This window comes from Styela clava, chromosome 13 (assembly GCF_964204865.1).
Source record: "Styela clava chromosome 13, kaStyClav1.hap1.2, whole genome shotgun sequence".
NCBI classification, from domain to species: Eukaryota; Metazoa; Chordata; class Ascidiacea; order Stolidobranchia; family Styelidae; genus Styela; species Styela clava.
The window spans coordinates 8754721-9039887 of NC_135262.1; the positions used below are offsets into that span (position 1 = coordinate 8754721).

Genomic DNA, 285167 nt, shown 5'->3' on the forward strand with positions numbered 1-285167 from the left:
TAATACTGGTAATGGGGCAATTGCGGCTACATTAATACAATTGGTCGGGCCTCATTTCATAGTATTTATTGTATTCGTACTTCATGGGTTTATTTCGTTGCCATAGCGTTTTGTTAGTATTTCAATAGTCTAGAGGAGTAGTTTTTAATCAGGGTTCAATCGACTTTTTGTTTTTTGTTGGATTAACAGGGGTTCGACGAGCTTCCTTTAAATTAAAACAGTTTTCTATTATGGGAATTTCTATCCCAGCGATTATGCAAATTTAACTACAATTCATCTCAGATATTTAAACTTACACTTTCAACAACTTATAAATTAGCGTTGCAGTTTGTATAGCGTTGCGCAGTTGAAAGTTTTAGTGAACCCGTCATCTCCACGGATGTCGCGCGCTTTGGTGTTTGTGCTTATGACTTTGAAACATCTTCGATTGCTATGGCAAACCAAGAATTTTCAACCTGAATCCTTTCATTTTCTATAACCCTGCACAAAATTATGCTTCCCCTTTATAAAGTCTTAATTGGGCGCCTAATTTCAACCATCTGGTACAATGGGGTTTGGCGGGAGCTTTCAGGATAGTGCAGGAGTTCGACAGGCTTGGAATGGTTAGGGTTTAGAATTTGGAAAATCTACGGTGTATTATTTTATTTGATGTTGCCATATCGCTAGAGCAGACAGGTACGAATAGATTTGTTTAAATATATATCCAATTCATATCTAATTTATCAAATTACATTTTCGGTCATTCATAAACCCAAAACTTGACATAGTTCATATAGTTCACATAATGCCATAGTTCGCAAAATTATTGGTACATTCAAATTTTAACCCCCAAGCCGGAATTAGATCGAAATATTTAAATATTTTTCTGAAATCAATCAATTTTTGTAAAATTTATCATCTTCGAATACCACATTGTGCCACCGCAAGTTTTTGTTGAATTAAGTTTTTGGACACGTCAGTGTACATAACGATCGTTTCAATATTATGTTGTTGTTCTTGTTAGTATTCTTCTCTTTTCGTCATGATGAAATCGCTTTTCATTAGGAATACTGAACAATTGCTTTGAAATTTTCAGTGGTTAAAGATTGATTTTTTTGCCAGAAGGCTATTACTTTTACTTATTTCAATAATTTCTGTGGACCTCAAAGATTCGCGTTTTTTATGTGTCGGAATAAAAAATAGCGACACCTTGTGAGCACAGCTCTCTTGTTTATATTAGTCCTCGATTTAATGGAATATTCAAATATTTCCCCGCTAGATCGGAAAAGTTTCTTTGAAAAAAGAGAGATTTGATTTGAAATTAATGCTTTCATTGAATTTAATTTAAATCCGTCGTTAACAAATTAGTGGTTGTCCGGCTTGAGTTAGGTTTCGGGTTAGGAGAAATTGAAAAATTTGAAATCTGCATTCAGGGGTGTTTTTAAAAATAAATGCTTTCGTTGAATTGAATTTATATCTGTTGTTAACTTAAATGCCCAACCCAGATTCGTATTTGGTAAATTTTTATTAAAATACAAAAAATTCTGATAAATAATAATTTATTTCTAAGTCATTGCCGCGTGAATGTCTTAGTCGTACAAAAATACATTTGTGAATGCTAAATGATGTGAATTGTATTTTACTTTGAGTTAAACAGTAAAGATGCAAAGTAAGAATGTTAAGCTAAATAGTGGGGTAATGAAAGAAAATGTATTAACAAAAAAGCGCTGGATGTTTCCACGAATTTAGGAAATAAATGAAATGGTCACTTCTAATTCTCCGATGAAGCGTAATAAATTGGTAGATTCGAAAACACGCAACATCAGGACTTTTTATCAAATTTTCAGAATTTTCTGATTTTGTCGCAACGACACTGATCCGTTTGTTCTTCATTAGGGATTGTGAATACTTTAGAATAGTTCTGTTTTATTAGCTGAATTGTTATTTATCCGACGCTGACAAAAAGCTTTTAAAAAAATAAAAATGCGGATTCTACCGGCTGAAACTCCTATTTATAGTGCGATTGTTTTAAAATCAAATTCTAAAATATGTTAACGTGACTATAAATATTAAAGAAAACAAATCTCCTAAATCAAATAAACCCTCTTTTAGTTTAGTACAAAATATAAAACGCCGTTAACAATATAAAGAGGAAAATATGGGATACCTGTAAAGAAGAAAAATGTGTGTCCATTACATACTTCTACGAACATTTGTTTCTGTAGTTCTTTGCGTTTCATACTTTTTCATTTTTCTTGTCAAGACTTTATGATAGTTTTTGATTTTACAGTTTTTTGCTCTTGGTTTAAAAAATAACATAATATTATAGTGTGAATTTAAAAAGTAGGTTGAAATACTGATATAAAAATCATTTTTTGCTTGGAGTGATCGTGTTCGCGGTATTAGCCTCGTTAGATAAGAGCAATGCTGTTTCCCAACCGCGCGAATAGAAACGGGAATATGATCATGAACTGATTTTAGCCATTTATCAGCCCAACTAGCTCAACTAATTTGGCTATCTTTGCAACCTATTTTTTATATTGACAATTTTAACATTACATGGAAATTATGAAGAAGTATATCGAATGTGAATTTTTCGATGTGCAAAATACAAAATACGACGTTGGCATGGCATAAAATTCTGCGCACACAACTCGATTTATCAGTTGGATAGATTGAGTGAACATTTATTTTTTTTACCACCTACAGTAGCCAAACCCGATTCTAACCGAACACCGATATAATTAACATCAGTGTACAATGTATTTAAATAAAAAAACGTAGCAGGATCCAAAACATTAATTTCTTATTATCTGAAATATGGCTTTTTCAAATTTGAAAAATTGTGTGGCATGAATAATGCTTGCAAACTGTTTGGACTGAACACCTGAGATAATAATCACATAGCATGTAAATGTCGGCAAATTCTGCTTTAAAATATTAATATCGTCGTTTTATCGGTGTTGTCGGATTGGTATCGGCGACAAAAGGTATCGGTACATCTCTTAGTTGGAATCTCTAGTATAATGTAATGGACGTTAATGTATTGTTTAAAATAGATATACACTTCATGCGTTATTGTATCAAATAATATGTTGTAAAACAATGTACTCTTTTACTGCAACCCTCGTATAATATCAAATACCATCTTTTTTAAGCCATCTCAAGCATGTAATAGTATGTTACACATACTACTACTAAGATTTATTTCCTCAGCAACAGACGAAGTTTAATTGTTTTCTTCCGTATATATATTTGACCCGGGGTTATTTCAAAAGTTATCGGGCGTTGTACTGTCAGTGAATGACCGCTCATAGATTTCTCTCTTTAAGGCAATTCATCTTCTGTTCGTGGGGAGAAAAGAGGCATGTTGACTTCAACAAAATCTTGTATCGGTTTTGTCTCCTCATATTCTTGTTTGTTTATAGTTATTTCGGATCATTGCAGGTCGGCTATTTAAAAATTAATTCGCATTGGAAGTTTGTCGTTCAAGTAATTGCTGTAATAATCGGATTGTTTGCTTGTTTTATATTTTGGTTAAATGATAGGGTTTATTCAAATTGCATAAATTAATGTTGCTATTGTTTGCATCTTTTGGAATTAAGTATGTTGTAGACATACTTAGGTTGGTCGTAAACTTTAGCAACCCAATACATTATGACCGAGTATGACAGATGTCCCAATATATTGGCTTATGTAAAAAGTAGGGTTAATTGTTTTGGCTTCTACATTATGCGTTTCGACCTCTACAATAATCATTTTTATCAGCACACTATTTGACGTTTTTCATCACATAATATTCGTTTTTTGCACTTTGGTTCATGTAGACTGGATATTTCATTGCCAGTAACAGACTTCAATCATATTCAAAGATGTGTAGTTGTTAATATCGAGAAAACTGGCAGGTTATAAGCCTAAGGAAGTTGATGTCGCGCAGCGTCACCGCCCAACACGTTATAGGCGTTTTGTAGAGCCTCATCATACGTAATAAGTTGCTCATAATTTACTTCCTCTACTATAAAAGTGCATCAGAAATAAATGTATATATATATATTTTTACAGGATTCTTCAATTATGGAACTTGACGAATCTTTCTGTTTTTCAAAAGAAAATACAACCCAATTATTTGAATAAGAAGAAGAGTTTTATTAAACATAACTGATATGTGCTAGCCAACAAATGCATCGAATCCACACACAAGACTTTGATATAGAAAAATAGACTGATGTTTGAGACTGTATTTCATTGCCATACGTACTTTAAGCTCGTATGTATGTGCACTGAATACTAATATGTGTTCGCAAACAAATGCATTGGGCAGCACATACACATGTCTTTTATATCAAATAAGACTGTTGTTTAGAACTATACCAAAATGTCATACACACTGTAAAAGAATTATATGCGGAAGTTTAACATGGGTCGACCCGTGAGGAACTAACTATTTATGTAATTTGAATAATTGCAAACGAATTTTTGATTGTATATTTATTAATGCATTGAATCATAGTTCAGAAAATTAAATACAATTGTTATTTGTATCCTAACTCCATGCAATGCAATCCTGTGTTTGATGTCCTGTTATGAAAAGTTTAAAATGATTCTTTCGTTTTACCTTATTTTTATTACTGTTATTGTATATTACTGATTCATTAATTATATTGTCGTTTATTGCTGATATTGTATATTTTTTAATAAGCTTTTTTTGTAATATGCTGTTTCTATATTTAGCAATTTTATTTGTCATATTCATTATTTTATATTGAATTTTTGGAGATATTTTCAACATGTAAACAAGATATCGTGACAACGACAAAGGAAGAAAAGTATTAACAAGGCTTGCCATCTATAGTGTTAATTTTGATTTTAGTCGGTATAATATTTTTCTGAAGATATTAATACTGATACAATATTGCACGAAGTATGATGTTTATTGCTGATATTGAATATTTGTTAATAAATCTTTTTTAGTAATATGCTGTATCCATATTTTCCTATCTGTGTTTGTCATAATCATTAATTTCTCTTCTATTTTTAAGATATTTTCAACAGGAACCAGGATATCGTGACACCGACAAAAGAAGAAAAATTTTAACAGGGTCGCCATGGCTTTTTTGTTTTTAATATTTTATTTGGTATAGATAGATTTAGACCCATTCCCGCCATTAGGAATAATAAGGTTTTTATTAGGCTTAGATATTTTTAATGGTATTCTAGATTCTCAGGCACAGAAATATGAAGAGACTGGGAAAATTAGAAAAAGACGGATGCAAGGAAAATCTACAAATTACATGTAAATATTTTTACAAATTTTATTAGGCTTACATATTATTATCTTAGCTTCTCAGGCTCAAAATTTTGAAGGCACTGGAGAAATTGAAAAAAGGCGGAATCAGAGACAAATCTGAAATTCCGGTAAGTATGTTGCAAGTGTTTCATTAGTCAAGCTTACTCCTTCTATCTAGTGTTCATTTTGATTTTAGTTCGATATAATACTTTTTTGATTATATTAATACCGATACAGTAATGCACGAAGTACTATGTTCATTGCTGATATTGAATATTTAATATTATTTAATAAAGCTTTTTTCGTAATATGCTGTATCCATATTTTCCTATCTGTGTTTGTCATAATCAATAATTTCTCTTCTATTTTTAAGATATTGTCAACAGGAACCAGGATATCGTGACACCGACAAAAGTGGAAAAGTATTAACAGGGTTGCCATGGCTTTTTGTTTTAATATTTCCTTTGGTATAGATAGATTTAGACCCATTCCCGCCATTAGAAATAATAGGGATTTTATTAGGCTTAGACATTTTTAATGGTATTCTAGACTCTCAGGCAAAGAATTATGAAGGCAATGGGGAAACTAGGAAAAGACTGATACAAGGAAACAATGAAGAAAATAGGAAAAGACTGATACAAGGAAAATCTACAAATTGAATGTAAATATTCTTACAAATTTTATTAGGCTTAGATATTGTTAATGTTATCTCAGCTTCACAGGCACAAAACTTTGAAGACACTGAAGAAATTAAAAGAGAACGAAATCAGAGACAAATCTGAAATTTCAGTAAGTATGTTACAAGTGTTTCATTAGTCAGGCTTACTCGTTCATTTCGATTTTAGTTCGATATAATATTTTTTTGATTATATTAATACTGATACAGTAATGCACGAAGTACTATGTTCCTTGCTGATATTGACTATTTAATATTATTTAATAAAGCTTTTTTCGTAATTTGCTGTATCCATATTTTCCTATCTGTGTTTGTCATAATCATTAATTTCTCTTCTATTTTTAAGATATTTTCAACAGGAACCAGGATATCGTGACACCGACAAAAGAAGAAAAGTATTAACAGGGTTGCCATGTTTTTTTGTTTTTAATATTTCATTTGGTATAGATAGATTTAGACCCATTCCCGCCATTAGGAATAATAGCGTTTATATTAAGCTTAGATATTTTTATTGTTATTCTAGCTTCTCAGGCACAGAACTATGAAGGGACTTGGAAAATTAGGAAAAGACGAATGCAAGGAAAATCTACAAATTACATGTAAATATTTTTACGAATTTTATTAGGCTTAGATATTGTTAATATTATCTTAGCTTCTCAGGCTCAAAATTTTGAAGGCACTGGAGAAATTGAAAAAAGACGGAATCAGAGACAAATCTGAAATTCCGGTAAGTATGTTTCAAGTGTTTCATTAGTCAAGCTTACTCCTTCTATCTAGTGTTCATTTTGATTTTAGTTCGATATAATACTTTTTTGATTATATTAATACTAATACAGTAATGCACGAAGTACTATGTTCATTGCTGATATTGAATATTTAATATTATTTATTAAAGCTTTTTTCGTATTATGCTGTATCCATATTTTCCTATCTGTGTTTGTAATAATCATTAATTTCTCTTCTATTTTTAAGATATTTTCAACAGGAACCAGGATATCGTGACACCGACAAAAGAAGAAAAGTATAAACAGGGTTGCCATGGCTTTTTTGTTTGTAATAGTTTATTCGGTATAGATAGATTTAGACCCATTCCCGCCATTAGGAATAATAGGGTTTTTATTAGGCTTAGATACCTTTAATGTTATTCTAGCTTCTCAGGCACTGAACTATGAAAGGACTGGGGAATTTAGAAAAAGACGGATGCAAGGAAAATCTACAAATTACATGTAAATATTTTTACAAATTTTATTAGGCTTAGATATTGTTATTAATATCTTAGATTCTCAGGCTCAAAATTTTGAAGGCACTGGAGAAATGGAAAAAAGACGGAATCAGAGACAAATCTGAAATTCCGGTAAGTATGTTGCAAGTGTTTTATTAGTCAAGCTTACTCCTTCTATCTAGTGTTCATTTTGATTTTAGTTCGATATAATACTTTTTTGATTATATTAATACTGATACAGTAATGCACGAAGTACTATGTTCATTGCTGATATTGAATATTTAATATTATTTATTAAAGCTTTTTTCGTATTATGCTGTATCCATATTTTCCTATCTGTGTTTGTAATAATCATTAATTTCTCTTCTATTTTTAAGATATTTTCAACAGGAACCAGGATATCGTGACACCGACAAAAGAAGAAAAGTATAAACAGGGTTGCCATGGATTTTTTGTTTGTAATATTTTATTCGGTATAGATAGATTTAGACCCATTCCCGCCATTAGGAATAATAGGGTTTTTATTAGGCTTAGATATTTGTAATGGTATTCTAGATTCTCAGGCACAGAAATATGAAGAGACTTGGAAAATTAGGAAAAGACGGATGCAAGGAAAATCTACAAATTACATGTAAATATTTTTACGAATTTTATTAGGCTTAGATATTGTTAATATTATCTTAGCTTCTCAGGCACAGAATTTTGAAGGCACTGGAGAAATTGAAAAAAGACGGAATCAGAGACAAATCTGAAAGACCGATAAGTATGTTACAAGTGTTTCATTAGTCAGGCTTTCTCCTATCTAGTGTTCATTTTGATTTAAGTTCGATATAATACTTTTTTGATTATATTAATACTGATACAGTAATGCACGAAGTACTATGTTTATTGCTGATATTGAATATTTAATATTATTTAATAAAGCTTTTCGTAATATGCTGTATCCATAGATTCCTATCTGTGTTTGTAATAATCATTAATTTCTCTTCTATTTTTAAGATATTTTCAACAGGAACCAGAATACCGTGACACCGACAAAAGAAGAAAAGTATTAACAGGGTTGCCATGGCTTTTTTGTTTGTAATATTTTATTCGGTATAGATAGATTTAGACCCATTCCCGCCATTAGGAATAATAGGGTTTTTATTAGGCTTAGATACTTTTAATATTATTCTAGCTTCTCAGGCACAGAAATATGAAGAGACCGGGAAAATTAGAAAAAGACCAATGCAAGGAAAATCTACAAATTACAGGTAAATATTTTTACAAATTTTATTAGGCTTGGATATTGTTATTAATATCTTAGCTTCTCAGGCTCAAAATTTTGAAGGAACTGGAGAAATTGAAAAAAGACGAATTCAGAGACAAATCTGAAATTCCGGTAAGTATGTTGCAAGTGTTTCATTAGTCGGGCTTACTCCTTCTATCTAGTGTTCATTTTGATTTTAGTTCGATATAATACTTTTTTGATTATATTGATACTGATACAGTAATGCACGAAGTACTATGTTCATTGCTGATATTAAATATTTAATATTATTTAATAAAGCTTTTTTCGTAATATGCTGTATCCATATTTTCCTATCTGTGTTTGTCATAATCATTAATTTCTCTTCTATTTTTAAGATATTTTCAACAGGAACCAGGATATCGTGACACCGACAAAAGAAGAAAAATTTTAACAGGGTTGCCATGGCTTTTTTGTTTTTAATATTTTATTTGGTATAGATAGATTTAGACCCATTCCCGCCATTAGGAATAATAGGGTTTTTATTAGGCTTAGATATTTTTAATGGTATTCTAGATTCTCAGGCACAGAACTATGAAGAGACTGGGAAAATTAGATAAAGACGGATGCAAGGAAAATCTACAAATTACATGTAAATATTTTTACAAATTTTATTAGGCTTACATATTAATATTATTATCTTAGCTTTTCAGGCTCAAAATTTTGAAGGCACTGGAGAAATTGAAAAAAGACGGAATCGGAGACAAATCTGAAATTCCGGTAAGTATGTTACAAGTGTTTCATTAGTCAGGCTTACTCCTATCTAGTGTTCATTTTGATTTTAGTTCGATATATTACTTTTTTGATTATATTAATACTGATACAGTAATGCAAGAAGTATTATGTTCATTGCTGATATTGGATATTTAATGTTAAAGCTTTTTTAGTAATATGCTCTATCCATATTTCCCTATCTTATTTGTCTCAATCATTGTTTTTTCTTCTTTTTTTTGAAGTATTTTCAACAGGAACCAGGATATCGTGACACCGACAAAAGAAGAAAAGTATTAACAGGTCTTGCCATGGCTTCTTTGTTTTTAATATTTTATTCGGTATAGATAGATTTAGACCCATTCCCGCCATTAGAAATAATAGGGTTTTTGTTAGGCTTAGATTATTTCAATATTATTCTAGCTTCTCAGGCACAGAACTTTGAAGGCACTGAAGAAATTAAAAAAAACAGATACAAGGAAAATCTACACATTACATGTATATATTTTCACGAATTTTATTAGACTTAGATATTTTTAATGGTGAGAAGTTCAATTAAGTGAATTTTATTAATAATTTCGATTCTATTGAATATTTTTATTAAATGGTTTTTGTTTTCAGAAGATTACTTACCGAGAAATAGAAGAAGCCGAACAAGATATGCGAAGACAATCACTATGAGGTATTATATAATGCATTAATGCCTGGGTGGGTTTTTATGATTTTGACAAGCCACTATTTGTGGGAGTCAATGTTTTGATTGTTCAATGTGGTTTTATTGGTATAGTCATGTATCCGTTTGGCATTTAAATATGGGCATAGGGCGTTTCAGATTTTTCTGGAGCGCGATAGCTCCCCATCAACAGGTCCTAACGAGTGGGAAAACCGACAACCCTTGGATCCACATGGAAGCTCGGTATTATATTTTGACATTTTAGAAAATCCTCTTTTATTTTATTTATTAAAAAATGCAATGTTACTATATGCAATTGAATATATATTACTGACAAATCTATTTAGATTATTTAAATAAATTTGTGACTACTCCACTTACTTTGCAATATGTTTTAGTTGTATTTTGCATATATATAATAAATGAAGAAAATATATCTGTATAATAAAAAAATTTATTTGCTTTGATAAATTTTGAATGTCTTGTTCTATATCGTTTCGAAATGGCAGAGCTAGTCCACAGTTAAAGTGATAAGTGATATTAGACACTAGACAAATATTCCGAAAGACTATCACCAAAAGAAATGCAGTGAGAGGCCACCAAGAAACTTCATGCATTGGTGGTGAGCGTAATCAGTTTTACTTTTTACCATCATGCAAGATTGAGCATAGTCAGTTTTACTTTGTAACGCCATTCATGCATGAGTGAGCATAGTCAGTTTTACTTTGTAACGTCATGCATGGGTGAGCGTAGTCAGTTTTACTTTGTAACTTCATGCATAAGTGAGCACATAGTCAGTTTTACTTTGTAACTTCATGCATGAATGAGCATAGTTAGTTTTACTTTGTAACGTCAAGCATGTGTGAGCGTAGTCAGTTGTACTTTGTAACTCCATGCATGGGTGAGCGTAATCAGTTGTACTTTTTAACTCCATGCATGGGTGAGCGTAGTCAGTTTTACTTTGTAGCTTCATGCGCGGGTGAGCGTAGTCAGTTTTACTTTGTAACGTCATGCACGAGTGAGCATAGTCAGTTTTAGTTTGGAACGTCATTCATGCATGAGTGAGCATAGTGCGTGTTACTTTGTAACGTCATGCATGGGTGAGCGTAGTCAGTTTTACTTTGTAACTTCATGCATGAGAAGCACATAGTCATTTTCACTTTGTAACTTCATGCATGAGTGAGCATAGTTAGTTTTACGTTGTAACGTCATGCATGGGTGAGCGTAGCCAGTTTTACTTTAGAATGTCATTCATGCATGAGTGAGCGTAGCCAGTTTTACTTTAGAATGTCATTCATGCAAGAGTGAGCATAGTCAGTTTTACTTAGTAACGTCATGCATAGAGAATTTTCTTTCTAGGGTCACTTTGGCCAAGATCTTGCTATTTTAACCAAAAACGTGACAATTTATACCAGCCAATCCTTAGTTTCGTCACGCAGTTTTGTAAATATATATTAAGCTAATACAACAGAGAGTGTCAATATGTTATGTAGAATATAAGCGACTTAGTATTAATGATGAGACTCTTCAAGAAGCCTATAACGTGTTGGGCGGTGACACTTCGGGCTATTAACTTCCTTTGATGTATCCCTGCCAGGTTTCACGATAATCAACAACTTAACCACTTTGAATATTTAAACGTGATGAATTAAAACGACGAAATTGTGTGGTGATAAAAACAAATGATTCCAGTATCGTAGATATAGACCTGTAAATAATTCTTGTAATGTAGAGGTCCAAATAAATATATAGTAACGTTGAGGGTTGCTAAAGTTTACGGCAAACCCAACAGGCAGGTTATTAACATACTTTATTCTAAAATATGCAAACAATAGCAACATTAAATTATGCAAAACAAATCAAACCTCGTCATTTAACTTAAAATCAAGCAAACATATCCGCTCATTGCGGCAAGTAAATTAGCACTACTCAACGGCAAACTCCTAATATTAAATAAATAGTAAACGGCCGACTGGCAATGATTCGAAATAATAAATAAACAAGAATATGAGAAAAAGAAAAGATTGATAGAGGGTTTTGTTTACGCCGACATGCCTATTCCCACTGACAGATGGTGTAATTGTTTTAAAAAGGAAGTAATTTATGAGCGGTCGACCATAAAACAAAGCTCAATCACCGCTATCTCTTAAAATAAACACGGTCAAATATATACAAAATAAAACAAAGGAACTTTGTCTGTAACATGTTACGTCGATATGTTAATTAATTAATTTAAGTCTCTGCTTAAGATAGTTATTTAACCCGATGTCAGTCATTCAAAGCTTGCACAAGGTTTTAAAATGCCAGCTGAAGCCCCATAAACGGCGCTCCAGAAGTGTGTGTACAAATATGGAGGTAACTAATTTTGTTGCCCACATTACATCAAGGACTGAAACCTACGGTAAGGGGTATATTTACTTGGCCAACACAGGCAGTTCGATTTCAAAATATAACAAAAATAAGGAAAATCTGAATAAAGTTATTGCTTATTAACGCTAACCCAGTTCACATACTACGTGAATATTTATCCTATAAACTTATGGCAATGTGCCGAATAGGAACCAGCTTGCAGTTTTATTTACAATTACCAGAATAATAATGAACGTGAAAGACTTCTAACATATTTCCACCCATGTTTGTTTTTTGCCTAGACATGGGCCTTTGTCACAATATTCAAACATAGGTGAAGCAAGTATTTGCCTGAAGCAGCGGGCTAAGATTTTTTGCAATTTTGTAATTTTCATGGCATACGACGCATCTGTTATTGAAGCTGACGTTTGCTATCTGTGCCCAAATCGAGATTTTGATACAACGATGACTTGTAATATCTTCTCACAATGGAATTGTTTGTCGGACAATGGTATAGAACAGTCACTCTAAACTTCATGGTCAGCGAAAGTAATTTTGCTGTCACCGATTTTGACAGACGGATCTTGATGGGCGACGTACCAACAGTTGAAAAAATGGATTGGTCTTCTTGTACAAGAGATTTTCTACTTGTAATTACTGCCACGTTTCCAGTTGGTTTTGATAATTTTGGCAGTTTTGTAAAGCTGGGCGATTTATGCTGCTCAAACATACTTCCATAAAAAGCCACGATCTGCATTGCGCTGATAACAATATTGCCATATCATCTCTATTGTACATATTAAATAATGCCCAGATACGTTTAATAATACTCCTACACCCCTCTCTTTGAAGTTCCAGATGAGCGATTTCGTAAAAAATACAAAAAGGGTAGAATTTGGGTCAAGTCCCTGCTCCCTTGGCACAATAGAAATAGCTACTCTGACTTCAAGTTTACAGGTAATGCGTTTTATTAGTTTTCTATATTCAATTTATTATTTAGTATACTTGCGTGATTAACATACAGATCTTCCGTACAACGGAAATTTTTATATTAATTTATGACATCATATTACATGAACATCTTTGTTATGACCCCAAAATTAATTTCACTAAGAAAACCATATGACGTCACTATGATTTTTCGCATTGTTGGAAATACATGATACTAATTACATTAACTGGCGTAACTTATTTCAAACTATCCATAATCAAATGAATTATGATAACCTCTAGTACATTGTGAGCTATTTTCACAGAGATATATAAATATAGAGTGTGCTTCTCTCTCGTTTTCGCGGGATCGTTTGAAGCCTCTCTCGTTTTGACGATATGCTTTCAAATTTTCCGATGCGCGCAATGCATTTCTGAAGGGATTTTACAGAAATTAATTATTTGCGTCGATTTTTTTTGCATATTCGCATGTTCTTGATTTGTTTCTCACTATATATCAAACGCTAATATACCCCAGCTTCGCATCTTTAAGGAAAAGTTTTAAAAAATAGAAAGTCATATATTTGACAAAATGCCGAAACTTATGCCTTTTTAATAAAACAAACTAAGCACTGTTGAAAACTATCGCCATAACAAAAAGGCGATATGCAATACTGTTGTATGCATCTTTTCATTATTATGGCGGTATGCGATTGGCACGGATATAAAACCTATAGTCACACCGTGGAAAATTCTGTTGCATTTCTGATGCTAATTTTACTTCAAGCATATTTATGTTTGCTCATTTGTTCAACTAAAGCTGATTCATCACGAGTTTATTAAAATTTGTGATAAAGGCATAAAAGCTTTCAAAGTTCATATATATATCCTGAATTGAGTTAAGTAAATATTTGTGTGAAATTCATACTCTTGACATATCAAAAGTTTTATATGTATTGCAAAAAAACAATTCGTAGCATGAATTGGTGAGAGATATCACAAAGTGGGGTTCAAATCATTGTCAAAATAGTACCGGGCCCTTTTCTCTCCCTTGTACCCGAATAACGAGAGAAAATATATATAAGATATCCGCTTTGAACAAATACATGAATCGCCGTGGTTATGAATATTATTGGTCCAAAAATTTATTCGTAGTGCATCATCTTTCTAATTAATAAAGTGTGACTTCGTTCAACTTATTATATATATACTGTAACAAAGACATCGAGAGCGAAATCATTGAGGGTCATTGGTCAAAAATTTGGGTGGTCAATATCAGCAGCCTCAGTCAAGGCAACTTCATTACATATTCTTATCAATACCACCGATGTAGATTGCTCGGCGTTGAGACTTGATTTGCTATTTGGAATTGAAAATGTTGAATGATTAGATAACGGACTTTGTGGTGAGTTACGCGTCAAAATAATTCGTGTCCCAATTGTATGATTGTCACCTCATGTGAATACCGTAATCATTTGCTCCAAGATATATATATATTCTATAATCTATATGGTAACAGTTAGAATAGTGGGACATTTGATATATGTGAGACAAATGCCCTAAAATGGCACAAATTAAAAACGGCATTTGTAGACACCGTAGGCTACCGGTACTGTGTCATTGTTAGTCATTGTATCTTCGTACCCATCTTTGGACATTGCTCTTTTAGAATGGAATAAATGATAAATACTTTTTAGAAATAAAACGAAGACTTCTGCATATTTCAGAGAAAAACGGTGTTTTTCACTCTTGTTCAATCTGACCAATTTGTTTCTCTGTGGAACTAGAGATGAGTGGAATTCTATCAAACAAAAGCTGAACGCTAAGACACGAGATCTGTGGCAAATAAATCCATTAAAACCGTTTTTCCTGCTTTTACTAGCTATGATACACCAGGGACTCTATTGAGCCCATTTCCCATTGAGTCACCAATCGTTTTTAGATGTTCGTACACCGTGCATAATATACTTTCTTTATTTTCTATCAGCTCTCTCTATCTGTATTTTTGTCTATTTAAAAGGTAAACAAAAATTAACATTTACATAAAATCGGCTTAGTTTTCATGGCATTATTTGTAGGGTTTGAATCAGCAGAAATCAATTACAGCCACTTCAATGAACCGAGCTGACCTTAGATGACGCTGGAAGCAGAGTCCGATCCATCGCACAAACATGTGTATCATAATGACGCACAACCTGAACCATAACCTGTTGCAATACTATATTCAGGTTGTGCGCAATCTTGGTGCACAAACTACGCAAGCACCAAATTTACTAGGAAATAAAATCAATAACTTTTAGGTATTTGTTGAGCCAAGCTCTGGGTCGCGACCCATATACAGTATATGGAAATACTGTCAAAATATACGCGTAAAATAAAGAGTACTATTTCAAAATACCCGTTTTTGTTGCAATTAACAATACAAGCCTGCTAATCCAGTCACCAGTGGTTCAAGTGGATATACACCCGGTGAAGAACAGTCAATTATTTGTTAGCGAGAATTGTTATGCAGCGGGATGATCACGACGACGCAGTGAAAGATAATGATATCACGAGAACAAGAACGAGAAAATTGCTACAATATATAGTATATCCCTGGGAAAAAATGTAGTTCATCCTTATGTTCCATGCCAATGCTTTTCAAACTACCAAAGACTCTCAACACTTTTGCTTCTTCTCTTCTATAAAAATACATTGTTATTATATATTCGCATTTCCATCTGTTTGTTCGTGCTCCCAGATAACCGATCAGTGGCCTCCAAGGACGACGGGGTTCCCTTTTAAGAAACCCTGTCATAAACTAAAAGAGGCGACCGTGCTTCTCTTGCCTGTTGTCATGCTGTCCCTGGAATTCAGCTACAACAAAAATTTGACAAAAACGGATATTTTAAATTTTATGATTTTATTAATATTCTCAACAATGAACGATATACGGGTGGTAAAATGCCAAGTTATTCCAACAACATGATCATGTTTTGCAATTTACAATCAATATTTTGTATGTAATTTTGTTTGACAGAGCCCCAAGAGCTCTAACTACAAATATCAAAAATGTGAGGCCAAAAAAGTCACACTGCAACATTGTCACATATGCTGTATTTACGATAGATTTTAGGTGTTTGATTCGGAAGTTTAATAACAGACTTAATTGTGGTTGTTGGGATGTTTTAAAAAAAGGTTACGTGAAAAAAAGTTTTCACAAAATGTCAAGGCTTGATAGTAGTAGAGTAGTAGAAAAAATACTCCCATGTTTTTTTTTTCATTTGATAACCACGCCACAGAACTTCCCCGATAAGTATACGCAGCAATTTCGAGAGGCAGAAATGCCAAGATGAGATTTCATCGCATTGCAAATCAATATTAGCAATTCTTATATATATTCGCGCATTCCCATCTGAACAGCGTGGAAAAGATTATACCCATCTACACATTTTAAGAACTATGTCAGATGAGGGTCTTATTATCGAATATCAGTAAAGGAATAGTGCAATGGGAAAAGACATATAAGGCGGAACTTTCAGTAGTATGCAATCAAATAATCTTATTGTAGAATATATATTTAAAAACATTTCGTCACGCCAACTGCAGTCCGAAACTTTTTGTCTCTGGCTGAGGTTAGATACCAATTGGCACTCATGTAAACTGGTAAGACTGTAAGAGGCACGCGATGGAGCAGATACTAAGAGTATCTATCCCCCAGCTGTCATTTGAGTGAGTACTGCTGTTTTTATTGCAGATGTTACTGATCTTTTCGTATTAAAGATTTACTGGCATCACCGATTTAAGGATGTTGGAAACCAACACGCAATATTACAAAACTTACTTTCAACACGCGGGTTGAAAGAATGAAAAAGCTTAAACTAGTATTCTTTAGAACAGCATACAAATTCTATGGAATGAAATCATACACAAGAGCTCGTCAAAAACATATAGCTCAATATTCAAGTGGAATTTGATGCAAGTGCGCAAAACTGTGTGCGTTACTACGTACAACCGAAGCACGCAGGAAAATGTGTGTGATGTACTAGTATTCAAAACGTTTGACTCAACTATGTTGGCATAACAGGTGCACATCTCGGTTTTGAATACGCATACCTTCTATCTCCACAAGGATATATTAATTTTATCAAAGTCAATGCAGCACTGAAAGGTTGCGGTTCTTCCAAAAGAAAACACGTTACACATCTTTAGATACCAGTGGATGGTTTTACATGACCTTGTTCGGAGTGAAAGACTAGGTCAAATATTCCAATCCAATTCAACTAATAAAATATTCCCCAAGTCCCTAAGCTTAAACTAGGAAAACCAAATGCGCGTGGCAACGCAAATGTAGTTCGAAGAGCGCAATAGAAAGTGGCTAGATGCTGTCGATGGATCATGGCTTGTATTAGTGAAAGAAACTACAATTTATTCCACTAAAATTCATTGTAAGGAGATTCAATGTTACTATGTATGCAAAACTAAACCATGTAGTTATGAAATAGTTTTTTTTAACAAAAAGGCGCTCCTGAAGTATATGTACCAAGATGGCGCACAACCTGAACATTGTATATTTACCATGTTCGGGTTCAGGATGTGCGTCATCTTGGACCGAATACTTTAAATCCTAAAATTGTACAAATGTCTACACATGCCGCGCACCGCGCACAGTCTGTCTCCAACATCATGATTATATAACATATATATTCTAGAATCTAGAGCAATGGTTCTAAACCTTTTTTCATTCGTGGCACATTTTCGCTGCACAATAATTCTGTAAAAATTTCACAAAAAACACAAAAAATTTTCTGCAAAAATTGACAATTTCACTTTAATAATAATTAGGTGGAAATTACAACCCTGTAGCAAAAAAACAGCATCATCCGTTGCTACTACCATCAAATTTAACTAACTTCATCAGCAACTCTAGCAATTTTTAATGGGTCTGTGGCCCACCTTTAAATGTTCCTGCGGACCAGTGGCCGTGGCCCACTGGTTGAGAACCAGTGTTCTAGAGCAGGGGTCCGCAACTACGGGGTCGCGATCCAAATTTGGGTCGCGGAGCCCTCCTCTCTGGGTCGCGAAACAATTTAAATTTTCCCTAAATATGAGAATCACGTCTGTGCAGGGTATTTATGTATAACAATTTTATAAATAACTGATTATAATTATGAATGTTTCCCCGAGTATACACTTCCTTATTTACTGCCGTAACATTGGCCAATCAACATAAGTGCAAAATTGAAGTAACAATAAACCTTTCAGAAGCGCTCAGATACTTTTGCAATACAGACAGTCTTTCGTGGTTGTGATATTACCTCGTTTTGTCTGTTTTCGCGTGTTATTTGTTAGATTTTAATTGTGTTTTGGTAAATATAAGTCCTCAACTCGCAAAACCATTCTTGAAATAAGTACCAAGAATTTTGCAATGGTAGAGTGTAAAGAGGAAGAATTGAAGAGATCAAAAGTCGGATAAACATTCGTTACTTAGTTGTTTGCATTGTTATATCCTACTACGTAGACTTTGGGTTCTCAAAGTGCTCCGTACGGAGCCTCAGGACTCCGTTAAAGATACCCAAAACTGTCCTCGACCCACTGCCCGACTTCCCTCAACTTTCTTATCCTCGACCCACTGCCATAGCTCCCTCAACCTTCCTATCCTCGACCCACTACGCTATCTCTCTACCCTCGACCCACTGCTATACCTTCCCCAACCTTCGCATCCTCGAACCACCGCTTTATCTCCCTCAATCATATTAACCTACTGCCCTATCTCCCTCAACCTACCTATCCTCGAACCCACTGCCCTATCTGCCACAACTTACCTATCTTTGACCTACGGTGCCATACTATACGGTACCTGACCTAACGGCGCTTTATTCACGACCCGATCGCCACACTGAACTTTACTATCTGGCGACCAACTTCCATGGGTTATACTGGTCGTGTATGCCAATAAATTGTTTCAATCGTACGCCGACAAAACATGATTGACAGCATTCGTATATGTAGGCTGGAATCTCAAATATTAAACAATAACCTTAATTGGCAGTTTAAAAATGTTTTACTAATTGGGCTACTGATGTTTTTTTTGTTGGGAATAACAATTTTCTAAAATCTAACAGGCCGTTTTATGCCCTTAACAATTGCCCATGTCGTGAGCCTTGTGACAATATGATGCTGATCCGTATAAAGTAATTTTCTTCAACATTTTATAGTAAAAGCGATGCCAAAGATTACGTACTAACTGCGTCCATTGCAATTTCATTAAGTTGCAGATAAGATAAGCTTTATTTTGGGACTATGCGCTGAATTAAAAGGCAGTTGGCAACGCTAGCTACGACAAAACATTTCATGGCTCTAAGATAGTTTGGAAGGGATTACACTCACTGAGCGACTTATATTTTTGACTGCTTTTGACTTTTCAGCCTTCTCAGTCACGTAAAAGAAATTTGTATATACAACATAATATGACAGAGCATTCGTTGAAAATGACTAAGCGTGCAAATATTTTATTATTTCCTCGTCGTTATGCCTTGAACGGAGATACAAGCGACATTGAATGAGCTTCGGAAAATGAACTCAGGTATGTCGATATCGAATGGCCTTTCAAAATTTTAAAAACAGTCACCTCAAACCCGACGCCATCAGTAGCTTAATTAGTTGCACATTTTTAAGCCACTCATTATGGTTATTGATTACCAATTGAGATTCCAGCCTACATTTACGAATGCCGTCAATCATGTTTTGTCGGCGTACGATTGAATCATCTCATTGGCATTCTCGACCAGTATAACACATGGAAGTTGGTTGCAAGATGACAGGGTTCTTTTTGACGATCTAGTCGTGATTGTAGCGCCGTTAGATTAGGGGCTGAGTTGTATAGTGTCGTAGGTCGAAGATAAGTAAGTTGATGGAGGTCGGAAAGTAGGTCGAGGGTGGGAAATTTGAGGCAGATAGTGCAGTGGTTAGAGGAAAGAAAAGTTGAGGGAGATATGGCAATGGGACGAGGATAAAGGGGTTTAAAGGAATAGGAAGTTTGGGGGAAATAGGACAGTGTGTCGAGGATAGGACGGTTGAGGGAGATAGGGCGGTTGGACCCACTGCACTATCTGCCACAGCTTACCTATCTCTGACCTACGGTGCTATACTATTCGGTACCTGACCTAACGGCGCTATATTCACGACCCGATCGCCACACTGAACTTTACTATCTTGCGACCAACTTCCATGGGTTATACTGGTCGTGTATGCCAATGAGATGATTCAATTGTACGTTGACAAAACATGATTGACAGCATTCGTATATGTAGGCTGGAATCTCAAATATTAAACAATAACCTTAATTGGCAGTTTAAAAATGTTTTACTAATTGGGCTACTGATGATTTTTTGTTGGGAATAACAGTTTTCTAAATTTTAACAGGCCCTTTTATGCCTTTAGAAATTGGCCATGCCGTGAGTCTCGTTACAATATGATGCTGATCCGTATAAAGTATTTTTCTTCTACATTTTATAGTAAAAGCGATGCCAAAGATTACGTACGAACTGCGTCCTTTGCAACTTCATTAAGTTGTAGATAAGATAAGCTCAATTTAGGGACTATATGCTGAATTGAAGGGCAGTTGGCAACGCTAGCTATGACAAAACATTTCATGGCTCTAAAATAGTTTGGAAGAGATTACACTCACTGAGCGACTTATATTTTTGACTGTTTGTGACTTTTCAGCCTTCTCAGTCACGCAAAAGAAATTTGTATATACAACAGAATATGGCAGAACATTCTTTGAAAATGACTAAGCGTTCAAATATTTGGTTATTTCCTCATCGTTTCGTCTTGAACGGAAATACGAGCGACATTGAATGAGTTTCTGAAAATGAACTCAGGTATGTCGATACCGAATGGCCTTTTGAAATTTTAAAAACAGTTTCCTCAAACCCGACGCCATCAGTAACTTAATTAGTAGCACATTTTAAGCCACTAATTATGGTTATTGATTACCAATTGAGATTCCAGCCTACATTTACGAATGCCGTCAATCATGTTTTGTCGACGTACGATTGAATCATCTCATTGGCATACTCGACCAGTATAACACATGGAAGTTGGTTGCAAGATGACGGAGTTCTTTTTAACGATCTAGTCGTGATTGTAGCGCCGTTAGGTTAGGGGCTGAGTTGTATAGTGTCGTAGGTCGAAGATAAGTAAGTTGATTGAGGTCGGAAAGTGGGTCGAGGGTGGGAAATTTGAGGCAGATAGTGCAGTGGATATAGGAAAGAAAAGTTGAGGGAGATATGGGAATGAGACGAGGATAAAGAGGTCGAAGGGGATGGGAAACAGGACAGTGGGTCGAGGATAGGACGGTTAAGGAAGATAGGGCAGTGGGTAGAGGATAGGAAGGTGGAGGGAGAAAGGGCAGTAACTTCACTGGCTCTGAAGTCTATACCCGAGGCCGGCAAACTTGCGTCGTTTGCGGGCCAAAATTACTGCCCTATCCGACCTCCCTCAACTTTCACATCTTCGAACCACCGCTCTATCTCCATCTACTTACGTATACTCGACCCACTGCCCGACCTCCCTCAACTTGCCTATCTTCAACCCACTGCCCTAGCTCCTTCAACCTTCCTACCCTCGACCCACTGCCATACCTCCCTTAACTTCCGCATCCTCGAACCACCGCTTTATCTCCCTCAATCATATTAACCTACTGCCCTATCTCCCTCAACCTACCTACCTATCCTAGAACCCACTGCCCTATCTGCGACAACATACCTATCTTTGACCTACGGTGCTATACTATCCGGTACCTGACCTAACAGCGCTTTATTCACGACCCGATCGCCATACTGAACTTTACTATCTGGCGACCAACTTCCATGGGTTATACTGGTCGTGTATGCCAATGAGATGATTCAATCGTACGCCGACAAAACATGATTGACAGCATTCGTATATGTAGGCTGGAATCTCAAATATTAAACAAAAACCTTAATTGGCAGTTTAAAAATGTTTTCTAATTGGGCTACTGATGTTTTTTTTGTTGGGAAAAACAATTTTCTAAATTCTATCAGGCCGTTTTATGCCCTTAATAATTGGCCATGTCGTGAGTCTTGTGACAATATGATGCTGATCCGTATAAAGTAATTTTCTTCTACATTTTATAGTAAAAGCGATGCTAAAGATTACGTACTAACTGCGTCTTTCGCAACTTCATTAAGTTGCAGATAAGATTAGCTTAATTTTGGGACTATGCGCTGAATTAAAGGGCAGTTGGCAACGCTAGCTACGACAAAACATTTCATTGCTCTAAGATAGTTTGGAAGGGATTACACTCACTGAGCGACTTATGTTTTTGACTGTTTTTGACTTTTCATCCTTCTCAGTCACGTAAAAGAAATTTGTATATACAAAAGAATATGGCAGAGCATTTGTTGAAAATGACTGAGCGTGCAAATATTTTATTATTTCCTCATCGTTTTGCCTTGAACGGAGATTCAAGCGACATTAAATGAGTTTCGGAAGATGAACTCAGGTATGTCGATATCGAATGGCCTTTCAAAATTTTTAAAACAGTCACTTCAAACCCGACGCCATCAGTAGCTAAATTAGTAGCACATTTTTAAGCCACTCATTATGGTTATTGATTACCAATTGAGATTCCAGCCTACATTTACGAATGCCGTCAATCATGTTTTGTCGACGTACGATTGAATCATCTCATTGGCATACTCGACCAGTATAACACATGGAAGTTGGTTGCAAGATGACGGAGTTCTTTTTGACGATCTAGTCGTGATTGTAGCGCCGTTAGATTAGGGGCTGAGTTGTATAGTGTCGTAGGTCGAAGATAAGTGGTCGAAGATAAGTAAGTTGATAGAGGTCGGCAAGTGGGTCGAGGGTGGGAAATTTGGGGCAGATAGTGCAGTGGATAGAGGAAAGAAAAGTTGAGGGAGATATGGCAATGAGACGAGGATAAAGAGGTCGAAGGGGATGGGAAATAAGGCAGTGGGTCGAGAATAAGACGGTTGAGGGAGATAGGGCGGTGGGTCGAGTATAGGAAGGTTGAGCAGTTGGTCGAGGGAGACAGGGCAGAGGATCGAGAATAGGAAAGTGGAGGGAGAAAGGGCAGTAACTTCACTGGCTCTGAAGTCTAAACCAGAAACCGGCAAACTATTACTGCCCCTTACCTCCCTCAACTTTCACATCCTCGAACCACCGCTCTATCTCCATCAACCTCTCTCTTTTCGACCTACTATCCTATCTCCCTCAACCTACCTATCCTCGGACCCAATGCCCGACCTTCCTCAACGTTCCTATTCTCGACCCACTGCCCTAGCTTTTTCAACCTTCCTATCCTCGACCCACTGCTCTATCTCCCCAACTTTCACATCCTCGAACCACCGCTTTATCTCCCTCAACCTCTCTCTTTTCGACCTACTGTCCTACCTCCCTCAACCTACCTATCCTCGGATCCACTGCCCTATCTGCCACAACTTACCTATCTTTGACCTACGGTGTCATACTATTCGGTACCTGACCTAACGGCGCTTTATTCACGACCCGATCGCCACACTGAACTTTACTATCTTGCGACCAACTTCCATGGGTTATACTGGTCGTGTATGCCAAGGAGATGATTCAATCGTACGCCGACATAACATGATTGACAGCATCCGTATATGTAGGATGGAATCTCGAATATTCAACAATAACCTTAATTGGCAGTTTAAAAATGTTTTACTAATTGGGCTACTGATGGTTTTTAGTTGGGAATAACAGTTTTCTAAATTTTAACAGGCCATTTCATGCCCTCAATAATTGGCCATGTCGTGAGTCTCGTAACAAATATGAGGCTGATCCGAAATAGGCAATAGTGTTCTGGTCCGTATAAAGTATTTATCTTCGACATTTTATAGTAAAAGCGATGCCAAAGATTACGTACTAACTGCGTCCTTTTCAACTTCATAAAGTTGCAGATAAGATAAGCTCAATTTTGGAACTATACGCTGAATTAAAGGGCAGTTGGCAACGCTAGCTACGACAAAACATTTCATGGCTCTAAAATAGTTTGGAAGGGATTACACTCACTGAGCGACTTATATTTTTGACTGTTTTTGACTTCTCAGCCTTCTCAGTCACATAAAAGAATGTCAATCATGTTTTGTCGACGTACGATTGAATCATCTTATTGGCATACTCGACCAGTATAACACATGGAAGTTGGTTGCAAGATGGAGGAGTTCTTTTAGACGATCTGGTCGTGAGTGTAGCGCCGTTAGGTTAGGGGCTGAGTGGTATAGCGTCGTAGGTCCAAGATAAGTAAGTTGATGGAGGTCGGAAAGTGGGTCGAGGGTGGGACATTTGAGGCTAATAGTGCAGTGGATAGAGGAATGAAAAGTTGAGGGAGATATGGCAATGGGACGAGGATAAAGGGGTTGAAGGGGATAGGAAGTTTGGGGGAAATAGGACAGTGTGTCGAGGATAGGACGGTTGAGGGAGATAGGGCAGTAACTTCACTGGCTCTGAAGTCCAAACGAGAGGTCGGCAAACTTTTGTCGTTTGCGGGCCAAAAGTACTCCGTTAAAGACACTTAAAACTGTCCTCGACCCACTGCCCTAGCTACCTCAACATTCCTATCCTCGACCCACTGCTCTATCTCCCTAAACCTCTATTTTACTGTCCTATCTCCCTCAATCTACCTATCCTTGGACCCACTGCACTATCTGCCACAACTTACCTATCTCTGACCTACGGTGCTATACTATTCGGTATCTGACCTAACGGCGCTTTATTCACGACCCGATCGCCATACTGAACTTTACTATCTGGCGACCAACTTCCATGGATTATACTGGTGTGTATGCCAATGAGATGATTCAATCGTACGCCGACAAAACATGATTGACAGCATTCGTATATGTAGGCTGGAATCTCAAATATTAAACAATAACCTTAATTGGCAGTTTAAAAATGTTTTACTAATTGGGCTACTGATGTTTTTCTTGTTGGGAATAACAGTTTTCTAAATTCTAACAGGACGTTTTATGCCCTTAATAATTGGCCATGTCGTGAGTCTTGTGACAATATGATGCTGATCCGTATAAAGTAATTTTCTTCAACAATTTACAGTAAAAGCGATGTCAAAGATTACGTACGAACTGCGTCCTTTGCAACTTCATTAAGTTGGAGATAAGATTAGCTTAATTTTGGGACTATGCGCTGAATTAAAGTGCAGTTGGCAACGCTAGCTACGACAAAACATTTCATGGCTCTAAGATAGTTTGGAAGGGATTACACTCACTGAGCGACTTATATTTTTGACTGTTTTTGACTTTTCAGCCTTCTCAGTCACGTAAAAGAAATTTGTATAGACAACAGAATATGGCAGAGCATTCGTTGAAAATGACTAAGCGTGAAAATATTTTATTATTTCCTCACCGTTTTGCCTTGAACGGAGATACAAGCGACATTGAATGAGTTTCGGAAAATGAACTCAGGTATGTCGATATCGAATGGCCTTTCAAAATTTTAAAAACAGTCACCTCAAACCCGACGCCATCAGTAGCTTAATTAGTAGCACATTTCTAAGCCACTCATTATGGTTATTGATTACCAATTGAGATTCCAGCCTACTTTTACGAATGCCGTCAATCATGTTTTGTCGACGTACGATTGAATCATCTCATTGGCATACTCGACCAGTATAACACATGGAAGTTGGTCGCGAGATAGTAGAGTGTTTTTTGACGATCTAGTCGTGATTGTAGCGCCGTTAGGTTAGGGGCCGAGTGGTGTAGCGTCGTGGGTCGAAGATAAGTAAGTTGATGGAGGTCCGACAGTGGGTCGAGGGTGGGAAATTTGAGGCAGATAGTGCAGTGGATGGAGGAAAGAAAAGTTGAGGGAGATATGGCAATGAGTCCAGGATAAAGAGGTTGAAGGGGATAGGAGTTTGGGTGAAATAGGACAGTGGGTCGAGTATGGGACGGTTGGGGAGAGCAGTTGGGCGAGAGAGACATGGCAGAGGATCGAGAATAGGAAAGTGGAGGGAGAAAGGGCACAGTGGTCGCGGATTTGTGTTGGGATGACTGTTTAACGTCACTGGCTCTGAAGTCTAAACCAGAGGTCGGCAAACTTTTGTCGTTTGCAGGCCAAAATTACTCCGTTAATGACACTTAAAAAACTGTCCTCGACCCACTGCCCTAGCTCCCTCAACCTTCCTATTCTCGACCCACTGCTCTATCTCCCCAACTTTCAAATCCTCGAACCACCGCTTTACGATGACTTGTAATATCTTCTCACAATGGAATTGTTTGTCGGACAATGGTATAGAACAGTCACTCTAAACTTCATGGTCAGCGAAAGTAATTTTGCTGTCACCGATTTTGACAGACGGATCTTGATGGGCGACGTACCAACAGTTGAAAAAATGGATTGGTCTTCTTGTACAAGAGATTTTCTACTTGTAATTACTGCCACGTTTCCAGTTGGTTTTGATAATTTTGGCAGTTTTGTAAAGCTGGGCGATTTATGCTGCTCAAACATACTTCCATAAAAAGCCACGATCTGCATTGCGCTGATAACAATATTGCCATATCATCTCTATTGTACATATTAAATAATGCCCAGATACGTTTAATAATACTCCTACACCCCTCTCTTTGAAGTCCCAGATGAGCGATTTCGTAAAAAATACAAAAAGGGTAGAATTTGGGTCAAGTCCCTGCTCCCTTGGCACAATAGAAATAGCTACTCTGACTTCAAGTTTACAGGTAATGCGTTTTATTAGTTTTCTATATTCAATTTATTATTTAGTATACTTGCGTGATTAACATACAGATCTTCCGTACAACGGAAATTTTTATATTAATTTATGACATCATATTACATGAACATCTTTGTTATGACCCCAAAATTAATTTCACTAAGAAAACCATATGACGTCACTATGATTTTTCGCATTGTTGGAAATACATGATACTAATTACATTAACTGGCGTAACTTATTTCAAACTATCCATAATCAAATGAATTATGATAACCTCTAGTACATTGTGAGCTATTTTCACAGAGATATATAAATATAGAGTGTGCTTCTCTCTCGTTTTCGCGGGATCGTTTGAAGCCTCTCTCGTTTTGACGATATGCTTTCAAATTTTCCGATGCGCGCAATGCATTTCTGAAGGGATTTTACAGAAATTAATTATTTGCGTCGATTTTGTTTGCATATTCGCATGTTCTTGATTTGTTTCTCACTATATATCAAACGCTAATATACCCCAGCTTCGCATCTTTAAGGAAAAGTTTTAAAAAATAGAAAGTCATATATTTGACAAAATGCCGAAACTTATGCCTTTTTAATAAAACAAACTAAGCACTGTTGAAAACTATCGCCATAACAAAAAGGCGATATGCAATACTGTTGTATGCATCTTTTCATTATTATGGCGGTATGCGATTGGCACGGATATAAAACCTATAGTCACACCGTGGAAAATTCTGTTGCATTTCTGATGCTAATTTTACTTCAAGCATATTTATGTTTGCTCATTTGTTCAACTAAAGCTGATTCATCACGAGTTTATTAAAATTTGTGATAAAGGCATAAAAGCTTTCAAAGTTCATATATATATCCTGAATTGAGTTAAGTAAATATTTGTGTGAAATTCATACTCTTGACATATCAAAAGTTTTATATGTATTGCAAAAAAACAATTCGTAGCATGAATTGGTGAGAGATATCACAAAGTGGGGTTCAAATCATTGTCAAAATAGTACCGGGCCCTATTCTCTTCCTTGTACCCGAATAACGAGAGAAAATATATATAAGATATCCGCTTTGAACAAATACATGAATCGCCGTGGTTATGAATATTATTGGTCCAAAAATTTATTCGTAGTGCATCATCTTTCTAATTAATAAAGTGTGACTTCGTTCAACTTATTATATATATACTGTAACAAAGACATCGAGAGCGAAATCATTGAGGGTCATTGGTCAAAAATTTGGGTGGTCAATATCAGCAGCCTCAGTCAAGGCAACTTCATTACATATTCTTATCAATACCACCGATGTAGATTGCTCGGCGTTGAGACTTGATTTGCTATTTGGAATTGAAAATGTTGAATGATTAGATAACGGACTTTGTGGTGAGTTACGCGTCAAAATAATTCGTGTCCCAATTGTATGATTGTCACCTCATGTGAATACCGTAATCATTTGCTCCAAGATATATATATATTCTATAATCTATATGGTAACAGTTAGAATAGTGGGACATTTGATATATGTGAGACAAATGCCCTAAAATGGCACAAATTAAAAACGGCATTTGTAGACACCGTAGACTACCGGTACTGTGTCATTGTTAGTCATTGTATCTTCGTACCCATCTTTGGACATTGCTCTTTTAGAATGGAATAAATGATAAATACTTTTTAGAAATAAAACGAAGACTTCTGCATTATTCAGAGAAAAACGGTGTTTTTCACTCTTGTTCAATCTGACCAATTTGTTTCTCTGTGGAACTAGAGATGAGTGGAATTCTATCAAACAAAAGCTGAACGCTAAGACACGAGATCTGTGGCAAATAAATCCATTAAAACCGTTTTTCCTGCTTTTACTAGCTATGATACACCAGGGACTCTATTGAGCCCATTTCCCATTGAGTCACCAATCGTTTTTAGATGTTCGTACACCGTGCATAATATACTTTCTTTATTTTCTATCAGCTCTCTCTATCTGTATTTTTGTCTATTTAAAAGGTAAACAAAAATTAACATTTACATAAAATCGGCTTAGTTTTCATGGCATTATTTGTAGGGTTTGAATCAGCAGAAATCAATTACAGCCACTTCAATGAACCGAGCTGACCTTAGATGACGCTGGAAGCAGAGTCCGATCCATCGCACAAACATGTGTATCATAATGACGCACAACCTGAACCATAACCTGTTGCAATACTATATTCAGGTTGTGCGTTTAGTAGAAGCGATGCCAAATATTTACGTACTAACTGCGTTCTTTGCAACTTCATTACGTTTCAGATAAGATAAGCTCAATTTTGGGACGAGGTTGAAGGAGATAGGAATTTTGGGGGAAATAGGACAGTGGGTCGAGGATAGGACGGTTGAGGGAGATAGGGCGGTGGGTCGAGGATAGGAAGGTTGAGGGAGGTGGAGCAGTTGGGCGAGGGAAACAGGGCAGGGGATCGAAAATAGGAAAGTCGAGGGAGATAGGGCAGTGGGTCGAGGATTTGTGTTGGGATGACTGTATAACTTCACTGGCTCTAAAGTGTAAACCAGAGGTCGGCAAACTTTTGTCGTTTGCGGGCCAAAATTGAAAGTTGCAAGTCATTGGCGGGTAGCACGTATTTTGGAAAGTTAAAAACCAAAGGAATGGCCAATGAATCACATTTTTTCACCCAGAAATTTCAAGCAGTGCGCGAAGACTGATACTTTGAATATTTTCAGCGTCATTAAACCATTTGTGCTCAGCATCTACTTTTTCACGTTCTGTTGCCATTTATCTAATTATAATCAATTATAGGCTCATTAAACGAGTGATTGTGAATTATATACTTGTTAGGTTATTGTATAATTTAGTTTCTCAAAACAAATTTTGTCACGTAAAGAATATATTCGTCAGTAAAGCTGTTTTGTTAATATAATTCAGTGAAGCGTCGCGGGCCGAATGCGGCCCGCGGGCCGTAGTTTGCCGACCCTTGAAATAAACCCTTGAATGAAAGTTTGATCATTTTACTGAGTCGGCGATATTTGTCCAATCACTGCATCTAGAAATCACTGATACATTTATGCATAGACCGATTTCGATATGAAGGTATCAAATATAATTGGCTTCATAACTGCAAACTCTCCCTTTTACAACGAAACATTGCGATAATCCTAAGTGCTGAAAGAGCAACTCAAAAATACGATTTCAATCCATTCATTGCTAGTTCATGGGTAAACAATGTTTAATAAATTTACTTCATTTTTGTACATTTATGTGTTCTCGCTGCAATATGGTGCTGCAATGCGTGATCAGTCTCACAATCATTGAAACTATTAAAATATGGTAAGTCTGTGAAATAACAAAAATATATTTTAATTGATATTCGATAATATTTAATTTTGTTTTAATAGATTTCATCGTCAGATTGGTATCTTTCGTTCAAATCATCAGATGAAATATTTTCGAAAGTTGTCAATTGTCAAGTGGTAAAAAATATCACAAATGACCTCGAAGGCATGTGAAATTTCATTTTAAGAACTATTATTATTCTGGGTAAGTTACTATGATAATGATATTGTTGAGTTTAATGGGCATTTTGTCATTGCATTCCCGCGGCAGCAACATTCTGTTATTAGGACGCCAAAGCATATCGATTGTGCAGATAAATAAATTTTGAGTGTATCCTGTGAAGGATTGTGCGAAGCACATTAACAAAATTGGATTTCTTTTTGAGTAGATAATGAGAAACATTGTTTTAGAAAGCTTAATACAGATCATGGGGACTCTCGAGTTTCTCCTCACGTCCATGACACAGCAGCTGCGCAAGAAGGTATTGTGTTATTTTCAAAAGGAATTCATCAGGATTTCACGGCGATTAAATTTAACAAACTTATAGTTATCATGAGGCATTTCAGATAAGTACACAAATTATATACATGTTCGAAAGCAGCAGATAGTGGTAGCTGAAGAATGAGCTTTTTTCGTGAATACAGCCTTGCGTGGAAATAAGTATATATGTGAAAATGTGGCATTGGGCCAACGGACGAGATACTAGAATTTTCGATTTATTAAAAAAGTAAAAATGCACTGGAATCCATTTTTAGCAAAAAAGCAATATCTGATATCTAATAAACTAAGCAAGTCATTAGTCAACGAGGGCAGTGTTAAAAAATAACATTTTTTAATCTGATTGATTCAATATTTCTATATAGTGTGATCAATTACTTCGATTGTGATCACTATGGTTGTAACAAAACCGTTTGTATAATCCATGTGTGTACGGTTACAGTTGAATCTATTGAAAATGGCGACACTGAGATCACGGTTGCAACCGACTATTCAACATACATCGTTTGTATTGCTTGTAATATTTTTAAAGGTAATTTTCTTATGCTTTGGAGATGGCAAGAAACGAATTAGCTTTTTATTCATACACGACCGTAAGTATATGAAAATGAGTTAAGCATCTTATTTGTAAATTACCTGTTTCAAGTTACAGCAAATGCGTTAACTGAAATCGAACTATAACTTTGAAATGTGGTTTTGAGTATTGTGCTGCCGGGGAAATCAGACAAGCACAAGAGAACAGCTGCCATAATCATCTATTGTTACGTGAAATGGTATCGCATTTATTGTTGATTATTTCAAACAAATATCAAACATGTCTTATTTCAAATTACAATGTCAATACCATCATAGATAATATCTTGCAGGGATTCAGTGGATCGGAGTGTATACACCAACACCATATCCATCAGCAAAAGACATTCTTGACATTAGGAATGCTTTGATTGATTTAAACGTTATTTCACCTCTAAATAATTCTCAATGCTCAGATGTTATAAGTGCTTTCGACATATCAACGAAATAATGCAGCGACGCAAATATTACATTATCTGACGCTTATTAGGACTTATAATTATCTACTCATTTTATTATAGAATAATGTAACAAATAAATACTCAGACGTAGTCTATAGTAGAATGTTTCTTTCAGAATAGTAACTTTGCTTTCGACAGGCCTGGGAAGCATTATTTTTATCTTCTGTATAATCTGATGCAATCGCTTTATTGTGGAATTGGAAATAAGTTGAGAGCCAACAAACGAAAGTCGAAAACTCGGGAGAAATAACAAAATTCGTCGCAATACCACAAGAACGCTATTTATTGCTTTACATATTATCAGTGATTTGCTATATCACAATCCGAAACAAATTGAACATAATTGCTTTTGGGTCACCTATTTTAATGCTCGTTCGATATACATTGTTTAGAATAGCCTACTTTCCATATTTCAAAGAATTTGATTCTATTCAATTATCTAGGAATTTTGGTTTAAATAAAGTCGATGAAGTTTCCAAGTAATATAATGAATTTTTAGGGAACACTGATGTGAAAGTGTGCGAAAAGAACTAGAAATTTACTATATGTAAACAGCAATGTTCTAGGTGAAGTATAGGGTCCCATAATAATCGGGGGAAAATTTGAAAAAATGAATAAACTTAATAAAGTTGCTTTGGCTGCTGCTGTTGACCATCTAGGTTAGTGTCGTTCAACCCGTGACCAGCCGAAAGTTTTCGAGTGGCCCGCGCGATATTATTCGAATCCCAATGTCTTTCACAAATCTGAGCCCTTATTATAAGTATAAGTATAAGTTTATTTCGACTCCATAATCAGCAAAACAATAAAATGAATGGTAAAAATAAATAAATAAAAACTGATTATGAAATCAGGAGAGCGAACAAAACCTTAGATAAGGTTTAAAACGTACAGAATGTATATAAGATGGAAGGTTTTGCCAAGAAGATGTGGTACGTGTTCACTCACCTAAAATAATTGAAATATTTCACACACGCTCACACGCACCCACACACACAACCATATAGAGGTTATTAAGTAAAGGGAACATGAAAAATTACATACTGGTAGTTAATAAAAAATAAATAAATAAAAATTACTTGCCACACCATATTAATAAATTTATCATGATTGCCACTGCCAAATTGATCAATTTTATAAATGGGAGTGAACAGTAAAGATAAACTTTTATAAAAAAATATATTGTCAAGCTGATTATAGATGGAGTCAAATGCCAAAATGCCCAACCAATGTTGCCAGAATTGGGTGCATGAAGAGGTGGGCTTGGAACCGCTGATGAAAAAATTGTTGTTCAAACATGCGAGAAGCACCACCTAGCTATAGAAATCTTCTTTTATGTCCATTTATGGTCGTTATTGCTAGTGAGACATGTTTGAATTTATTTTTATCGTCTGTCATGTATTTCAATCTGTTTCCCTCTTTTTTTTTATGTGAAGCTAGAAAAGGCAGTTTTATGACCTCAATATTTAACAGCATTTACCTCTACGAGCAATTTATTTTCAAGAATGAGCCAAGTAAAATCCCCCTTGAGACACTGGGTGAGTCACTAATCGTCCTAAGCGTTAGGAATACGCTCGCCAATGCATCTCTGATTACTCTGTATGGGTTCGCAGGTTCGAATCCCATGCAGGAATAGTTATGTGCGAGAAGATTGCTGGACTCCTCGCCGCCGTAGGGTGATTCACGTTATCGCTTATCGGATACGCCTTCCTCCACTAGGTTCACAAGGGCTCCACAAGGGCTTATTTTAAATCTTTTTTTTTTGTATTCTTTGTACTTTTCATTGAAATACCCCCTGCATCGCCGCTAAACTACGCCAAAACGTTGCGTTCGAAGAGCTGCATAGGCTGCCGGAATTATAATTTTAAAAATGAAAGTAAAAAATCTTGTTTTGACTTTTATTTTTATTGCTTACATTCATTGCCACGATGGTATCTACACCAGAGACATAAGATTTTAACCGGAATGTTTATCCGAGATGCCAGAGAGACGTTTTGAAAAGAAAAATCATGAAACATAGCTCACGAGTCTACTACAAAATTAATTGTGTCAAAGGCAGCCTTCGGCAAAGCGAGTGCGTTACGATAATGAGGAATAAACTTACCTCGGCGGCAATCTACTGATTTAAACGATGAGACGCGCTAGCCTAGGGCCCATGGCTACTCAACTATTTTTACCGAAGGTCCGCATACAAAACTTCAAAAATATTTAGGTCCGGACTTTCCAGAAATTATCTTTCGGCATCTTTAAACACGCAATTCCTAGACAGACTAATGATTATTAGCTAATCAAAATTGTTTGTAAGGGCTTTATAGTTCTTTTCATATATATTTTAAAATCTATAAAAATAAAATTAAAAGTGGGGCCAATGATTCAAAATGAAGAATTATGCGCGGTCCGAATCGAATACCCGAAGTGTCCGCTTTGGGAACGCGGCCCGTCAGTTGAGTAGCCCTGGCCTAGACTATGCTAATTGTAAGAGACCTCTAATGCAAAGACGATACAACTAATCTTTTATGACGCCATAATAAGGATTTCGAGTTTATGTATTGACATTTTTCTCATAAAATAAAGGCATTATTACGGTTAATTAATCCTGTTCAGTTAATTTATGCTTTGCATACTTTGTTCTTAAGGTTGAAGTGATAGAGTCTTCAAAGTTAAATCACATTTCAATTTTCGCAAAGTAGTTTTGTCGTAGGGTCGCTCACGTAATAACTTATCGGTTACGTCTTACTGCGCCAACCACGTTTGCGGTCGCACTGAACTACAGCTTGAGAAGGTGTGTATGAGCCGTTATCGATAATTGCGGCGTTTCGAAGGATTCATTGCAAATAAGAAGCGCTTGGCAAGTTTTACATCCATTTTCTTTCAACCTATTTAATACAAAAAAATCAAATAGTACATCCATTTTGAACAAAACAGGCAAAAAAAAAAACTTGATTTTAAACAATTGTTGTAAAACAATTCTCTTCGAACAAATCCCTATCCTCCACCATTAGGTCCATGGTACCGAAGACAAATATCTAACTAATCCCATACCCGACATGGAATGGTAACCGGACGAGAGGCCGTGGTTCTCCATATGGTTTAAGCCCATTTTAAAATACAATGTAAAAAATGACATAGTCAACATATCGCAGGGATTCAGGGGATCGAAGTGTACACACCAACCCCATATCCATCGGAAAACTACCTTTATGACATTAGGAATACTTTGATTGATTTGAACGTGACATCGACTCTAAATAATTGTCAATGCTCAGATGTTATGAGTGCTTACGACTTCTCAACGAAATAATGCAACGACGCAAATATTTTATTATCTATCTGACGGTTCTTAGGACTTATAATTATCTATTCATTTTATTATAGAACAATGTAGCAAATAAATATTCAGACATAGGCTATAATAGAATGTTTCTTTTAGAATAGTCACGTAGATTTCGGCAGGCCTGGAACGCATTATTTTAAACTTTTGTATGGTCTTATGCGATCGCTTCATTGTGGAAGTGGGAATAAGTCAAAAGCCATCAAATGAAAGTCGGGCACTCGGACGAAGTAACAAAATTTGTCGCAATGCCACAGGAACGCTTATTAATGCTTTACATATTATCGGTGATTCGTTATATCACAATCCGAAACATATCTACCGTAAATACTTTTGAGTCACCAATTTTATTGTTCGTTTGATATACTTTGTTTAAAATACTTTCCATATTTACTATCTATTTTGAATGTAGGTTACCACGAAAATTTATTTTCAAGAATTTGATTCTATTTAATTATCCAGGACTTTTGGTTTACGAAATGCCGGCTAAGTTTTCAAGAAATGAGGGATTTTTGAGGAACACTGAGGAAAGTGTGCGAAATGAACCAGAAAGTGTCTCACTATAAGTAAACAGCAAAGTTCTAGGTTAAATATTGGGTCCTGTAAGACATAGTTTCTCAAAGTGCTATATACGGAGCCCCAGGGCTCCGTGAGACGAACCTAGGGGCTCCGCGAGCTACTCTATTACTTGTCAAAATACGGATTCGACTATTCTGTAACTGTTCAAAGAAGCGAATACACCATTAATAAAATTTGACACCAGCAGGGTCTAATATGGCAACGAGGCGGTGATTTAAGTATGACATGATCTACAAGCAGAAGCGAGGTCAGGATTTTTAAAAGAAAGAGGTGAGAATACAAAATTGGAATTGAAAATTACCAGGCACTATTATTCGCGATTAGGCCACTCGTTAAAAAAAAAATTCTATTCTAAAATAACATAAATGAGTGCCAAACTGCCAACTATAAATAGATTGGAATCATATTTTTGCGATCTGGAGATTTATCAAATTTGAGTTGTTATCTCAGCGTTGTTTAAATATCAATGAGTACAATTTACAATTGCGCAATCCTTGACCGATGCATGCATGTTCAAATGCCTTGTTTAATGGCTTCATTGTGTTCAATGTAACCTGCGGATACGTTGACTTACAACAATATATAATCATTACAAACCAGAATTACCACGCCAATCCGCGGACATCAAATGAGAAACAACAAATGTATTTTGTTCGCAATAACAAATTGTTTAATAAACTTATATTGCATCGCATCGCGACTAAAAAAAGTCGCATTTGGCTTTATCGGTAGTTTTAGAATGGATAAAGAGGTACATCGAGCGCACAATTGAATCGATTTAGGTAACTCGCATGATATAAATTCATGGATAACCTAACATACCATCAAAGTTTGTGATTTAAAATATCTAAAAAAGCGTTTTTAATCTGTCGCGAGTCCGTTGAAACAAAACTTATCATATTATCTTCCGTTTTGGTTTTAATATTTCATAATACTGCTTTTCAATCAAGAAATTTTGGTTGCCATTCACCTATTTATTAACTATTTTTAGCATCTCGTCGCCGATGATTATAATATACTAACTCGTTTTCCATACTGAACTCACAATTCCGCACGAGAACAAAGAAGAAATTATCGTCGTCCTCGGGGAACAATACAAGCAAGAAAAACTTGTGATTAAGTGAGAATAAACATCCACATAAAGATGTTAACGGTCTAAAAAATACGCCACGCTGACGGAAACAATCGGCGATTTTGACAAAATGCAATCGCGCATGTTATGAGCAACTTTTTCAGTCTTCCAAAAATATCAAAAGGGAGAGGGTTTGACCCCGAGTTCATTAACTCTTTGAACTCTGAATCCCCAGAACGACGCTACTCTCTCACCCTGACCTCTCACGGCTTCGCATCGATTTCAGTCAGTCAGTAGTTTATTTGATTTGACGCGTTAAAAATTGTAATATCCCTAATTTCAAATCAAAATAACTTCAAAATTATTACATATCAGATGGTCTGTAATATGTCATATAAAAGCTTATCTAGTCTTTCATTTTTAACTGGCATTATTTTTTACGAGATGTTTTAATGAGATGTGTAAGCCTATTTTTAGTCCCATCTACTAATTTTTTGTATTTTGGTAATATTTAATACCTTTTTTAGAAATGTATCATCAATATAAGTCAAATTTTGAAAAGTATACAAAATTACCTTTCGGATAATATACGGATGACTTTCTTAACATACGCATAACTCATTTTATTGCAGAATTTGTACTATCGATTCAAATGGTTTGCGAACAAAATTGATCAACTATTTTGACGCCAAGTTTGCGTAACGACGCAAAGGGCGGCGACGACATTGTCGTAATAACGTTCATGCAACGTTTCGTGCGTGACGCTTTGCGTGAGGTATATTGCGCAATTGCACATCTGGTCGTTCACAGCTTGAGTTCAGATTGTGTCATCATTGCATCAGTATCATATCCTCGGCCGCAGATAAAACCCTTATATTCAGACGAATTTCGATCGAACATAGTAAAATTGGTAGAATACAAAGGCCATTCTATATACGTTTATTATTTGGATATGGGACGAAAATGAATGGCCAAACGAAATATTTGATCCTTATGCATTTATGAGGTTCCGCCGGAAACATCAAGGCTAATTATTCACCGTTGGATATCATGGAAATTGAATATAAAAAAAACTGATAACGGTTACACGGAAGATATGGTGGCACCAGTAGCTCACCTGGTCAGTGTTTTACATTTTGCGGCTTCATTAGATTTTCGAAATTACTGCATGTACGCTACATTCCTGATATCGCTATATTTACAATGAATTTTAAACGAAAGCTTTGTCCAAATGAAATATTGGATAGTATTCAGCTACCGAAAGAAGAGAATATGGCACAATAAAATTCAGCAATGTCGCTAAACAATGCATCCATCGACATGTTCCATCATTCCGTTTTTAGAAATCCTTATTTTTGCTATTCCTATTTTTCAAATCTATATGCAATAAAACGGCAATAACACTGCAAATTGTGTGTTTTAGTCGAACATATTTTGAGGCTGAATGTAATGCGTAAATTTCCCCGTGTATCGTTTACAAGTCGTTAGTCGCTTCACGAGTACGAACTTAAGTAAATGACGTCACGAGCATGCGAGGAAAAGTCTATTTCATAGGGAACGTAAACGTGCTACGTGCCAACGTAATTGCTTAACGTCGCTGGGTAACGGCGTAAATGTGTTAGGTCGTTATTTACGTTACCTTGACGTCGCCTCGATCTTGCGACAAACAAAATCACGAAGAAAAATGCTTCTAAAATTTGAATGGTGCGACATAACTTCAATCTAATGGTATCACTGGAAAGCTTTCTTCAAATTCTACAAATGTTGTCGATAATGTACCAGGTTTAATCGAAAACAAATTGAAGTTTTGTCAATTAGATTTGAGCAATTTTCAGGAGTTTTTCATGCTTTTTGATTTTGCCAATTTTCATGAGATGATCACAATATTTTATCTCAATTTTGAAATTATACTTAGTTCACTAAGCTAAAGTGGCTTTCAGCGTCAGAAGACTTTCTCGGGAAAGCCGCTATAGCGGCTTTCGGGGTTCAAAGAGTTAATGTGTTTGTCAAGTTTTCAAATTTACAGCCCCAATATATATACTTTATCTGTGATATTTAGATAAAAAAGTTTGAGCATTTAAATTACTTAAAGTATGTATTGTCATTAGCCCAAAGTAATTTTACCTTACTCAGGAATATTAATCAGTAAATAACAATGTGGTGTTTGTCTGCATTATTTTCCAAATTTATTTGTGAGGCTCCGTGAAGAATAACCAACCTCTTCAAGGGCTCCGTAACATCAAAAGTTTGCGAACTCCTACTGTAAGAATCATAAACAAATTGAAGAAATGGATTTATTTTAAAAAGTTGCCTTTACTGCTGCTGCTGTTAACCATCGAAGTTTTAAGCCAATGTGCCTCGCTACTTCAATGGTGGGAAAAATGACGCATCCCGAAACAAGTTTGAGACCGGTCATATTTGCAACTCTTGATATCGGTCATGAAGCTTAATAACAGTACTAGGAGCGCCAGTGCAAATGTTGTAACGATACTCCATACAGCGGCAATCAAGTGAATAGTTCAAGTAATGCTCTAATTTCCAATCATTGTTATACTTGGCTTAAAAAGAGCTCTTCGCCCCTTCGAATATAATCTGAATCAGACCTTGTAATATCTTTCATCAAATTATGCGAGGAATTGTATTTACGACCCATATATAAATATACAACTTTTAATAATATGTCAACAATATATTTTACATGCAAAGATGTCTGACATGAAACGTTACTAAACTTGAGATATATGAACATTGACAGCTTTTATCCCGACATCGTTATGAGTCATGAGATCGTTTTGAGATTTAGTCCGAAGAAATGAGTAAATATATATATTATAGTTAAAATAAAATTAGCTTCGGGAATGAAACAAAATTTTTCTCCTTCGTGACTGAGTTTTCCTTTAAATTATATCAGTGCCAATTGTATACCCTCATAATATTAAAAACTTACTTCGTGGTATCGTTGTTTTTATTTGATTTTATGAGCCTTACTTTTTTTTTTCATTCATACAAAGCATATTGAAATATCTAAAATATTGTTCTTTCAGTTGTGATTTTGAAACCTAGTATTGTAAAGTAGTACTTCGAAGCAATATATCTTGGAAAAACCCGAAAATATAATTGCAATTAAGATTCGTGTTACGATTCAGCGGGTTCGTGCGAACTCGTTATTGGAATGAACGCGTTCTTGTTTTATACGTTAAACAAATGCAACACCGTAGTTAACGATTACGATTATATTTGGCGTTCCGTAGAACCTGTTGATGGTGGGGCGATACGAGAAAAAACCCAATTTTAAATTTTTGAACCCAGCACTGATTAAGATTTAATAATATTTCAACTTCTTTTAAAATAATTTATTTCTCAGTGGTATTTTTCAACTAAATCTTTAGATGAAATATTTTCGGAGGTTGTTAATTGTCAAGTAATAAAAATATTACAAACGATTCCGTAGGTGCTGTGAAGTTTCATTTAAAAACATTACTATTATTCGGGGTTAGTCATCGTGAAAATAATATTGTTTAGTTTGAAGGACATTTAATCATCCCATTTCCGTGGCCGGAACATGCTTTTTCTCAGTGCCAGAAACAGATCAAATGTGCTAATAAATAAATGTGGTTATAACCAATTTTGTAGGGGAAGATGGGGCACGTTGGGACATGGGGCACAGTGGAAAATCAGATCTCGCACTGATACTATATCCGCAATCCTGTCCGCGGTTCGATGTTTCAATCCGCCCTTCGGTGAGTTACAACGTCCCTGCGAACGGACAACGGACGGGTAGAGCGGCGCAAGCTATGAGATGAAATTTGTTTTGGGAGGTTGAGACTAAAATTTCACCGTTCCAGTTTTTTCTTTCTTCTTTTTTAGCCTGTTCAACATGAGAAACCACCGTTTGTTATTTTTCAGCTTTAGTCCACTGTAAAATATTCATAACGTTGGCGAGTGGATGTGCCTCCCGAATTTCGCCGTGGGAAGGTCTGAAAATATTTGTTTACTATGGGGAACAATGGACCGGGGTTCAATGGGACATGCCCTACAGGGCAAAATTCGAAAGTGTTTGATACAATAAATGCTCAGAGACCTAGAGATGCGGTATATTTTGTGTAAGATTATGGTTTCTTTCGACCCATGGCCCAATATGGAATATATTCCAGAATCAATAATATTTCCAGATTTAGATTCGATTTAGATTTTAGGAAACAATCAAATTTGTTTGCGAAATTTTTTGTCAAAATATTGGAACTATTTCAGTTGAACATTGATCTTAAAAATATTAAATCTTCAAATTTGAAGTCTCCCTGTTCTTCAGACGATTATGCTGATTAATTGCTTATTTTTTAGGGCATACTTCGTTGAACTTTGACAGACTGACCCATTGTGCCCCAGGGTCTGTCCGGATGTGCCCCCCAAGTTGGGTACAGAGGGACACTTGACAGACGTTTTTCAAAGCATTTTGGTAGTAAGATGTGTGTCGCAAGGGAATTTCCTATTCGCTGAATAAAAACTACATTTACCCCACTATGCATTAGTCCCGCCAACTTTACTTTTTATCACCAGGTGTACTTTTTATCACCCAAACAAAACGTTGTAGCTCATGATTAACTTTAATATCAAGTTCCAGTCAGTCATTTGCTTAATTTGTAATACAAAATATCGAGTTAAAATAAACTCAAAATGGACCATGACCAAGAAGAGCCTGAACTCGGGCACAATGGAGAGTAAATTGCCTTTCCCATCAACTTGTCGTTATTCAGTGATAATGCATCTATCGATCCAAACTTTTCGACAACTAGTATTGCATTGTATTTCGCAAATTCGAGTCGAGTTCGTATACAGTCGCCAAATCAGTGGGCGCTTTGTCCATGATTCATGTTTTTTGAAGAGAAATGATAACTGTTCGATGATTGAAATCTATCCATCTTGGTTTTTCTCAAATACCGATGGGCTGATTATAGAGTGCCTTTTATTTATTTTCAAAAATAGCACATTGCTCGCTTGTACGTATTGTGCTATAAAATCTAATCTATTACCTAATCGATTCCCCTACTAGTTTGGATTCGTTTTATGGTGACCATCCGTTATTACCCGTTGCATATTCATTTAAATATAGGTGAGGTTTAGAACATCAATATTTTTTTAGATATTTGTACCAGTGTATGAACAATTGGTACGTAGATGACAAAATAATTTTGATGACGACACTAAGGGATGATAATCTGTAAAATCTTTCAAATTTTGAACAAACATACTAATTTATACTAGACTTTTAAACCAGGAGAAATTTTAGGCGTTTTTAGATATTGAGATGTGACGTTAAAATAAAGTAAGGCCAGATATATCGAATAAGAGAAAATTGTTTGCGAAACATCTAACCTTCCATAGTCATATAATTCCGTTTGGTAAACATGTCTTCTAAAGCATCGTTTCCCAACCTTTTTTGGTCACGGACTATTTTTTCACCGGCGAAAACCTTTGCAGACTCAATGTGCGTCTATTGCAGGGGGCAATAAAACCAAGCACAACATAATTTTAACAAATTTTAACAATGGCCTTTTCTGTCGCACAACATTCAATCCATGACAACGACGAGAATTTAAAATGTCTTTCTATTTTAATTTATTTGTGTTCATAGTAACTCGCGGTTGAAAGCATTAGTTTTTTAAAATGCCACGGCAATCTTCGAACATAATAATGTGAGCATATATTGCCCAATTATATTTAGTTTTGATACATATTTTTTGCGATCTTGCGACTTTGTTATCGCTGTTAGAAAAATCTTACTATCTGCTATAAATTTCCAGAAAGAACTTGTTTTATAGTACTTAATAAAAATATATTTAAAGTATATTTGTAAATCAAAAATACATATTCGTCGACTTGCTTTATTATTAATTTAATTGTGGTCATTTTAACTTTGTGTTGACGAAATAAAAGCAATAATACTCAGAAAATATCATGACAATCCGTGGACACTAAAATGCGTGGTAAAGTGCCCGATTATATTTTGATTCGTATTTTTGTGAATTCTACAAATTTGAGCTGTTTGTACAACACCTACGGCAGTACTGCACGTACTAATGTGGGGGCAGTAAAGCGAAGAATACAAAGGGAAAATTGCCTAAAAAAGTGTTTTCAATTGGTCGCCGACCACCATAAAACAAAAAATTATGGGCTCTTTGTTTCATTTTCAGTATTTTGTATTGCCGCTTTTCAATTTAGGAAATTTGGGTCGCCACCATTACCACCTACCAGAAAATTATTCCTCGTTGATCGAACTTGCGAAAAAAAACTTTGTCAGTGGATAACGAGTTTCCATCCATGGCCGATGCGAGCATTTAAACTGTCTTGTCATAATAATTTAATTGTGTTTATCGTTACTTGTCTTTGAGTCGAGATTACGATTAATGGAATGAGGAATACTATTACTATTCTAAAATAACATAAAATAAGTGCCAAACTGCCAACTATAAATAGATTGGAATCATATTTTTGCGATCTGGAGATTCGTCAAATTTGAGTTGTTATCCCAGCGGTGTTTAAATATCAATGAGTACAATTTACAATTGCGCAATCCTTGACCGATGCCTGCATGTTCAAATGCCTTGTTTATTGGCTTCATTGTGTTCAATGGAACCTGCGGATGTGTTGACTTACGACAATATAAAATCATTACAAACCAGAATTACCACGCCAATCCGCGGACATCAAATGAGAAGCAACAAATGTATTTTGTTCGCAATAACAAATTGTTTAATAAACTTATATTGCATCGCATCGCGACTGAAAAAAGTCGCATTTGGCTTTATCGGTAGTTTCAGAATGAATAAAAAGGCACATCGAGCGCACAATTGAATCGATTTAGGTAACTCGCATGATATAACTTCATAGATAACCTAACATAACATCGAAGTTTGTGATTTAAAATATCTAAAAAAGCGTTTTAAATCTGTCGCGAGTCCGTTAAAACAAAACTTATTATATTATCTTCCGTTTTGGTTTTAATGTTTTATAATACCGCTTTTCAATCAAGAAATTTTGGTTGCCATTCACTTCTTTATTAACAATTTTTAGCATCTCGTCGCCGATGACTATAATATACTAACTCGTTTCCATACTGAACTCACAATTCCACACGAGAACAAAAAAGTAATTATCGTCGTCCTCGGGAAACAATACAAGCAAGGAAAATTTGTGATTAAGTGAGAATAAACATCCACATAAAGATGTTTACGGTCTAAAAAATACGCCACGCTGACGAAAACAATCGGCGATTTTGACAAAATGCAATCGCGCATGTTATAAGCAACTTCTTCAGTCTTCCAAAAATATCAAAAGGGAGAGGGTTCGACCCCGAGTTCATTAATGTGTTTGTCAAGTTTTCAAATTTACAGCCCCAATATATATACTTTATCTGTGATATTTAGATAAAAAAGTTTGAGCATTTAAATTACTTAAAGTATGTATTGTCATTAGCCCAAAGTAATTTTAACTTACTCAGGAATCAGTAAATAACAATGTGGTTTTTGTCTGCATTATTTTCCAAATTTATTTGTGGGACTCCGTGAAGAATAACAGAATAACGTAACATCAAAAGTTGGCGAACCCCTGCTTTAAGAATCATAAACAAATTGAAGTAATGGATTTATTTAAAAAAGTTGCCCTGACTGCTGCTGCTGCTGTTAACCATCGAAGTTTTAAGCCAATGTGCCTCACTACTTCATTGGTGGGAAAAATGACGCATCCCGAAACAAGTTTGAGACCAATCATATTTGCAACTCTTGATATCGGTCATGAAGCTTAATAATAGTACTGGTAGCGCCAGCGCAAATGTTGTAACGATACTCCATACAGCGGCAATGAAGTGAATAGTTCAAGTTTTGCTCTATTTTCCAATCATTGTTATATTTGGCTTAAAAAGAGCTCTTCACCCCTTTGATTATAATCTGAATCAGACCTTGTAATATATTTCATCAAATTATGCAAGGAATTGTATTTACGACCCATATATAAATATACAACTTTCAATAATATGTCAACAATATATTTTACATACAAAGATGTCTGACATGAAACGTTACTAAACTTGAGATATATGAACATTGACAGCTTTTATCCCGAACGTTATTGACATCGTTATGAGTCATGAGATCGTTATGGGATTTAGTCCGAAGAAATGAGTAAATATATATATTATGGTTAAAATAAAATTAGCTTCGGGAATGAAACAAAATTTTTCTCCTTCGTGACTGAGTTTTCCTTTAAATTATATCCGTGCCAATTGTATACCGTCATAATATTAAAAACTTGCTGCGTGATATCGTTGTTTTTATTTGATTTTTTGAGCATTACGTTTTTTTTATTCATACAAAGCATATTGAAATATCTAAAATATTGTTCTTTCAGTTGGGATTTTGAAACCTAGTATTGTAAAGTAGGACTTCGAAGCAATATATCTTGGGAAAACCCGAAAATATAATTGCGATTAAGATTCGTAGTACGATTCAGCGGGTTCGTGCGAACTCGTTATTGGAATGAACGCGTTCTTGTTTTAGACGTTAAACAAATGCAACACCGTAGTTAATGATTACGATTATATTTGGCGTTCCGTAGAACCTGTTGATGGTGGGGCGATACGAGAGAAAACCCAATTTTAAATTTTTGAATCCAGCACTGATTAAGATTTAATAATATTTCAACTTCTTTTAAAGAATTTATTTCTCAGTGGTATTTTTTAATCTAAATCAGGGTTGTGCAATCTGCGGCCCGCGGGCCAAATGCGGCCCGGAAGAAGAAGTTGTGCGGCCCGCGGAGAAATAACAATTTCGAATGGTGTTCCTGCAAAATGAGTATTTATTCTTTTTCGTCGCAAAGCCCATACCAGTCATATTAGCAAAACAAGCTATCAAAATTTTGTTGCAAAATACACGATTTATATTTCAAAAACGTGTTTCTCACTGCATTCGTTTGAAGTCGGTGTGACGAAAAATTTAAATAGCAGTTTCTTAAGAAGTTTATGCGTTTGAAATCTACTATTTCTGCAAGAACCCCTAATAATGCCGTAAGGTCAATAGCACATAAAGGCAATTTTTGTGCTTGCAACTACCAGAAAGCCTAAATTAAATGAAGGTGCGTCCCGCGGCTTCACCCAGTTACTTGTATTTGGCCCGCAAATAAAAAAGATTGCACACCCCTGATCTAAATCTTTAGACGAAAATATTTTCGGAGGTTGTTCATTGTCAAGTAATAAAAATATTACAAACGATTCTATAGGTGCTGTGAAGTTTCATTTGAAAACATTACTATTATTCGGGGTTAGGCATCGTGAAAATAATATTGTTTAGTTTGAATGACATTTAATCATCCCATTTCCGTGGCCGAAACATGCTTTTGCTCAGTGCTAGAAACAGATCAAATGTGCTAATAAATAAATGTGGTTATAACCAATTTTGTAGGGGAAGATGGGGCACGTTGGGACATGGGGCACAGTGGAAAATCAGATCTCGCACTTATACTATATCCGCAATCCAGTCCGTGGTTCGATGTTTCAATCCGCCCTTCGGTGAGTTACAACGTCCCTGCGAACGGACAACGGACGGGTAGAGCGGCGCAAGCTATGAGGTGAAATTTGTTTTGGGAGGTTGAGACTAAAATTTCACCGTTCCAGTTTTTTCTTTCTTCTTTTTGAGCCTTTCCAACATGACAAACCACCGTCTGATATTTTTCAGCTTTAGTCCACTGTAAAATATTCTTAACTTTGGCGAGTGGATGTACCTTCCAAATTTCGCCGTGGGATGGTCTGAAAATATTTGTTTCCTATGGGGAACAATGGACCGGGGTTCAGTGGGACATGCTCTACAGGGCAAAAATCGAGAGTGTTTGATACAATAAGTGCTCAGAGACCTAGAGATGCGGTATATTTTGTGTACGATTATGGTTTCTTTCGACCCATGGCCCAATATGGAATATATTCCAGAATCAATAATATTTCCAGATTTAGATTCGATTTAGATTTTAGGAAATAATCAAATTTGTTTACAAATTTTTTTGTCAAAATATTGGAACTATTTCAGTTGAACATTGATTTTAAAAATATTAAATCTTCAAATTTGAAGTCTCCCTGTTCTTTAGACGAGTATGCTGATTAATTGCTTATTTTTTAGAGCATACTTTGTTGAAGTTTGACAGACTGACCCATTGTGCCCCAGGGTCTGTCCGGATATGCCCCACAAGTGGGATACAGAGTGAAAGTTGACAGACGTTTTTCAAAGCATTTTGGTAGTAAGATGTGTGTCTCAAGGGAATTTCTTATTCGCTGAATAAAAACTACATTTACCCCACTATGCATTAATCCCGCCAACTTAACTTTTTATCACCAGGTGCACCCAAACAAAACGTTGTAGCTCATGACTAACTTTGATATCAAGTCTCTCATCAACAAGTTCCAGTCAGTCATTTGCCTAATTTATAATACAAAATATCGAGTTAAAATAAACTCAAAATGGACCAAGACCAAGAAGAGCCTGAACTCGGGCACAATGGAGAGTAAATTGCCTTTCCCCTCAACTTGTCGTTATTCAGTGATATTGCATCTATCGATCCAAACTGTTCGACAACTAGTATTGCATTGTATTTCGCAAATTCGAGTCGAGTCCGTATACAGTCGCCAAATCAGTGGGCGCTTTGTCTATGATTCATGTTTTTTGAAAAGAAATGATAACTGTTCGATGATTGAAATCTATCCATCTTGGTTTTTCTCAAATACCGATGGGCTGATTATAGAGTGCCTTTTATTTATTTTCAAAAATAGCACACTGCTCGCTTGTACGTATTGTGCTATAAAATCTAATCTATTACCTAATCGATTCCCCTACTAGTCTGGATCCGTTTTATGGTGGCCATCCGTTATTACCCGTTGCATATTCATTTATATATAGGTGAGGTTTAGAACATCAATATTTTTTTAGATATTTGTACCAGTGTATGAACATTGGTTACGTAGATGACAAAATAATTTTGATGACGACACTAAGGGATGATAATCTGTAAAATCTTTCAAATTTTGAACAAACATACTTATTCATACTAGACTTTTAAACCAGGAGAAATTTTAGGCGTTTTTAGATATTGAGATGTGACGGTAAAACAAAGTAAGGCCAGATATATCGAATAAGAGAAAATTGTTTGCAAAACATCTAACCTTCCATGGCCATATAATTCCGTTTGGTATCCATGTCTTCTGAAGCAGCGTTTCCCAACCTTTTTTGGTCACGGACTATTTTTTCACCGGCGAAAACCTTTGTGGACTCAAGGTGCGTTTATTGCAGGGGGCAATAAAACCAAGCACAACATAATTTTAACAAATTTCAACAATGGCCTTTTCTGTCGCACAACATTCAATCCATGACAACGACGAGAATTTGAAATGTCTATCTATTTTAATTTATTTTTGTTCATAGTAACTCGCGGTTGCGTCGACTTACGACAAGATGAAAGCATTAGTTTTTTAAAATGCCACGGCAATCTTCGAACATAATAATGTGAGCATATATTGCCCGATTATATTTAGTTTTGATACATATTTTTTGCAATCTTGCGAATTTGTTATCGCTGTTAGAAAAATCTTACTATCTGCTATAAATTTCCAGAAAGAACTTGTTTTAGTACTTAATAAAAATATATTTAAAGTATATTTGTAAATCAAAAATACATATTCGTCGACTTGCTTTATTATTATTTTAATTGTGGTCATTTTAACTTTGTGTTGACGAAATAAAAGCAATAGTACTCAGAAAATATCATGACAATCCGTGGACACAAAAATGCGTGGTAAAGTGCCCGATTATATTTTGATTCGTATTTTTGTGAATTCTACAAATTTGAGCTGTTCGTACAACACCTACGGCAGTACTGCACGTACCAATGTGGGGGCAGTAAAGCGAAGAATACAAAGGGAAAATTGCCTAAAAAAGTGTTTTCAATTGGTCGCGGACCACCATAAAACAAAAAATTATGGGCATGGTTTCATTTTCAGTATTTCAGTCTGGCCGCTTTTCAATTTAAGAAATTTGGGTCGCCACCATTACCACCTACCAAAAAAAAAAAATTATTTATTCCTCTTTGTTCGAACTCGCGAGAAACACCACTTAGGTATCTATCGACGCTTGTGCACAGCAGACTCTTGTTTTCGTCGGAAATCCGCAAGCGAGTTGTGAAATCTCATCGTTCAATGAAGCGACGCGCGAGTGACCTGTCGCGTCACCTGGCACCAAATTTTTGAATAGTGAATTGCTATTCTAATAGTTGAATATTCGAATATATGCGCATTCCTACTCAGTAACCAATTCTTTTTGACTTGATTATTGTTATGTGAATAAAGTTGCTATGTTTTATGTAAATTCTAACGTAAATTGTAACTTGGCTGATAGCTAAGTTTCGCCAAAACGTTTGCGGCGCGCAGTGAATTTCTGGCTCGTTGCGGACTCATTCGAACGCTCCGCGGACTCATTTAAGACCGCGGACTCGGGTTGGGAAACACTGGCTTAGCACAATGCGCCACTCAACGCAAACGTAGTCAACTGCAGTGCACTGGCTGACATAGATACTAAACACATTAATATACGTCTATACTCTTACGCTGGATGACGAAATCTCAGGTTTGTTCTTTATGGCCGTACATACCTGTATCATGATCGCTTTTTACCAAGAAGTCTACTGTAGAGACAGACTCAAAGTGCTTCATACAGAACTAGAGTCTCCGTTAACTATTCGTTTACTCAAAATGACATTAATAAAATTTAAGAAGCAGCAAATACATCCGAGTTGTTAAATAGAGTAATTTCAAATCACTCATTAATATCAATCGGTAAGTAACACATTGTTTTGGTTACGTTCTTATTGTGGGGCTCCGTAAATAACAGTCTATCTCTTCACGAGCTCCATAACACCAAATATGTGAATCAGTCGTTGTCGTCGGTATGCACTTGTATTGAGCAGTCAATTACCGTATTTACTTCACATAGAACCGTGATTAATGCTGTTGCTGATGTTATGTCTCTGCCGTTTGGTTTGGGCGGAGAAATTACCTTTACTGTAGGGGTAGGCATCAAAACAACGTCACATTGTGACTCCACCTTTAAGGACATCGCCGGCACGTTATTGTATGAAAACATTCTTGGCTGCGAAAGTCAATGAGCTAAGATTTGTACGTCAATTTAGAGAATGCATTGATATAACGCTAAACACGCCGTTATTCTTTGATTGAGTGGAAGGAAGGTTACATTTTTGATGACATCCACGTGCGCGTTTACTCGACAAATATGAAAAGACAAATATAATGGAAATGCTGGATTCTTTGTACTAAGCTCCCGTCACTGTTGTAAAAATGTGAGATCTGAGATGAACGGTTCCATTACGTTTGAACCCGTGTACATTTGAACCCACGACAATTGCACCTGCGTACTATTGCACTTATGGATTTTTTTGTTTCACGGTTATCTGAACCCATACTAACCCTAACCCATGGGTTTTAGCACCCGCATATAGATTGAACCCGCGGATATACACATGGGTTCAAATGCACGTGGGTTGAAATAAACGGTCACCGAGATAAACACCCCCGAAAATACTATGAACTAGGTATTATGCGATCAGAAAATGTATGAAGCAAATCCCAACCGTCATCTTCATTCTGCAAATTTGAGATCACGCTTTAGAAGCGTGATCGGCTCATAACGGCAATCTGGAGTAATTAAAGTAATCAGTTAAAAATATTTGATTACCAACAATCAGTTAGCTTTTTTCGTCAAATATTTGTGCGCGGGAAACCACAAGCGACATCGCAGTCACAGATGTTCGTCGTAGGATGAGGTTCGATTTTGTGTAAGATGTATGGATAAGCCGACTGTTGGGTTATGACAGCGAGTTCGAAACGATATTCAGGTGAGCTAAATGTTTTTTTATACTTATTGCTTTAATTTTTCTATTGTATAAGTGGTGAATTATAAGTGGAGGTTTTCGGGCTTATACGAATTGGAATTATTAACCTACAGAAAATTGAAATTACAATTAAAATACAGAAATCTAGATTATTGGGTGATTCTCTTTCGTATCGAACTCACTAACATCGGGTTCCATTGTTTCCTCACAACTGGTCGAACTTTAAGGCTATATGGCAATACATAGACTTATCATATTAGGAAACTTAAACGTAATATACTAATCTACGTCAATACGTAAGCTGCATTCAACAGGACAAGATTTACATGAATGTATTGCATAACTTTCAAAACTTTCGCAAATGTAGCGCAAAATCAATGGTTTATTAGAGATTCGCGTAGCCTTTCCACTCTCATATTTTATTGTGTATAGGGTGCTCCCATAGTATTCGTACCAAGATGGCGCACAACCTGAACACAGTATGTGTACCTGGTTAGGGTTCAAGTTGTGCGTCATCTTAAATTTCCAGCACGATCTGCATTGCTAACTTAAACTACCGAGATGGCGCACAACCTGAACACAGTATGTGTACCTGGTTAGGGTTCAGGTTGTGCGCTATCTTGGTAGTTTAAGTTAGGAATGCAGATTGTGCTGTAAATTCAAATTTTTAAATCATTCCTACCCCCAAATTGATAATTACTAATATGTCACTTTAAAATGTGGCGGGAGCTTTGTGCAGAAAATCCGATAGATTCAGCCCCGCTGTTCATTGAATATGCTACCTACAGTTCTGCGACAGTTTATTTATCAATATTTTAACTTTTTTCAGATGCAAAACTATTAAAGGTTGAAGATTCAAAGACACAAAGTAACGAACGAAAAATAATCAAAGTAAATATCATTTAAACATTTTGTTTGACTTTTTCGCCTATTTTATTCCTGTACACCACTGTTTTCGTTTAGAATGCTAAACAATTAGATGCGAGCGCACCTCGTCTCGGGTCTTGCGATCAAAGTCGGCATCGTTATGCCACATATTTGATCGTGTGTTTTCCCTCGAAATTTATATTTTCACAAGTTTTAATAATTGTCTTTCGAATCAAAATTCCAAAAAAGTAAGACCCACGTTCACGTTTAAAATGATAAATAGTTCGATGCGAGCCAACATTGTTATGCCGCTTATTTTATCCTGTGCATTCTATCGAAATTTAAGATTTAGATTTTGCACAAGTATTAATAATTGTGTTTTGAAGCAGAAGTCCGAAATAGTACTATAAACATAGTACCTTGTATCAAATTGGTGTACTCTTTGCGACCCCTAAAATTCGTTGCTCGCTTCTCTGCTGGATAGCGATCTCCACTTTGCGATCCCCACCGTGAACAATGTGATAATTCTACTAGTTACTGATCAGAGGTAATTAGTCATATATTCCATGAAACAGTTATAAAAGTTCATTGGGTATTTTACTGTTACTGTTACTGTGCTCGCTTCTCTGCTGGATAGCGATCTCCACTTTGCGATCCCCACCGTGAACAGTGTGATAATTCTACTAGTTACTGATCAGAGGTAATTAGTCATATATTCCATGAAACAGTTATAAAAGTTCATTGGGTATTTTACTGTTATTGTAATATTTGCAACTCGTGCAGTTTGAAAAATACACCTGATATTAAGCTGGATTTATAAATTTGAATGATTACATATACCTGTAACTGTAGAGTCGATGAAAAGCAATTTCTATGGTAATCTATAATATTTGAAATTTAATGGCAATCCTGAATAAATTTTATTCGTCTAAATTTACCCGTTACGTATTTTATTGAAACTAACGTATATTTTTTGCTTTGCAGTGTCTCTGTCAAATAGCATTTGTGTGAATTAACTACTTAATGACATAGTTGGCTCAACGAAATTTAGTTTAAATCAAATTTAGATTTGGCTTGCACAAAATCATGACATATATATTGATTTTCAGCTTAAAACACCGCTTGAAAGTTGACAGGACAATTTATCATTGTACCAAAAGGAATTCGTCAAGTGCCAGCTTTTCATCACCGAGTGAGATGGAGGCCTATCAAGTCTGAAAAGCAAGTATGTAACCAAATCATTTGAAATCTTTTCAGTTTAGATGTATATAGTATAAATAAATGATATATTGTATTTTTTTCGGGAAATCTACAGATAAATATTATGTTCAATATATTGAGTATGAGCTCAGTTTTGGTTTGTGTGTCAAATGAAATTTTCTAAAAATTACAATCTCAAAATTTATTAATAACAGGATACGCACAACTACCGTTTTATTCTGGCTATTGAGTCGGCCCAGTGAATGAGGCTAGGGCCATGTTTTAGAAATAAAAATTTGGCTTTTTTTTGTTCCCGCCCAATAGTCGAGATACAGGAATGCATTAAATTGATCTTATTTTTGTCAATTTGGGCACCAATGCGAGCTCACAATTGTTTATGGTGAATAAGGCTAGGGCCATGTTTTAGAAATAAAAATTAAGCTTTTTTTTGTTCCCGCCCAATAGTCGAGATACAGGAATGCATTAAATTGATCTTATTTTTGTCAGTTTGGGCACCAATGCGCGCTCATAATTGTTTATGGCAAAATCTGTTAAACCAAACCATGCTCATTACGTAGAATCGCGGAATTAAATATTCTGTCCTACGAATTAACTGTAGCAATATCCGGTGAATAATAACATAGTCAGTACAGCGCAGGGGCTAACTGCTGTGTTGTCCCATCTGCTGTCGTTTCGTTTAATCGTCCAAACCAAAAGACCAATTACTATCTTGAAATGTGAGTCTATTTAAAGTATATTAGGCCAGCATAAATAAAAGGTGTTTCATTGCAATAGGGTGTCACGTTGTGATTACGACAACAGTGAAATTTTTTCATAGTGATACTTTTAGTTCAGCAGTGTATATCTGCAGAGATACTGGAAGAGTTTGAACTATGCCTCGTTAAGTGCAATTCGGTTAAAACACAACCCCAACTTAATAACCATGCGAATATTAAAACTTATTGTTTAACTTGTTGTTTATCATAGGATGCCTATGTAATATACTAATATGTCTGATATTTTTGAAATCGTAGTCCTGGTCTTTTTCATTAATCTGATGAATACAAATGGTAGTTGACACTAACTAACATACTATATAAAGTAATCAGGCTAATTTTTTAAATGTAACTGTGGCTCATTGTGACCTGTACGCTCGGGTAGTTCACAGTTGATATTCATGCCAATGATGTTCCCAACTAGTTCAAACTGGAATCGTCCCAAATTTTCCAATAATGATATTATAAGAGTGAGTCATACTATGTCAATTAAGATAGCCGTTAATCTTACACCTTAAAGAACTCGTGTTTCAACTAAATTTTCCAAAAACGATACTGTATAAATTATATTCAACCAAGTGTTAACTCCTTTTTGGTTCTCATCCCCTTGGTAAAAGTCCAATGTTATCATACCATCCATGTTCATGTCTATTTAAAAATAGAGAAATAGAAATGTGTGTCCTATTTTCCCCATTGTTAGTGCGGGTCACGTCATGTTATGCCTAATCATGTGAATTGAGAAGAGCTTATTTAATATAAACTCTCCTATACAATTTCTACTGAATGGTCTCTTTCATATACGTCACTCCCCGTCAATATAGGATATAGTAGGTTCAAAACTCTAGAATTCTTACTTTTTTAATTAGATATTAGGGACTTTGGTGTCGCTGCTCGATAACCAGTTTGGTTCCCCGCTACGTCTCTTCCCCAGTAAAACGGTGTAAATTTTCTCTGTGTCTTATTTTATGGTTGTGATACTTATTATTGGTTGGAAAAAAAAACTTGACTTGACTTGATTAATCGTGTATCTTACCCCCTTTGGTACTAGTTAACCATGTCATTCGTGTTCACATGTGTTTCGAACTAAAATCGCATTAAGTTTCCAATAACGATATTATATGAGTGAGTAGAATCAAGTGCACCAATATGCATCAATATAACCGGGAATCGTACACCCTTTAGTACCGGTTAACAATGGGATTTGTGTCGAAAACTAAAATTTTGAAGGTTACTATATACATGAGATCCCACCAATTGTAAATCTACTATAGTCAGCCTATATCCCTATTGCTAGTAGCCTTATGTTCATAAGCGTTTGAATCTGGGAATATATTCCTTATTTCGCTATCGTTTATTCCCTAGTTATGATCTGTCATGTTCTTATATTTATATATATAATGTCTAAAATGTCTTTGGCTGAAGTTATTTATAGATGTATATTTTCAGGTCTCTGGGATGGGAAGGAAAGACTATAGAGAACTTGAAGGTAAAATATAACACACTAATAAATAATTTACTAGTTAAGATTTAGATAATGAGATACAACATAGCACACTGACAGATCATTCCGAATAAGTAATATTTATAATGTTGAAATTCTGCAAATAATATAGAATGAACGTAAATGAATATCAGTACAAGTTGTCGTCCTTATATCTTTAGAATAAGCATAGCTTATCACAAGAGCGTGGACAATTTTTTTGAGGGGCGTAAAGGTAATTGGAAACAGAAATATTTGTTAAACTTTATCTTTTCCGCCTTATTTTTGATATTTACATTTCTTAATAGCCGTATTTTCAACGTGCTTTTGAATGAATATAAATATAATTTATATGATGTGTTGCAATATTATACACTGACAGATCATTCCAAAGTAATGTTAGTAAATAAGGGGGAAATCTGAATAATTTGTCAATGAATTGAAAATTAATATTTTTATTTTATGTATCCAAAGTATAAGCATAGCTTCTCTGTGCTCCTGTCAAATTGCATTCTCCGTAACTTATAAATCTAAAACTTAATAATGACTTAGTTCGAACAACTATATTTATTCAAATCAATATTATACAAAATTTACTTGCAGTTCATTATCTCGCATAAAGTTCAGCTTTCTGAAACTCTTCTTGAAAGCGGAAAAGACAGTTTATTATTATACATCAAAAGACATGCGGAGTTATTTGTCCGATTATGCATCACTGAGAGAGGTGGATGCATCGAGTCTAAAGAGCAAGTATGTTTTTAAAATCTTCTGAATCTTTCTAATTTACATTCATCACAAACAAGTTAGAATACAATATTATAAAAATCGGTGAAGAAATAAATGATAAAGAAGTGAATACGCAACCCAATTTCTTGATTGCGGCATTATAAAATATTAAAATTGAAATATAAAACGGAAGATATCACCATAAGTTTTGTTTTAGCAGTCTCGCAGCAGATTGAAAACGCTTTTTAGACATTGTAAATCACAAAATTTTGTGTTATGTTAGGATTTCTTCAAAATATATACCATAATAGTAACTGAAATCCAAACACAGTAAATTGTTCACGCGATGTACCTTTTGTCTATTTTGAAACTAACTACCTATGGAGCCGCATACAACGTTTTCTCGGTATGTGACGATATATAAAATAATTAATGCAAAATATATCGATTGATTTTTTTTCGCAAGAATTTAAATTACAATCGTTCGTATTTTGTCTATATCTTGGGATATTTCAAACGGTGAAACCTTAAAAAGAATCAGAGTGACAGGCCTGCGGCGGGGCGGATTCAGTGTTGTTACACTTGGTTTCATTGTTCTTCATTTCAAGTCCGCTGATTGACGCGGTAGTTTTGAGTTGTGATGATTTTATATTGTCGTAAGACGTAAGTCGTCGCAACTGCAGGTTTCATTGAACACAATTGAGCCAATAAATACCGCATTTTAAATATTGCCGCATCCAGGGGTGCAGCCAGGATTTTCCAATGGGGGTTACGTTGTAGCCCGTCTCTGTTTGCCTGATGGTGTTGGTGAATATTTTACAAGTCGTATTTCAAACGTCGACTATTAATCCGTAGTCAGCGGGTACCCGCATTTGGAAATAAAACATCAAAAATTCGGGAAAATTAATTTCAGAGAGAACTAAAACTCGCAGATGTCAGTAGTGTCATAATGGTCAAAAATGAGCTCGCATGTAGCGCCGATCAAATGCATGAAATATGAAACTATTATTTGGAATTTATTGTTATGAAGTTAAAGTTTTATTTCCATTCAATGAATATTTATCTGCGCCGTGATCACTGGCGGGCAAAATCGTATTTTTTAATCGAGTTAATCGAATATTTTTAACGGACACCGAACAACCAGTATTGTCATTTTGAACGACATCAATTGGGATGTCGGCCGCCGAAACCATCGCCGTGACAATACTTTTTTTTCGGATTTTACTAGAACAGTGCGGCTTTTTTTATTTCATAATTTTGTCGTAATCGAAGGCCTCAGTGAATTATTTGTCACCGCGATCGTTTTGGCGGCCGACAATCCAATTAATATTGTTAGACTATATTAAAGCACTTTTTTATTCACTAGTAAATATTAATTATCACGGCGGATATCGTAGTTTTTGAATTTCGGACATGATTGTGAGTTCACAATCACGTACAACAAGTGCATTCACAACACAAATTAATTTTATTATGATTTCTATCTTTGTGTAGGATTTCTATCACAGTTTGTAAATTACGGTCCCAATTTTAGGCGAACAATACCATCATTATTGACCCCGGGGTGCGATATTTTTGAAGCGGATAGTTGGACATTTCTATGCGTTTAATTTTAGATCGTGTCGGTGTTACTTTTGTGTTAAATAATAAGTACAGAACTTCGCAAATTGGTAATCACTACAATACTCACTGTTGACTGTTCACGTAACTCAACTTTGTTAAAACACTTTTTTAATTGATACTAACCCATGAATAAATCGGCAATAATGGCATTTCCACGTGGTTAAAATATTATTGTTTATGTATTTTTAATATAAGCTTTGCTTTACCTCTGTTAATAAGCTTTTTTTGTGATTTGTAACTCCAAAACTTGATAATGCAACTATATATTTATTTTCAGTTTTCTAAGTCACTGCTTGAAAGAGTCATTGCATCCAACGGACATTGTTATTAGTCTGGTGCCTCACGGGGTGAGATGGAAGCATATATAGTGTAAAGAGTAAAGAGCAAGTATGAAATCTTATGTCACTGCTTGAAAGAGTCATTGCATCAAACGGACATTGTTATTAGTCTGGTGCCTCACGGAGTGAGATGGAAGCCTATATAGTGTAAAGAGTAAAAAGCAAGTATGAAATCTTATAAATCTTTCAATTCATATTTTGTCAGGTATAAACTGATATATCATGTTAAATCCCGCTAGTCAGGAAGAACTGCAAATATTTGAATTATCCTCACAAGATGTACATAATATTCCGCCCAATTTTATTTATATAATTTCGTAAAGTCATATAATGCAATGGTTTCCACCCGCTAGTTCACGGAAGGTGTGCGGTTTTTAGCTGGTATGCAATAAATGTTCCTGCTTTGTTAGTTTCGTATGCACAATTCCCGAAAAGACGCGGGTTATGTTTTTTTCGGGCGTTCTCCCATCGTTTGACAAGTATCGAAGTATGCGGCAGTCCGCCAGCAATCGGGTTATAATACTGGTAATGGGGCAATTGCGGCTACATTAATACAATTAGTCGGGCCTCATTTTATAGTATTTATTGTATTGGTACTTTATGGGTTTATTTCGTTGCCATAGCGTTTTGTAAGTTTTTCAATAGTCTAGAAGAGTAGTTTTTAATCAGGGTTCAATCGACTTTTTGTTTTTTGTTGGATTAACAGGGGTTCGACGAGCGTCCTTTATAAATTAAAACAGTTTTCTATTATGGGAATTTCTATCCCAGCGTCTACTAATTATGCAAATTTAACTACAATTCATCTCAGATATTTAAACTGACACTTTCAACAACTTATAAATTAGCGTTGCAGTTTGTATAGCGTTGCGCAGTTGAAAGTTTTAGTGAACCCGTCATCTCAACGGATGTCGCGCGCTTTGGTGTTCGTGCTTACGAGTTTGAAAACATCTTCGATTGCTAGGGCAAACCAAGAATTTTCAACCTGAATCCTTTCATTTTCTATAACCTTGCACGAAATTATGCTTCCCCTTTATAAAGTCTTAATTGGGCGCCTAATTTCAACCATCTGGTACAATGGGGTTTGGCGGGAGCTTTCAGGATAGTGCAGGAGTTCGACAGGCTTGGAATGGTTAGGGTTTAGAATTTGGAAAATCTACGGTGTATTATTTTATTTGATGTTGCCATATCGCTAGAGCAGACAGGTACGAAAAGATTTGTTTAAATATATATCCAATTCATATCTAATTTATCAAATTACATTTTCGGTCATTCATAAACCCAAAACTTGACATAGTTCATATAGTTCACATAATGTCATAGTTCGAAAAATTATTGGTACATTCAAATTTTAACCCCCAAGCCGAAATTAGATCGAAATAATTAAATATTTTTCTGAAATCAATCAATTTTTGTAAAATTAATCATCTTCGAATACCACATTGTGCCACCGCAAGTTTTTGTTGAATTAAGTTTTTGGACACGTCAGTGTACATAACGATCGTTTCAATATTATGTTGTTGTTCTTGTTAGTATTCTTCTCTTTCGTCATGATGAAATCGCTTTTCTTTAGGAATACTGAACAATTGCTTTGAAATTTTCAGTGGTTAAAGATTGATTTTTTTTGCCAGAAGGCTATTACTTTTACTTATTTCAATAATTTCTGTGGACCTCAAAGATTCGCGTTTTTTATGTGTCGGAATAAAAAATAGCGACACCTTGTGAGCACAGCTCTCTTGTTTATATTAGACCTCGATTTAATGGAATATTCAAATATTTCCCGGCTAGATCGGAAAAGTTTCTTTGAAAAAAGAGAGATTTGATTTGAAATTAATGCTTTCATTGAATTGAATTTAAATCCGTCGTTAACAAATTAGTGGTTGTCCGGCTTGGGTTAGGTTTCGGGTTAGGAGAAATTGAAAAATTTGAAATCTGCATTCAGGGGTGTTTTTTAAAATAAATGCTTTCGTTGAATTGAATTTAAATCTGTTGTTAACTTAAATGCCCAACCCAGATTTGTATTTGGTAAATTTTTATTTAAATACAAAAAATTCTGATAAATAATAATTTATTTCTAAGTCATTGTCGCGTGAATGTCTTAGTCGTACAAAAATACATTTGTGAATGCTAAATGATGTGAATTGTATTTTACTTTGAGTTAAACAGTAAAGATGCAAAGTAAGAATGTTAAGCTAAATAGTGGGGTAATGAAAGAAAATGTATAACAAAAAAGCGCTGGATGTTTCCACGAATTTAAGAAATAAATGAAATGGTCACTTCTAATTCTCCGATGAAGCGTAATAAATTGGTAGATTTGAAAACACGCAACATGAGGACTTTTTATCAAATTTTCAGAATTTTCTGATTTTGTCGCAACGACACTGATCAGTTTGTTCTTCATTAGGGATTGTGAATATTTTAGAATAGTTCTGTTTTATTAGTTGAATTGTTATTTATCCGACGCTGACACTGAATATTCATAGTTTCTAATATGTGTGTTGAAATGGTTTATTTTTGAACAAAAAATTAAAATGTTCTAAGCAAGCTGACAAGCTAGAAAAATCTTAGTTACACTGCACGCATGCCAGGTCATATTTATTAATTCCTCGCTCAATCGTATGTTTTTCTTTTTTAGCTGATCCTCTGCTAATAAGTGCTAATACAATACAATGCAGCATTAATCGCGAAAGTCGTTCAGGTTCATTCTTGAGCCGTTTTTCCAGAGTTCCTAACATTTCAAATTTTTCATTTTGTCAAGGCTAGTTTTTTTATTTCAGTCTGGTTGTCGGGTATTCAATGTAGTAAAAAAAAAGGATTCCCTGTGATTGGTTGCTAAGTCTGTTCTAGGCTGCACTGTTGTATATTTTACGCTTACACTGGATATTCATATTTTCCAGCGCATAGAAAACAGTCCCAAACAGGCTGGCAAGGCAGAAAATATCCAATTTACATTGCACACATGCCGAGTCATATTATTTAGGCCTTGGCTTAATCGTTTGTTCTTCTATTGTAGGACATTTATAAACTCGTTTTTCCCTCTCAAATTGCTTCTAATTTTGAAGATGGAGAGTGTTAGAATACTTTAGGATAAAACACGTCCAATCAACTGTTAACTGAAGGCGCTTGTTGGATGTAATTGTGACAAAATTATACAAGTTTGAGCTTTTAAAAAAAATAAAAATGCGAATTCTACTGATGGCTTTCATGTAGGTACATATTAAAACTCTTATTTTTAGTGCGATTGCTTTAATTAAAATCATATTTTAAAATATGTTAACGTGACTATAAATATTATAGAAAACGAATCTCCCAAATCAAATAAACCCTCTTTGGGTTTAGTACAAAATATAGAACGCCGTTAACATTATAAAGAGGAAAATATGGGATACCTGTAAAGAAGAAAAATGTCCGTCCATTTTATATTTCTACGAACATTTTCTGCAGTTCTTTGCGTTTCATACTTTTTCATTTCTTTTTGTTGTCAAGACTTTATGATTTTTTTTTACAGATTTTTGCTCTTGGTTAAAAAAAGACCATAATATTATAGTGTGGATTTTTACGCACATTTTCTACTTGAGTCTCTCGCTTATCGTTTGTTCTCCTTTTCCCCCGTAATAATAGGTCATCTATAAACTTGTTTTGGTATCACGATGCCATGAAAATATAATGTCATTTGAACTTACGGGTTATGTTCTGATATTCGCGTTTTTTTATTGTAACTTGGTTCTAATTTTATTGCTCGATTCAAATTAGAAGGATTTTGAGTCGAATCACGTCCAAATATTAACTGCGGACAGCTAAACTAATCCAATATGATATGTTCATTTTGCAATATTATTTTTTGCCTTGAATAGTAATTTTTTAACAAATGTTCATATAACTATCGTGTATTATTTACTTGTTTTATTTTATCATTAATTGCGGTAAATTGACTTTTCATTTATTTCAATTTCGGTTTGGAATGATTAAAATGAGTGTTTTACCTTCTGCTTAAAACAAACATCAGTGTCGTTATACAGTCAGTGCTTGTCAAAACTAATTTAAAAAGCTTTCGGTAAAAGGTATCAGGTATCGGTAATACCGGCAATTTTTTTGGTATCGGCATTCGTATCGATATCGGCTAAATGTAGACTGATATTTTCAAGATAATTAACTTTTATTCTATTCCAGAATGTTTTAAAAAGTAGGTTGAAATACTGACATGAAAATTATTTTTTGCTTGGAGTGATCGTGTTCGCGGTATTAGCCTCGTTAGACAGGAACAATGTTGTTTCCCAACCGCGCGAATAGAAACGGGAATATGACTATGACATGATTTTAGCCATTTATCACCTCAACTAATTTGGCTATTTTTGCAGCCAATTTTTTATATTGACATTTTTAACATTGCACGGGAATTATGAAGAAATATATCGAATGGGAATTTTTCGATGTGAAAAATACAAAATACGACGTTATAATGGGTTAAATTCTGTGCACGCAACTCAGTATGTATCAGTTAGATAGAATGAGGGAACATTTATTTATTTTACCACCCACAGTAGCCAAACCCGAATAGCCAAAGACATAGTTCGAACAACTATATCTCTTCTCTGTATTTCTGTCTTGTGAATTAAATAACTTGATAATGTCTTAGGTCAACGAAATTTAGTTCCACCTAAAGTAAGATGGACTCGGTATGCACATAATATGGCACTAAATTGATATTTTTATGTATTTTTTTATAAGATTACCTTTGCTTTACCTCTGTCAAACAGCATTTTTTGGGATTTATGACTCCAAAACTTGATAATGAAACCATATATTTATTTTCAGTTTTTTAAAACACTGCTTGGAAAAGTCATTGCATCAAACGGAATCGACAGTGTTAATAGTATGGTGCATCACAGAGTTAGATGGAAGCCTATTTAGTCTAGAGAGTATAGAGCAAGTATGTAATCTTATACATCTTTCAATTCATATTTTGTCCGGTATAAACTAATATATGATGTTAAATCCCGCTAGTCATGAAGAGCTGCAAATATGTGAATTATTCTCACAAGATGTCCAAAATATTTCGCCCATTTTTTTTTATAATTTCTTAAGAGTCATGTAATGCAATGTTTTCCACCCTCTAGTTCACGGGCGAGTGTGCAGTTTTTAGCTGGTATGCGATAAATTTTGCTAATTGATAATTTCGTATACACAATTCCCGGAAAGACGCGGGTTATGTTCCCTTTTGGGCGTTCTTCCATCGTTTGACAAGTATCGACGTATGCGCCAGTCGCCAACAATGGGGTTATAATACAGGCAATGAGGACATTTGCAGCTGCATTAATACAATTGATCGGGCCTCATTTCATAGTATTTATTGTATTCGTACTTCATGGGTTTATTTCGTTGCCATAGCGTTTTGTCAGTTTTTCAATAGTTTAGAACAGTAGTTTTTAATTAACCAGGGTTAAATCGAATTTTTGGTGTTTGTTGGTGTTGTTCCAGGGATTCGACGAGGTTCCTTTAAATTAAAACAGTTTTATATTATGAGACTTTTCTATCACATTGTCTATTAATTATGCAAATTTAACTACAGTTCATCTCAGATATTCAAAGTTACACTTTCAAAAACTAATAAATTAGCGTTGCTGTTTGTATAGCGTTGCACAGTTGTAAGTTTTAGTGAACCCGTCATCTCCACGGATTTCGAGCGCTCTGGTGTTTCTGCTTATATGATAGTGCCCTTAGATGCTTTCTGATTATGACTTTGAAACATCTTGGGTTGTTATGGCAAGCCAAGGATTTTCAACCTGAATCTTTTAATTTTCTATAACCTTGCACGTATTGGGAATTGGGCTCCCAATTACAACCATTTGGTACAATGGGGCTTGGCGGGAGCTTTCAGGATAGCGCAGGAGTTCGACAGGCTTGGAATGGTTAGGGTTTAGAATTTGGAAAATCTACGGAGTGTTGTTTTATTAGATGTTGCCTTTTCGCTAGAGCAGACAGGTACAAATAGATTTGTTGAAATATGTATCCACTTCATATCTAATTTATCAAATTACATTTTCTGTCATTCATAAACTCAAAACTTAACATAGTTCATATAGTTCACATAATGTCATAGTTCGAAAAATTATTGGTACATTCAAATTTTAAACCCCAAGCCGAAATTAGATCAAAATAATTAAATATATTTCTGAAATCAATCAATTTTTGTAAAATTTATCATTTTCGAATACCACCTGGTCCCACCACAACTTTTTGTTGAATTAAGTTATTTATTCAATCCTCGATTTGATGGAATATTCAAATTTTTCCCCGCTGGGTCGGAAAAGTTCGAAATAATTCAATATTTTTAAAAAAACGTATAGTTCAATATACTAATTATTTAGGTATATTACCACAGTTGTAAATGTTTCTTTGAAAAATGAGAGATTTGATTTGAAAAGAATGCCTCCATTGAATTGAACTTGAAACTTAAAGCTTTAAAATAACAAATTAGTAGTTGTCCAGCTTGGGTTAGGATTCGGGTTAGTAATAATTAAAAAAATTGAAATCTGCATTCGGTGGTGTTTTTTGAAATTAATGCTTTCGTTGAATTGAATTGAATTGAATTCTGTTGTTAACTTGAATGCCCGACCCAAATTTGTCTTTGGTAAATTTTTATTTAAATACAAAAAATTCTAATAAATAATAATAATTTATTTCTAAGTCATTGTCGCGTTAATGTCTTAGCCGTACAAAAATACATTTGTGAATGCTAAATGATGTTTATTGTAAGAGTAAAACAATAAAGATGCAAAGTAAGAATGTTAAGCTAAATAGTGGGGAAATGAAAGAAAACGTATCAACGAAAAAGCTTTGGACGTTTCCACAAATTTAGAAAAGAAATGAAATGGTCACTTCTAATTCTCTGATGAAGCGTAATAAATTGGTAGATTTGAAAGCACGCAACATGAGGACTTTTAGAAGGTAAATTTTCAGAATTTTCTGATTTTGTCGCAACGAACTTGATCAATTTGTTTTTCATTGCGTGTACTTTTGCAGAGCAATGCTGTATTATATAATGATATTTTGCAAAAATCTTAATTTATGTAATGAAGAGAGGTAAATGAACTGCAAAATTCTTGTTTCTAACACCCTTTTTTACACAAAATTCCTCACACTATATCTCCGCCATAACAAAAACGCTTGATCAGATGTTTGAAAGCTGCACAGCAACAGATTCATAAAAAAACGCAAGTTACTTTTCGGATTTGGTCTTCCTTATATTTTTCATTAGACACGACTTAGTTTTGGTGGTAAAAAATGTAAATCAAACAGCAGGGTTGTACAAATCATAATACAGGAAGACCAGAAAGAAATAACTGGGTGAAAAGTAATTACTTAGTATCTCACGAGCCAACATTGAGTTTCTCGTGGAATCTAATCGTATTTTCAACCCTAAATATTAACTTTTTAATATGCTTGTAGGAAGTAAAATGATATTTTCTGTTGTTTGCTGTCTAGTTCAGTTTTATTAGCTGAATTGTTATTTATCCGACGCTGACACTAAATACTCATAGTTTCTAATGTGTGTATTGAAATGGTTTATTTTTGAACGAAAAGTTAACAAATTAAGTTGTTTTAAGCAAGCTGACAAGCTATAAAAATCTTAGTTACACTGCACGCATGCCAGGTCATATTTATTAATCCCTCCTCGCTTAATCTTTTTAGCTCATCCTCTGCTAATAGGTGGTCATTTTGTACACGAAACTGGAAGTAATGAAATACAATAATATGCAGCAATAATCGCGAAAGTCGTTCGGGTTCATTCGCGGGCCGTTTTTCCGGAGTTCCTAACATTTCAAATTTTTCATTTTGTCAAGGCTAGTTTTTTCTTTTACATTTTGTTTTGTCTCTGTACAAAATATTTCATATAGTTTTTGATTGTGATTAAATTGATGTGTTTGATTATTGCTCGATCTGTTTATAATCGGTTTGTGCGCTTGATATTCCAACGGTTGTTGTTCCGACTCCTTTTCAGAAGGTGCACTCTGTCTGTCGGGTATCCAATGTAGTCAAAAAATGATTTCTTGTGATTGGTTGCTAAATCTGTAGTAGGCTGCACTGTTGTATACTTGACGCTTACATAGAATATTCATATTTTCCAGCGCATAGAAAACAGTCCCAAACAGGCTGGCAAAGCAGAAAATATCCCATTTACATTGCACACATGCCGAGCCATATTATTTGAGCCTTTGCTTAATCGTTTGTTCTTCTATTTTAGCTGATCCTCTGCTAATAAGTGGGCATTTATAAACTCATTTTACTACTTTAACTTGCTTCTAATTTTAATGTTGGAGAGTGTTAGAATACTTTAGAATAAAACACGTCCAGCTAACTGTTAACTGAAGGCGCGTGTTGGATGTAATTGTGACAAAATCATATCAGTCTGAGCTTTTAAAAAAATAAAAATGCGCAATCTACTGGCTGAAACTCCTATTTGTAGTGCGATTGTTTTAAAATCAAATTCTAAAATATGTTAACGTGACTATGAATATTAAAGAAAACAAATCTCCCAAATCAAATAAACCCTCTTTTAGTTTAGTACAAAATATAAAACGCCGTTAACAATATAAAGAGGAAAATATGTGATACCTGTAAAGAAGAAAAATGTCTGTCCATTACATACTTCTACGAACCATTGATTCTGTAGTTCTTTGCGTTTCATACTTTTTCATTTTTCTTGTTGTCAAGACTTTATGATAGTTTTTGATTTTACAGTTTTTTGCTCTTGGTTTAAAAAAGAACATAATATTATAGTGTGAATTTAAAAAAGTAGGTTGAAATACTGATATAAAAATCATTTTTTGCTTGGAGTGATCGTGTTCGCGGTATTAGCCTCGTTAGATAGGAGCAATGCTGTTTCCCAACCGCGCGAATAGAAACGGGAATAAGATTATGAACTGATTTTAGCCATTTATCAGCCCAACTAGCTCAACTAATTTGGCTATCTTTGCAACCTATTTTTTATATTGACAATTTTAACATTACATGGAAATTATGAAGAAGTATATCGAATGTGAATTTTTCGATGTGCAAAATACAAAATACGATGTTGGCATGGCATAAAATTCTGCACACACAACTCGATTTATCAGTTGGATAGATTGAGTGAACATTTATTTTTTTTTACCACCTACAGTAGCCAAACCCGATGAGTTTTCTAACCGTACACCGAAATAATTAACATCAGTGTACAATGTATTTAAATAAAAAAAACGTAGCAGGATCCAAAACATTAATTTCCTATTATCTGAAATATGGCTTTTTCAAATTTGAAAAATTGTGTGGCATGAATAATGCTTGCAAACTGTTACTTTAACTTGTTTGGACTGAACACCTGAGATAATAATTACATAGCATGTAAATGTCGGCAATTTCTGCTTTAAAATATTAATATCGTCGTTTTATCGGTGTTGTCGGATTGGTATCGGCGACAAAAGGTATCGGTATATCTCTTAGTTGGAATCTCTAGTATAATGTAATGGTTGTTAATGTATTGTTTAAAATAGATATACACTTCATGCGTTATTGTATCAAATAATATGTTGTAAAACAATGTACTCTTTTACTGCAAACCTCGTATGATATCAAATACCATCTTTTTTAAGCCATCTCAAGCATGTAATAGTATGTTACACATACTACTACTAAGATTTATTTCCTCAGCAACAGACAAAGTTTAATTGTTTTCTTCCGTATATATATTTGACCCGAGGTTATTTCAAAAGTTATCGGGCGTTGTACTTTCAGTGAATGACCGCTCATAGACTTCTCTCTTTAAGGCAATTCATCTTCTGTTCGTGGGGAGAAAAGAGGCATGTTGACTTCAACAAAATCTTGTATCGGTTCTGTCTTCTCATATTCTTGTTTGTTTATAGTTATTTCGGATCATTGCAGGTCGGCTATTTAAAAATTAATTCGCATTGGAAGTTTGTCGTTCAAGTAGTGTTAATTTAATTGCTGTAATAATCGGATTGTTTGCTTGTTTTATATTTTGGTTACATGATAGGGTTTATTCAAATTGCATAAATTAATGTTGCTATTGTTTGCATCTTTTGGAATTAAGTATGTTGTAGACATACTTAGGTTGGTCGTAAACTTTAGCAACCCAATACATTATGACCGAGTATGACAGATGTCCCAATATATTGGCTTATGTGAAAAGTAGGGTTAATTGTTTTGGCTTCTACATTATGCGTTTCGACCTCTACAATAATCATTTTTATCAGCACACTATTTGACGTTTTTCATCACATATTATTCGTTTTTTGTACTTTGGTTCATGTAGACTGGATATTTCATTGCCAGTAACAGACTTCAATCATATTCAAAGATGTGTAGTTGTTAATATCGAGAAAACTGGCAGGTTATAAGCCTAAGGGAGTTGATGTCGCGCAGCGTCACCGCCCAACACGTTATAGGCGTTTTGTAGAGCCTCATCATACGTAATAAGTTGCTCATAATTTACTTCCTCTACTATAAAAGTGCATAAGAAATAAATGTATATACATTTTTACAGGATTCTTCAATTATGGAACTTGACGAATCTTTCTGTTTTTCAAAAGAAAATACAACTCAATTATTTGAATAAAAAGAAGAGTTTTATTAAACATAACTTCATGCGTGAGTGAGCGTAGTTAGTTTTACTTTGGAACTTCTTGCATGAGTGAGCACAGTCAGTTTTCCTTTAAATTTCATGCATGGGTGACCGTAGTCAGTTTTACTTTGTAACTTCATGCGTGAGTGAGCGTACTTAGTTTTACTTTGGAACTTCATGCGTGAGTGAGCGTAGTCAGTTTTACTTTGGAATTTCTTGCATGGGTGAGCGCAGTCAGTTGTATTTTGTAAATTCATGCATGAGTGAGCACAATCAGTTTTTTTTACCTTATGCGTGGGTGAGCGTAATCAGTTTTACTTTTTAACATCATGCAAGATTGAGCGTAGTCAGTTTTACTTTGTAATGTCATTCATGCATGAGTGAGCATAGTCAGTTTTACTTTGTAATGTCATGCATGGGTGACCGTAGTCAGTTTTACTTTGTAACTTCATGCGTGAGTGAGCGTAGTTAGATTTACTTTGGAACTTCATGCGTGAGTGATCGTAGTCAGTTTTACTTTGGAACTTCTTGCATGCGTGAGCGCAGTCAGTTGTACTTTGTAAATTCCTGCATGGGTGACCGTAGTCAGTTTTGCTTTGGAGCTTCATGCGTGGGTGAGCGTAGTCAGCTTTACCTTGTAACATCATTCATGAGTGAGCACAATCAGATTTTTTTAACCTTATGCGTGGGTGAGCGTAATCAGTTTTACTTTTTAACATCATGCAAGATTGAGCGTAAATTACATGTAAATATTTTCACGAATTTTATTAGGCTTGGATATTTTTAATGGTGAGAAGTTCAATTAAGTGAATTTTAATAATAATTTCGATTCTATTGAATATTTTTATTAAATGGTTTTTGTTTTCAGAAGATTACTTACCGAGAAATAGAAGAAGCCAAACAAGATCTGTGAAGACAATCACTATGAGGTATTATATAATGCAATAATGACTGGGTGGGATTTTATGATTTTGACAAGCCACTATTTGTGGGAGTCAACGTTTTGATTGTTCACTGTGGTTTTATTGGTATAGTCATGTATCCGTTTGGCATTTAAATATGGGCATAGGGCGTTTCAGATATTTCTGGAGCGCGATAGCTCCCCATCAACAAGTCCTAACGAGTGGGAAAACCGACACCCCTTGGGTCCTCATGGAAGCTCGGTATTATATTTTAACATTTTAGAAAATCCTTTTTTTTTTTTATTTATTAAAAAATGCAATGTTACTATATGCAATTGAATATATATTACTGACAAATCTATTTAGAATATTTAAATAAATATGTGACTACTCCACTTACTTTGCAATATGTTTTAGTTGTATTTTACATATATATAATAAATGAAGAAAACATATCTGTATAATAAAAAAATTTATTTGCTTTGATAAATTTTGAATGTCTTGTTCTATATCGTTTCGAAATGGCAGAGCTAGTCCACAGTTAAAGTGATAAGTGATATTAGATACTAGACAAATATTCCGAAAGACTATCACCAAAAGAAATGCAGTGAGAGGCCACCAAGAAACTTCATGCATTGGTGGTGAGCATGATCAGTTTTACTTTGCAACTTCATGCATGGATGAGCATAGTCAGTTTACTTTGCAACTTCGAATGGCAGTTTTGCAACTTCATGAATGAGTGCGCATAGTCAGTTTTACTTTGCAACTTCATGCATGGGTGAGCATAGTCGGTTTTAATTTGTAATTTCATGCATGAGTGAGCGTAGTCGGGTTTATTCATCGGGTTGTACTTTGTAACGCCGTGCATGGGTGAGCGTAGTTTGTTTTACTGTAACCTCATGCATGAGTGAGCATAGTCATTTTTATTTTGTATCGTCATGCAGGAGTGAGCGTAGTCGGTTTTACTTTGTAACTTCATGCGTCATGCATGAGTGGGCGTAGTCGGGTTTACTTTGTAACGCCATGCATGAGTAAGCGTAGCCAGTTTTACTTTGTAACTTCATGCATGAGTGAGCACATAGTCAGTTTTACTTTATAACTTCATGCAAGAGTGAGCATAGTCATTTTTAGTTTGTAACTTCATGCATGAGTGAGAATAGTCGGTTTCATTTTGTTTGTAACTTTATGCATGGGTCAACGAGTCAGTTTTACTTTGTAAATTAATGCATGGGTGAGCGTAGTCAGTTTTACTTTGGAACTTCATGCGTGAGTGAGCGTAGTCAGTTTTAATTTGGAACTTCTTGCATGAGTGAGCACAGTCAGTTGTACTTTGTAACTTCTTGCATGGGTGACCGTAGTCAGTTTTACTTTGTAACTTCATGCGTGAGTGAGCGTAGTTAGTTTAACTTTGGAACTTCATGCGTGAGTGAGTGTAGTCAGTTTTACTTTGGAACTTCTTGCATGAGTGAGCACAGTCAGTTGTACTTTGAACTTCATGCATGGGTGACCGTAGGCAGTTTTACTTCGTAACTTCATGCGTGAGTGAGCGTAGTTAGTTTTACTTTGGAACTTCATGCGTGAGTGAGCGTAGTCAGTTTTACTTTGGAACTTTTTGCATGTGTGAGCGCAGTCAGTTGTATTCTGTAAATTCATGCATGAGTGAGCACAATCAGTTTTTTTTTAATCTTATGCGTGGGTGAGCATAATCAGTTTTACTTTTTAACATCATGCAAGATTGAGCGTAGTCAGTTTTACTTTGTAACGTCATTCATGCATGAGTGAGCATAGTCAGTTTTACTTTGTAATGTCATGCATGGGTGACCGTAGTCAGTTTTACTTTGTAACTTCATGCGTGAGTGAGCGTAGTTAGTTTTATTTTGGAACTTCATGCGTGAGTGAGCGTAGTCAGTTTTACTTTGGAACTTTTTGCATGCGTGAGCGCAGTCAGTTGTACTTTGTAAATTCCCCGCATGGGTGAGCGTAGTCAGTTTTGCTCTGTAGCTTCATGCGTGGGTGAGCGTAATCAGCTTTACCTTGTAACATCATTCATGATGGAAGCACAATCAGATTTTTTTTTTAACCTTATGCGTGGGTGAGCGTAATCAGTTTTACTTTTTAACATCATGCAAGATTGAGCGTAGTCAGTTTTACTTTGTAACGTCATTCATGCATGAGTGAGCATAGTCAGTTTTACTTTGTAACGTCATGCATGGGTGAGCGTAGTCAGTTTTACTTTGGAACTTCATGCATGAGTGAGCACATAGTCAGTTTTACTTTGTAACTTCATGCATGAATGAGCATAGTTAGTTTTACTTTGTAACGTCAAGCATGTGTGAGCGTAGTCAGTTGTACTTTGTAACTCCATGCATGGGTGAGCGTAATCGGTTGTACTTTTTAACTCCATGCATGGGTGGCCGTAGTCAGTTTTACTTTGTAGTATCATGCGTGGGTGAGCGTAGTCAGTTTTACTTTGTAACGTCATTCATGCATGAGTGAGCATAGTCAGTTTTACTTTGTAACGTCATGCATGGTGAGCGTAGTCAGTTGTACTTTGTAACTCCATGCATGGGTGAGCGTAGTCGGTTTTACTGCGTAGCTTCTTGCGTGGGTGAGCGAAGTCAGCATTACTTTGTAAAGTCATGCACGAGTGAGCGTAGTCAGTTTTAGTTTGGAACGTCATTCATGCATGAGTGAGCATAGTCCGTGCTACTTTGTAACGTCATGCATGGGTGAGCGTAGTCAGTTTTACTTTGTAACTTCATGCATGAGGGAGCACATAGTCATTTTCACTTTGTAACTTCATGCATGAGTGAGCATAGTTAGTTTTACGTTGTAACGTCATGCATAGAGAATTTTCTTTCTAGGGTCACTTTGGCCAAGATCTTGCTATTTTAACCAAAAACGTGACAATTTATACCAGCCAATCCTTAGTATCCTCACGCAGTTTTGTACATATATGTTAAGCTAATACAACAGAGAGTGTCAATATGTTATGTAGAATATAAGCGACTTAGTATTAATGATGAGATTCTACAAGAAGCCTATAACGTGTTGGGCGGTGACACTTCGGGCTATTAACTTCCTTTGATGTATCCCTGCCAGGTTTCACAATAATTAACAACTTAACCACTTTGAATATGTAAATGTGATGAATTAAAACGACGAAATTGTGTGGTGATAAAAACAAATGATTCCAGTATTGTAGATATAGACCATTAAATAATTCTTGTAATGTAGAGGTCCAAATAAATATATAGTAACGTTGAGGGTTGCTAAAGTTTACGGATAGGATACGGATAGGAAGGTGGAGCAGTTGGTCGAGGGAGACAGGGCAGAGGATCGAGAATAGGAAAGTGGGGGGAGAAAGGGCAGTAACTTCATTGGCTCTGAAGTCTTCACCAGAGGCCGGCAAACTTGCGTCGTTTGCAGGCCAAAATCACTGCCCTATCCGACCTCCCTCAACTTTCACATCCTCGAACCACCGCTCTATCTTCATCTACTTACGTATACTCGACCCACTGCCCGACCTCCCTCAACTTTCCTATCCTCGACCCACTGCCCTAGCTTCTTCAACTTTCCTACCCTCGACCCACCACCATACCTCCCCCAACTTTCGCATCCTCGAACCACCGCTTTATCTCCATCAACCTCTCTCATATTAACCTACTGCCCTATCTCCCTCAACCTACCTATCCTCGAACCCACTGCCCTATCTGCAACAACTTACCTGTCTTTGACCTACGGTGCTATACTATTCGGTACCTGACCTAACGGCGCTTTATTCACGACCCGATCGCCAAACTGAACTTTACTATCTGGCGACCAACTTCCATGGGTTATACTGGTCGTGTATGCCAATGAATTGATTCAATCGTACGCCGACAAAACATGATTGACAGCATTAGTATATGTAGGCTGGAATCTCAAATATTAAACAATAACCTTAATTGGCAGTTTAAAAATGTTTTACTAATTGGGCTACTGATATTTTTTTTGCTGGGAATAACAATTTTCTAAATTCTAACAGGCCGTTATATGCCCTTAATAATTGGCCACGTCGTGAGTCTTGTGACAATATGATGCTGATCCGTATAAAGTAATTTTCTTCAACATTTTATAGTAAAAGCGATGCCAAAGATTACGTACTAACTGCGTCCTTTGCAACTTCATTAAGTTGCAGATAAGATAAGCTTAATTTTGGGACTATGCGCTGAATTAAAGGGCAGTTGGCAACGCTAGCTACGACAAAACATTTCATGGCTCTAAGATAGTTTGGAAGGGATTACACTCACTGAGCGACTTATATTTTTGACTGTTTTTGACTTTTCAGCCTTCTCAGTCACGTAAAAGAAATTTGTATATACAACAGAATATAGCAGAGCATTCGTTGAAAATGACCAAGCGTGCAAATATTTTAGTATTTCCTCATCGTTTTGCCTTGCACGGAAATATAAGCGACAATGAATGAGTTTCGGAAAATGAACTCAGGTATGTCGGTATCGAATGGCCTTTCAAAATTTTAAAAACAGTCACCTCAAACCCGACGCCATCAGTAGCTTAATTAGTAGCACATTTTTAAGCCACTCATTATGGTTATTGATTACAAATTGAGATTCCAGCCTACATTTACGAATGCCGTCAATCATGTTTAGTCGACGTACGATTGAATCATCTTAATGGCATACTCGACCAGTATAACACATGGAATTGGTTGCAAGATGACGGAGTTCTTTTCGACGATCTAGTCGTGATTGTAGCGCCGTTAGATTAGGGGCTTAGTTGTATAGTGTCGTAGGTCGAAGATAAGTAAGTTGATGGAGGTCGGAAAGTGGGTCGAGGGTGGGAAATTTGGGGCAGATAGTGAAGTGGATAGAGGAAAGAAAAGTTGAGGGAGATATGGCAATGAGACGAGGATAAAGACGTCGAAGGGGATGGGAAATAAGGCAGTGGGTCGAGGATAGGACGGTTGAGGGAGATAGGAACGTTGAGCAGTTGGTCGAGGGAGACAGGGCAGAGGATCGAGTATAGGAAAGTGGGAGGGAGAGGGGGCAGTAACTTCACTGGCTCTGAAGTCTAAACCAGAGACCGGCAAACTATTACTGACCCCTATCTCCATGACCCACTGCCCGACCTCCCTCAACTTTCACATCCTCGAACCACCGCTCTATCTCCCTCAACCTCTCTCTTTTCTACCTACTGTCCTACCTCCCTCAACCTACCTATCCTCGAATCCACTGCCCTATCTGCCACAACTTACCTATCTTTGACCTACGGTTCCATACTATTCGGTACCTGACCTAACGGCGCTTTATTCACGACCCGATCGCCACACTGAACTTTACTATCTTGCGACCAACTTCCATGGGTTATACTGGTCGTGTATGCCCATGAGATGATTCAGTCGTACGCCGACAAAACATGATTGACAGCATCCGTATATGTAGGCTGGAATCTCAAATATTAAACAATAACCTTAATTGGCCGTTTAAAAATGTTTTACTAATTGGGCTACTGATGATTTTTTGTTGGGAATAACAGTTTTCTAAATTTTAACAGGCCCTTTTATGCCTTTAATAATTGGCCATGCCGTGAGTCTTGTTACAATATGATGCTGATCCGTATAAAGTATTTTTCTTCTACATTTATAGTAAAAGCGATGCCACAGATTATGTACGAACTGCGTCCTTTGCAACTTCATTAAGTTGCAGATAAGATAAGCTCAATTTTGGGACTATACGCTGAATTAAAGGGCAGTTGGCAACGCTAGCTATGACAAAACATTTCATGGCTCTAAAATAGTTTGGAAGGGATTACACTCACTGAGCGACTTATATTTTTGACTGTTTGTGACTTTTCAGCCTTCTCAGTCACGTAAAAGAAATTTGTATATACAACAGAATATGGCAGAACATTCTTTGAAAATGACTAAGCGTGCAAATATTTGATTATTTCCTCATCGTTTCGTCTTGAACGGAAATACGAGCGACATTGAATGAGTTTCTGAAAATTAACTCAGGTATGTCGATATCGAATGGCCTTTTGAAATTTTTAAAACAGTTTCTTCAAACCCGAGGCCATCAATAGCTTAATTAGTAGCACATTTTAAGCCACTAATTATGGTTATTGATTACCAATTGAGATTCCAGCCTACATTTACGAATGACGTCAATCATGTTTTGTCGACGTACGATTGAATCATCTCATTGGCATACTCGACCAGTATAACACATGGAAGTTGGTTGCAAGATGACGAAGTTCTTTTTGACGATCTAGTCGTGATTGAAGCGCCGTTAGGTTAGGGGCTGAGTTGTATAGTGTCGTAGGTCGAAGATAAGTAAGTTGATGGAGGTCGTAAAGTGGGTCGAGGGTGGGAAATTTGAGGCAGATAGTGCAGTGGATAGAGGAAAGAAAAGTTGAGAGAGATATGGGAATGAGACGAGGATAAAAAGGTCGAAGGGGATGGAAAATAGGACAGTGGGTCGAGGGTAGGACGGTTGAGGGAGACAGGGCGGTGGGTCGAGGATAGGAAGGTGGAGCAGTTGGTCGAGGGAGACAGGGCAAAGGATCGAGAATAGGAAAGTGGGGGGAGAAAGGGCAGTAACTTCATTGGCTCTGAAGTCTTCACCAGAGGCCGGCAAACTTGCGTCGTTTGCAGGCCAAAATTACTGCCCTATCCGACCTCCCTCAACTTTCACGAAGATAAGTAAGTTGATGGAGGTCGGAAAGTGGGTCGAGGGTGGGAAATTTGGGGCAGATAGTGCAGTGGATAGGGGAAAGAAAAGTTGAGGGAGATATGGCAATGAGACGAGGATAAAGAGGTCGAAGGGGATGGGAAATAAGGCAGTGGGTCGAGGATAGGACGGTTGAGGGAGATAGGGCGGTGGAGGGAGATAGGAACGTTGAGCAGTTGGTCGAGGGAGACAGGACAGAGGATCGAGTATAGGAAAGTGGGAGGGAGAGGGGGCAGTAACTTCACTGGCTCTAAGGTCTAAACCAGAGACCGGCAAACTATTACTGACCCCTATCTCCATGTCCCACTGCCCGACCTCCCTCAACTTTCACATCCTCGAACCACCGCTCTATCTCCCTCAACCTCTCTCTTTTCTACCTACTGTCCTACCTCCCTCAACCTACCTATCCTCGAATCCACTGCCCTATCTGCCACAACTTACCTATCTTTGACCTACGGTTCCATACTATTCGGTAGCTGACCTAACGGCGCTTTATTCACGACCCGATCGCCACACTGAACTTTACTATCTTGCGACCAACTTACATGGGTTATACTGGTCGTGTATGCCAATGAGATGATTCAATCGTACGCCGACATAACATGATAGACAGCATCCGTATATGTAGGCTGGAATCTCGAATATTAAACAATAACCTTAATTGGCAGTTTAAAAATGTTTTACTAATTGGGCTACTGATGGTTTTTAGTTGGGAATAACACTTTTCTAAATTTTAACAGGCCCTTTTATGCCCTCAATAATTGGCCATGTCGTGAGTCTCGTAACAAATATGATGCTGATCCGAAAAAAGCAATAGTGTTCTGGTCCTTATAAAGTATTTATCTTCAACATTTTATAGTAAAAGCGATGCCAAAGATTACGTACTAACTGCGTTCTTTTCAACTTCATTAAGTTGCAGATAAGATAAGCTCAATTTTGGGACTATACGCTGAATTAAAGGGCAGTTGGCAACGCTAGCTACGACAATACATTTCATGGCTCTAAAATAGTTTGGAAGGGATTACACTCACTGAGCGACTTATATTTTTGACTGTTTTTGACTTCTCAGCCTTCTCAGTCACATAAAAGAAATTTGTATATACAACAGAATACGGCAGAACATTCGTTGAAAATGACTAAGCGTGCACATATTTTATTATTTCGTCATCGTTTTGCCTTGAACGGAAATACAAGCGACATTGAATGAGTTTCGGAAAATGAACTCAGGTATGTCGATAACGAATGGCATTTCAAAATTTTAAAAACAGCCACCTCAAACCCGACGCCATCAGTAGCTTAATTAGTAGCACATTTTTAAGCCACTCATTATGGTTATTGATTACCAATTGAGATTCCAGCCTACATTTACGAATGCTGTCAATCATGTTTTGTCGACGTACGATTGAATCATCTCATTGACATACTCGACCAGTATAACACATGGAAGTTGGTTGCAAGATGGTGGAGTTCTTTAAGACGATCTAGTCGTGAGTGAAGCGCCGTTAGGTTAGGGGCTGAGTGGTATAGCGTTGTAGATCGAAGATAAGTAAGTTGATGGAGGTCGGAAAGTGGGTCGAGGGTGGGACATTTGAGGCAGATAGTGCAGTGGATAGAGGAAAGAAAAGTTGAGGGAGATATGGTAATGAGACGAGGATAAAGGGGTTGAAAGGGATAGGAAGTTTGGGGGAAATAGGACAGTGTGTCGAGGATAGGACGATTGAGGGAGATAGGGCGGTGGGTCGAGGATAGGAAGGTTGAGTAAGATAGGGCAGTAACTTCACTGGTTCTGAAGTCTAAACGAGAGGTCGGCAAACTTTTGTCGTTTGCGGGTCAAAAGTACTCCGTTAAAGACACTTAAAACTGTCCTCGACCCACTGCCCTAGCTACCTCAACCTTCCTATCCTCGACCCACTGCTCTATCTCCCTCAACCTCTCTCATTTCGACCTACTGTCCTATCTCCATCAACCTACCTATCCTTGGACCCACTGCACTATCTGCCACAACTTACCTATCTTGGTACCTGACCTAACGGCGCTTTATTCACGACCCGATCGCCACACTAAACTTTACTATCTTGCGACCAACTTCCATGGGTTATACTGGTCGTGTATGCCAATGAGATGATTCAATCGTACGTTGACAAAACATGATTGACAGCATTCGTATATGTAGGCTGGAATCTCAATTGGTAATCAATAACCATAATGACCCACTGCCCTATCTTCATCTACTTACCTATTTATACTCGACCCACTGCTCGACCTCCCACAACTTTCCTATCCTCGACCCACTGCCCTAGCTCCCTCAACCTTCCTATCCTCGACCCACTGCTCTATCTCCCCAACTTTCAAATCTTCGAACCACCGCTTTATCTCCCTCAACCTCTCTTTTTTCGACCTACTGTCCTATCTCCATCAACCTACCTATCCTCGGACCCACTGCCCTATCTGCCACAACTTACCTATCTTTGACCTACGGTGCTATACTATTCGGTACCTGACCTAACAGCGCTTTATTCACGACCCGATCGCCACACTGAACTTTACTATCTTGCGACCAACTTCCATGGGTTATACTGGTCGTGTATGCCAATGAGATGATTCAATCGTACGCCGACAAAACATGATTGACAGCATTCGTATATGTAGGCTGGAATCTCAAATATTAAACGATAACCTTAATTGTCAGTTTAAAAATGTTTTACTAATTGGGCTACTGATGTTTTTTTTTTGCTGGGAATAACAATTTTCTAAATTCTAACAGGCCGTTATATGCCCTTAATAATTGGCCATGTCGTGAGTCTTGTGACAATATGATGCTGATCCGTATAAAGTAATTTTCTTCAACATTTTATAGTAAAAGCGATGCCAAAGATTACGTACTAACTGCGTCCTTTGCAACTTCATTAAGTTGCAGATAAGATAAGCTCAATTTTGGAACTATGCGCTGAATTAAAGGGCAGTTGGCAACGCTAGCTACGACAAAACATTTCATGGCTCTAAGATAGTTTGGAAGGGATCACACTCACTGAGCGACTTATATTTTTGACTGTTTTTGACTTTTCAGCCTTCTCAGTCACGTAAAAGAAATTTGTATATACAACAGAATATAGCAGAGCATTCGTTGAAAATGACTAAGCGTGCAAATATTTTAGTATTTCCTCATCGTTTTGCCTTGCACGGAGATACAAGCGACAATGAATGAGTTTCGGAAAATGAACTCAGGTATGTCGGTATCGAATGGCCTTTCAAAACTTTAAAAACAGTCACCTCAAACCCGACGCCATCAGTAGCTTAATTAGTAGCACATTTTTAAGCCACTCATTATGGTTATTGATTACCAATTGAGATTCCAGCCTACATTTACGAATGCCGTCAATCATGTTTAGTCGACGTACGATTGAATCATCTTAATGGCATACTCGACCAGTATAACACATGGAATTGGTTGCAAGATGACGGAGTTCTTTTTGCCGATCTAGTCGTGATTGTAGCGCCGTTAGATTAGGGGCTGAGTTGTATAGTGTCGTAGGTCGAAGATAAGTAAGTTGATGGAGGTCGGAAAGTGGGTTGAGGGTGGGAAATTTGGGGCAGATAGTGCAGTGGATAGAGGAAAGAAAAGTTGAGGGAGATATGGCAATGAGACGAGGATAAAGAGGTCGAAGGGGATGGGAAATAAGGCAGTGGGTCGAGGATAGGACGGTTGAGGGAGATAGGGCGGTGGAGGGAGATAGGAACGTTGAGCAGTTGGTCGAGGGAGACAGGGCAGAGGATCGAGTATAGGAAAGTGGGAGGGAGAGGGGGCAGTAACTTCACTGGCTCTAAGGTCTAAACCAGAGACCGGCAAACTATTACTGACCCCTATCTCCATGACCCACTGCCCGACCTCCCTCAACTTTCACATCCTCGAACCACCGCTCTATCTCCCTCAACCTCTCTCTTTTCTACCTACTGTCCTACCTCCCTCAACCTACCTATCCTCGAATCCACTGCCCTATCTGCCACAACTTACCTATCTTTGACCTACGGTTCCATACTATTCGGTAGCTGACCTAACGGCGCTTTATTCACGACCCGATCGCCACACTGAACTTTACTATCTTGCGACCAACTTACATGGGTTATACTGGTCGTGTATGCCAATGAGATAATTCAATCGTACGCCGACATAACATGATAGACAGCATCCGTATATATAGGCTGGAATCTCGAATATTAAACAATAACCTTAATTGGCAGTTTAAAAATGTTTTACTAATTGGGCTACTGATGGTTTTTAGTTGGGAATAACAGTTTTCTAAATTTTAACAGGCCATTTTATGCCCTCAATAATTGGCCATGTCGTGAGTCTCGTAACAAATATGATGCTGATCCGAAAAAAGCAATAGTGTTCTGGTCCTTATAAAGTATTTATCTTCAACATTTTATAGTAAAAGCGATGCCAAAGATTACGTACTAACTGCGTTCTTTTCAACTTCATTAAGTTGCAGATAAGATAAGCTCAATTTTGGGACTATGCGCTGAATTAAAGGGCAGTTGGCAACGCTAGCTACGACAAAACATTTCATGGCTCTAAGATAGTTTGGAAGGGATTACACTCACTGAGCGACTTATATTTTTGACTGTTTTTGACTTCTCAGCCTTCTCAGTCACATAAAAGAAATTTGTATATACAACAGAATATGGCAGAACATTCGTTGAAAATGACTAAGCGTGCAAATATTTTATTATTTCCTCATCGTTTTGCCTTGAACGGAAATACAAGCGACATTGAATGAGTTTCGGAAAATGAACTCAGGTATGTCGATATCGAATGGCATTTCAATATTTTAAAAACAGCCACCTCAAACCCGACGCCATCAGTAGCTTAATTAGTAGCACATTTTTAAGCCACTCATTATGGTTATTGATTACCAATTGAGATTCCAGCCTACATTTACGAATGCTGTCAATCATGTTTTGTCGACGTACGATTGAATCATCTCATTGACATACTCGACCAGTATAACACATGGAAGTTGGTTGCAAGATGGTGGAGTTCTTTTAGACGATCTAGTCGTGAGTGTAGCGCCGTTAGGTTAGGGGCTGAGTGGTATAGCGTCGTAGATCGAAGATAAGTAAGTTGATGGAGGTCGGAAAGTGGGTCGAGGTTGGGACATTTGAGGCAGATAGTGCAGTGGATAGAGGAAAGAAAAGTTGAGGGAGATATGGTAATGAGACGAGGATAAAGGGGTTGAAAGGGATAGGAAGTTTGGGGGAAATAGTACAGTGTGTCGAGGATAGGACGGTTGAGGGAGATAGGGCGGTGGGTCGAGGATAGGAAGGTTGAGTAAGATAGGGCAGTAACTTCACTGGTTCTGAAGTCTAAACGAGAGGTCGGCAAACTTTTGTCGTTAGCGGGTCAAAAGTACTCCGTTAAAGACACTTAAAACTGTCCTCGACCCACTGCCCTAGCTACCTCAACCTTCCTATCCTCGACCCACTGCTCTATCTCCCTCACCCTCAACCTACCTATCCTTGGACCCACTGCACTATCTGCCACAACTTACCTATCTCGGTACCTGACCTAACGGCGCTTTATTCACGACCCGATCGCCACACTAAACTTTACTATCTTGCGACCAACTTCCATGGGTTATACTGGTCGTGTATGCCAATGAGATGATTCAATCGTACGTTGACAAAACATGATTGACAGCATTCGTATATGTAGGCTGGAATCTCAATTGGTAATCAATAACCATAATGACCCACTGCCCTATCTTCATCTACTTACCTATTTATACTCGACCCACTGCTCGACCTCCCACAACTTTCCTATCCTCGACCCACTGCCCTAGCTCCCTCAACCTTCCTATCCTCGACCCACTGCTCTATCTCCCCAACTTTCAAATCTTCGAACCACCGCTTTATCTCCCTCAACCTCTCTTTTTTCGACCTACTGTCCTATCTCCATCAACCTACCTATCCTCGGACCCACTGCCCTATCTGCCACAACTTACCTATCTTTGACCTACGGTGCTATACTATTCGGTACCTGACCTAACAGCGCTTTATTCACGACCCGATCGCCACACTGAACTTTACTATCTTGCGACCAACTTCCATGGGTTATACTGGTCGTGTATGCCAATGAGATGATTCAATCGTACGCCGACATAACATGATTGACAGCATCCGTATATGTAGGCTGGAATCTCAAATATTAAACAATAACCTTAATTGGCCGTTTAAAAGTGTTTTACTAATTGGGCTACCGATGGGTTTTTTTGGGGGGCTCCGTGAGACGAACCTAGGGGCTCCGCGAGCTACTCTATTACTTGTCAAAATACGGATTCGACTATTCTGTAACTGTTCAAAGAAGCGAATACAACATTAATAAAATTTGACACCAGCAGGGTCTAATATGGCAACGAGGCGGTGATTTAAGTATAACATGATCTACAAGCAGAAGCGAGGTCAGGATTTTTAAAAGAAAGAGGGGAGAATACAAAATTGGAATTGGAAATTACCAGACACTATTATTCGCGATTAGGCCACTCGTTAAAAATAACTTTGTCAGTGGATAACGAGTTTCCATCCATGGCCGCTGCGAGCATTTAAACTGTCTTGTCATAATAATTCAATTGTGTTTATCGTTACTTGTCTTTGAGTCGAGATTACGATTAATGAAATGAGGAATACTATTACTATTCTAAAATAACATAAAATAAGTGCCAAACTGCCAACTATGAATAGATTGGAATCATATTTTTGCGATCTGGAGATTTATCAAATTTAAGTTGTTATCTCAGCGTTGTTTAAATATCAATGAGTACAATTTACAATTGCGCAATCCTTGACCGATGCATGTATGTTCAAATGCCTTGTTTATTGGCTTCATTGTGTTCAATGTAACCTGCGGATGCGTTGACTTACAACAATATATAATCATTACAAACCAGAATTACCACGCCAATCCGCGGACATCAAATGAGAAACAACAAATGTATTTTGTTCGCAATAACAAATTATTTAATAAACTTATATTGCATCGCATCGCGACTGAAAAAAGTCGCATTTGGCTTTATCGGTATAGTTTCAGAATGGATAAAGAGGTACATCGAGCGCACAATTGAATCGATTTAGGTAACTCGCATGATATAAATTCATAGATAACCTAAGATAACATCAAAGTTTGTGATTTTAAATATCTAAAAAAGCGTTTTTAATCTGTCGCGAGTCCGTTAAAACAAAACTTATCATATTATCTTCCGTTTTGGTTTTAATATTTCATAATACTGCTTTTCAATCAAGAAATTTTGGTTGCCATTCACCTATTTATTAACTATTTTTAGCATCTCGTCGCCGATGATTATAATATACTAACTCGTTTTCCATACTGAACTCACAATTCCGCACGAGAACAAAAAAGTAATTATCGTCGTCCTCGGGGAACAATACAAGCTCACGTAATATCTTATCGGTTACGTCTTACTGCGCCAACCACGTTTGCGGTCGCACTGAACTACAGCTTGAGAAGGTGTGTATGAGCCGTTATCGGTATTTGCGGCGTTTCGAAGGATTCATTGCAAATAAGAAGCGCTTGGCAAATTTTACATCCATTTTCTTTCAACCTCTTTAATACCAAAAAAATTAAATAGTACATTCATTTTGAACAAAACAGGCAACAAAAAACTTGATTTTAAACAAATGTTTTAAAACAATTCTCTTTGAACAAATCCCCATCCTCCACCATCAGGTCCATGGTACCGAAGACAAATAACTAACTAATCCAATACCCGACATGGAATGGTAACCGGACGAGAGGCCGTGGTTCTCCATTTGATTTAAGCTTATTTTAAATACAATGTAAATAATGACATAGTCAACATCTTGCAGGGATTTAGTGGATCGAAGTGTACACACCAACCCCATATCCATCGGAAAACTACCTTTATGACATTAGGAATACTTTGATTGATTTGAACGTGACATCGACTCTAAATAATTGTCAATGCTCAGATGTTATGAGTGCTTACGACTTCTCAACGAAATAATGCAACGACGCAAATATTTTATTATCTATCTGACGGTTCTTAGGACTTATAATTATCTACTCATTTTATTATAGAACAATGTAGCAAATAAATATTTAGACATAGGCTATAATAGAATGTTTCTTTTAGAATAGTACCGTTGATTTCGGCAGGCCTGGAACGCATTATTTTTAACTTTTGTATGGTCTTATGCGATCTCTTCATTGTGGAAGTGGGAATAAGTCAAAAGCCATCAAATGAAAGTCGGGCACTCGGACGAAGTAACCAAATTTGTCGCAATGCCGCTGGAACGCTTATTGATGCTTTACATATTATCGGTGATTCGTTATATCACAATCCGAAACATATCTACCGTAAATACTTTTGAGTCACCGATTTTATTGTTTGTTTGATATACTTTGTTTAAAATACTTTCCATATTTACTATCTATTTTGAAGGTAGGTTACCACGAAAATTTATTTTCAAGAATTTGATTCTATTTAATTATCTAGGACTTTGGTTTACGAAAGGTCGGCTAAGTTTTCAAGAAATGAGGGATTTTTGAGGAACACTGAGGAAAGTGTGCGAAATGAACTAGAAAGTGTCTTACTATAAGTAAACAGCAAAGTTCTAGGTTAAATATCGGGTCCTGTAAGACATAGTTTCTCAAAGTGCTCCATACGGAGCCCCAGGGCTCCGTGAGACAAAGCTAGGGGCTCCGCGAGCTACTCTATTACTTGTCAAAATACGGATTCGACTATTCTGTAACTGTTCAAAGAAGGGAATACACCATTAATAAAATTTGACACCAGCAGCGTCGTAATATGGCAACGAGGCGGTGATTTAAGTATGACATGATCTATAACCAGAAGCGAGGTCATGATTTTTAAAAGGAAGAGGGGAGAGTACAAAATTGGAATTGGAAATTACCAGGCACTATTATTCGCGATTAGGTCACTCGTTAAAAAAAAACTTTGTCAGTTGATAACGAGTTTCCATCCATGGCCGATGCGAGCATTTAAACTGTCTTGTCATAATAATTTAATTGTGTTTATCGTTACTTGTCTTTGAGTCGAGATTACGATTAATGAAATGAGGAATACTATTACTATTCTAAAATAACATAAATGAGTGCCAAACTGCCAACTATAAATAGATTGGAATCATATTTTTGCGATCTGGAGATTCATCAAATTTGAGTTGTTATCTCAACGGTGTTTAAAGATCAATGAGTACAATTTACAATTGCGCAATCCTTGACCGATGCCTGCATGTTCAAATGCCTTGTTTACTGGCTTCATTGTGTTCAATGTAACCTGCGGATGCGTTGACTTACAACAATATATAATCATTACAAACCAGAATTACCACGCCAATCCGCGGACATCAAAGGAGAAACAACAAATGTATTTTGTTCGCAATAACAAATTGTTTAATAAACTTATATTGCATCGCATCGCGACTGAAAAAATTCGCATTTGGCTTTATCGGTAGTTTCAGAATGGATGAAAAGGTACATCGAGCGAACAATTGAATCGATTTAGGTAACTCGCATGATATAACTTCATAGATAACCAAACATAACATCAAAGTTTGTAATTTAAAATATCTGAAAATGCGTTTTTAATCTGTCGCGAGTCCGTTAAAACAAAACTTATCATATTATCTTCCGTTTCGGTTTTAATATTTATAATACCGCTTTACAATCAAGAAATTTTGGTTGCCATTCACCTCTTTATTACCTATTTTTAGCATCTCGTCGCCGATGATTATAATATACTAACTCGTTTTCCATACTGAACTCACAATTCCACACGAGAACAAAAAAGTAATTATCGTCGTCCTCGGGGAACAATACAAGCAAGAAAAACTTGTGATTAAGTGAGAATAAACATCCACATAAAGATGTTAACGGTCTAAAAAATACGCCACGCTGACGGAAACAATCGGCGATTTTGACAAAATGCAATCGCGCATGTTATGAGCAACTTTTTCAGTCTTCCAAAAATATCAAAAGGGAGAGGGTTTGACCCCGAGTTCATTAACGAAGCTGAAATGAGTAAAGACGAAGTGATTGAAATTGCTTTCCATATGGGGCAGTTATGTGGAAGATTTCATCAAGTAATGAAGGTAGTATTATATATCGAGGAATATGTAAGTAGGAACATAGGTAACTCGATCCGTACAATACATCCCTATGAGTTTTATTATATTCTGGAATGGGCTAAGAAAAGGTTGTGCAATTTGCGGCTCACGGAGAATTGCCAATTTTGAATGGTGTGCGGCCCGTGAAACTAGTTTTTTATTCAGTATAATCTGGTATGTTCTAGTAATTCCAATACCCCACAATGCCCTAACAGCTAGCTTGTGCGAAGGGAACAACGCATGTTAAGTAAAAGTGCGGCCTGCGGTTCTACCCAGTTATTTGTATCAGGCCCTGCTGTATTAAAAGTTGCACAAATCATAACTTCTCAGATCTACGTATTCCCTATTCTTGCTCAAAACCTTTGTTATCTCTACCGTTGATATTTTATTTACCAGACCTTTGACTATGACGTAGAGAGGGCATCGGCACATCATAATCCATTCCAGGCAGAAAATACTTCAATATTCGAAAAAAAGCTTGCTTACGTCAAAGACAGTTCTATGAGAAATCAACTTAGAAACTACATCAACGTCTTCAAGGAACAATTTTTGCCACGACTATCGGAATTAAGGAAAGGTGGGTATTTTGTTCTGATATTTACTCTTTTTAGTAATTGAGTCGGTTCAATGGCTGGTTGATCTACCTGGTTGTTGTTGTTGAGAACAATTCTATAATAGTGACAAGTGGCATCCTTTACCGGCGTTCCGTTTCCCCGGCTCTCCATCGAGTCCCGTGTTCACCGGTAATTGAGTTTTACGTCCGAGATATTAAGTTACTTCGTACGTATAGGCACTCCGTACTTTGGTACAGAAATACCAAAATGCAACACTGCACCATCGCATACTATGCTCATTTATATTAGTATTGCTACTTTAGGTTTCATTCACGGTGACATCAGCGACACTAACATAATTTTGCAAGAAGGTCCAAAAGATAGTGGCCAAGCAGGAAAACACTGGAGAATTTGCGGCCTCATAGATCTGGAAGATTGCGGGTACTCTTACATAGTTGGAGAACTCGGAATATGCACCGCTTATGTAATGCTCAGAGCAGCATCTGTTGAGGCTGATCCAGTCGAAGCATCGCGGCAAACAATACAAGGGTACCAAACAATACAGAGTTTGTCGGCCGAAGAAAAAGAAGTTTTGTTTTACGTTGTCACCAGTAGAATGGCCGTGTCGTATGTATCTGCGTCGTTTGAATGTTTCCTGGAACCAGAAAATTCGGTATATCTTTTTGTACATGCCAAAAATATACCAACGGTATTGAAAGCGCTAAAGGATTACGGGAGAGATGAAATTGACGAGATTTGGTTTGGTGGCGCGTAGCTATCACCACGGAGATTAAATCCCATACCGAATAAAGTTTCTTCAACATAAACTCCAACATGAATGAATCTCATTCTAATTCGCTGCAAACTGACGTTTTCGTAACCGTGATTGTATTGTATTGAGTACATAAACTGTGTCATGATGGTCCCACTGTTACTGTGACAATTAAAATTTTGTGCATTAGAAAACATTTTCTCATATCTTAACAACAGAAATTGCATCTATTTTTTTTTTCAAATTAATCTTCTTTTAATCGACAAAGTCCTGCCTGTTTTTTCATATTTTGCGTTTTAATTTTTTCAAATACTGCCAACTATGCTGCTCTTTTAAAATCTTTTGAAAAGTGCTTTCAGCGTTTTAAGTGTTGTATAGATTATTTCATGGTATTGAAAAATTTCTTTGGTTATTGTTGATAAGATTTTTTTTGCAGTTATTCTATAAAACGTTCGACTAAAGTATAAATATATATATGTGATGTATGCCTATATATTCCTATGTCCTCATGAAATATTAATTAACACCAGACACCAGCAGCTTAGACAAACTTTTTCTAACCAAAACTTTATTTTTTGGCCACAACAACAAATTCAGAGCAGGTTATATTAAAAGTTATTTATCAGTTTCATGCAATAGAAGTTTCATGCAATAGAATTTACAGACTGGCAGTGGCTCCATGTCCTTTAAGGTTCTTCCAAAAAGAATCTACGTGATGGCATCAAAAGTTTTTCACCAATAAATTATACTTTACACTGCTCGCCTTACTTCTTTTGTGATAATAAGGAGAGCCACATGTTTTCGTCTCCACGAACTTCGCGTTGGCCTGCCGCTGGCAGCGGTTTTCGCATTTTTTGAACATTTATGCTGACAAATAAAGTGCGGGCCGGGATGCTTTTGTTGACCTAGTACTGAAATTATAGTATGCAGTATCTAATGTTGCCAACCGTCCATTATTTCGAAAGGCAGTCTTTCAATTAAGTTAGAAATGACGCTAATTGTCCTGTCACCTCTTATACTATATGAGAGCTACAAAACTCCTAATCAAAGTAGGATAGGATAGAATAGGATTTACATATTTATCCCGGGGGAAAGGAAAGCCGATAAGACGGCTTATCCATATGGCGAACCACGGTCTCTCGTCCGGTTACCATTCCAAGTCGGGTATGGGATTAGTTATATTGTTTGTTTTCGGAAGCATGAACTTGGTGGTAGAGGAAGCCGTAACCGACCAGCGGTTACGTGAACAACCCAACGACGGCGAGGAGTCCAGCAATCCTCTCGCACATAGTCATCTTTGCATGGGATTCGAACCTGCGAACCCACGCAGAGTAATTATAGGTGCAGTGGCGAGTGTATTCCTAACGCTTAGCTCGTTGAGCCAACCCCGCGCCGCGCGCTGTGAACGGGAGGACGGACTCTGAAGTTGAGCAAGCTCAGTTGAAATTACGAGTTGGAATATTGCCATAGACATAGACAGTTTATGCACATTTATTTTAAATTTAGTCAGTCGCCAGTTGCAGCCTGGCCTCCTCACGTAGGATGCAATAAATCAGATACAGAATTTGATATATAGGAACGTCCTGTTTCGTATTACAAATGAGGCAGAAAGGGGATAACAGTAGGCTACCTCATGCATAAAAATACTGTGAAATTGCCGAAAACAAGTTGGCTACATATCAATTGCCTACTGGCGTAGTTGGAATTCTTTGTGATTGTGGTTAGGGAGTGAGGATCACTGCACAGCAGAAAGCGAGTTTCAAAAGCTTCTCAAAGACTGAGACGCATCTATCGCATTAAATTGACCTCTCAAAACACGTTTCTATATACACTTTCATAGTTGGACAAGTGGAATATTCCGCCTCTTGTTCTTTCTATGCTGATAGCGGCAGCGTAGGCTACTCGGTTTAATCATCTCTAATCAATACACAACGTCGCAAGAAAAGGGAAGTCTACGCATGATGCGAGGATGGAGGTGACGCAAGAAATTGAAATGTATTGTCAGTTTTAGCTTTCATAAGTAAGTTTGTCTGTCTTATGTGACTGCGTAGTACGACTGTTTTACAGGATCAGAACACTCGACTTATCTTTATCTCGAGTCCAAATATATTTGGCTGGAAAAGAATGGAAGGGATGAAGTAGAAAAGATTTAGTTCGGTAGGGAGAACAAATGGCTACGGGAAAAGAATATAGTAAGCGGAACAAAGCTCCTCCAATAGAAAGGGGCGGTAATCGGACGTTTGTTTACGAATCTAAGCTCCGATGTTGCAGACTGCTTTGGTACTTATCATATGGAGAGCGTTGTTAACTTACCCTCTAAGTGTATCACATTTATACAGGGCAAAGTGGTGCCCAACTCCTCGTACCTTCAGATATTTGTATACTTCATAGTTTGGAATTGTCATATGTCGAGCTTACAGACTACAGTAGTTAATGCATAAGCACTGATTTATTTTAAAGTTTTACCTAATTTATAATTGGGTGTTATAAATATGTATGAAAATAAAAAGATATAATGGCGAGCAACATACCAAATGCGAGCAATATAACTAACTGCAAATCCGAAACCAAAAGTTTTTCGCTGAAATTTTGCGATGTTTCACACGAGTTTGACTTGGGTAAAATTTGACTTATTTGCTAGTGGTGTTGTGCAGCCGTTTTACTGGATGGTAAATTGCTAGTACATGTTAACAAATATGATATTTATTATCAAATTTTGGTTCTATTGTTCCGTTGATCTACCAGGTTTATGTTTGATGTAACTCTGTAATCATCGCTGGATCATGGCCCTCAGAGACCCTAAGTACGTAAGACTTTGGTGGCCTGTGTATAAAAATAATAATATTAGGAATGTAACTAGTGTTTCGTGTTATCTGGAATTGAATAAGTAAGTTTCAGTATATATTACTGATTGAAGTTCAAATTATGATTAATTTACATGAAAATAGTTCTCATACAGAAATTTATAGAAAGGTTTAAGATGATACTTGAGGAAGAAAAATAAGCAAAATTCATTTAAACCAGCCCAGCATTGAGGTCTGAGTTGCCTGACCAATCATTTCGTTAAACACTGAGGCGCTATTGAAAAACCTGCTATGAAAATTTCTGTGGTGCCTCATCTTGCTTAATGGTTTATTCAGCCCTGGCTACAATATCCTTTCATTATTATACGCCTACGAATCCGTCAGCATAGTAGAACAAGACTAAATAGAGTTAGTCTCTCGTTGTAACCCAAACTAATACCTTAGCGAAATAGAATATCAACAGTATTGAAGTTACGGTGGAATGCTATTTGAACGTTGAACGACTGACGCTTTTTAACAGTAATGGGTACTGAGAAAAAAAGAGTATCAGTCGTTTAATGTTCAGTATCCCGAGGGACGCCATCGTATATATATATATATGCAGTAGACTAAATTTTGATTTTTGAAATGATCCCATTTGACACGAGTATTCGAAGCAATGAAACCTTTCTCCAATCTTCGAATTTTCATTTCTGCTGTTCGTCCGTTGAGTTGAAGTGCATTGGTATCGTTGACTTTAGGATGTGTGCTTGCCGTAGCATGCAGTACGTGTTCAACAAACAAGGAGTGCGCGGGTTCTGTGCTACAGAAATCTGATTCAGATTGGAACACGCAAGTACGCAAAGCAGGGTACAGTGGAAAATGCAATCTCGCCGTACCCTAGTAGTTGATCGTAATAGTTAAATAGCATTAGTATGTTAGTCATTGAGTAAGCATACGGTAGATGTTTCATATATGTTCGGTGACATGAACTTTTCTTGTACGAGAATCGGGTTGCGATCACAAGGCAAGAATACTTAACGACCAGTGTTCCCTGTAAGGCAGGGGTCACCAAACTTTTTTGACCGCGGGCCGGGTATGACTCAAATTGTGTTGAATCGAGCCGGATGAATATTTTTGTCAATGCAATACAATAAATTCACAAATGTTGGGAATATCGCAGAATATAGATCGAGAACATCCTAGGAAAAAAAATTAACAAGATTTCTATATCTAGACCAGCGGTTACCAACCTTTCTACCCTGGCGGACCGGTAAAATTAGATTAAATGTACTCGCGGACCGGCAAAAATTGAAATGGCCGTAACAGAAAAGAATAACATATATTTGCGTCTTATAATGCAATGTCGGGCACTCAATATGCTTCTAGACAAAAAAGCACACTTTAAAACATTTCACACGAAGAATAACTATCAAATAATGTGCCGACCAAAAATTACAAATGAGTGAAACATAAAATAATACCATATATTTGCGTAATGAAATGCAGTGCTGGGCACCCATTATGCGTGAGAAAGGCACGCATTAAATTCTCACATTAAAATAATGCACAATTAACTTCTGTGAAAATTTTGCTGCTGTTTCGTTTCAAATACAAGATTGCGAACGAGGCAAAGAAGTTTTTGCAACACGTAGCTCTGCAGCCGCGTGCAGCCGATTCCCTTGCCTCGTTTTAATCAAAGTGAGGTTTTAATTGAATCGAGTGATGAGAATGTTTTTTCGCATAACGCAGTAACTGGCTTGAAAAGACGGACCACAGTTTGATTGCTCGATTACTTGGCGATGGGTATTCGTTATCAAGAGATATCTAAAATTGTGATAAGTAATTCTTTTTCAATCTGACGTGTAAAGAAGAATCACAATTTTAATCAAGCCTTTTCTTTTTCATTGGGTTCATAATATTAATCCCTCTGCAGTTAATCGACGCCTCAAACGGAATGAATTTGCATTACAATGACAAAGTCGTCGATAACTTGGCGACAAGCTCAAAATCCTACTGTGTCTGGAAAAGATCTCTGCGGCTCATGCTTTTTTGCGTGTATCGCGTGACCACCTGTGGGGTCGCATGAAGTTCATATCTTACTGGATTATTATACTGTTCTTGACTGTTTTCTAGTTTAAACAAGGAGATATCCATTACGTTTCATATGAATGGTCATATTAATCAGGAAAAGCACGCAGAACAGAAAAGGCACGCGTGCCGATTTTTAGGCTTCTTAATTTTGCAAGATTTGATGGAGCGCATTCGCGATGAATCGGAGCTGGAAAAGCGAAAAGTGTGAGTGATCGGCGCCAAGATGTCGCGTAATACGGCGCCAACATGTCGCGAAAGACGTCGTAATATGACGGCAGAAGAGAACTGCGTAATGAGCCAACGCAACTTTGTCTACGGTAAAGCGATTGAAACGGCATAAAAACAACAAGACAACAAAATTTCTTGCGGACCGGCAAAAAAGCTTCGCGGACCGGCACCGGTCCGCGGACCGGCGGTTGGGAACCACTGATCTAGACAACTATCCTGAGTTTAGCTGTTATCAAAACGTTGCTGTCATGAATTAGAAATGTTACAAAATCCGCGGCAAAAATTGTACGCATCACGTCTGCTCGTAAATATGTACTACTACGGTCTGCTAAGTACCGTTACGCCGTGTTGAAATACCGCTCATAAAAACGACTGCCTGCTGTAGCTTGGAATTCTATGATATTTTGACATAATTTAGAGAAAGTAAACAACTATTATCTGGTATTTGATTTTTTTCATTAGCGCATAAATTCCCCAACATTCGACGCTTTTAAAAATTACGCTCCAGTTATACGTAGTGCAAATTAATGATATTGTCTATGGACACCAATAAAATTTATGTGGACGTGTGTATTTCTTTCCTAACTTGATACAATTTTTATGAAGTTTGTACAATCAGAACATCGTTAAATATTACCCACAATGAACCACTGTCAAACTATCATGCATAAACTCCAGCGTTTATTTGCGACGATCTTTCGGCGGTGTCAATGACCGTTGCCAGATTAAAATCCTGAAATAGTCTCAATAAACCATAGATGTGACGCACATCGAAAGATTAGTGATTGATATGTGTTATTTTTCCATATTTAGTTCAGTTCTTATCAAAAAAGTAATACAATCATTATGGAAAAAATTGGCCAGTCGGGCGGTACTAAAATTCCGATATCTCCGTTATTTCTTGACCGTTTATTATAAACTTGGTATTGTTTTCTATTTTTACTCAGATCTTTCCACTGGAGCAGTTTTTATTTAAATCGGATGAACTTCAATTTTTTCGTATCATACCTACATGAATATCCGCATTAAAGCAGTACAAAAGTTAGTGTGGCTTTTGAAATTGGAGCAGTACGCGAGGGATTACAGTACTGTCAGCACAAAATGCACATTCGACGTTTATTTTAGCACAAAAAACAAACAGAAAACGTACTGGTAGCATTCAAAGTCGCAAAAACGAAGTTTTGTTTACGACCACGACTGAAAATTTGTCAGGGTGACAAAAGTGTCTGAGCGGATGCGGAAAGGCCTATTATTACGTCACTTTTTTGCATCTTGCCGATTGGCCAATTTTACCAAATAAACAAGGACGACGATGCTCGTGAAAATCTCTCTTGGAAAAAAATTTAGCCATTTCTGTGTGTTATTGCGGACCGGATAAAATGACGTCGCGGGCCGGATCCTGCCCGCGGGACCGTAGTTTGGTGACCCTTGCTCTAAGGTGTGCGCGTGTGCGCGCGCACACAGCTTTCAGAGGCTGCGCACACGCATAGATTTACTTCGCACAGACGTATTTCGATGTAATGTAAAAATGTTCTTTTGTTCTTTTTTTCACCCTTTATTTTGAATTCAAATAAAACCATCTGTTACAATCGATTTCATTTATTATTTTCCATGTATGTTCATTGTTATCTACTGATAACATATAGCCTTCACTAGAGCATTTACCATCTATAGAAAAACCTATTGAATAACCAAAATTTCCCTAATAAGCCCACTTATTACCCGGTTAGAACGCCAAAATTTCTTGATTGGTTTTTGCACAAATATTAGTCATTTCCAAAAAAGTGCGCACACACCAAAATTTCTGCGCACACACCAAAATTTCTGCGCACACATACTACAAAAATTAGAGGGAACATTGCTTACGACTCCATTATTCATAGTTATTTACCGAGAATTTCGATAACTTGATGTCGCTGACATAATTGCTCTTTGTGACATCCCCATCTTGGGTAGGCCTCGATCTCACTGACGCCGTACCCGAAGTTACTGCACAAAAATGAGCGCTCCAGAAGTATGTGTAACTACCAATATGGAGGTAACTAATTTTGTTCGCCTACTTTACATCAGGTTGTGCATAGGGACTGAAACCTATGGGGGTATATTCACTTGGCTAACACAAACAGTTCCCGAATTCGTAATGGAACTAAAATCGGAAAAAATCGGAATAAAATGATGGCCTAACCCTAACCTGGTACGCATACTATACGGAGGTACCCAAAAATGTAATATCTCCGCCTACGCCCTACAGGAAAAAGGTTGTGCAGCACGCCCCTAAACTACACTGTTGAACGCATGCTTGGCGTCCTACGTGTCTGCGCGTTACGAATGTTTTAGCAGAACTGTAAATTCGGCATATCTGTTTTCGCAAACGAAAATGTACCCGTCGATTTGGAGTCTTCCGGAAGATAACGAAATGAATGAAATAGATAGCATTGGTCTGTTAGGAAGTACAAATGGTTTCGATCCCAGAATAACTTACAAAACGGAGCTCATCCAAAAAATAGTGCAAACAATCGCTTGTCGTATTTGGTTCAATCCAAGATTCGGTAATGCTGCATTGATGCTTATAATATGTCCAGCGTTTGCTTTGTTGACTTTGAAACTAAGTATCATTTCGAGTACCGATATTTTCTTGTAGTGAAATCTACTGATTTTTCAAAATCCTCGATGAGACCCCGAGGGAAGCCAATGTATATTATATATATGTAGTAAACTAGTTTTGATTTTTAAAATGATCCCATTTGACGCGAATATTTAAAGCCATGAAACCTGTCTTCAATCTTCGAATTTTCATTTCTGCCTTTCGTCCGCTAAGTTGAAGTGCATTGGTATTGTTGACTTTAGAATGTGTGCTTGCCGTGTATGCACGTGTTCAACAAACAAGGAGTGTGTGTGTGCTGTGCTACAAAAATATGATTGAGATTGGCGCAGGCGAGGCTGAGTATAGTGGAAAATGCAATCTCGCCGTGCCGTAGTAGTTGAGCATAATAGTTGAATAGAATTAGTATGTTAGTCATTGAGTGGCCATAAAGTAGATGTTTCATAAATGTTTGGTGACATGAACTTTTCTTGTACAAGAGTCGGGGTGCGATCGCAAGGCAAGAATACTAACCACGCCATTAGATGTTAATTACCCATAAATTCGATAACTTGATGTCGCTGTCATACTTGCCAATATTAATTACTCATTGTGACATCACCATCTTGTCCAGGCCTCGATCTCACAACCGTAGGCACCCATAGTTCTTATACCAAAACGTAATAACGTCCGCCTTTAGAAAAAAGGTAGTACACCACACCCTTGGACTACACTGTCGAAAGCAGGCATGTCCGAGTCCTATGTGTTTGCGTGTTACAAATGTTTTTAGCAGAACTGTAAATTCGACATAACTGTTTCCGCAAGCAAAAATGTACCGGTCGTTTTGGAGTCTTCCGGAAGATAACGAAAGGAATGAAATAGATAGCATTGGTCTGTTAGGACGTACAAATGGTTTCGATTACAGAATAACTTACGAAACAGAGCTCATCCAGGAAAATAGTGCAAACAATCGCTTGTCGAATTTGGTTCAATCTAAGATTCGGTAATGCTGCATTGATACTTATAATATGTCTAGCGTTTTTCATTTTTGCAGTTTTTTTACCCGCACGCTTAAAATTCCATGTCATTCTGAAAAAAGTCATTTCTGAGAAAATATTGCTTGATATGAGATTTCAACATGTATTTCGCGATTTATATTCGATGGAGGAAAACCTGCATAAAAAAGATAACAAAAAAAACTTTCTTTTACTCAGAACATTGGAACTAGGCGAAGTGGTGTACAACTAACCTCTGAATACATTTGTAAATGTTCAAAGTTGCCGTCTTAAACAGGCGCAGTAGTAAATTCGTATGCATGGATATATTTTTAAATTTTACCCAAATTATTTTTATTTATTTTTAAGCTATATATTTACGAAAAAACAAATATAATGGTTAGCAATATACCTACTGATGAAGTCTTGAATTTGCTTCGAAATTATTACAGTATAGTACCGAAATCTGTGAGCAAATTGCCTAGTTATGCAAATATCAACTACAAAGTAACCATAAATAACCTGATCAGGCCGGTATCTGATTGTAAATCAGCGTTAAAATGTTTTCTGCTGAAATTTTGCGATGTTTCAAACGAGTTTTACTTTGGTAAGAATTGACTTATTTGACGTGATATTCTGCTGATCAATACTAAATTCTGTCTCATGCCAATTTAGGTTAACTTTCATAATATTAATTACCATTTATTTGCATATTGTTCTACGTGTCTATTAGATTTATAGTTATATCTTGATGTGTAATAATTTTATTACATTTATGCAGGGAACATTGACATGCAACATGCAATGTCGAAGCACCTGCATTTACATGGAATAAACGCATCTATTCCGATGGAAACAACTGACGGCAAAACTGTTGTAGATTATACATTCGGTTGGTTGTTTACTTATTTTAATTAATTGTAGCCGTATGCTGATGATTTGAATAAAATATTTGCTTTGGTAAATGTACAAATTAACCACTACCACATTATGTAAAATTTGAATTCAAGATTTGAACTCCTGCAGTCGTTAGTATTTGCGTCAGTTGATGTCATCTGATATTTTTAGATGGAAAACGGTACTCTGTGCAATTGTTGTCTTTCGTTGATGGCGTGTCGATTAACGAAGCTGAAATGAGTAAAGACGAAGTGATTGAAATTGCTTTCCATATGGGTCAGTTATGTGGAAGATTTCATCAAGTTATGAAGGTAGTAGCTATATCAGCATCGAATGTATAGTAACTGCAAACGTAACGCGAACATTTTCGACATGAGTTTGCCAGTTTTATTATACTGGTGCTATCGAGTGTACTTGTGTGCGCAAGGCAAAATGCAAAGCTTAGATTCCAGCTTAGTAAGGTCAAAGCATTACTGGTTTTTTTTTAATGGTTATATTGCTTCTACTGTTGATATTTTTTGTTTATCAGACTTTTCACTATGACGTAGAAAGGGCATCACATCATAATCCATTCCACACAGAAAAAGCTGCAATGTTCGATGAAAAAAAGCTCGCTTACGTCAAAGATAGTTCGATGAAAAATCAACTTAGACGCTACATGAACCTCTTCAAGGAACATTTTTTGCCGCGATTATCCGAATTAAGAAAAGGTGGTTACTTGGTTCCAATCATTACTCTTTTAGTAAGCATTATTTAAGTTTTGATAGCTCTTGCATAGATTTTGCCCATTTAAATTAAGTCCGTGCTGTGTCGAATAGGCTATATGAAAAAAAAAACAACAACCACACCACAGCATACTATGCTCATATATTTTGGCATTGCTGATTTAGGTTTCATTCACGGTGACATCAGCGACACTAACATAATTTTGCAAGAAGGCTCAAAGGATGGAGGAAAAAAGCATTGGGAAATTTGTGGCCTCATAGATATGGAAGATTGTGGGTACTGTTGTATAGTTGGAGAACTTGGAGTAAGTACCGCATATGCAATGCTTCGTGCAGTTTCTGTTGAGGCTGATCCAGTCGAAGCATCGCGTCAAACAATACAAGGATACCAGTCTATACAAAGTTTGACGGCAGAAGAAAAAGAAATTTTATTTTACGTAATCGCCAATAGACTTGTCGTGTCGTACATTTCTGCGTCGTACGAAAGTTTCCTGAAACCAGGGAATTCGTTATATCTTTTTACACAAGCAAAAAATGTACCAGCGGTATTGAACGTCTTCCCAGATAGCACAACTACGTTGGGCCAACGTTATAATCCGCCGGCAACCGTTGTACGCGGTTTTACAACCATTTACCATGGTAAGGCCATGATTGGCCTTCAACGAAACACTCCATTATGCGAAGAAATGCGCGCGCGATTCGAATATAGCACATGAGGTCGCCATTCATTTTGGCGGTACTCGTAATCGAAGCCTGTTACGAGGTTTTTGCCGTGTATGGGACAGTGACATTGAACTTTTAATGCTTTCATAGTAGAATGGCGAAAGTAGAGATAGCCTAGTTGTAACCGTGTAAGTTAATCTCATGGTACCGGTACCTTAAGTGCGTTGTCAGGTCACGGTTCATAAGGGTGATAGGGTACCATACCGGTAAAAGTTACATATTCATCCCTGGACACCGTAGGTACCGGTACCGTAACGGCAGAACGAGATGAGGTACGGTACCGTGCTTGGTCTTTTGGCATTTTTTTGTTAAACTTTTTCAGGTTGCCATCTCTCATTTACCAGTATTCGTTATCGAGTACCGGTACCTATGGTAGATACCGGTAAAAGTTACATATTTATCCTGGACACCGTAGGTACCGGTAACGACAGAACGAGATGAGGTACCGGTACCGTACAGTACATTACCGTACTTGGTCTTTTGGCACATTTTTTTGTTAAACTTTCTGAGGTTGCCATCTCTTATTTACCAGTATTCGTTATCGAGTACCGATACCGGTATTGGTCCTTCATCCCTGGATATGATTTTTTATATTTACTCTATTTGTATAAGTGCAAACATTTCCGCAGCCCAAATCCAACCCGTTGAACGACTTAATCCAGTAATCTGAATAGTTGTACATTTGTGAACCTTCTGTCTGATGAATTTCAACAAATCTAAATACAGATCTCAATTGGCTGAAATCTAAAATATGTTTTAACAATTGCCACAATCAAACTGAAACTAAAATTTGATGTTTTTGGGTAAAAAAGAGCTCAAGGATTATTGTTTTCCCTTTTTGTTTTTGTAACACTTTAAATTTTTTTTTAAATTTTTGTCCGAGGTCCGAGAACTTTGTCCAACCCTGCTCTATTTCATATTTTCAGCTTTGTTGAGAAATAAATTACTGATTCTTGAATAATATCTATTTTGTTTTAAAATTCAATAGAATTATATTGGGTAATCATATATATTAATATGATTTATTTTCAGTATGTATGCTATGTAATCTTACCCAACCAACCCTAATTAAGTGTTATTATATTTTAAAGTGAATTGGAAAGTAGACCGCTAGCAAAAAAGATTCGGGCGATTGGGGGGAAGCCCATCTCTGTACAATGACTGCCAAATGTGCATGCAACTGTGCAATGCCCAGCGACTCTAAAAGCATGAAGTATTGTACGACACATCCTTTACAAATATTTGGACATATTTTGTGTAATATCCATTTTTTTCCGGTTCTGAATAATTATTACCGATTAGATATTCTGTCAAGTGTCAATATTACCATTGTAAGTTTAATGACATATACCATTTTTATAATAGGCCCTATGACAATGGACTGGAAAATTCACCTGCTTCAATTCCCTCTTTAACGCAATCATACACTGTGTCATTTCAAGCATCTCAATGTTTCAATGCGGACAATGCCCAAAACAGGTGTTTTTGTTTTTTAGTTTGATAGTAGCTCCTTGCATACCTGTGCCATAAAATATTGCACAATAGCTAGATATATCGGTTGAATAATTACCTAGTACAACATCATGTGGTTAATACCGTATTTTCCGGCGAATAAGTCGCTTTTCTAGACCCAAATTTTTAGCCTGATTTTAGGGGGGGTCGTCTTATTAGGCGAGTATGATCATTTTCATTTTTTTGTTGCCCTATTATTGAACCCGGACAATAAAATACCTTCGGCGATAGCATCCCCCACGTCCTCATCAGGTTAGTTTAATTAAATCGACATTCTCGTGCTGTGAATCTGAAATTTTAATGCTGTGATTATCATATTCGCATTATCATATATGGACTGAATATTACGTTACAAAAAAAAAAGTCATAGGCTATTTTAACCAATGCGCAAACGCGGCGACCGCTCGAAAGGCATTGCATGGTAATTTGAGATTCCTGACGTTGATGCGATTTTACTACCCCGACTCATCGGCCGGTTATATGCAAAAACCCATTTTTTCAGGCTTAAAAACAGGCCTCGTCTTATTCGCCGGAAAATACGGTAACTAATATTAATGAAAAATTTATATTCTGGTAATTAGTATAAGCCATTCGTTCACGTTTATCATCTGAAAGACAATCATGTACTATATATTGTGTAACACTAACTTGATTTTCAGAGATCAAGCCATGCTCCAATCCAGTCCATGGAAAAATTGTTGGGACAGGCGGTAGAAACTCTTATGCTACAAGCTACGGCATCTGCAACTTTCCACTGATTATAGTGTGGACTCGGACATAAAGGAATTGATGAAATTCATTGTCAATTCATTGTCTGATTACATTTTGATCCAGAAAACATTCAAGGATGAAAAAATCGCTCGTAAGTTGAATACTTTTATAGGCTGATTACATACACTTTACGGCAGTGGTTCCCAAACTTTTTTTTCCGCGACCCCAATTTTTGTAAAATCACAGACTACAGATACTTGTGACCCCACAACGAGAAAACATTAAAAATCAATTTATTCTATTCAATCATTCTGATGAAAATCAACTGTAAGTTTGCGGGGCATTAGTGCAACGTGGTTGTACTTGTACTTAAGTTCAGTGGTTCCCAACCTTTTTACCCCAGCGGCCAGCGGGCAAGCAAAATTAATTTAAGAGTTCGCTGACCGGTAACACATGCCATCGTATGAAGACCACGATGTAAAAATCTCTGAGATTCAGAATATTTGTTTAGTTTTAGTACAATGTTAAAATATTGCAGATTACTCCATAATTAATTGGAAAGCTAAACAGAACATGAAAGTAAAATAGGTGAAAATACCCTTGCTGGGTCTCATCTTATTCAGTGCCTTTTATTTTTTGTCGTTTTGTTTTTGACTGCATGAAGCGCTTCGAATTTATGTATGAAATACAATATGCCCAATATTTTCGCTTCGTGTTCAAGGAAGATTATTTAAATGTCTAAATAAGATCTGATTGCAATATTAAAATTGTTCACTTTTATACGAATGGGATGTGGACAAAACACATATGTGTATATTTTAGAGTAGATACTCGCGATAATTTAACATAGAGCTTTTGCAACGGATGAAAACCTTTTCATTAGATGTATTCTTATAATTGTGCTTATTTACTCATTCCAGATAAGATATTTGTCAAGTCTTGGAGGTTGCTCCGAGAAAGACTGGATTGGAGAATCATGAGCTCAGTTATAACAAATTTACTCTCCCGCTCTTTCAACTGTGCAGGACGCGGTGGATAAGGAGGAGTGAGTGGGACGCCCTTAGTTTCTGCTATTAAAGGTACGTATGTAATATGTTTATCATATTGTACCACCATCTTTCTCTGCTCTACCCTCTTCTATTTTATAAGTATAAGATTATTTTGACTCCAAATCAGCTTAAGATAATTCATAAGGGAAATGAACAAAAATTGATTAAATAGAATCTGACAATCTGGAGTGAAAACAAAACCCTAATTAAGATTGAAGCGTAAAGAATATAATGTTTTGCCAAAAAGATGCCTATCGTGTTCATGAATTAAATTAAGTTACTCACACACAACAACAACAGAGATATAATAAAATAAAAACAGGCGAGAAAATTTAGATAAGTTTGGTAGTAAACAAAATGTACTTGCCAGTTGCCACACCATTCATTTTTATCATTATGATTGTCAAATTGAATAATGATTTTGTAAACAACTGTGAACAGTAAAGAAATTAAATGTAGATTTTGTATACAAAAGTGAACAGTATAGAAAAATATTTATTAAGGAGATATCGCCAAGCTGATTATGGTTAGAGTCAAGTGCCAAATTGCCAATCCAATGTTGCCAGAGTTTGGTGCATAATGGCGAACAGTGGTTTTCGAACTTATTTGTATCATCGCTCCCGTACAGTACTTTTTACATTATCATCCCCCCCTAGCACAACAGCAAATTATGAAGTTACAAATTAATTTATTTTAAATCAATTAAACAAATAGACTAATCATGGTGCATGATGTTTCTAATAAGATAGATGAATTTCAACAAGGAATATTTGAAGACATTTTAGTCAGATAAAATCTCAAATCATCATTATTCCCTCCAACAAATATTCCCCTCAAAACATTGTCTACGCCCCCCCTTGCGGAATCAAGAATTTCTGTATTTCTCAATTATTATTGTCTTGTCAATGTAAGCTTCACTCACACATTTGCGACTGCAGAAACTTGGCTTAAGATTCCTACTCTGAAAATTTGTTGGGATGCAGTCATTCAGACTAGGCTTTGAACTCTGGTGCTGTAATTTGCTAATACTGCAATTTAACACAGAATTTTAATATTTTTCAGCTCTGGATGATCTGGCAACGAACTCCGATTAATTTTATTACATGTATACATATTTGTAAAATAAAGACATTTTGTTATCTTTTGTTTTTTATTATATAAATAATGTTAGATTAGTGGGAAATTTCTATGTAGTATAGATCCATACCCTGTCTGTACAACACATCGCCTAACTTGGCCCGACCATGTGCCACGATTGTATTACAACGTGTCACCTACGTAGGCACGTCCATATGTCACGATTGTGTTACAACGTATCGCCAACGTTGGACCGGCCATATTTCACGATTGTGTTACAACGTATCGCCTACGTTGGCCCGACCATTTGCCACGGTTGCATTACAGCGAAAGGACCGACGTTGGCCCAGCGGCCAAATCTTCGCTGGAACATGGTTGTTCGCCATTATTGGGCCGGTGGTTCGAACAACGTTCGGCCATGGTTGTTCCGACGTAGTTGTGCTATCTGGGTTAGAGGATCACGGAAAGGATGAAATGCAAAAGATTTGGTTTGGCCGAATGGTGGATGTTTGTAATAAAGTTTCTTAAAAATAAAGCTTAAATCGCTCGTTCATTGTTTTTCGCTGCAAACTGGCGTTTTTCTGATCGTATTGAATATAAATACCGCTTAAACTTTTTGTGATGTATTTTATTAATACAAGTTTTATTTGATATTATTGTTAAGATATTAATCTTACTCTAGTTTTTCAGCTTTCCTGATAAACGCCTGTCAAAGGTATATATATGTTTTTATATGTAATTATGTATTCTTAAATGAATTGACACACTACCCGACACATCCACACGCAGTTGTTGGATGGAAGTTGTTTCTATGAGGTTATCACGTCGCGGTAGTTCAATTATAAGGAGCACCTATCTGTGTGTCTCATGGTCATGATTTTTGCAAGTTTATTTGAAAGTTGAATTCGAAATAATAAAACGAATGTCATGAATTTATTATTAATTGCCACAGATAGAATCGCCGGTATGAGCAACATTGAATTATTTGACGAGTTGAGAACTCGTAGATTTATATTATTTGATTTTTGTGGAATAGCCAATTCTAAAACAATAATTAATTGTTCGATTACATGTTTCACCGATTGCTAGGGAACAAGGCAATAATTGATACATGTAATATTGGAAGAGTTTGAAACCTTGCTATTTATAGAGAATTAGAGGTAAAATGGGTTGATATCATGCAAAAACATTAAATTAAGATCAATTCATATCTGGCTTGCATTGATTTTAAACATTGCAATAGCTCATTTTTTTTCACCACAAAAACCGCACAAGGAAAATGAAGGATAAAAGGAATATAATATAGAATATAGGTAGCTATCAACTTATGTGCGTAAATAGTCAAGAGAAAAGCCAGACGCCTCAAAATTTGGGAAAAGTAGATTATCCAGAGCAAACTAACAACTAACTCCACGCGGCAGCAAGTGAGAAATGCGGACCCATATTAGCAGGGGCATTTTAGAACTCCAATTATAAAAGCCTAACGAAAACATCAGAAGCAGTGTATGTGAACATATTACACCAAATATATATTTTGAATATAATACGACTTAACGTCACCATCTTGTGGATGTACAGAAAAGGGAACGACAAAGCTCTGATTCAGATCTTGTGATCAAAGGATGAACCCGACCATTCTTTGTTTACACTTTATGAATTCTTCATTTTGTTCGAAATACACCGCAGTGTTGTGTTGAAGCGTGAGAAGATTACGCATACTTAAACTGCAAATGCATGATGACAGATCCAGACTGGTCAATTATTTCTAATAACTCCAATTCTGCATCGAGAAATAACACCCCTCGCATTTTAAAAGACATTCAAGGTGGGTATACTGCAATTTTATACTTCCGTATGTAGGCCTTTATATTGATAGGTGGTCAGATGGGCCTATCACTTAACTCAACAAACAAATAATTTAGTAGCCTACCTGATTATTTCTGTGTTTTGGTTCTGTGATTGCCAGAATGACAGAATATCCGTTTTAACTTCATGGTTTATAGAAGATACTGAGATATGTTCTGATGTTGTTATTACAGTATTAGGTTACTTATTATGAAATTCCTATCCATAATTATCTACCATCAGACCACATGACCATGTACAGCCATCATGCCATTAACTATCTTGAGTGGACTCGAGTCGAAATAAACTTATAACTTGCAGATTCAAATCTAATTGAACTGATTATTTACAAGAGAAGAGGAGGCATGGCCCCTAAAATGGGGCTAGTTCACTAAACGTCGTTAAGTACTTCTAGTTGGCGTGGCATAACCATTTTCGCATATGTCATTTTGTATGACGTCATGACGTATTTTTTGGATGACTTAATCATGTGGGGGTTTGGAATGACAAATCCAAAAATGCTTATTCCACGCCAACTAGATTTACTAACGGTGTTTAGTAGTGAAGATGCGCCCCCAAAATTTTCAACATTTTTGAAATGCAATTTTGCTGCATTTGGAGTGAGACATGATTTGTTACGCTTTTTCTAATATATGTTTACTCTAATATTAACTGAAAACTTTCTTTTCCTGGCTTGCTATCAATAACCTTTCACCAAATAAATTACCCAAGATAGATGAGAATGTGCACTTGTATACCTTGGATACTTGGACAGCGAAGTAAGTCTGTAGAGAGATTTTTCAAGATATTGGCAGAAATCAGTGACGCTTTTATCCATCCTTGTTTGGAGAACAATGTATATAGAAAAAAAAAACTTGGCCCTGCTAAAATTTTGGTCTGGTTATGCTCTTGCTACAATATTCTCTGTATTTCAGATATCACAAGCAAACTGTTTGATGAATTTGTGAATTCTGGTGACCCAATTACTGATGACAATCATGTTCTGCATAGATTATGTGTAAAACTTGAATATCTTTTACAAACATGTATGAAGGAAAAAACTCTTCTTGGGGGAAACAAGCATTATTGGCATTGGATGTACGATAGTTTAAAAAGAACAAAAGGACTTGCTGATGGACTCAAATATGTTAGAGCCAACAAAGAGGTATATTTCCCATTAATTAATGTGCCCTGTATGTTCATTTTTTTTTATGTATGACATTTTATTTATAATGTTTAAAATATTTAAAATTGAAATTATCTAAGAAAAGCAACAAAAAAGCTGACAATAGTATCGATGTATTTCAGCAACGATTTTGATTGAACGATAAAATTCACTGAATGTATCTGTGGATCATTCACGAGAAGCATAATAAATTTTTTTTTTGGAAGTTTGTGTTTTGCATGAACATGTTTATATCATAGCTTACTGTGAATTTTTTATAGTATAACTTTTGATTTGATGTAATATTGTATAATTTTGAATGAGACACACTTAAAAGTCTGTTCACTTCTCTAAGATCCAGTCTAAATTGTGAAGCAATTTGTATTTTTCCAAATATCGGAAACTATGATGTGCATATCCCAAGATATCAGTTAGATAATTATCCAGATTTCTTCACACGGCCATTATTTAATATAACGTAATCATGGGCTGATCATCAATGATTTATACTTACTTTTTACATGTGTTTTGATTAATTTTATTTTGACAAGTTAGATTGTTGATTTAGTTATTCCCACCAAGCTAAAATATGATTTATTAGCTTTAACAAAGCTGTTCATTGGATTGTATGTAGGATCACAAAAAGTCAGTCTCTATAGTCTTTTTTGAAGTTGTAAACACTTAATAGAAATGTGTTGATGATAACATAGTGTTAATGTGTTTTGAACAACAACATTGTTTATTATTAATAAGCATTTAATAATCTTAGATTTATTCTTGTGTGAAATTATTGTATGAAATTACTCATCAATGCTTAAATCCTTCATTTTCTTCATTTCAGGTGAGGTCGTCACAAGGTCGAGGAAGAGCTCTCATTCGATATTGGCTCGTACATCAAACACTTGCTGATAGTTTCCAGAATTGTTTGATGAACCAATCAACATGTATTCAATATTTAAAATCAATGTGTATTTTATCTCGTCCAAGTTACATAACATTGTTCCTGAATGCTCTTTATGAGATTAATGCTGTCAATTTCGACTTAGTTTCTAAAGGGTATGACTTGGATTCAGCGTGGCCTACATTTGCAAGGTATTGATTTTTATTTATCAAGGACCTTGTTTGACTCTAACATGGGGGAGATTTCAAATAATTGACCTAGTCAGTAGTCAGATTAATTTTTATTTGTGAAATTAAGATGAGGTTCAAGAGCAAATTACTACTGCCCCTTTCCTGGATGGCTTTTCCAATTCATTTTATATAGAGGAGAGAAGACCATTCAGATGGCTATTGAGATCATGTTACATCTAATAAGATCCAAACAATTCTGAATGTCTCAACCATACTCAAATTTAGAGTTAACTTTGATTACATTTTGTCATATAGCTCAACATGAATATTCAATTCATTTTTTTCAAGTTTCAAGTAAACATGCCTGCACTGTATTCAACCTGTCGTAATGTTAGGACATGGATGCCTGAATCGAATACATAAATAAATTGACTGCAAGTGTATCAAGTTATAATAATATCTGTGCATTAGCGTGTTTAGATCATTCAAGATATAATAGATAAAGATCCTTTTCAACCTATTTTCTACATTTCACAACTTTTCAGTAAAAGATATCCTGTTACTGCTGATCAATGGAGAGCCCCTGCTGATAGAACGTCAAGTTTGGGGAGTTTAACTAGTTATGTGTCTCACATGACATCAGCATCTCTGATGATGGAAAACCCACAAATAAGAGGAATACAAAGTGGAAGCAGTGTATTGGATGGTATATACTTACATTTTTTCAAATTTAATCTTGAATTACTTGATATATCACCTGACATAATGCCGGATTGTTGTTAATATCGTTTATTAACCTTCTAAATTATTCCTAGATTCTATTTTTTTTCATCATATAAGCCTTGATAAAAAAGTTGCAAATAATACTTTTCTTTTTGAACAAGTAGGGAGCAGTGGACCACCAAGTGTTGACCCTCGTGTTGAAGAACTCGTACTTGAACTGAATGAATCCGACCAAAAAATACAGGAACAACAGGTATGATTGTCATTTAAGTTATAACGAAATTAAATAAATCTAGAAAATTTTTAATGCTATGATTTCTCAAACAGGAGGCATTGAAAAGGCTGGAAAACGAAGCAAATTCTGTGGCAAAATCTGCCGGAGAAAAACAAGACATTTTAGCTAGAGTTATATCGGATTTAGAATCAAGAAATCAAAGTATGGAAGAAGCAATGAGTCAAATGACAACTGAATTTCAGGTACCGGTATTTTGCAATTTTTTTTAAAAGTACCAAATTCACACCCTCACTGAATCTATGAATAAGCAAGCCAGTCTGTTCCGTACTAATCAAGTCTCAATCCTCAAATCTCTAACCAACAGAAAGAACATGAATAAATTGTCTTACCGTATTTTCTGGACTATACGCCTATCACGCAGATAAGCCGACTCCCTAATAACAGCTTCGAAATGAATTTATAAAAATTTTCGCATATACGCCGTTTCCACAAATCGTGACACGGCGCATGCATCTATTACAGTCAATGATGTTCAATTCAAATTTAATATTGGAATATCGCGATTGGCTACCTTCTTGTATATGGTACACACATTCTAGCGCCGCTGTCCACATTTTGATTAAAACAATTTTCGATTATTATATTCTTTGTTTTATGGTAATGGAAGACAGCACTTTTTGCGGCACAACCAAATTACTGCCAACATGAAAGGAATTAAATCAGCGCCGACTTGAAGTACCAAACTATAACATTTTTGATTGAAAATATTTTACAATCATTATTTTATATTAAGGTAGTCCAGATATCCTGAGCGGACACGGCGATAAATTTGGTTATTTTTCGCAAGTCTTCTTAAACATGATTTGTGTGATATGGGCTGATATATTTTATAATGTATGCCAAAGTGTCTGCCGATTATTTAATTGACTTTGTATACCAGCTGTTATTTGTCTTAATCCTAAAAACAAAAACGTGGCCGGTGCAATGAAGCACTCCCTGCCCGATAACGGCACTTCAGAAAGAAAACAGCTACCACGAAATAAAGTGATTGATAGATGACCTTTCCGTTTTGCTGATTCAGGAAAAATCGGAAAACACAGCTGTTGCCTAACCCATGGACGTATCATATTCATATGTTATTTCAACCTTTCAGTTACAGTAAATGGTTGTTCAAAATGATTGAAATTACAGTTTTATTTTTAAGAATTAATGCTGTGAGTATTATTCTACCTGTAACTTCTATCTGATTCTTACTTGTGCACAAATGATAACATTTTGACCACGAGACGACTGGTAGATAGATCAATGCTGTTGCTCTTTTGCAAAAGATACAATTAAATTTAATCAAATACAACGGTCACGTTTATGATCAGACAATCACACCTAGACAAGCCATCGCGTGTGTGTGTGTGGTGTGTGCGTGCACGCTCTTTATCGTGAGAATTAAGCATGGTTTGTAGCTGTTGCAATTACCGGCAAGTCAGCATTATATCATTTCGTTGCGTGATCAAAGTCTCGATGCGCGAAGGAGCCGATTTTTTGGTGCCATCTGAGTTATGCGCACATAAGACGGTCCCTTAGTTGGGCAACTTTTTTTTTTGAGTTTTAAAGTCGGCGTATTTGCGAATAAATACGTTTCTTCTCTCCCAAGGAGTTGTAGCTTATGAATTATTCGCATGAATCAAAATGCAGATATGAGGCTATGAAATTTGGGGGATTCGTATTATTCTTATTTTCAGTTTCACATATATTATGCTGCTATACATTATCTTATAATATCCCGGCTTGTGTATATATATGTATTCCAAACTATGAAAAATATAACTTTGTGTGAATGTTATGTGTATTTGGAGACCTATTTAAATTTGGGAGCATTTTTTTTCTTTCTTAGCATTTAATTTAAAACATGACTTTGCTTGTCGTTAAAATGAATTTAATCTTCTTGCTCAGGACTGATAAAAAATTTTGAAATATAGTTATATTAAATTGTGGAAATTATGATAAAAATGTTCTTAGTCAATCAATCATTTCGCCTTGCCTCACCTATAATTTACATTCTTATTTAAATTTTGTATAGATTCGGGAACAGGAATGGGAATCCAAGTACAGAGAGCTTGAAAATATAAGCAAGGAAACAGATGAGAAAAATTCCGCTTTAAAAAGTCGAATTTCTGTGTTAGAAGAAGATAAAAGAAACTTGGAAGACACTGTTTCAGTTCGAATGTCGCTAATTACTAGCGGTTTTTCAGGAACGAGTGTAACTTCAATTTCTCCTTCGACATCGACAGAGAACCTTGAACACGACTTAGAACTACAAGAAAAACTTTTAGAACTACAAAAAGAGCGACAATCTCTGGAAGGAAAAGTATCGACATTACAAACCGAACTTAAAACAGTTTTAGAAAGTATGGAAAATGAAAAACGGCTAATGGAGTCATCGTTGAGTGCAGATTTCGAAAATCGAGAAAAAGAATTGCAAAAGAAATATACTTTATCTACTGATGCTATAGTTCAACAGTTATTGAATGTATTGCCAATGGAAATGTTGCAAACGACAGATGAGATTCAAACACCCAATCAGCAGGTGAGCTCATCGTTGTAAAGCCGATACCAGAGTCTAGTTTATTATCGATGACAATGTGGTTTCACCCAGTTATTTGTATCTGTCCCTCTTGTATTAAAGGTTGCACACCCCTGGGTTAAAGACTTATCTGTATTGGCGATTGGTGTTGAAGATTACCTATCTCGGGTGCAAATTCCATTCCTACAAAGGGTGTTATTGAGTAGTTAAATTACCGACAGGAGAGATTCCAGTAATTCAAAATTCTTCAAAATAATAGGAGCTTCCCATGTCTCGATAGTTATCAGTGACTGCTTTTTAAGGTTTTCTTCAGAGCGAAAGGCTTGGACAGCCATTGTGATATGTGACTTATTCAGTATATTCTAAATTATGCCGTGTTTCATTAATAAAAAACATTAACAATAAAAGTCTGTTTTGGAAATGAATAAAAATTGCAGAAAATTAAGTTGAAAAAAAATTATTAAGGTTTTTGGGCCCGAATGCTCAAAAATTATTTTGAAATCCAGAATTTGAATATTATCAATTGTTATCATCAAGGTAAATGTAAAATGTAACCAATTGATTTTGTTCTTAGATGAATCATATTTTAACAAAGATCACAGAGCTCGTGAATGAATTTTCAAATCTACGACATGAATCTAAGCTTCTTCAGAACGAAAGTTTACTTCAGAAATTTCATGGGGAGGAACAAGAAACACAGTCAAGTCAATACATTGGTAACTTATTGAAATGCTCTTTGGAAATATTTTTCAAACTTTTTATAATTTAAGTTGGAACTTTTGCTGCTCTCAGCTTTACCAAACACAGAAAAATTACAGAAAATCTATAGATTTTTCATTATTCTCCCATTTTTATATGACTTTTTGATTGATCCAAACACTGCCTTTCACGAGCGGTCACTGATATGCAAGGAGCTAGTTTCAGAAAAACTGAAATTTTTCCGCAATGCCGCAACTACTAAGATATACCATTGCAGTAAAGCATATCCTTGAAACTACAAATGATCTTTATTCATAAATTGATTCTCCTCATATGATTGTTATTTTTAAGTCTTAGTTTAAAAATTTAGAGAAATGTAACATGATGCAAGAGGAAAGAGATGATGCATTGACTGAAGTTAAATCTTTGAGTGAAAAATTGGTTGAAGCTTACAAGGAACAACAAAATTTAAAGGTAGATTTTATTGTGATTCTAAATCTGATTTATTCTGAAAATAATTGCTTTTTTGGTAGTTTCGCTCATTTTTCTGGATATTAGATTGAATTGCTACATATTTTTTAAAAATATCAAAAAAATCTCATTCTTTGTGAAAGAATCGTGCATGTTGCTTTGGAGTTAATAGAATAAATGAAAAATTGACACTGTTATACATTTCTCTCATGATTTGGAAAAAAGGAGTTGTAAAAATTGTATAACATGCAATAACATCCAAGATTTTTATACACAACTGTAGCCTGGGCATTCTGTCTGAATATGGGTGGATTGAAATTATCTTGTTGTTATTCACTGTTTATGAAAATTGATGTATTTGCACCTCTTTGTTAATGAAGAGCAGTGGTTCTCCATGTTTTCTTGATCTCCTCACTACGCATAAAAAATCTGTTCACATTGTTCCTTTAATTTTTAAACGATTTTTAGCAAATGATACCTGAAATTTATGCTCTGGCTTTTGCACAGTTTGAGAATTGGTCAAACTATGACCATAGATATGTATTACAAGACTAAATAACCAAACAATATTAGTAGAACTACACAGAATATAAAGTGAAATTTTTCTGTATTCTGCCCTCCTTCCGAGTTGTAAAATGTTGATGAAGATAAAGAAAAATTGACAAATAGAAGATAATTCTTAAGTTCAAATTCTTCAGAAGGTCCAGAAGGCTTGTTTTCGATATGCTCTGTTGTTATGTTGTCAATAGGAATTTGGAGCAAAGTTTTACGGAATGTGTATCATTATGTTTTCATATATAAATTTCAAACGTTTATTTCAGTTAAAATTGGAATCAGCAATAAGCAATCATCAGCGGGATATTCTGCAGTTGAAAGATTCAAATTTTCATCTACAAGAAAATATTGACAAAGAAAGCATGACTCGTGAAAAGTTAGCAGAAGATTTGAAACTACTCCAACAAAAAAATGACAATGCAGAAATCGATTTGAAAAATTACACGCAGAGATGCAAGGACCTACAGGAACAACTAATGGAAAGGTATGAAGAATAGCGTACGTTTTTATATTTACATTATCATTTTGCGTTAATTTACTGCTTACTAAGTTTTTACCTATCTTAATTAAACTTTAATTAATAGTTGCAATTACGGAGACTTTGAAATTTTAATTTTCAATTGAAAGTTTGCTGTTTTTTTAATTGATTATTTGGATATCTCAATATCCGAATTGGTCTATGTACTAAAATTCCACTCCTCAATTTTTTTTTTTTTCCAATCATTATTTAATCTCAATTTTAATATGGATCATTTTTATTTCCACACATGCATTTGGTTAAAAAAGAATGGATTTTTTGTCACATATGACATTTTACTTTTTTCAAATTTTTTGAATTTTTTTTATATTCAATGTAATTCATCTAAACTAAACTAAGTAATATAACATGGAATTGATTCTCGCTCATTACCGTAGCTGTTTCCCTGACACCATTGGCATTCCAGAGCTCGCATGTGACATTGAACAGAGTTGTGTTTCGATGACTCCTGAGCAAGTGTTTTTGACCTTGCTTTGAGTATATTTTATGGAAAATGTATTTCTAACACTCATTTATGGATTAGACACTAAATATTGTATTTATATTCTGTAGTATTTTTTTGTTATGGAACAATTGTTGAATTGATACAAACGTACTCTATCTTGTTTTGTTTTTTAAATTTCAAGTTTTTGCTCACTTGCCGTTTTCTTCTCCTTTCACCTCATTGCCCTTATTCTTGCTTTTTTTTTTGCCGAAATTGTGTATGTTTTTCATCAATTAACTGTGCTTTTTAATTCTGATTTCTGAATAAATCTTGTCATTTTAAAACAGTAAATATTAATTATTGCAAAGCGATTATTTTTTATTTTTAATTCATCATTATTATTATTTTATTTATCCATTTTCTCATTGCTAATCTCAAATTCAGCTGTAATTGTCGAAGTTACCTTATAATTTTTATTATTTTACATTTGTAATAAAGAATAATGGTACGTTTTTTAAATAGTCTCCAATTTAATTATGTTTTCGGTATGTTTCCATAAATAGAAGATATTCCTTAGAGTAAGGGTATAAGAATCATGTTGTTTTCGCAAAATTTATGTGCTTTCTTTGAAGTCAATTCAATCAATTCTTGGATTTTTAAATCCACATTGAAGAGTAATTAACTATGTTTGAATCTAGGTTTTGTTATGATTTTGAAAATAAACATTTGATATTACTGAATCACCCAATAAATTTAAATCTCAGATATTTAAATTACTCAAAATTGTTTAGTTTATCATATTTTTGGCTTTTGCTAGTTCCAGATGATTTTGCTTCCTTTTTTTGGTCTTTTTTTCATATTGTTCAGTGTTTATGCTGCGTGATTGCCTTGAGTACAGCGTGTTTATATCATAATTATGAATACGTCTGTTTTATCTTTATTTCGTTATTTATGTGATGTTCCATTTAAAATATCTCTGAATTTGTTAGCAACCGGTTAACTGTAATCACTAATCTTTAATTTATATTAGATCATACTGAAATATACAAACGATACTTATGGAATGCAAAAATGAACTTAATTATGTTTTTTTTCTGGGTAAAGGGTAAAGGGCGACCCGCAAAAATTAATTTTTTAATAGTTTATTATTTATTCAGAATCAGTTCGGCATTGCCTACCTGTGATGCCTACAATGTTAAATTTAACACTTTAAAGTGCCAGGCCATGGCCACACACAGGATATAACAAATACTATTATAATTGTCTACACTACAGTTTTTCTATATTATTAGTTTATTTGGTATAAATATTTTTCTCATAAAGATGATTTGAAGGGATTTTTAAGCCTTATGTGAAATGGTTTCATTGATACCTACCTAGCATTTTTATCATATATTTTATCAGAATTTTTTACAACCATTTCATCTGAAATCTATTTACTGGTAGTTTTAATGTGGCTTTGAAAAAACTAACAGCTCTAGTTCAGTGTTTTTCAAACTGGGCCTGTGTGCCCTCAAGGGGCCACAAAGGGGTTCTCTTAGCATCACGAACATATGCCTTTACTTGGTAACATTCACGAGGTATCATTAAGTTAAAGTAAATTGAATGTGAATTGTATAAATATTTGACTGTAAAACAAATACTCAAAAACTCATAACCGACATGAAATAGTAACCGGACGAGAGGCCGTGGTTTGGCATATGGGTAAGCCGTCTTATTGACTTTCCTCTCCCCCGGGATAAATATGTATATCCTATCCTAATGTACTGTACTTAATTCGTTGTTTTTCTTTGTTTGCTTTTTATTATTTAACATGACAAACAAAATAACTTTTTGAAACTCCTCAAAAGCAAAATTGGGGGCCAACAAGTGTGAGAGGAGCCTTGAAAAGGGCCTTGGATTATAGTTCAAGTTTAAGAAGCATTGATCTAGTCATTTAAAGTCTTTATCATTAAAAAATAATATGTTGGTTGAATAAGCTTTCAAATTTTGCATGAATAGTGATTTGTTAGACTTAATAAACAAAAATCATTTTCATTTTTATAGAAAAAAACGTTCAATTCACTGTGTGTTTTTGATTTGAAATAAATCTATGAAACTGGGAAAATTCTGTGTCTTTGTTCATTGATTTTGTGACTAATTGGGCGAAGAGAGTGATATGAATAAATAATTTATATGCTGGTTGAGAATTTCCCTGTTTCAGAGATTTATTTCAATGATCCATGAGTTACTGGTGTCAATTTAATTTTCCACATAATTGGAAATTGTTATTTATTGGCATGGAATATTCTTCAAATACTAGATTATCAGTGGGCTATGTTTGGTATTGGGGTAGGACAATTCAAATGCTATCGAATCTTTTATTCAAGTGATGTTTTAAAGGGCCAAAGGGGGGGAAGAAAAATCTAAGAATGTCAGATGGTCATGAACTGCCTGGGAACATCTTTGTTGCAAACTCCACTATGATATGAGTGTGTTATATTATGCTACTCGATGTACCTAATAAAAAGATGTTTTCTATTCCTGATAACTACCACTGAAAAGCACTATATTCAGATCAAAAAATAGTTGCTTTAGTCACAAGCGCTCAACTTTGTTCGTTTGGAATATGTTATGTTATGCCACCAACTTTTCTATACCCATTAATTTGAAAGCTATTCTTCAATCCCATTTGCTCTTTCACCCTTGGGTGTATCATATTAATCATTAGCAGATTCCTATTTTTCTACTCACTCGCATCTCTGATCACCCTGCATGGTTTCTCATCCCGAGGGGGATAGGTCGGTGTGAGAGGATTGCTGGACTCCTCGCCGATAAATAATCCTATACCCAGAATGGGCTGGAAACCGGATGAGAGGTTGTGGGTGCACCATATAATCAAAACCATTTTATCTAAAATGTGAAAATCTTATCCTACATTCTTCAGCTATTGAAGTCATGCTCAGAATGTTAATATTCTCATAAGCCCATTTTTATTTTTATTCCAGAAATGAAAAGCGCAAAATTTCTGGTAAAGAAGAGTCGACTAACATGGAAAAAATTAAGGACTTGGAAGAGAATGTGCAAAGATTAGAGAAGGAAGCAGAAGAAGAAGGGAAACTATATGATCAATGTATAAATGAAAATGAAAAGCTCTTAGAGAAGGTAATATTTATAATCACAATAAGATATACAGGATATCTTTAATTATCTTGAGACGTAATTGAAGTCATTTTTTTCATGACGAGTTTCATATTTTAAACATAACATTTGTCTTTTTTGAATCTACTCTCAATGTATTAGCTTTTAAATAGTCCTGAAATAGTCCTCCAGTTTGAGAACCATGGTGTTCTGTAATCAATGCTATCTGTTATGTACTTGGACGCCTAAGGCGTGAGTGTTATCTACCGGCGCTTAAAATTCAACAGCGTTGTGACAAAAGCGCTTCTTATTTCCTATTGTTCTCTACCACTGAAAAATCAGCTTTTACATCGGGCGGGTATTCAAGCACCGGCCCTTATTTATTTTTATGTTCTGTTCACACGGGCGGCTATTCAAGCGGGCCCCCTAATCAAGATCGGGTGGTAAAACGAGCATATACGGTAGTCAAAAAAGGGAGGCAGTTTTGTATAACATACCTTTTAATTAATTTCAGATCTACAGATCAAGTTGGAGTATTCATAAAATAAACACATTGGATGTAAAAGTCCTAGTTTTAAAACTAATTTTTATTTGTTCAATAAACATGAATTGTTTTTCTCCGGCCAGGAAAGAAAGTTTGAAGATACAATTGATGCATTACAAAAGGAACTCAATGAAATGAAAACATTATTGCAAGCCCTGGAACAGGACAAGGTATATTAATAAGATTATGTTTTGTGAAAGAAACACGATGACCTAACACCTATGATCGTTTTTGTTGGTTGAAAATTTCTTGGTGAATTTTTTTAGAATTCTCTTGAAGTGGAACTAACTAATGAGAAAAGCAAGGTTTTGGAACGTTTACAAGAATTCATGAATGTTTCATCTGCAATTAACTCCGCAACAGAAGCAGTTGGTAATACAGAAAAACAGTTTCAAATATTGACAGGTGAGTTGTGCTTTATTTACAACTAAAGTGAAAGAAATCGAAAGTATGTTTGTATCAAAAATTACCGAAATATGTTTCTCAGCATAATGTGATATGCACAAAGTAAATTTATTACGAACCCAAGAGTATTGATAGCTAGAGTTTATCTGGAGTCACCCTTTTCAAAGACTCTAAGTGGTCAAGTCATCTGAACAAAATGACTCGACTTGAACTCAAGACTCAACCAACTACCAGAAAAACTTGACTTAAGTTTAGGCAAGTTGTTGAAATAGCGAGAAAAATTGCAGGGAAATATGAATTACCGTGTTGATAAATGTTTATGGGAAATAATCAAATAATCATTGGCTTTTCATAGAAATAATAAAATAAAAAATGTTGATGCCGAGGTAAATATTGTCACGACATTGACATGATCACATATACATGATACATGATTAGTTAGACGCAAGGTGGTATTAGTGTTGATATGACACAATTTTATATTCATTTCATTTTTGTCTCTGAAATCAAGGAATTGGGCTAGATTTGTGACTCGAAATAGCTTTCAAACTTTCAAATTGCCTGAGACGCTGACTTGACTATTACTCTGGATTTAGGAACTTGTACCCAAAATTGGTTAATTTAGAGCGTAGCTTATTTTGGTTCATTAGTCAATATGAAATTTGGTATAAAGCGAACTAAAAGAAGTTTTAGAATATCAAATGATAATAGAACTTCGAATACTGCTCAAAATAGTATTAAAAGCTTAAATAATTTTCAAGATATCAACCACATTTGCCCACTTTAATTCAAATTCCTCTACTTATTAATCTTCTTTTTTATTATCTTTTCTTATTTGTTGTAGAAAATCTCGACAAAAAAGAGATGGAAGATGCCAGTTTTCAAATGAATGTTATAAGATCGTGCATTGAATCGGAACGAATCCAAGCTAAGAAAGAATATGATGAATTAAATGGTGAAAACGAGAGTAGAAAAAGAATGATTATATCGTTCGAGAAGAAATTGGAAAATCTAGAGGTGAAATCTTCTTTTTGTCTTTGTGAAGAGTACCACTCAATAAATCATTGTAAATACTTTTCAGTATCAGGACACCGATTGCCAAAAATTTCGAAGATTTTACAACTTTTCCATTTTTAAACATGTTTGTTGGTTTTACTCCATGATTACAATTTTGTTAATAAAATTGAATAATTAAATACATAATTCTTTGTTAGAACGAAAATGCCGAACTTGTGCAAAACAAAGAAAATGTGAAGGAATTGCAGGGAAGGTTGCTGAAAGCTGAAGAGGAAAAAAAAGAATCTTCAACATCTTACCGAGCCATTGAACAAGAATTTATAAAAATGGCTGAAAAGTTGGAAGCAGAAAGAGAAGATGCAATTAAGGTAAATAGTATTTTTGAGATTTTTAATCAAATACCGGTAATCTCCAATTGTAAGATTGATATTATCTGGGTAAACCAGACTTGTTAAATAAACCAATTTTTTAAATATTAAGCTATATTAATCTATGATTTACATTTTAGTTGAAAGATGAAATATCTCAAGGATTGAAAAGAGAAGATAATTTAAAAATTGAAATGGAAGAGATGCAATCTGTGTCAAGTGAATTGAAAGCTAAACTTATTCAGCTATTACAGTAAGTATACGCAGCTGAGTGTTAGAATTTTAGAGATCTTGAGTTAAAATTCTATATCTACAATATCGCACAGGTTGTGTAATAAAATTCTTGGAAGATTTATTATTTATAGTAGTTGCGTCTGCTTGTGTGACCCCTCATTCGGAGTAAAGATACAGAGCAAATCATTAAAATTTTAAGTAATAGAATATTTCTCTGTCTCTGCACCCAAAAAACAATAGCCTTTAAAACTTTTTGGGTCAAAAACCTATCGACAGTGACTTTTGAACATTATTCCACGTATGTAATATAGTAATTTTCTATTTTGACACACTCCTTATAGCAGTGGTTTCAAATTGATTCTAATTCGATTATGTTGGCATACTTTTGCCTTTTTGCAAAAATTTATTGTTCATTCTCCATAGTATAATCATCACAGAACATTCAGATTACAGTCAAACCTATTCTACTTATAACTTATTTTTGGAATGGTGAAGGAGGGGGGGGGGGGCATGCATGTTAAAAGCCCATGGAATGGGAGCCACGAGTCCTAAATGTTTGGGTACCACAGCCTCGGAGGATTTTCATATTTATCATGGGTAGAGGAAAGGCAATAAGACGATCATATGACAAACTATGGCTTCTCGTGTGGTTACCAGTCCATGTCGGGTATAGAAGTAGGTAACTAGTTATTCGTTTCAGTTACATGGACTTGAAATAAAAATCATCATTTAAATGCTATTCATAGGGAAAAAGACGCTCTTTGGAAGGAATGTGACGAGCTGAGATATCTTCAAAAACTACAAGAAGAAGGCGAAGGTGTTGAAGGAAAATGGATGGAAGATCAGGAAGCAAGATATTGTTTATATTGTGGAACTCAATTTAATTTTATAATAAGGAAACATCACTGCAGGTGAGAAACATGAAGTGTTGTTGTGTGTCACATAGGTATTAGGGATATATTATGTTAGATTACCACGTTGGTATTACAGGTTGAATATTTGAAGTTTAAACCCTATGTTGGCTATTCTAACTAGAGTGTAAAAATATTAGGGGCAAATAGGGAACTAAAAATATTGCACTTCGAAAATTGTCAATTCTTTGGTTTTTATCTGCTTGCCTAAACCTTGTGTTTCATGCCTGCCTATCAAGCAATGCATTTATTGCGCAAGACTATTAGCATTGTGTCTCATCTGCTTGTCTAACGAGCATTGTGTTTCCAAACACCGGACACCGCTGTTTCAATACGGCCCGCCGAATTTAAGTGAAATAGTTTAACTCTTTGTTTTTTCTATTTGCGTTCTAGATGCCGCCAATTGTTACGTCAATATCACAGTTTTATCATGTATATATTTGTAACAATTCAATGGTTCTGGTGTCTTAATTATCCTTACCGGTATTGGTATCGGCTCCTCGCGAGAGCTCTCCTGGCTTGCGAATATCCTCTTGCTCCTAATTTTGGCCCTCGATCAATCAACTTCAGGAACCACTGCTTCTGAGCATTATCTGCTTGTCTATGGCCTTGTGTGGTTTAGTTTAATGGTCTTTAATTTACTGACCTAAAGCCTTTTACTTTAATTGTTTGTCCTAGATGAGTATAGCAAGGTGTGAAAACACCCCATAGGGAGGCTGAAGTCAATTCAGCCATATATGAAAAACATAGTTTGGACGTTTTATATTTTCAGGTTATGTGGAAAAATCTTCTGTAATGATTGTTCAAAGCAATGGATAATAACGAAAAAAGATGGAAAGCACGAACGATGTTGTTTATCTTGTCTTGAACTACATAAAAAAAGAAATGGTAGGTGTTAGCGAACGCAAATTATTAGCGTACTAGAACTTAGCCAAAATCTTAAACTTTCGTGTTTCAGCAGTGTTAGATCTGCCGCTCCATGGCATCAAGAAACTAATTAATAATATTACATGTTTTCTTTTCTTATCGGGTTTGTACATGCAAATCTTACACAAGGCAATCATTATTAGCTTAGTGACTACTGGCTATATCCCATTTTCTATCAGATATTTTCCTAGTTTATATACAGATAGTCATTTTTGCAATGTTGATATTGATTTAAGGCCAACCGAATGAGCATGAAACAAATTTAGTTGCTAGTTATTAACTTTGTAGGGCACTATTGATCCATGTTCAATTTTTTGTAAAACAAAAATTTTAAGTGGCTACTCGCGATTATATGTTCTTTTATTACTATTTTAGAAATTAAATCATTGACATCCAAAGTTTCGTCTCAGAATATGGAATCTTCCCCGATCAAAGGTGTTGCAACGACCATGCCAAATGACACTGAATTTGATTCCATTACTGATGAAGAATTAAATGATTCGATTGAAACCGAAACTCCACACTCATCTAATAATGACTCTATTTTCCATACACCAAATGCCAAAATGAGTTCTGAACATTCAAGGTATTGCTTCATTGCTTTTAGACCTTATTCTTGGTGACCCAAATTTAAAAAAAAAATTATAATACAATGTGAAATCTTACAACCTAAAAAAATGCCTGAATACTAAATGATATGTAGTGCTTTCCATGGTCATTTCCAAAAAATATGGTTTTAACGAATACAGAATAGTTGAAAAATATGTTTTTCAGTGAGGTTTTCCATTACGAATGGTAATTTGTATTTCATAAGTTTATTTGATGTTTGTTGTGATAGAATTGATTACAAAATACTAATAGCACATATATCAACATCTCTATAATGATACCTATGTGGGCACAAAATTTGATTTTTCTCAATTTGAAAGCCAATTCTTTATTCCAGGGATAGTATCGCAAGTTTGCCTTCAGATAACATCGATAGTTTGTCAGATGAATCACAGGAAGCTGTTGTAGCTGCTGGAGATTTTCTAAAAGTTCCTATTCATGTGAAAACACCTGGTACTACCTTGTTGTGGAAATTTTCATCCGATCGAAGCATTGATTTTCAGTTATCTTACGCTTCTTCAGAGGTGGGTCTGAAATTTTTCTAATAATCCAGAAGAGAAGAAGTTAACTAGATAGCGATCGGAGACCGTCGACTTATCGATCTTGCGGTTCGATTTCTTCGCTCTGACTCAATAGCGACACTGCGTGTCCTATCACTAATTAATTAATAACTCACTAATTATACGACATAATTCATCCAAAATCAATGGGCTTCTGGTCCGCTTTCGTGATATATCGCGAGTCGCGACCCAAAACTGGGTCGCTTGGTTTTTCAACTTTTGTTTTTTAGGAAATTTTATTGTTTATTTATATTTGGTATTGCTCAGTAGTAATTGTATATGCGAGAAGTATCACTGTGTAAAATCTTGGCATCATCTATTTGGTTTAACTTACCAACAGCAAACAAGCGCAACCTCACCACCAGTGCAATTTTCAATCAATTTCTGTTGAAATGAATGCTATGAAAAATTGACTGTTCTATATTACACATTAATTTAATGAAAGCACGATATGCCGTTTAGTACGTGAGTATATTCTTGGGTCGCAAGATTTCACAAAATTTTTTTTTTTTCGAATTTGGGTCGCTTGAAAAAAATTTGGGTGTTCTTATCGAGGCCTGTATATTTCTATTGTCTGATTGTCGACCAAAGAAACTTCAACTTTTATGTAATTGATTAGTCATTGCATGTGTTACCATTGTTAATCTGTCTCACTATAATTTCATAAACTTTGAATATTAGGAATCAGAAGAACATAATCTAATACCAAGATGTCGATGTGATTCTCATTCTGAACCTGTTCAAGGGAAAATGGTTTCGAAACAATCCGGAATCTACACTTTTGAATTTGACAACAGGTTTTCAAGGTTAGGGACTTACATTTAATTATACATATTTGTTATCTCTTCATTCTATGTAAAAGGCTTTTTAAAAGCAGTTAGCTTGGCCGAAACTCAAAATAAAATTTTGAAAAATATGATTGCTTTTTCTTGAACAATGCTGAAAAATTGGAAGTTTTTTTATGTTAGGGCATTACAACATTACTGTAAATATGCCACATCAGAGTATTCGAAATGCTATCTAAGGTAAGTAAATCTATTTCAAAATGAGATATTTAGCGTCTTCTTACCCCTGACCTATAGAGGACTTACTTAACAATATGGGTAGACACTGTTTGCTGCACTCTCGTGAGCTGGTGTTTATCTGCTGTACCAAATTTAGCGAACACTGGTGATTTTTTTGGTACTTCAAAGGAAAATCAGGCCGGGATGAGAAAGAAGAGTTGACATTGCCTTTATTCTTTAGGCCTGCATGTTTTCAAACCTTGAAAAAGGCATAAATTCGCATTACTATCACAAAATTGAGTTTTATTTGATGGCGGCAAGAGTGTCGTGATTTCTTTCCCTGATAATTTGGCAACGCACGAATAAATAGTTTGGGAACCGCTGAGTTATGGAAATACTACATTTATAATTTCATTACCATGAATAATGTTAGTTTTCAAACTCTCTATTTTTCGTAGATTCAATTCAAAGTCTGTTAATTATTCACTACAACTTAAAGAACCTAGTCAACAATGAAATCCAAGATGAGAAATCGCAATTCGATGGAAACCAGCTTGAAATTGTGTTGTTGAGTTAAACTCATAATCTAAAATATTTAAATATATTCAATTTTGTATTAATTTTGATTTTGCTTTTTGATAGTGTGAAATTTTTTTTTATATAGTACTATTTTTATTAATGGTACATTCATATGCCCACATTTGACTATTCTATTTGTCTCAATTTTTCTCCTACTAAAATTGTTCCATGTTGCAACTATCAACTATAGCTTATTTAGGCACCATATTAATCCTGCTGCATTAGAGATTAAATAATTCGAATTCGATGTTTATTGTTATTAGAACTGTTCAACGAACCTTCTGAAATATTGAATCGATGATTATCTAACACAGGGGTCACCAAACTTTTTTGACCGCGGGCCGGGTATGACTCAAATTGTGTTGAAACGGGCCGGATGAATATTTTTGTCAATGCAATACAATAAATTCACAAATGTTGGGAATATCGCAGAATATAGATCGAGAACATCCTAGGAAAAAAATTGACAATATGTCTATATCTAGACAACTATCCTGAGTTTAGCTGTTATCAAAACGTTGCTGTCATGAATTAGAAATGTTACAAAATCCGCGGCAAAAATTGTACGCATCACGTCTGCTAAGTACCGTTACGCCGTGTTGAAATACCGCTCATAAAAACGACTGCCTGCTGTAGCTTGGAATTCTATGAAATTTTGACATAATTTAGATAAAATGAACAACTATTATCTGGTATTTGAATTTTTTCATTAGCGCATAAATTTCCCAACATTCGACGCTTTTAAAAATTACGCTCCAGTTATACGTAGTGCAAATTATTGATATTGTCTACGGACACCAATAAAATTTATATGGACGTGTGTATTTCTTGTCTAACTTGATACTTACCAATTTTTATGAAGTTCGTACAATCAGAACATCGTTAATTATTACCCACAATGAACCACTGTCAAACTATCATGCACAACTCCAGCGTTTATTTGCGACGATCTTTCGGCGGTGTCAATGACTGTTGCCAGAATAAAATCCTGAAATTATCTCAATATACCATAGATGTGACGCACATCGAAAGATTAGTGATTGATATGTGTTATTTTTCCATATTTAGTACAGTTCTTATCAAAAAAGTAAGACAATCATTATGGAAAAAATTGGCTGTCGGGCAGTACTAAAATTCCGATATCTCCGTTATTTCTTGACCGTTTATTCCAAACTTGGTATTGTTTTCTATTTTTACTCAGATCTTTCCACTGGAGCAGTTTTTATTTAAATCGGATGAACTTCCATTTTTTTGTAACATACCTACATGAATATCCGCATTAAAGCAGTACAAAAGTTAGTGTGGCTTTTGAAATTGGAGCAGTACGCGAGGGATTACAGTACTGTTAGCACAAAATGCACATTCGACGTTTATTTTAGCACGAAAAACAAACAGTTTCGTCGAAAGCAAGCGCCACGAGTGTACAAGTGTATCGCAGAAAACGTTACGTACTGGTAGCATTCAAAGTCGCAAAAACGAAGTTTTGTTTACAACCACAACTGAAAATCTGTCAGGGTGACAAAAGTGTCTGAGCGGATGCGGAAAGGCCTATTATTACGTCACTTTTCTGCATCTTGCCGATTGGCCAATGTTACGAAATAAACAAGGACGACGATGCTCGTGAAAATCTTCCTTGGAAAAAAATTTAGCCATTTTTGCGTGTTATTGCGGACCGGATAAAATGACGGCCGTAGTTTGGTGACCCCTGATCTAACATACCATTAATTATTTTATAATTTTCATATATATATATATATAAAAATACAGCTCGTTTGTTATCTTATTCTATAACGGTACGCCTTAACATTTTGTGCAATATCAATTTAGGCATTGCCATATTTTCATCTTCGATGAATTGTGGGCTTGCTATAACCTTCGATTAAAATCATGCTTGTTAAAGTCCAGAGGCTGTATTTCTGCCCGTCTTGAAGTTACGAGAAAAGCATATTTACATAACACTTTGTTTTTCACATACATGCATTTCGGTATTGATTCATCATGAAATAGAATGATTTGTTTGATTGATTGCTGTTTAAACAATTGAATGAGATGGTTCCATAATATGTATTTATGTCTTGACTAGTAGAAAGGATATTGAGTTTGTCATCAGTGCTAAAAAAGATTGTCTGTAATGGAATCTGGGCCTGGCTTCCTTGAGAATGGCTGATAAGATGGATCAAATATACCTTGAGCTTTGTCTATCGTAAATGTCGTGAAAAAAATAATCATGGGTTACAGACAGTGTTCCCTCTAAGGTGTGCGCGTGCACACAGCTTACAGAGGCTGCGCACACGCATAGATTTACTGCGCACAGACGTATTTCGATGTAATGTAACAAATGCTCGGTTGGCAGGTTGAGAAAGTTTGTTGTTGGCCCACTTATTACCCGGTTAGAACGCCAAAATTTCTTTATTGGTTTTTGCACAAATATTAGTGATTTCCAAAAAAATGCGCACACCAAAAATAATTTCTGCGCACATATACTACAAAAAATTAGAAGGAACATTGGTTACAGCTGCTGGACTCGGCTTGAAAGCAGGTATTCGTCTTATACGCCCACAAGCAAACAAATTTCGAATCCAGATGGGGTTGTAGTTTGCTGCATAGTTAAACTGCTTCCTGAATAATTAATTACTTAACGTTATCTTATATTGCAATTCCGGATTCGAATACAGGCCCAACATCAGTAATACCTAATTCCATTAGGATTCTATACTCTGAACAAGGCTCTTGACAAGCTGACACTAAACACATGGATCTCTATTTTTTGGTAGATGTGGGAGCATGGAGCGAGACCAACAAACAACAGCGCTCCAGAACTATGTGTACCAATATGGAGGAAATAATTTTGTTCGTCTACTTTACATCAAGTCGTGTAAAGAGACTGAACCCCTATGGGCAGGGTGGATATTCACTTGGATAACAAAGACAGTCCCGAACTAAAATAAAGAAAATTGAGGCCTAATCCGGTACACATACTACGGGAGTATCCAAACAAAACCTCGACTTTACCATAGGTTATCCAGCTTCGTGTCCCTTAGCCCCTGCGTCATACCCCATGACTCGCCAAGACAAAAATTAATGTCTATCAGAAAACCCCCCTTATCCTGATATCCAAAACTACACAATACCAACAGGGTATGTTAATACTTTGCCATACTATCCACAATGCGACATGAAGGAAAAATTGTAAATATTTCCTTTATATTTGGCCAAAAAGACAGTGAATTTCATTAAATGAACTAAATCAGTGCATGCAAAAATTTTGGCAGTCGAGAAGAGTAGGTGAATCCAAATTAAAATTTTTTGAACAGAGAAATATCTGTACCACTTATTATCTTCCAGACGGATCTGATATAGCATCTCTCCATATTCACTACTATTCAGCACATTACGGACAGCTGTGAATTACATTAATTCCATAATAGAATATGACAGTAGGTTGATAATGTCCGAAAATGTCATTTTTTATGATAATGGAATCTTTTATAATGCTCTTGGGTATATTCAAATGGTTGTATATCCGAATTTACTGCAAGTTTCTTCGCTTTCTTTTTGGCATGTCTCGACATCTTTTTATCTTGATTTGGTTGTGGGTGACGCTTCTGTCCATGAACTTGTGGTAAATTACTTAATATAATAACATCTTCTTCTTGTTGCTTTTGTTTTTGTACAACTTTCTTCTCTTCTGCTTGCTCTTGTTTATCACCATGAAGATTTTTCAATTTCCAAGCATATTCAAGACTCAGCATTGTTTTCAAGCTCACATCGTCAAGAGATGTTATACATTTTGTTGGTGCGTTTGGCAAATCATTTTTAGGGGGAAAATACTTTGAAAATGGATCCCAATTTGCTTCTTGCATATGACTGGTTGGATTACTAGATTGACCTGTAAGTAATGGTTGAGGACGACCGTCGTTACAGAGAAATGACGATTGTGGAGCAGTCGATACTTGCGGCGGTTTATGTTTAGTGTTTGGTGTAGAAAGATCAAAATTAGATAAGTCATGTGGGCAAGTCAATATATCATCATAAGCATCTTCATCAGGTTTTGCTGGAACGGGTACTTCAGTCGGTGTGCTGATATGTGATGCATCTGTCTTCTTACCAGAGCCTTTTGCTCTTGCTTCCAAAACTAACTGATGAATTGCATGAACATGTTGACGGACAAGAGGTGGTACTGGATTGCAACATGCAAGTACTCCTTGTGCCTCTCTGGGCATGATTTCAGCAATTTGAAAAAGCATATGATTAGGTAAAACGTAACCAGGGCTTTCATCCTCTTGTCTTGCCATCGTGTCTCTCCACTCAAAAAGCAATTTCAGAAGTTCAAGTTGCTTGTTATTAAGTTGTTTTCTGCTTTTCCGTCTCTCATATAATTTAAGATGTGATGTAGGCGTAAGTAGAAACTTCTCATATTTTCGTAGGCAAACATCACGACTTCTATATAGAGTATTGAGGAGTCTTGTGGTACCAGTACCAGAAGCTTGACCTGTGGCACCCAAGTCCAGAAGTTCATTTTTCATTATATCATACACATATAACAAATAATGAGTATCCTCTTGCGCATACTTTCTCATTTCCTCTGGTATCGGCCGGATTCTCCAATCCGCAAGTTGATATTTTTTATCTGCATGAACATCACAATACTTTTGCAACAAATAATCAAGAGAAAAATGCCCTAAACACATTTCTCTTGCGGCCTGACCAGTATCAAACATGTTAACAACATACACTCCAAAATCGCGCTGCAACCAATGCACATCAAAATCAGCACCATGAAATACTTTTACAATATTAGGATTTGTAAATACTTCATTGAATCTGTGAATTTCTGATCGTAGTTCTAATGTATCGATCAAAAAGTCTTTTGATCTCGACGATATTTGCATGAGACAGGTTATACCTTGGAAAGATCGATAGGAATGATGTTCCAGATCAACTGCAAATTCAGGGCAAGTTTTCAAGTGCTCAATAACATCGAGCAGTTCATTTAAATTCGTGATAACCTCGCATGGCTCTGATGGGAAAGGATCATATTTTTGTGGTTCGACTCTTTGAAGCTGCTTGTTTAAAAATTTCAAATTTGCAAGCTCCGTTTCATATGGGTGACCATATATATTTTGATCTTCTGCGTTATATTCTCTACCTTGTCTTACCAAATTGACAATGGCAAGTGAAACACCACCATCAGATGATTGTGAATGTAAATTTACTAAAGCTTTCGGTAACTGTTTCACAGCATTTGGTTTCTCTGTAATTTTTGGAACAAAAGGTAGATTACTGTTGTCAATTTTATCTTTGAATTTCGTTTGTGGCCTCATAATATTATGTGCATGGAATAATTTGAAAGTTTGTTGTTTGCCATATTTATTTTCTCTGTTCCATGACGAAACAATCGGCTTAGTTTTCGTAATGAAAACTAGAGGTTGCTGAATAACGACATCAGTATCTGGTTGTGAATTGTCCTTTTTCGGTGCAGTAGCTTGTTCTAATAATGTGGATATTTGTTCCAACATCATGTCATTTGCTTCAACAATACGATCGTAATGATCATCTACATCAACATTACCACTACTCGTTTGTCCATCAGTTTGTGGCAAAGTCTTTATTCCTTGATGATGTAGAAATGAGTTGATGTTTGATAAAATCCTTGAACCTTGTTTGTTATAGAATGCGCGAAAACCAGGAAAGCTGCTGTACAAGTCGAAATCATCTGAAGAGTGAGGCAAACTACTACTTGCTTTGATAGTTGTCATTAAAGCACTCAATACTTTTTTTGAATATTCATCAACATCACCCAAACTACCACTGGCAAAACCTTTATCAGAATTAGCATCCATTATTCTGTTATTCCTTTTAATGTTTGAAATACTGAAATAAAAAACGTATAATCAGTTACAGGCTCAATATATTTGAAGTATAGATCTACTGGTATCTGTGTACAGGTGTACGCTCAGACTGTGGTTGATTCAAGTCCGTACTGTGTACCCGTACCGTGACTTTCCTGACTCCTGCAATGCCTGACTGCAGGAAAATCTCATATCACAGTATCAGCATATCTGTGTCAGTCTGAACCGGTTAACGTTCCACCGTTTGATAGGATAGTGGATACAATACAGATAAAGATATGAATGTATGTTGTGGTTAACAGTAAAACCGTACCGTATGTCAGTACAGCAGTATGTAGCAAAATCAATTTAGCCTACAGATTCACCCAAGCCCAAGATATTCTGATATTTATTGCAGTCACTGAGCAAAGCGAATTATTCGGCTATTCTGACATTAGGCTATTAGAAAAATTATCTTCCTAACTTAGCAAGTGTGCGCTACTCTAGTTTAGAGATGCTGATTTTGAAAACGTCTCGAAGTAAAAAAATAAATAGAAAAAATCGCCAACCCGGGTAAATTACAGAATTATGAAAACATGCTCCTGCAACAAAACCAGAAATTCTCGGCAACATTACCTTTCGACCAATAGACTCAAGCACGTGCCGTTCACGAAACCGACGTCATGCCTTTTAATCTTAATCCTGCGGTAAGTACATTATGAGTTTATTTTGACTTAGTTGGAACATATATTATTAGAAGTATATGTAGAGGCTATTTGCAAAAGCATTTATTATAATTAGTGAACTGTACCAGTACCACATTTGTAAATATGAAGGGTTAGTTGGAGGCAACTCGGCAGATCTTTCATATGATAGCGAAAGTGAGGCACATACACACCGGTAAAGCAAACATTTTCACAATCAATTGATAATCATTTATTTATCAACACAATATAAGAACATTATGAGAAACATTGAATATAAAAAATCACGGTAACTAATTTTAATTGTGGGACAGATTTCGCGAGGACCCTCGTATTGCCTTCAAGCAGCGGCACTATCATTACTTCCAGTCAACACAAACTCAGGATCAGGAATCAGGATTAAAATTTTATGTTTAGATATACTTTGTGGCTGTTGAGGGGTAATATGATTAAATATAATTAATATAGTGCTCTGCCTAAAATGACCTTCCTCTCGTTTTCGAAATGCGCTCACGATTGGGATTCACTCGTGAGGAGAATTCCCCGGATGGCTTCAACACAATGGTATGGTAGATATTCAATGGCCTACGAATGGTTTGTTTGATAGCCTCAACGGTTGGCGAGAGGATTGGCGGAATCCTCACCATCGTAGGGTGGTCCTCATCCACTATCAACGCATCTTAAAAAGTTAATAGTAAACTATTTTTGTACCTGACATAGACTCGTGAACGAGCAAGTGGGCGTGGTTCGTCATATGATTTTTGGTTGAGTTGTCTTATCGGCTTTCCTCAGCTCCTGAATAAGTATGAAAGCCCTACCTAATGCAAAAATGTCTGAATGAAACGGGAGAACTTTTCAGTTGAAAACGCTAGGTTCAAAAGAATTTGAAAACAATTAACATGACTGCCAGATTTTATATAAAACCTGCTTTTATTTCTTTTTATTAAGGTGTGACTGCTCGTAATTTTTCGTTTTTAAAGTCTAGTCTAGTTTTCAGCAATCAGCAGTACTCCAAAAAGTCAAATTGTTTTGTGCTGTTTGTGCCAATTTTCTATGTATGGTGTGATTTCGAGTTCAAAAATAAACTATTGGTATATTGGGTCTGTCGCTGATTAAACTGTTTTATGATTCCAGTTGTAATAAAGTAAATAGAAATAAAGCATGAAAAGATAAGCAATGGAAAAATAACCTAAAAGGTCGCGATCAAGTCTATAAAATTACACAGAAATGTGCAAAATATGGACACTCGTAGATTTGATTAGGAGGCAGAGTTGGTTAAATATATGCGTCTGATAACATCACTGCTTTCTGAGGTGTATGTTGCTGTAATATATTATATTACTATATTTCCACTGTTCATCGACACTTTTGGTTTCTTAATGAAGTGCGTTGTCATCGTGAAATTGTTGCCACTTGAGGTCATTTTTGTAAAATTGTTCTAGTTGTTCACGGACTAGTTTTGCATGACCTTTGTTCCTGGTTTCGATGGTGCAGGTAATTGCCGCCATGTAGACGTGAGAAGGCAAAGACATTCTGTCGTGACCAATGTCTTTGATGCTGTAATGTTATGATATATGGACAGTGATTAAATCATTAAAACAAATAAACATCATGCAGCCTCCCTATATAGAATATTATAAATATACATATGCCAATCATGAAATCTTTAGATCCCATCATTCAATCGCTGGCTCAGGGGTGGACTATATATAATTATGATAATTCTCAGTTTATAATTAAAATGGATTTTAATGAATATATATATCAGAGCGTATAGTACCCGACTCTGTTAGCATTTGAAGATCATCCCTCATCATTCCCATTATCCGTACAATAAACAATAGTGGCTATTCGGCCAGACGCTATTTGGTCGTGGTGAAAATGCACTATACACCTCGAGTACCAATGTGACAACCGTTTCAAGTAAATGACATTCACATTCCACTCGAGCCCTATATATATATATATATTTATTTCTTCGAAGATAACATAAGAATCGTTTGCTCCTTCTCAAATTTGCGCACGGATCATAAAATAATATTCCAAAATCAATGCGCCATAACAATCTGTATACGCCTACTTACCTTGCTCCTAAATCAGACAACATATCTGTAAGTCTTGCCAAACCGCCAGGTCGGTCAGTCACAGCCACTAAAAATCGTGATAGCCTTCCCTCTTGTACTAATGCTCGATCTATGACATGTGTCAAGATGTTTGCATCTATATTGCCTCCACTTAATATGCATACAACTCTATGGGAAAGAAAAGGACAAATTCAGTTCGCAATTAGCACAAGTTTCGCTATCGTTAGATTTCAGGTTAATGACAAGCAAACTACTAACGCCACTGTGCAGTACTATACATATTATTAAATGAAACAATAAACACAATGAAGAATTTACTGACACATTGCACCGAAACTCACTTTTTGCCCTTTACTTCAGGTAGTTTATCGGAAAGCAATGCTGCATATCCGATTGCACCTGCTCCTTCCACCACCGATTTTTCTCCTTCCAATAAATGTAGTATGGCTGTAGTAATATACTTTTCTGGAACTGATATGAGCTTATCAATTTGTGCCGTTGCAAATGAGTTATATCCAACCTGTACAAATATTTTCAATTGCGATATTTATAAGATTCGGAAAAAGACTCAATTATTTGTGAGGCATCAATAACGACTAAAGGCATGAGTATGCCTTTTGCTAAATTCAGATATAACACACTTTTCTTATAGCCAGACAAGCGTATAACATAATTTCCTGAAGGAAATTGTTCTGAAACAATGATTTTCAGACACTCGCGCGTGAATGAATAAATGGGGAACACGGAAACTTGTGACGAAAAACCACCGGCAGACAATTCAAAGCTGAGGCACAGCACCGAAAGACGCTTAACATGATACCACTTACTCTCAAAACGTTTAATCCGTCTGCAATCGATTGCGTAGCTCCATTCATAGTACTGCAACATCTGACTGGTCGTCTGTGCTCATTGGCCGTGTGCCACCCTGGACATCGTTCTGATTCGACGCCCTTAAAATTTGAAACTTTTTATCAAGGATTTAGCGCGGCGACGACTAACCAAACATTAATTAAATGCCTGAAGAGAACAATTTCCTGCACTTGTTCATTGCATAAATAGATTTAATATAATACGAATTTGATTCAGTTAGATTTTAAACTTACAATGATCTTGACATTCGGGTTTATATATTTTGCCGCAACCGAGACTCCGGATATCAATCCACCACCACCTATCTGAACAACAATATAGTCTGCATCGGGTACGTCTTCCATAATCTCAATGCCTGCTGTCCCTTGACCAGCCAACACATCAGGATGATCGAATCTTGAAAAAAAGTATATTAAAAATGATAAAATCTCGGCGGGAAATGACGGTTATAGTATCGGTATAAATAATTCAATATTAGGTGAATATACAAGGCAGTGGACGATAATGGGCAGTAGGCTGAATTATTTGGACATTTACTAGACTATTGAGCAGTTAGAGTTAAGAGCGTTAATCAACATTAGCTTATGGTTTGGTACAGTAACGTAAATATGCAGTTTCTATCCTCATTTCAACCTCACGAACATGAGAGACCCTAATTAGACTATCAAAACATCAATGAAGATGTGGCTTCAAAGTAGTGGTATTGAGGTATACCCATCAATATAGACAAGATTTCTCTCATTTCGAAGCGTGAGAGCGCGAAATTTTGCTTCGTCAAATCTGTCTCCGTGAAGAATAACATTTGCTTCCAGGTCTTTGCAGCTATTAATCTTTGAAACAGAAAATAAAAATACTAAAAGAGCGGAAATGATAAAAAATCCAACAGAACAGCATTTATCGAGAAAGATATCGCGCAAGATAAATAAATCACTCTACATTTGTATGAATGGGGCTGTTCAAATTCAGAATACTATACTATCAAACATCTATAGCTGAGGAATTCGTGCAAGATTCAATTGTTCAAGTAATAGCGTGATGTGATTCAAGACGTATAAACGTTTGTTGATCAATAAGCTCGGTTCGAATTTCCAGTGAACTTCCGATTCCCTCTCAAGTAGTCATATAGCTATAGAAAAACTCACGTCCAAATCTGGCGAAGTTTAAATTATCCTCAAAACTGAACCTACTTTCACTAATGGTGTCGTCTTTGGCATGACCACTGTAACCGGTATACCAAGTTTTCCACCTTGATATGCCACAGATTGAGCGTGGTTACCGGCGGAGGTTGTGATTACGCCAAGCTTTCTTTGCTCTTCCGTTAAATTCATCAAGGAATTCAATGCGCCTCTATCTTTGAAACTAGAGAAAAAAAGATAAAATTATAATTACCAAATTCATTATTCAATAAAAATCATTCATGATTGAGTCAAAATAGTTAATGGTGAGTTAATGGTGGATACTCCTCTTTTGGAAAAAGTTAGGTGACTACTATAATGCAATGAGATACTGAAATCATTTATATATAGTGGTACTATAAGTTTCAGAAGGTAAGTAAAACAAATTATATTGTTAACAAGAGAGCTCGAACATATGGACACGATTTGGTATGCAATCTCACGGTAGCCTACCGGTACCGTATCGCAGCTGAGCAGCGAATTTGAACTTACGCGAAAGTGGAACCGCCACAAGAAGCGCAGCTTTTAATTTTGACGAAGTCATCACACAAAAAACAAATCCCATAGAGCCACAGAACTTTTTAAAATAAATAAAAGTAATAGCCTTCTAGCGAAAAATAAATCTTAAACCACTGAGCAAAGCAAGTCACGCGCGCACACTCAAGAGTACTGATACCCTCATCTCTGAGAAAAAGTGACTACTGAAATGATATGAGATACTAAAATTATGTACAATTATCGCAGTGCTTATCGCGCGTTAGTAATTGACGATTGGCACGAGACGTGAAGCAAAAGCTTGAAGTCAAAACATCAGGTATAAAACACAGAAGGAAAAAATTTAAATTAGAACCAACTCTGACTTGCCTTCCAGTGAATTGCATGAACTCTTTCTTGAAGTAAACGTTGCATCCTATACGATCCGATAGTCTGGTTCTCTGTTAATTAATTAATCAATTAATATGATTCTGTTAAAAAACAACACCATAGCTAATTTGAGATTGGTAATATACAATTCAAAACAAACCAATTAAGTATTATGGTTCTAACCGTACATGGAGTTCGTACCACTCCATCTTTTATTTTATCTCGGGCATCAAGTATTCTTCCAGGCGTCACTATCACTGGATTGTCTTTGTTGCAGTATGGATCTGCTAACTCTGGTATATAATCGGTATCAAGGACTTCATCCATTGATATTGTCTCGATTTCAACGTTCCTGTCAAACGAAAAGGCGTAATTGAACTTACTGTTGTGTCCAATATTTTTTTGTCATTTCTATTATAGTCGCTTTATATTCTCTTGCACCTTTTCGAGGCAACGTTTAGACTCCGTGCAACTTGGGTCCTGCGACCGAAGTACTATAACAGTTTCAAAAACTATGTTATGACTGTAATTCTACATGACCCTACCTACCGCTACCAGTCTATGTCAAATAGAGATGGGGATTGCACATTCAAATAAACTACAAAATTGAAGTTATAAAAAAAAATACCGATGCAAATCAATACGAGTTATTATAGAGATAAACAACGATTTGCATCGATTAATTTAATAATCTAATAAGAGAAACGAGCATTTTTAATCGATATTCGATTCGGAGGTATTACCACATCGTGAGCTTCACTATGGCTCGAGGTCTCTGTCAGAGCTCTGGTAAAACTGCTTATGCAACATTTAAAATTGTCTTCGATCGATGTTAGCTACCGCAGACCGAGGAGAAATCTGTGACTGCACTTGGGTGAGCAACATATGGCGGAATACTCCACGCTTTAGTAGCCACAAACACGGTTATTGTCGAGGTAGATAGCTGTATGATGGCAAACGCGCTTGTTTTGGAGTGAGATGATGGCGAAAAAATTTCTGCCGTGGCGTAGGGGATTTTTGACTCGATGGAATAATGGGTGGAATACCACAAGTACGCGTAACAGGTTTTGTGAGCTGAACCCTAGTTTGCTGAAAAGTGCGAGTCTTACAAACTATTACAGTACATTTGATGTATCAATGTAATGTTGACATTTTCAACGGTTGTGAACATTATCACGAAATCAGTATCAATATAGCTGGTCATAACTTAGATTTAAAAACAAGTTAAAACGCTTGACGTTTGACAAAGGTAATGAAAAAATTACGGTATGCCAAGCGGTTAATCATGACAAAAAATGTACTCGGGATAACGAAATTCAAATAGCAATATATATATTTCGAGTAGTGGCCTCCTTGAATACACCAATTAAAGGCAATTAAATTGCACAACTTGGAGAAACGACGCAAATAACTAGCCCATTCAAATTAGTCTTATTGCATTTCATTTCATTTGCAAATCAAATAATATATGCACAAATTATTATCGTATTTCTAATACTTGTTACACTTCAAATTAGGTATGACCTTCAATTAAAAACAAAATGGGGTAAAATATCGCGGGAGCACTGGTTCTGACAAGACTGACTAATATTAGTGACGTTACGGAAACTATTTTGTTAACAAGAAATATTACGAAGTTGTATGTGTGCTAACTTGATGTGTAATGCAATTTGGGTTTGTTCCCCTTGATATAAAAATAACTTTCTATTACTATTCTGTCGTTAAAATAGTTCTCATTTCTATTGTTTGCGATGGAATAGGTTCACTATTGCTTCCAGTGTAGATTAGTTGTTGTTGTTATATGTTTACGGCGCTTATAACTTCAGTGGTCTTTTGCGCCATTGATCAATTCAAATTAAAAATACTATACTAACTTATATTACAATATTTACGAATATATAACTATACAATTGAATCATTGAATCAATTGCAATAAGTAATTATTTCTAAACATTTCTGCCCGTAGAAAAAACAAAACAGTGTAGATTAACTTGCTTAATTAAAAGAAATGATATAATTTTTAAAAAAAGACTCTTCAAACGAAATAATGATAAATTTTGTCTTTGCTCATAGTAGCGGTATTTTAGTATTTCATTGGCATTTTCCTGAACTTATGTGTACCGTCCTAAACCCATGCACTACTGCGAATATTGCGATCCATCCTGCATCACACAGTTGGTGAGCTTAGATTTACTATTATAAATATGAACTTAATACAAATAAATAAATAAAACTCACGCGTTTGTCACTAAAGTTGTAACATCCGATAGGAGATTGTAAACAGTCGCATGTCGAATTATATAAATGATCACTGAAATATATTTTCACACTCTCATGAGCTTACGCTAATTTCAGTTCAGTAGTGTCAAAAGTGTGGTGGTCACAAAAGCTATTTTAACCAGCAAGTGACGTAACTTGACCAATCGCAGATAAGTAAAATGTGGGCTTGTCACAAAACGTTTTGATTAAATAAATGTTCATGACGTATATTCGAGAATTTTATACATGATATGTTGCCTATCTGCGGGTACTGTTTTCATAGGCCATTTTTGAACAGGCTTGGTTGATATATAGTCGTGATTAATACGTGATTCATATTCAATGGTGAAATTACTCATAAATCTACACTGAAAAATAAGCATAAGTGACCTTACATTTTACAGTAACTATTAAACAAATGCCATATATATTGACAAAATTGCAATACTGAGACAACCTGACAGTAGCCTTCAATATAAATAGAGTTTTTCTCACGAAGTCCAACATATTTAATTTATTCAAATGTACTCCAATGCTACTATTCAATGCCCATTAGCTTGAGTTGAAATGACGATACTTTGATATATGGTAGTTCTTTGTCTATGTTGCTTTATAACAAATTTATATATATTATTGTACATGTGGTATTTATCGCAACGACTATATAACGTATGTTGTTTTAATCATCGCACCATGAAATAATGTTTCATGTATTCTTATGTTAATTAACCTCATATCTTTATGACATGCGACGAGTACGTCACTAAAGGCTGCAATACATTTGACAGCATTTGCAAACTCATCCATCTCAATCATTATTTGTTACCTTAATTAAAATTGATAGCGTGTCGTGCAAAGTTGAAACAGCTTTAAAACTCCAAACGATTGTTTCATTTTTACTGATTCCAATATTTACTGAATGATAATGTTTCACAAAGAGGAGATCAAAAATCCATAAATGAAAAGTTATTAAAATTGATATTGCTTATCCCAAGAACGAATAAAGTCTTTTTATTTCTCAAACAAATTGAAAACAAGAAGTACTCTTTTGACAACTGGCACATTTCTCCAGCGCGTTTGGGAATACTGTAGTAAGCAAGTGATTCAACTCAAAAGAGAATAAACAAATATAGTAGCTCCGTAGTTCTTGTTTAAGTGTCCATTTTCGAGAATCCGGTCGTTGCTCTGTTCTATTCCCTTGCAGTATCTTCATTTATTGCGCGTCTAGATGCCGTTGAATTTTCTGTATAATACTTTATTCACTATATATAAGTAGTCATAATATTGAATATCGGATAGTAGTAGGCATATGAAGTCCGTGATAATTTGGAAAAAGCATGTTTAATGAAATGTTTCGGCTACACTTTTGGGACAAAGTCATTCAGTGCAAGTGCAACCTGACAATTTCTTCAAATCTAGCATCGGGGTGAACAATACTAGAATCAGCGAATATAAATCTGAACAGATGTACGTATAATGACTTATCTTTAGAAAAATAAACACAGGTAGGGCCTATCAGAGGCGCCAATCACTTTAGACTTTGGTGCCCTTTTTATTTAAAATAATGAAACTAGCGCTCCATGTCATCTGAATAGGTTTCGGTATTCACTACTAATTAAAAGCTAAGTTATGATTAATTTATTTTTTGGAAATAATTCTCTTATCTACAAACATTTATAGAGAGGTGTACGATGGTACTTGAGATTGAGAAAATGAAAAATGTTAACCGAGCGAATATTGAGGCCCGAATCGTCTGACCAACTCGAATTACTTTATTAAACACTGAGATACCATTGATAATTATCAGTCGCCCATGAAAATTTCTGTGGTGCCCCTTTCTCGTGGTGCGCTAAGCGTATGCTTATTTTGGTTAATGGCTATAACAACCCTGGAGAAGAAACGATAAAAGAATTAACCATTCAGAAATGTAATTAGGGGAATAATGTAATTAGATAGGGAACGTGGAAATACCTGTAGCCAAGGAAGCAGAAGGCTGTAACAAAGCTTACATCGGCTTTAAAAACACCAAAGTAAGGTGGTATTTTAATTTTGAATGGTGAATTCGCAGATTGACGGTATTAAAGTACAAAAGGTTATTCCGGTTTAAATGACGTTGAATGTAATAGCATAATGTCTTTCTAGATCACTCCACTTTGCGTTTTTTTTTTCATTATACGTACAACGTAGTCTGATTGCAATGTAGGCTGCTTTAGCAATGTTGCTCACAACATGGACTGTAAGAAAAGAAAACCAAAAGCAAGTAAGACAGGTTTCGAATGTACCAGTCGTACAAATAGGACGCACGTGGAAGTCAGTCAGACATCAGTGGATGGCTTGGAACAGTCAAAAAAAGACACTGGATTATTCTCGGCATCGGAACTTTTATGACAGCGATTTTCCAGAATAACGTTTTATCATTTATCACATCATTATGTGAACAGGGCTCTTTGCCTGGGTTTAGACTAGATGTTATGTCCAGTGAAGACTCGGGAACGGGTCCCCCTGGGTACGCAGCTTTAAAGATACTACAGATTCTGAACGCGCAGTTACACAAAAAGTAGTCAAGTTGCTTGTAACTCTGGGAGCCTCACGACAAGCGTATATGCAGTGAAGATGCCGACAACTTTTTCTGAACTCATACGAAAATGTCTGCTGATAAGAGATAATGGCAGTCGTTGTCAATGTAAGATCTGGACAGAATAGAATATAACTCACTAAATTAATCAACGAGATAGCCATCAGAGACCGCCGACTTATCGATCTAGCGGCGTGTATCCTTTGACTCAAGACCGACACCACGTGTTCCACCACTAAACAATTATCAACTCGTCAATTATACAATATAATTCATCTAAAATCTATAGGCTACTGTTCCCAGATATGATGAATGCACATGCAAAATTTGGAACAGATTCAGCCTCGTTTTCGTGAGATATCGCGTGTATCTAACAAACAGACAAATACCTATCAACATACTTACCGATCAAGATCGATAAGTAACTAGTTACTAGAAAGAAGTTGTCCAATACAATTGCATTTTTGTTGATATTGTAATATTCTCCCTCGCCCTCTTGGTTCGTGAATTGTCCTTCTTCTTAATGAACCCAATCTCTTTTTCTTATCAACGTAAAAGATATTTCCATTCACCAAGTATTTCTCATGATATTGCTGGTATCTGTGGGTCACACTCTATTGTCTTTTAATATAACTTCACTTAATCGCTCGAATACCGCGGCAGCGGAGCCTGTAATGTCAACCTTGATTCGATCGACTAAACAGATGGGGCGACAACAAAACGAGTGTTAACGATGTGACACTTTTGGTGGCCAATCTGTGCTGTCGAATATATAAGTCGGCGAATCGCCACTTGTGGGGAGAGAAAACTAGGAAGAGAAGACTGTAACCCAGTATTATACTGTTGTCAATAAATATTTCATAACTTAATGCTGTGGCCCTGTTTTTCAAGAGCTAAAGAAAGTATAGCGTACTACGACCGTACTAAGACGTTAATAAGAAAGGAACGAAGTATATGAAAATAAAACCACGGTACGGTCCCTGCATTTGGTGTTTAGTCGATCGAATCAAGTTTGACACTACAGGCTCCGCTGTCGCGGTATTCGTACGATTAGGTGAAGTTACACTGAATGACAATAGAGGGTGGCTCACAGGTACCAGCAATATATCGTGTACTGAGGACGTAGTCATGTGAGCTAGATGGTACCTAAAATTTGATATATCACCGAACAAATTCAACTAATATGTAATAGACGAAAACCCTCCACCATTTTGTCCCCATTTATATTGTAGGATTCTCCGTTCTCTTGGTTCGTGAATAGTCCTTCTTCTTGAATCGATTCCAATCAAAATGCATTTCTCATGATAAATCGTGTACTGAGGGCGTATGCATGTGAATTAGATCATACGTAAAATTCTATGATTCACTACGCAAATTCGAAAAACCTAATACAAACATATTTTTGTTGATATTGGAGGATTCCCACTGCTCTCTTGCTCCGGAAATGGTTTTTCTTTTAAGGTATCCAATCTCTTCTTTTTCAATGTAGAATATATTTCCATTCGCGGAATATTTCTCGTGATAAATCGGTAATTACTTACACAAATGTGAGCTAGATTATACGTAAAATTTTATATATCACGAAGCGAATTCAACTGATAAGTAATCAACGAAAACTGTCTACATTATTAGCTGAATTTATATTGAAGGATTCCCTTCGTCCTATTGGTTCCTGAATAGACATTCTTCTCATTGTATTGGTTCTATTCTCTTTCTCAACGTAAAATATATTCATTCACTAAGTATTTCTCGTGATATATCGTTTAGTGAGGGTGTAGTCATGTGAGCTAGATGGGACGTAAAATTCTATAGTTCACTGAGCAAAATGAAATTTCATGAAAACCCTTTATATTTGATGATCTTATTGAATTACCTCATGTCCTCTTGGTTCGTGAATAGTTTAACTCCTTAATGTTTGCAGTACCTTTGGTTCATGTGCACATTTTGTCGCTAATCTTTCTATAATCCAACGCTTGTATTACCTTACTGTTATTTTCTGAGATTTTGACAGCTTCACTAATGCAATTAAACTAAAATACTATTATCGATTCAAATGTCTACAAAGTGGCATTGAGATTTCAAGTTCTGTATCGGTGGGGTGAATTTAAATCGGAAGATGCAATGATTATTAGGGATAAACATAAACATACTCTTTCAGTTAGGCCATAGCATAGTACTAAAGGATTCTTCTTGGTGTGCAATTATTGACTCGATGACGATGACGTAAACAGACGGAGGCGATCGAGAACAAGAAATGTGCAATCCAAAACAAGTAAGAATTTTTAAGTGTATTCATATTTACGCTTTAGATTTCAAATATGAGAATTACCATGTTTTTGCCTTCTGTTAGTTTTTATACAACCTCTATATTGCATTCAAGCCTAATAATATACAGTAGTTCATATCGTGTTTAGGCAAACTGACTGAATGTAAACAAGCTGTGAATGTTGACATCAGGAACTGCTGGAGTGGAACCGAAACTACAGTTAACTAAATATTCATTAAATTAGGAATTTCAGTTAGGCCATAACATAGCAATATATTGATATTGAAGAGAGTATTTGTGTGGAGTCCAAGACCCCTGGGAAGATGTGACTGTGCAAAGATGTTTGTACCATTTCGTAAATAAGGTCTACGCTGGAATTAAACTCAACAAAGATGCAGTTGTGCAAAAATGTTCCATATAGAGCACAGGTGATATTATTTTCGTAATTTTTTGTTGTCATTTCAACGGTCACTCATTTTGCAGACACGTCGCTTTGTTTCTTTATCCTTATTTTTTCTACTTCGTTCTTCTCCTAATTTGTTTATTCATTTGTTATGTCCATCCTTTTATATTCTAGCGTTTTCTTGTTTACAACCGTTTTTCTAAGTCTTTCACAGCTATGCTAATGCAGTTAGCCTATAGGCGTAGGCCTACATTTGTTGTTTCGTATATGTGTGCACGTGTACGAGTGGAACTGTTGAAGAAAAAGGGGAAAGAAAAGATACGAACGAAGTGTTATTGCGAAGGTTAAGGTTGAAGGGATGCGATCAAGGATTAATAAGGTAACTGTTAATATCTAATTTAATCGAACAACCATAAGTGTCTTCTTATATATCCCTCAAAAGAACTTTCAATTACAATTTATATATAAAAGCTGCATACTGCTGGGCACACGCGTTGAGCAGCGTTGCATTCAAATTTACATTTTCAATAAATTCAGATGTATGCGATTTTATACATAAAATAACCCTACGACAATTACCAAATGGTTTAGATTTCTTTGCTTGCTGTTTTCTTACAGGTGATTCATAATTCCGTTTAGTCGCATTTTTTACTAAAGTAGTTGGAATAAAATTATACCCTCAAATATTGAATCAGATTGGAATCGGATCACAAATTCTGGAATTGTCTGAATGAAAACGAAAACGGAAGATACAGTTAGATACAGATCGAGGAGGTAAATTTTAATTTATGTAAAATTTTGAGCGGTTTTAAAAAAGCTCGATCAATTAACTGGGCTCAAGTCACCATTTGACGAAGACCTGAGGTGATTTGAGTCATTCATCTAAATGTAATGGTTGAACTCGTCATTAATTAAACTAGCAGTAGGCGTTACTCAGTGATTCGACGTACGATTGGTGTGACTGGACTTGGCCATCCACCAAGGGGCCTCGGTGCAGTGTGGTATAGGTCAGGGGTGGCCAATAAGTCGATCATATGTGATACTTTCACATAAGAGGATTATAGAAAAAAACGACACAGTCCTGCTCCAATACTAGAATTGTGATTTCAAACAATAGCGTGGTTTTACAAGAATCTAATCGATGAACAACATGGTATTTATATAAGTATAAATAAATACGTTTTTTGAATAATCTGACTGTTTTGCATTTTAGCTGAATCTGGTTTCGATCGTATTTACGCAAATTAAGACGGGATGTTTTGAACTAAAAAATGTTGGCGTCTGGATCTGCCGTAGGAAATGCGGTTAGACATTTATTCAGTTAAGTATAAAATATTAGACTTTGCATTTGGTTATAGTTGTCTCATTCTTTGTAACTTCCGCATTTTGTAAAACCTACACCCTGTAACTTTTTCATCAACCATTTGAGTTTATTTTTATTGACAACGTAAAAATTACAAAGGGGATGAAAGCGCAAACGTGATATTGAGTTATAGATGGTCGTGCGACGTTTACAGTTATGTGAGGGAAGATAGGTATTTGTCTTAAAGTTTATGACAGATTTAGGCATTTTACCAATAACGGTTAGGTGTATTAATTCGAAAAGTATTATCTTGTTGAAGTAATTTCCACAACTACTGCTTGGTTCACACTGCTGTCTAATTTACCGTTGTTCCCGACGAAACGAAACGCTTGTTAAAATGCAGGCATAACAAGAATACATAATAATAAAAAGAACGTAAAAATTATGGCGACCAAATCCCGTAGTATGTGAACCAAGATGGGGGCACCGGAACGTAGTACGTGTAGCAGGTTAGGGTTAGGCCGGAAGTTACGGATACTACGGGAGTCACTTGGGGCGCACTTGGGGCGCGGTAGCGTGAGATCGTTTCTGTGTAATCGCCCTTCGAAATTTTTAGCTGATCATTGTGAAAGAAAAAAAGTAATTCTAACTATTTATCTAAATCACAGGCTATAAGGCGAAGAAAGAAGGGAAAGAAAAGCTGTCGTCACAAGATATTGACATGGTTGATGGTCGTGTTACGTAACTGGAAATAAAGGTAATTTGTCTGAAGGTATTACAACATCTGAAGTTTTATCAGTTTTATCACTTGATTACAAATCAAAGGTTTAATATTGTTAGGTATTACTTAAATTACAGTCTGGTAGCTAAAGTACTACTTCGATGTATCTATTATACTGCTTCTTGCGTCGTGCTTCGATTCTAATACGCGGTCCGAAATGCTCGTCCCTAATATTTACTCGTTATATCTCGATTGCCTCAAATAGTTTTCAGATTTCATATAGTAAATAACTAACAATTTATAGGTGTATTATTCATGAAGTTCTTTTTCTTTTTACAGGACTGAATGTACAGAGAAGGTAAATCTTCGTGGCACAACTATAACCAAGTAAGTCCTTATCAACGCAAACAAATCTTGTAGCTTTAAGAGAGATAATTTTTTGCAAAGATCAAATTTTTCTGTCTAACTTGTAATTATCAGCCTCGCGCATTATAAAAATGTGCTCCGTATTTTATCATTGGACAGGTGAGCAGACCGGACAGACAGACCATATCTAAATTATCTGTACTGTTGAACATTCCAAATTATTAAGGCGCATGCATAAATGCTGAAGTTTATTGTTTCAAATTTAACTAATTCTCATTAGATACGAAGAAAAATGAAGTATATCTATGAAGAAAATTAAACAAACCGGCGGGAGAAAAGAAACTGTTTGTCAAAATTTGTAAATCCAAAATACACTGATCTATTTACAGTCGGCTAGAATCATATTCCCATAGTTCATTATTTTTTTAGTGATACACTGCGCATTCACATAAAATTCAGGGGTCTGTAACCTAACAAATGTGTAATTCACACAATTCCTCGTTTACTGATCCTATAATTTAATTATAATTAGTCAAATGGCAACAAAACACAGAAAAGTTGATGCTCAGTGCAGATGGGTTCCAATGGCGCAGAAAATATCCAAATGGAATTATTGGAGATGCAATGCAATGAGCAAATTTATGCGAGATGTATCACTTCTAGATTTTTATAAAAAACATGTTAAGGAAAATTTTATCCAAATTTGACAAACCATGCAAAAAAATTCACATCGATGTTTTGGAAGTATATATATGCTTATTAACATTACAAAGAACAACTAAGATTAGTGATGCCCATTTATAAATTTTTTTCTATCTTGGCTATATTCAGTAAATTATTAAAAAAAAGTTTACCATTTATTGACGCATGATGCAGCAAAGTGTCTAATTAAATGTCATTTTAAACACTACTATGTTGAGTTCGGGAGTTGTCGCAGTCTTAATTCAAAATTTAACTTGTGATCTGTGTAAAACAATTATAATTCATCGTCCATTCGTTCTACTTTCTAAAATATGTGCGTCCCGCCAAGACTTGCAATCACTAATTTTGGCTCGTAAGCGATAAAAGGGTGCCGACCCCTGATAGATCATTTGAGTAATACACTGCGAATTGAGTAATACACTGCGAATTGTTGTTTCATATATGATGAAGTCTCTGAAGGCATCCCTTATATGGGCAATGCTTTAATTTTTTAATTATTCACATATCGCATGGAAGCAGTATACATGCCGATTGTCTATATCAGGGCTGCTCAACTATTTTCATCGAAGGTCCGCATACAAAACTTCAAAATTATTTGGGTCCGGTCTTTCCATTAGTTATATTTCGGCATCCTTATTCGCATACTTTCTCGAACAATCATGGTGTTATGGTTCTATACATATATATTTAAAACTAGAAAAGTCATTTTATAAATGGGAACTTTAAAAGTGGGGCTAATGATCCAAACTATTGAATGCGGTCCGAATCAAATACTCGAAAAGATCCGGATGCGGACCGCATGACGAGGAAAAGGCATGGAAGGTGAATTCCACACAGCCCGTTGTAATGTAATGCCTGCAACTAAATACTAATTTCGTTGTATTATTTCTAAAATATAGCCGCCCAAAATGGCACTTTTAAGCTGAAATTTACGATTGTGTTTCTAAAGTGCTTTTTTTTGTCACTAAAATTAGAAAAATAGGCTGCAGAAATGACACGTGCAGCTCTTAACTTTACCGCATTTACCTAATTTCAGACGTACTTTATTTTTTCGGGAATAAATCCAAATTTATGATTCACATAGTGTATTTTAATTGTGTGTACTGTTGTCTTGGTATATCTGATTTAATGTTAACGAATGTTTTCAAGATAAACTTGAGCTTTGCTGAAACAATAAAATATTTCCGAAATGACATCAAGTTTTATTCCGGGCAGGAGAAGTTTGACGGGCATAGACTGAATCTAAGCGGGGGTTACAGGGCAAGGATTATCTATAATTATCTTTGGCCACACTTGATCGGTGGTGATTTTGACGTTATTAAGGGTAACCCCCTTGGATATTATTCGTTTTTGGCCATTTTTATCGGATAATCGTCACTATACAGCCTTATACTTCCTTTAATGACGTCTCCTCCCCATATTTTGTAATCGATATATTTCAAAAGACTTCGTAGGATTCGAACTTTGGACTTAAATTTTAGCTTTACAACTACACCACGTCAAACACTTTAATTCCAATACTCATCTATCAAGAGGCGGGGTCACGAAATCTGGGAAATAAGGTTGATTATCCCTTTGGATAGATAAGTAGATAAGTACTAGAGTTGGAACTCAGCATTGTTGTGGTTTAGTGGTTAGGTTCACATCGAGTTTATCATAAGTCCAAAGTTCGAGCCCGATAAAGTCTTTTAAGAAAATACGAACATTCGATGAGATAATAAGGTGACGTACGTCATGGAGAATGTAGGAAACTAAATAAATATTCACAATCATCTGATGAAAAATGGCCGAAATCGACAAAAATTCATATTGTAATTTGTATAACCGTTGGGACTTCTACATCATGTTTAACGATGTGATGTGCAGGATCAAAGAATTAACTGGGTGAATGAAAGAATAGTCGATTCAAAAACACTCAGTACAGTTTGTATTTGCAAATTTTGATATAACAGTTTCACCTGCTTACACGACGGTTCGTTTAATTGTCTTCAAAGATTAATTTCATTTTACTTCGTGGATGTATACCTGAAATCAATTGAGGATTAGTTAGATTTAATCATTAATATGCACATCATCATATACACGCCTTGATAATTTGGAATGTAAGGTAAAGGTAGATTTGTTTATGGTGCACAATAAAGTGGGTCAGGAGCACATTTTTAACGAAAAACGGACAATATACAAGCGAAAATAATTACAAGACAGACACAGGAAAATGACCCGATTTATATAATTCCAGCGAAAAATTATATTTAGCTACAAGATTTGTATGTTCATAAGGACTTACTTTCGGTTATATTGTTCTGATGAAAATGTGGTCATAGTTGTGCCGGGGAGAGTTGTCTCCTGTACATTTAGTCGTGTAACAAAACAAATTATAGATGGATAATACTCCTAGAAATTGTTGGTAATTACTATCTAAAATCCAAAAAATGTCTTGATGAAGTAAATATTGGGGTCGAGCATTTCGAAACTAATATTAGAGTCGAAGCACGACCCAAGAAGCAGTATAATAGATAGAGCGAGCTCTAACTACAAGTTGCATTTTATGCATAGAGTGTAATATAGGCCACGCTCGTTCAAATTGAAGCGCAAATATCACGATACAACCCACGTACGCAAAAGTCACTTTAAAAATTTGTTATAATTAACGCGCTCTCATCATACAATAGCATACATTGTGCAATTTAAAAAAATATTTTTTACGTTTAATATACGCCCATGCACCCAATAAAATTTTTTTTCATAAAATAGAAAATACGACCAACCTATCAATTTACATCCACCAGTCTTCCCTCGACCACCAGCAGTTACAATATCTTCTATCTTCGCAAAGCCCTGTAATTAAATTAAAAATTATAAAACGAGTGCATTAATAATCAAGTTGTGCTAAATCTGATAAACCTTAAAATTTGTAATGTATTTTGATCATTACCTACCTTTCTATTTACGTCACCCGACCATCAATCTGGTCATTATCATAATTTGCTAAAGTTTTTTTTTCACTTCTTTCTTCGCCTGTGGGCCTGTAATTTAGAGTAAAAGTTATGACCCATCTCCTTAGCTTATTCAGGGGCAGCTAAAAGGGCGATGATACAGAGTTAAAAAATTATAAACAATAACACTTTGATCCAGACAACTTCAATAAATTTAATGTGGGCACAAAAATCAACACTAATATAAGAATTACAACTGCAACCAAATTTTGAAGCATTGTACAGCTTATCATATAGGAAAAAGTTCTGTCAGTGAACTATGGAAAACAACAAATTTTGGGGTAGAATAACGGGCCCGTAAGATCACAAATATTTGAAAATCTACTATTAGCCTTCCAGCGACGTCTTATTTCTCACAAATTAGTGTCGAACAAGCACGACTCCGTAAAAGCAAAACTGTCGTTTGTTGCGACAGCTGAGGAATAGTAGTTCGGGGAAGCGCAGCAGCTCACAATACATCAAAAAGCGACAAAATGGCCGAACAAACGTCATCAATTTTGCAATAAATCAGAAACTACGTGCTCGAGATAAATAAAAAAGTACACATGCAGAGTAAATACGTGTAATATGAAAATATAGGATTACAAAAAATAGAATTATCATTTAACACTCAAAATGATAATCAGAAATATGAATATGACAGAAACAAAGGCGTATCGAGTTAGTCTATGTGTTTCTAAGTTCTACGTATACCTAAATTATTATCAATAAACTTTTAAAATATAGCTGGAGATTATGGAGTAAACATTAAGCGACAGTATAAATTAATGATCTTGTCGAAACACTGTTGACAACTAATGGTATTCCGACCTTCCTTGCCTGGGAACTTTGCGTATACCTCAGCGCAGACCAGCGTAGAAACGACCTTACGCTACCACACCCTGAACTGAAATGTGTGTGTGTGATAGGGGTCGTATGGTGCTTACAGCTCAATCAAAGCTTTTTGCACCAGGTCGTGATAGGCTATTTATTTATCTAGGGGAAATTATATAAAATAATTTCTTTGTTGCTATTAAATGGTCTACCAGTAGATTCGACAAATTTTAGCACATGAAATAAAATTTTACAATCTGTTAGTAAATATTGAAGCCGAACTGAAATGTGGCACGCGCCAAAATGTTTTTCCAAGGTCAGAAGAGAAGAAAGAGGCAGGTAATTTAAAGAGAAACAGAGGAAAGAAGTCGGCTATTTTTATAATAAAGAAACGAAGAAACTGGAAACCAATTCCCACTCGGATCAGTGACCAATGATTAGGTAGTGAGTGATATTATTGGACTATGGATCGTTTTGGTATTTTTGTTGTTGTTCTAATTTTTCTTCGTATCGTTATGAAAAAAATCGCCTTTCTTTTTGACTACTGGAGCAATTGCTTTAAAATATTCAGTGGGCAAAGATTGTGTTTTTCACTAAATGGCTATTACTTTTGTTTATTCCTAAATTTTATATGAATCTTATGAGATCTTATATTTCACCCGAAATTTGGTCTACATCTACCCTCTGCATGTACGGTTCTGGTGAGTTACCGCACCGCATATATATGATTTTGTATTTCACTTTGTCCTGGTAATACAGAAGTGACTCAGATCACTTGGTATTTAAATTCTCATTGAAATTGGAAGAATAAATCATCGATATCACGTGGTATTTCAATTCATGTTAAAACTCAATTATGAAAAACGGATCATTGCCACATGACCTGGAAAAGCCATGACAGTCCCTGAACCCTCACGGTACCTCAATACAGCTACTGGAAAGTTACCGCATATGATTTTTGGGGAATTGGTCTGCGTGTCCATATATTTAAGCATATGTCTCTTGTACTATATATATATATATATATATGTGCATTTTTTCTATAATATTCTCCATTCAAATCACCTCTCTTGTTCTGTCGCTTTAAAATATTTGTCTGTCACAATATAAATAATAAAATCAACTTTAACAGTAAATGTATAAAGGTGAATTGGGTAATGAATCGATGGTTCAGCTAAATACGGTCAATGCTGCAATATATTATAATTTTTATCGATGTTCAATGGTAGGCACACGCCCAATTATTACAACACAGTGTGCTTCAGCCTACCAATTTCACTTGCGGGAACAGCTTTATTGTATTCCCTTCCAACAACGTGGCAATCATCGTTGTCTGTCAGTTCCAACTTTGTAATGGCCTCACAAGTTTTATGCTGTAGTCACATCTTGGAACTATAGTTTCCAAAAAAAGCCCATTTCGATGATGAAATAAAATAAAACAATCTTTAGGATTAGCTCACCCCAACAATGCGAAATTAGCGAAGAGATAATTTTTCTTCGTTAAACCGAATGCTATGTTTAAAATCACAGTATAGAGACAGCTACATCGATAAATTTAAAAAATATTCGTTAGTTTACTATTTTCGGTGCCAATGGGACACGATATAAAACCTTTCAGCCTATGAAGTAGCAATAATTTGAGCGAGATGACAGATTGCCACAACCAGCCAGAAATCGCACAAACCATAAATATATGCAGAATAATGATGAGCCTCGAAGTATTCATTCCGTTACTATTTCTTCGCTACTTGAACGGCGGCACGAAGGAACAGCAATCATCGAAATAACCAACAAAAGTACGAAGCAATTACACAAATACCAGTTTTTATTTTTAATTTGCCATTCATAATTTTCACAAAAATACACTTCAAGCCATGAGTATGCGATACAACCACGTGATGCTATAATAGTATATATATATATATATTCATTGGGACCAAGAACGCCATTCATATTTCAGCCAATGCTCTTCCTACTTTTGCAAAATCAACATATGCGAACTACTTACTTAAAGTCCATCAAACTATTAACAAGTGAAACTGGGAAGCAGTCATCTGCACGGACAACAGTGCGGGGATTGCCGTTTTCCTCTAGCCAGAATGAAAGATAGGAATCGTCAATATCGTCTATGTCTTCAGTGATGAGGCTGGAGTTTTTCTTTTCCTGAACAAAATATCAGGTTGTGAAAAAGAGATCAAAGCCTATTCATGATCTCAGAGGCAAAATGTACAAATAAACTACAAAAAGCCATCCGAGATGCTGAACAAGAGAAGTGTTTTATCGGGGGATATTGCGGCTTAAATGGTAAACTAGCGGTTGGTTTGTGCGAAAAAACTATTTGATCAAAAATGTTCAGAAATGAGATTTACTGGACACGTTTTAGTGATATCAACAAACATTTACCAAAACAGTTTCCGTATCAAAAATACCATACTACCGAGTGCCAACCAGCCAGTCTCCTAACATCAGCATGTTCAAATATTCCTAAAATGTTGATGAATCGGCAACAGAAATTTAATCTATCAACGGACAATGGAAGCGTATTTTGTAACCGTTCATTATAAATTCTTTCTCACCAGCTCAACACCAGCAAACATGCGAGGTTGAGTAAGATGTTTTAGTTGACAACTCTCAAGAAGCTTCACAACTCCAGGGAATTTTTTTCCACGACGATTGAAGACGTACACCTTGAGTGAAATGTCACATATTATTAAAATTATACCTTTCAACTAAATGCTTTAGTCTAAAAATAGTGCTGTTTACAACCCAAAAGATTGTTTCAACTGAAACCCACTAAAGCTCTGATATGGGCATCTGATACGGCCCGTTGGGTAATTCAATCTGGCCCGCCCGATGCTGCGACAACCAAACTAACAACAAAGTTTGGTTTTAGCTAAAATACCTCCGGAATTTGTTGAAAGTGCAATTAAATTTAGTTTCGTCACAAGGCATTGTTTTCCACTTTTGCTTTTGTAACACTGTAAATATCGTAAACGTACATGGCTCGCCAGTTTAGATAGGCAAAATTTTTGGCCATCGATTCAAAAACCTTGCCCACCCTGCTAGCTGCTACAGCTCCTTTTATTTATTGAACTAGGTTCGTGCCTAAGTCTTGAATATACGTGTAATATGTGAAAAGCTTTTACAAACTGTAGAAGTTTTTGATGCGCGGAGATAATTCACCAAGATTTTCCTTTAACATTGAATTTGATTAATGTAGGCCTACAGTTGTCCCCATCGCGCTTGTAATATTCTCTTCGGCACCAAGTAAATTATATTCACAGGAAACGAACCATTATAACCATTACCTCCACTCCTACTTTAATTTCGCCATACATCTTAATAGTCGGTGTAGGTGGGACATCTTTGTCATCTGACGACTCGTAGGAATCACTATAAGAATCATCAGAATCATAACTTGAACAACTTCCATCTTCACTCTCTTCGTCGGAAGACTGAAGAAAATTGAGATTGTTCGATTGAAATGTAAAATGGGGAAGACTATGTTACACTTACGTAAAATATACAAACCGATGAACAGCTTTCTCAACTATTGCTATATTATAGGACAATCGTATTTATAACCCTGTAATAAATTGCCTTCTCCGTCCAACCTAGCAAATAAGGTTTTCAATTTGATTTGTTTGGTTCGCTCTAACACTTTGTACAAGTTTCGGTATTCAATGACCCCAAACGGAGTATTTATCGAAATTTTATAGCACCCTGAATTCGTCAAAACTAAATTAAGCCAAACATCTCACACTGTAATCAGAGGAATCGGATGAATCCTCTTCGTCGCTGCTAGATGTGTCGCTGCTAGATGTTTGCTGTTTTTCTTCTGCGGTTTTCTTTTCTTGTCTCATTACATTCGCATTTTTATCTTGTCGTTTTGCAGAAGCTGCTGTCTTTTTGCCTTTCTCAGCATTTGAACTGGCTGCCTTCTTCGGTTCCGCATTGCATTTTGAGCTCATCATTTCAGCAACTTTTTTCGCAATTTCCTTACTAGATGTCGGGGCTGCTTCAAATAAAATCACAGTTGGAATGGTATACCACAGCGAATGCGACTATTTATCGTTTGAGAATGTTTTTTCTGGTACGAAAAGCATGTTCTATACGGCCCAGTCATATACCACGCATTTGGTTGGTTAGGTAATTAGATTTACATATAGAATGATATTTTGTTAGAAGATGGTTGTACACGTTTTGAAGTCCGCCTTTTAAATACGCGGAAACATTACTTACTCCCGGACCGAGACACAATAAGCAACATAATTCAGTGTTGTTTTTGTTTCTGTCGTGTACAGCACTCAATAAACAGGCCTACATGGAAAAAAATTAGGTTACTGCTACAAATGTCTACAATGTCGTTTTATTAAAATCAGCCGAAATCTCAAGCAAAAGTTTTGTATATACGAACTATTTGTATCCCATACAAAACTTGCAACAGTAAGAAGCTATCATAATCTTACCTGTTTTAGGCTTGGCTTTTAGTGTCGTTTTAGTGGCAGGTTTCACGAGACCTTTTTTTGAAGTCGTTACTTTGTCAGATTTCACTTCTTTTTCTCGGTGCTTTAGCATTGCTAATAATCCTTTGATGGCGTAATTTTCCGGCAGTCCTTCGACTCCTTGTTGCGGTAGTACAGTGAGCTTGCGACAAACCGCACATTTCACTTTATTGGTCTTCTTACTTCTAGTTCGAAGCCATCCTAAAATGGAGTTGACTTTTATTGTAATGATGGGCAAAAATGTCTGTTCTTACGTATTCATGGCTGCTTATACAGAGATTTATGATCGACGCCGTGGGTCACGACGGCGGCAATAGGTTTATTCTCAGCATGGACATATTGAGTGAAAATAATAAACTATAAAATACCTGGACGACCATTGAGTACGAAACGCTCCATATTTCAATGATAATTATCCAACTCTCAATTTATAAGCAATCAAATTTAAAGCTTCTCGATTCCTTCAAAAAATTCACTCAAAATGCAGTTATCCACAGAATTGGGATTTCTTATTTTCTCATTTTAAGAGATTTTATAATAAAAGACAAGAAATCACAATTGAAAATATCATTCACAGAAATTATTCTTGCTTATTTATGGCGTGTTACAAGTGGTCCCGGGCTTAAAACGGTGTACATCAGTTTTATCACATACCTTTCAAGCACTTTACGCAGTAAGAATGTTGACATGACAGCACTTTTGGTTTTACATACGCTGAATGGCAGATTGGACACTGTAACAGGCTTTCTGAGATTTCGGCTGATAAACTGCTTTCTGAAACTGCCGTAGCCATATTAACATAAAAGTATCAAAATAACATAACGTAAATAACCTAAATCTAACAGAAGAAACAGAACGATACCGCCAAACGAACGAAAACTAGATGTGGTGCGCCGCTCGAGAATCGACCAAAACAACCATACAGAAACAACTCTAAACAAGCGTGGTGTAGTAATTATTAATCTTAAATTGATTTGCATTCAATCCTTCATCATTGTCCGTGTACAGTCGCTGTACTGTACAAACTGTAAAATTCAAAAAAGCCAGTAATTTTTTTTTGTTGGTTGATAATATGGAGGAGACGTATCATTTAATTCCCTGAAACAATCATGTTACGCTACTACAATTGAGCGGGATTACAAATATAATTTTTATAATAAAAATTGATGCCTAATGGGGAGCCATTCTCCATACCCAGCTGCTGTGTAATTTGGTTCTCAAAAACTGCAACACAGGGTCTCCAACAGGTTGATGAAAATTGGTCAATTTTGAAAAATGGCCCCCTTTTTTCAGAATGGGCATCCTTCGCTTACAAATAAACCTTTGTAGTAAGGAAGGTTGAACAAAATAGGGATAGTAAAGAATTTAATTACCACTGCCAAATTATATTTAGAGTTTAAATAAAAAATAATACGCAAATGATCATACATATATATATATGGCTATTATCATATTTCGAGTTTAACCAAAAACGAATTTTTAAACTTTCGTGGTCGAAATTTGGTTATGTTGGAGGCGAAATCTAAAGTTAAATTTGAAAGTTAGATTCGGAGTTAAAATTTCCGTCATCAACATGGGGGAGTCAGTTTTCTAATTGATTGAAGTCAGAAGTCGGAGTTGTTTGGAACTTTAATTCGACTCTACATTACTGTTATACCTTTTCGCTTTAACAATGCCAAGTGCAAGATGATGCGATGCAATTTTATTTCAACGATTTTTGGTCTGGCCTGCCTCATTTATCCAAAATAACAGAGAATGCAGTGTGTGTGTTTCAAGCACGTATGGTCGAAAAAGTAGTAAGTTTGGAAATGCAATCAAAAAATAAAAAAAACTATTCAAAAGAAAACTATACTGTCGACAAGTTTCCCTATAGATAGTAGTTCTCACTTATTATATATTTCCTAGATTTTACAAGACTTTATTGTTAGATTCACTCCCAGTCAAATTTTTCATTAGTATTTACTATAATTTCTTCAAAAGACGACTCGTGTCTTCGGTGGACATGTCAGCAAAAATAAACCTCTGCTCTGGGCATAGTTGCATTGAGTCGATTGTTGATGACATGATGTGGGTATTTAGGTCGTCGGTGAACTATATTTCCGCGTATTCTCCCTATGGCAAAAGCATTTATGTGCAAGGGGACGTCGATGAAGAGTTTTTTCTCGTCCGGAACCGTGCGTAAAGCGTAAAAAACTCGTCAAATTTGGATCGGGGAATGATGATCATTTGAGATTGCACCCGACTAAATGAACACCCGACTAAATGATAAGGCTCCGAGGACCGAGAAAAATTAGCACACGTCATAGACCGAATTGTTCTACTACTGAAATTATGATAAAGCAATTAATTCTGTTTCTTCTGCACCTATTTCTCAACGTGCAACAACCCAAGCGCAACAGCATTTTGCAGTGTATTAATTATTGTATTTGTATTACAAGCAAAGCATTACATCGCACTATTTACATTGCTCATTAGTGGCGTTTAAAGTTATATCCACTAAACTAAATGAATGTACAATGACTGTCAATTAACCTATGAATGACTGTTGCTAAGCTCTCGAAACTCCGAAAAGACTGTTTGAAAGTATCGATGAAACAAATTTTCAACAAATAATAAGTAATTCTGAGTAATTCAATAGACTTGCTGTACACTAACAACACAAATATATTTCTGTAACATTTCGTCTGACCAAGGTCAAACTTCCTCAGACATACATATTTCAAATTAGCAAGACTATTGAATTACTCAGGATAGTTATCTTTACTCTTGCTACAGCATCCTTGCATTATATGCAGACGGATCCACCGACACAAAAGGATAGAAGACAAACGAAAAAGTAGTTGGTCTTGTAGAAACCCAATCAATAATAAGTGATATCGAAAATAATAGAATATTCCAATACAATGCAAAAAAGTAATTCTCGATACTATCGAATTGTTGACGTTAATATCAATCAGAATTTTTTGTTTGCAAAATTGACATTTTGAGAAACTGACGTCTGGCAGGTGGACCGACAAAGTTCTTCATATAGTAAAACTGTTTTCTTTACTTTTCTGACTATGATTAATGTTCAAGTCTACACTATATGAAATACACATTGCTTTCTTTGGGTAAATTATTGGATTTTGTCATGACTGAGACAAGCGTTTATTGAGCTGAAAGCAACCGCGCCTACAATTCACAAATCAATATTAATATCACAAATTATACGATGAGCGAATATGCACTTTGATTATAAAAACGAAGAAAATATATATACACCAACGATGAATCAATCTGAAAGAAAAAAGGGTATAATTTAAAACAAAAACTATTTAAACGCAAAACCTTGGTATTTTGACATCAGGCAGTAGTTTGCGATCATGTATCTAACCGAGCTGATTGGTATTGTTGACGAATGAAGATTAGATGCCAAAGATAAACCAAACAAGATTTGTGGGAAAAGTTTTCCCTTTTTCGGAAAATCTGATTATAAAATACGTATTATAATGTCGGGAAAAAATGGAAAATTTTATTGGGTGCTAATTCGGTATGTGATCTCCGTGGTTGTCTGATTTCGGTGATTTTAGTTACGAACTGAATTTTATGCGAATGTCCTTCTGAGACTAAGTTAAAATGAGATTGATATCACGTTAATCATTAATGAGATTTTGGCTTAGGGTAATGCTAATTAAAAATATATTATGAAAAATGGAAATATATTCACCGAACAAAGCCGCCCCTCTTTATTTTGGACAGCAACTTTTTTTCGCTTGTGAACATTTGCAAGTCTCTGGATTGCATTTACATTTGGTGCAGTCTGTACATTTGTCGCAATGGCATGTGCCGGTTTCTGCAAAATAAAGATTGTGTTTAAAATTATTGGATGTTTGTTTTGGCACACGAAACTTGACTGGTTGCTGAAAGACGGCGTGTTTCTCTGTAAGTTGCAGAGTGCTTACCGCAGAACCATACTTAACATACTTCTTCTATTTATAATACAACCTAGCGACAGTGTGGACGTCACTTTCATATTTCTCAATATACCCAGGTTAGATCTGTGGAAATGTTATTGATAACAATTTTAACCTCAGAATAAGATGGTCATGTAGTATAAATCCAAATTATTATAATGCGAATAACCAACTCCATTGCCTTGAATAACCTTCTTTGCTTGTCACAACTACAAGACTTCTCATAAAAAAGTCACTTGAAAATTCGTTTTGTAAATAAACAAAAATTCTATTTCAACATGAATTGGCACAGAAAGAGCATATTAACTACAACTAGGTGGGATAAATAATCGTACGTCTTAAATGGAAAATATACAAAACTAAATTCGTACCTGCGCAATTGCATGGATCCATTTCAATTGAGGTTTTCTTTCCCAGTGGTTCAAAAAGCTTACAGCAGGTTTACTTTTGCTTTCAAAATATGCTCTGTTTGTGAGATCCCCAATGCGCGTGGCTTTTTATTGCCTAGCTTTGCACACGGCACTCGCGTAGAAATTGAGAGCCGCGCGAAAATTCACGAGTCTATGTTTGAATTTGCACACGGCACTCAGTTCTGACGCGTCGTTTTGCCACGGAGCACTAACCTGAGTGCCTCCGGGCCAACAGTCCAAGTTTAACTCATGGATATTATGTGGCGCACACACTTGGTCAATATCAACATAAATAACAGTAGTTTGTATGACATATTGAATGCAAAATAACTTCATGGTGTAATGTCACGTAATATCGCAACTACTTCAGAAATACGAAATTTCCATACATGTTATGAAATTTTTATTTTGATATACTGACGTTTTTTACAAATAAAATATCTCGGGATATCCGACGTACTTTTCGAATCCAGTCCTAATCGGATAAATGACTCCCTATTGTTGTGATGGAAATGACACCAAAGCCATCGAATCAATTCGACAATGCCGTGGAATTCGGATCTTTACATGAAAGTTGGGACCTTTTGTACAAAGCCCCCACCACTAATCCAAAAGTGTGATATTTGCGAAAAACACTCTGTCACGTTTTAAAATAACAAAATAGTAATTATCCAGTTGGGGTTAGGGTTAGAAATGATTTAAAAATTCGAATTTCCAGCGCAATCTGCATTCCTAACTCTAACTGGATAATTTCTAATTTTCCTATTTTAAGCGTTGGCGGGAACTCCGTACAAAAGGTCATGGAATAATAGTAATGAATGTTGTAAAGATAGGAAGAAAAAATTAAGGTATTCAACACTTAAGTGGTCCTAGTTTTCTTCGTATCATTTCGGCAATGAAGCCAAAAAATGGGCGTTTCAAGCTGACTAATTTACAATATGCCAATGACTGGCAACAAAATTGAGGTATTCAGAATTGTGGACAAATATTTACTTTAATTCTAACCATAAGACTGTCAAACTGTTTGTTGTTGTGAGTATTATTAGGTAGTACAACGATGGTACTGTAATTTCTATATTTAAATTTGTAAAGAAATTTGTGTCTCTCATAAATTAATTATGAAATTAGAATTACTATAATATCGTTAAAATACACCATAATATTAACAATACCAAGCAGTTTTGCAGTACTATGATTAGCTTCAAAGTGAATAATAAAGGCCTAATTTGGTCCCCAAATCCAAAATTAAATTATTTATATTATATTAATTATATTAAATCCTTGAATTTAGTTTTTAGATTTATGAAATTAAAAATCCCAACGTAGGTTACGAGTGGCAGTTACCAGTGAAAAAAGATTCAGACTTCCAGCGACTCTCGGTTCATAAATGTGATATCATATAACGTGGAAAATGAGCCAATCTAGACACCACTAAAACATACCTATTAGACTAATAGAGTCTATCTGATAAAACTATATAGGGTTATAACGATAGTGTTTTCTGCTTCTATTCCAAATTCGAGTTAAAAATACGCATCTGACAAGTTGAATTTAGCAAAGTACTATCCGGTTTTAACCTTTTTCATATGGACATCTAACTTTGGTAAAGATGTAAGAGTGTAGGTGAATTAATTCAAATTTGTTGATGAAAAAATAGAATATCACAAAGACGAATAGCGAAAGCGAGGTTTGGAGGAGCATATATTTACCATATAGATAGGGTTACCAAATGTTTGGGACTTCGAAGCGGGACGCCTCCAACGACAACTACTCCTTACATGTGATTGTGTAACTTCACATTTTCCGATTATACTACATACGCATACATTTAAAACCATCCTGGATGTCTTCATTGTCATCGAGAGTTCATGCGCATATTCTCTGTCCGAGTATCGGGTTCAGTTCGAAAGATGGAAAGGAATTGACGTTAAGGATACAAAAATAATTCGAATTTAGATTTTTTATGTACAGTAAAAGGAAGAAATAATAATGAATCAGCCTGCCGTTTTCTAGCATTGATAACTTGCTTATTCGCCCAAGCATGCTTTTCTGTAGATAAGACCTTCTTCAAAAAGACGTTGTTCAATGTTACATTCACATAAGTGTCAGAACAGGACCAATTAGTATTGGTGTTACATGTGATACGTTCGCTAACAATGTTAGCGGGAAACAACGAAACAAACAAAATAACGCATTCTCTTTCAGTGAGTAGGCTGGCGCTGAGCTACACAGCAACAACAGTAACGAGAACATGTTAATTAATAATTGGTAATGTTCGTTTATTATGCTGGATCGCTGAACGCCAAATCGGGACTTTTGCCTGACTTGTCGGGACGACGGAACAAGACCCTAAAATGCGAGACTTTCCCGCCTAAAGCGGGACGTATGGTAAGCCTACATATAGGTCTCCCCCGGTCATTTTTTGACATCGAACCGAAGGCGCAAGTCTATACAACTCTCCATATACCCGCGACCTTGTATGTCGTCGCGAATCGCGAGCGACTCATACAAGCATTGTATATCATATAAAGTTTATAAACAACACCATTCTAAACGTCGCTTGCAGCCAATCTGCCCTTTAAAAAACAAATGGAATTCTATGATATTTCTTTTGATTTAGAACACTCGTTTGGAATTGAATTTCAAATGAAAAATACCTTTTAAATTGATGAACTATTGTTAAGTATATAATTGTTTTTAGGTGAGTAAGAGTCAACATAAATTATGATTTATGCTCATGTTATTTCTATAGTCTGATTTTTTTGTCAATAATATTATTTTAGAAAGACCTCGCAAAACCGTCATAGATTATTTATAAGAAGATTTACTTCGTAGTATTCAACAATTTTAATGACATTAGAATAATATAACGTTAATTATGCATTAACGTTTGGCTACAAAGTAATTAAGGAAACGATTGATTTTCTTTCGTTTTGTTCATGTATGAATAATATACCCTAAATGTCCGCTGCATCCAAGTACTTCACATTTGTGTCCCGTACCTCACACGGCGTTACAATCTTATCACCTCGTGAGATATATATAAAGATACATTTCAATTGTCAGATAAATAGAAAATATGTATACAAGTTATTGATTATGAATAATGGAGATAGGAGAAAATTTCTGAAATTCTGTTTATTCTTCTATAATATATATTGAATGATTTTATTTATTGAACACGTTAGTGGACATAACGTTTTGTTATTATGTTGTTGTTGTTTTTTGTCACAGAAAAAAATCGCTTTTCTCCTTGACTAGTGGACCAATCGCTTCAGTGCTCAAAGATTAAATTTTTCGCTAGAAGGCTATTACCTTTATTTATTTTAAATATTCGGGGGAGCTGAATGAGATTCGTTTTTTTGTTCGCCATGACATCACCAGAATTTGCCACTATGTGGCGCTACGTGTCCATATATTTGAGCATGGCTCTCTTGTTTTCTGGTATCATTATCTAACGTGGCACTGCATACCAATGACTTTGGACAAGCTTCTGTTAAAAGTCATATTATGAGGTAGTATAAATTCACAACTTTATTCTTATTTTCATTTCTGTAAATTTCAGTGAATAATAAAATCCTTTCCAGGTTTCCCATTCTATGCCATCAGCGTAAGAATCACGATTTCCTCCAATAAAATAATGGCCGTTAAGGTTGGAAGAATGACACGATCTGTACCACCAGGCTCCTTTATACAACATTGCACAATTGACACCGCTATTGTCATTATCTCTATCTTTTGTACTGAAATAGAATCCATTGTGTGAAGAAAATGAATCACCCGCATTTCCTGAGTATCCACTCACGTAGAGGATGTAATGGGATGCTGCGTTTCCTACCTGGAAGTTCCTGAATTTAAAAAACATTCAATCTACCCAAGTATCGGCAAATTTATCACCACTCTTATATAAAAACTAGTTCAAACATTGAAAGTCTTTTCTATTGTATCAGAAAATTTCACATATAAACTGCTGTTGGACTAGTTATAAATTTACGATCGAACAAATAACAATTAACTATTACGTAAGACACTCTCTCTCTCTGACGGGGTGGTCATCACTGACCAGCCGTGGCACTCTTCACGAATCGCCGCCATTGTTTCCGGTTTTGTGCCATTCTGAGTAACTCAAGCATGCTTATGTCTGCGATGTCCTTCACGTTGTCTGACATTCTTGTTTTTGGTCTCCCACGTCTTCTTTTGCCAGGGGTTTTACCAAAGAGCAAGTCTTTTGTTAGGCCTTCTGTTCTGGCGACATGCCCCAAAAATCGCAATTTCCTGTCATTGATGTTGTCCAGCAGTGTTTGGCACGGTCCAAAAAAGACACACCCGTAAGACACACCCATATATTATATAGATTTAGAAACGTTTATAATGTTCTTTCACCCACATCTATCAATTACTGTCTGTTTGTAAAGTGGTGATTCAAATAGATTCCAATGAGTGTAAAATGTTTAATAGGCATGATGAAATAGAAATATGTATTAGTCAATGCAATATTTAATCGATAAACTCACGAGTATCTTGCGTAGCGTTTATTTCCTTCCCAATCCTTCATGTTAATCAACAGTTCGTAGCTGTTGGAAGAAGTTAATTGATGCAAAATTTCAAGACCTACAAGAGTTAAATTTATCAAAACATACATATAAAATGATATATTGTCGGATGTTTACTTTAGTAATCCGATTTCTATGCTACGAGTAGAGAATTGTATTATTTCACGCGAGACGTTCAATTTATCAAGTTTGATTTTTATCACAGATATGTTAGTACGTTTTTTTGCATTAAAGTGGTGCTTGGTGAGTCCCTTCATGACCGGCGGATCAGTTGTTCGCCAACCCTGGTCTACGGCGAAACAGTGATTCAAAATTTGTTTAAGCTGTACAATGCTATCATACCAAGCCAATGCTCACTCGGCGTTTCCCCGAATCCCTTTACATAATCACTCCAATCACGATGGAAATTGACTAAGCCATTCATTCGACGTTGAAATACCTAATGTAATGAAGTACATGATTACCTTATTATGCAGATGTCTTAGTAGGATAATATTAGAACAAGAACATTTTATTACTTTTATAGCATACATTCACAATTATCAGGTGGGAAAGTTTGTAAACACAAGTCAATCGTGTCCCCTCCTACAACATTTTGTTTGTCGTTATATAGGTAGAATGTCTCATATATCCAAATTACAATTTAGTATTAATATATAACTGTTTTCACTTGATATTTCCCTAAAATTTATATAGAATATACATACCAGCCATCCTCCTCCATCAGTGGTTTGATCACAATAAACATCTTTTTTCCCAAAGATGTCATCACCCTTGAAAACCCCGCCAGTTCCATTCCATATTTTTGCATCTCTTTGAAATAATTTATCACAATACGATCCTTTATCTAGGAAGAAAATTAAAATTATATATATATAAGCAAGGATTGAAATACTTACAAATTGAAAATGTGTGTATATATATTTTTAATGAAACGACTTATACTCGCAAAAATTTACTCGTGGGTGTAATGTTTCATATTAGAAATATAGGATTATACAACGGGGCAAAGCGAGATTAGAGAAACTACGAAATAATTATAATAGTATTTGATCTGCGGAAAACACATTTATCTCCAACTACGGACAATTTGAAAGCGATTTATAAAGTGGTTAAAAAGTAACTTGATTTATTGTTCCGACATCAACCAAAGTTTTCCAACGATTTATAGTTTCAAAACTACCTCTTCTCTTGGCAGATGCAGCTCTTAGTTTTAGGTAAGTAATTATTTCTGTAAAACAATGAAAATATTTTACAAAATAGGAAATTGCAAAATTATATATTTCAACACAAATATAAGTTTGGGAAAAACCAGATGAAATTATTCCGAAACTTTACTTGTTAATTACAGCTTAATTATAGACTATATTTTACTACATTACTTTTGAACTCGTGTCTAAACTTTAGGTTCAGGTTCTATCAAATTGTTACGAAAAAGTCGTTTATAAATAATAAAGAAAATGATCAAATTATATTGAGGATCGAAAAAATGAGGCGATAATTGTAGAATCGAAATAGAAATTTTTAATATAATTTTGAGAATATTTACCTTCTTCATCAGGATCTTCACAAAAACCTTCGGATACGAAACGACCGTTTTTCCACTTGTGGACGCAGATTCCATCTACATGTATAAATAGGTGAATGAAAGATCGAGAATTGAATTATATAAATTTCTCATTGATAGAATAACATGCAAAAGTATAAAACTTCACTTACCTGTTCTGTTAATTGACATCGTAAATGTAAGCAAAACAACAACTACAGTGAAAGTGATCTCCATTTCCTTAGTTTCCTACAAGAGAGGTTGCAACCATCTAATGTAGATATTAAAATTTTTGATATTTACTGTTTAATCATTCTAATATTCGATGAAGAATAACTTTGGGAACTTTTAAACAAATCACATATTTATCCCATTATATAAAAGTTTCCTTAGACACAATTCTTTGTTCAAAATCAATTAAGTTCCAATGCAGTTGCAAGATAGATTTTAGAGTTTGCGGGCTGTATGAAACTAGGTATATATATATACACTCTCACTCATGTTTATTCCACTTCCTTCCTCTAAGCATTACCAAAATTATTCTAAGATAATGCTGTGTAGATTATGTACGTCTCACTTTTTCAGTTGCACCTAAAGTATATATATTAAATAGTTAGAGCGACTCGATAACATCATAGCACACTCGCGTTTCTGCATATTACTAAAAATCAAAGCGGTATCGCATATATCGCAATGAGCAGTGGTTTTCAAATTTCACAGGTTAGCGAAATTTTTCGAGATTTATTATAAGCTGTTTAAACGTATATTTTCCCTCCTCTGACAATATTTTCAAAATAAAATTCTGTTTTTTTTGCCTTTTTAACACGATCAAATATCAGTTATAATTTTGTCAACTAATATAATTTGGGATCAGTATAAGCCTTGCTAAATAAAATATCCAATCTCAATATTTTGCATTAACATTCTCAACGTTATTGTAGCATGCCCTCATTTTACGAGTCATACCCACGCGGATGGATGGACATGTTAAAACAACTCAAATGCGTGCAACAGGGCAAATTGACCTGATTTAAATTGGCGATTGGGGTTTAAGGCATTTCTATATTAACATATATACATAATGTGCGACTGTTTTCAATACTCGGAAAATGTTATTTTTCATTTTTACGCACTGGATTTGACAAATATTAATGTTACCTCACTGGTGGTTGAAGCTGAAAATCGAGTAGGATTTATTGGAATCGTTTATGCTAATATTGCTTCTCTGGCGGACAAAAACGTAATCATTCAATCTCATGTTAGAAGCGTTACAAAGTACTCAACAATTCTCAAGTTTTTTATGCATTGAAGTTATGCTGGGTTGAAATATGATCTTGATCTCAACTAGTTTATTTTCATGAGAGCCATATATATATATATAATATTCACGTTCAGGCAAAGTGCAACAGGAATTGTTTCCATAGTGGTTTTCACCCATCTGGCGGACCTGAGGGGCAATTTCAATAAAATTTAATAATAAAATATTTTTCAAAAGTTTTTGTTGCATATAATATAACGTTCATGATTTGTTCAGAGAGCCCGGGAAGGTAGCGGCAATTGAAAAACTAAACAAAGCTTTAATTCTGTGATTGTGTAAACTTGGTTTATAAGTCGATTTACTCAAAGTTGATTGCTGCTATGGAATTGCGCGATAGTTGTGCAAATTTGCGAAATACCAAATCTTTGCTTAATATCTAGCTAGATAATCATGAAGTGTGCCAGAGGATGCATATTATGAGTTATAGAGATTTTGCTACGTGATGTTATTTTAAATGTAACTTGTAACTTAATGATGCTAACTTTAAATGTAACAGGCATTAACAATAAATGCAAACAATATGCCACGCCGGTTTGCTTTTATGCTTCAAAATTTCTTTTGGTCATTTTGTGTGAACTAATTGTAATTGAATATAGCAATAAAATATAAAATGATAGATTTGATCTATAAAAATCAAAATTTGGGGATGACAAATCGGGTCTCGCAGAACTCAGAAAAAAAGTCATAAAATGTGTAAGAGTAATAGCTTGGTAGCGACTTTTCAGTGTTTTACAAGTGCTGTGTATTTGAAATTGAAAGCTTCATTAATTGCAAAACAATTTGATTTTTCACGGCTAAAACACACAAAAAATCCTAACATAAACAACACAAATGTGACAAAACGTTGGATAGCCCTTTTCGTATTAAACGTCATGTAATTCAAATTTGTGAGTTATACCGTGTTTCCCCGAAAATAAGACAGTGTTTTACTTCAATTTTCTTTCATAAAATAACACTAGGGCTTATTTTTAGGGAATGCTTTTTATTTTCATTTATCAAAAACAAAATTACGATAAATAACAAAATATGAAAACCGATATCCATTTACTGTTAAATAACACGATTTTATTTAAAACAAAACTGCTAAACATAGATTATTCAAAAATGACCATATCATCATTTTCTGGAATGTCTTGCAAGTCACTAGACTCATAAATTTTCAAATTCAATTTCGTGCTCTCGACTAGGCCACTAGGTCTTATTTTAAGAGGAGGGCTGATATTAATATCATTCTGAAAGTTCAGTTTGGGTCTTAATTTCGGGAAAACGCGATATTTCGGAAATGTTTTGGGATTCATAGGATTTGGGGAAAAATTTTGCTATATGCAGCGCAATGTATTTCTCAGCTGGTCTAAAAAACTGGTATTGAAATACTATGATTTGGTTGAGGACAGTATGTATGGCATTCGCATTGTTTGCTAGATTTATTGTACCACGTATGAGACGGAGAGCTCACGATCGAAGTAATGTGAGCGAACACATTCCCGCACCACTACTTCAAAATGTCTAGTATTCCTTGATCGATAGTTAGACCAGAGACAATGCATAACATAATTTTTATGTAAAATCTATGGTTAGACCATAGCCGTTATATAATGGCTCTGGTTAGACTGTATATGACGCCTTAATAATCCTGCATGACAACTTATAATGCAACGTTTATGATTGGCTAATAACGAGGTAGCTCTTGCAAAAATTATGATGCAAATTATGACAAACACATTTATTTGTATGATTTTTCTATTTAATTTAGAACGATGTTTTATATTACATAAATATTCGTACTGTAATTTATTCATTATGTCACTTCATGTTTGAACGTGTTTTTTTGTGATGACAAAATAAACGATTGATTGATTGATTGATATTCATTGAATAGGTTTGTTTTCATGACAAATCAACCAGAATCTTGAACTTTGACCCGAATGATCAATATTACGTAACAATGAATTTGATGGAGTTGCGATGGATACCATCTCCTTGGAGACCTGAGCAATCGGATTTTGCGATTTACTTTTATCCGGCGGCAGCAGGTTGATTTTCGGCAGCAGAGTGACGTTTTAACTTTGTAGAACCTGAATTTGGAGAATAAACGATGAATGACTTTTATTTAGCTCTTACAACCTTGTAATTCCTCGGGTAAAGTTTTAAATCTAAAAACTAAAGTTTTGTTTTAAGTTAAAATTACTGGTAGTGCCGGCAGTGAGACCTAAGTTCAACATTAATTCGAACTGTGTCTTAATTTTGGAGAAATTTTATCAATATCGGAAGATGGCAAAGATCAAATAAAATGTGGAAAAAGGCGACCAGCCATTGTCGTACCGTGCATCTCACCAATCTATACTTGCTTACGCAATGGTCCTAATTGCCTTTGTCACTATATTTTTTAGATTTAATACTAACTACCTCTAATTTTAAAGTAACATAGTTAATATATTGTGACATGGGTTGCCCTTGTTCTAAGTTTTCATCAGAGGATGAAGATGGCGAAGAAGTTATTGAGGTAAGTAAATTAGTTGAGGATGATGTGACGGAATTGAATGTTTTGGCAGATGAAGGAATTCGTGATCACGTCATGGTCATTGATATGGAGATGGTGAAAGAAATGATTGAGCAGGTGATTGAGGATGCAAGGAAGGTGTTAAAGACAGAGGCAGACCAAATGAGAGATAGATTAGAAGACAAAGACAGCAGCGCGGAAATGGACACAAAAGAAAAGCTGGAAATACATCGTAGAGGTATATACTAAATAATCGCCTTTAGTTAAATTTAGAGATGTGAGACGGGCCAAGAAACAAAACTTTCTTGAGAATACTTGAATACAATATTATGTGATTTCATGTATTTTGGGTTATCTTATTATCATTTTACTTTCTCTAGAATGAAATATCTAACAAATTTAGCCAAATATAACATGTTTCCATATTATTTTAGTGCAATCTACTATGTGTTCTGACGAAGAAGACGCAAAGAAGATTGGGATCAGTTGGTCAGACGCGATTCGCCAACAGGTATTTTTTCTAGATTTATCATTTCAAACCTATTTACTTACATAAAAAATATTTACTTGAATATAAAAATATTTTTTCAGTCGTGGAAGATCAACGGAGGACGTTTGTTTTCAGAAACATCTGTTTTTGATTCAGAAGATTCGTCGTGGACATTGGAAATTAAAGAAAAGGTGTGATTATCCAATGAAAAGGGTTATTTTCATAAAATTGTGCTTAATTAAATATAAGCCTGATTGTTAAATTTGTTTTAAATTGTCTTGACAGCAGTCGCCTTTGATATAAAACTGAAGTCAATCTGACGTCATCTTCAGAACTCAATCACAAAATGCATTGGAACTATTATTTGAGTTGAAATTAATGTTGTAATATTTTTATTCAAAACTGTTTTTATTTTCTATATGTTCCTGATGAAGCTCGCATGTCTACGCCTTCAGGATACAATATGTCATCGAAAATATTTGGTGAATGGAAATATTTTTTACGTTGACATGGAAAAGAGATTGGATTCATTAAGAAGAAAGACCATACACGAGCCAAGAGGACAAGGGAGAATCCTACAATATCAACGAAGGTACAAATACAATGAACTTTCATGAATTTTTCCTTTGCAGTTGGTTAAGTGAATCGCAGCATTTTGCGTATTCATTTCGCTATCTCATTGTACTATTTGAATTCAATTAAAAATTTATTTTAGCTTATGTTATTACATTTTCAGATCTTACATCGACGAGGACTTGAGCAACGAAGACTATTTTTAGTTATTAGCAATATTTTATTCAATTATTTCATTCATCTATACTGTTTCAATTTTATTATTTCTGGTGTATATTTGTTTCCATTTTTATTCAGAAATGTCGCCGTGTATTTCATTCGGTCAAATGTAAAAATATAATTTAGATATGTTACCATAAAAATTCCCGATACAGAAGGCCAATTTGCGTTATTTAGCATATTTCAATAATCTATGAACCAGATAAATATACGACGTTAAGTACGTTGGTAAACTCAAATTTAAGAATTAATGTTCGAACGAAATTTAATAAACTGCTGGTAGTTACTCATATATTCTATGTTTATTTATTCATACAATTTTTATGCGTTTATTGACTGAGTGCAATGCATGCTACATTTTTGAATCGTTTTACATTTGAACTTCGCATAGAGTGCTTTACAAATAAAAAAGTTTTAAAACATGTATCGCCAATTGATATTTTTTTTTAATAAAACGTCCAAATGATTTTAATCGCGTTTAAATATGTTGCGTGACTTGAATTTTTATTATTATTTTTTTTTATACTTTACACTTGACAATGTGAGGCATTTATCAATTTTATTTAATAATTTTTTGTTTATAATTTGTAGTCTTGTTGCGTATCTTTAATGTATATTCAAATTTGGTTTAATATTGTGTTCATAAGTTATTTGCCAACCATCAGTGAGAGAAGATTGTTCTTCTAAGTCAGGGCTTTCCAACTTTTTTCGCCTTGAACCCCTAAATTTTATTTTAAAGCCGTATGGACCCACAAGTGTTCATTGGAGATGTCCAAGGTAAATCACTTGCTGTCTTGATAGAACTATTCAGTTTTAATGTAATCAGTATTATTACCATATTTGATTGGACTGGATGGAAGGTATGCCTGTGGCCCTTGCTTGTCGCGTTTAAGCTTTTCATTTTGTTTGGTTCTGGTACTAAGTTTGCATATTAATTTCGATTCCAATTTTAAATATTCTATGATCACTTAGTGTAGCAAAGATAGATTTATTCAATTATTTTTCTTTTCAATTCAAAACCCTAAGACACCACACATAGATTGGGGCAGTTTTGTCCCCCGGCTGTCCGCGGGATATCTAGTACCCAAAACAAATAGTCTTAATTAAATATATTCAAGTTTTTAATTTTCTAACAAAAATAATTGGTAAAAAAAAACTAACAGAAGTTACATTGAGAACCTTATGGCTGCTTATTATCCGCAAGCATCGAGATCCAATTGACCCCTAATCCAACTTTCGGTGCTCTTTCGTTTATTTCAGTTTATCCAACAACATATGAAAAATGCAACAACTCCAATGAAATGTACTCATTTAATATATTTAGCACTTTATCTGTGAACCCCCTGCAATTATGCTGTATACCCATGGGGCTTCACCTGGACACCGTTGGGAAGCCCTGTTCTGAGTTGTAAATCACAACTTGTAAAATAAATAAAATTGAGAAATCTAGTTTAAATGGTTTTGTGAATTGCTAGTATTCGACAATTGCTTCCTATAAGAGTTATATTATGCCATTGTAATTGATTCTATCATGAAATCGTCATTAATATTAAGATTTAAAAAGTATAATTTAACAAATACCTGCAATTTGTTGCGTTTTACGAAATTGAATTGTAGAAGTCGAATTATTTGATTGGAGAAATTTTGTAAATGACAAACAGTTTGAACACGGCATGTTTCAATATAATTTGTGTTTGTGTTTACGTATAATAACACAATATGTTTCTGATGCCTTTCAATAATGATTGAACAACAAATTTAATATATTGTAATTTATTATTTTAGAATTTTTTATATTTTTTTATTGTATTTAGAAACTCAAAAGTTTTAATTCTATAAAAATTTGCAATTAATTGAAGTTCCATCAATATCAGGCATGAATCATAATTAGTTGCGTATGTTTGAGTGCATATGTTTTACATGATATCACTTTATTCTTTGATAATTATCGGCAGGTTTGTCCATGGGACATATATTTTTGTCCCATTCCCATCCCATCCCATGGGAATTCCATAAGAATAAAATTCAATAAAAATTGTTAAGTTTAAGTTTAGCGTGTTCTAAATAGAGCTACATGTACGAAGAGACATTCAAAACAAAGAGGAGTTTGTTAACTTTTTATTCATAACTATTATACATGTGTTCAGCAGCCCCTTCACGAAGTATATTGTTAATGCTAAATATATATCTTGCTCTTTATAAGTAACAAGAGGGCTATGCTTGAATATATTTGAATTTTTTACCATCATTTCCCCGAAAATCATAGAGTTTTCGTGTCCCATGGAAAATCCAAATGTGTCCCATCACATCCCATGGGACGTTTCCGATTTCCATGGACAAGCCTGCTTATCGGTATTGCAATCCTTCCTATAGCCCAGTGTTTCCCAAATTTGTTTGTCTGTCGTGCCAAAATCATCAGCCAAATTTATGAAATATGTAACTAATGCTTGTTCCTACCTATTTTTTTTAGGTTTAATTTTGATTCAAACCGTATTGCTGCCAATTCTAAACTTAGTGCTTCAATTAAGTCATGGGTTGTCCATGTTTAAAGTGATTGCGAGAAAATGAAGATGATGTCGAGTACAGGAAAATGTGATACTGATGAGATGGTCAATGTGAAGAGAGAGATATTAGAAGACAAAGACAACAGCACGGAAAGGGACATAAAAGAAATGTCAAAAATGCACGGCAGAGGTATATACATAATGTATATTAATTGATTTTAGAGAATTTTCATCTGGGTAAGAAATAAAGCTTTATCCAGAATATACGTGATTTTTCCATTTTAAATAATATATTTCCATTTTACTTTTTTACACTTATTGAATTTACGCAAACATAATATATGTGTTTTAATATTATTTTAGTGCAATCTACTGCGTGTTATGACGAACGTGACGCAAAGATTATCGGGATCAGTTAATTAATCAGATGCGATTCGCCAACATGTATTTTTTCCAGATTTAATATTTTCAACCTACCTTCTTGTATACAAAAAGTATTACTGAAATCTAAAATAATTTTTCACCATCGCAGAAAATCAACGGAGGACGTTTAGTTTCCGAAACATCTGTTTTTGACTTGAAAGTTAAAGAAAAGGTGCGATTATCACTTAAAAAGAAATTCTTCCAAAAGATCGTAGTAAATTAATATATGCTTTGTTGAAAACTTTTGCTTTGAATTGTCTTGTCAGCAGTCGCCTTTGATATAAAACTGAAGTCAATCTGACGTCATCTTTACTACTCATCCATTCAAAATGCATTCAAACTGGTATTTGAGCTGAATTTGAGTAGGTAATTTTTTAATTCAAAGCTATTTTTATTTTTTTATTTTTTTCGATGAAGATCGAAATTACCTTTTACGTTAACAAGGAAAAAAGATTGGATTCATTGAGAAGAAGGACTATTCACGAGCCAAGAAGACGACGGAAAATATCAACGAAGGTACAAATATAAAGAATTTTCATGAACTTCATCTTTGCAGTTGGTTTGATAAATTACATCATTTTGCGTATTTTTCACTTTTTCATTCGACTGTAATTTTGGAATTCAATAAATTTATATTAGCCCATGTTTTTTTTTATTTTTAGATCTTACATCAATGAGGACTTGAGCAACGAAGATTAAAACCATTTTCTTACTCAATGTTTATTTTTTTATGTTTTTTCATTTATTTAATGCGATATATCGATTTTTATTTATCCACGCCGTTTCATTTTTTTCTTACAATTTCCGATACTTTTTTAATAATTTCTATACATACACGTTGAAGCATTTTATACATGGTCATTATTTAACATTCTCAATTTCTTCATAGTTTTTTCACGCCTTTGCATTTGTTTTGAACGATTTTCCTGAGAATCTGTTCATTATTCCACTGACTCCCAGAGATATCTATCTTGTGGTTGAATAATTAAGATTCTTCCGGTCTGACGAATAAGTTGTGTAAATTGAAATATTTCTTATCATCATTTATATGTTGTAGAGAACATGTTAACTGCTGTAGCAGTATTTGACTATTACATTGTACTATACAGTATAACTTTTTGGTTTGATGCATACCTTTAATTTTGTTCATGCTTACTTTATTAAAGCAATAAAACAGTATTATTCTTCCAAGCGTCTGTGACAAATGATTGTTATAATTCATAACTTGAGAAGTAAATATTTAGTTTCAATAGACTTCGAAATTTTTAGTATTTTGATATGCAATTCAATACCATCAAGCCAAACAAAAATTGACATCTTTCGAATCCAAAATTCCTGTTCGTGTATTTTATCGCAAAATGTGCAAATGATATCAGCAAATATATTTATAACGACAATCAGAACTTTTTAATACAACGCATATAATTCGAACATTTTTTAAGGTTGAAACATGTTTACAATGAACAATCCTTTTAATTGGTAAATCCTCAGAAGCAGGTATTTAAATTCTGAAATATATTTACATCTTTGAAAGTTAAATTATCCGGAGATGCTATTGATTCAATGCATAACGTTACATAACAATTACAGCAATGATATTTATTTCAATGTTCGATAAACTCGACTAGTACAATGCATAGCATGAAAAATATATTTTGAAACACGATGACCCATGTATTGGAATGTTTTATTTTATTTAAACTAGAATATACACTACTTTTTAAAATAAGCCATTTAAAAACTGTAGTAGGAAAAATATATCTGAAACTTCAAACTTTTCCCTCAAATATTCCACAACTTTTTTGTATTTAGTTTATATCATTAAACAATGTGACAGCTATAGCTAGTCACTTTACCAACAACATATTATGGTAATAGACGTAATATAAAAGCGTATTTTGCAGTAAAACTAAATTTTTATTCTTATTTTCATTTCTGTGAATTTAAGTGAATAATAATGGCCTTTCCAAGCACTCCATTCCACACCATCAGCGTAAGAATCATGATTTCCTCCTACGAAGTAATGGCCGTTAAGGTTGGAAGAATGGCACGCACTGTACCACCAGGCTCCTTTATACAACACTGCACAATTGCCAACGTGGTCATCGTAATCTCTATCTTTCGTAGTGAAATTGGATCCATTGTGTCGACAAAATGAATCACCAGCATTCCCCGAGTATCCACTTACGTAGAGAGTATAATATGATGCCGCATTTGCTACTCGAAAGTTCCTGGATGTGGAAAATATTCAATTTACCCGGGAATCTATCGCCACATCCATGTGAAAGCTAGTATAAACGTTGGTAGACTTTCTATTGTATCGAAAACCTCACTTATAAACAAACTGCTTTTGAACTAGTTAAAAATTAATTATTGGACAAATAACTTATCTATTTGGGTAGACAAACCCAAATAGTTTTAAAAAACGTTCAAAATGTTCTTTCACCCATATCTTTTGATGTATATATTTAATTTTTAAAAATCTATCAATTATTCCAATTACTGTCTGTTTGTAAAGTGCTGTTTAAGTATATAAGTGTAAAATGTTTAATAGGCATGATTAAGTAGAAATACGTATTAGTTAACGCAATTTTAATCGATAAATTCATAACTCACGAATATCTTGCGTAGCGTTTATTTCCTTCCCAATCCTCCATGTCAATCAATAGTTCGTAGCTGTTGGAAGAAGTTAATTGATGCAAAGTTTCAAGACCTGCAAGAAGTGATAAAATTTATAAGACATACATACAAAAATAGTATCTTGTCAGATGTTTACTGCCGCAATCCAATTTCTAAGCTATGAGTAGAGGATTGTTTTAATTCATTAATTAATTTACTACCACTATACAAAAGGTTTGTTTCAGTTACAATGTTACCGATTCTATAAATAAATGAAAACGCAAGGCGCTTGTGTGGAGTAAGCTGTGGAGATGTCGAAATTTTATTGTGCATGATGAAATCAATATCGGGTCTAAGTTTTTCAAACTTTTAATCCGTATCGCCTTCCAGAAACTTCAAACACTCGTGCACACAATCTCCAGTTGTTTTATAAAATGCACCTAGATTTGCTTTCAACGCATTTCATTAATTTATTACGTTCGATTTTTGTCACAGAGATGTTATTATGTTTTTTGCGTTGATATGTGACTTGGCGGGTCACCGAAAACACATTGTGGGCACTTTGTGACCTGACTGGTCAGTTGTTCGCCATCCCTGGTCTAGACCTAAACAGTGATTCAGAATTTGTTTAAGCTGTACAATGCTATCATACCAAGCCAATGCTCACTCGGCGTTTCCCCGAATCCATTTACGTAATCATTCCAATCACGATAGAAATTGACTAAGCCATTCATTCGACGTTGAAACACCTAATGAAATGAAGTGCATGATTACATACTCTATTAAGCATATAAAGTATGTCTTAGCAGGATAATATTAGAACGAGCCACAAGTACCCTTTATTACTTTTAGCATACATTTAAAATGATCGGTTTGTAAAGTCTGTAAAGGCTGTTTTTAAAATCAATCTTGTCCTTTTCTACAACATTTTGTTTGTCGTTGATTAGGTAGAATGTCTCATATGTCCAAATTACTATTTAAAATTAATATATAACTTCTCTACTTGTTGTTCTTCTGAAATATATATAGAATATACATACCAGCCATCCTCCTCCATCAGTGGTTTGGTCACAATAAACATCTTTTTTCCCAAAGATGTCATCACCCTCGAAAACCCCGCCAGTTCCATTCCATATTTTTGCATCTCTTTGAAATAACTTATCACAATACGAACCTTTATCTAGGAAGAAAATTAAAAGTATGTATATATAAACAAAGATTCAAATACTGTTAATGCTTGTCTTCATAAACTAATTTCAGAGCGATAACAAAAGAGGAATGTGTGCGTATATATATTTTTAGGAAGCGACTTATACTCAAAAAAATTACTCGTGGGTATAATGTTTCATATTGGAAATATAGGCATATAAAACGGGGCAAAGCGAGACCAGAGAAACGAGGAACGACGAAAAAATTATAACAGAATTTGATTTCTGGGAAACAAATTTATCTTCAACTACAGACAATTTGAAAGCGATTCATGAAGTGTTTGAAAAGTAAATTAGTTTATTATTTAAACAGCAACCAGAATTTTCAAACGATTCATTGTTTCAAAACTACCTCTTCTCTTAGCAGATGCAGCTCTTAGTTTTAGGTGACTAACTATTTCTGTAAAACAATGAAAATGTATTACAAAAAAGGAAAATAGCAAAAACATATATATCAACACAAATATAAGTTCGGGAAAAACCAGATGAAATTATTCCGAAACTTTACTTGTTAATTACAGCTTAATTATAGACTATATTTTACTACATTACTTTTGAACTCGTGTCTAAACTTTAAGTTCTGGTTCTATCAAATTGTTAAGAATAAGTCGTTTACAAATAATAAAGAAAATGAGCAAATTATATTGAGGATCGAAAAAATGAGGCGATAATTGTAGAATCGAAATAGAAATTTTTAATATAATTTTGAGAATATTAACCTTCTTCATCAGGATCTTCACAAAAACCTTCGGATACGAAACGACCGTTTTTCCACTTGTGGACGCAGATTCCATCTACATGTATAAATAGGTAAATGAAAGATCGAGAATTGAATTATATAAATTTATCATTGATAGAATACCATGCAAAAGTATAAAACTTCACTCACCTGTTCTGCTAATTGACATCGTAAATGTAAGCAAAACAACAACTACAGTGAAAGTGATCTCCATTTCCTTAGTTTCCTACAAGAGAGGTTGCAACCATCAAATGTTGATATTAAAATTTTCAATATTTACTGTTTAATCATTCTAATATTCGATGAGAAATAACTTTGGGAACTTTTAAACCAATCACATATTTATCCCATTATATAAAAGTTTCCTTAGACACAATTCTTTGTTAAAAATCAATTAAGTTCCAATGCAGTTGCAAAATAGATTTTAGAGTTTGCGGGCTGTATGAATATACAATCTCACTCATGTTTATTCCACTTTCTTCCTCTAAGCCTTAACAAAATTATTCTATGATAATGCTGTGTAGATTATGTACGTCTCACTTTTTCAGTTGCACCTAAAGTATATATATTAAATAGTTGGAGTGACTTGATAACATCATAGCACACTCGCGTTTCTGCATATTACTAAAGATTAAAGCGGTATCGAATATATCGCAATGAGCAGTGGTTTTCAAATTTCACAGGTTAGCGAACTTTTACGAGATTTATTATAAGCTGTTAAAACGTATATTTTCCCTCCTCTGACAATATTTTCAAAATAAAATTCTGTTTTTTCTTGCCTTTTTTAACACGATCAAATATCAGTTATAATTTTGTCAACTAATATAATTTGGGATCAGTATAAGCCTTGCTAAATAAAATATCCAATCTCAATATTTTGCATTAACATTCTCAACGTTATTCTAGCATGCCCTCATTTTACGAGTCATACCCACGCGGATGGATGGACATGTTAAAACAACTCAAATGCGTGCAACAGGGCGATAGACCTGAATTAAATTGGCGATTGGGGTTTAAGGCATATCTATATTAACATATATGCATAATATGCGTCTGTTTTCAATACTCGAAAAATGTTATTTCAAAATTTTTACGCACTGGATTTGACAAATATAAATGTTACCTCACTGGTGGTTGAAGCTGAAAATCGAGTAGGATTTATTGGACTCGTTTATGCTATTATTGCTTCTCTGGCGGACAAAAACGTAATCTTTCAATCTCATGTTAGAAGCGTTACAAAATACTCAACAATTCTCAAGTTTTTTCTGCATTGAAGTTATGCTGGGTTGAAATATGATCTTGATCTCAACTAGTTTATTTTCATGAGAGCCATATATATATATATATATATAATATTCACGTTCAGGCAAAGTGCAACAGGAATTGTTTCCATAGTGGTTTTCACCCATCTGGCGGACCTGAGGGGCAATTTCAATAAAATTTAATAATAAAATAAATTTCAATAGTTTTTGTTGCATATAATATAACGTTCATGATTTGTTCAGAGGACCGGGAAGGTAGCGGCAATTGAAAAACTAAACAAAGCTTTAATTCTGTGATTGTGTAAACTTGGTTTATAAGTCGATTTACTCAAAGTTGATTGCTGCTATGGAATTGCGCGATAGTTGTGCAAATTTGCGAAATACCAAATCTTTGCTTAATATCTAGCTAGATAATCATGAAGTGTGCCAGAGGATTGGATATTACGAGTTATAGAGATTTTGCTACGTGATGTTATTTTAAATGTAACTTGTAACTTAATGATGCTAACTTTAAATGTAACAGGCATTAACAATAAATGCAAACAATATGCCACGCCGGTTTGCTTTTTACTTCAAAATTTCTTTTGGTTATTTTGTGTGAACTAATTGTAATTGAATATAGCAATAAAATATAAAATGAAAGATTGGATCTATAAAAAGCAAAATTTGGGGATGAAAAATCGGGTCTCGCAGAACTCAGAAAAAAAGTCATAAAATGAGTAAGAGTAATAGCTTGGTAGCGACTTTTCAGTGTTTCTCTAGTGCTGTGTATTTGAAATTGAAAGCTTCATTAATTGCAAAACAATTTGATTTTTTACGGCTAAAACACACAAAAAATCCTAACATAAACAACACAAATGTGACAAAACGTTGGATAGCCCTTTTCGTATTAAACGTCATGTAATTCAAATTTGTGAGTTATACCGTGTTTCCCCGAAAATAGGACAGTGTTTTACTTCAATTTTCTTTCATAAAATACCACTAGGGCTTATTTTCAGGGAATACTTTTTATTTTCATTTATCAAAAACAAAATTACGATAAATAACAAAATATGAAAACCGATATCCATTTACTGTTAAATAACACGATTTTATTTAAAACACAACTGCTAAACATAGATTATTCAAAAATGACCATATCATCATTCTCTGGAATGTCTTGCAAGTCACTAGACTCATAAATTTTCAAATTCAATTTCGTGCTCTCGACTAGACCACTAGGTCTTATTTTAAGAGGAGGGCTGATATTAATATCATTCTGAAAGTTCAGTTTGGGTCTTATTTTCGGGAAAACGCGATATTTCGGAAATGTTTTTCGACGACTATTGCTTCGAAACTTCAATAGCAATTTGATATCCCAAAGGGGATTCATAGGATTTGGGGAAAAATTTTGCTATATGCATATATAATGTATTTTTCAGCTGGTCTAAAAAACTGGTATTGAAATACTATAATTTGGTTGAGGACAGTATGTATGGCATTCGCATTGTTTGCTAGATTTATTGTACCACGTATGAGACAGAGAGCTCACGGTCAAAGTAATGTGAGCGAACACATTCCCGCACCACTACTTCAAAATGTTTAGTATTCCTTGATCAATAGTTAGACTGTATATGACGCCATAATGATCCTGCATGACAACTTATAATGCAACGTTTATGATTGGCTAATAACGAGGTAGCTCTTGCAAAAATTATGATGCAAATTGTGACAAACACATTTATTTGTATGATTTTTCTATTTAATTTAGGACGATGTTTTATATTACATAAATATTCATTGAATAAGTTTGTTTTCATGACAAATCAACCAGAATCTTGAACTTTGACCCGAATGATCAATATTACGTAACAATGAATTTAATAGAGTTGCGATGGATACCATCTCCTTGGAGACCTGAGCAATCGGATTTTGCGATTTACTTTTATCTGGCGGCAGCAGGTTGATTTTCGGCAGCAGGGTGACGTTTTAACTCTGTAGAACCTGGATTTGGAGAATGAATGATGAATGATGACTTTTATTTAGCTCTTACAATCTTGTAATTCCCTGGGTAAAGTTTTAAATTTAAAAAGTTTTGTTTCAAATTAAAATTACTGGTAGTGTCGGCAGCAGTGAGAACCTAAGTTCAACATTAGTTCGGACTGTGTCTTAATTTTGGAGCAATTTTATCAATATCGGAAGATGACAAGGATCAAATGAAATGTTGAATAAGGCGACCAGTCATTGTCGTACCGTGCATCTCACCAATCTACACTTGCTTACGCAATGGTCCTAATTGCCTTTGTCACTATATTTTTCAGATTTAATACTAACTACTTCTAATTCTAAAGTAACATAGTTACTATATTGTGACATGTCCATATTGTTTCAGTGCAATCCACTATGTGTTCTGACAAAGAAGACGCAAAGAAGATTGGGATCAGTTGGTCAGACGCGATTCGCAAACAGGTATTTTTTTTATAGATTTATCATTTCAAACCTATTTACTTACATAAAAAAATATTTACTTGAATATAAAAATATTTTTTCAGTCGTGGAAGATCAACGGAGGACGTCTGTTTTCGATTCAGAAGATTCATCGTGGACATTGGAAATTAAAGAAAAGGTGCGATTATCAAATGGAAAGGGTTATTTTCATTAAATTGTGCTAAATTAAATATAAGCCTGATTGTGAAATTTGTTTTAAATTGTCTTGTCAGCAATCGCCTTTGATATTAAACTGAAGTCAATCTGACTTAATTTTTACAAATTAATCACGAAATGCATTGGAACTATTATTTGAGTTGAATATAATGTTGTAATATTTTTATTCAAAACTTTTTTTATTTTCCATATGTTCCTGATGAAGCTCGCATGCCTACGCTCTAAAGATACAATATGTCATCGAAAATATTTGGTGAATGGCAATATATTTTACGTTGACAAGAAGAAGAGATTGGATTCATTAATCAGAAAGACCATACATGAGCCAAGAGGACGAGGGAGAATCCTACAATATCAACGAAGGTATAAATATAATGAACTTTCACATAAATTTTTTCTTTACAGTGCGTTAAGTGAATTACAGCATTTTGCGTCTTCTTTTCGCTATTTTATTATATTATTTGAATTCAATTAAAAATTCATTTTAGCTTATGTTATTACATTTTCAGATCTTACATCGACGAGGACTTGAGCAACGAAGAATAATTTTAGTTATTAGCAATATTTTATTCATTATTTTATTCATATAAAGTTTTCTATACTGTTTTAATTATACTATTTTCGGTTTATATTTGTTTCCATTTTTATTCAGAAATGTCGCCGTGTATTTTATTAGGTCAATGTGAAAATATAATTTAGATATGTTACTATAAAAATTCCCGATACAGACTCCCATTTTACGTTATTTAGCATATTTCAATAATCTACGAACCAGATAAATATGCGTGAGTAAACTCAAATTTACGAATTAATGTTCGAACGAAATTTGATAAACTGCTGGTACTTACTCATATATTCTATGCTTTTATAGTCATATTTTCGAATTTTGCTTAAGTCAAGCTCGACCACAAGTTTTATGCGTTTATTGACCGAGTACAATGCATGTTACATTTCTGAGTCGTTTTACATGTAAACTTCGCATAGAGTGCTTTACAAATTTAAAACATGTATCGCCAATTGTTATTTTTTTTATATTAAACTTCCAAATGATTTTAATCGACGTTTGAATATGTTGGGTTAACTGGATTTTTATTATTATTTTTTTTTTATATTTTACACCTGACAATGTGAGGCATTTATCAATTTTATGTGAAGATTTTATGTTTATATTTTGTAGTCTTGTTGCGTATCTTTAATGTATATGAAAATTTGGTTTAATATTGTGTTCATGTGTTATTTGCCAACCATCAGTGAGAGAAGATTGTTCCTGTAAGTCAGGGCTTTCCAACCTTTTTCTCCATGAACCCCTAAATTTTCTTTTAAAGCCGTATGGACCCACAAGTGTTCATTGGAGATATCCAAGTTAAATCACTTGCTGTCCTAATAGAACTATTTAGGTTTAATGTAATCAGTATTATTACTATATTTGATTGGACTGGATGGAAGGTATGCCTGTGGGCCTTGCTTGTCGCGTTTAAGCTTTTCATTTTGTTTGGTTCTGGTACTAAGTTTGCATATTAATTTGATTCCAATTTTAAATATTCTATAATCAAAGCACTTTACTTAGTGTAGCTAAGATAGATTTATTCAATTATTTTCCTTTTCAATTCAAAACCCTAAAACACCTCACAAATTTGGGGCAGTTTTGTCCCCAGGCTGTCCGCGGGTTTCCTAGTACCCAGAACAAACAGTCTTTATTAAATATATTCAAGTTTTTGATTCTCTAACAAAATTTATTGTTAAAAAAAAACGAACAGAAGTTACAGTGAGAACTTTGTGGCTGCTTGTTAACCGCAAGCATCGAAATCCAATTGAACACTAATCTAACTTTCGGGGCTCTCTCGTTTATTTCAGTTTATCCAACAACATATGAAAAATGCAACAACTCCAATGAAATGTACTCATTTAATATATTTAGCACTTTATCTGTGGACCCCTTGCAATTATGATGTAGACCCCTGGGGCTTCACCTGGACACCGTTGGGAAGCCCTGTTTTAAGTTGTAAATCATAACTTGGAAAATAAATAAAATTGAGAAATCTAGTTTAAATGGTTTTGTGAATTGCTAGTATTCGACAATTGCTTCCTATAAGAGTTATATTATGCCATTGTAATTGATTCTATCATGAAATTGTCATTAATATTAAGATTTTAAAAGTATAATTTAACAAATACTTGCAATTTGTTGCGTTTTACGAAATTGAACTGTAGAAGTCGAATTATTTGATTGGAGAAATTCTGTAAATGACAAACAGTTTGAACACGGCATGTTTCAATATAATTTGTGTTTGTGTTTACTGTCAACCTTGTTCACTTCATCTACAATGCAATACTATCAAATTTAATGTCATTTTATTGAAATATTTATCGTATAATAACACAATATGTTTCTGATGCCTTTTTATCTTTCAATAATGATTGAACAACAAATTTAATATATTGTAATTTATTATTTTAGAATTTTTTATATTTTTTTATTGTATTTAGAAACTCAAAAGTTTTTATTCTATAAAAATTTGCAATTAATTGAAGTTCCATCAATATCAGGCATGAATCATAATTAGTTACGTATGTTTGAGTGCATATGTTTTACATGATATCACCTTATTCTTTGATAATTATCGGCAGGTTTGTCCATGGGACATATATTTTTGTCCCATTCCCATCCCATGGGAATCCCATAAGAAAAAAATTCAATAAAAATTGTTAAGTTTAAGTTTAGCGTGTTCTAAATAGAGCTACATGTACGAAGAGACATTCAAAACAGCGAGGAGTTTGTTAACTTTATATTCATAACTATTAAACATGTGTCCAGCAGCCCCTTCACGAAGTATATTGTTAATGCTGTTTATATATATCTTGCTCTTTATAAGTAACAAGAGGGCTATGCTTAAATATATATGAAATTTATTTACCATCATTTGCCCGAAAATCATAGAGTTTTCGTGTCCCATGGGAAATCCAAATGTGTCACATTGCAATCCTTCCGACAGCCCAGTGTTTCCCAAATTTGTTTTTCTGTCGTGCCAAAATCATCAGCCAAATTTATGAATTATGTAACTAATGCTTGTTCCTACCTATTTTTTTAGATTTAATTTTAATTCAAACCGTATTGCTGCCAATTCTAAACATGGTGCTTCAATTAAGTCATGGGTTGTTCATGTTCAAAGTGATTGCGAGAAAATGAGGATGCTGTCGAGTACAGGAAAAAATTGATACTGATGAGATGGTCAATGTGAAGATAGAGATATTGGAAGACAAAGACAACAGCACGGAAAGGGACGTAAAAGAAATGCACGACAGATGTATATACATAATGTATATTAATTGGTTTTAGAGGATTTTCAACTGGTCAGTAAACAAAGCTTTATCAAGAATATACGTGATTTTTCCATTTTAGATAATATATTTCCATTTTACTTTTTTTACACTTATTGAATTTACGCAAACATAATATATGTGTTTTAATATAATTTTAGCGCAACCTACTGCGTGTTGTGACGAAGGTGACGCAAAGATTATCGGGATCAGTTAATCAGATGCGATTCGCCAACATGTATTTTTTCCAGATTTAATATTTCTAACCTATCTTCTTACATACTTACCCAATTCTAAAATAATTTTTCACTGTCGTGGAAAATCAACGAAGGAAGTTTGTTTTCGGAAACATCTGTTTTTGACTCAGAAGATTCGTAGTAAATAAATTTATCCTTTGCTGAAAACTTTTGTTTTGAATTGTCTTGTCAGCAGTCGCCTTTGATATATAACTGAAGTCAATCTGACGTCATCTTTACTTTTCAAACTGGTATTTGGTTTGCATAGTCTCATACCTGATTTGAATAGTAGGAGAATGTAAAACAGATTTATTTTATAGAATAACGTGCATGGAAATTAGCTAACGCAAGCTTTCGGCATACGGCATCTCTACCTTCGACCTGTCTTTGCACGACTTAATTAATAGGTTTGAAGGCCACTCACGATTAGTTTTGTAGCCAGAAAAGATGTGAACGCGCCAATACTAAAGAAAAGAAAATTTATTCCTTCATTTTTGTTAGGGATACAAGTAGCGAACGCTGAAATGATCAATATTTTGGCTTCAGTGAAGTACCCAGTCAGCCAGGCGCTCGACAAGGATTTTCAAAAAGCAAGGTGGTCACAATGGGAAATTTCCATTTCCTCCTGAAACAGTCTCCGTGATTAAGCGCTCGTAAAAATAATTTTCCAGTGTTTACCGACTTTTCTGTCGCGTAAAATATTCAATTCACGACAGCTACGAGAATCTATGAAACTTTCTTCTATATTGATATAATTGTGTCCAACGTAACTCGCGGTTGCGTCTTCTTTCGTCAAAATATAAACATTACTAGTCTAAAATACCGCTCAATCTGTTGACGTAAAAATATGAGATAAACATGCCTAATTGTATTTAGTTTCAAAACTTTTTTTGTGATCTTACGAATTTGTTAAGATCTGTAATAAAAATACCACATAGTACAATTAAACACATATAAAGTATATATTAGTAAATCAAAAATACATATTTATCGCCTCGAAATCCCCGCGGAAGGACTTTTCCATTATGCAAAGTAATCAATCCATGACCAATACGGCCATATTTGAATTGTCTTGCTTTATTCTAATTTACTTGTCTTAAATTTAACCTGTGGTTGCGTCGACAAAATAAATGCTTCACTACCCTAAAATACCACGGCAATCCGCGGACATAAAAATGTGTGGTAAACTTCCCCATTATATCTAGTTTTGATCCGTATTTTTGCCGTTTTGCGAGTTCGACAAATCTGAGCTGTACTTGCAACAATGACTCCGCTCTATCGCAATGCTGCCACTCAGATTATTTTCAAAATGGAACCGTTAGAAAAATCCCAAGTCTGCCATAAAATCTCATGGAGTAAAATTTATTTTAGTACAGTAAAAATTGATTGAATAGACTTTAATTATTTATCTTATATATCACCACGACTCAGGAAAAAGTCGCGTTTCCAACCTTGTAATATGAATCGTATAATATTAACACGAAAATTTCTGACGGCAATTTAAAGTAATGGACAAAAAGGCAAAATCCGCACACAACTAACTGTGCGAATTTGACTCCAGTGACATTATGATTGTCAACGCCACCCAAACTTATGTGTTCCATATTTAGTATTTTATATTGCTGCTTTTCCATAAAAAAATTTGCGTCGCCGATTCACTCTTTTATTTGACTTGGGCAACTCGCCGCCGATTATTGTATAATAACTCTCGGCGAATTCACAATTATGGGCGAGTACAAAATGAAAGTAATTATTATCGTTGTCGTGAAAAAAAATTTGTGATTCGGGGAGAATAAGCACCAACTTAAAAGTGTTTACGGCCTAAATAACACGTCCTGACAAAAACAATGTGCGATTTTAGCGAAAAGTTGTACGAATTGCCCAAGTATGAATTGATAAAATAATATTCAATATATCACGATTTTTAGAGGGCAAAAAGTAACCCAACAGTAGTATAAAAAGTTTCCGAAGGTAGCCAAATCTCGCAACCCTGCACCGCACACGCTCAATCACACTGATTTCCCGTACAGATTTCGGTCTCTGATCCATCGCTTTTCCGAAAGTAGCAAAATGTGGCAAACCGCACCGCACACGCTTATTTACACTGATTTCGCGTACAGATTTTGGCTCCTCGTCGATTGCAGTTGAAAATTGCATGTTTTTTCAATGAATTTGTCGAATTGTTATTTTTTGTTCAAATGTAGAATGTTTATCGAACTACTTAAATAGATATCCGAATCTGTCTCAAATCACTTGGCGTGCCATGAGAAATCCTCTCGCGTGCCAAGGGTTGCCGATCCCTGATTTAGGGTTTACCTCTTATCTTGCGTAACAAGAGACCCTACGTAACATAAAGTAAACAACATAAAATGGTAAAATAAATTTGATTCATATACACATCATTTGCAACAATGAGAAACAATAAAACATTTAGAATAAATATAATATGTAATATGTTTCGAGTCGCACTCAGCAAATCGCCCTCGAAAACCGCTAGCCCAAGGATTAAAGCCGTCATTGTTATGCAAGCACCAGCAAATCGGGTTTTACGATTAAAATATGCTTTGTTATGCAAGCGCGATGATTCTACCGTGTTTCCCCTAGGATAAGACCAAGACTGAATTTTAAAACGGATGTTAATATAAGCGCTCGCCTTTAAAAAAGACTTACTTAGTCGATATCGCAAGTAATGTTTTTTACCTAATCCCGTGGTAGTGCGTTGTTTCAAGTTTGCTGAGGCGTCGCAAAATTTCGTGATTCGTGAACGTTTTAACCAAACCATATCTTCTACTTTTACAGAAAATTTCGTTTCGTATTTATATGAAGCAGTCTTTCTACCAGGGCCATCAAATGCGATTTTACTGACTGTCGTGTAGCGAATGTGCATTGTGTAACTATGAATTATAATGTATTTAACCCTTTCATTTTAATAGTGTGTTCCATTTCCCACAATAGGTCATTTTATTGTAGCAACACTGATTACTGATTACATGTACTGCCTTTCTCGTATCGACCAATTTGATGACGTATCGTCCCGGCTTGCCGAGAGGGCTGCATAATATTGTGTTTAGATCCACTTCTGTTCTACTGCGTTAAGTGTGATGTGTTTTGATTCACTCCTGATTTACTGTGTTACGAGTTAAGTGTGTCTCAATTTTATCTGTTTCCGGAATTTGGATTGTGCATCTTCCTATAATATACAACAACGATTAGCATCAACACTGTGTGCTTATTATCGTCTGAAGGAGTCCAGATTGGAGTCACATTCCATAACGCGTGTCAAAACAATAACGCGGGAATCGAACTTAAACATATAGGGTGATAGTCTTTATCCCAGCATCAGCATCTCATCTCTTTATCCCTATATTTTGATGACCTCCGACGTGTAAAGACACGCCACCGCTCGGAAATTCAATTCAATTAGTTGGAAATATCAATTCAACAACTGGAAAATCAACTTTATGATGGTAATTCAGCAATGCAACAATGAAGACAGCAGCCTTTCCAAATTCAGCGCATCGACTGCGGCCGTCTCCGGAAATGTCAAATCAGCAACAATCAAATCGGCCGCGAAGGCTGAGAAAACTCCCACGCCATTTAAGCAAAGACTTTATTCTATCAGGCGAATTTCAGATGGATATCTGATGACCATATTTTACTACACAATACTTTGCTTTGTCATGCTTTGTATGAGTACGCAAGCCGTTGAGGGACTACTGAAATTATGTCACAAATCGTTACATGGACAGACTTACGACATACGCAAACTAGCTATTTGTAACCGACACAAACTTCATACAATGAAGAATTGTTCAGCAAACATCTACGAGACATCTGCCCTTCTTACAAATGTTGATACCAAGATTTGTAAATGTACAACGACCTACTGGCGAACCATTTCATGGCTGTTCTTCGTCAAGCGCAACCAAAAAACACGTTCAAATACCTCGGACAATGCGCACCCAATTCTGGTTTTTGCCGGAAAGGTGTGTTTACATTTGTTTGGAATGTTGAAGATACGAAATCTTGTAGAGCTCGCAACTTTCCGAAATTCAACACTACCGAATTCTTGTTATATTACAATGCATCGGGCAATCTTACCGATTGGAAATACCGATCATTGAAAACCTTCGAAACTTGTTCTCAACTAACGAAATCTTGCATTGAATCAAACGAAGTCTATTGTGCATACAATGGCTTTGTTTTATACGTAAATTACAACTGCCAAGACATTGTCAGATTACGTCATAAAGGCGTGGCCGCTATTTGGCCTCATTTACGCTTTATTCGTTGTACCCCTGCTTTACATAGGTTATTTCATCTATCGAAGCTTGCCAAACTGCCGAATGTCCGTTCGCCGTACATTAACAAATGGATTGCTGCAACCAATACAACGACTTCTCAGCATACCACGACAAACCGTAGTACAATTCAACGAACAACAAGAAATACACCAGTTATCCGATGTCGAAATTGACGATGAATCGATGGAAAATGCTAGCAACTTCTCAGGTGCGAGCACCCAAGCTCAAATGGAGTCGAAAGTTTGACTGTAACAACCTTTTAATTTATCCCCACCCTATTAAGTCAACTCGATTCCGGCGGTCGTTGCGAATTGTATATGGTGTGTATCTCGCAATGTGTCGCCTCGTTATTAACCATCTTGTATTTTATCACTTTAATCGTTTTGTATTTTATTACTTTTCTCCTATTATTATCCACTATAAAACATCAAAACACCTTAGTATAAGAATTTAAATATAACAGAAAAAAACATACAAATAAAATAATTGTGTAGTGTCAGTTTTCTATTCTGTAATTACTTGTTATTAATCAATGTCTTGTTTTTTAGATATCATGAGTTCTTTTACTTCATACAGAATTTGATTCAGGTTCAATTTCAGGGATTCAATGGTTCAATAATCTGTCAAATTACTCTTTATTCAATTTACAGGATTTTTTCTTATTATTTTGTTTCAAATAACCTCTAACGCCAATTTTACAATCTTAAACACCAAACCAATTTCGGTGTAATTCTCGAGTACTAAATCCGCCATTTTTTTCTTCTCAGGCCCTTCCTTTAAACATCAAAGTGTTTTAAATTCTTTTAGGTCCTTTCTTTCTCAAGTATTGTCGCCATTTTGTTTACTATTTCGTTACAATTCCATTTTAAAATGTTAAGCATTTCTAAGCAACATATAGAGACCCTTTGAATTTTTTTCTCGTATTTTGTTTTCTCTCGTAAACGGCGTATATTCTCTTGTATACCTTAACCATTACTCATCATATCGTACCAATATCTTTTATTAATTCGTGTTATTTTGTTTTCTTTCACTTCATCTCTCGGCGGCCGGACACCAAAATTTAAAAAATTATCAAGTTAATTTTTTTTACTGTCGATGGGGAATTGTGTAGCGAATGTGCATTGTGTAACTATGAATTATAATGTATTTAACCCTTTCATTTTAATAGTGTGTTCCATTTCCCACAATAGGTCATTTTATTGTAGCAACACTGATTACTGATTACATGTACTGCCTTTCTCGTATCGACCAATTTGATGACGTATCGTCCCGGCTTGTCGAGAGGGCTGCATAATATTGTGTTTAGATCCACTTCTGTTTTACTGCGTTAAGTGTGATGTGTTTTGATTCACTCCTGATTTACTGTGTTAAGAGTTAAGTGTGTCTCAATTTTATCTGTTTTCGGAATTTGGATTGTGCATCTTCCTATAATATACAACAACGATTAGCATCAACACTGTGTGCTTATTATCGTCTGAAGGAGTCCAGATTGGAGTCACATTCCATAACGCGTGTCAAAACAATAACGCGGGAATCGAACTTGAACATATAGGGTGATAGTCTTTATCCCAGCATCTCATCTCTTTCTCCCTATAGTCGTTAGGTTTTGTTTGTTTATATGATCAATACGTATTTTCACGGGGAGTCGCAACTTGAGCATATTTTTGGAGGGCTTCACAATACAATGAAGTTCGAGTTCAAGTCGATAGCAAGAGAAGGTTTCTATTTTTTAAATGGTTAATAATCTATACGTAGTAGTTATTTTAAATAAAAAGTACTATTTATAAGCAAATGGAAATCGGTATACATTTTTTGTATAATAAAAAATCTCGGTATTCTCTATCCCCCCAAAAAAGCCCTAGTGTTATTTTCGAAAGAAAATTGAAGACACTGTCTTATTTTCGGGGAAACACGGTATTATGATGATGTATTCACTCGGAATCGTGAAATTTTTGATTCACACTATTTTTAATAATTGTATTTCGCATCAAGAGTCTGAAAAAGTACAATTGATATGGTACTTTGTGTTAAATTGGTGCTCTCTTCGCGGCCCCTAGTTTGGGAAGCCCTGCACTATACAGTATAACTTTCGGGTTTGATGCATACGTTCAATTTCGTTCAAGCTTACTTTATCAAAGCAATAAAACAGTATTATTCCTCCAAGCGTCTGTGACGGATGATTGTTATAATTCATACCCCGGAAGTAAATATTTTAGTTTCAATAGACTTCGAAATTTTTAGTATTTTGATATGCAATCCAATACCATTAAGCCAAACAACATTGACATCTTGGAATCCAAAATGATTATTCGTTTCAAGCAGAACGTTTCAATACAACGCATATAATTCGAACATATTCTAGGTTGAAACATGTTTACAATGAACAATTCTTTTAATTGGTAAAACCTGGGAAGCAGGTATATAAATTCAAAAGTTAAATTATCCGGAGATGTTATTGATCCAATGCATAACGTTACATAACAATTACAGCAATGATATTTATTTGAATGACCGATAAACTAGTAGAATGCATATCATGAAAATACATTTTGAAACACGATGATCTATGTCAGGGATGGCAAACTTTTTTCAATGAATAGGTCAAAAATATTTTTATCATGGAACGGAAGAGGATGGGTCACAGATATTTAATCAATGTTTGAATCTATAGGAAACTTGCTGCTGCATCTTATCTTGCAAATCTTATACCTAAGTTTCAGTTGTTGTTGCGTAGTTTTGTGTACAAAAACACGCATATGAATTACCCAAAAGAGTTTAGAATGATGCGGCAGAAAATTCCACGCCGCTAAAGAGTTTGTGGAGGGAATTTTCCGATCGGCTTTTAACCACATTTAGGCACTTTCACGCTGCCCATTATTATTTCAGATTACTAGGTCTTTATTTGAGTCTAAAAAATTTTGTTCTCTTAACGGCACTGCGAGCGAGAAACTAATAAATGCAAAGTAGCATTTAGTTCTTTTATACCCCCAGTCTGCAGTGCCTTTTGGTTCTTGTTTTTCCGAAGGGGAACGCTGTATCAGATTCTATCAATTGTATTGTTTTGTCATAAACGATGTCACAGCCAATAGGTGCATAACGGTATACAGGGGTGAACATGCGCGTCCAAGATTGGGAGTTTTGGAAATTCCCCCACCGACCCGGAAATTAAAACTTGAATTTGAGCGTTAGGAGGCTCTGCTTTCCAACTGTCTGTACATTATACCAGTTTACTTGTTATTAAATTTAATTAGAGCGGGTTTTATCAATTTTATCACTGATATGGTAGTATGTTTTTATTTCATTCGCGCCTTGGCGGGTCACCGGAAAAACGCAGTGGGTCTCTTTGTGACCCGCGGGTCAGTGGTTCGCCATCCCTGATCTATGTAGTGGAAGGTTTTATTTTATTTAAAACTAGGATATACACTACTTTTTAAAATAAGCCATTTAAAAACTGTAGTAGAAAAATATATCTGAAATCTCAAACTTTTCTTTCAAATATTTCACAACTTTTTTGTATTCAGTTTATATCATTTAACTATGTGTCAGCTATAGCTAGTCACTTTGCCAACAACATATGGTAAATGGAGCAATATAAAAGCGTATTTTGGTGTAAAACTAAAGTTTTATTCTTATTTTCATTTCTGTGAATTTGAGTGAATAATAAAAGCCTTTCCATTCACTCCATTCGACGCCATCAGCGAAAGAATCATGATTTCCTCCTACGAAGTAATGGCCGTTAAGGTTGGAAAAATGACACGAATTGTACCACCAGGCTCCTCTAAACACCACTGCACAATTTTCATCGTAGTCATCGTAATCTTTATCTTTCGTAGTGAACTTGAATCCATTGTGCTGAGAAAATGAATCACGAGTATTCCCCGAGTATCCACTTACGTATAGGGTATAATAAGATGCCGCATTTCCTACTCGAAAGTTCCTGGATGTAAAAAATAAACAATTTACCCGGAACTCGGGGAATTTATTGCCGGATCCATGTGAAAGGTGGTTCAAGCGTTAATAGTCCTTCTATTGTATCGGAAACTTCACCTATAAACTTCTGTTAGACTAATTTATCATCGAACAAATAACTTATGTATTACGGAAGACAAATCCATATATTATATAGTTTTAGAAGCGTTTAGAGTGTTTACCAACATCATTTGACTTATTCAATTTTTTAAGATCTTTCAATTATTCCAATTACTATCTGTTTGTAAAGTGGTGTTTTAAATAGATTCTAATAAGTGTGAAATGTTTAATAGCCATGCTCAAGTAGTAATACGTATTAGTTAACGCAATTTTAATCGATAAATCTTTAACTTACGAGTATCTTGCGTAGCGTTTATTTCCTTCCCAATCCTCCATGTCAATTAATAGTTCGTAGCTGTTGGAAGAAGTTAATTGATGCAAAGTTTCAAGACCTACAAGAAGTGATAGAATTTATCAAGACAAACATACAAAACAATATATTGTCAGATGTTTACCTTTGTAAAACAACCTCTAAGCTATGAGTAGAGGATTGTATTTATTCATTAATTAATTTACTAGCACTATACAAAAGGTTTGTTTCAATAACAATGTTACCGATTCTATAAATAAATGAAAACGTAAGGCGCTTGTGTGGAGTAAGCTGTGGAAATGTCGAAATTTCATTGTGCATGATGAAATGAATATCTGGGTCTAAGCTATGGTGTTTTTCAAACTTTTAATCCGTATCGCCTTCCAGAAACTTCAAACACTCGTGCACACAACCTCAAGTTGTTTTATAAAATGCACCTAGATTGGCTTTCAACGCATTTCATTAATTTATTACGTTCGATTTTTGTCACAGAGATGTTAGTATGTTTTTTGCATTAATATGTGACTTGGCGGGTCACCGAAAACACATGGTGGGTACTTTGTGACATTGCTGGTCAGTTGTTCGCCATCCCTGGTCTAGACCTGAACAGTGATTCAGAATTTGTTTAAGCTGTACAATGCTGTCATACCAAGCCAATGCTCACTCGGCGTTTCCCCGAATCCATTTACGTAATCATTCCAATCACGATAGAAATTGACTAAGCCATTCATTCGACGTTGAAACACCTAATGAAATAAAGGGCGTAACTTACTCTATTATGCATATAAAGTATGTCTTAGAAAGATTATGTTATAACAAGTCACGAAAACCGTTTATTACGTTTAGCATACAATTACAATCCGCAGTATTTAATACGTAATAGTCATGGAAAAGTTTGTAAACACAATTTTTTTCAGTCATTCTTAGGACAATTTTGTCCCCGTTCCACACCATTTTGTTTTGTCGTTAATTGGGTAGAATGTCTTATATGTCCAAATTTTAATATATTGCTAATATATAACTATTTTTACTTGGTATTCTCCTGGAATATATATAGAATAAACATACCAGCCATCCTCCTCCATCAGTGGTTTGGTCACAATAAACATCTTTTTTCCAAAAGATGTCATCACCCTTGAAAACCCCGCAAGCTCCATTCCATATTTTTGCATCTCTTTGAAATAACTTATCACAATACGAACCTTTATCTAGGAAGCGAAAGTATATATATATATATGAGCAAGAATTTAAATACTGTTAATGCTTGTCTTCATAAACTAATTTCAGAGCGATAACAAAAGAGGAATGTGTGTATATATATTTTTATGGAGCGACTTAAACTCGCAAAAATTACTCGTGGGTATAATGTTTCATATTGGAAATATAGGATTATAAAACGGGGCAAAGCGAGACCAGAGAAACGAGGAACGACGAAAATATTATAACAGAATGCTTGCAAAATTTCTTTTGGTTATTTTGTGTGAACTAATTGTAATTGAATATAGCAATAAAATATAAAATGAAAGATTGGATCTATAAAAAAGCAAAATTTGGGGATAAAAATCGGGTCTCGCAGAACTCAGAAAAAAAGTCATAAAATGAGTAAGAGTAATAGCTTGGTAGCGACTTTTCAGTGTTTTTCAAGTGCTGTGTATTTGAAATTGAAAGCTTCATTAATTGCAAAACAATTTGATTTTTTACGGCTAAAACACACAAAAAATCCTAACATAAACAACATAAATGTGACCAAACATTGGATAGCTCTTTTTGTATTAAACGTCATGTAATTCAAATTTGTGAGTTATACCGTGTTTTCCCGAAAATAAGACAGTGTCTTACTTCAATTTTCTTTCATAAAATAACATTAGGGCTTATTTTTAGGGAATGCTTTTTATTTTCATTTATCAAAAACAAAATTACAATTAAATACAAAATATGAAAACCGATATCCATTTACTGTTAAATAACACGATTTTATTTAAAAACAAAACTGCTAAACATAGATTATTCAAAAATGACCATATCATCATTTTCTGGAATGTCTTGCAAGTCACTAGACTCATAAATTTTCAAATTCAATTTCGTGCTCTCGACTAGGCCACTAGGTCTTATTTTAAGAGGAGGGCAAATATTAATATCATTCTGAAAGTTCAGTATGGGTCTTATTTTCGGGAAAACGCGATATTTCGGAAATGTTTTTCGACGACTATTGCTTCGAAACTTCAATAGCAATTTGATATCTCAAAGGGGATTCATAGGATTTAGGGAAAAATTTTGCTATATGCGGCGCAATGTATTTTTCAGCTGGTTTTAAAAACTGGTATTAAAATACTATAATTTGGTTACGGACAGTATGTATGGCATTCGCATTGTTTGCTAGATTTATTGTACCACGTATGAGACGGAGAGCTAACGGTCAAAGTAACGTGAGCTAACACATTCCCGCACCACTACATCAAAATGTTTAGTATTCCTTGATTGATAGTTTGACCAGAGACAATGCATAACATAATTGTTATGTCAAATCCATGATTAGACCATAGTTATGCATAGTTGTTATGCATTGTCTCTGATTAGACTGTATATGACGCCATAATAATCCTGCATGACAACTTATAATGCAACGTTTATGATTGGCTAATAACGAGGTAGCTCTTGCAAAAATTATGATGCAAATTGAGACAAACACATTTATTTGTATGATTTTTCAATTTAATTTAGGACGATGTTTTATATTACATAAATATTCATTGAATAGGTTTGTTTTCATGACAAATCAACCATAATCTTGAACTTTGACCCGAATGATCAATATTACGTAACAATGAATTTGATAGAGTTGCGATGGATACCATCTCCTTGGAGACCTGAGCAATCGGATTTTGCGATTTACTTTTATCTGGCGGCAGCAGGTTGATTTTCGGCAGCAGGGTGACGTTTTAACTTTGTAGAACCTGGATTTGGAGAATGAATGATGAATGACTTTCATTTAGCTCTTACAATCTTGTAATTCCCTGGGTAAAGTTTTAAATCTAAAAATTAAGTTTTGTTTCAAATTAAAATTACTGGTAGTGTCGGCAGCAGTGAGAACCTAAGTTCAACATTAGTTCGGACTGTGTCTTAATTTTCGAGCAATTTTATCAATATCGGAAGATGGCAAGAATCAAATGAAATGTTGAATAAGGCGACCAGTCATTGTCGTACCGTGCATATCACCAATCTATACTTGCTTACGCAATGGTCCTAATTGCCTTTGTCACTATATTTTTTAGATTTAATACTAAGTACCTCTAGTTTTAAAATAACATAGGTATTATATTGTGACATGGGTTGCCCTTGTTCTAAGTTTTCATCAGAGGATGAAGATGGCGAAGAAGTTATTGAGGTAAGTAAATCAGTTGAGGATGATGTGACGGAATTGAATGTTTTGGCAGATGAAGGAATTCGTGATCACGTCATGGTCATTGATATGGAGATGGTGAAGGAAATGATTGAGCAGGTGATTGAGGATGCGAGGAAGGTGTTAAAGGCAGACCCAGACCGAATGAGAGATAGATTAGAAGACAACGACAGCAGCGCGGAGAAGGACACAAAAGAAAAGCTGGAAATACACCGTAGAGGTATATACTAAATAATCGCCCCTGATTAAATTTAGAGATGTGAGACGGGCCAAGAAACAAAACTTTCTTGAGAATACTTGAATACAGGATTATGTGATTTCATGTATTTTAGGTTATCTTATTATCATTTTACTTTCTCTAGAATGAAGAATCTAACAAATTTAGCCAAATATAATATGTTTCCATATTATTTTAGTGCAATCTACTATGTGTTCTGACGAAGAAGACGCAAAGAAGATTGGGATCAGTTGGTCACACGCGATTCGCCAACAGGTATACTTTAAGATTTATCATTTCAGACCTATTTACTTACATAAAAAATATTTACTTGAATATAAAAATATTTTTTCAGTCGTGGAAGATCAACGGAGGACGTTTGTTTTCAGAAACATCTGTTTTTGATTCAGAAGATTCGTCGTGGACATTGGAAATTAAAGAAAAGGTGCGATTATCAAATGGGAAGGGTTATTTTCAAAAATTGTGGTAAATTAATATAAGCCTGATTGTTAAATTTGTTTTAAATTGTCTTGACAGCAGTCGCCTTTGATATTAAACTGAAGTCAATCTGACGTCATCTTTAGAACTCAATCACGAAATGCATTGGAACTATTATTTGAGTTGAATTTAATGTTGTAATATTTTTATTCAAAGCTGTTTTTATTTTCTATATGTTTCTGATGAAGCTCGCATGCCTACGCTCTCAGGATACAATATGTCATCGAAAATATTTGGTGAATGGCAATATCTTTTACGTTGACAAGGAGAAGAGATTGGATTCATTAGGAAGAAAGACCATACACGAGCCAAGAGGACGAGGGAGAATCCTACAATATCAACGAAGGTATAAATATAATGAACTTTCACATGAATTTTTTCTTTGCAGTTGGTTAAGTGAATTGCAGCATTTTGCGTGTTCATTTCGCTATTTCATTGTACTATTTGAATTCAATTAAAAATTTATTTTAGCTTATGTTATTACATTTTCAGATCTTACATCGACGAGGACTTGAGCAACGAAGACTAATTTCAGTTATTAGCAATATTTTATTCAATTATTTCATTCATCTATACTGTTTTAATTTTATTATTTCTGGTGTAAATTTGTTTCCATTTTTATTCAGAAATGTCGGCGTGTATTTCATTCGGTCAAATATAAAAATATAATTTAGATATGTTACCATAAAAATTCCCGATACAGACGCCCACTTTGCGTTATTTAGCATATTTCAATAATCTATGAACCAGATAAATAGACGACGTTAAGTACGTTGGTAAACTCAATCTTAATAATTAATGTTCGAACGAAATTTGATAAACTGCTGGTACTTACTCATATATTCTATGTTTTTTTATTCATACAATTTTTATGCGTTATTGACCTAGTGCAATGCATGCTACATTTCCGAATCGTTTTAGATTTGAACTTCGCATAGAGTGCTTTACAAATAAAAAAGTTTTAAAACATGTATCGCCAATTGGTATTTTTTTTTAATAAAACGTCCAAATGATTTTAATCGCGTTTGAATATGTTGCGTGAACTGAATTTTTATTATTATTTTTTTTTTTATATTTTACACCTGACAATGTGAGGCATTTATCAATTTTATGTAATAATTTTATATTTATAATTTGTAGTCTTGTTGTGTATCTTTAATGTATATTCAAATTTGGTTTAATATTGTGTTAATGAGCTATTTGCCAACCATCAGTGAGAGAATATTGTTACTCTAAGTAATGGCTTCCCAACATGAACCCGTAAATTTTTATTCAAAGTCATATGGACCCCAAAATGTTTATTCGAGATACACAAGTTAAATCACTTGATGTCTTGTCTTAACAGAACTATTCAATTTTAGTGTAATTAGTAGTATTAATATATTCAATAGGACTTGCGGAAAGCTATGCCTGTGGTCCTTGCTTATCGAGTTTACGCTTTTCGTTTGGTTCTGGTACTAAGTTTGCATATTCATTTTGATTCAAAGTTTAAATATTTAAAGATCAAAGCACTTCAATTAATGTAGCCAAGATAGGTTTATTTAATTATTTTTCGTTTCAATTCAGAACTCTAAGTCACCGCACATAGGTTGGGGCAGTTTTGTCACCCTACTGCCCGCTGGTTTCATAGTACTCGAAACAAAAAGGTTTTTGAAATATATTGAAGTTTTGATTTTCTAACAAAATTTATTGGTAAAAAACTAACAGAAGTTGCAGTGAGAACCTTGTGGCTGCTTGTTATCCGCAAGCATCGAAATCCAATTAAGTACATCGCCGGTTTGCTTTAATACTTCAAAATTTCTTTTGGTAATTTTGTGTGGACTGATTGTAATTTAATATAACAATAAAATATAAAATGAAAGAATTTATTTATAAAAAAGCAAAATTTAGGATGGTAAATTGGGTCTCGCAGAACTCGGAAAAAAGTCAAAAAAGCGACTTTTTCGGTGTTCAAGTGCTGTGCATTTAAAAATGATAGTTTAATTAGTAGCAAAGAAATTAGAAAATTTTACAGCTAAAACAACCCAAAAAATCCTAACACGAATAACATCAATGTGACAAAACGTTACACAGCGCTCTCCGTATTAAATGTGCTGTAATTCAAATTTGTAAGTTATACCGTGTTTCCGCGAAAATAAGACAGTGTCTTACTTCAATTTTCTTTTAGTGGATGTTTTTTATTTTCATTCATCAAAAATAAAGTACGAACGAAGTACGAAGTGGAGATTTACCAACTTCAGAAATATACAAAATATGAAAACCGATATCCATTTACTGATAAAAAAACACGTTTTTATTTACAGACAATACCGCTAAACAGCATGACCATATCATCATCCACTGGATGTCTTGCAAGTCACTTATTTTCGGGTAAACGCGGTATTTCGAAAATGTTTCTCGACGACTATAGCTTCGAAACTTATATAGAAATATTCACGAGGTGAATCATTGAACTTGACGAAAACTTCTTGAAAATTTTTTCCTTGCTATATATACAGTGGTGAGCTTTAGCGGGAACGCACCGGAAAGGCGTTCCGTTCCGTCTGTTGGACATTTTACTGCATTTGCGTTCCTGTTGTTAAAATAAAATTGTGGTACAAAAAGTCTAGTTTCTCTGGTAAACTTAGTTATTAATTTATGTTTTGTTACATCATAATTCGTAAATCTTTTTACGTCACATCACGCAAATAAATAGTACAGCAGTAACGTGTAATAGATGTTTCCCCGACCTTTGACCCCATGAAAACTTCTATGCCTTTCTAATAATAGGATTTGCATTAAATTGCTATGAATACTTTTATAATTTTACACAAACATATTTCATATAATTTCTTAGCAGTTCTGTAAATGTCCGCGTCGTGTTGTGAATATATTACATTTTTTGCGAATTAGGTGCGTTCCGGTTGTTCCATTTTTTCCAGCTCATCACTGTTTATAGGTAGACTTACCACGTCCCAATTTAGGCGGGACAGTCCCGCTTTTTATCATATTGTCCAGCCGTCCCGACAAGTCAACCAAAAGTCCCGCTTTGGCGTTCAGCCATCCAGCATAATACACGAACATGTTCTAATCACTGTTGTTGCTGTGTAGCGCAACGCAAGCCTATTTACTGAAGGTGAATGCGTTATTCTGTTTGTTTCGTTGTTTCCCGCTAACATTGTTAGCGAACGTATCACATGTAAAATCAATTCTAATTGGTCCTGTTCGGACGTTCACGTGAATGTAACATTGAACAACGTTTTTTTGAAGGTGTTATCTACAGAAAAGCTTGCTTGGGCGAATAAGTAAATTCTCAATACTTGGAAACGGCAGACTATTTTATTATTCTTTTTGCTGTACATAAAAAATCTAAATTCGGATCATTTGTATCTTTAGCCTATATTCCATCTATTTTTCGAACTGAACCCGATATTTAGACAGAGAATACATATGCGCATGAACTCTCGATGACAATATGGTCAATAAAGACAGCCGGGATGGCTTTAAATGTAGGCCAATGTAGTGAAATCGGAAACTGTAAAGTTACAGAATCACATCTAAGGGGTCGTGTCCTTGGAGGCGTCCCGCTTTGAAGTCAAAAATTATGGTAACCCTATATATAGGCCTATGGCGCAATGTATTTTTCGGCTGGTCTAAACAAACCTGGTATTAAGAAGGTATCGCTTTTGCATTGTTTACCAGATTTAATACACCACGCATGAGACCGAGGGCTCATGGTCAAATTAATACGAACGAGCACATTCCTGCACCACTACCTCAAAATGTTTAGTATTCCTTGATCGATAGTTGGACTGTTTATGACGCCATAATAATATCCAGCATGACAACCTTTAATGCAACGTTTATGATTGGCTAATAACGCGGTAGCTCTTGCGAAAATTATGATGCAAATTGTGACATACCCATTTATTTGTGTGATTTTTCAATTTAATTTAGGACGATGTTCTATATTACATTAATAATCATTAAATAATAAACAAATAGGGGACTTATTTCCAAGACAAACCAATGAGAATTCTGAACTTTGACACGAACATCGATATTACGCAACAATGAATTTGACAGAGTTGCGATGGATACTTGGATCACCTTGGAGACCTGAGCAATCGGATTTTGCAATTTATTTTTGTCCGGCGACGGTGGGCTGATTTTCGACAGGAGGGTGACGTTTGTCGAACAGTTGGAGAATGAATGATGAATGACTTTTATTTAGCTCCTATAACCTTGTTACTTTTATGGTAAAGTTTTAAATCTAAAAATTAAATTTCAGTTCAACTTATACTTTAATACTGGTGGTGCCGGCAGTAAGAAACTAAGGTTATCGTTAGTTAGAACTGTGTCCTAATTTTAGTGCGAATTTTTAAAATGTCCCTTCAATATCGGAAGATGGCAATAATCAAATGAAATGTTAAAAAGGGGGGATCAGTCATTGTATGCCTACAAATTATCGTACCTTATACTTAATCATTTAGGACATCAAATGGCTGGGATTTTTACTTTTCACTAATTTTTCATAGGTTGTTATCTGACCCCTTGTCTGTAAATACGAAGCAACTTATTGAAGTCTTACAATGTCTGTACTGCACTATCTTACACAATGGTTCTAACAATTGTTTTGGTCACTATATTTTTCAGATTTAATCCAAACTAGACTACTTCTGATATTAAAGTAACATAGTTACTATATTGTGACATGGGTTGCCCTTGTTCTAAGTTTTCATCAGAGGATGAAGATGGCGAAGAAGTTATTGAGGTAAGTAAATCAGTTGAGGGTAATGTGACGGAATTGAATGTTTTGGCAGATGAAGGAATTCGTGATCAAGACATTGATATGGAGATGGTGAAGGAAATGATTGAGCAGGTGATTGAGGATGCGAGGAAGGTGTTGAAGGCAGAGGCAGACCGAATGAAAGATAGATTAGAAGACAAAGACAGCAGCGCGGAAAAGGATACGAAAGAAAAGCTGGAAATACACCGTAGAGGTATCTACACTAAATAATCGCCATTGATTGAATTCAGAGATGTAAGGCGTGCCAAGAAACAAAACTTTCTTGAGAATACTTGAATACAGGCCTATGTGATTTCATGTATTTTGGGTTATATTATTATCATTCTACTTTTTTTATTTTCTCTAGAACGGAGCATCTAACAAATTTGTCCAAATATAACATGTTTCCATATTATTTTAGTGCAATCTACTATGTGCTCTGACGAAGAAGACGCAAAGAAGATTGGGATCAGTTGGTCAGACGCGATTCGCCAGCAGGTATTTTTTCTAGATTTATCATTTAAAACCTATTTACTTACATAAAAAATATTTACTTGAATATAAAAATATTTTTCCAGTCGTGGAAGATTAACGGAGGACGTTTGTTTTCGGAAACATCTGTTTTCGATTCAGAAGATTCGTCGTGGACATTAGAAATTAAAGAAAAGGTGCGATTATCAAATGGAAAGGTTTATTTTCATAAAATTGTGCTAAATTAAATATAAGCCTGATTGTGAAATTTGTTTTAAATTGTCTTGTCAGCAGTCGCCTTTGATATTAAACTGAAGTCAATCTGACGCAATCACGAAATGCATTGAAACTATTATTTGAGTTGAATTTAATGTTGTAATATTTTTATTCAAAACTATTTTTATTTTCCATATGTTTCTGATGAAGCTCGCATGCCTACGCTCTCAAGATACAATATGTCATCGAAAATATTTGGTGAATGGCAATATCTTTTACGTTGACAAGAAGAAGAGATTGGATTCATTAAGAAGAAAGACCATACACGAGCCAAGAGGACGAGGGAGAATCCTACAATATCAACGAAGGTATAAATATAATGAACTTCCAAATGAATTGTTTTCTTTACAGTGGGTTAAGTGAATTACAGCATTTTGCGTCTTGTTTTCGCTATTTCTTTATAATTATTCGAATTTAATTAAAAATTCATTTTAGCTCATGTTATTACATTTTCAGATCTTACATCGACGAGGACTTCAACGAAGAATAATTTTACTTATTAGCAATATTTTATTCAATTATTTTATTCATTTATAGTTTCCTATACTGTTTTAATTTTAATATTTTCGGTGTATATTTGTTTCCATTTTTATTCAGAAATGTCGCCGTGTATTTTATTCGGTCAAATGTGAAAACATAATTTAGATATGTTACCATAAAAATTCCCGATACACACGCCCATTTTGCGTTATTCAGCATATTTCAATAATCTACGAACCATATAAATATACGACGCTGAGTATACGTGGGTAAACTCAAATTTAAGAATTATTGTTCGAACGAAATTTAATAAACTGCTGGTACTTACTCATATATTCTATGTTTTTTTAATCATATTTTCGAATTTTGCTCAAGTCAAGCTCGACCACAAGAGTTATGCATTTATTGACCGAGTGCAATGCGTGTTATATTTCTGAATCGTTTTGCATTTTAACTTCGCATAGAGTGCTTTAAAAATGAAAAATTTTTAAAACATGTATCGCCAATTGTTATTTTTTTTTTTATATAAAACGTTCAAAATATTTTAATCAACGTTTGAATATGTTGCGTAAACTGAATTTTTATTATTATTTTTTTTTTATATTTTACACCTGACAATGTGAGGCATTTATCAATTTCATGTGAAGATTTTATGTTTATATTTTGTAGTCTTGTTGCGTATCTTTAATGTATATTCAAATTTGGTTTAATATTGCGTTCATGAGTTATTTGCCAACCATCAGTGAGAGAAGATTGTTCCTCTAAGTCAGGGCTTTCCAACCTTTTTCGCCATGAACCCCTAAATTTTTTTTAAATTCGTATGGACCCACAAGTGTTCATTGGAGATGTCCAAGTTAAATCACTTGCTGTCTTGATAGAACTATTCAGGTTTAATGTAATCAGTATTATTACCATATTTGATTGGACTGACGGGAAGGTATGCCTGTGGTCCTTGCTTGTTGCGTTTAAGCTTTTCATTTTGTTTGGTTCTGGTACTAAGTTTGCATATTAATTTTGATTCCAATTTTAAATATTCTATGATCAAAGCACTTTACTTAGTGTAGCTAAGATAGATTTATTCAATTATTTTCCTTTTCAATTCAAAACCCTAAGACACCTCACATAGATTTGGACAGTTTTGTCCCCCGACTGTCCGCGAGTTTCCTAGTACTCAAAACAAATAGTCTTTATTGAATATATTGAAGTTTTTAAATTCTCTAACAAAATTTATTGGTAAGAAAACTAACAGAAGTTACATTGAGAACCTTGTGGCTGCTTGTTATCCGCAAGCATCGAGATCCAATTGACCACTAATCCAACTTTCGCTGCTCTTTCGTTTATTTCAGTTTATTCAACAACATATGAAAAATGCAACAACTTTAATGAAATGTACTCATTTATTATATTTAGCACTTTATCTGTGGACCCCCTTGCAATTATGCTGTGGACCCCTGGGGCTTCACCTGGACACCGTTGGGAAGCCCTGTTCTAAGTTGTAAATCATAACTCGGGACATAAATAAAATTGAGGAATCTAGTTTAAATGGTTTTGTGAATTGCTTGTATTCGACAATTGCTTCTTATAAGAGTTATATTATGCCATTGTAATTGATTCTATCCTGGAATCGACATTAATATTAAGATTTAAAACTTATAATTCAACAAATAACTTCAATTTGTTGCGTTTTACGAAATTGATTTCTAGAAGTCGAATTATTTGATTGGAGAAATTTTACAAATGACAAACAGTTTGAATACGGCATCTTTGAAAGTAATTTGTGTTTGTGTTTACTGTCAACCTTGTTCACTTCATCTACAATGCAATACTATCAAATTTAATGTCATTTTATTGAAATATTTATCGTATAATAACACAATATGTTTCTGATGCCTTTTTATCTTTCAATAATGATTGAACAACAAATTTAATATTGTAATTTATTATTTTAGAATTTTTTATATTTTTTTATTGTATTTAGAAACGCAAAAGTTTTAATTCTATAAAAATTTGCAAATTAATTGAAGTTCCATCAATATCAGGCATGAATCATAATTAGTTACGTATGTTTGAGTGCATATGTTTTACATGATATCACTTTATTCTTTGATAATTATCGGCAGGTTTGTCCATGGGACATATATTTCATCCCATTCCCATCCCATGGGAATCCCATAAGAATAAAATTCAATAAAAATTGTTAAGTTTAAGTTTAGCGTGTTCTAAATAGAGCTACATGTACGAAGAGACATTCAAAACAACGAGGAGTTTGTTAACTTTATATTCATAACTATTATACATGTGTCCAGCAGCCCCTTCACGAAGTATATTGTTAATGCTATTTATAAATATCTTGCTCTTTATAAGTAACAAGAGGGCTATGCTTAAATATATATGAAATTTATTTACCAACATTTGCCCGAAAATCAAAGAGTTTTCGTGTCCCATGGGAAATCCAAATGTGTCACATTGCAATCCTTCCTACAGCCCAGTGTTTCCCAAATTTGTTTGACCGTCGTGCCAAAATCATCAGCCAAATTTATGAATTATGTAGCTAATGCTTGTTCCTACCTATTTTTTTTAGATTTAATTTTGATTCAAACCGTATTGCTGCCAATTCTAAACTTAGTGCTTCAATTAAGTCATGGGTTGTCCATGTTCAAAGTGATTGCGAGAAAATAAAGATGATGTCGAGTACAGGAAAATGTGATACTGATGAGATGGTCAATGTGAAAAGAGAGATACTAGAAGACAAAAACAACACCACGTAAAGGGCCATAAAAGAAATGCTAAAAATGCAAGACAGAGGTATATACATAATGTATATTAATTGGTTTTAGAGAATTTTCATCTGGTCAAGAAATAAAGCTTTATCCAGAATATACGTGATTTTTCCATTTTAGATAATATATTTCCATTTTACTTTTTTACACTTATTGATTTTACGCAAACATAATATATGTGTTTTAATATTATTTTAGTGCAATCTACTGCGTGTTATGACAAACGTGACGCAAAGATTATCGGTATCAGTTAATCAGATGCGATTCGCCAACATGTATTTTTTCCAGATTTAATATTTTCAACCTACCTTCTTGTATACAAAAATTATTACTAAAATCTAAAATAATTTTTCACCATCGCAGAAAATCAACGGAGGACGTTTAGTTTCCGAAACATCTGTTTTTGACTTGGGAATTAAAGAAAAGGTGCGATTATCACTTAAAAAGAAATTCTTCCAAAAGATCGTAGTAAATTAATATATGCTTTGTTGAAAACTTTTGCTTTGAATTGTCTTGTCAGCAGTCGCCTTTGATATAAAACTGAAGTCAATCTGACGTCATCTTTACTACTCATCCATTCAAAATGCATTCAAACTGGTATTTGAGCTGAATTTGAGGTTGTAATTTTTTTATTCAAAGCTTTTTTTATTTTTTTTTGATGAAGATTGCATGCCTACGTTCTCAAGACACATTATGCCATGAGAAATATTTGGTGAATGGCATTACCTTTTACGCAAGGGAAAGAGATTGGATTCATTGAAAAGAAGGACCATTCACGAGCCAAGAGGACGACGGAGAATATCAACGAAGGTACAAATATAAAGAATTTTCATGAACTTCATCTTTGCAGTTGGTTTGATAAATTGCATCATTTTGCGTATTTTTCACTTTTTCATTCGACTGTAGTTTTGGAATTCAATAAATTTATATTAGCCCATGTTTTTTTCATTTTCAGATCTTACATCAATGAGGACTTGAGCAACGAACATTAAAACCATTTTCTTACTCAATGTTTATTTTTTTATGTTTTTTTATTTATTTAATGCGATATATCGATTTTTATTTATCCACGCCGTTTCATTTTTTTCTTACAATTTCCGATACTTTTTTAATAATTTCTATACATACACGTTGAAGCATTTTATACATGGTCATTATTTAACATTCTCAATTTCTTCATAGTTTTTTCACGCCTTTGCATTTGTTTTGAACGATTTTCCTGAGAATCTGTTCATTATTCCACTGACTCCCAGAGATATCTATCTTGTGGTTGAATAATTAAGATTCTTTCGGTCTGACGAATAAGTTGTGTAAATTGAAATATTTCTTATCATCATTTATATGTTGTAGAGAACATGTTAACTGCTGTAGCAGTATTTGACTATTACATTGTACTATACAGTATAACTTTTTGGTTTGATGCATACCTTTAATTTTGTTCATGCTTACTTTATTAAAGCAATAAAACAGTATTATTCTTCCAAGCGTCTGTGACAAATGATTGTTATAATTCATAACTTGAGAAGTAAATATTTAGTTTCAATAGACTTCGAAATTTTTAGTATTTTGATATGCAATTCAATACCATCAAGCCAAACAAAAATTGACATCTTTGGAATCCAAAATTCCTGTTCGTGTATTTTATCGCAAAATGTACAAATGATATCAGGAAATATATTTATAACGACAAGCAGAACTTTTTAATACAACGCATATAATTCGAACATTTTTTAAGGTTGAAACATGTTTACAATGAACAATCCTTTTAATTGGTAAATCCTCAGAAGCAGGTATTTAAATTCTGAAATATATTTACATCTTTGAAAGTTAAATTATCCGGAGATGCTATTGATTCAATGCATAACGTTACATAACAATTACAGCAATGATATTTATTTCAATGTTCGATAAACTCGACTAGTACAATGCATAGCATGAAAAATATATTTTGAAACACGATGACCCATGTATTGGAATGTTTTATTTTATTTAAACTAGAATATACACTACTTTTTAAAATAAGCCATTTAAAAACTGTAGTAGGAAAAATATATCTGAAACTTCAAACTTTTCCCTCAAATATTCCACAACTTTTTTGTATTTAGTTTATATCATTAAACAATGTGACAGCTATAGCTAGTCACTTTACCAACAACATATTATGGTAATAGACGTAATATAAAAGCGTATTTTGCAGTAAAACTAAATTTTTATTCTTATTTTCATTTCTGTGAATTTAAGTGAATAATAATGGCCTTTCCAAGCACTCCATTCCACACCATCAGCGTAAGAATCATGATTTCCTCCTACGAAGTAATGGCCGTTAAGGTTGGAAGAATGGCACGCACTGTACCACCAGGCTCCTTTATACAACACTGCACAATTGCCAACGTGGTCATCGTAATCTCTATCTTTCGTAGTGAAATTGGATCCATTGTGTCGACAAAATGAATCACCAGCATTCCCCGAGTATCCACTTACGTAGAGAGTATAATATGATGCCGCATTTGCTACTCGAAAGTTCCTGGATGTGGAAAATATTCAATTTACCCGGGAATCTATCGCCACATCCATGTGAAAGCTAGTATAAACGTTGGTAGACTTTCTATTGTATCGAAAACCTCACTTATAAACAAACTGCTTTTGAACTAGTTAAAAATTAATTATTGGACAAATAACTTATCTATTTGGGTAGACAAACCCAAATAGTTTTAAAAAACGTTCAAAATGTTCTTTCACCCATATCTTTTGATGTATATATTTAATTTTTAAAAATCTATCAATTATTCCAATTACTGTCTGTTTGTAAAGTGCAGTTTCAAATAGATCCCAATAAGTGTAAAATGTTTAATAGGCATGATTAAGTAGAAATACGTATTAGTTAACGCAATTTTAATCGATAAATTCATAACTCACGAATATCTTGCGTAGCGTTTATTTCCTTCCCAATCCTCCATGTCAATCAATAGTTCGTAGCTGTTGGAAGAAGTTAATTGATGCAAAGTTTCAAGACCTACAAGAAGTGATAAAATTTATAAGACATACATACAAAAATAGTATCTTGTCGGATGTTTACTGCCGCAATCCAATTTCTAAGCTATGAGTAGAGGATTGTTTTAATTCATTAATTAATTTACTACCACTATACAAAAGGTTTGTTTCAGTTACAATGTTACCGATTCTATAAATAAATGAAAACGCAAGGCGCTTGTGTGGAGTAAGCTGTGGAGATGTCGAAATTTTATTGTGCATGATGAAATAAATATCGGGTCTAAGTTTTTCAAACTTTTAATCCGTATCGCCTTCCAGAAACTTCAAACACTCGTGCACACAATCCACAGTTGTTTTATAAAATGCACCTAGATTTGCTTTCAACGCATTTCATTAATTTATTACGTTCGATTTTTGTCACAGAGATGTTATTATGTTTTTTGCATTGATATGTGACTTGGCGGGTCACCGAAAACACATTGTGGGCACTTTGTGACCTGACTGGTCAGTTGTTCGCCATCCCTGGTCTAGACCTAAACAGTGATTCAGATTTTGTTTATGCTGTACAAAGCTATCATACCAAGCCAATGCTCATTCGGCGTTTCCCCGAATCCAATTACATAATCATTCCAATCACGATAGAAATTGACTAAGCTATTCATTCGACGTTGAAACACCTAATGTAAAGAAGTACATGGTTACCTTATTATGCAGATGTCTTAGCAGGATAATATTAGAACAAGAACATTTTATTACTTATAGCATACATTCATAATTATCAGGTAGTAAAGTTTGTAAACACAAGTCAATCTTACCCCTTCCTACAACATTTTATTTGTCGTTAATTAGGTAGAATATAGGTAGATTAGAATATATCCAAATTACAATTTAGTATTGATATAAAACTATTTTCACTTGATATTTCCCTAAAATTTATATAGAATATACATACCAGCCATGCCCCTCCATCAGTTGTTTGGTCACAATAAACATCTTTGTTCACAATGATGTCATCACCCTTGAAAACCCCGCCAGTTCCATTCCATATTTTTGCATCTCTTTGAAATAATTTATCACAATATGATCCTTTATCTAGAAAGAAAATTAGGAAAAAAAATTTTTAAAAATATATAAGCAAGCATTAAAATAATGTTAATGCTCGTCTTCATAAAACTAGTTGCAGAGCGATAACAAAAGAGGAACGTGCGTATATATTTCTTATGAAGCAACATCAACTCGCAAAAATCAACATGAGAGTGAAATGTTTCCTATTGGAAATATAAGATTACACAACGGGCGAAACCAGACCAAAGAAATTACGAAAAATCAGATTGGCGTCAAAACACATTTATCTGCAACAACGGCAATTTGAAAGCGATTCTCAAAGTGGTTCAAACGTAAAATAATTCATTGTTCCAACAGCAACCAAAATATTAAGACGGTTTATGGTTCCAAAGCTACCTTTTCTCTTAGCAGATGCAACTCTTAGTTTTAGATTAGTAACTATTTCTGTAAAAAAATAAGAATATATTACATAATAGGAAATGATAAATGACAATAACATATATTTCAACACAAATATAGGTTTGGTTAAACCCAGATGGAAATATTCCGAAACATTATTTGCTTTTCTTGATAATTACCGCTTGCCTTGAATATATATTACATTTAGCTTAGGGCATTCCTTTTGAAATCGTGTCTGAAATTCATGTTCGGGTTCTATTGAATTGGTACGAATAAGTTGTCAATAATAAAGAAAATTGGCAAATTATATCGAATATTAGAAAAAAAAAATGGTGATAATTGTAGAGTCAAAATAGTATTTTCTAATACAAACTCGAGAATGTTAACCTTATTGATCAGGATTTTCACAAAAACCTTCGGATACGAAACGACCGTTTTTCCACTTGTGTACGCATATTCCACCTACATGTATATTTATGAATAAATGAAAGAGCAAGAATTGAATTAGGTTGATTTTTTATTGATAGAACACCATGCAAAAGTATAAAATTTCACTCACCTGTTATGTTGATTGACATCAACAATCCGAGCATAACAACAACCACGCGAAAAATGATCTTCACTTTTGCTTCCAATAGAAGAGGTTACAATCATCAAATATTCGCATTCACATTTACTGCTTTACCATACTAATATTTGATTAGAAATAACTTCTGGAACTTTAAAATCAATCTCATCTTAATCAGATATAAAAGTTATCCTAGCCCCAAGCACCTGTTCAAAAGCAAGTTCTATGCAATTGTATGTAATTTTTAGAAGTTCGCGACTGCATGGCACTTGGTATAACCTCATACTCATGTTTAAATTATAATTTTTTCGCTAATCGTTACTAAAACCAATTCAAAGTTTGCCATACAAAGGGTATTGTGTTTATTACCACGAAGGGTATGGCTTGTTCGTGACTTGCTTTTTTCGTTGCACATCAAGTATTGAGCGGGTTTTCATAATGCAACTTCGCCTCGTCAAAACACATTAACCTGGTTTCCTTCCACGAATCATACCCACGCGGATGGATGACGTGCTAAAACAACACTAACGTGCGCTACAAGGCAAATTGCCCTGGTTTAATTTAACGATTGGGGTTCAACGTTTATAGCATATCTTCGATCAAACATACATACTATGCGATTGCTTTTTTATGGTTTTCAATCGGAAATTTCGGTTATTATTTTTCATTTTTACGTACGGCATATGACTAATATTATATTTTTATCACTGGTGGTTGAGAGCTGAAATTCAAATAATGTTTATAAAAATCGTGTTACGCTTTTATTGCTTCTTCGGTGGACAAAAGCATCATCATTTAATCTCTTGTTAGAAGCGTCACCAAATACTACTCCTGAAAGATTTTCATCATTGAAGTTTTGCAAGAAAAAAATCTGATTGTGATCTCAGCTAGTTTGTTATCACGGGTGAAATGAATAATAGGTTTAAATATTTACAACACAATAATATAGAAAACCGTTCCAACGCCTCGCATATTTGAGTTCACTTAAGTGCAAGAGGAACGGATTCCATGATGGTTTTCACTCACCTAGCGAACCTGAGTGGCAATTCCAAAATCCTGATATTTTAAAGTAACATTTTTAGTATAAATTGAATGATAAAATAATTTCCGATAATTTTTGTTGGAATATAACGGACATTATAGAAACTGTTCTAATGGCCTAAGAAGGTTGCGACAACTAAAAAACTATGTAAAGTTTTAATTCTGTGATTGTGTAAACTTGATTTTTGGACACGTTTAGTGGCCATAACGATCGTTTCAAAATTTTGTTGTTATTGGACACGTAGTGGACATAACGATCGTTTCAATATTATGTTGTTGTTGTTCTTGTTCTTTGACACGTTTTTAAAAAGTCGCTTTTCTCTTCGAATTCTGGACCAATTGCTTTGAAATTTTCAGTGGTTAAAGATAAAAATTTTCTCCAGAAGGCTATTACTTTTTTTTTCGCTATGACGTCATCAAAATTATGTGACTCTACGTGTCCATATATTTGAGCATAGCTCTCTTGTTGTTATTGTTATTTGTCTCCGTCTCCATTTTTAAAAAATCGCTTTTCTCTTCGAATACTGGACCAATTGCTTTGATATTTTCAGTGGTTAAAGATAAAAATTTTCTCCAGAAGGCTATTACTTTTTTCGCTATGACGTCATCAAAATGATTGCCACTGGGTGCTACGTGTCCATATATTTGAGCATATCTCTCTTGTTATTAAATCGATGTTTTCATAGTTGATCAATGAAAAATAAATAAAATAAATAAATAAAATTGCGCGATGTTATATATTTGTGCGAAATTTGCAATAACAAATTTTTGCAATCTATTAGCTAATCATGAAGATTGCTAAAAGTTTGTAGAATATGAGTTACCAGAAAAGAACATAGAGGTAAATATGACTTTCAGCTTATGTTCTACCTGATGTTATTTTAAACGCCAATTATCATTTTTGGTCATAGTGATAAAATCGAGGACAGTCCTGGTCCTGGACCACTACTTCAAAATGTTTTGATTTTCCGGATCGTTAATTGGACTATTTACGTCGTCATAATAGTATCTTTGCGTGCCAACTTATAATGAACGTTTATAATTGATCAATAACGCGGTAGCTATTGCGAAATTTATGACACAACTTGTGACTAATGCATTATTTTATTTGTTCGATTTTTCGATTACGTTTAGGACAGTTCTCTATAATAAATAAATAATCATTAAAATTAAACAAACTTCGGGTTTTGCCTACTTTCATTGCGAACTAACTTAAAATTTTGAACTTTGATACGAATGGCTGGTATTAAGTAACAATGAAATGAATGAAGTTGCGATGGATACTATCACCTTGGAGACTCGAGCAATCGGATTTTGCAACTTATTTTTGGTCAGCGGCAGCAGGTCGATTTTCGGCAGGAGGGTGATGTTTGCAGACCCTGTATTTGAAGAATGAATGATGAATGATTTTCATTTAGCTTTTATGACCTTGTTATTTTTAGGATAAGTTTAAATCTTAATATGAATTTTCAATTCATTTTAAGATTTAATGCAGATGGTGCCGTCAGTGAGAACCTAACGCTAGTTCGAATTGTGTCCCAATTTTGGAGCAAATTTTTAGAATCACGTTTCAATATCGTAAGATGGCAATAATAAAATGAAATGTTGAATAAGGCGACCAGACATTGTATGCTTTCAAATTATCGTAGATTACACTTAAAATATTTAGGAAATCAAATGGTTGGGATTTTTAGTTTTTACCAATTACTCTTAGGTTGTTATCTGTTACCTGTAAATACAAAGCAACTTCTGTACTAGCTTACGCAATGGTCCTAACGATTGCTTTGGTCACTATATTATTTAGATTCAATCCAAACTACTTCTGATTTTAAAGTAACATAGTTATTAATATATTGTGACATGGGTTGCCCATGTTCAAAGTTTTCATCATAAGATGAAGATGGCGAAGAAGTTATTGAGGTAAGTAAATTAGTTGAGGGTAATGTGACGGGATTGAATGTGTTGGCAGATGAAGGTATTCGTGATCACGACATCGTCATTGATATGGAGTTAAATAACAAAATGATTGAGGATGCAAGGAAGGTGATAGAAGAGATGTGATAGAAGAGATGTATTAGAATACGAAAACAACAGCCCGGGACACAATAGAAATGCTAATGATGCACTGCAAAGGTATATACTGGAATTAGGTAATCTCCTCTAATTGAATTTGAAGCATTTAAGACGGCTCAAACAACAAAACCTACTTGAGAATTTGCAATATTTGTAAAATATTTTATGTTTATATTTTGTGGTCTTGTTGCTTATCTTTCATGCATATTCAAATTTAGTTCAATACTGTGTTTAAGAATCAGTATTTTTCTAACCATCAGTGACAGATGATCGTTCCTCTAGGTTGTAAATCATGACTTGAGACGTAAATAAGAATGAGGAATTTTTTTTTAGCATTTCTTTTATGTTTTTTTCCGTGTTGCTGTCTTCGTCTTCTAATCTATCTCTCTTCACATTGACTATCTCATCAATATCACATTTTTCTCTACCCCACCAGTGATCTCATCCATCTGATCTGCCTCAGTTCTTATCCTCGTTTCATTTATCACCTTCCTCGCATCCTCAATCACCTTCTCACTCATTTCCTTTATCATCTTCATATCAATCGCAATGTCGTGATCCTGAATCTTTTGCCAAAACATTCGATTAGACAACCCATAACAAACATCTATCTAAGTACCAAGTTTAAAATTGCAACTGGGTTAGGGTTAGTATTGGTTTAAATATCCGTTAAACAAAAAAATTCCATAGGTGCAATAGTATGCAGGTGCAATTGTCATGGGTTCAAATGTAATGGAACCGGTTTTACATAATATTCATTTATACCTATCGGTACTGCATTCCTTGCCGTTGCCCAGTATTTTCCAAAATTTTGTGTCTGTCAATAAAACGTAGAATTATAAATAAAAATGTACTCGAGTGGGGGATTCGGTCGGTGAGTGGAAACCTTGTTGCGGAAAATTATTAATCAATACGTTAATCTTACAAGACGTCGAATGAAGTTCACAACGAATACCATCTTATCAATTAATAAGAAAGGTACCATTCCTCGTTTCTATCCGTATCAAATTGCAATACATTGCTTCATACTAATTAACAGATACGCTGAAAGGAGTAATGAATGAAACTTGCAATGAATTTTTATCAAACCAAGGGTAAGATACATTCTCTAGAATGAAACTTGCCGAATGATCAAGTTTTGAGCACGTCTTATAAATTTCCTGCTTTGATGCATTGAGTCATTGAAATTTTACCAGCAATATTACCCGCTTTCCTCGGTCTCAGAGTTATCTAGGTTATTCAATTTAATACGATTGGGATATGGCTGAAAGGTTGAGAAACAATGAAATATTATCTTATAGGAAGCAAATGCGACATGCAAATTTCACATATGCACGTTGTCTAAAAATCAATGGTATGTTTTTTAGCTGACTCAAACTTTAGCAAACCTTGTATTATGGCAATAAGTTGCATGATGACTCTTTGCATACCAGCTATTTTTAGCACCTTTTACATTTGACTTTCATTAGAAATAAAATTTACATTGTTTTGTACAGTTTTATTTACTCACAATATCACACAAAAGCATAAGATTCATTTACATCTTCGTATTCTATATATACTTTGTAAAATGAATTACGGGAAAATCGAAACTCCTTAGGACACAACGGCATTTATTCAGCAAACATTCATTATTCTGAATAGAGTGATAATATAACCAATAAGCTGAATAGATCATCTACAGTGTAGATTCTACACTGTTGATTCGGCTGTTTTTGCATCAGTGTTGGCCGAAATACTTTGCGTGGTTTTCCTCCTCTTTTTACAACAATTGAAAACATGAAAGCAAGGAAGAATTCTCTCCTTCCAGTCATTGAAACAGAAAAGTAGACAACACAAATTTAAGAGAACATTAAAATTGTAAACCACCGATAATCCCACCTTTGATAAAATAATAAACGCAATGACATCACTAACGATTGTTATTGGAGTAATTACCAGTGATCTCCTAAGTAATGTAATAGATCGTCTTTCGACTCTACGACTTTGAATAACATTTTTCGTGATTTTTTTGTGACGAAATAATGGAATTAAAAATAGCACGAGAGTCGAAATTTGTGTTTCAATTTGATATAATAGAAACGTCATCATTATCCAGCGGGGTAGACATTTTAATTCTTTAACATTTCCTTGGATACCAAAATATGCAAGCGAAACGCTCAAACATACACTGAAAATCAACATGAATATTCCTTGAAATTGACTAAAATATCGCAATGGTCTCGATGAGAGATGATTCAATGATGGTTCTGTATAAAACATCGTTTGACGGAGCCACAATATATAATACGCTGATGTAAATGACCACCCGGTGAAAACAAGATCGGCTACATACGAGGGACTATTTCTCTTCTGATGAACCATGAAAACTGCGATCATCTTAGCTAATGCAATAAAGCAACATGCCAAAAGTGTTAGACTCATTATAGATCGAAGATTCGATATCAACAAAATGTCTGATAGTTTTCCAAGATGAAGTTTATACAGCTTTTCGCGGACAAGAACATAGATCTGACAAAAAGTGATGTAGACCAAGGCTGTTGTAATAATTACATCCCCGTAAAATTTCACGATGATAACATCATTCAGAGATTGAGTTTCGTTCTTTGTGCAACTCATGGCTGACTTGTGGGGTTGATGCTGGCTTTTTTTATATATATTTTAAAATATAGTATCTAACCACAAGTAAAACACACACCAAAACAAAAAACAAGGTTAAAAAAACGTCGAAACGTAAGTGGAATTGAATATTAAGTAATGCCATCTTTTATGTATATGTTATATATATGTAAATAACAATTTTTTTTTCTAAGACTACTCAATTCGGAATGGGGCAAAATAAACTATTTGCTCTGTGTTGATATTGTGGCATAAATATATCAATACAGTAATGTTGTCGGAAATATAATTTTCAATCTCAAACCAACGAGAGTTACTGAAAAAATACATTCGCCAGAACTATTTTAAGCCTTTTACACAACTTAATTAATTTACACCTTGTCAGGAATGTAAGCGTCTTTTTCCCAAAACTACGAGGGAGAACGATACCAAATAATTCACATCTGATATTACTTCTAAATCACTCTTGTCTGGAACAAATCAGAGTCAAGGTTCAATTTGCATAAATAAAGTAATTAATTGCTGAACAAGAAAACGAATTTCTGATCCTAAAACTTCAATCTTAAATTCAACCGGGCGCTAATCTAAGTCTGAGAATAGTTTGCCGGAAGCCTCAAAACGATGACAAAAATGATGTGCAGTATTTAAAAAACCTGCCATGATCATTTCAGACGCTTCCTGTGACTATCCATTTTCAATGAAGATGACCAACTCAATTCTAACTAACATCAAATCTGATTCACTTCCGCATACATTGGTTTATTCCAAACGTATACAGACTTCACTGAAATACAGGCTGTGACTGTTTGGATATGATTCCTATGATTTCAAAAAATATCAGAAGTCTATGTAGTAAATTCGGGAGTTTATACACCACACTTGTTACACCATCTGATGTCATTTTGTACATTTCAATATTTGGTATTAGCCTACTACATGAATGAGAAAAGTACTTTTGACTTGGTCTTGTTTATATATATGAAAAAAAAACATTTATTTTCATATACTCCCGGATTTTTTTATTTTTTCCAATACACGATTACTCTTCAAACACGGATATGCACTTTGGATTGATATTCCGCTTATGGTTCGGATAATTCACGATCACATATTGAAACATTTGAGACCAACACCAAAATCATCAAAAATGTTTAACATACCATTTCGCCATATTTGTAGCGGGTGCACAAATTAAAGCAAACGCATTTTGTGAAACTTTTATTTGGCTTCTGGTGGTATTTATTTTAAATGGCATTTAACAAACATTTATTCTGATTTATAAAATAAAAAAAAATCCGATTTAATTTTCCAGCTAGTGTTGCTCTGACATTACTAAATCCCGTTAGCCTGAATTTAAAATAAAATATGTCTGCAATACGCGTCCAAACTCTTATTGAAGTATGAAATGTCGCTGTAATATTCTGCAGATATTATATCGGACAGTGTTCTTTTGAACTTTCTGGAATTGCTAAGCCACAAAAAATGAGATCTCACAAGTATATTGTGAAATTTTTTCCATGAATTCCATCTATGAGAAATTCACTTCCGCATAGTTGTTTCCGAGCTGATATTGACCTGAACTCTTACAAGCCCCACTAGAAGCGTTTTGAGGGAAGTGTGCGAAATTAAAAGGAGTGCTGAAAAGTTTTGCCTCATCTATACTGGTATGCTGAACTATCGGAAACTTTGTCATCTATGAAATCATTGTGCTTCAATATAATTTATTTCAATATCTATCTCGTTTATAAATTTTCTCAACGTATTTTATAAACACAAGTAGTTTTACTTGCAGTTAGTTGATCCTAAGAATCAGCCTGAAATCATGGCCAAGTTTAATTACATTTTCAAATGAACTTTCTCTTTCTAGAAATTCTCATTTTTGCTCGGCACCATAGTTTCTAATGCGCATTGCCTTAATAATGTCTACCCGATAATAATCAAATTTTAATATCATTGCATAAAATTACTACGAACATATAAAGACAATGATCTATTTTCATATAGAATTAACCGTGCATTGTGTGCGGGAATGAGGTTTCGATACCGACATGCAAATATGTTCTATTTATATTTTATACTATCAGCAAATAATTGTTATATAAATTCAAGCATGAGCCATAGTCTTGACCATATCATTGGGGATTAATTTTTGAGCGATAAAACGCATAATTTAATAGCGTTGAGTTTAACAAGATTTAACTTTCATAGTCCCACTATAATACATTCAAGCACGCCAAGCTTCTAATTATTGTAAAATGCTTGTTCATCACGGACTGCAACTAAGAATATTCTTAAAAACCGTACCGAATATGGCTTTTGCCATAATTATACAACCCGACATCATAAGCATTCATATATAAATATCGCAAATCAGCGACGTGTATACTTATTGTCCGAAGTTTTTAAAGATTTCATTAAATAATAATACAAGTGTGTAATTCTCTTGACCGCTTCTAATGTAAATAGCAAAAAGAAACAGTAACTTTTTATTCGAACCGTATTCAAAACGGCCAATTCAACGTCAAGTTAATAAATAGTTCGGGGTTGTCCATAACTGGGGTGCGCAACTCAAATGAGGATACGTGCCGCAATTTTCAAAAAAAATCTTGTTTGAATAATTGTTACTATTATAAACGGACTTCCGTAAAGCACATAAATGCAAATAGCAACTTCCTGGAACGATTTAGCAGCCTGAAAAACTACCGTTTTGAAACGCTTTTGAAAAACCAAATTTGAGATGTTGGGTTTCAAAGGAGAAATAACGATGCGCAAAATGCAAGGGGATTAAAGAATCTTGTTAAATCAGACATTAAAACTACCTGTGAGGTTTGGTTTTTGATAGAACAAGATGCTAGAATATCATTCATCCTTTTGTATTTTGAAATCCTGTCAGTCGTAATTGAAAGTTAGACTATTAGGCGACAACCACGATGACTGATAATCTAATTGAATTTTAATCAGATATATCTGGAATGGTGACCGTACATTTGAACCCATGTACATTTGAACCCATGCGTATATCCACGGGTTCAATCTATATGCGGGTGCTAAAACCCATGGGTTAGGGTTAGTATGGGTTTAACTATCCGTGACACAAAAAAAATTCCATAGGTGCAATAGCATACAGGTGCGATTGTCATGGGTTCAAATGTACGTGGGTTCAAATGTAATGGAACCATATGGAATATATAACTAGTAATCATTAGACTCAATCCACTCAAAGTGGGTAGGAATCAGAAATGAGCAAATATTGATTTATCAGACAAATTATGCTAGTCAGTGTTTGAAGAAGTTTGCAGTATAACTTTTTTTTAGTTGTTGACTCATGGGCAAAGTGGGGTTTACAAACCCGAAATTTTTCAAATTACTGTAGCTGGAAACTTAAGCACAAATTTGATCAAACAATTATCAAGTTACATTTGACTACAGAAACTAAATTTTTAAACCGTAGGACTAGTAGCGAAATTGTATCCAACATAATATGTTATAAGACCTATTTATATATAATACGTACATCGAGGATTTCCGAGGTCGGTACCAATTAGAATAATCTAGCACAGGGTGGTCAAAGGTTGCGAGATTAAAGAGCCGCAAAAAGTTTCGAATATATTTAAGAATGACAGTTTATCGTTCTGATCAGTTTTTCAAGGAACTATATAAAGCCTTTAGTTATTTTAAAATTGCTTCCCGAAAAATGTCTTGATATTTTCGGTATCTTTTTTTCGTGTTTGATTTTGTAATGTCGGTTAAATTTATATCCTTTCTAGACACATATTATTTGAAAACACACCAGACACTGTGGTTTAACGTTGTTGTGGTTAAGGAAATATGTTTCCACCCAGTTTTCTTCAGTCACCTTTTTTCTACACTCATTGTATGATGGATGTATTACTTGGAGCTCGAGCAGGCCTAGTGCTACCGTCAAAAATCAACCAAGTTCGTCTAAGTTGGGACCTCGGACCCAGATAAAACAAAAACTAGATCACCCCGCACCAAGTCAACTCCGCGGTTCGTCACTGCTGTCACATGGCCAACGCTTGAAAATAGAGGAGTGTCTTGACTAACATAAAGGCACAAAACGTCTCTTCAAATGAGGAGTTACTTGACGCGAGCTCATCTTATCGGCTTGGCCCTGTCTGCACGAGACAATTCAGGTTTTACCGATCACAGGACGTCATTCCCATGTAGCCACCGTCTTGACGTTTATAGATACAACAATGAAATTTCGTGCCTTCGAAACATCAATTTCGACATCGGGAAATAAACTATTCCCAGTTGGAATAGTTTAAAAATAAATCAAAATTGTTTTGCTAATAAATACAAATGTCTGCCAATGGTTTGGTAGTGTACGCTAAAAATGTTCTGCGGGACGGACGAAATGTTTCGGCGGGATGCAGTTTGGACCCCCCTAGCAGATAGCGTGATTTAAAAGCATGTCAATTTCGAATTTCTATGCAACATTCAACTCAATACAGATTGACTATAAATCTTACAAAAATTTTCAGTTGATTATAAAGACTTTATGATTTGATGAGCTTTTGATTGGATGTATTTTACCCTGTATTATACTCCTAGATGACTCCCGGACTCCCTATACTCCCGGACTGTTTTCTATTAACGCGGTATAGAGCGCTACCGCCTAACCCCTACACAAGAATTTTCTGTCAAACTCCATCTAGCTATTCCTAAGCTAACTAACTAAAAACAACAGACGAAAAAGGATTTGTAGTACCATACAAGTGAAGATCCTCTAGCGAAGAGACCTATCTTCGCATCTTCGCTCCCTTCGCACTTCTCTCTTCTACCTCAAGTACAACCTTTTCGTACAACTAACTAAACTGAAACTGTCTATCGCAACGAGCCAAAACGTAAGGTGATGGCGACTCTATGGCTCGGGCCATTGAAAAACTTATCAGTTTTAAGCAACTCGAAGTTGAGTTTGCTAAATTTTGTCCTGCATAGCGTCTCTTTTCGAAGAACTGCTCATATGCAGTACATGATTTTGTTCTCATTCATTATGCTTCAGTGTTGTGCAATGCCCCACAAGCTTTTAGCAAAGCAACTCGAATTTGAATTTGCAAGTGATCGTCTGTTAGATGTTTTGCTAAAATGTTGTCCTGCATAGACCCCCTCTTCAACGAACTGCTCACAGCAGTACTACATCCCGAAAGTGATGATTTCCATCCATGATTTCTCATATTTATGCAATGCTCATATGCATAGCTTTTGGACAAATATCCAGATCTTTCCGGGGTTGGCATAATTTCGTTCTACTCGATATTTCTAGAGAGCGTTCATTCGGGAAGAAACTGCTTTACTTTTGCCATTAAAGATTGCTTGTAAATTGTTCCATTTCGTTGATATATTTCGATGGTAGATTCCTTGTCAGACGAGTTTTTATCCCAGTGTGACGTACCGTATGTTGTAACTTTCTAGAAGAGATAGACGAAACGTGGACGATTTTATACGTTGACCTGAAAAATAAATGTAACAAAAATTAAAGTTATTTGTGTCAGATTCTCGCGAGTTTGTTTAATGGTTACCTACTAGAGTCTGATATGACTTATGCAGTGAATAACAAAAACTGGTACCAATGCGTATATGGGGCGTGACTGCTGACTCGTACAGGTCATTAAAACTTCAGTTCAGTGTTGGTGAGGTAGAACCCCAAGGAAATATTCCATAGAGGTTCGATGAACCCTTGTACAATATTTTAATGTCTTTTATTGTCTGAATTGTATAACTGTAAATATAAACAAAAGCAAACCTAATAATTGCAAATCAAAATAATTTTTGAAGTGTAGCTAGTTTGACAACAAGGGAAAGCGTGATAGACATTTGATTATATTTAAACAACACGCACATATGTACATATATGGACTTTCGGATTTGAATGGAAACTTGCGGGACCGACTGCTTCAGTGCCTATCTACTCATTATTAATAAGCTGCTATTCCAGGGCCTTGTTCTGAGCGATAGCTGTTTAGCAATCAATGAAAAATAACTTTAGACAACATTTGTGAGACTAGCGCTTGAAATGTAAAACTTTTGAGCTTTTTTTAATATTGTGCTCCCACCTTAGATAATTAATGTCGTCGAATGATGCCGCTTCTAGGACGTTCGAATATTAGGACTGTATCGATAGTGCGCATCATTGCTTAAAAGTAAACTTTCTTCGCATGTAAATATTTGAATACGAAATCTCCTACGGGCCACGCTGAGAGATTCCGCGGGCCGTATGTTGCAACTCTCAGATAAAAATAGACAAAACGTGGATGGCTTCATTGTTGACCTAAAAAATGTGACCACAAATTATGATACGTTGGTATATTGAAGTAGTTTGACTCCGGTTCTCCGAGTTTTGTTGCCGATTACATACTAGAGATTGACATGACTATATTCAGTTAATAAACTAAAACAAGTACCAAGGAGTATATAAAAACTTGGGTCATGGTTAGTATCGGACAGGTCAATAAAACTTCAGCGAAGTGGTTTAGTGTCATTTTATACTATTTATCTATTTATATGCTTATATGTGTCGAACTGCATAAATGATTCAAATTAGCATGCATCAATCCGTGGAATATTGCATTAAATGCAGATTCCGGGTTAAACTTCATTGTTCCATATCATATTGCTCCAAAAATAGTTTGTATATACACAAATACTTACAGCGACGGATCTAGATCATGTATTGGGCAGCTAACGATCAATAAAACGAGAATATCGATCAGAGACCGAAGACTTATCGATCGAAAGTTAGGGGATACCCCAAAACAGCGCTCTTACTCCATAGTGACACATTGTGTCCCATCACTAATTAATTGATAACTCGTTAATTATACGACATAATTCACCCAAATTCAATAGGCTTCAACATTGACGAACATGCAAAATCTGGAGCAGATTCAATCTCGCTGTCGTGAGATATCGCGTGCATCAAACAGACAAACAGTCATACAGACAGACAAATACCTATCAACATACTTACCGATTAAAATCGATAAGTAATCAGTTGCGATTAAGTGAGTCAATGGCGATTAAGTAAGTTAGTGGCGATTAAGTAAGTCGATGGTGATCAAGTAAGTCATGGCGATTAGATAAGTCATAGGTGCATTCTAAACAATTATTTGCCTCATAATTCAACGTATTTGGCAAAACAGAACAAAATGTTTCAAAAATACTGAAAATTATTCACCAATAAAATAATCTTGCAACAAGTCGAATAAAGTCCACAACGCTTACCACCTTCCCAATTAATAAAACGGTTACAATACTTAGTAGTTTCCATTCGTATCAAATTGCAATACATTGTGTGGTGTATTTATCACGTCATAAATCGCATGGCTACACATGCGATTTGCTTATCACGTATTGACCTTGGCAGGAGTTCCCAACCAGTTGGTGGTTTTTGGTTAAAAATAGGAAATCTCTACAGTCTATTCTACAACGTGTATACGTGTATATTTTTCGCGAACATGATAGGAAAACAACAAAACTGGTGAGGAGAATGGGACACTCACATGCGGAAGATTCGTAAGATTGCAGCGATTGCACAGACGATTTCACTCGCGATCGTCGCATTTTGGTTAATAACGAGAGATGAGAAAAAATTACATCTACAATAGCCGTTTCAAATTGAAAAGTAAATGGAATTGGCAAACAGGGATGTGGAAATATCGGGTGGAAGTGTCATGCCAATGGTAAAGGAACATTATTTATCTAGCGGGGTTGGAACGGCTTGAACGTTATGATAGAATTACCAAAGTCACTATTAATGAGTGGGCTACTCCAATAGTTCCAATTCTTAAGAAAAATGGTAAAATACGACTTTGCGATAACAGACATATTTACAAATGGAGGTTAAAGAGGAGTCGAGGGAATTTTTGACAATTAATACTCTCAATACTCAAAATAGAAATGTGCTGAAATATGGGTCCACTGACTTATCTGGTCATCGTCGTTCCTAATGTTAGTTGGAAGAGGCATATAGACCAGATTATTAAATATCACTTGGAAGAACATAGATATGAAGAGCAACTAGTTGAATCTGAAGATGATTATTTTAAACATGAAGACCCTGCAAGTGTTGAACCGGATTCAACAGACAGCGTAGTGTCAGGAAGTCCAGTGCCATTTCCAAACATCGAGTCTCCGCCGCCGAACTCTCCCAGTGGTCGAACACCGGAAACTGACGAATTGCGGGATCCGACACAGACACCAAAGTCAGCTACAGACATTGAACGACGTTACCCACTTCGACAGAGAAAGAGACCAGATAAATCAAATTTAGGTGGTTTTTAATGTAAAACTCTATTACCACATCATTTCTACATGATTGTTAGCGTCAGATATTGTTACTAACAATTCTTTTTTTAGGAGGTAGGTGATGTGGTGTATTTAGTATATCATAAATCGCGTGACTACTCATGCAATTGGCGTAACACGTTTTGTCCATGGCCGGAGTTTCCGGCAAAGTCTGAGATTAGAGTTGGTCAACGAAGGAAGTTTCTACAACGTGTATATTTATTGCGAACATAGAGGGGCACACAACACATTGCTTCATATGAACAAATACGCTAAAAGGTGAAACTGCAATGCATTATTTATTAAATCAAGGGTAAGTTACACTCTCTGAACTGGAAGTCACAGATTGATAAGCTCAATTCTGAATCTGTTGCTCAATTGAATGTGTGGGATATCCCCCGAAAGGTTAGGTAATATTATTTATTAAGCAGCAAATGCACTGTCCTATCAAAAATCAATGGTGTGCTGTTTAGCAGACCTTGCATGTTGACAATAAGTTGCGTAATGACTCATTGCACATCAGCTATTTTTAGTATTTTATACAAATGACTCTCGTTAAAAACAACACATCCATTTCTTTATTATACTGACAAAAACATAAGTTTCATTCATCGCTGAACACATTTTCGTATCCTTTGTATAATTGGCATATCTGATTGCGGAAAAAATGTCGGCTCCTTACCATTCAACAGCATACAAAATGCTGAATTTAATATATGGCTCATTTAAACTGTTGCTTCGGCCGTTTTTGCATCAGTGTTTGCCGAACTATTTTCCGTGCTTTTACTACTTTTTCTACAACATTTGAAAAAATGAAAGCATGGAAAAATTCTCTCCTTCCAGTCATTGAAACAAAAAAGAAGACAGCACAAGTTTAGGAGGACATTAAAATTGTAAACCACTGATAATTCTAACGTTGATAAAATAACGAACGCAATAATATCACTTACGATTGTTATCGGAGTAATCACCAGTGATCTTTTAAGTAATGCAATGGATCGTCTTTCGACTCTCCGACTTCGAATAGAATGTTTCGTGATTTTTTTGTGGCGAAATAATGGAATTAAAAATAGCACGAGTGTCGAAATTTGTGTTTCAATTTGATAAAATAGTAACGCTATCATTACCCAGCGAGGTAGACATTTTAATTGTATAATATTTCTTTGGATACCATAATATATAATCGGAACGCTCAAACATACACTGTAAAACAACATGAAAAATCCTTGAAATTGACTGAAGTAACGCAATAGTTTCGAAGAGAGATGATTTAGCGATGGTTCTGTATAAAACATCGTTTGGCGGAGCCATAATATAAAATATGCTGATGTAAATGACCACCCAGTTAAAATAACATCAGGTATATATGTGGCACTAGTTTTCTTCTGACGAAACATAAAAACTGCGACCATCTTAGCTAATGCAATAAAGCAACATGCCACAAGTGATAGACTCAATATAGATCGAAGATTCGATATCAACAAAATGTCTGATAGTTTTCCAAGATGAAGTTTATAAAGCCTTTTGCGGACAAGAACATAGATCTGACAAAAAGTGATGTAGACCAAGGCTGTTGTAATAAATACATCCACGTAAAATTTCTCGTTCATAAATCCATATAGAGCTTGAGTTACGTTGTTTGTGCAATTCATGGCTAAGATTGATGTTGATGTTTCTTCTATAAATTTTGAAATATAGTTTATAATCGCCAGTAAAAATACAACTTAAAATAAAGTTACAAAAAGTCCATACGATATTCGAATAGCATATTTAAGTAGTACCCGTTTTCCCGTATGTACTGTTAACTATGTGCTGTTATTGTGACATAAATATATAAATACAGTAACGTCGTATACTATAGAATTTTTAATCTCAAACTTAGGATACATGTGCCAGTGCAATTTGAAGTCATTTATCGGACTGGCGTATTTTACATTTTGTCCTGACTGTAAACGTCTCTTTTCGAGAACCATGAGTGACAACGACACCATATGATTTACAGCTTATATCACTCTTTCATGCTTGCTTGCATAAATCGGTAGAACTGGTTATGAAAATGCGGAATAATACGAATTTCGGATTTTTAAATTCAATCCTGAATTAAACCCGACAAAAATCTGAAAATAGTTCGGCTGAAACTCCAAAGTGATAACGAAAGCGATTTGCAATATTGAAACCTACCCTGAGCATTTCAGACGCTTTTTGTGACCATCAATTTTACTTAAAATAATTTGTTTCAAACTCGTGTCGAATCTGTTCAGTTTCCGCGTACAATGGTTAATTCAAAACGCATACCGTATACCACTGTGCTGTGACTGTTGGGAAATAGCGATGAATCAAAAAAAATGTCAAGGACTGTACAGTACAGATTTTATACGCAACGCTTGTTATCATCTGATGTCATTTTGTACATTTTTATTGTATGGGATTACTGAATGAGAAATGTACTTTTGACTTGGTCGTGTTTATATAAAATAAGATCATCAAATTCGATTATATTTCCTATACCTCCGAATTTTTTTTTTCCAATGATTAATCACTCTTCAAACGCGGATATGAAATTTTGCTGTTGCGCACAAATTGAAGCAAACCGCATTTTATGAAATTTTCCATTTGGCTTTACATGGTATTTATTTTGATTGGCATTTACCAAACGCTGTTCTGATTCACAAAATAAAAAATATTCCATGCTGCAATTTTCGGGCGAGTGCTGCACTGATATTAATAGTTAAACCTATGAGTCAGCCTCATATTACAGCCAACTTTATTTACAACTCTGATAAACCTTCTCTTTCTATACTTTTTCGTTTTTAGACAATCTAATTTCTATTGCTCATTGGCTGTAGAACACCCATCTGACAATTGTTAAACTGTAATATCACATTCAGAAAACTACTATGAATATATAAAAACAATGATTAATTTTATTTGGAATTACCCGTGCATTGTGAGCAGGGCTGATGCAACAATACAACATACAAAAAATTTCTATTATACTATCAATAAAAAAATGTCATATAAATTCAAACATGATTCGTAGTTTTGGCCATAGCATTGGGGATTTTTGTGCTGTGATCAAACACAAAATTTGATGACGTTGAGATTCATCAGATTCCAATTTTGTAGTCATACTATGATAAATTTGAGCACACTAAGCCTCTCGCCATTGTAAGGTACTCGCAATAAAATTCTATCAGTGGGCTTCTTCAGATTCAATCCGACTTATTTCACTAGTGATATATTCATAAAGGAATCTAACCATGTATTAAAACTGAAGCATAATCATTGTTGATAGTATTTGAAAACTTCAATATCGTGAAATCGAATGTCATGTCATATAAATCATAAAAAAATGTTTATAAAGATGTTTACCCGATATTTATATGTATACAGTGTCGATCTTCTGCTTACATGTAGCTTTTGCACTACTCAATGCTATGCTCAAAACATCGGCTCATGTTTGAATTTATACAACGAATTTTTGCTGATTATATTTTTGTTTGTTGAATTGTTCTTCATGACTTCAAACTTCGCTTTCGGAAACTTATTCAGTCTTACAATCACGGGGAATTCCGGATTAAAATAGATATATTGTTTTTACATATGTAATCCTGATAATATTAGGTATGTGATACTACAGTTCGTTTATTTGGTAGGGGCTTTATAGGTAAGACGCATTAGAAAATAGCTGTTTAGCAAAAACGAAAAATTTGAGAAAGAGAAAGTTGATTAAGAGGCAATAAGTCAATTTTTTTAAGACAATTGTAAAATATATGATCGATATTCATGACATAAATGGCCCCAATGACCAGCTTTCTTGCAGTATGAAACTTATCTGAATACTTATTGTGGTTCTCCAAATACAAGAGTATAAAGTTATTTGCTTTTTACACGAGGCGCAAGCAGGAAATCCGACTTGCCGGGACAGAAAGCAAACTCAGGCAAGCCGGAAAACCGGCTCACAGAGTTCAAGCTGTAAAGCGACACGAGACTTGGAGCAGTTCGAGTCAATACGATAAAAATCTTTCCGCGATGGCGGAAAATTTTCCTGGTGGGACAAATTCACAGAATTCAAAAAACACGGTCCGATATAACCTCTTCAAAATATAACAGCGATATTTCATGCATTTGATTTCAGCGACAGTTCTCGAGCGAATTGTATGTGATATTATCCCCTGAATTGAGCAAAAAAACATATAAACCCATAAATTTCTTGATTACCTCTATGAAAATTGAGTAAATTATTTAATATTCATTTCACTTAAACTTCTGCTTGTGTATAATTCTACCCAAAAGTCACAGGAATCTCTGAGATTTTGCACAAAAGTTATGTTCTACTTATAAAGTGTTCGAAATCACCTCGTCGACATTGAAGACAGATTTGCATCATTTGCGCAAAATTGCCGATTACTCACACGCACTCCCCTACAGGTATTTCCTGCATTTGCAGCCTTCTGTTCAACAAGTGTTTAAGGATTGTTGCGATAAATATTGACTTTCGAATGTGGTCGAACGATCCAGTCAAAAGCAGTCTTCTCATTTGGTAACACAAAATAGTGATAAAACTGTGTAACACACATATTGTTCCTGGCTTCTTATCATTATTTTATCATTGGTTACACCCCAAAACTGATGAAAAATTGCATTAATTTTTTTTTATTTTGGTTTTTTAAAAAAGGTTTTTTTTCCCTACCTGTTGTTTTAGGGATATGAAACAGCGTAAAACTTTCATTGGTGCTATTTTTTGTGTTTTTGATATTCCAGAGATGTGTTCCGTGTATTCTATGGGAAAAATCCTAAAAAAATGAATACAAACCCATTTTGAATAACGTTTTAGTGACAAAAAGATTGAACAGAAAATTACTTTTTTTTGATTTCGATCTATTGTTGACGTCCATTTCAAGAATAGGTCCCCATATGTAGTCACCATCGTTGTACTGTCATTGGTAACGGACATTTACAATTCAATTATTTATGCGGCGATAGTGTCAAAAATGGGCAAATGTGCCGCTTCGTCACAATATTGCGACATAACCGGATTGTAAACGTCCTTACCATTGACAGTACGGTGACTGTGAGTGAACAATGATTGACTACATATGGGGTCCTATTCGTGAAATCGACTTGAACCAGTTGGAAATTTTCGATTAATTCTGAGTCAGTTCAGTCGCGAAAAAGTCATTAAAAACATGTTCATATTTTCTCTCGTTACACTGTGTAATAGACACCAGATATGGTATAACAATTGTTGTGTATAAACTCCTGAGTTTACTAAAAAGATATATCTCTGATTCATCGCTATTCTTCAAACAGTCATAGTAAGCATTTTACTCAAATGTATATGAGTTTGAGATTCACCAATGTACACGGAAGTTCAGAGTTGGCATGAGTTTGAATTGAGTTGACCGCTGTTTTTAGAAATGAGTAGTCTGAAATGATTACGACAAGTACAAATATTGTACATCACTTCAGTCATCATGTTGGGGCTTCAAGTAGACTATTTTCAGAATTTAGATTAGGGCGGGCTTAATTCAGGATTGCAGTTTATCATTGTTCGTTTTATTATCCGCCATTTTAATTACTAAATTTTAAGCCAGTCGATTCAATTTTATTGAACAAACATGAAATAGTAATTTAGTAATAAAAGCTGTGAATCATTTTGGAACGTTCTGGTTCTCGGAAAGAGACTTTCACATTCTTGACAATATTTTAAATAATAACTTGAATAAAAGGTACTTAAAATTGCATTGGAGAATGTATATGACATTAAAACTGGTATTACCCAAATATTTAATTTGAATATTGTATTAATTTTTTGTAACTTTAATTTTTTGTTTTTTTTACTGTTGGTAAGATGCTGTATTATAGAAAAATATAGAAGAAAGTCCAAGATCAACTCTGTAGGTCGACCATGAATTGCACAAACAACGTAACGGAAGCTATAAATGAAGTTACCAACGAGAAATTTTACGCGGATGTATTCATTGCAATAGCCTTGGTTTACTTTAGTTTCTGTCAGATCTATGTTCTTGTCCGCAAAAAGCTGTATAAATTTCATCTTGAAAAACTATCAGACATTTTGTTGATATCGAATCTTCGATCTATAATGAGTCTATCACTTGTGGCATGTTGCTTTATTGCATTAGCTAAGATGGTGGCAGTTTTTATGTTTTATCAGAAGAAAAATAGTGCCACATATATACCCGATGTTATTTTAACCGGGTGGTCATTTACATCAGTGTATTTTATATTGTGGCTCCGTCAAACGATATTTTACACAGAACCATCACTGGATTATCTCTCATCGAGACCAATGCGATACTTCAGTCAATTTCAAGGATTTTTCATGTTGATTTACAGTGTATGTTTGAGCGTTCCGATTGTATATTATGGTATCCGAAGAAATATTATAACAGTAAAATGTATACCTCGCTGGACGACGATAGCGTTGTTATTTTATCAAATTGAAACACAAATTTCGACTCTCGCGCTATTTTTAATTCCATTATTTCGTCACAAAAAAATCACGAAACATTCTATTCGAAGTCGGAGAGTCCAAAAACGCTCTATTGCATTACTTAAGAGATCACTGGTAATTACTCCTATAACCATCGTAAGTGATATTATTGCTTTTATTATTTTATTAAAGTTCGGATTATCTGTGATTTACAATTTTAATGTTCTCTTAAATTTGTGTTGTCTACTTTTTTGTTTCAATGACTGGAAGGAGAGAATTCTTCCATGTTTTTATTCATGCAGCACAAAAAGCAGTAGAAGCGTGGAAACTAGTTCGGCAATCACTGATGCAAAAACGGCTGAATCAACAGTGTAGATGAGATTTTTAGTTTATTTGTTAACAATTTAACAACACGAATACGAAGGGATGAATCAGATATCATATACATGCCATATTATGTGTCGCACTCTTGTTTTCACTTCTCGATATTGCAGATGAGCGGGGTAAAATATAAATATATATATATGATATTCAGAATAATGAAACTTTTCTATAAGATATGCTTTGGAATGTTAGAAGGTTGACATTTTCTTGTAAACCATTTTACAATTAATATATAGAATATGAAATTTTTTTCGTGGTAACTGAAATTCATTTTTTCTATTTGTTGATTTTTCATGAGTGTAATAAAGCTGTACAAAGCAATGTCTGTTTCATATTCAATGAGAGTCATAAGTAACAAATTCCAAAAATAGATTGTTACAGATGTGTCATCACGCAATCTATTGTTCAGCTTATAGAGAAGACCAATGGCACACCACATCGTTGAATTAGGATAAGAAACGTACATACATAAAATTTGCGTATGGTATTTGCCTCTTATACGATACTGCTCCACAATTTGTCAGTGTAGCCTGCATGGACGTTAACAGTCGAATCCGGCGCGCATTGCAACTGCCCACCAGTGAGCAACGTCTGCAAATTTTTGACATTCCACTACCATCATCATATTAAAAATGATTGCCAAGACCTTCGCCAAGCAATCAAAATCAAGTCACCTTCGAACGATTTTATGGTTTCAGAGGTCGTTTCCGACGGGATGAGAAAGCGTTTGTGCGATCACTGGGAAATTTTTTCGAGTAGTTGGTGGAGGGATGATACCGATGCTGGACGTGATACTGAATACCGATATTTTTAACCCGCGATGTCAAGATAGTTGATTCCAAATAATCGCCTAATCGCATCTAGCCTGTTACAAGAGCAATTGAGGATTAGTATTCAGACCATGTTCATTTCAGCTATGAAATCTTAGTAAAATACGAGGTTTTGCACAAATTGCAGATAACTATTTTTTGTGGCTACATTTTACTGAGTGCTCAGTTTAAGTAATTTCCACATTCAAAGGCCAACATAATATACTTGTAAAATGTTTAATATGTACATATATATCATATTTATAATATGAAAAAGTATTGTAATAGTGGAGTTAGTAGACATAAAGATTGCTTCCGGTATCTGAAAAGGGGTTTTGATATGTCTGAAAGTAACCTACTAGGCACAATAATTGACTTTTGACCGCTTTTTGTCTATTTGTCACTATAATCGCAAAGGAACATCGAATTATGACACCCATCGAGTCAACAATACTGCCATTTTTGGTGGTGTTTACCTTTTTAATAAACAGATTTTCATGCCCGAGTCGGATTGTGAGACAAAACTGTCGTATGGGAATAGCCAAGAACGTATATATATTCTTGCTAGGTTTGTTTATTTGTTAGAGGATGGCTCCTCTGTTGTCGACTTAAGGCTACTGTAGCGCCTCGCCTGCTCTATTCCCCAAGTCTCTGTTAGACACTTCAACGATGCAAAGTCTTAATTGTCAACGATACAATAGAAGGATCCAACCGGATAGGATATGATCCAAATAGGATAATTAAAACAGTGAATAGTGATCATATATAGAAAATAAGCATGTACAGAAATGTCCTAATCAAGTGTGTTACAAAGATGAATTGTATTAAAACTGATTCTTTATTGTGATATGGCTTTGGGCTATTTAAATTAATTATGGCCAGTTACAGAACTTGTTTTGGAGGTCTATAATTTTAAGAAATTCTGAATTATCTGGTTTTACGACTATTCATAATATTACTTTAAAAAAACATATAAAATCTAACTAAAATAACAAGGTTATCCCTATACGACTTTGTTTAGTTGGCTTGTAAGCCGTTTGCATTTAATAGGATTAAGATGTATAATGACTTCAATGCCTAGCTAATGACTGCGTTTTTTTTTTCAATTAGTCTGAGCCACGCATGATGCAGACTAAAAGAACCTTTTTAGAGTATTATTTTTCAAACGCCATGAATGGACCGCGTGTCTTAGAGCTATGTCTCATTTCATAGCAATATGCGAAAGAGTGCCGGTAGCTTGTTGTAATGTAATCTCGTAACCTACGCCTGTGCTTATGCTAACCGCTCTAAAGTTAATTGAAATGTAGTAATGATGCTTAGATAGGCTACAATCCGTGTATATTACGATTGAAAGAATGAATAAATGCATGCTAACTAGCTTTGTGGACTTGAGTTGTAGATATATAAGTACATACACGCAAGTGGGTAAAAATTGTGAGTGTAGATAATGCCACTTCGCAGTGATGAAGCATAATTTGTGTAGTAATATTACGTACTCATCCGTAACAAACGCCATAAAAACGACTATAAACGCTATAAACAGTAAATGGTGTGTGTAATCAACCCGTTGGACCTAAGGAGCTATTGGGGCGGCACTCTTTCTTCCAGACTCCCGCTCTACCACCGCGTTAAGACTGAACACAATAATGCATGTTTTGGTATAGTTACTATACTATAGTATAATTAAAAGATGATCTTCAATAAAATTCCTATGACATTTCCAGTTTAAGCATCATCTAAAACTAAGACGGCGTTTCGGAAAAAACCTTGTCTTCCGCGAGGATATCGTTATCGGAATTTTAATTTACGACTTAATTTACGAGAAAGATGTCGACAAATTGAAATTGGAAACTTCTCAACGATTGTCAAATTTTCTTGCTGCTGTCAGGGAAAAGAAACATCAGTCCGGACGGGTGACAGAATAACCAAGCTAAAAATTTTCATCCAAATCGATCAAGCCGTTTTGGCGCTAAATATGGACAAAGAGACACACATATAGAACGATCGAGAAATAGGGTTCACCTAGAGCGGAGCGGAGATCCAATAAACTGCTCAGCTGTTTTCGGAAAAACCGTAATTTCATATGAACATTCACTTGACGATTGCTTTCTGTGACCATATATTTTAGGATTGTTGTTGTCGTTATATGTTTTATGGCGCTTATAACTTCATGTCATCGTGTTATTACAAATACCGTTTTGCGAATTTATCGAAAATGAAAGTAACTTTAACACAGCGTTCTCAGCTATGCCCTGAAGAAATACACTGTCGTAATGCTTCTTGAATTAAAAAAAAATTCATGTTTTTTTGCCTTATATTTCTCTTAAATTACTATAAAACGACACGGTTCCAGTTGACACTATGAATTTTCTTTGTGTACAAATTAACAAATGCATACACGCCTCGGGTGCAGTGTGAGAAAATTCACGTTAAACGCGTTACTTGGACAAACCGTCGTCATAGAAAAATAATCTTTAATCGCAAACAAAAATCTTTGTTTGAGATGAAACCAGGAAGGATTTTTAATCACGCGATTCCGAAATAATCTATGTTGGTGACTTCAACGCAAAGTTTATTAAACAATTGCCTGCTACTTCTACCAATCTATCAAAAGTTAGTTAGCTTGATTAAAATATTGCAACCTTAATTATCTTTACATTTCATATGCAGAAAATGGAGTTGTACTATCATAATTTTAGTCCCCCCAGTATGGGAGTCTTGTTCACCCTCAACCAATTGGAAGTTAAATACGAACCTAAATTTTTGGACGTCGTCGTAAAACTTGACCAGCTGAAGGAAGATTTTCTAAAAATAAATCCACTCGGAAAAGTTCCTGTACTAAAAGATGAAAGCTTTTGCTTAAATGAAAGGTAGTATTAGTACATAAATGAAAGTTATCAAAAGACTAGGAACGTAATTGAACAATTTTATGGCGCGTCATTTGGAGAAGGCATTAGACAAGCAATGGATAACAGGTTAAAAATCAGAAATATTTCAGATCTACATCTGGTTGAGGGGGTGGGTGCGAACATGGAGATTGATTCCGATATTTTAAACCCTCAATGTCAAGATAGGTAAATCCAATTCTTTATCACACCTAGCCTGTTACAGGAACAGGATGAAGCTTTGTATTTAGCCAATGTTCATTTCAGCTTCAAAGTCTTAGTAGAAAGTTTTAACAGAAATACAGGGAATTAATATTTGTCTCAATTGTATTTTGGTCAAATGGGATTAGATTAGAAAGCTCTGAATATCTAAATTAAATACAGTTCAGCCATATAATGAACAAATGATTAATGATCATATTCATTTTAATTTTTTTCAAGTATTTATATTTATGATGATATTTTTTATTCCGCAGTCACGCCATTGCTCAGTATGTCTCTCTCAAATATGAAGAAGATTACAAGTCGCAAAAATTATATCCGACAGATTTGCAGAATCAAGCAAAAGTCAATTCGCTCATGTATCTTGAATCAAATTGCTTTTCAAAAATCTACAATTACGTGGTAAGTGTTTTTAATTGCAACACTGACGATGCTGGTAATATTGTTTTCAAAACTGAAATCTTTAAATGCAAATTTTTGAGACAAGCAAAGCTAAATTTGAAACAAATTTCAGCTTTCTCATAGTATTATTTTAAATACTTGTAATATGTAATTGTACTTTTAATTTTATTTTTATTAATTATCACCTCACTTTGTAGCACTTAGGACTGTGGTTGAGTGATCAACCACCAAGAAAAGACAGATTGAATGATGTTTATTCGAGTTTGAATAGTTTGGAAACAATACTTGAGCGAAGCAAATTTCTTGCCGATGAACATCCAACATTGCCAGGTGAACACAGAATTTCAGCTTTTGGAATAAGCATTTATTTATTTTTATTCGTCAGATTTCAGCCTAGTGTCTGATATTAAACTTTCAGATTTGTTTGCTATTGCAACAGTCAACTTGCTCGATGTGGCAAAATTCAATGACTACCAGAAATATCCCCATCTTGTGGCGTGGAAACAAAGAATGCAGCAACTTCCACATTACGAAGAAAGCGTTGGGAAGCACTTTCGAGTGATAAATGATTTCTATCAGTCGAAAGCTTATTTAAACCTTCCTAAAAATGATTATTGGGGCATAAAATAGTGTGCAGATAACGCTATCTTTAAAGGTATTGTACGGACTGACAATGCTCATCAATCAATGATAATATTCAACACAATATCTCCTCAATGGATACAGTATAATATACTTTCGTTGTGAAAATTAAATTTCCCACAATGTTTTCTATAGCGTGATTCTACATCTAACTCTTGGCGGCAGTGAAGCAGAGATAGGAGAAATTTATTATTTCGTCAACCAGAAAAACAAGCATTGCATCAATAAAAAAATGTACCACAACATACGCAAAGTTTTCCGGTATAGACTGTGGGACGTAACGACCACACCATCAGAGTCAGCTTCCCCCAATCAGGATCGTCAGACGATTGTCCACTCAAATTTATGTTTGTTGCAACATTATTGTTAGAGAGTAAAATTAACTTGAAGGCTGGTTACATACTCTTTACAATTCTGCAACAGTGACTCGTATACAACCAACTTCGTATAGGCAGATGATCTGAATTTGAACGAAAAGATACGCTTAGTAAGCACGAGTATTGCTATGAAGTTGGCGTACGCTTAAACGCCTGTAACGCCGAAGCAGACCACAATGGTAGGCTACTAGGCTACCTGTAGTCTGACCACCAGATTACTGAGACGTGATCACGGAACCACGGTACAGTGCACAATTTTCAATTTTGATGTGAAAAACGATTATCATGGAATACATTGATATTTTTGAAATAAACAATTGTCTTCTAACGATAACAACGAGCTTTAACCAATGACAATGTCAAGGCAATTGGTCCAACAGTTGAAGGGAAAGACGACTCTTTTACAACAACAACAACAACGTGATACATAGGTTCACTTCGTTTTCGATAAATAGTAAAGATTTCAATGGAGGTATAACTATTAATCAATATTATCAGACGAGTTGATTTAAAAATGCTTTTACAAATTAATTTGTCACAATTAAATTGGGAAGAATGTAAGAATAAATAGTAGCGAATATCTAGATAACAACACGCATTCCTAATGAAGGGAAATTTCCGTGACAAAGTTTCACATTAATCTGACGGACGGCGAGATAATTACGGTAACAATCGAAAATTAGGATTGTTGAAAGGACTCGGGGCGGCATTTCAACTTTTTTATTCAAATATCTTATATCTTAATTATCATATATCTATATAATAAGATAAAATAAAGTCTACACTCTACATATATGGCCACGGTGAGGAAATCTTATAATTCATTTTGTAATTCTTTTTACAATATCTGAACCATGATGTTGTCAAAAATGGGACTAGAGGAACAGGGTGGGACAAGTGTAAAGAAATGGGACAAATGTGAGACAGGCGTTGTAATATCATATATATCTGATAACCCAACTGTTTCTGTAGAGACCTTATACGTGACGTTTCAAAAAAATTTGGGGATGAAAGATAAAATAATCGTCACGGATCATCGATCGTTGTCTAATGAAAATTGATTAACAAGTTTCAAATAGTAAGCCTGACCGCTGTGAATGAACGCAAAAAATAAAAATAAGGACCGTGCTTTGCAGTTTCGACCTTTTTGCCGTGTCATGTTAGGGCATCACTCTCTAGCTGAGTGATGCGATTCCAAGAAAGGCAATGTGGGGTAAAGTCAATGAATATCAATTTGGATTTGTTGAAAAATACCTAAACGAAGAAATACATCTGAAAAATTTATACTGATCAGGCGACAGACAATTTGTCCAGCTATAAGAAAAATTATCTTATGAATTAATACTTTTACTCTCTAACTTAGTGCAAACTGGACGATTATTATCCAGCTACGAGGTATTTTAATTAAGATAGGTGGTAAGCCCAATGAACTCGTTAGTATAATCGTGGAAAAGATAACAAATTTCCATACATGGCTGGGTCGAGAATATCAATTTATGATCTAGACTGTAGGTGTAGGATATATTCCTTTTCAGAACAAAGCTACGCACAGTCCGTATGGTAAGTAATAAATCTAAAAACCATACATGTACATTGTATAAGAGAAATATTTTCAGGCGATAAATGATGGAGTGTGTTTAAAAGTAGCGTTGCATGTGTGCAGGACAAATTCCTTGTTGTGTCCTATTTTTGTTTTTTTTTGGCAGAAAAATGAAATCGAGGATTCTATGACTAGATAAATTCTCTAGCGTTACAAGATACGATATATTTCTTTTACAATCTGCAAGCACGCATTGTTTTTTTGTTGTTGAATATTTCCGGTGTATAGCAACAATGTGCAAATCAATTTGCACGATGCCATGAATGTCTAGACGCAAGAGCAAAACCTGATCGAAGAGAAAACATCTCAGAGACACTTCAATTGAGATCTTCTTTATTTCTTATATATACTTGAAAATTCTCGTATTCATAGACGTATTCCAAGTCAAAAGAACGGGAGATTTTATAAGCTAGAGCGATAGACAGAGATTTATTGTTACAGATGTTTCCAACATTATGAGTAATATTATTCGATGCTTTCACGAGACAGGGTGTCGGCTTGCGAATGGGTACTAGAAGCCAGCGAAGAGTTAATGGACGGGTATCTGTTTATTTATATTGGTGCATGTGATAATTTCTTATACCATCTGGACAAACTGTCACCTGGTAATGTGGATTGTACAGCAATCAACTTATGATCGAAACTGGAGCATATATGCCCATTTTCAAACATTGGCACCAATCCACAGTTCTTTTGTCAAGTAATAAATCAGGAATATATACATGTATGTTTGTATATTATATTAAATAAAGGAAACGTTATTAGACAACAAGTAATTGAATGCTCATGTGTTCGAAAGTAGCGTGGCATGTGTGCAGGACAAATTCCTTGTGTTGTTCTATTTTAGTTTATTGGCAGACAAATAAATTTTGTGATCAAATAAATTTTTTAGTGTTCAAAGATACGATACATTTGATTGCCAATCCGGTGCGTGTAAGCTAAAACGTGCAAATCAATTTCACGTTTTATAATTGAATGCAATCATGCTGTCATAAATGATTAGACGCTAGCGAAATAACATCAGATTTTTGTAAAACTACATCATAGAAGATTGAGTACTAGCTAGGCATTTGTAATGTTGCCACAATATTATCGGTTTGATTCAATGAAATGAATTTTGTGGTTAACTTGGTTGCAACTCAAGATCAACTTGATCTAAGAAAATATATTTATAGACAGTCTTTTTTTAGCATAAATCATAAAACATATCGTACTACTGATACCGCCTAAATAAAACCAAATATTCTCTCAGTAGCTAGCTTAGAATACTGCAACCTCGAGATTATATGCAGAAGATGGAGTTCTACTACCATCCTTTTAGTTCACCTTGCATGGGAGTCTGGTTCACTCTCAACCAATTGGGCGTAAACTTTGAACTTAAATTTGTCGACCTAATTACGGAAGTTGACCAGCGAAAGGAAGAATTTTTGAAAATGAATCCACTTGGAAAAGTTCCTGTACTTAAAGATGGAGATTTTTGTTTGAACGAAAGGTGAAATATTTATTGCAGTGGAATATATTTATCCTATGCTGAAGCACTTTAACGGCTAGGCCATTGCGACGGCGCCATGGTACAAATGGTATGAGTTATATCCAACGTTAATCTTAAACGAAACCGTAACAGCCTCATCAAAATCCAGCCCACCAACTCATATATAAATTTTCTTAGTATATCTATTTGAGCTTAGCTTTTTATATTCTGCAGTCACGCCATTGCTCAGTATTTATGTCTAAAATATGAAGCGGATGATACAGCTCAAAAGTTATATCCGAAAGATTTGCAGAATCAAGCAAAAGTTAATTCGCTTATGTATCTCGAATCTGATTGCCTTTCAAAAATCTACAATTACGTGGTAAGTTTTTGTAATTTCAACATGATAATATTATATTGATTGAAAAATAAATTTTAAACACGAATTTATGTTACATTTCTATCTACACTGATTGCATTTTTATTATGCATGCAACTATATGACTATGTAGACGATATGACTATTTACAGCATAACAAAAAGCTTCAAATTCAGGACACGGATAATTTTGATGTTTCAACTCATAGTATTACTGTGGAGAAATTTTTAAGTAAATCATGAAAAGTCAGTTCAACTTTAGATTAATTTAACGCCTTCTCCCTCAGCGATATCTTAAATGCTTGTAATATGGTGTGAAGTCTTCGCAAATTTTAGTATTAGCTAACTCCACTTTTTGTAGAACTTGACCCTCTGGGCGCGTGATCAACCACCAAGGAAAGACAGATTGAATGATGTTTATTCGAGTTTGAATAGTTTGGAAACAATACTTGAGCGAAGCAAATTTTTGGCCAATGAACATCCCACATTGCCAGGTGAATAATCAGCAATATTGATTTATCCGTCCCATTTTACTTTATTTTACGTTATGTCTAGTATTAACTGATGCTCAAAACTTATATTTTAATTTTTCCTGGAAAAGGTCGACTAATGAGAGTTTCGTGCATTTTGAATAAGTTGTTTTGAGAATAAACAGAATATAATATAAAATGTGTCAAATTATCTTCGCAATCAATAGTTAAGTATTCTGAAAGAATTCTCTGATAATATAATTTCGAGCTAAATAAAAATTTCCTTTTTTTTCCTCAATACGTGGCCAATATACCTAATCCATAAGCCAATATACCAAACAACGTTATACTAATTTCATCAAATCAATACGTCACATTAACAGAACCCATTAATCCATTAACAGAACCCTACAGAACTTTTGATCTTCGTCTCTTGAAACTATTCAGTCCAGTCATAAGACATAATGGGGCAAAGTTCTGGTTCTTTTTATTTTTGTTATCATTGAATGTCACTTTATTTTTTTATGTGAAATTTCCAGATCTGTTTGCTATTGCAACAGTCAACTTGCTTGATGTGGCAAAATTCAATGACTATCAGAAATATCCCAATCTTGTGGCGTGGAAACAAAGAATGCAGCAACTTCCACATTATGAAGAGAGCGTTGGAAAGCACATTCTAGCCATAACTGATTTTTTCCAGTCAAAAGCCTATTTAAATTTGCCGAAAAATGACTACTGGGGCATAAAATAATGTGGAAATATATATGTATTTTTAGTGATATGAAAGAATCATTGTCAAGGGCATCATTGCTAAGAATAAATGGTGATATCTATTAACACAATATTCCGTTCATTATTCGATGAGAACGCTGTGTGTTGTTCAAATTTTATCTTCCACACTTGTTTCTATTGCGTTGTTTGCAGGCATCTTGTGACATCGACATTGAGACAATCAGAATTTTGACTTGTCTGACGAGTGAACTTTCGCCCTTGTTAAAACATTCATTACTATCTCGTAACAATGACTTGTATAGCGCCAAGCTCGTTTTATCAATATCTCTCAGAGTAATATTTTAGAAATTTCGGCTAAAGGTGCCGCGGATCTTCGTTTAATAATTCTTGATGTGTCGACAAATAATACATCAGTTACACAATAAGCCAATGGGAATTAAACGTGTTTTTTCCATCCAGCCTCAAATGACGTTAGTTTTATCAGTTTTATCGTATCAATAAGCTACTTATAGTTTTCTCTGTTGTTTTCAGTCTTGCCAAATATTTTATTTTGGTGTTTTTATGCTGACGTCACCGAAATCGCCAATCGAAGCGCTAAAAATTGCAAATCCCGTAATTTCATTTCAATGATTTCAGCAATAATAATAATTGTGGTAATAGTCCGGCAGATGAGGGGCCTTTTTGGGCCCTACCTTGTTTTCAGACATAAAGTTTTTTTTATTTGTGATTGTTCATCTTGGGGTTATTGCCAATCATTTCTACATGGGTGTGGAGTTTGCAGCCTTGAGCAATTTTTTTTACGGCTTGATATTTGTATTAGTGTTTTTCATCAAATCTGTGCACCATAATGGCGCACAACCTGAAACCTAACCTGTTACAATACTATGTTCTGGTTGTGCACAAACTACGGAAGCACCAAATTTACTAGGAAATAAAAATCAATAACTTTTAGGTATTTTTTGAACCCAGCTTTGGGTCGCGACCCATATACAGTATATGGAAATACTGTTGAAATACGCGTAAAATAAAGAGTACTATTTCAAAATACCCGCTTTTGTTGCAATTACCAATACAAGCCTGCTCATGCAGTCGGCAGTGGTTCAAGTGGATATACACCCGGTGGAGAACAGTCAATTATTTGCTAGCAAGGATTGGTATGCAGCGTGATGATCACGACGATGCAGTGAAAGATAATGCTATCACGAGAACAAGAATGAGAAAATTGCTACATTTTATAGTATATCCCTGGGAAAGAATGTAGTTCATTCTTATGTTCCTTACCAATGCTTTTCAAACTACCAAAGACTTTCAACACTTTTGCTTCTTCTCTTCTATGAAAATACATTGGATACATAGGAGGCCGTGGTTCCCTTTTAGGAAACCCTGTCATAAACTTAAATAGGCAACCGTGCTTCTCTTGCCTGTTGTCATGCTGTCCCTCGAATTCAGCTACAACAAAAAAATTCACAAAAACGGGTTTTAGATTTTATGATTTCATTATTATTCTCGACAAGAAATGATATATATACGGTGAATTAATTGTGGTTGTTGGGGATGTTTCAAAAAAAAGGTTGAATGGAAAAAAAGGATTTGACAAAACGTGAAGGTTTGAGAGTAGTAGAGAAGTGGAAAAAATACTCCCATGTTTCTTCATTTGATAACCACGCCACAGAACTTCTCCGATAAATATACGCAGCAATTGCAAGAGGCAGAAATGCCAAGATGGGATTTCATCGCATTGCAAACCAATATTAGCGATTCTCAGATATATTCGCGCATTCCCATCTGAACAGCGTGGAGAAGATTATACCTATCTACACACTTGAAAAACTATGTCAGATGAGCGTCATATTATTGAATATCAGTGAAGGAATAGTGCAATGGGAAAAGACATATAAGGCGGAACTTTCAGTAATATGCATCAAATAATCTTATTGTGGAATATATATATTTAAAAATATTTCGTAACGCCAACCGCAGTCCGAAACTTTTTGTCTCTGGCTGAGCTTAGATACCAATTGGCACTCATGTAAACTGGTAAGAGGCACGCGATGGAGCAGATAATATGAGTATCCATCCCCCAGCTGTCATTTGAGTAGGTACTGCTGTTTTTATTGCAGATGATACTGATTTTTTTGTGTTAAAGATTTACTGGCATCGCCGATTTAAGGATGTCAAGTGATGGATATAAATAAACCATTTGAAAACCAACACGCAGTATTACAAAACTTACTTCCAACACGCGGTTTGAATGAATAAAAAAGCTGAAACTAGTATTCTTTAAAACAGCAAACAAATTCTATGGAATGAAATCATACACAAAAGCTCGTCAAAAACCTATAGCTCAATAAACAAGTGGAATTTGATGCTTGTTCGCAAAAATGTGCGCGTTACTACGTACAACCGAAGGACGCAGGAAAATGTGTGTGATGTACTAGTGATCAAAATATTTGACTCAACTATGTTGGCATAACAGATGCACATCTCGGTTTCGCATACGCATACCTTCTATCTTCACAAGGATATATTAATTTGACCAAGGTCAATGCTGCACCTGAAAGGTTGCGGTTCTTCCAAAAGAAAACACGTTACACATCTTTAGATACCAGTGGATGGTTTCACATGGCCTTGTTTGGAGTAAAAGACTAGGTCGAATATTCCAATCCATTTCAACTAATGAAATATTTCCCAAGTCCCTAAGCTTTAAGCAGGAAAACGAAATGCCCGCAGCAACACAAATGTAGTTTGACGAGCGCAAAAGAAAGTGGCTAGATGCTGTCGATGGATCTTGGCTTATATTAGTGAAATAAACTACCATTTATTCCACTAAAATTGAATTTCTGACATTGTAAGGAGATGCAATGTTACTATGTATTCAAAACTAACCCATGTAGTTATGAAATAATTGTTTTTAACGAAAATGTGCTCCCGAAGTATTTGTACCAAGATGGCGCACAACCTGAACATTGCATGTGTACCAGGTTAGGATTCAGGATGTGCGTCATCTTGGACTTAATACTTTAAATCCACTTAAAAAAAATTGCTCAACATTATATACTCCACACCCACCTGGGTATCATTATTTATGTCATATACATTATATCTAAACAATAAAAAAAACTTTATGTCCCAAAACAATGTTAAAGCCCGATTCTGCCGGACTATATCGTTTGTTACAAAATTACATAAGAAAACGCTGGGACTGAAGATAGAATTAGCATGCGTATTTTCAATTTGCTTCAATTTTTTGTGTCCGTTTGCCTAGACAGCTAATAAAAAACGATTTGCTTGATTGATATTTCCCATATTTTCTTTCTTGACCTCTTCTATATTTTGAAATGTCAGTGATTTTCGTTATAGGAGCGAGAGTCACATTTTGATGGATTTTCGTTGTAACTTTATGATTTGTAAATGGGAAAGTTTTTTTTTGGTTAATTTATTCACAGGCCTTGGATATATTGCACGTGACTTCATCATAGTAGAAGAGAGTGAAAATCTTACGTTGTCTGAAAACTCCGAATCAACAATATAAAGACGAGAATATCGGTCAGAGACTGAAGACTTATCGATCGAAAGTTAGGGGATCCCCCAAAACAGCACTCTTACTCCATAGTGACACCTTGTGTCCCATCACTAATTAATTAATAACTCGCTAACTATACGACATAATTCATCCAAAATCAATAGGCTTCTGGTACGACATATGATGAATGTACATATGTGCTAAATCTGGAGCAGATTCAATCTTGCTTTCGTGAGATATCGCGTGCATCTAACAGACAGACAGACAAACAGATCAACAAACAGACAGGCATATACCTATCAACATACTCACCGATTAAAATCCATAAGTAATAATGGGATACAAATAGGCTAACAAAATATTCGTTTGTGCAAAATTGCTGCAAGGGTGTAATGTAGTCCATGGCTATATAGAATATAGATTATGGCAAAGGGCTTGCATGAATAGAGCGAATCTTCTTTTCTCTCAAACTTTAAAATATGCCCGAGTCAAACAAGTGATTTTCTAATTGCGAGATGGTCATCTATTCTGATAACTATCTAATTGGATACCGGGAGAGAGGCCGCAACTTTCTATATGGAGGCGCTCGATTCCCAGAGAAGAAATTCGGATTAATTGTAGTTTAATGAGATGGGGCAAAAATTTTCGCTGTAAAAGACACACATCAATTTATTATAACTCTTATGTGCAGAAGAAGAAGCTGTAGTATCATAATTTTAGTTCGCCAAGTAGCAGAGTCTTGTCCATTCAAGAGTGAACTATGAACTTAAATTCGTCGACTTCACCACGAAACCTGATATATCTTAACTTCAAGTTTCTCCAGTGAAAGGAAACAAAAGGGAATTTTATATGGATGAAAAGTGAGATATTCATTAACCTGACAACCAATATCCCGATTTTTTAGACTCCTCCCTTCAAAAATACTCTTGCGAGAGTTCGTAAACCAAACAAAATGAGAAGGGTGTAATGGCAATTTCACTGAACTTGAGTTTGTATCCTAGCAATTTATTACACGTACATTTACTTGTGATACTATAAGTTATTTGTCATATTATAATCAATGAATTTTTTTTTAAATATTTCGATCGATAGAACTACACTTATGGTAAAAATATTTGACTAATGGGTAATATGGGGTTATGGTTTGGAAGTGAGGAAGAAAAGTGATTAAAATGAAAAAAAAATTGGCATCTCGTTTTGAACATAATGAGAGTTAACCTATAGGTGTTAAGTAGTTCAAAATTTGGGATATACGTATTGCAAAAAAAAAAATATAATTTAGACGCGTATTATCCCAAACTCACCCAACTATGATTTGAAAGTCTAAATTTATACTTCAGAATGAGTCACATTGGATTGCCCATTGTCCATCTACCTCATTACTACTGTATGTGCTTTGAAAATGTATTTTTATCTCATCAAACTTTGAAATACTATGCACGTCACAATTCTACGATTACGGTAAAGTGGGTAAACTTATAACTGTTCAATAGGTACTCCTAAAATATGCGCACCAAGATGTCGCACCACCTGGACCCTAACCTTGTACACAGTCTGAGTTCAGGTTGTGCGCCATCTTGGTGCGTAATATATTTACCTTGAACCAACAGAGTAGATCGACTTTGTCAGTCAATCATACGACCGAAAGTTTTATGGCTGTATATTATGATTGACTATGGTCTAACGCTAGAAGAGGCATTGTACATGACAAGTGAACAACAGCAGCAAAAGTAAGTCAGATTAAACTATGCAGGCAGCATATAACATGTTGGCAAACCCCGCCCTCACATCCAAATAAAAGTTGTGGTAATATAATTAAATATTATAGTAAGTGCAGTGTTTATTTTTTTGAAAGATCAGTTTTTTCAAATGTTAAAATAAATTACTCGATGTTTTGAAACAGAAATCCCACATCTGCCAACAAATTTTTCAAAATCGCCGATCTTCTGCATTGCCTATCTCTAGAACTTGTATAGATAAGATTGGTTTTGAGCATATTGTGAGCATTCTTATGCAGTTGTATTGTTATTTCGAGGTAGCATAGCAACCAAAAATCCAAACATACAGCCTGAAATAGATCCCCCAAAAAGAGTCTCACAATCCAAAATAAATATCGACGCATTCTTGCTATAAAATGTGTATATTCAATCCCATAAAATAATTATACACACGTGGTAATATTCAAATTATCAAAGTTTTTGCATATTATATACATTTACTGGCATGTATTGATTTTGGCATAATTTCACCCAGTATTTTTCAAACTTCTCAAAGATCAAAACTGTAAATTTGGATGCGTGTGGCTTTTGTGTAATAAATGACTTGTGTAGAAATTCTTCATGACCGCAGACATAAGTTCAAATCTATCAGTAAGATCACAAAAGAAATATATTTGGCAAATACCTGATATGTTTCAAGTATGATGTAACGAAAAACGTGCTGATTCATTCAACAGCAACTTTGGTGGGCTTCAGGAAATTCTATTCATTTCTGCATGTAGACGTATAAAAATTATTACACGATTTTTTGTTTGATATATTCGGCTTTGTTGATGCATGGATTGTGCCTCTATTTCTATATAAACAGGAATGTTTTACGCTGCGTCATCTCATCGACGAAATATTTTAAATGGTATATTCATCGTTGATTGTGTACATATGTACTATGAGCGATTATAACGGAAAAGTAATAAAATCCTGTTAATAGTTTACTAGACTGTTAAAAAATAATTTGCTACGAGTTGATCAAACGAGTAAACTCGTTTACAGATTCCTATTTAACGAGATATCATTCTCTTAAACTACTGGTGAATTTAATGTATTTTGCATGCTTTTTAATGTAGAGAAATTTGACCCTAATCGTGACAAGGCATAGTGCCTACTCTTTTCACGGCGAAATAGGACGGATATTTATTTCGAATATTGATGGAATGCCGAATGCCCTATTTTGCCAAACCAACAACTTCTTTTTACCAATGCTGGAATGTTTTCAATTTTTGCATATATGTTGAGAAACTAAACGAGAGGTTACTAGTTTTAGGTAATCCAGTGTCCGATAACATAATCCTATTTAACACAGATTTGGAAAGAATCTGGGGGTTCTTGTTCAATGTATTTTTAGGTTTAGTGTGTATTGACTACGAGAAGTATGCAAGTGTTCAAGATATTTTCAAAGCTCGATTACGTGTCTCGAACTAATTTTATTGTATTCTGAATATCTTCGTGTTCTGTATTTCAAGTTTAGAAAAAAAATGAGACACTGCTCATTTGTAAAATCAATTTCTCATGAGATGTCTCAAAAAATAAGCTACACAATCAGTATGTACATATAGTTGTTGTTTCAAGCGTTATTTACTAAACTGTTCAGATATCAAGCTGTTTCCGTACAACGACGTGGGGAATTAGTTTCCTAGTAGAACAGAATCGTTAAAATAAAAGCAAATTGATTGATCTCCTAAGACTTGTCTAATACATATATATCGATAGTAATTTTTGCGAGTCTCTATTTAAAAAGCATTAGTGTATCACATATTGAAAATTACGTCGTTCGTCAATATTATACGACAGCTTTCAACATCTAACACTTCAATAATCTTTAAAGTGCTATATAACAACAACTCTTGAACGTTATTATAACACAATATCATACTTTTCGGGAAGAGAAGTAAAGGCTGTAGTCATTAGAGATATAATCAAATCTCTGAAACATGGGAATGCATTCAAAAAGAGCGGATTAGTGAAGCGCAATAAGTCAGTTTTAGAATATTGAACGGGAAATAGGCAATTTTCGAAAATGTTATGATTCTAAGAACTGACAGTTTATATGATATTCATTTTCTAGCATGAAAGATATGATCCTCCGCAGACAATGCTAATACATGTTGGGAGTAACGACGGAATATAATATATGTTAGAGGTTGCGAGGCAGATAATTCTAATCGAAAAACACTTGTAAAACATTTGTTAAACATGCAGATTTAAACGGTGTACTTGAAATTCGTAAATAGTTTATTCGTTAGCAAACTAATTCAAGCAAGACAAATATGCCGGTTGAATTCTACTACTTGGCTATGAGCCCTCCATGTCGCGGAGTTTGGATGGTATTGGAAGCACTTGGTGTTGAGTATACTGACAAATTCATCAATATATTGAACCAGGAAAATAAAACTCCGGAATTTGCCAAAATCAACTGGAGACAAAAAATACCGGCAATCCGTGATGGGGATTTTGTATTAGGCGAAAGGTATGAAACAAAGATGTTATCATTCAATAAAATGATTCATTGTCAGAATAAAATTTTCACAAAATGTTACTCTTATCAGCAATTTGAATCAGTTTGTATATTTCCAAGTTTCTACAATTGTGAAATTATGTTTATTATTTAAATGTATTGCTATTTTTATTATACATTATTTCAGTCGTGCAATCGCGACATATCTCTGTGAAGAGTATGCTGCAAGAAACAACAAAACATCCATTTATCCGAATGACGCAAAGCTCAGAGCAAGAATCAACCAAATGCTTTATGTGGATGAAAATTGGAGTGAACAACTCATGTCTTATATCGTAAGTAGTAAATTTACATCAATGGTCAAATTGGCTGGTAATTAACGCTGAATTAATTAATAATCGTAATTTGTCAATTTTTGATTAATTGAGTTATATGAGCCCGGTATACAATCGAGTTACATGAACGCGGAGTATACCTACTGATATTTATTAACCCCGATACCTAAAGCACATAATGTCATAGTATTTATCATGCTCCATGTGGAAGTCAAGGAAGCGTTTCCAATGTATTTGCGTAACTTTATAATGAAATATTGAGTGCACTCACCATGATTGCTTCATACCTATTATACCTACCGGGTGGTTATCCCCATTTGTGTCTGCTTTATTTGTTTTATAAGTAAATGTATATTGTGTGTAACACAAGTTTTGTACATGAATGTAACTTTCAGAATATAGGCGGAGTTGTAATGCGAGGAGAAAAGCCAAAAACAGAAAACGTTGACAAAGTGAAAGAGGTTCTGGGAGCTGTTGAGAAAGTACTGAATGAGCGAAAATACATTGCTGCTGACCAACTCACCATTGCAGGTAATGCGGCGATTATTTCATTCTACGGGGGAAAATAAACAGTTTTTTCTTTATGAAGTGGGGTTATGCTTTTACTGTCATACTTGATCATTCAATTTCAAAATCACTTCATATGTAGTAATATGTAGTTAACATTAACGTTTGATTGATCACAATCTCCAGATGAAAATGTACTCTAGCATTGAAAGCATTTAAATATCTTATCGCAATATTTATATGGGAATATCTTTCAGATGTTACTTGGCTTATCTTTTCTTAAAAGTGTACCAACCCACATAGATGACAAGCCTTGTACTATAAGGTGAACCAGATTCGACAAAAAGGCAATTACCAAACACAATATACTAACAAATATCAGTAACTGTATTAATACTTTAACTGTATCAATACAATGACTGCTAAAATCGAGTTAGAAAAAGTTCCAATATTCAAACGTTATTTGGTTATGTGATATGACGAAAATAGATCTTCGATTCAATAAGAGGTACTACTTTGAACAAATTTAGTTATATAATGTGAATAAATATAGTTACAGTATGTAAACAAGGATTTTCAAACTCTACTCATTCTTCAGATTTTTTCGTGTACGTGACTGTGGGATTGCTTCAAATGACGGAATACAAAGAGTATGATGCGTATCCTAAACTTGTAGCATGGCAGAAAACAATGTCAGAACTTCCATATCACAAGAAAACCTGCGAGGAACCTCTGGGGCAACTGGGAGCATTCTACAAATCAAAGCTTCAGTGATCGACTCATGAAACTTGTCAGCATATTCTGAATTCTCATAATAAAACTTTATAATACATATCAAACAATTTTGAACTTAATAAAACTCTTTTGATTCCACACATCCTGTTTTAATGTAGCATACATGGTGTTGAAGTAGGGCGTGTATTCCGAATTGGCGTGAGTGGTAAGTGTTGCAACAGCCAGTTTTCATTGCCACACTTGAACAACCCTTGGATATATTTCAAACAACTAAATTACTAAACCTTACTATATGGTAACTTGGTGAGCGGTTCCACGGGTCGCGGTTTTTAAATGAAATCAGGGGAAATTGGTAAAAACAGATGCTCATACAGTTGTGGTCATCTCAAAAACTTTGTATATGTTTTGAAGCCTTCCCTTCAAAGGTCCTTAGTTTATATAAGCTACACCTCACAGCTGTGTATTAGAATTAAACATTCTTCAGACTTGACATTTTGGGACGGTCTCATGGATTAGATATAGTGTCGGACTTTGACGTTGCTTGAAGGGCACTGTAGGACACATGCGTACTATTTCGTTTACATCAATTTTGAGTTAGGCTTGATGTGGTAAATTCTCAAGCTTGCAACGTGGGGGTCAATTCCGGCAACGACATCGCATGGGATATTGGAACTACATAGTTGCTACATTACATTATGCAATTTGTTAATTCAGACATACATAGTTGGATATTATTCATTTTCTAAAGTACTGAGCACATTCCGGAAGAAATAACGAAAAGTAAATAAATTCACTCTTTAGTGAACAAAAACGCCTTTTAGCATGTAGTCATTTTGGTTAATCATTTGTAAAATAAGCACATACCTTCATGACGATGCAATTTTTAAATGGGGCTTGTTCAATATTGGATGTATACCAGTAATTTCGTCTGTCACTGTGGTCAAATATTGATCATGCAACATCCTATGACAAAGCATTTTTAGCCGACCTTCGAAAGGCAACTATTATGAAACATACTGGTTTAGTATTTATTGGATGACTGCTGTTACGTACCACTCGGAAATATTTTTTTTCATTATCAAAATTTAAAATATATAAATTTTGCTATTCTAGACTTAAATATCTAACTTGAAGTATCTGAATTTGATCAAACACTAAACGACATTTCTGACATGGAAAAACAAAATAGGCAGTGTGGTAGGAATGATAAAATAATACATTAAAATTACCTAGGCCTAGACTAGATGATTGGAATTTCTTTTTAAATATATTTATACTAGGCTACCTGTATTTGTATTAATTACTGCTATTATGTTTTTTTTTCATATAATTCACTAAAAACAAATGTTGACAATTCTATCAGAAACTTGAATGTGTTGCAAGATTGAGTTAGAGAATGCACTTCATATAATCAATAGTGGCAATCACAATTATAAACACAATTTTTTTCGATTGCAACCTTAACAATACATAGGAAAAGAACTCGCAAGTAAAACATGTCTGATTTATCAAATACTCCAAATAAATCCCAGATATTTTTGTTTAATATTTGAAAATGAGATAAAGTAATTTCAAAGCTTATACAGTGCTCGAGTTACTCGGCAAAATTGCACAACATTAATGTCGATTGTAAAAAAGAACACGTTTGGGTAAATACAGTCGAAAAGCAAACATTCGAAAAGAGACTTATAAAAGAAACATCGAATGTGCGCAAAGAACATTTACCCTTCGTAATTGCGCTTGCAGGTCATAACGATGCCGATTGACTTTTATTACACCCCCTTAAGTCCACCGTGCAAAACTGTGTATATGGTCCTAGAGGAACTTGGACTAGAACATACAGACCATGATTTGGATTTGAGGAAAGGTGAGCACAAAACTGCTCAATACGCTGAATTGAACCCAAGGCAAAAAGTCCCTGCACTACGCGATGATTCGCTAATAGTTGGAGAGAGGTGAGTATTAGAATTTTAATATATTTTAAAACTGAATGTAATTTGGAAATATTGTGGAAAATCTAAATTAACTATTTTCCAAAGTGAAGTTTTAATAATTTTTTTTTGTTGTTAATTGAATCAATTACATCAGAAATAAATTGTATATGTTGTTGAATAAAAACAACAAAAAAAAATAAATATTTTTTTTACAGATTTTTGTCAGACCACAAAGATTACGTATTTTTATACTCAATTTGTATACATACGTATCGCTTGTGCCCAGAGTACATACGTTCAGCTGGTCGATTACCAAGTACTGATGTATCTGGCAAAACCTTTAAAGTTGCTTTTGGGCCCATTCATATCAAAATAAGCGGACCTCATGAAATATGCGCACCAAGATGGCGCACAACCTGAACTCATGTTGTGTACCAGGTTAGGGTTCAGGTTGTGCGACATCTTGGTGCGCATACTTCAGGAGTACCAAATAAGCAAATGATCAACTTTGAACTTGGCGTGATTATAACAATCAATTTCAAATATGTTTTATTTTTTTACCAACCCCATATGCGTCATATTTTATTTTGCTCCGCTTTTCTTTCTCTAAGTGGTATTTCTAGGTTGATATTACCGCATAAGTCCAAAATGAGCATCACATTTTACTATAACCATATAAGAATTAAATACATTGCTATTATTGTTGTGATCTGTTAAATTTTCATTTAAATGTTTCAGTCGAGCTATTGCTTGCTATCTATGCAACGAATACGGAGCGATGAAGAACAAGAAAAATCTTTATCCGACAGATCCACGAACACGAGCAAAAGTTGATCAAATGCTTTACATTGATGTTGATTGGTGGGAAAGTATAGTATCCTACGTGGTAAGTTTCGACGTTGGCAAAAACTCGACATTCAATATATTTTTTAAGTGGCACAGAAAGCAGAGCACAGTGAACTCACTGTAAGATATATACCCGAATCTTTGCGTTTTTTTGAGCAATCAAAGAAACCCAAATTAAAGGAATTAAAATTTAATTATAGTAGCATTAACCCTTTATATCACTCTGTTCTGCTCCTGCGTTTGATGAGCTAGATTAAAAAAACTGATTTTAGGACACGATTCTGCATAGAAGAGCAAAGCTGCAGTGTACTGATATGTACGTTTGGTGCATTGTTATATTTAAACTTTAGATAGTTTACACACTAAAATGTTCAAATGTTCACTTTATTACTATCATTGTTTCTTAGAATGTTCGAGGAGTTTTTCTGCGGAATGAAAAAACTAAAGTCGAAAATGTTGGCAACGTCACCGACGTTCTTGCAGCTTGTAATAAAATTTTGTCTGAGAAGAAATACATTGCCGCTGATCATTTGACAATCGCAGGTAATAAATAAGTTAACTTGTTTGATCCAGTCCAATTTGAGTAAAACATATACCAATTTGATATATAGACATAGACAATAAAACCTAATTTTATTGCCCGCTTAGCGGCTTCAAATCCAAATGCACTTCCAGTACAACACATGGTATATATATATCGAAAAGTTTGAATTGTTTCACATTTATTTTACAAAATAACAAAATTCAATAAATCATGACGCTAATCTTCGTGTTTTATTTTTTATTTAGACTTTGCTATTTACAACACATTATCGCTGCTCAACATAACGAATTTCAATGACTACGATGCATATCCCAAAGTCGTATCTTGGAAGAAAACAATTTCACAACTTCCATATCACAAAAAAATCTGCGAGGAGCCGGAGCAAAAGTTTAGAGCATTATATCTGTCCAAACTTGAAGAATAAACTTATAAGCTTCGATTATATAAATAAACGCGTAATTTAAGAGTAATAAACTTTGAATGACAGTGCTATTGTTAAATTTACTCAAATTTACCAAAATGCTAACAACATCTAAAAGGAATAATTTAGTATTTTGGAGAAAATTTTAATTTTTTTGAAATTGTATGTCAATTAATTAAATAATGTATCATTTTTAACGTATATAAAATAATAATAATATGTTAAAAAAAATTTTTTGAAGGAAAGTACAATATCAAACAATTACAGTGTACTCTGAATAATACTACAGTAGCGTACCTCAGTCGTCCGCTCAATGCCCTACACACGTTCGCTTGCTTATAACGTCAGGAAGTTGATCGACTCAGAAGTTAATCTAGTCCAGTGTTGAGATGTTGACAGTGAATAGATAACAGTGTGCGTGCCCGTATTATGCACTGAAAATGAATCATCAGCAGCAGATGTTTTGTCAATTTTAGACTAATATTAGAAATAAGTTAAAAGACCAATATATATCAACACACGATTAGATATGTCTTTCGATATATTATACACCAAATTATCAAAAATGTTGATTGCGTTGTAAATTGCAAAACTGACGGCTTTAGATCGATTTTGAATTCAGCAACAAAAATTTCAATTTTAATAAAAATTCAACATTCGGACCTTATCAATTGGAAATCCTCTTTCATGAAATCGCATTAATTCAGGAAAATTATAGTATGATTCAAAGTTCTAAACCGCATGCAAAGCTTTGACAAATTTTAATGAAGGACACTATGGCAGATAACCCCGAGTTTTGGAATATTTAACCGCTAAATACTGAATATGAATAAATCAAAATATGCTGATGTTCCTGAGACTGAAGTCACGAATAAAACTCTTTGGAAATTACTAACACAGGAGGGACTGAAAATTGTGTGCCACTTGTGTCTAATTGTTTTGCATTCCACAATCGGCTTAAAAACATGCTCTTATTTTTTCAAGTTAGTGCGATTTCATCGAAGAGGTCATACAAGTTTGAGGGAAGCCTGCCGTTAGGTTAAATTCTGCAAGTTTCAATTTCTGGATTTGCCACTGATGAATTTAAAAACGGTGGGAAGTCGATTGTTTTGCGAGTTACAACGTAATCTACATTTAAGGTGGTGATAAGGTGGTGTCGGTATGATAACTATAACTTATTTTTTTCCGATATTAGTTCGAAAACTTAAAAGAATGGGGCACTGCTCTCCGGCCTTCCTATCCACCTCTGCTGATATGTTGGCAGTGACAAGCTTTTCTATACTCGACTCGCCTCTCTCAGCATACATAATTTGGGTCCACTTTCCTATCTCCATCATATTTCATTTCCCCAACCATTGCCCTATCCTCTAAGTCGTTCTAATCTCTCAGCTGTCCTATCCGACTTCTCGCCCAACTTCTCTGTTCCTTCATGTTTCCTATCCTTGAACCGCTGCGCTCTTCAGCAACTACCATATCCGCTGCCCACTTACTTTCTTTCTGGAACTACTTTCAGCCTGCTTTTTACAGGAATACGATCCACAAGCATTTCCTGCCAATTCGTCAGTACAAATAGGTACCGCTGAGTAGAGGTACTACTCTACAAAATGTAGTAACATGATGTAATCAGATCATGTTCCAGTAGCATAGCAAGTTAACAGTAGCAAGGTTTAAAGCTACAAATTATAGTGGTCGAATACCATTTGAGATTCCAGAAAATAAGCCTGCATTAACTGGCTCGACAAATGATGTAAATAGGACGCCATTTTCAAATTTAAAACATTTATCATCATATATCCTCAACGAGATATAAATTTGTTTCAAACTTAACTATAACCCTAATAACATCTCACAAAGTCATTCAACCTTATGGGCATGTTTCATCGACATACGTTGAAATGATCTCATTGGCATAGTTGGGCCATATAACACATGGAAGTTAGCATAAACGTAGACTAAAAAGGCTAGATGTAAGGATCGGAACGTTGGCGAGGAGCGGCTGGGATTGGGTCTGAGACGGAGGTAACGAGGCGATATGGTGCGGTGGGTTGAGGTTAGGAGGTTGCGGGCGGTAGGAGACTGCAGGAGGACTCGAGAGAGAAGGGGTGCTAGGTATAAGGCGATGGATCGAGGATGGGAAAGATGAGAATAGGTAGGACAGTGGGTGGAGGCTAAGGCAGAGAGGGGAGGAGCGTTGGACCGAGGAGTAGAAAGGTTGATTAGGGTGAGGCAGTGTGGGTCGTGGCTAGGAAAAAAAGCTGAAGGAACTCTTCGACCCTCTCAGCATTTCTTCTAATTAGTCCTCAACTCACTAACTACTGCAACTACACTATCCCCCTCAGCTTTCCCATCTACATCCCTTTATATTTTTCCTGTCCAACAACTTCCCACATTCCTAATCACCTGTCCTAGCCCAAGCCACTACTACCCTATCCGCATCCAAATATCCTATGGTCCTCAGCCTTCCTATTTTATTTTATAAATTACACCATCGTTTTTTGTTCGTTTTGAATGTGCCCCAGTGCCTGTCCGAATGTGCCCCACAAGTGTACCCCAGTGGGACACTTGACAGACGTTTTTTAAAGCATTTCAGTGAAAAGTTGTGTGTTGCTAGGGAATTTCTTAGTCGACGAATAAATACTACATTTACCCCTTTCTGCATTAGCCCCGCAAACCGAAATGAATGTGTAGAATATAGGGCTCAAAATATGCAAAAGAAAAAGTCCCAACCTTCCCTACTTTACCCTATTGTGCTTAGCACATCAGCTGTATTGGTATGGATGTAGCTTGAATACTTAGTCAGTTTAAATGACTGATTTCGAGAAATGGATAAAATGTCATTTTTATTGTGTATTGTATTTTGAATAAATTATTGCAATAGAACATGGGCACTTTCGTTGTTTTCATAAAACTTTAGTTTGAGGCTTAGTTTATTTTCAAAAAGAATAAATTTGACTGAATAATAGATTGTAAATTGTTGACAAAAATTGCTTTATTTCATCCAGCTTGAGTATATGTTTACAGTTTTTTTTTTCGAATAATTCTCCATTTTTTTCTAATCGCATTCGACACCATGGTTAGTGTGTACGGTAATGAACACTACGCTTATTATAGATTTCAAATTAAAACTTAGTTAACTATATAAAAGCACAGACAAAAAAAATGTTCTCACCTCCTTGATATTTAGGCTATTTTATTCTCTATAATAGTATACGGTGTTGTGCAAAGTTTGTTATAAATTTAGAAAAAATCAAAGCCCAGCTGTAAAAATACTATTGTGAATACGCTAGTGGGCGCAAAACATCTACCGTGATATACATTGCGTGTGTGCCCTTTATGCGCGATAAACAGATGCGTAACTATCCAAATATCAAATAGGCATAGAACATAGGTTACATTTAAATTATATTTTTGGACACGTAGTGGACATAACGATCGTTTCAATATTATGTTGTTGTTGTTCTTGTTCTTTGACACGTTTTTAAAAAGTCGCTTTTCTCTTCGAATACTGGACCAATTGCTTTGAAATTTTCAGTGGTTAAAGATTAATTTTTTCGCTAGAAGGCTATTACTTTTATTTATTTCAAAATTTTGCGTGAATTCTATGACATTTGATATTTCGTCTAAAATTTTGCTGTATTATTTTTTATCCATGGGAACACGGATTTTAGTCAGTGTCATGACTGGCTGTACGTTTTGATTCTGCAAAATTCTTGCTATTGGAAATTCAGAACTTTTTTGAGGGTACCGGTAGCGTCAAAGGTACCGGTAAGGACTGATTCGCTCTGGTCTAACGTGTCCATATATTTGTGCGTAGCTCTCTTGTTTTATTTACGAATATTGTTAGACCAAGAAATATTTTTATATTTGAGTTTTGCCGTCCATCACGTGGTTAAAGTATAAATAGGGCTTGTCAGACAAAACAATGGTCAGGTACGTTCTACATATCACGTTATCTTATGTGAGATTCTAAGCCCAATTTTATTTGGCAAAATATATTATATTTAAAACCCTTAAAAAAAATTTTTATTCTTATATTTCTCTAAATAAATTTGTATTTTGTTATTCTCAAATTAACGATATTTCAGGATAACTACACTCCAAGAATACCACCCTGCAGCTTTCATACCACATGGTTGTAAATTATAAATCAATTTCACCATAAAATGCCATCCAATTTATTTGTATTCATATGAAATCGACTAATAATTCTAAACGAGGTTTTCAAATTATATAATTAAATATATATATATTTATAAAATTCACGAGATAGCAGGAAGTTCACAATTTCTTACAAAAAGGTGTTAAAATAGATTATAAACTATTGCAGCCCTCTCTTTGCTCTGTATGCATTTCTAGTCATCTCCATGGGATCTTCGTAGGTTTTCTTATGACAGGATAGTTCCGAAATATGTTTCCTCCACTCTAATATTTTAGGATATGAGCTCATGTCTTCAAAATTTTCCGAGAGTTGGTAAATCAAGCCAGTAGTGACGTAAGCAAAGAAATCTGTGTATCGAATAGCAGACAAAACGTGTTTATTTATATACCAATATGCTTCAATAATATGACATACAATTTTTATAAAACCACGGTTAGATGTGGAAATGAAATCATATATACCTGCGACTGTCAAATGGTTTCCAGCGATAAATTTATTCTCCGTAAGAAATTTTTCAACGGCATCAAGATAGTTTTTTACATCCTCTTCGTATTCTTTGCACATATTCGTTTCGCCTCGGAAGAAAACTCCTCCGATATTCTAAAAATATTGGGAAGAAACATTTATATTGACGACATTACTCAAAAGAGAATGAAAGTGTATCACAAATGATGTCCTCACTACTGAGATGTTAGACTAGAGTATTCGTTATTTTTGATGCGCCATGTAATCCAGCAAATATATATATTGACCCGAAATAAAAAGTATTTGATTGCTTTGTATTAACTTAATATATAATCATGATAGCATGTCGTGAATGATTAAACTTTGTGAGTTTTAAGGTAGGAAGTACGTATGCCAATTCGATGATCAAAGTAATCAATATTTAAAAATAATGTGTTTTTTGCTGTTCATGCTATAACGCTGTACACAAACGTTCTTTGAGTTTGGAAAAAAATTTCTTTCAAATAATTTAGTTGGAGGTTTTGGAGGTAAAACAACTACTAGGGCATCATATAGAATGTTACCAGATAATCGAAAGCTTTGGTTAATTCTGTTATATCACGGTAGAGGTAAGAGTCCACTTTGGCTTTGCATTTCGGATCTTGGGGATACAGAGCATCTTGCTTTTTTTCGTCTTCCAATTGTCGACAAATGTAAGCGGCTATCGATCGACTGAAATAAAGTCAATTACAATAGTAAATATAATGGGAAATTTGCCAAAACCCCTATTGCTTGCCTCTGTTTTACGGGGTTTCTGTTTCCTAAAAATATTCTATCAATACAGGAGGAAAATATAACTGTTGCTATCACAATTTCGACATAATTGTAACGTTTTGTGCCGAGAAGTAAATACTGTATGCCTACGATTACATCTCACGTTGGTTTCATCTTTACATTCTATGTATATATATACCAATACAATGACTGTTCATTTGGTAAAAGAGTAAAATTTGAGTGTAATATATTATAAGAAATCTAATAAAATAATCATGGATCTGGAAATTGTTTGGTTTCCTGGTTAATTTCACTCCCGATCATTAATGCTGAACTCAGAGGTAAATTTAAATTTGAATACCTTTCTCCCATGCAGAAATCGCCATCTTTCAATCCTGGGACTTTTTCAAACACATTAATTTTCCTGTATTCTTCTGTCTTGTGTGCTCCTGATTGTACGTCAACTACTTTTTCTTCATAATCAGCTCCACAGCCCTTAAAATGTTCTAACAACATCCACACCGCGCGACATGACGGACTCGTCGGACTAAAGAAAAATTCTAATGGCATTTTTTATATTAGGTCTCAAGAATACAAACTGTAATAGTCAAAAATTGATTTTCTATGAGTAACACATTCGATATGTTAAAGATATTTCCGACTGCACCTAATCAGTCGTAGTTCTTTGATCAAAGCTTGTCAAAAGTTTCAGCTATGTCAAATTAGCTGACATCCCGAATTGTTGCAACATCGATTAGCAATCACCATGTTTTAATTGCATCTGAGGAAGGGTTGGCGCCATTGAAATATAAGACATTAAAAAAAACTAAAGAAGTTGTTTTGTATGAAATATTAACTGAGAATCGCCACATGGACATGATTAAATCACATGACTGTCATCCTAGATTCCTAGAAGAACCATTTTTCAAAATATTGATATCGCCTGTATTATAGTCATCGGTAAACGTTGCTACGCAAGAACATATTTCTGTTAGATGAGAGGCAACCCATTGATGCCCTCCATCAATTGTCCCAACACCCACGTATGTTATATACGCTTTTTTAAATGTAAATTGAACGTTCCAAACACTATCGAGTGTGAACGACCTTCCAATCCCTTTTTCTTATCTTCACATCGTATTTGTGCTCGACCTGCAAAATCTCATATTGTATCATCGTGCCGCAATTCTCTAATAATTATATTTAGTCCAACAAAATATTGTTGTTTGCTAACAGACTAACATTTCAAATGATCTAAGCACTGCCATCCCCAACTCTACCAGTAGATTAAATGAAATTATCAATAGAACATATAAGTTTGTTTTTCTAAACACATCTATGTACAATGAGAAAGTTTTATTTAAAGACTCTCCACTCATGGTGTGAACTACAGATCAATTCGGCTTGTTTTGACTATTTAATACAATCAAACGTATTTGCAAACTCATCACCGCATTCACAAAGACTGAATACGGAAAACATTCGATATCTCCGTCGTTAGGGGCCATACAAAGTTACAAAACGACGAAAGAATAATAGCAACAATGATTTAGTAACTGAAATCACAACAACTGGTTTGGTACATACTCCGATCATTATACAAAATTTTCTTTGTTCAAGCTTGACACTGACAATACCGAGCTCCATGAAATGAATTCTGTGACTTAATAATAATATTAATACCGCGATATGTCAATTTTAAACTAGACTGTATGGAATATTAATATGACTATGGTCATATAAAACAATTTGGCAATAAATAAAGTCATGAGGTATAATATAATATATATACAGCAGTAAACAATTGTATACATATATCAAGTAGGCATACCATATTGTCATCGGTTCCGATAAAAAATAAGATATTTGAGACTTATTAAACAAACCAACGATATATGCATCAATGGCAACGTGATAATTCACCTTAGCTTTTGGACATGGTTATTTTGAATTTGGCGCCTTGGTGTTTTAAACCATGATTATGTATGAAATTTGAATATTTTGCACTTCGGCGTTTAATCTACCCAATTTTGTACATCTCACAGTGAAGAATTTGAGAAATATAGTGGCTCTGGATGCGCCACAGACTTTCGGGACGTAAAATGTTTTTATTTTTGCTCAATAGATACTTTCGAATTCATATCACACCATTCATAAAAATCTAAAAATCATATCGCAATAAATTACAGATATTAACATGAAGTCCTTAACGAAAGTAACCTAATCTTTTTAAAAACAATAGCTCATTTTAAAATCTTTTGTTGTAGTGTTATAATTTTTCAATCTCTCAGTTGAAGTTAATGAGGAACGAAAAAAATCGTATTTATTATACTATAGTTAATATAAGTGTTCCAAATGTTCTCACAAAAATAATGGAGAATACAAAATGCAATTAGGAATAAAATCAAAATATTTTAACGCATCTAAACATTTTTGGTATTTTTTCTTTAATTCATCAATATTGCTTCCGACTGTTTCGAATTCGAACGGTATATCGGCAATCTTTGACTTCCATGCGCTAACATGAGGATAGTTTTTGAAGTTAAATTTTGCAACATCAAGAAGACAAATTGTGACGTAACAGAAGAAATCTGAACAAAAAACAAAAATATGACGACTCAAATAAAAATATGCAATTCAAGAGTCCTGCTGCACACTAACACAAATATATTTCTGTAACGTTTCGTCTGACCAAAATCAGACTTCCTCAGACAAGCAGTTTACAACAACTTGTTTACAACAACTTGGCTTGTTGTAAACTGCTTGTCTGAGGAAGTCTGATTTTGGTCAGACGAAACGTTACAGAAATATATTTGTGTTAGTGTGCAGCAGGACTCTTGAATTGCATATTATGATATTTTATTCCTGCTACAGCATCCTTGCATTACATGCATACGGATCCACTAGCGCAAATGCATAGAGAAAGGATTGGGAGTTAGTCTCGCGCAACCTCTACTGATCGTCAAATAAAAATGTCTCTGAAAGTTTTGAATAGAATTTGTCAAGCTAACTCTAGTCGGCATTATCCAAAATATATTTGCAGTTGCACCTATTTAATTTCTGATAATGTAATCTATTTCAATATACGTATATATATACATTTCTACTTTTTATGCCTTGACGAATCACGGGCACTTATTTTGTTTGAAATATGTCTAAACCTACGGTACGTATTTTAATTAGAAAGAATATTCGCCAACTTTTTCTGTACACAGTTTTGTAAAGCTGTTTTTTTCGTAGTATCGTAAGGCTTTGTGACTGGGGTACTTTGAACCTCCAATCCCGATAACAATTTGGAACAAGAACTAAGCATGGGCACTTAGACAGCGTCATTGCAGATCTGAATTTTCTCATGAATACAAATTTAATTTAGCGTTATACGTCAAATTTCTCATGTTGTCATAGACTTCAATCCAAAATTGCCAGGGAAACCGCGCATTAATTTTGATGACAAGCGATTTCAAGTATCCTATTGAATTCCGAGAAAGACCTGCTACTGATTCCTTCAATATCGAAAACACTTAATTTACAACGTTAGAATGGTACTACTGTCAGAGAATCGATTCCTGTGTAATTGCCCAAAATAAAGGCACGTTTAAAAGCGACCCCTCTGATATCAATAATCATTTTATGAATAGATAGAAAAAAATGTTTAGCAGTTGTACACTTGACCAGATACATTCATAAAATATCTGTCAGATATAAATATAAAATTGATCTTGTTCATGTGTGGTAAAATACATTTATTCCTTAGTCCCTTTTTAGAAATCATGAGTTTTTGTCTGCATATTGCGAACGAGTTTCCTATGCCTCCACAATTAGTGGATGTGGTCTTTAGTTTCTACGATCCGCTAGAATAAACGAAGACACCATACCTGCAACTGTTAGTTCCTCATATGCAATGTAATGATGTTCGGATAATTTTTTCTCGTATTGTGAAACAATCTGCTTGACTGTGTTTAGATGTTCGTTATTTAGCCATTGTCCTTCGTTCAGTACTTCGTCGATGTTCTACAAAGCATGAATATATTACTACTAATCTCGAATCGACTTAAAAAAACTCTTATAAAAACATTTATTCTTCTCGAGACTGTGTAGCTGATGTCAGTCAAATATATACATATAACAAAACGCATTCGATTTTTCATAAAATTTGACTTGTCTCAATGCTAAGAATTAGTACTTGATAAATATATTCTTCGTGAAAGTAAATTAGTATATATATCAAGGACATTCTATGTTTACATAGATTGTCTAAGATTTCTAGTGCTTGACTAACCAAATATGACAAAACTTTTCTTCTTGCTTCCAAATCAATGTACATCATCATATCAACCAATCCTCGCTTTTCAACATCTTCGGGATACAATCCAGTATTTCTTGTTTGAGATCCATATTTGTTACACAAGTATGTAGCGATTGCACGGCTTAACAAATAATATATAATAATAAAACGGAAATAGGTGTTTTTATATGATTGATGAAGGAAAATAAAATATCACAAATTCAGTGAACAACAACTATATGATTTCAATAGACTTTTTGTACGATCACGATACTTTTTGTACAGTTTGGTTACTAAGTTATTCGGGTAACCCTACGTAAGCATACTTTTTTATCAGTATATATAAAATACTATAGAATCTATCACAACTACTAGAACCTACCTTTCAGATAGTACAAAATTGCCATCACGGATAGCGGGAATCCGTTGAGCGGACTTTTTTTGAAAAATACCATTCGATAGTTCTTGATCCACTTTAATATATTTTAAGCCAAGTGCCTCCATAGTGAACTGTACTGGCCAACATTCAGGGTCATTTTGGTTTGTTAAAAATTCCATTGACATTTTTATTTTAACAAAATATTCAGAAATACGCCTTAGAAGAACAAATTTAACTCGTCTAGAACCAAACCACCAACAATTAATTGTGGTACAATACTTGAAAATCTTATTATCTGGTCTATATGTGTCCAGGTAGATTGACGTAACGGACGAAGCATTTATCATGAATTTAGCAATCAATCAATAGTCAATAGTTTACCGTTAGATTAATAGATTGATGACAAGCATGATTGGTTGATAACGTAAGTCATTTACACTTGTGCTTTATACTCACCGGTCTTGGCATAAGCTGAATTACACTTCATCTTCAGTTTCCCTCTATGACAGAAGATGCAAATTATTAAAATTATTTTCTTTGTTTTGTACTATGTTATCTTATGACTTTTGACAGGCATTTCAGTTCCAATTTTAGATATCTGAGACGTGACTTGAAAATTTCAGACAACATTACGTCAACCTGATTGATGACATCAAGTTATTAAATTGACTACAGAATAATCACGATGGTCTACAAAAGATAAATTTACGATGGAAAATGAGCTTTGCTTAATGATGTGTAGGATTTACTGCATATATTATTTTGAATTAATTAAATTTTTGCAGTTCTGTGTTATTCTTCGTTATGACAATGAGTGAGTAAGTAGTTCACAAGGTCTTCTAATTACTCTCTACTTTCAAATATATAAAAATAAAAGATTGGCTGGCGGATTTTTCCCGCATGCTGAAACTTATTATTAACACGGTGTATCCATTTACTTCATTGAAAGCAATATTGTAATTTTGGTAATAAAATTGAATTTCATTCCCAACATCTTCCGTATAATGTCAGGAATATCTATCTCCAGGCGGAATCGCATGTAAAATCTGTGGGATTATTAGCAGTTCCTTAAAATGGACAGTATTTGATAGAGGATAATTTTATCAAAATGCGAATGCCAATTTATTATCTCAAAAGAAGATAATTTTTCTAATAACTTACGTATTGATTTAAAAATAGATCGTGATACCGGAACACTGTACTGGAAATGGATTTTACAACCACATGATTTGAAAGCGGTAATGGGGACCACAATTGTTGAATGTAATAATTGAATGATTTTCTCGTTTTTAAATATAAGGAATATAAATAAATTTTTTCACAATGTCGAAATTCAATGAGTGAAATTTTTATTTGTCTTTCACAAGCTGTAATATTTCTATATGCAGCTTGTGTAATGTTAAAAATGATTGCAATATTAAATGAAGAAATTTACGTTAGCGCTTCTATCTTGAGTTGAACTCATAACATGTCATAGATAGAAAAATTCCAATTCCCAACATGCCATAGTGGTTACTTTCGATTTGTAATCCCTAATACCAATTGACTCCCACGGGATTTGTGTGTTTGTCAAGTAGATACGTTATAGATTCCATTCTCGTTCATCGATGGGCTGGACTTAAATTCAGTTTTCAGACGAGTTTATAAATATGCCAAACCAAATACACTCATAGAAAATCTTATGTTGACCGTTAGGATTGGATAACCGCAAAAACAGAAACTCCGAAATGGCCTGATTACCGGTTTCGGGTCCTAATTAAATATAACTTATTGACTTACTCCTAAAAGAGCATGTAGTACACAAATAAGATCCATCTAAATTATGCCAGATCTGGGTCAACACGGTATTTCCCAAGAAAACATGTAAACAGGTTTTTTGATTTGATAACAGTCGGTAAGTATATCATGATTCGACGTTGCAAAGATGTTTCAGTCTGAAAGTGAGTAGTACTGCTCCGCAATCAAACTGTAAACTCGGTATTTTATGTAGTAGGTTATTGTTGCTTGATTCAATAGCAATACTGATGTGATTAGTTGAATGAACATTTCTAGAGCATTCTGTTTGTGTATATCCAAGTATTGTTACCGATATTCTTATTCAATTTGTGCTTCCTTGGTTTTAGCAGTTCAAAGACGACGAAGATATTATTCCGCTGAAATTATATATAGATAATTAACGAGCCATTCAATATGAAGAGGCCGGTGTTATTTTTATCTCTGGTCATGTTACTTTGTTCAACCCTTGTCAACTCGATTGGGGTAGATATGGGTACGTGTTCTTGCTTGTGCGGAGTCGACGATGCATCTGGAGGTAGCAGCGTTGTTCTAGGAAAAAGTGGTGCTGTAAGTAAAACATGTATACAAAATATTTTGCAGTGTATAAAGATAAAAATATGAAACTTAAAAAACTTATGACATTGATTTTACTGTAGATATATGTTACGTTTAGAAAGGGTTGTACTTAATTATTTTGTCGTTGATTTCATTTTGAGACTATGACTTCTTGTGACTAAATATGTACGGAGAGGCGTGCATGCCTCTTTCGGTAAAAATATTGAATATAGTGCTGCTAGATGAAACCGATAAAAACAATACAATTGAAAATTTATAGTAATGAGCCTACACCATTTATTAGACACGAAATGTATCTATAGCCTTTTTTTATAAACTTTTATTTTATTTTCAACATAAGTCAAATCGTAATATAGCACAGTGCATAAAAGTATAAATTTTTATATTTTAGGAAAGCGATTTTTACACCCGGCTTCGCGGCCCGAAGGGAGATCTCGGAAGGCCCGGAAAACCGGGGTCACTGGTAAGAAGTTTTTTCTATACCAATATATACCGTTACATTTTCCAGCATATAGCGATGCATAAAAATAACTTATGTTCTAACAACAGGGACCTCCAGGACATCAAGGGAATCCTGGTATAAAAGGAGAACCAGGGCGATGTAAGCTAAATACTATTTTCGGTATTTTCTTTTAAATTTAATATTGGCAAAGACCAATTTCTTCTAACAATCGACTTTCTCTAGTTATCATTTCAAAAGAGTTGAACTGGTCGAAAAAAAAAATTATCTGTAATAAACTGACGGAGACCACGTTTCTTCGTGTTTTTATTCTGCTCTTCCCGTAGGTTGTGCATAAACAGCTTGTCGTGCCCAAAGAAATAGCTCAATAGCGCTAGAAGTGTCTGATTTTAAGATGTTATTTATCATGTTTTTTTTTTATGTTTGCTAACTCAAAGCAAGGTGTTGAGAATTATACTTTGTATAATTATTTTCAGTTCGGGAAGTAGTCATCCCAAACTTTTTCACCCAGAGCTTGTGTTTCGAACTCAAAATTTTACTTCAGGTAATTAACATCCTTTAAATACTCGTGTTTTACCTCCAGCATTCGGAAATGAAGGATCGCGTGCAACACCTTCGGAATCATGTTTTCATTTAAGGGAAAGCGGTCAATCAAGATCTGGTGTCTATACAATACAACCAACGGAATCATCGTCCCCTATCGAGGTACTGGAATTCTAATCCATGCTGCTTTCAGGAATGAAAGAAATTGGCGTTTATCAAATTTATATTGTGTATAGATATACTCAAGTACAATATTATTTTTAATACAGTTTGCAAATCTGAAAAATCTTTTTCTTGGCACTCAGGTTTTCTGTGATATGGAATCGGCGGGTGGAGGATGGACGTTGGTTGCCAGCATTCACGAAAACAACATATACGGAAAATGTACATCTGGTGATCTTTGGTCAAGCGATCAGGGAAAATCTAGTGAAAAATATCCAGGTATGTTACTCAAAACCTTGATCTTTCGGCTACCTGAAATTACCTACATTATTTAATTACACGTGCACGCTTTATATCACTACGTTTAGCATGCGGAACAAACCTTAGTAAGCTTAATTTATAAACAGGAAACGGAAATTGGGAGAATTTCAACACGTTCGGATCCGCTGAAGGAGCTACGAGTGGGGATTACAAGAGTCCTGCATACTATTCGCTACAAGTAAACAAATCCTAAATGTTTAACATAAAGTAAATAGTTGTTATTTTATAACGACTACGAGGACTGCCTTTACAAAATTCCAATTACACGTGTATGGACGTATATACATACTATTTGTGGAACCATTTTATACACGATATTGCTCAGATGTACAGTAAGTACGAGCTGTTGGCCGCCGTACCTTACAACGTTTGATAATCTAATTTTCAACCATTTTTACCCATTTTTTCATTTTATTTTACATTTACTCTTCAATATCCTTCAGGCTTCCGATGTTATGGTATGGCATGTTCCTAACGATGTCGAAATCAGCCAAGCATCTACTGATGCCAAGTTGAAATATTATACAAACACTGGATTTTTAAGAGATTTTGGTGGAACATTGCAATCTATGTACAGCAAACATTTTCCATTGAAAACTGCACCAAAACCAGGTGAAAAAAATTGTATTTCAACGTTGTTCGTACTTTCGATATATGAAATATTATTTTTGGTACAGGTATTCCATCATATATATACTGTATCTCAAAATAAGATGAAAATGAAGGTGAATCATCAATTTCTCGTAACTGACTTTGTGGAGCTATTGATTTAGGTTAGGATAGGATTTACATATTTATCCAGGAAGTGAGGAAATCCGATAAAACGGCTTAATTGTATGTCGAACAACGGCCTCTTCCGGTTAGCAGTCCAAGTCGGGTATGGGATTAGCTAGCCGTTTATTTGTTAAGCATGGACTTGGTGTTGGAGGCAGCTGCAAGCGACCAGCGGTTACGTGAACTACTACTCTACGGCGGCGAGGAGTCCAGCTATCCTCTCTCCCATGACTATCCCTGCATGGGATGCAAGGTGCGGTGGCGGGCGCATTTCTAACGCTTTGCACGATGCGCCACTCCGAGTCTAATATATTTTGTTAGTCCTCAAATATGTATTAAACTCATAGGCTATCATTTAAATAGTCCTTCAACATCGCTGTCGGAAATTAGGAGTTTATCTTACATATTTACAACTTTATTTGAAATTTCAAAAATGCAATCTCTGGCTTGAATTGTGTGGAGCATGTGGAGGTAAATCCAAGAAAACACTTTTATTTCTCAAAATTTATATTTAATAGTAAAAGAGTATAAAAAAAAATGATCAATTTCAGGGGCCACAATGGAAGGCGTGACAAGCCTAATTGCAGCTCTCAATCAATCTGCAGCTGAAACCAAGCGATTGGTGCCAAATTTCTACGACTACGTTTATGATTTTGATGGAAATGTGCAGAATTATATTAAAGATGGCGGACAGGATATGTTTGACACCGGAAATAAGGTAATGAATAAATAATCTAGCAAAATGTATAGCAATATACTTATTTAGACAATATTATTTGTTAAATAAATGTATGTCAATATGAAAATAAAACAATGAGCTGAAAACCTAAAATTTGTAATTTGTCAAATCAAAGTGTAATTTAAACATTTATTTTTACAATTTATTTTATTTTTATTGCAGTTGTTTTATCGCATTGGAAGCAATCCTGAAACACAAATTACTTACAACACTAATTACAGGTAGGAAAACTTTTTGTACTTACTTTGAAAACCATTAATGCATAAATCTAAAAAATAGATACTTGAGCTGTTTAATCAAGTCAACGTAAAATAAAAACAACTAACGAATCAATAAATCACTGATTTATGTGTGTCTATATTCCAGAAACCGAAGCCAAGGTGTCGATTTATTAGCTGCTACATCGCATCCGTTTAATCTTCTCATGTGGATCGGGAATGACGGAGGTGCTGTAGACATGTTCTCGCTCAAGGTATTATCAGGGACTGGTGCCGATGGAGATGGTTCCTCGCGTACACGAGATGGCACTATTACACAAGGAGATTTTACTTTGGTCTATCATGCTTACAGCGTATACGGCGCAAGTGATCCATCTATAAGCGAAGTTTTCTACTACATTACCAATACTAATGTAAGCTTATAGTGCATGGTGGTTTTGTTAATTTTTGTTTTTATATTTTAAACAAATGAGCTTACAATTAAATTTTTGCGTACACTGTTAATACAAGAGAGCTAAGATCAAATATGTGGACACGGAGGGCAAACCTAATATTTTATAATCACTTCCCCGAAAATCATATGCGGTAACTTACCAGTAACCGTAACTACAAGAACAACAACAACATAGTAACAAAACGATCCCAAGGTACTCTTTGTCTAATAGATTGATCGAAAATCGATCAAATTGTAACACAAAATGAATTTTAGAACAATAGTTTTTTTAATTTTTAAACAATGATAAATTATGAATTTCTACTCTTTTTCATTCTTGTTGAAGTGTGAAATATTTATGATAAAGCCAGGAGGTATCTTGCTTCGAATACAAACAATGTCGATTGAACATGGAACGCAAAATTACTACTTCTGTTTCATCTAGATTCTAGACGCATTGCTTACTAGATATTACCGATTCTATTTCCAGACCTGGCAGTCACGAGCCCCCACAGCCTTTACTAAAAATCCTTGGAGTGGAGGAACCGATTCTTTACAGCATGGTGTTGTAGTTAGCGGTGGTCCAAAGTCAATTCTCATGGGCTACACTCTTTTGTCTCGGTTTGTTATAACTATTTATTTTAGAAATAATGTGTTTGAGGCGTTTTTTTAACGCTGAAAATGCTTGGAAAGATGTATTTGGCGAGTATATAGAATTAAAGGTAATAAAGATAGTTATTTAAATAGAACAATTGCATAATCTTTCAAGTATAGCTAATTATTTCGGATTATATATATACGGTATGATTACGCTCGATTATACAATGAGTATATCTTGAAAGTTTTGAAAAAAGAGGTGTTCATTCCTTATAATAGAGTGCTTATACCTTTTTTTCGACCAAACACTTTTTTTAATGAACACTGACTACTACTAAATTTGACCAGAAATCTGGTATTTTTGGGCAGCTAGTTTTAAACATAGATTAGAATGTTCGCATATAATAAGAGCAACCTATGAAGTTCATATTCATAAATGTTTTCTAGTATTGAATCCGTCAAGGTAAGTTTAGCTGATATACGATAACACTCAATATTTTTTTTCCAGTACCAGTGATGGCGAAGTCGATGAATCAAGTATTAGGGCTGTATTGAACAGGACTTTAACAGAAATCAGTAACTTCGGAAAAATCGATGGTACTCATATGCTTCTTATAACTATTCATATAATTTTTCTGCCTGCCAATTTTCTCCACGCTTGGTGCATATTCAACATAGGATATGAATTCTGAAATCATGCTTGGCCATGCAATATGTATCTATATATCTATGTGGCAGCGCATTCTGGATTATTTGAGAAAAATTATTAAACTTTGCATAAGGGATAAACTCAGAAATTATTATGGCAAAGAAAATAATAAAATTATTTTATGGCTGTATATTCACAAGAATTATTCAAATTAATGCTATTCTGATTATTTTTACGCGTAGAGCATGAACAGTGTCGTATCGTATGACTTATTTTCTTTGAAGTACGGAAGCTGTATCGGAAAAAACAACAACATGTTTATCCGGCCTTAACATGACCCGTGATGTTTTTCACGATTCAAATGAAATGACTACACATAACACACAATTAAAGTCATAACATGCAATATCTCAGTGAAGACAAGTAGGGTATTACAAGTTATTCACCGTAGCATTAACAAAAAAACTTATAAGTTATTGAAAAATTCAATTTTTAAACAATTCAAGCAAGCGGTCATAAATTGCTTTGAAACACAAGAAGACATATGAATAAATCTTGATTTCTCCATTCATAGAATTCAACTGCAGTCGCCTGGAAGAATCGCTAGTACAACCCGTCTTATACCTCCAAGGAAACAACGATGAAGTACTGAATAAAATACCCCCCGTTGCCAAATCGCAAACGACACCAGGTTTCTTGCAATTCAGAGCCTACAGCCCCACTGGTATTCCCAATGCATTGTGCCCCGGAGTGAAGTGAGTAGAGTCAGATACAAAACTATACTAAATTTCTAAATTTGAATATATAAAAATCCATACACATTTCGTAATAATCAACGAATTAACTTTCAGAACTGAAGCATGCCGGTCTCAATCAGTTTGCATCGGAGGAGTAAACACAATGGCTAACGATGAAAAATCCTGTGGCGATTTTGCAGGTAAGTTTTACACAAATAAAAATTAATTTAAAAACTCTGTCTAGGAAAAAAGTTAATAAAACAGAGTTTGATAAAGACATAAATACTCGAATAAATAGACGTTTTTAGAAATCAAAATTCGAGATGTAGGGTAGGGTGTATTTTTTGATGTAATTGGTAAAAATGAGTAAAAGTTCAATGGATTTAATAGATATTAGTTGTGCATTAATATTTTTGCTTTTTTCAAATAAGTTTGAGTTTTTTTAAGGATGGGAAGGACTTCCTGGAGATACTCCAACTCAAACAGAACCGGACGGAAGTGCAAGATCGCTTGATGACGTCAATACTTCTGTCTTGATTTTTACTAGGAAACAGGCATAAATTTTTATCGTTCAACAGGAGTGAAATGAAAAACGACTTTTTTAATCTTTTGTCCATTGACAACATTTCGATAATTTGAGTGTACTTGAATTATGTGTACATGTACTCCATTAATAATTTCATTATTAAAACAGAAAATAAATATTGAAAATGATAAGAATGTGTGTGAAAAGTGTAAGAATTCGAAGAAGCTCTGTCAATCAATTTTTTATACGTTGCAAAAAGGTCAAAAGTGCTAAAACATACACATTCACTACACAAAGTCATTAAATGTCTAAAATGGTATATTGAGTTGCAAAATACTGATTAACGAGACGAAATTTTTGGAAAATGACACCTCATTATAATTAGTGTCGGCTTTCATTTCAATAGCTGAATCAAATGCAAACCCAATTGAAAAACAATGTGTTTTGTGAAATATCTGTTATTTCGAGTGTTGTATGTATAAGTTACAATTTCCAGAAAACACTAATGACACGACAAAAGCGGAATCCATGTTGCATTATCCGCAGCTGTCGTAAACCCCCTCTGATGATGACTCCCTCCACCCCCTCCCTGACCTGTTGGCACGTGTTAGGATGTCAATGCGAGATAGTATATATATACTGATATTGGGAATGAGTATATATATGTACCTTCTTTTTATTCAATGATTAAAAGTTTTTCAAACTATGTCACAAACATTAACATTAGAAAAATACACTGCAAACATATATTACCGTTCGACAAGATGAACTTTTAATATACTAATATCAAGCTTAGTGATTTTAGTGAAACCTAACAAGTAATACGAACCTTGCAAATTTGAATTGCTCGTATGATTTTATGTATTTTATCGAGAAAGACGATACAAATTAAAACGAGCATGAAATGTGAGCATTTCTAGAACTTTGCTCGACATATTCAAATAAAAAATATTTTTTATTACGTGTTGACTAATTTTTCCTGGAGCAACAACCACAAAAACACGTTATACACGTTGGACAAAATGAACTTTTAATATACCAATATTAAGCTTAGTGATTTTAGTGAAACCTAAAAAGTATTACAAACCTTGCAAATTTGAATAGCTCCTATGATTTTATGTATTTTATCGAGAAAGACGATACAAAATAAAACGAACATGAAATGTGAGCATTTGTTGAAATTCGCTCGACATATTCAAATAGAATTTTTTTTATTACGTGTTTACTAATTCTTCCTGGAGAAACAACCACAAAAACACATTAAAAAAATTCAATAAACTTTGAAGCAAACAGGAAATTACACATTTCTAACTTGATTATTGCTAGACTCTTGCGTTCTTGGTAAAAACGAAGACGGGAAAATATGCATTTAGACAAGAGAGAAAACCAAGAGTCTAGTATTTGGAAATTGCAACAGTTTCATGATGTTAAGGAATATATGGAGCCTATATATGGAGATGTTAAGGAATACGTGGAGCCTGACGCGTTAAAGTGTCATGTTCCTAATTAAATATACTTCGTATTTGTGGTGTTTATTACATTCAGCATTTAATAGCGAATAAATCTTATTAATAACAATATTATTTTATCACTAGAAAACTTATATAAACTGTTCTTGTTTGCCATCTGACTACTTCGTCGCAGTATAAGACATTGCTACAACATTTGGTTAATAAAACATTGTCGTTGTACAACGTATTTAATGATTTTATATTTAACGTATATAGTGATTTTTATTTAACGTATATAACGATTTCCCATATTTCAAAATGCTATTTTTTTTAATTAAGAGTTATATACAAGTATACAAGTCTTGAAGCTCCAAGTTAGGTGTCAAATTCAAGCAATTTTTTCGAGTAGTAGGCCTACTCTCGAATTAAGTGTAAATTGAATCACTGCTTCTTTGAGCGACGAGTCCAAGTAGATTTGATAAATAACGATGAAACGAATAAAAGTGAGATTCACAGATTCACTGTAAATATGAAAAAAAATCCATCTTGCGTTAATCAAGAAATATCCATATGTTTAGTTGATTTTTATTTCTTTAAATAAAATATTTTTAGGCTTCATGACTCAGGTACCTTCAAGATTTAGCAAAATGTCACTCAGATTTGACTCTAGTCGAGTTAAGCTACAGAGCCTCACCAAAACTGTTACTTTTAAACAATTGCTATACTTTCCTAATTTCTGTTTTGAGCTTTTTGTATAAAACTTATAAAATAATATCTCGGAAATTCGATGAAATTAGTTTTCAAAAACAGTAAAACAATATTGAAAATAAAAATTGTAAGTCAGAAAATAGTATAATTAATCACAAAAAACAAGTGTTTTATTCGTATCATGTTATAGTCTGTGATCATCATAGTGATATTAATATAGTGTAATTTTAACATAACCAAGTTTATTTAAAATTCACAAGAAAGTCACGATGATTTCATTTTTAGCAATTGCAATTTTGAGTGTCAGCAGCTCATTGGCTACTGATGGTGAGTTACATTGTTCTACTTTGAATATTTAATTTAGTCGAAGAGTTAGGCTATATAAAACAGTATGCTTTTTCTATCAAGCTGTTATTAAAATTCTATCTTTTTTTTCATTTGTTTTAGGACTGTCAGAAGTTTGTGAATTTGTATCCCCGACGAATCAAGAATTCTGCTACTGGACTGAAGTTCACCAAACTTGGGATACGACGTATGCCCTCGCCCAGGAAATCTGCGAATTGAAAGGATCCAGTCTGGCGGTAATAAGAGATGAAGCAACATATCAGGCAATCATGGAAAATTTGAGAGAGAAAATCCCCGATTATTGGAACACCTTGTACGCATGGATTGGTAATACGTTTAATCCGGAGGTAGGTATAGATTACTAAAACAATCATTAAAATTTTCTCAGTTTTTCTGTTTAAAACCGCAGCTATAAATAAAGTACCTATACGCAATAAAATACGTTGGCTTGTTTTATTAGTGTTGATGTGACAGTTGTGTTGCTCTATTTTGCTTAATTATATTATAGTAGCCCATAACAAAAAATAAATGTAGACTATATGTATCAAAGTCCCTGATTGAATTTAATGATTTGATGGAGTTCCTTTAAGTTCCACGATATCGTGAATGGTATTTTTCTTAATATTTTTTTGATTTATTTGGTTTAGACAAGAACTGTACTTCCTTCTAATTCTTACATCAAATGGTATCCAATAAACGAGCCGAGAACAGAATCCGAATCTTACGACAATTTTTTCTTGCACCTCTACGTACAGCGTGATCCTGAGAGTGAGTTGCAAGGGATGGGCAACGTCTATCCAGAGTTTCTGTGGCCAGCTGTAGTTTGCGAATATAAACTGTGAAAGATAATTTTGCTGCATAAGTATTATGAGATATAGATAAGATATAGATACTTAATTTAAATAAATTAATCAAAATACAAAAATTATAAAGGGAGCGTTTGAAATTGTGAGAACATTGGATGTGGCAAAAACGTGACAAAACGTAACATAGTATATTGAACCAATTGTAGCTAGTATTTTGACTACTTAAACTCAAAATTTTATCAGCAATTTATTCTCCTCCCATATAGAACAAGAGACAAATCTGATGAAATATATTAGCAAATTAATTTAATTCTGCCTATGTTAATTATTAATTTTGTTGGCCTATTTCCATTGTTTAACGATTGCATGCTTTTGATTGTATGAAAGATTTTTGGAATGAAGAAAAAAATATAAATTGGCTAAAAATGTACAATGCCTGTTTGTATTGGGAATGAAACATTGTTGGGGAGAAGTTCTTAACCCCACAGTCTAGTCGAGAGCAGGGGTGTGCAATCTGCGGCCCCGGGCAAAATTTGTTTGGCCCGCGGTCAGGTGCCAATTTTGAATGGTGTGCTGCCCGCGAAACGAGTTTTTAATTTAGTTCAATCTGGTACGTGCTAGTAATTCCAATATCTTTGCGTTACAAAGAATATACCTGAGTCAAATTTAGTACTATGCCCATAACATTACAATAACCGACAACTAGGTTGTGCAAGTTAATCACTCGAAGTCATAGTCAGAGCCATATCAATAAGTTGGCTCGAGTCACACCGAATCTTTGATAAATGATAATTCAAATCCAACTTGAGTGAAGACAATGAAAAACTTGGTCACCACTGGAACAAAATGTTCGTTTTCCAAATATTGACTGGATTGGAAGCAAGCTCGACTTCATATTAATATAATCTTCTTCGATAGGAAAAATTCACTCCCCTCTGTCCGTCGGTTCTCTTTTAATTCAGCATCATGGCCATTAACAGTTTATAGAGAAATATAATCTATGTTTAATGTTACCATTGATGACCTAACAAGGTACTTGTTAAGGTATCAATGATGCCACCATGGAACCGCCACACGGTGCGCAATTTTAATTTCGATTGTGTCATCACAAAAACCTAATAGGAAAAAATAATCTTCTGAAGCTCCTATGCAACCCACGCATTCTTATCTCTGGCCTAGACTACCCATACAAGACGGGAAATGCATGTATCCAACATGTATCTTATATCCCCAACAGGTCACTAGGTTGGTTTTAGTTTTCTGGTCAAAAATGACATTTGTAATTTTGTTTCTTGAAAATTATGGTGAAGAAGCTGGCTTTTTCAAAGTGGGCATTCAATTAGTGAACACATTAGCTTTGAGCAAAGCAACTTTGCTAAAACGCGTCATTTAAGTTCCATTTGCTTGTGCAATATCGCGATACTCTAGCCTCGAGTTGGCCAATCCATGAAGTGAAAATAACACGAACTGACCATTTCTTTGTTTTTGGCCTTGGTCCTGTACTGTAAAATGAAAACGTTTATTTTTTACATTCTCTTTATATTCACGTTTTACACCAGAACACACATTGGTATTTTACAAAGATGGTTCTTTCTACCATATTCCAGCTCGTACCCCATCAATAATAAACCTATTTTACTATATGGAACTCTGAAATTGATTTTTCATATTCTCTGCCTATAATAATATAAGTCAACAACATTTTGGTAGAGTAAGTCATGTCACTGATACAAAATGTGTTCAGTGCGGTCGGCGAAGCAGTTGGAGAACTCAGTGGAAAGAATAGAAAGATAAGTGAATTGGAGACTGAAAATGATCGAAAGCAAAATGAGATAAATAATTTGAAGAGAAATCTGGCACGAAAACAAAGTGAGATACAGAATTTGGAAATAAACTTGGGACAAAAACAAAGTGAGATTGGAAGTCTGCAAATTGCATTGGATAATGCGATGGAGAAAAACAAACTACAGCAAAAAGGCTTGGAAAAAACCTATAAACCCAACGGCTTTGTCAAAGCATGTTGTTGTTGCTGCCTCAAAAAATCGAGGTTTGCTGTAGTTCCACGTTGATACTGAACTAAGTCAAGGGGTAATTTATCACTATACAGGCAATTTAATAAATAGAGTTTACCTTATTTTTATCCCAATATTGTATTAATTACTCAGATTTGTAATTAAAAACCGAATGTCTCGGTTTATATATTTGTTAATTATTTGCTTCGCAAACATGTTTCATTTTAATATCGTTACAATTGTCATCATACATTACATTTAATAAATTGAAAAACAATTTTGTTACGTTGACTGTATGCACTTATCACCTTTAATTCAATAAATGTGATTTTACCATTTCATAATTATATATATACAGTTATATTTCTTGATTTTGTTAAATTACGAATAAATACTATGTTTGTAACACAATGTCTGAAATTCTGTCCTGAAGAAACAGTGCTGATGTCGTGTTTAATTGAGTTTTATGATGTTCACAAGAATTTAATTTTATTTTGATTCTTGAAAGTTTTCACGCTTTGAAATGAAGTCTGACGTCAATGCAAAGGTCACTTTATCAATATATCTAGGTAATTTGATAAAGCACCCTATTGTGCGACTTATCATCAATGGACTAGGAGAAGTTATGTCAGGATTGAATTGCTAAACACGTTTAAAGTTTCCAAATTTTTTTCATCAGTATTCGTATAGTACAAAATCCTTTAATCATATTCTATTTCATATAGGCGTAATACGAATATATTTATTATGAGCATTAACAAAAACAAATGAAGATAACGTACAATAGTCTTACACATTCTCATTAATTCGATAAAAAAATCTATCTCAGATTGTAAATGGTCTTTTTCAAATTATTTACTACTAGTCTCTGTTTTATTAAGAGTTTGCTGCAATCAAACGAATATATTTTTGTCAAAAAACATATGACTTGAAAACAAAATTATATAACACATCACGTTGAATTTTCTGATCATGGAACAAGTTTAAAATATTAAGGTTTTATAAACTCGATTTTGTAGTATTTGTATAAATATATAAAAACACATTATTATAGGTTTCTGCATTATTGTACACAAGACTAATGTAAGACACGCTAATTATTCTTGGCTTGGAGAATCCGCGGCTCCGCAACATTTGCATGGACACATCTTACCAAAACATCCCATTTTACAATTGTTTGAAGGGCACTTACAACAGCCTGTGTTGCAACAGTTATCAGGCAGTTTACAACAACTGCAACAATCATTTTTGGGGCAAAATTCACAGCAACAACATTGTTTCCTATCAGTTTCTCCTGTTTCTTCATCATTCTCAGCATTGCCTTCTTCACCATTCTTTAAACTTTGCTTTTCATGGTCAATCTCGTCGATCTTAACTCTTTGTACAAAACAGCAGCAAGTTTTTTTTATGAATCCGCGGATTTTCATCGATTTTCGTAAAGTAGATTGCAGTTGTTCGATTTCTTCTATTTGTCTTTCATATTTTTCTTTCAAGTCACTTAGTTCTTTCGCTGCTCCCGACATTTGCTCCACCATGCCGGCAGCTAGAAATCCAGCTGCGTCAATAACCAAATCAGCCATTATTTAAATTATATTTAAACTAAAGTAATAAATTCTCTAATTCACTAATGGAACAAATTGCAACTGATTTTTTGAATAACTAGAAGTCATTTTCAACTTTTTTTGTTTGTGTGTTCTATGGGATCAGAAACCCAAACGAACGCATCAAATAAGATGCACACTAAAACGTCTTTGTTGTGATAAAAATATTTAGTCAAAAAGTACTCCATCAACAACAAACATATTTTCGAACAAAACACTGTTTTTCATTGTTGAAAGATATTTTATATTATCCTCACTTCCTTATCAATTGGTGAAGCTTATTTACCAATATCCTTCATTTCAAAAAATACTCGTCGTTGAGGCAATATATGGAAGACAAAGCGACAACAAAGCTAACTGATACATTCTAGTTTTTGCAGAAAACTGCTGCAATTATTTCGGAACATTCAGATGTACTAAACTGTTTCATATGTTTTTTCTTTTGATATTATCAGAATGATTAAGCAATAATTGTTGTGATTCACAAAGTATAATAAATATGTGAGGCGGAAATAAAGAACGCTGCGTAATAATATATACTTATACATATATATATACTTAAAATTAGTAATATTAATGATTTTGCATCTCCTGAACCAGATAGGTACTTGATGGACATAGTCCATTTGGTAAAAATTTGGACTATTTGAAAAAATAAAGTCTTGTCTTGTCGTCTCGATCAATGAATCTAATCGGTGTAAGAATATATTTCGAAACATACAGTTTTGCTTTTTGAGGATAAATACTGCCATGGTTTTAATTGAATGAAACACGAATTGTGTTATAATTAATTATCTATCCTACAACTGTAAGCTACATTATCTTTTAATGTATGAACAACAGTAACAAAGCGAATAAAATATGATTAGAATGACGTTATGTATTTACGTTTATACTCATGATGCATGTGAATATGATTATCGTAATGTTATCATCGCTAGATTGAATATTATTATATATGTGTAATAATTACTTGACAGTTGCAAATATGTTTTGCTGTTATATTCTATGAAGTGAGATCGACGCATTTTAGTTTAACGCTGAAGTATGTGCAAATTATAGAATTTTTTTTCATAATCCGAATTAACTCAGATTGATTTAAAATTGAGTTGATAGATGAATTTACATAATTTAAGATTTGGAGAAATATGTTACACCCAGTTGATTCTAATTACTGCAAAAGATCTGAGTGTAAACGAATCAGCTCATATATTATGATTTGTTGATATTTTTCTGGCAGATATTATTTGAATTTGAGTTAGCTATTTGTTTGAAAACAATTTCATGAATTGTTTCATTTCAATTCATTTTTTTAAATAATGATATTAGCGATAACAGGGTATTATAAATTTTAAACGATATGGCGGGAATGGTATTGGAAGTCGTTGGAGATGTGGCAGCTAGTGCGATGGAGCAATTCAATGAAACAAAAATGGAAATTGAGGAATGGAAAAATAAGGCTGAAAAGAAACAAGAATATATTGACGAACTAAGAATGAGAGCGGAAAAATGTTACAATGTTAACAAATTCGTTAAGCTATTCTGTTGTTGTTGTTTAAGTAAAGCTGTAATTCCTGAGCCAGAAGAAGAAGAGCAAGACGAGAGTGAAGAAGAAGAAGAAGAAAAAACTCCGCGAAGAAAATCAAAATCTAAAAGCAGAAAAAAGTCAGACGCTCAATTAAAAAATAAAAGGAAGTCCAAATAAAATATTGTTTTGTTGTTTCATTGTGATTCTACATTCCAATGCATTTGTGATATTTACCAAACTCATCCACAAATGATTATTAATCAAGCTTTTGTTCAGAAGTCAAATATTTATAATCCATTGTTGCTGAAGTATTCAACTGAAAATTCAGTTTTCGATCAGTCATTGCTATTTCAAACTGTAGAATATGTTCAAGCTTTACTTGTCCAAAACTTATTGAACTTAATATATAATTTACTAGGGACATCATGCCTCCAGATTCCGCTCAAAATATGATTTAGTTTGTACTTTGATAAGGACTACATTCTAACATTTCCTCATCTGATGAAATTTTTCAATCGTACTATTGAAGTTATTTTATCTTCTGTTTGATATATTTCTATAGGACAATTACGATTTCGTCGATCTTCAAAGTTTTATTGATAAAAACTGTATAGTATATGTTAAACTAAATTATTAAAAAAAATAATCATGTGACATTGACAATGAGTATATATGAATCAAACACACTTATTTATTGAGATATTATTTATATAACATTTAGAAAAAAAGGGTAATTTACTTGTGTAAATAAACGGAGTAGAGTAATATGAAATATAGCTAAAAAAAAGTTATCACCAAGCAAAACGAAACATGCTTTAATAAATTTTGTACGTGATGAACGTACTGTTTTAGTGTCTACAGTTTGCATAACACTTTTAATTCTTATAGAATGTATTATTGTCTGTATTGGCGTTTCTTATTACCACGTTTGATTTGATTTAATTTTGGGTTGTACAATGTACATTACAAAATATGACATACAAAAAGGAATGAATATTGTACGTTTCTGGAATACAATCTGATAGCATTCAAATTTGGAGATAGAATATTTACAATTACTATACAAAGTGGGATGGTGAATTAGACTCGTTTGTCGTTTCAGATCCGCGCTTCATTGTAATGAACTTTGGATGTCTTCGGTTTAAATTTTGTTATGCAACAGCAGCAAAACACTTTTATAAAACTGTTGACTTTGTATGAGTTTTTTAGTGCTTCTTCCAATTCCACTATCCGGCGTTCTTTTTCTCGCAGTAATTCATTTGTTCCGGAGTATTCTTTATAACCAGCCACAGCGCCAGCTCCAAGCGCTGCTCCAAAGGATGCCGCCGCCATTATATCAGTTATATTATTGAAAATAGAACTAATATTGTAATTATTCACAGAAAAAATATAAATTTTTCAATTATCTAGGTAAATTTTATACCGTTACTAGACTATAAATTCGAGTGTTGCTAGTATGCAAAAGTTTATAATTATTATATACATTACGCGATAACAAGCATGATAGATTGATCATTAAACTGTGATTTTGTGAGCGAATGCAAGAAGTTGAGTATTATTTTAAAAGGACGTTACCTGAGTAGAAATTATTTCATAACACAGTAAATGTATTCTGATCCAGTTAACTAGATTAAAATTATATCAAGAATATAATACCTCATCAGAAATGTTATAGATTAATATTCTCATTCAACTCTACACAAAGTATCATGCCCTGTGGTCTGATTGCACATATGAGTTGATTGCTAAATTCTAATAAGAATTCACTAAAAATTAACCTTTCTGAAACCTTTCATTAGTATACAAATATTCTCGATATTATTACAGCACTTTCACACAATAGCCTAAGTATAATTTTCAATTCTCTAACACGAGTCACAATTTATCCATAAGTATGTGCATGAAGATTGCTGGCAGATCATTTCACGTATGAACAAGTAGTTTACGGATTCCTCCACTATTCACTTTGCTCTACAAACAATTAGTAATAATCAACTGGTTAGCTATTCCCACTTCTACCTAAACCGGTAATTGGTAGAAAATCCGCATATGATTAAGCTGTCATAATTAAGTTCCTTTCTTTAGCAAAATGCGGGAATTTAATCCTAAGACTAGTATTTAAGTAGCGTAAAATACATATAAAGATTCCCGGAACAATGATTTTATATTAACTCAGAATTCATAATTTACATATAAGCTTAGACGACAACAACAGCTCCTTTGATTCAAGTGGTGTTTCATTGTCGTCAATTTGTATATTGTTTGAACAAGATCAAATTTGCCCTGACAAGCCCAACCAACACTTTGACTTAGCCAATATTTGTTGAATGTTTGATTCAAAGTCAAAAGTTCATACAGATCTGAATACCGCTTATAGATGGAATTAGCGCATATAAAAATAAGGAAGAATGTATTTCTTATTTAAAGTGTTTTTACATACATTCACAAAACATGTTAAAAGGCAAATATCAATTTGATAAATAGAACTTAGATTTCTTGCCAAGTTTCAATTATCTAGGTAAATTTCATACCGTTAGCAGATCATTAATTCAAGTGTTGCTAGTATGCAAAAGTTTATAATTATTATATATATTACGCGATAACAAGCATGATAGATTGAGCATTAAACTTTGATTTGGTGAGCGAATGACAAGCAGTTGAGTGTTATTTTAAAAGGACGTTTTCTGAGTAGAAATTATTTCATAACACAGTAAATGTATTCTGATCCGGTTAACTAGATTAAAATTATATCAAGAATATAATAACTCATCAGAAATTTTATAGAATCTCTAATAAATATTCTCATTCAACTTTACACAAAGTATCATGCCCTGTGGTCTGATTGCACATATGAGTTGATTGCTAAATTCTAATAAGAATAAACTAAAAATTAACCTTTCTGAAACCTTTCATTAGTATACAAATATTCTTGATATTATTACAGCACTTTCACACAATAGCCTAAGTATAATTTTCAATTCTCTAACACGAGTCACAATTTATCCATAAGCACGTGCGTGAAGATTGCTGGCAGATCATTTCACGTATGAACAAGTAGTTTACGGATTCCTCCACTATTCACTTTGCTCTACAAACAATTAGTAATGATCAACTGGTTAACTATTCCCACTTCTACCTAAACCGGTAATTGGTAGAAAATCCGCATATGATTAAGCTGTCATGATTAGGTTCCTTTCTTTAGCAAAATGCGGGAATTTTATCCTAAGACTAGTATGTAAGTAGCGTAAAATACATATGAAGATTCCCGGATCAATGATTACTTACCGATCTTAAGATCGGTAAGTATGTTGATAGGTATTTGTCTGTTTGTCTGTCTGTCTGTCTGTCTGTCTGTTTGTATGTTTGTCTGTTTGTCTGTTAG

The 285167-nt window shown here is 34.7% G+C and overlaps 19 protein-coding genes and 5 long non-coding RNA genes across 41 annotated transcripts; 13 read left to right on the forward strand and 11 right to left on the reverse strand.

Moving 5' to 3' along the window:
* Nucleotides 1–85646: 85646 nt before the first annotated feature.
* Nucleotides 85647–88119, forward strand: LOC144431314 (hydroxylysine kinase-like). Its single transcript, XM_078119294.1, has 3 exons — nt 85647–86030; nt 86442–86622; nt 86923–88119. The coding sequence occupies exons 1-3, from the start codon at nt 85881–85883 to the stop codon at nt 87372–87374; spliced, it is 783 nt and encodes a 260-aa protein (XP_077975420.1). The 5' UTR covers nt 85647–85880; the 3' UTR covers nt 87375–88119.
* Nucleotides 88120–90938: 2819 nt separating this feature from the next.
* LOC144431397 (hydroxylysine kinase-like) lies at nt 90939–103399 on the forward strand. 2 transcript variants are annotated; one of them, XM_078119493.1, is made up of 9 exons: nt 90939–91010; nt 96834–96944; nt 97121–97260; nt 97479–97659; nt 97840–99654; nt 99763–99876; nt 100569–100771; nt 101541–101699; nt 102732–103399. In XM_078119493.1, exons 2-5 carry the CDS (start codon nt 96845–96847, stop codon nt 98388–98390), a joined length of 972 nt encoding a protein of 323 aa, XP_077975619.1. In that variant the 5' UTR covers nt 90939–91010; nt 96834–96844; the 3' UTR covers nt 98391–99654; nt 99763–99876; nt 100569–100771; nt 101541–101699; nt 102732–103399. The 2 variants fall into 2 exon arrangements, with proteins under 2 accessions (XP_077975619.1, XP_077975618.1); XM_078119492.1 differs by lacking the exon at nt 90939–91010 and adding an exon at nt 92815–96659.
* Nucleotides 103400–104193: 794 nt separating this feature from the next.
* Nucleotides 104194–123804, forward strand: LOC120332400 (FYVE and coiled-coil domain-containing protein 1-like). Of its 2 annotated transcripts, none has more exons than XM_078119489.1 (22): nt 104194–104571; nt 105527–105756; nt 106598–106848; nt 107373–107533; nt 107712–107803; nt 107878–108027; nt 109863–110369; nt 110941–111082; nt 111436–111539; nt 112358–112575; nt 116041–116197; nt 116801–116887; nt 116984–117122; nt 117967–118139; nt 118337–118507; nt 118648–118760; nt 119488–119652; nt 120425–120540; nt 120955–121165; nt 121526–121712; nt 122430–122554; nt 123211–123804. In XM_078119489.1, the coding sequence occupies exons 1-22, from the start codon at nt 104481–104483 to the stop codon at nt 123266–123268; spliced, it is 3648 nt and encodes a 1215-aa protein (XP_077975615.1). In that variant the 5' UTR covers nt 104194–104480; the 3' UTR covers nt 123269–123804. The 2 variants fall into 2 exon arrangements, with proteins under 2 accessions (XP_077975615.1, XP_077975617.1); XM_078119491.1 differs by having other exon boundaries at nt 104202–104571; nt 107715–107803.
* Nucleotides 123805–126518: 2714 nt separating this feature from the next.
* On the reverse strand, nt 126519–129229 carry LOC120332629 (exosome complex component 10-like). The gene has a single exon (XM_039399921.2). The coding sequence runs from the start codon at nt 129172–129174 to the stop codon at nt 126793–126795; it is 2382 nt and encodes a 793-aa protein (XP_039255855.2). The 5' UTR covers nt 129175–129229; the 3' UTR covers nt 126519–126792.
* Nucleotides 129230–130042: 813 nt separating this feature from the next.
* Nucleotides 130043–140315, reverse strand: LOC120332148 (L-threonine ammonia-lyase-like). Of its 6 annotated transcripts, XM_078119126.1 has the most exons (11): nt 140099–140198; nt 137098–137170; nt 135043–135211; nt 134860–134930; nt 134008–134179; nt 133535–133650; nt 133054–133216; nt 132778–132900; nt 132292–132470; nt 131951–132118; nt 130043–131423 (listed from the first exon to the last, which is right to left on the reverse strand). In XM_078119126.1, exons 3-11 carry the CDS (start codon nt 135184–135186, stop codon nt 131243–131245), a joined length of 1317 nt encoding a protein of 438 aa, XP_077975252.1. In that variant the 5' UTR covers nt 135187–135211; nt 137098–137170; nt 140099–140198; the 3' UTR covers nt 130043–131242. The 6 variants fall into 6 exon arrangements, with proteins under 6 accessions (XP_077975252.1, XP_077975250.1, XP_039255266.2 ...); XM_078119124.1 differs by lacking the exon at nt 137098–137170 and having other exon boundaries at nt 135061–135211; nt 140099–140315; XM_039399332.2 differs by lacking the exon at nt 137098–137170 and having other exon boundaries at nt 130044–131423; nt 140127–140314.
* Nucleotides 140316–140425: 110 nt separating this feature from the next.
* On the forward strand, nt 140426–146648 carry LOC120332149 (uncharacterized). Of its 5 annotated transcripts, XR_013479891.1 has the most exons (8): nt 140435–141965; nt 142108–142387; nt 142567–142741; nt 142981–143136; nt 143576–143682; nt 144334–144422; nt 144726–144773; nt 145033–146648. It is a non-coding gene; the product is annotated as an uncharacterized LOC120332149 (long non-coding RNA). The 5 variants fall into 5 exon arrangements; XR_013479893.1 differs by having other exon boundaries at nt 140426–141965; nt 142108–142741; nt 143576–143666; XR_013479889.1 differs by having other exon boundaries at nt 140430–141965; nt 142108–142741.
* Nucleotides 146649–147160: 512 nt separating this feature from the next.
* LOC120332738 (uncharacterized) lies at nt 147161–148475 on the reverse strand. Its single transcript, XR_005568140.2, has 4 exons — nt 148394–148475; nt 148223–148292; nt 147742–147800; nt 147161–147479 (listed from the first exon to the last, which is right to left on the reverse strand). It is a non-coding gene; the product is annotated as an uncharacterized LOC120332738 (long non-coding RNA).
* Nucleotides 148476–151070: 2595 nt separating this feature from the next.
* Nucleotides 151071–154671, reverse strand: LOC120332737 (uncharacterized). Of its 2 annotated transcripts, none has more exons than XM_039400052.2 (6): nt 154423–154671; nt 153733–153969; nt 153025–153281; nt 152572–152718; nt 151840–151950; nt 151071–151426 (listed from the first exon to the last, which is right to left on the reverse strand). In XM_039400052.2, the coding sequence occupies exons 1-6, from the start codon at nt 154559–154561 to the stop codon at nt 151268–151270; spliced, it is 1050 nt and encodes a 349-aa protein (XP_039255986.2). In that variant the 5' UTR covers nt 154562–154671; the 3' UTR covers nt 151071–151267. The 2 variants fall into 2 exon arrangements, with proteins under 2 accessions (XP_039255986.2, XP_039255987.2); XM_039400053.2 differs by having other exon boundaries at nt 153025–153278; nt 154423–154670.
* A 1490-nt stretch (nt 154672–156161) lies between these two features.
* Nucleotides 156162–158253, reverse strand: LOC144431273 (uncharacterized). Its single transcript, XR_013479901.1, has 3 exons — nt 158093–158253; nt 157475–157600; nt 156162–157044 (listed from the first exon to the last, which is right to left on the reverse strand). It is a non-coding gene; the product is annotated as an uncharacterized LOC144431273 (long non-coding RNA).
* Nucleotides 158254–161574: 3321 nt separating this feature from the next.
* LOC120333107 (microfibril-associated glycoprotein 4-like) lies at nt 161575–164467 on the reverse strand. The gene is made up of 6 exons (XM_078119420.1): nt 164404–164467; nt 164234–164308; nt 163392–163531; nt 163027–163123; nt 162646–162742; nt 161575–161979 (listed from the first exon to the last, which is right to left on the reverse strand). Exons 1-6 carry the CDS (start codon nt 164465–164467, stop codon nt 161658–161660), a joined length of 795 nt encoding a protein of 264 aa, XP_077975546.1. The 3' UTR covers nt 161575–161657.
* A 3094-nt stretch (nt 164468–167561) lies between these two features.
* On the forward strand, nt 167562–171012 carry LOC120333077 (uncharacterized). Of its 2 annotated transcripts, XM_039400428.2 has the most exons (6): nt 167562–167687; nt 168101–168286; nt 168483–168559; nt 168640–168729; nt 168973–169130; nt 169275–171012. In XM_039400428.2, the coding sequence occupies exons 2-6, from the start codon at nt 168124–168126 to the stop codon at nt 169315–169317; spliced, it is 531 nt and encodes a 176-aa protein (XP_039256362.2). In that variant the 5' UTR covers nt 167562–167687; nt 168101–168123; the 3' UTR covers nt 169318–171012. The 2 variants fall into 2 exon arrangements, with proteins under 2 accessions (XP_039256362.2, XP_039256361.2); XM_039400427.2 differs by lacking the exon at nt 167562–167687 and having other exon boundaries at nt 167940–168286; nt 169275–171011.
* A 103-nt stretch (nt 171013–171115) lies between these two features.
* On the forward strand, nt 171116–172760 carry LOC144431477 (uncharacterized). Its single transcript, XR_013480042.1, has 3 exons — nt 171116–172024; nt 172367–172429; nt 172675–172760. It is a non-coding gene; the product is annotated as an uncharacterized LOC144431477 (long non-coding RNA).
* Nucleotides 172761–173756: 996 nt separating this feature from the next.
* Nucleotides 173757–177037, reverse strand: LOC120333106 (microfibril-associated glycoprotein 4-like). Its single transcript, XM_039400456.2, has 7 exons — nt 176974–177037; nt 176804–176878; nt 176437–176484; nt 175917–176056; nt 175529–175625; nt 174874–174970; nt 173757–174488 (listed from the first exon to the last, which is right to left on the reverse strand). The coding sequence occupies exons 1-7, from the start codon at nt 177035–177037 to the stop codon at nt 174167–174169; spliced, it is 843 nt and encodes a 280-aa protein (XP_039256390.2). The 3' UTR covers nt 173757–174166.
* Nucleotides 177038–192962: 15925 nt separating this feature from the next.
* On the reverse strand, nt 192963–194073 carry LOC144431246 (uncharacterized). Its single transcript, XR_013479882.1, has 3 exons — nt 193994–194073; nt 193575–193671; nt 192963–193007 (listed from the first exon to the last, which is right to left on the reverse strand). It is a non-coding gene; the product is annotated as an uncharacterized LOC144431246 (long non-coding RNA).
* A 1739-nt stretch (nt 194074–195812) lies between these two features.
* On the forward strand, nt 195813–198725 carry LOC120333078 (uncharacterized). Of its 2 annotated transcripts, XM_039400431.2 has the most exons (6): nt 195813–195943; nt 196360–196545; nt 196742–196818; nt 196898–196987; nt 197229–197386; nt 197533–198725. In XM_039400431.2, the coding sequence occupies exons 2-6, from the start codon at nt 196383–196385 to the stop codon at nt 197567–197569; spliced, it is 525 nt and encodes a 174-aa protein (XP_039256365.2). In that variant the 5' UTR covers nt 195813–195943; nt 196360–196382; the 3' UTR covers nt 197570–198725. The 2 variants fall into 2 exon arrangements, with proteins under 2 accessions (XP_039256365.2, XP_039256363.2); XM_039400429.2 differs by lacking the exon at nt 195813–195943 and having other exon boundaries at nt 196016–196545.
* Nucleotides 198726–201199: 2474 nt separating this feature from the next.
* Nucleotides 201200–207057, forward strand: LOC144431451 (uncharacterized). 3 transcript variants are annotated; one of them, XR_013480017.1, is made up of 9 exons: nt 201200–201278; nt 201843–202022; nt 202230–202306; nt 202387–202476; nt 202706–202863; nt 203012–205840; nt 206179–206241; nt 206480–206625; nt 206771–207057. XR_013480017.1 is itself a non-coding variant. In XM_078119587.1 (5 exons), the coding sequence occupies exons 1-5, from the start codon at nt 201734–201736 to the stop codon at nt 203043–203045; spliced, it is 648 nt and encodes a 215-aa protein (XP_077975713.1). In that variant the 5' UTR covers nt 201581–201733; the 3' UTR covers nt 203046–206144. The 3 variants fall into 3 exon arrangements, 1 of the variants encoding a protein (XP_077975713.1); XR_013480016.1 differs by lacking the exon at nt 201200–201278 and having other exon boundaries at nt 201581–202022; XM_078119587.1 differs by lacking the exons at nt 201200–201278; nt 206179–206241; nt 206480–206625; nt 206771–207057 and having other exon boundaries at nt 201581–202022; nt 203012–206144.
* A 405-nt stretch (nt 207058–207462) lies between these two features.
* On the reverse strand, nt 207463–209478 carry LOC144431458 (microfibril-associated glycoprotein 4-like). The gene is made up of 3 exons (XM_078119612.1): nt 209387–209478; nt 208732–208828; nt 207463–208339 (listed from the first exon to the last, which is right to left on the reverse strand). Exons 1-3 carry the CDS (start codon nt 209466–209468, stop codon nt 208018–208020), a joined length of 501 nt encoding a protein of 166 aa, XP_077975738.1. The 5' UTR covers nt 209469–209478; the 3' UTR covers nt 207463–208017.
* Nucleotides 209479–234948: 25470 nt separating this feature from the next.
* On the forward strand, nt 234949–237373 carry LOC120333103 (glutathione S-transferase 1-like). Of its 2 annotated transcripts, none has more exons than XM_078119535.1 (4): nt 234949–235398; nt 235890–236037; nt 236235–236367; nt 236815–237373. In XM_078119535.1, the coding sequence occupies exons 1-4, from the start codon at nt 235193–235195 to the stop codon at nt 236817–236819; spliced, it is 492 nt and encodes a 163-aa protein (XP_077975661.1). In that variant the 5' UTR covers nt 234949–235192; the 3' UTR covers nt 236820–237373. The 2 variants fall into 2 exon arrangements, with proteins under 2 accessions (XP_077975661.1, XP_077975660.1); XM_078119534.1 differs by having other exon boundaries at nt 235199–235398; nt 236456–237371.
* Nucleotides 237374–239821: 2448 nt separating this feature from the next.
* Nucleotides 239822–243200, forward strand: LOC120333133 (glutathione S-transferase 1-like). Its single transcript, XM_039400484.2, has 4 exons — nt 239822–240148; nt 240362–240509; nt 240867–240999; nt 241515–243200. Exons 1-4 carry the CDS (start codon nt 239943–239945, stop codon nt 241724–241726), a joined length of 699 nt encoding a protein of 232 aa, XP_039256418.2. The 5' UTR covers nt 239822–239942; the 3' UTR covers nt 241727–243200.
* A 5967-nt stretch (nt 243201–249167) lies between these two features.
* LOC120332887 (uncharacterized) lies at nt 249168–254868 on the forward strand. Its single transcript, XM_078119422.1, has 9 exons — nt 249168–249472; nt 249648–249795; nt 250191–250326; nt 250901–251072; nt 251522–251573; nt 252784–252992; nt 253710–253857; nt 254225–254360; nt 254607–254868. Exons 1-9 carry the CDS (start codon nt 249273–249275, stop codon nt 254783–254785), a joined length of 1380 nt encoding a protein of 459 aa, XP_077975548.1. The 5' UTR covers nt 249168–249272; the 3' UTR covers nt 254786–254868.
* Nucleotides 254869–258946: 4078 nt separating this feature from the next.
* Nucleotides 258947–260777, reverse strand: LOC120333098 (glutathione S-transferase 1-like). The gene is made up of 4 exons (XM_039400449.2): nt 260521–260777; nt 259970–260117; nt 259403–259541; nt 258947–259288 (listed from the first exon to the last, which is right to left on the reverse strand). The coding sequence occupies exons 1-4, from the start codon at nt 260727–260729 to the stop codon at nt 259101–259103; spliced, it is 684 nt and encodes a 227-aa protein (XP_039256383.2). The 5' UTR covers nt 260730–260777; the 3' UTR covers nt 258947–259100.
* Nucleotides 260778–261304: 527 nt separating this feature from the next.
* LOC120332776 (glutathione S-transferase 1-like) lies at nt 261305–265051 on the reverse strand. Its single transcript, XM_039400090.2, has 4 exons — nt 264827–265051; nt 264439–264586; nt 264035–264170; nt 261305–262750 (listed from the first exon to the last, which is right to left on the reverse strand). The coding sequence occupies exons 1-4, from the start codon at nt 265006–265008 to the stop codon at nt 262521–262523; spliced, it is 696 nt and encodes a 231-aa protein (XP_039256024.2). The 5' UTR covers nt 265009–265051; the 3' UTR covers nt 261305–262520.
* Nucleotides 265052–266847: 1796 nt separating this feature from the next.
* LOC120332903 (uncharacterized) lies at nt 266848–273528 on the forward strand. Its single transcript, XM_039400247.2, has 15 exons — nt 266848–267166; nt 267567–267638; nt 267725–267776; nt 268219–268340; nt 268484–268619; nt 268748–268839; nt 269105–269273; nt 269987–270153; nt 270337–270395; nt 270541–270805; nt 271316–271446; nt 271931–272019; nt 272646–272826; nt 272923–273008; nt 273256–273528. The coding sequence occupies exons 1-15, from the start codon at nt 267014–267016 to the stop codon at nt 273366–273368; spliced, it is 1887 nt and encodes a 628-aa protein (XP_039256181.2). The 5' UTR covers nt 266848–267013; the 3' UTR covers nt 273369–273528.
* A 1795-nt stretch (nt 273529–275323) lies between these two features.
* LOC120332816 (uncharacterized) lies at nt 275324–277044 on the forward strand. The gene is made up of 3 exons (XM_039400134.2): nt 275324–275820; nt 275941–276185; nt 276486–277044. Exons 1-3 carry the CDS (start codon nt 275763–275765, stop codon nt 276678–276680), a joined length of 498 nt encoding a protein of 165 aa, XP_039256068.2. The 5' UTR covers nt 275324–275762; the 3' UTR covers nt 276681–277044.
* Nucleotides 277045–285167: the final 8123 nt, after the last annotated feature.

Bases quoted from the DNA above. Each gene is read 5' to 3' on its own strand.
- LOC120333133 (XM_039400484.2), top strand. From the start codon at position 239,943: ATGCAGAAGATGGAGTTCTACTACCATCCTTTTAGTTCACCTTGCATG. The intron at 240,149-240,361 runs GTGAAATATTTA...TATATTCTGCAG, and splicing joins GATTTTTGTTTGAACGAAAG to TCACGCCATTGCTCAGTATT. The intron at 241,000-241,514 runs GTGAATAATCAG...TGAAATTTCCAG, and splicing joins TGAACATCCCACATTGCCAG to ATCTGTTTGCTATTGCAACA.
- LOC120333103 (XM_078119534.1), top strand. From the start codon at position 235,202: ATGGAGTTGTACTATCATAATTTTAGTCCCCCCAGTATGGGAGTCTTG. The intron at 236,038-236,234 runs GTAAGTGTTTTT...CTCACTTTGTAG, and splicing joins CAAAAATCTACAATTACGTG to CACTTAGGACTGTGGTTGAG. The intron at 236,368-236,455 runs GTGAACACAGAA...TTAAACTTTCAG, and splicing joins TGAACATCCAACATTGCCAG to ATTTGTTTGCTATTGCAACA.
- LOC120332400 (XM_078119489.1), top strand. From the start codon at position 104,481: ATGATGACAGATCCAGACTGGTCAATTATTTCTAATAACTCCAATTCT. The intron at 108,028-109,862 runs GTACCGGTATTT...AATTTTGTATAG, and splicing joins AAATGACAACTGAATTTCAG to ATTCGGGAACAGGAATGGGA. The intron at 111,540-112,357 runs GTAGATTTTATT...CGTTTATTTCAG, and splicing joins AGGAACAACAAAATTTAAAG to TTAAAATTGGAATCAGCAAT.
- LOC120332903 (XM_039400247.2), top strand. From the start codon at position 267,014: ATGAAGAGGCCGGTGTTATTTTTATCTCTGGTCATGTTACTTTGTTCA. The intron at 271,447-271,930 runs GTTTGTTATAAC...TTTTTTTTCCAG, and splicing joins GGCTACACTCTTTTGTCTCG to TACCAGTGATGGCGAAGTCG. The intron at 272,827-272,922 runs GTGAGTAGAGTC...ATTAACTTTCAG, and splicing joins GCATTGTGCCCCGGAGTGAA to AACTGAAGCATGCCGGTCTC.
- LOC120332776 (XM_039400090.2), bottom strand. From the start codon at position 265,008: ATGTCAATGGAATTTTTAACAAACCAAAATGACCCTGAATGTTGGCCA. The intron at 264,171-264,438 runs GTTAGTCAAGCA...CATGCTTTGTAG, and splicing joins GAAAAGTTTTGTCATATTTG to AACATCGACGAAGTACTGAA. The intron at 262,751-264,034 runs GTATGGTGTCTT...TTTTTTGTTCAG, and splicing joins TGAGGAACTAACAGTTGCAG to ATTTCTTCTGTTACGTCACA.
- LOC144431458 (XM_078119612.1), bottom strand. From the start codon at position 209,468: ATGAATAGCTTAGTCAATTTCTATCGTGATTGGAATGATTATGTAATT. The intron at 208,829-209,386 runs GTATGATAGCTT...CACTTCTTGTAG, and splicing joins GCCGAATGAGCATTGGCTTG to GTCTTGAAACTTTGCATCAA. The intron at 208,340-208,731 runs GTGAGTTATGAA...TTCCACATCCAG, and splicing joins AAACGCTACGCAAGATATTC to GAACTTTCGAGTAGCAAATG.
- LOC120332148 (XM_078119126.1), bottom strand. From the start codon at position 135,186: ATGGATGAAGTCCTTGATACCGATTATATACCAGAGTTAGCAGATCCA. The intron at 133,651-134,007 runs GTAGGTTCAGTT...TCTGTTTCAAAG, and splicing joins AGACGACACCATTAGTGAAA to ATTAATAGCTGCAAAGACCT. The intron at 132,471-132,777 runs GTAAGTGGTATC...ATATTTGTACAG, and splicing joins ACGGATTAAACGTTTTGAGA to GTTGGATATAACTCATTTGC.
- LOC120332629 (XM_039399921.2), bottom strand. From the start codon at position 129,174: ATGGATGCTAATTCTGATAAAGGTTTTGCCAGTGGTAGTTTGGGTGAT.
- LOC120333078 (XM_039400429.2), top strand. From the start codon at position 196,251: ATGGGTTGCCCTTGTTCTAAGTTTTCATCAGAGGATGAAGATGGCGAA. The intron at 196,546-196,741 runs GTATATACTAAA...ATATTATTTTAG, and splicing joins GCTGGAAATACACCGTAGAG to TGCAATCTACTATGTGTTCT. The intron at 197,387-197,532 runs GTATAAATATAA...TTACATTTTCAG, and splicing joins ATCCTACAATATCAACGAAG to ATCTTACATCGACGAGGACT.
- LOC120333106 (XM_039400456.2), bottom strand. From the start codon at position 177,037: ATGGAGATCACTTTCACTGTAGTTGTTGTTTTGCTTACATTTACGATG. The intron at 174,971-175,528 runs GTATGATAGCAT...CACTTCTTGCAG, and splicing joins GCCGAGTGAGCATTGGCTTG to GTCTTGAAACTTTGCATCAA. The intron at 174,489-174,873 runs GTGAGTTATGAA...TTCCACATCCAG, and splicing joins AAACGCTACGCAAGATATTC to GAACTTTCGAGTAGCAAATG.
- LOC120333077 (XM_039400427.2), top strand. From the start codon at position 167,992: ATGGGTTGCCCTTGTTCTAAGTTTTCATCAGAGGATGAAGATGGCGAA. The intron at 168,560-168,639 runs GTATTTTTTCTA...ATATTTTTTCAG, and splicing joins CAGACGCGATTCGCCAACAG to TCGTGGAAGATCAACGGAGG. The intron at 169,131-169,274 runs GTACAAATACAA...TTACATTTTCAG, and splicing joins ATCCTACAATATCAACGAAG to ATCTTACATCGACGAGGACT.
- LOC120332816 (XM_039400134.2), top strand. From the start codon at position 275,763: ATGATTTCATTTTTAGCAATTGCAATTTTGAGTGTCAGCAGCTCATTG. The intron at 275,821-275,940 runs GTGAGTTACATT...CATTTGTTTTAG, and splicing joins CAGCTCATTGGCTACTGATG to GACTGTCAGAAGTTTGTGAA. The intron at 276,186-276,485 runs GTAGGTATAGAT...TATTTGGTTTAG, and splicing joins GTAATACGTTTAATCCGGAG to ACAAGAACTGTACTTCCTTC.
- LOC144431451 (XM_078119587.1), top strand. From the start codon at position 201,734: ATGGGTTGCCCTTGTTCTAAGTTTTCATCAGAGGATGAAGATGGCGAA. The intron at 202,307-202,386 runs GTATTTTTTCTA...ATATTTTTCCAG, and splicing joins CAGACGCGATTCGCCAGCAG to TCGTGGAAGATTAACGGAGG. The intron at 202,477-202,705 runs GTGCGATTATCA...TTTCTGATGAAG, and splicing joins CATTAGAAATTAAAGAAAAG to CTCGCATGCCTACGCTCTCA.
- LOC120332737 (XM_039400052.2), bottom strand. From the start codon at position 154,561: ATGGCTACGGCAGTTTCAGAAAGCAGTTTATCAGCCGAAATCTCAGAA. The intron at 152,719-153,024 runs GTGAGATGTTTG...AATTTTCTTCAG, and splicing joins CCGATTCCTCTGATTACAGT to TCTTCCGACGAAGAGAGTGA. The intron at 151,951-152,571 runs GTAATGGTTATA...ATTTCACTCAAG, and splicing joins AAATTAAAGTAGGAGTGGAG to GTGTACGTCTTCAATCGTCG.
- LOC144431397 (XM_078119492.1), top strand. From the start codon at position 96,449: ATGGTTAGCAATATACCTACTGATGAAGTCTTGAATTTGCTTCGAAAT. The intron at 97,261-97,478 runs GTAGTAGCTATA...TTTGTTTATCAG, and splicing joins GATTTCATCAAGTTATGAAG to ACTTTTCACTATGACGTAGA. The intron at 97,660-97,839 runs GTGGTTACTTGG...TTGCTGATTTAG, and splicing joins ATTATCCGAATTAAGAAAAG to GTTTCATTCACGGTGACATC.
- LOC120333107 (XM_078119420.1), bottom strand. From the start codon at position 164,467: ATGGAGATCACTTTCACTGTAGTTGTTGTTTTGCTTACATTTACGATG. The intron at 162,743-163,026 runs GTATGATAGCAT...TAACTCTTGTAG, and splicing joins GCCGAGTGAGCATTGGCTTG to GTCTTGAAATTTTGCATCAA. The intron at 161,980-162,645 runs GTGAGTTTATCG...TTTTAAATTCAG, and splicing joins AAACGCTACGCAAGATACTC to GAACTTCCAGGTAGGAAACG.
- LOC144431314 (XM_078119294.1), top strand. From the start codon at position 85,881: ATGAGCAACTTTTTCAGTCTTCCAAAAATATCAAAAGGGAGAGGGTTT. The intron at 86,031-86,441 runs GTAGTATTATAT...TTTATTTACCAG, and splicing joins GATTTCATCAAGTAATGAAG to ACCTTTGACTATGACGTAGA. The intron at 86,623-86,922 runs GTGGGTATTTTG...TTGCTACTTTAG, and splicing joins ACTATCGGAATTAAGGAAAG to GTTTCATTCACGGTGACATC.
- LOC120333098 (XM_039400449.2), bottom strand. From the start codon at position 260,729: ATGCCATTAGAATTTTTCTTTAGTCCGACGAGTCCGTCATGTCGCGCG. The intron at 260,118-260,520 runs GTATTCAAATTT...ACTTTATTTCAG, and splicing joins GATTTCTGCATGGGAGAAAG to TCGATCGATAGCCGCTTACA. The intron at 259,289-259,402 runs GTATATATGATT...TTCGATACACAG, and splicing joins AAACCATTTGACAGTCGCAG to ATTTCTTTGCTTACGTCACT.
- LOC120332887 (XM_078119422.1), top strand. From the start codon at position 249,273: ATGCCGGTTGAATTCTACTACTTGGCTATGAGCCCTCCATGTCGCGGA. The intron at 249,473-249,647 runs GTATGAAACAAA...ACATTATTTCAG, and splicing joins GATTTTGTATTAGGCGAAAG to TCGTGCAATCGCGACATATC. The intron at 250,327-250,900 runs GTAATGCGGCGA...CTCATTCTTCAG, and splicing joins TGACCAACTCACCATTGCAG to ATTTTTTCGTGTACGTGACT.